Source organism: Astatotilapia calliptera, chromosome 6 (assembly GCF_964374335.1).
Source record: "Astatotilapia calliptera chromosome 6, fAstCal68.1, whole genome shotgun sequence".
NCBI classification, from domain to species: Eukaryota; Metazoa; Chordata; class Actinopteri; order Cichliformes; family Cichlidae; genus Astatotilapia; species Astatotilapia calliptera.
The window spans coordinates 5,086,989-5,335,440 of record NC_137427.1 but is presented as its reverse complement, the minus strand read 5'-3'; the positions used below and the strand labels follow the sequence as shown (position 1 = coordinate 5,335,440).

The following is a 248,452-nucleotide window of genomic DNA, read 5'->3' as shown; positions in this document are numbered from 1 at the left end:
ATGCTCTAATGGTGAGGCTTTACAATGCAGTCCCCAGAAATAATGTTTAATGTCACATCGGTGTCTTTTGTGTGGAATTTATGGTGCAGACACAGGGAACACCATTAATGCAGATACCCACTGCAGCTGCATTAATCCAGTATGAACAATGGTCAGAAACCTAAGGCTCCAGAGCTGCATGTAGCCTCCATCTCTGCTGGCTCCCTGTGGCTTTGAGAAAGAAAAAAAACCCCACATGAATATGAATACTTTTTTTAACATTCCAGTTTTTATTTATGGTTTCTATAAGTGATTCTTTATGTTCTACAGTTGTATAAATGTGTATCATATGCACCAAATAAAAATAATAGTATGTGAACCAGAGCCAACATCTTTCACCTGGTGCCTTATTAAAGTGGCTGGCATAAATGAATGCACACAAATGTCTAGTCCTGAGCTTTAGACTCCAAATCCCCCCTAAAAATGACAGGAAAACTGAGAATGCAACAGGACCTGGGCACATTTATTTGCCTTTTACTGTTGTGATGGCTGAAGTTACAGCCACTCATATTGGGTAACATCTATCAAACATCACAGCGCTACAACAGACTTATACATAACACTACACATAGTTGTTTTTCCTTTAAATATAGGATTTAATTTACAGGGTAAAAAGAATTGGTTTTGGTGTAGTGTATTCTAAAATAAGTGTGCACATTTTAGTTTATAGTGTTATGTGTATGATTTAGTCTCCCAGAGTCTGTTGCTCCCAGCCCCTTGAGCTAAGAGGTGGAAAAGGGGTGGAGCAAGCCTATATGGGGACCTGCAAATTGGGTCATACCACAACTCTGGATCATAGGGGGGGGATGGAATTTGTTATGTTGGTTTTAGTGAGTTGTACCCTTTTTGTGTCCTTGTGGGCTGATCAGCTACTATTTAAGTTTTCCCTTTGTCTCATTTCGGTAGGTCCGATTGTTTGAGTTACTAGTATTGGGGCACGCTGGTTTTTGAGTTATGTTCTGTTACCTTGCCCTTATTTATGATTTAGATTTTTGTATAATTTAACCAAGTTTTTTTAACAGGGTAAATAAATAAGGTAACAAACCTTTTTCAGACTTTAACCTGTGCCTGACTTTCCTCAGTCCATCACTACTGATACACTTGATCTGCAGCTGGACTTTAATCAAACTCATATTGAAATTGTCAAGAGCTGTTAAGCTGCTATGTGTTTTAAATATTACCAGACTGGTGTATTTTAAATTTGATTCATATACACAAACACAGCTAGGACCTGCACAGCCTTATAGATACACAGAGACGCTAAACATTCTGATATGAGTATGAATATGTTCTTTTTCTTTTCGTTTGTTTGTTTGCTTCAAATGCAAAGTTATGGAGTCAAAGTTGAAAGTTAAAACTTCCATATTTTAGGCTTTTATTTAATCGAGTCTGTTTTTGTTTCTAAAAGTGTTTTCTGTGTGAATGTTCAGTTTGCACTAAAAAGGACGTTTTTAAAAAAGAACAACAAAAAGAACAACAAAAGCGAAACACAACATCAAGGACCTGAAGACCTAAAACTTTCTGAAGTTTGCAATTAGCATTTTGAATAGGAATCACTGATTAACCTGACATTTACCTCTTTGAACTGTGGTAAGAGGCTGGAGCCCACATTAAATGTAATTACTGGGGTCAGAGCACCATCTTGTGGTCAGATCACTCACAGTGCAGCTAAAACGATATTATACATCAGGTGTGCCCAACAGGAAGCCAGGATCTACTCCGGCTCACTGGATGGATTTATAAATGTGAAAAGTGAGGTCATTAATTGTTCCAATTTTCATTGTAATGCTGGTGTGATAATAGCATCTTAAATGTGGAAAGCATTTTTCTCAGTGAGTTGTCTGATTAATAAAGACTGAAATGCTGAGTTTGATTACCAAAACTCAACATGTGAAGCTCCTGTCCCTTTTTGGTGATCTGTAAATTGTGGTGTGCTCTAGTAAACTCAATGCATGTGGAAAAACTAAGAAATATTCTTTACTTTTATTTTTCTAATCTTTCTGTTTGTCTGATGTGATGAGAAACACAGTAGCATGTTGAAATCTGGAGCTAACGAAGGGATTTGAACAGTTAAGCTCAAACAGATGATAATCTGTCTTCTTGACCAACTGAGGGCCGTGGGGTCCTGGAGCCTATTGCAGGATTAACACAGATGTGACAAATGTGTCCCATTTAGACCTCGGGACTCCCGGGCCGTACTAGGCACAGATGTTCTTGTATACTGTGCCGGCCACTTCGTTATGGCACTCGATGTTTGCCCTGCTTGCTGTTGGATTGTCTCAGGGTCATCTTTACACGTTTTGTCTGGTGTGGATCCAGCCTCTACAGATCTTGTGCTGCGAACTTGTTCCTGTGCTGCCATGATTAGTGCCTCTGTGCTGTCTTTCAGTCCACCAGTGTCCGGATTTCTGGATATCAGCTACTTCTTCTATCTGCCGATGGTGCATGCCGTGTAGGGGCCTGTCCTTCCATGATGGTTCCTCTCCTTGCTCCTCTTCGTTCTCAGATGTCTGTTGCTTGAGGAATTTACTGACCACACTATCAGTCTTCCTCACTACTGACTCACCATTTCTTGACCACCTTCATTGCACTTATATATAACATATATATTTAGATAGATAATAGAAAATGTTAGTATTATTAAGTAGAAATAAAACAGTGCGTAGCTTTAGAAAAAAATCAGCCATCCCTGGACCTTGACAGTTGTGTTAAAGGGAAACCTGGAGAGAGGAGCCAAATGCAGGATGATGAAACAGCAAAATGAACAGAAAGCAAAGTTTTTTCATGGTTGAGGAAAGAACCAAAAACTTCACAAAGTCAAGGACTTACACACAAAAGGAATCCACAGAAGAAGCACAAACGCATAAAACGCATGTTCAGTGCAGGTGAAAGGAAGGAAAAAACAAAAGCATGAAGTAAAACCAAAATAAGACACATGATCGTCCTGATCTTTAAAGTAAAACAGGAAATAATCAAAATACAAAATTACCATTACTGTTAAAGATGTGACAGCACTAAGCAAGAGACAGATTACTGAGAAAGCAGGAGAAACTAGATAACAAATGCAGCAGGGACCTTGACAAACACTGATCAGAGGATAAATGTGGGACAAATGAATGTAAATAAAACTGTGAAGTGCCTGAATCATCCACAGGGGATCATCGCTGCCCTGCAGACTCTGAAATGTTTCACCACTGATCGGAGAAACATTTCAGAGGCAGTGCCAGGTTTGGGGTTGAACTCCTGTTCTTGGTGTGCGCAGTTTTTAGTTGCCCCCACAAAGCTGCAAAGAAAGCGACATTTATATGAACATTTTCACAGGAAGGGGAGAGTCGTTAACAGGAAAAAGTTTGGTAATAATCCAAACTTGCCCTTCAGAGTGCTGCCTCATCAGCTCTCTCCGAGGGCAGCTTCTGCTGATTTCAGATCTGTTTTATTATCACTCACAGAGTATAAAGGACGACACTGCCAGCTAAACTTGGCTGGTGACAGTAAAGCTGCTGTTCCTCACAAAACCCTCGATGAATAGTAGAAGGCAGACGCAGCACGACATTTCAAAGTTTACAGGAGGGTGGTAGACGATGTCGAGTGGGATGGTAAGCGGCCGGTGATGGCTTCTAGCACCTGAGACAGTTTGACCCTTACGCAACCTGGAAGTATACGACTTCAAACACGCACGCACGCACGCACGCACGCACACACACACACACACACACACACACACACACACACACACACACCACAGCTTGATTCTGGGAACAAATGATAGCACTGAGGAACAAACCGTATTTGACATTTCTTTAGTCTTAAAATGTATTCACTGTGTTTCTTATCTTTTTCTCCTTTTGTGCACTTAATTATTGTAACGTAGTGCCTCCCAACAACCAGAGCAGTATCTGTGGTGGGATCAGCACCATTTACAACTTTAGCGAGAGAGTAAAGCGTGTGTTCTGTTCTCTCTCTTTCTCTTGTGATAGTCCACAGACCAGATGCCCACTTTGGCACCAACACCCAATCAGTGTTATACCAGGCATGGGTATACACACACACACACACACACACACACGTACACGCACTCTAACAGAAACACAAGAGGCAGTGAAAGAGCACTCATCCATCTGTCCATCTCCCAGATGATGGTGCAGAGAACACATCAGCATGCTTGTGTCTGCTGCAGCCTCTTCAGCGTTTTGTGTGAGCATGTCTGTGAATGAGCCTATAGCTGTTTTCACCTTTTTTGAGACTGTTTAACAGTCTTTAACCTGCAGCTCTCAAGTACAAAGTCCATACAATGTTAGATTGCGCTGATGTGCAAATAGCCCGGCCTGTCTAAGGGCAAAATGTCAAATAGACATGAAAAAGCAATCTGTTTTTTCATTCACACAAGTTTTCTTCTTTTTTGCTACAGTCAGCAGGACTTTGAATGTATTTCTACATGTTATGTGACCTCTCTGTGAGTGAGGTGGCTCATAGGTGTACATGGTACCGAAGCATTTTTGACTCTTTGTTTTGTCATCTGATCTGAGGATGTTTAGAAGGGAGGAGCAGGACTGTCAGATATTTCCGTTCAATTCAGTTCTATTTATACAGCGCCAAAGCGCAACAACAGTCACCTTAAGGTGCTTTATATGGTAAGATAAAGACCGAACAAGAATACAGTGAAAACAGAGAAAACCCCAAGAATCACATAACGCCCTGTGAGCAAGCACTATGGCAACAGGGGGAAGGAAAAACTCCCTTTTAACAGGAAGAAACCATCGGCCGAACAATCTCAAGGAGGGCCAGCCATCTGCCGCGACTGGTTGGGGGGGAGAGGAGGAAGACAGGAAGAATTGATCTGCCTGACAGATCTGGTGAAAGCAAACAGGTGGTGAGGATGAAGTAGGAACTCCTATTCAAGGCCTCTGCCAGTGGAGTCCTTAACAATTTCTCTTGCAAGATCAGGGAAGTTGGAGTCCAAATGGAAAATATTCACAGATACCATTGCAGAGCTGGCTGTGAGGAGCTGGATATGGCAGCAACAAAGGACCTGCTAGTGGACTCCAGCGGCGAAGGCTTTCTGGGCCTGGTTGGTCCAGGAGTCTTCTTTTTTTTAAATGTTTATTTATAAGATTTTAAGGTCAAAATTACATAAAATCACACTACACAAAGGAAACAAAATTCAAAAACAATAACATCCAAACACAGAAAGAAAGACAAAAAAGAGAAAAAAACAGAACAGAAAAACAAGAAAAGAAAAGAAAGAATAAACCAGTTAGTCAGTCCAAATCAAAAGTTCAAGAGAAATGCTAGTGTCCGAGGAAGATGATCTTCTGTGTGAGGTTAGACAGGGCAACAGAGAGTTCACCAAGTCAAGAAGATGTGGGGAACAAGTCCAGGAAGAAATTGGGGTCACGTAAACTCAAAGTGCAGTCACATGGGTTAAAGTTTATGTTGAATCCCCCTTAATATGATTGAGAAAAGGACCCCAGAGTTAAACAAATTTAGTGTGAGCGTCAGCCAGACGATAACGAACCTCTTCAATATACAAACATGCAATCGTCTCACGTGGTCCAGGAGTCTTCTGAAGCAGCTCATGTGTATTGAAGGACCAGAGGCTGCAGCCAATACAGCTGCAGAATACGAAGCTCAAGAGTGGGAGGAATTCAGGGAGGATGACTTACAGGTGGCATAGGGAACAAGTTGAAGTTTCACCAATTTATTCAGGCCATGTAGCAAATATATGAATATTTTGACTCTTCGGCCTTATATATATATATATATCTGTGTGTGTGTTTTCGATCATATGACACTAATCTCAAGTTTTTCATTCATCCACAAACTAGTAAAACTTCACTATCATATAATTCGTTATTGCAAAACCCCATCAGTACTTTATATTAATGCCCTTAGTGTTTGTCCATATAATGGATTTCATTTTAGTTAGTTAAATAGTTTAGTCAGTTAATTTTATTCAATTTTATATTATTAAAAAGAAATATATAAGATCAGGAATTGAGTTACCATGTGACTCTTAAGGCCAATCACCTGCTGCCATTTCCAGCTGCTCTTTTATGCACAATTCACCACAGCAGGCAGCTCCACATGTTTGATTCAGCACAAGTCAGGAAAATGAATCTGCCCAGTTAGGAAGTACCAAGTATTGTGAATCCAGTGTTTTAGTGTCAGAGAAGGTGACAATTTACAAAGGTAAATATGTATAAATTTGCAGGTGGTAGCTACAGACCATTTCTCTTCTTATCCATCCTGACTGATTTTTCTCGAGTTTTGTTCTTAGTTTTCTGACGTTATTTACATTAAGATGTAAGAAACGTCCCCTCTGCTGCAACCGCCTCGCAGATTCATCCCATTATGTGTCCTTAGATTACCCACAGCTACAGAAAGGGTCAGCGGCCTCAGACTACTAAAAGATAATCAGCTGTGCTGTTCTGTGTGCAAATAAGTGTGTATGCACGAGCCATTATATACCATCTGTGATGCTCAGTGTGTGTGTGTGTGTGTCCTTCTTTGTAGCTTTATCTGTGGAGTAATTTAATCACTCTAAAATATTTAAGAGCTTGTGGGCAAATGAGGCACTTGACTGAGGATCTACATTTTCCCTTATCTATCTATCTATGGTAAAAGTCCATTCCAGGATTTGCAGGCAGCCACAGGCTTCAGTGTTACTTTAAGGTCTTCAGCATTCATGTCCCCCACACTCACATTTCTCTATCCCCCCCTTTTCTCATTCACCCTACTCACTCTCATCCCACTCACACACACTCTGCAGGGGGAACACACACACATATGCGCGCGAGCACACACACACTCCTGAAGGAGGACTTGAGGTAAGAGGGAAGTCGCCTGCACTGTGAACTGCCGTTTCTTTAAGCCACTGGACAGGAGAACAGTGGAGGATTGTATCAGCAGTCTTCCCCACACTAGAATACAGTGCACTTACACTGTGGCTGTAAACTAAGCAGCATTTAGTCGACACAGGCAGAGCGTTAATTAAACACACAGAGGCTGCTTGAATTAATTTGATTACCAATTAACAGCATATATACCGTTATATTGCATTAGTGACTGCTCCATCCATTCATCAGTTTTCTGCTTCTTATCTGTGTCTGTTGATTTTAAATCTTCTTCTTCTGGTCATTAATCGCAGTTCGTGACCATAGGTGAGAGTAGGAATGTAGACTATCTGGTAAGACCTGTTTCACCTTTACCCTTATCTCTCTCTTTGCTACAACAAACCAGCACAGTGTCAACACAGTCTCAGGATGTTCCACAAATACCATACTTCTAACTCATGAAGACGTCTGTGAAGGTTCTCAGTCATCCAGGTCAGAGTAATCCAAGGAGCTTGGAAATAAAAGCGACTGGACTTCTTTATGTTGAGGACCCTGAGATATAAGATCTAAACAGATTCAGTGGCAAAAGGCAGCTGCAGTCCAGTGAATGCTTATTGTTAGCATTGGAAACTAAACGCTTGCTGCAATGCTGGTCTCCACCAATAAAATTTACGGCTTAAAAACATCCCACATAAAATAAATTATTCTTATACAGTCGTTATGAAGGTAGAAGTGAACTATCGAGGTCAAAATTGTTCATTGCATCTCAACTTGTTTGGAGTTTTAACACACGAGTCTGGGAGATTGATTCATTTTTTGAAGCAAGCCTCAAGTGGCCAGTGGTGGAAGTGCAAGTGTATTCACTTTCTTTTTAGCTTCTTTTTAGCGCTTGAGCCTCATTTTTGAGATACATAAAATCCAGCACAGTATTCTGTGAAAAAAAAATACTACTTAAAGTATAAGTCAATAAGGAAAGTTTGATACCATCATCCTCTCACACCACTCACTCACCCACTCACAGTTTCTGATGTTAAACATTAATCTGATTTTGGTCATTTTCATAGAAGAATTTCATAAAAGAGCTCTCTTTTGGATCAAACCGGTTTTTAATAACTCTTTGGCTCATTTAAGTCCCTCAGAAGCAAAGGATAAGCTTAATGAGACATGTTAGATGAGCTTTTAAAAAAGGCTACTTATCTCATTTCTTGAAAAGTTGGCATTTTGAAAGTATAAAGGTTTCTACCCCCAGTACTGAGACACAGATGCATTTAGGGCCCCCTGTGAGTTGGGGGCCTGGGGCTTAATCCACCCACCATCATCAGTTGCATGGTGTACAGTGACTTTAATTTTAAAAAGAAAAGTTTATCTCCTATAGCGTGACTGACTTTTAGGTAATGGAAGTTCAGTCCTCCAAACAAATATGTGCTCCGACATGCACACTCCAATAGACAGTGACATTTCCTGCATCTCTTCCAGAGCTTCGTCTCCCCAGAAACAATGGATGGATCGTCTGGATGGCTGCTGGTATGAGATGTTGATGTATGGAAGACAAAGACAACCAGAAAGACACAACTATGTGTGTGAATGTGTCAAAGACAGAGATAACCCAAATTACCTCCAGAGATGGTCTGTTTTGCACGTCACGTAGAAGCAGAAATAATCACATCTATTTCCCTAAAACTAAATCAAACATGCAGCTGGATCAAATATACGCCAAAATAGTTTCTTAAAGAGGCAATCACAATCCATCCATTTTTTCCCACTTATCCATATCAGGGTCTCAGGGGAGCTGGAGCCTATCCCAGCTGTCATAGGCCGAGACAGGGGCGGTCGCCAATCTGTCTCAGGGCTAACAGAGAGACAGATAAACATTTGCACTCGCACTGATACTTACGGCCAATTTAGAATCACATATTAACCTAGCATGCATGCCTTTGGACTGTGGAGGGAAGGCCAAGTATCCAGAGAAAACCCACACAGGCCCACTTATTGGCAGCACTACAGTGAGAATAAGCAGATTTCTCCAGTTGGCCGCTAGATTCAAACACAGGATCTTCTTGCTGTGAGGCGACACTGCTAACCACTGTGCTGCCACCATACGCAGCAGCTATTCAGTACAGAACAAAATAAATCCTGACATCTTGAGTGAACTTGATTAAACACCGTGGGTGGCTGAAGGAATATTTTCCCATTTCGGCATCAGAGAATAGTTTTAATGTCAAATCCAGTTAAAACGACTTCTAAAATTCCATTCAGTGGATTTAAAAACGATAAACTGAATTCTATTCAGTTTTATTTTTGTAGCGCCCAATCACAACAACAGTGTCCACAAGGTGCTTTACATTGTAAGGTAAAAATGCTACAATAATAGAAAGAAATCCCCAACAATTAAACAACCCCATATGGGCAGCCACTTGGCAACTGTGGAAAGGAAAAACTCCCTTTTAACAGGAAGTAACCTCCAGGCAGAACCAGGAAGAGCATGCACTCTGGTGTTCAACAGTATCTTCTTTCTTTTTAGCTCTGTTTTGGTCTCCGCCATATCCTGTTAAGCGTTACCTTACATTCAGCAGCAGCTTCAGCCTGTCTGCTGTTTGGATGCGCAGTTAGACTGCAGCATGTCTCGAACTTCTTTCTTAAAACAGAGCAGAAGAAAACAATGTAATGAAGAGACACCAAGTAGGACTAAAAGGAGCTGACATCCGATCTACTGTCACTCCAAAATTACTGACTATAGCTGCTTTTTTGAGGAGTGAAATTTTTGCTGTGAAATTTTTGCTTTTAAATCAGAAATACTAAAAAAATTAAATTCTAGATAAAATTCAGGGATGGCGCTGCCTTTTTGTTTTTCTGTTTTTGCTCAGACGACAGTCAGATTTAATTGTTCTTTCTGCCTTGCGTCACCATGACATGACAAGAAAGTGTGAAATAACAGTGATTAAAGGATATTCAGTGAGTGTTTGGTGAGTCAGTGTGTGTGTGTGTGTGTGTGTGTGTGTGTGTGTGTGTGTGTGTGTGTGTGTGTGTGTGTGTGTGTGTGTGTGTGTGGTTATTGACATCGGCTGGTGCTTCTCCATCTCCCTCGTGCTGTTACGTCATGATGGTGTCATGAAGTCAAAAACATATATTATAGCTTAAATTTAGAAGTCTGTCACATTGTTATGTGTCAGCTGGTTGGAGGTGGTCATGGAGGATTTAAGCAGATTTTGTTTATTAAAATCATTTTCACTTGTCCCTTTTGTCTAAATTGATTTTATATTTTTTATGCTTTTCCTGTATTACACACATGTCATTACCACCTGAGCACTGACACTAACAGCCTGCAGACTCATTTACATGTGAAGAACTTGGATTTTCCATTAAATTCAGTGGATAAAATATAAACTGAGATATTGTATTTAGTATTTGAAAGTGATGACATGGGAAGCCACACAGGTTTAGCCACTGAGCTGCTACAATTTAGCATTTTCCAAAAAGTAAATCTGGACTCCTGACTTTTGGAAATTCACAGTTTTCTGCTCATTTGGTCAAACGGGAATGTGACTGAAACTGTGAGAGGTTTAGGGCTAACATCAGTTTATTTTTGCTTGGTTTGCTAGTTCTGGATAATGTTAGCTTTGTAATGTATGCACAGTACTGTGCAAAAGTCTTGATTCACCCTTCATTTCTTTATATTTTGAAAAGAAAATATGAAACAGGTGCAGCAAATTAACTTAAACATGCAAAATAAATGTAAATACTCTATACAAGTATTTTCATACAAACAGAGATTATAATAATGGAATGATCTTGAAGGTCAATATTTGGTACAACCACCTTTATTCTTCAACACAGCCTGAACTCTCTCTTTAAGTAGTGTTCAGGAATGGTTCTCCAGGCTTCCTGAAGGACATTCAAAGCTTTTCTTTGGATGTTGGCTTCCTCCCCCATGTTTTACAGATAGCTGTAAACCAGCGGTGTCAGACATAAGGCCTGGGGACCAGAATCAGCCTGGCAAAGACTCCAATCCGGCCCACTGGGTGGCTTTGGAAAATATGAAGGAGGTTGAAGTTATTCATTTTTGGACTTTTAACTGTATTTTTATAAGTTTTACAGCTTTTCCTGCTCATAAAGCTGAGTTGAGATTCTACTTTATTGCATATAAACATATGTCAGGTATTAAATGTGTAGTGAAACATCTTTACACTGACAGAAAGTAGAGCTTCACTCGTCCGGCCCACTTTAGATCAAAGTGGGGTGAATGTAGCACTCGATGTAAAATGAGTTCGACGTCCCTGCTGTAAACCTTCACTAACCTGACCTCCTCCACATTCAGCAATACAACAATATGAACCGAAAATTTCAAATTTTGCTCCATCACCATGAGAATTGTTGATGCTTTTTCACTCCAGTAGTTGAGAACTATTGCTCCATTTTCAGCTAACATTATGAATTAAGCGTTGGCAGAATTATAAAGCTATGTCGCCTACGCTGTGAAATTAAGACTTTATTTATAGTCTTGTATGTGTGGTGGTCTAGTATTGCACACACTTGCTAATATGCTCACTCACCAGTTGTTCCATAAGAGTCCACCAACACCCTGTGGCTGGTTTCTCCTTCCTTGGCCCGCTGTTAGTAGATCCTCACTAAAACACATTTGCCCTTTTCCATTAATTTCCCTCTTCACATCTGCACATTTTCCCTCCACTGAACACACGAGAACTGCAGGTTAACGTCTTGTCTATGCCAGACCTTAACATGCAGCATTGTTACAACATAATCGACATGATTCGCTTCATCTCTGAGTCATCATTATGTCTCGTTCACAGACACGAGTGTGTGCACATGATTGTCTTCCATAAAATCCAGTGTCACAGTATTGTTTATGGCAGCCATGTAATCCCCATGGTTTCAATACGATCATCACTATATCATTCTCATATGTAAATAGAGCCTCGTGTCTGTGTGTTTATAACATTTATTTGTGAGGACAAACATAGAGCAAGTCCTCCTCCTGTTACTCATTAGATTTTACAGCGATGACTTGGTTTAAGGTGAGCATAAAGTTAGATTTAGGTCAGGAAAGCAGTGGTAAATCTAAAGGAAAGTGATGGAAGTATGTGTATTTTTGTGTGTTTGAAGGCCTGTGTGTCTGTTTTTGTGTATGCATACAGGGTTAAGATGCACTCCACTATTAACCGCAGCGGTGTGTCAGTTATAATTGTGTGTGTGCGCCTCTGTGTGCGAGTCCTCGTACGACTCGGTAGCGTGTAGTGTACTTAAGAAATTAACATATTTTGAAAGGAAAGAAGATGTCGTTCCTTAATGAGAGAGGGCATGTGCATCTCATTACAGCATCATTAGCATAATTACCCAGCATCCTTTGTGATCATGACACGCATGCTGCATGAGAGTGCGTGTGTGTGTGTTTGCATTGTTTACACCAAAGATTATTTTTCTCTGCCTTTTTATTGTCATTAACAGTCCACCCCCACATTCTCTTACCTTTGTCACTCTAATTTGTTTTATCCACTCATGCTCATTTATCTTTTTTTCCCTCCACCTCCTGAAAATCTAGTCCAGCAGCAATAAGAGAAAAAAAAAAGATCTCCGTCCCATATTTTTTTTTTATTTTTTTTTTTCTAAATGACATCAGAAACAGCAGTATGCGACATTACGTGATGGCAGAGCTTCAGTTCATCCTTTGTCATTTTTTTTTTTTTTTTAAATAAATAGGACAGGGGGAATGAATGAGAGAGAGAGGGGGAGAGAAAGAAAGAAAACCAAAGGGGAGAAGAGACGGTGAGAAGGGGGGGAAGAGAGAGAAAAAAAAAAACTCCTGGGTCACCTGTATGGAGAAAAAAAAAAAACAAACAAACAAAAACAAACAGAGGAGACAGCAAACAACAAAGAGCAACATAATAATAGAGAAAACAAAGCACCATCACAATAAACTAGCTAGTCATAGATATCAGTATTTACTAAGTAATAAACGATATTGTGCAGCACGCAAGATAGACAGCGCACAGTGTGCTTTGAGGCAGCAGCCAAGAAAGCTTTAGTCCGCGTCTGTGAATACCCATGTGTGCATACCTGTGTGGATCAGCATGCTTGCATTCCAAAGGTTTCTCCATGTAATGATCTGCTAGGGAGTGTGGGGGGGCCACAGCCCCGTCCTCCAGGGTGTGAAGCGGGTATGGAGGAGATCAAAACTCCAGACATCCAGAGGCCCCCAGAACACAAGAGACCATGGAAGACCAACAGAGGGGCAGCCGCGCCACTGTTCCAGTAAGAGCCGAGGAGAGTCCCAGATGAGGGCTCGCCCAGCAGCCGCGGAGCAGAAGTCAGGGGGAGTTGCAGTGACGCGCCCGTGAGCTCCGCCGGCCCCCAGCTGCGCCTGAGTGACCGAGCCCTAGGCCGAGAGGCCGGGGGCACCCCACCTCCAAAGGGGCCCGAGCGAGCCCCAGGCCCCAGGCCCCGACAAGCGGCCGCCAAGGAGTGAGCCGGTGTGCACCCGGACGCCCACCCCCAGACACAAAGAACCACCAACACACCGACACCTGAGGGAGTCCGCCACCGGCAGGGGAAGTGGTGGTGGGTGGAGATAGGCCTCCAAACCTTGGAGGGCCTGAGGTGTCCCCAGAGAGGTGGCGTCTGATACCCAACCTGACATATAGACACAGACATACAGGCACACACAGACACAAACATCCATTCCCACCCTCATGCTCTCATATGCACTCACTCCACACTCAACCAACGTGGAGACAGACATAAAGAGACGCTGTACACACAATCACACTCCCCAAGCGTACTCTACAAACCGGGTCTAGGTACCCTTGCCCCTGGAGGGGGGAATTGCACCCAGACCCAGGTGGTGTTACCCTTTTCCCTGCGGTGGGGAGAGGCAGACCACCCCGACTCCGCAGCAGCAGGGAGGCCCCACACCCCAGACCGCAGTCGGACGGCCAACTCCTCCTACTAGCCCTCCCGCTCCAGCAGGCCGCAGAGAATGGGGGTGGGAGAAGACTCCAAACCTCCCTCCACCCGCTCATTGTAGTGTTGATGCATATGTGTTCTAAGGTGCATTTAAAACCCAGGAGGGCATGGAGCTACCTGCCAAGGAGCAGCAGGTAAGCGCATAGTCCCTCCTGCTAACCCTCAATGACTAAGTGTATTTAAAATTGAGAGGTGGGCAACGACGTCAGGGGTGAGGTGTACACCCTGATGGTGATTTGGACTCCGTGATTGTGCCCACCCCCAAGATCCTATATGTATGTGTAATGAGAGTGTGAATAATGTGAATGTCTAAGTTGTGGGATAATTTGTTTTATCCACTCATGCTCATTTATCTTTTTTTCCCTCCACCTCCTGAAAATCTAGTCCAGCAGCAATAAGAGAAAAAAAAAAGATCTCCGTCCCATATTTTTTAAAATAAGTCTTTCTTCAGTGGAAGTCTGGTTTCGAACCCATCTTTTCTCTTTAGCTTTTTAAAACAGCTGATCCTGCAAAAACACATGTGATTCTCCTCTGCAGCCTTCATGGCGAGTGCGGTCACTGCTTCTTGTTACCCAGCCAGAGGTTTTTAAGGCTGTCGCAGTGCTGTGCACAGAGAGTAAACACTGTGGTAATGTGTGTGCATGTGTGGGTAACAATAACATTCCTGTAAGAAAAGCAGCCGTTATTGCAGCACATCTGAGCCTTAGGACGGGCCACCACAGGGAGAGAATATTCACACACACACACACACACACACACACACACACACACACACACACACACACACACACACACACACACACACACACACACACACAGTCCATGTGCAACATGAAGTGAGGCATCAAACCTAAACAAAAGAAAGAAAGAAAAAGAAAGAAAGCTAAGCATAATCTTAGCAGTCTAGTCTGGATGGACAGCGTGTATCTATTCCACGCGATAGAGAACAGAGTAGATTGTTAACTAAACACTTTCTCTGGTGCAAAACATGAGCGATTACTGTCATAAAGAGGTGTGATAATGCTTCAAATCCAAAGTCCTTCATCACACCGCCGGTTTTTGTAAACTTTTCTGCAGCCTGACCTGATATCAGTCACATTCTCCTTTCAATCCTGCATTGCTCCATCCTTGGACCTGATCTCTGTCAAGACTTCTTGATGAGGTTGTGGGCTCAGTCATTAATTAACCCTTGTGTGGTGTTCGTATTTTTGTTACTCAGCCAGTGTTCATGGGTCTGGTGGACCCGCTAGAGTTTTGGCTTTCCAAATTAACACTATCAAACAATTTTATGTTAAATTACTCAACAGATGTTTACTTCATCCCAATTACAAGCCATATGAACAGTAAACATGGTTAATTTTTTTCCCTTTACCTTTGTTAGATCACATTTATGAATTAATGTGCTTCTCGTTTTTCTTTTATATAAAATGTTATAAATAAATCAGTTATAATCAAGTGGAGTGAGTGGAAAGACACAACACATTTACACGTGAAAAAATAATTAATTGTTTAATTTTTCTTTTGAAAAAAACTGAACACGGGTCTCACAGACCCGAACACCATACAAGGGTTAAATAAACAATGAGTGACATCACGTGTTTTATACCACCTGTTGCTGTATTACACTCTCAGAAAAGGACTTTATTATGCCTTGATGATGGCTTGTCAGCTACTTATTTCTACTTTTGTGGTTAACACTTATAAAAAGAAAAATAAATTTTTTTAGTAAATAGTAAATTTAGTAAATCCATCCATCTATTCTCTTCTTCTTATCCAGTTCAGGGTCACGTGGGGCTGGAGCCTAATCCAGCAATTCCCCTTTTTTAAATTTGCTTGGAAATGGACTGGCAGATGAAAATACCATAGTTTGCTTTGTTTTTTTAGTTACACTTGGAGTAAACTTACTGATCTCCCTGACATCTGCTTCTAGCACAGGAACAGCACAGGCTCAAACCCAGAACTCCTTTGAAGGAATAATGCTGGTATGCTGCTGGTAAAAAAGGAAACCTGTCAAAAGATAATAAATGCTTCATTTATTACATTTATCATGCTTGTGATTTACTTACAGGAACCTTAAAGTATATGAGTAAAATGAACATTTTAACTGATTAATTTTTAATTAGACTGAATTCAGACTCTCTCATGTTACTGCATCTTAAACTCTAGAGGAAGGAGTTCAAATCTGTACTTTTACTGCTTGGGAACTAATGTGTACATTTTCAACCCTCTAATCGGTATGCATGGCTATGTAGAAGTTCCCTTTTACTGCACTTCTGTTTGTGAGAATGAAGTTTACAGCACCAAAAGGTGTGTCTGCGGGGACATTCTGCCATGATCGCACACACAGACAATACCAGCTGCTGGTAAACATCTGGATGTGGACAGTGAACAAGCATCAGTGTGCTCTTAAGTAAGGTTGTCTTTCTATTTTTTCTGGCCATCCTTGTCCTTTTATTCCTCAGTTTCTCACCACCACCACCACCTCCTTCCTTCCATCCCCTCCTCTGCTCTCCCTGTGGCTCATCAATATATCAACCAGTGTGATTCTCTCTTTATCTCGCTCTTGGAGGCAGTGCCGCGTACATTAAATATTCAAAGGAAGACCGTCTAGTGCAACAACCCAGCAACCTCTGCACAAAGAGAGAGAGAGAGACAGAGGCTCGGTGTTCTCCATCTCTCTGCCACCCTGGGGATGGGAGTCTCCGGAAGAGCCCAAAGGGAAGGAGAACCCCTTTCTCCCTCTGGTTATCACTGAGCGCGTGCCGAGGGTCATCTCTGGGTGAACAGTGTGGCCTGAATGTCAAAAAGCTGCAGAAGCTGATTTGTGGAGCTCAGAGGAAAACAGAAAAGACCACAGCAGGAGGAGGAGGAGTTATGTGGTGTAAGTGTGGGAGGAAATGTTCAAATTGGGTTTAGCACATTTCCCTTTGTGGATGTTTGTGCTTGAATCCCTTTGATTGGTTTTTAATTTAACATAGAGAGCCACAAAGATGCAGCAGATACACGGGCATCCCAGTTCGCCCTGCTGATTTTCACGACAGTTCTCAACCCTGAGTGAGTGTGTGTGGGTGTGCATGTGTGTGTTTGTGTGTCAATGTGTGTGCCTTTTGTGTAAACTCATTCTTTGCCACCCACACTTGAAGTCGTGAGCAGACAAACCGGCATGACAGTGAGAAGAGAAATACGTCTCTGCCTTGTTAAGGAGTGAACAACAAATGATCTTTTGTGCTTCTGTGCAAGTGAAAAAGTCAGAGGCAAATCCAGTGAAAACAGCTATTAACATGTCTTAATAATCACTTTAGCTCTGTCTCTCAAAAGCAACTGCCTCCTTTAATGGCAAAGACTGGCTAACTGTGTGTGTGAAGCACCATCTCCAGCAGCATTATACCTTTACATGTTGAGGCATAAATGATCTGAATGCTGAGAGCTCGGGCCGGAGCTTTTTCCTTGTCTTTTTTTTTTCCTATGGTGAGAAACCCATATTTTAACTTAACAATGGCTGCCTCAGAGACCAAATGCAGCTGGACACTCCCCCGCTCAAAAATCCTGCAAACATCCACACACAACCACCCACTCCCACAGTGTCAGTGCTGACAACTGAAATAGATGGAAAATAAAACCGCCTCACTTTAAAAAAAAAAAAAAAAAGGCCGTGAGTGTATGTATGCATGTGTGTGTGTGTGTGTGTGTGTGTTTGTGTGTGTGTGTGTGTCTTCCTATGTTTGTAACTGGTTCTGCTGCCCATTCTGGATGGCTTAGTCCTTCAGGAATGAATGGAATGTTATTTTACACACACACACACACACACAGACACACACACACACAGCACTGACTGTCTTTATCAAACTGCTTGCTTGTAGTAGTAGCAGTCATGTGTTAGGTGCACAGGGGAATAAAGGAGGAAGTTACACTGATACGTCAGGCCAAGGTCAAATATTTGCAAGCCTTGTTTTGATTTGGTCTTAAATGGTTTTGTTTTTTCCTGTTTTTGTTGTTTGGGTTTGTTTTGTTTTTTGTTGCTGTTGTTGTTGTTGTTCGCTTTGTTTTTCCCTTTTTTTTAATGCCAAAACTGTAAAAAGGAAGCAATGTCAGTCTATGGGACAATTTGTGATTGTTATTTGTGCTTCACAATAAAAATATTTAAAGAGATTTGGTCTTAAATGTGCGCTGAATTAAAAATGAAAACACTGCAATAAATCCTCAGAAATGAAGTTCAAGAAAAAGTCTTTGTTACATTTCCCAGAAAGTCCAGAGGATCTACACAAATATTCACTCTAAAGCTAAATACTACACCTCAAGATAACCTTTCAATGGACAAAAATGACATTTTTAAGTGTAAATTTTAAGTTTAACGATACAGTTCTACCAATGAAAAAAGCAAACTGGGTGAATTTTACTGAATTTTTACTCTTACATTTTATTTCACTCGTAGATTTTATAGTTTTATTTTATTTACAGTGCACTGTATCAGTTTCATTCAGTGCCAGTATGGCGCCTCACATGAAGAAAGTTCTGTTTTCAAACTAGGGATGTTCTTGGTGACTAATACACTAGTCATTTAAACGAGAGGAAAAAAACCTGTCTAGACTAAGAGGAGGAAAAGAGTTTCAAACTGAGTCGAAAGGCTCAGTCATGTGACACTAACCTCCTCACGACCAGATTAGATTAGATTAGATTAGATTTCTCAAAGTAGCCGCCCTTTGCTTTGTTAATGTCAATGAGCTTCATGATGTAGTTACCTGAGATGGTTTTCACTTCACAGGTGTGCCTTGTCAGGGTTTATTTGTGGATTTTCTTGCCTTCTTAATGGGGTTGGGACCATCAGGTGTGTTGTGCAGAAGTCAGGTTGGTACACAGCTGACAGCCCTGTTTGACAACTGCTAGAATTCATATTATGGCAAGAACCAATCAGCTGAGTAACAACAGTCCATCATTACTTTAAGAACTGAAGGTCAGTCAGTCTGGAAAATTGCTAAAACTTTGAACATGTCCCCAAGTGCAGTTGCAAAAAACATCAAGCACTACAACAAAACTGGCTCACATAAGGACCGTCCCAGGAAAGGAAGCCCAAGAGTCACCTCTGCTGCTGAGGATATATTTATCAGAGTCACCAGCCTCAGAAATTACAAGTTAACAGCACCTCAGATTAGAGCCCAGATAAATGCCACACAGAGTTGCAGTAGCAGACGCATCTCTACATCAACTGTTCAGAGGAGACTGTGCGAATCAGGCCACATTAGCACTGTGTATTCTCTCCGGGCACCCCAGCTTCCTCCCACAGACATGCCGCTAGTACGGTTAGGTTAGTTGGGTTAATCCACCAGAGTAGAAGCCTTCCACCTCTTGGCTCCTCCTAGAAATTCTGTAAATAAAAATTATGAATAGAATCAGTGACAAAGGACAGCTGTGGTGAAATCCAACACCCAGCAAGTAAGGTATATTGCCTGCATGGCAGACCAATGGCTTGTAGCAATGGGCCACACCACCCAGCTGATGGTAATCTGGTTACCCTGCAAACATGCAAGAATGCTTCTGCTGTTTATATTATGTTTATAGTGATTAAAAGAAAGAAAAATATACAAAATTTTAAAGGTTTCTTAATTAAAAGAATGAGAAAGGACAAAAAAAAAAACATTATGTGAAGTGTGACTGAAACCCACAACCAAAAAAAAGGTAAAACTAATCTGTGTAGGTGGAGAAGAAGCTCTGCCGACATCTGTTCACGACCGTGTGCCAACCATAGTAGTTGTAGCTGTTTAAAAAAAACACAAAGATAAATGTCTTTAATTCTTTCTTTGCAATAATCTGATCTATATTTCTGAATTTGTAAGAGACAGTCTGACGTGACCTCCTCTATGTGGAAACTTCAACATTCGTCCGTCTAGTTTTCTGCTGCTGTTTTCCTTCGTGAGACGATAGCCTTATTAAACACCGTATAAATATTGCACGAGCTATTTGAAACCACTAATCAGATTTCTCTATAGTCCACTATAATTTAAAAGTCACTGAAATGGGTGGATAAAACTCTTGATATCGGATTAGTTTGAGTGTGGCTAACCTTGTCAGTGCTGGCACCAGCACCCTTCCTTTGTTGCACATTGATGTCCACATGTCTGTGTGAAATGTGCCACACCAATAAGCTGAAATTTATTTCTGCTCAATATAAATTTTTATCTCTTTAAAAGCTTATAGTGTGACTCCGTTTCTCTTGTGGCCCTGTTTGCTCGCTCAGTCCAAAAGCAGTACGGTCAGTAAGCCTAGAAAGATGCCGTAGATCTGCCAGTCAGTTCCCCAGTGTTTGAATAGTAATCTAAGTTCATCTAATCTTAGCATCAATTTTTTTGCAGCTTTTTTAAATGGTCAGTGTTTGTAGCATCACATTAAGGTAGGAAACTGTTATTTGAGGTTCAAGATTTGTCTCTGAAACACACGAGTACAAATAAGTATCCCCTGTTAAGGGTACATTAGCAGACCTTAGAAGCTGTCATCCCATAGTCAGTGCACACTCAAAGTTTAAATTCTTTACTTTCTGAGCGTATAACTCATACAAGTTATAATGCTGGCTTTAAAGTCCAAACTGTAGAACATAGCTCACATATTTTTGGTGTAATTCCCATGAGTTACACTTCCCAGCAATTACAGACAATGAATCCCATTATTTAATAAGACTGGAAGCTAATTTGGAAAACATGATGTTAGTTGGTGAAAAAATTAAGCCATGTTATTTTGTTTATTGGAGAATTGAATTATGTTCATTTGGCCAAAGCGATAAATAATAATTGCAATAAATCTTCACAAGCAATACAAACTATATGCCAACTAAAAGATGAAATATTCATGTTTAGCTGTTAGAGATGTCACTGTTACTCTGTTGGTTGGTTTTATCCCCACTTTGAATGAAAACACAGCTATTTAATATTTTGCTATTAATTCTGGTACAGACATTCACGTACCAAGGACTGAGTCGCATTATCTTTGCTGATCTTCAAATTGAAATATATGTGGTGGTTTCTCTAGGTGTGGAGAACAATATAGCATGAACATGTTGACTAAATAGGAGTTTTTTTTTATCTGAACAGGTGTATGCCTGAATGAGAATTGTTGCTTTAAACAGTGGTGGTAATAGTTGGGTTTATCAGCTAATAGGCTGTTGTGATTCAGGTGTATTAATGACTTCATCAAATTACTTATTTAATAAAGGCTCCTTTGTCTGGTCGAAGATTAAAAGCTGTAGTTCTGCAACCTGCGATTAGTCTGAATGCCAGAAACAGTTTAGACTTTAGGTCTTCCTTTTTTTTAAAAATGAACTATCCATAACTAAAGAGTTGACTTCTTTTTTTTATTTTTATTTAACCCCTTCTTTAATGTTACAGTTAAAAGCAACACAACAACTTTTGCTGAACTAGTCCAACACTCGTTCACCCAAAGTGATGCGCAAAGTTTTCACAGAGTTTGGGCCCCATCAGCTGTTGAAGAACACGCTCACATGTCAGTTCACATTTGCATTTACATAAGGAGTGTTGTGGTTATTGGTGAAATAGGAGCCCAAAGGAGACACGCGAGCAGGCAAGGATCAAAATAAATATGAACCTTTGTAGCAGTAGCCCAAAAGGCAACTAACTAACACGTCCATGGATGAGCAGAGGAAGCACTAGGGAAAATACCAGGAACTCAGGAACCACAGGGGATAGCAGAAAACCCACAGTAAACAGTATGACGTGACAACAAGCAGAAACAGACTGAGGGTAAAAAATACACACAGAGACACTCAGGGAAGGTGAACACAGCTGAGGCAAACACTCAGGTGCAAGCAATCAGGGAAACGAGTCTGAGTAAAGTAAGCCTGAATACTAACACCCGAAAAAAGGGTTACCAAAATAAAACAGGAAATGGGGAACACCTAACGCAGACACGAAGGTACAAGGGCAAGCAGAGAACCGTAACTGTGAAAATATAAGACCAATCAGAGAGCAACGCAACTAATACCTATAATGGAAGGAGCATATTAAGGAAATACACAAAGTTGAAAAGCTAAACAGTGAGTTAAAAATCAAAATGAACACAGTAAATAATAAAGAGAACTTAATATCATAAATACCCCCAAAAACAATCATTTCTCATGATATTACTTCTAAAAGACTCAAACATTTGGAAATGAATTGCATTTCATGGCCCATAACATGTTGTTCAATCAGGAAACTGCAACACAACACTGCACATCCTGTTCAGATCGAATGTGCCGTACTCCCTTCTTTCCTCTATGTGCCTGCCAGTGTGTGAGCTAAGCTTCCCATTTTGTTCTCTTTAACTTTACTAAATTAGCAGCTTTATTCCATTCATTAGTGTTGACCACTGCTTGTTATTGTTTCCATTTTCCTTGAAGGTAACAATGATGTGTAACACCTGAGTGGAAATTCCTCAAAGTCAGTCAGCTGTTTAATGGCGATACTCTGTTCCTCGTACTTGGACTGGACTGTGAGTGCAAATAGTACTCAGCTTATTTAAAGTAGAGACATGCAATCTAAGTCTTCCTTCTTGACCTTTGCTCTTATGTATTTTATAAATTTATATTAAATGCTATCTGTCAGCGATTGTCTCTAAACTACAGACACACAGCAGTTCGCTTCATAATGAGCACAAAACTGAGATTAATCACACTCCTGACACGTATACTACAAAATAGCTGTGTGGTGCAGTTGTTAGCAGTCACTGTTTCATTGCTTTGTGATCAAAAAACAATGTGTGCTAATTTAACTCTGGCAGCCACTCTTCATTGGCTCCCTGTTAAATCCAGTTTTAACTTAAAATCCTTGTCCTCACATGAAAACGCCCTGAAGGATCAGACCTCGTTATTCCTAAAGCCCTCACAGGGTGATATTTCCTAATAGAGCACTTTGCTCATACACTGCAGGCTTACCCGTGGTTCCTCGAGTTTCTAAAAGCATAACCAGAGGCAGAGCCTTCAGCTATCAGGCCCCTCTCCTGTGGAACCAGCTCCCAGTTTGGATTGAGGAGGCAGAAACCTCTCTGCTTTTAAGGTTAGGCTTCACTTTTCTTTTCGCTAAAGCTTGTAGTCAGGGCTGGATCAGGTGACCCTCAACCCTCCATTAGTTTCGCTGCTATAGGCTCAGGCTGCTGGGGGAACTTCCTATGATGCTATCACTTCTCTTTCCATTGTTTTCCCTTTTTTGACAAATTGTCATAGAAGGCGCCTGCTCTTCCCCGACCCTGTTTCTGTTGGAGGCCTCTTTGGCCTTAAAATGGAGTTCTTCCTCCCCGCTGTCACCAAGCGCTTGCTCGTAGGCAGTGGTGTTCTCCAGCCCTCCGTGATCCTGAATTGGAAAAGTTGTCAAGAAAATGGATGAATGAGTGAATTTAACATAGCACAATCTGTTATGTTTATGTCTACGCACTGTTCAGGTGTGCTGTCATTGTCAGTAGCTGTAGTAACAGTCTTCCCAGCATTTCTGTTTGTGCTCTGTTACCTCTCTGGTCTCTCGTTAAGTTTTAACATTCATCAATATCTTTTTTTGTCTTTTTTATCTTTTATTTTGATGGTTAGTTTTTCATCAAATGACCTAAAGCTAATCTTTTGTTAGATATTTTTGCATCAATTCTGCATTTGGGGCCTCAAATGCTCAATGTGAAAAGGGCCTAGAGAGTTATCATAATAGAGCAGCAGGAATAACACAGGAGCATCCGTGGAAGAATAAATATGAAAACACAGCCCATCCATCGTGTGTGCTTTGCTTCCTGAATGATTAATTGAACATTTTTAGGTAGTCTAAGTAATTACCTCATCATTTTGGATGGATAGATGGCTGCCAGCTTGTGAATATCTGAGTTTAAATGAGCACCAGTTGGAGGATAATGATCCGTAGCCTAAATGTTCCAGGTAAACTTTTTATCACTGTAAAAACCGAGTCCTCTATAATTTAGTCACAATGCTAGGTGCTATCAGTTTTTAAGATAGATACAGGAATGGACAGTGCACAAGAGTGGTGAAGAGGAGAGAGGGTGGAGCAGGTGGGCATGAGTGTCAGGGGTGATTTGTTAGCATAGCAGCAAGAGTGAAAGGAAAAAGGTTTACAAGATGGATGTGAGACCTGCTATGATGTATGGTAGCAATGACAACAAGACAGGAGGCCGAGCTGACGGCGGCAGAGCTGAAGACGTTAAGATTTTTGTGACCAAGGTGGACAGGATTAGAAATGAGTATGCCAGAGGGACAGTTCATTTTCAGCAGTTTGGAGACAACTCTTTAGTTATTATTAATCTCTGTCTCTTCACCCCCAACTGGTCGCTACAGATGGCTGCCCCTCCCTGAGCCTGGTTCTGCTGGAGATTTCTTCCGGTTAAAAGGGAGTTTTTCCTTCCCACTGTCGCCAAAGTGCTTGCTCATAGAGGACCATCTGATTGTTGGGGCATTCTCTGTTTTCTCTATATTATTGTGGGGTCTTCATCTTACAATATAAATCAGCTTGAGGCAACTGCTTTTGTGGCTTTGTGCTATATATAAAAAAATAAAACTGAATTGAAAATAAGGTTAAAATGGTTGAGACTGTGGAAATGATGTTGAATTTGAGACTGCCGGGCAGAAGGCAGAGAGACAGTTGGTGTGACTTTTTTACTCTCCCCGAGCACAACATGCCACATTCACCTAAGCACTTTTTTTCTATGCTTTTAAGAGCTTTCTAACTGACATTCACATTCTGATGGATACATCAGAGAGTAACTAGGGGTTAGTATCTTACCCAAGGATATTTCACATGCGGACTGGGGGAGCCAGGGATCGAACCACCAACCTCAGGAGGCTCAGGAGGCCGAGCAGGTCATCTGCTCGGCCTCCTGAGCTACAGCCACCTGTGATGCTGAATGTATGAAAAGTAGGAGATATTTCAAGATCTTGACAAACTGTTTTGATAAAGAGTATCAAAGAGTATATAGAGATCCAAAAAGCTTACATGAAATCTGAATTATAAAGCGCATGTCAGAGGACATATTGTATGCTAATTTTTTATGACAAAATTCATCTGCTTTGAAAGTGGTTCATTAAATGTGAATTTTGTATCTACTATGAAAGGCAGGCTTTTTTGCAGTAAGTTTAACTGTCCAGTGGGCTTGAGATCAAATTGCGCTGCAGATATCTCATGAGCTAACATGAGTTTGGCACCGATGATATCAACAGATAAAATTTGCAACTGCACATCAAGATACTGTCACCGAGGAAAGTTCAGTCACTGGGGATGTGTGCTTATTTACACTGTGATGAATCCTTCTTTAGTTTCTTGGATTGATTTATCTCAGATTGACAGATATGAACATAGTTGTTCAGCTGATGAGGTGACTGTAATCCCATGTACTGGATTCCAGTGTTTACCATGAAGCCACTCATCCTACGAGCTTATATAGGATGAGTGCATAACCAGGGCTTTGATCCAGCTGCTATGCCAATTGAATGATATTTCATAGCCTTATAGACCAGAAGTACAACCAGAGGAAATGATGATTGATCTTACTTACTGATACAGTTTGGACCAAACATAACATTAATTATTCCAAGGGGGAAGGATCCACAGTAGAATTTCATATCCACAGACGCTGACTCGAATCTAAAAAGGAACTCTCTCAGTCGGGGGATCGCACTCTTCTGAGGTGTAGAGCAGTATAAGCACGTAAAAAAAGAGCACCGGATAAGTTATTTGAGCCAATATTTCGCCCAGGGCTAGTGGAGACATCTCCTTGCTCAACCCAGAACAACGAGGAGTGAACCAAAGCCTTTCGTCTGTCTACAAAGCAAAGCGAAAGCCAAGATGTTCCAAGAAAATCCTCGTGGCTTCGGGTCTAGCAGATCGGGGATGATGAAACACAGGGAAACAGTGTAGTAAGAATTTGCTTCTGCCACTATATTTCTTTCCATAACATTGGCATGTCAACGAAGATGTGGGGTCCCTGTTTTTACATTTCAGGGTTAGAGCTGCTGCTGTTTGACACCAAACTCCACGCAGATTACTCGGCCATTAAATGTTCTTTCAGGACTCTGAATATTTTTTCCTGTGTGACAGTCAGTTGATGCAGTTGAGTTCTCTGTCTGTCCATTTAGTTATAACTGCTCTTTTAACTAGTTCCTATTTTATTTAAAGTAATCACTGTTATTGGTGAGCCCTTCCTGTGGGCTGCAGGGCTTTCTCACAAAAACACAGTTCATTATTATTATTATTATTATTATTATTATTATTATTATTATTATTATTATTATTATTATTATTATTATTATTATGAGGGACTTCTTTACTGAAGATGCTGGTTGGCAACCTGGAGGCTCGTAAGACAATTTTGTTCCAGGTAGGAAACTGTATTACAGATAGAGAAATCATAACAGCTGTTCATAGATGATAAGAGATTGCACAGATAAGAAGCTAGTTTACCCAGCATGGCTTTGTAAATACAGATACACCAATGCTGTTGTCTCCTTTGGCATAATGAAAGCCAAGATAAATAGATTTGATATTAAATGTAAACAACAGTAATACACAGATTTCAGACACATTATCAGGACAATATGCAAGAAGGTCCTGAGTTTGACTCCATCGTCCGTCCGGGGGATGTCAGTGTGGAGTTTGGGTGGGTTCTTTCCGGATACTCCAGCTTCCTCGGATGATACTTTTTTAATTACATCCTCTCCCAAAGTACAGATGCCATCATTACTGTAACCACAACTGCTGTCGTTTCTTAACTCTGAAGCTAACCACCGCCACACCGCCGCGCGGTGTCATACGACTTGTGTCAAGTGTCATTACTAGCTCCGGAAGTGGTGTGCTCCAACACGTCACAAGCAAGACCATACACAGCGCTCGGTGAAGAAATGTCATGACTTTCTCTTTAAAATTTTAATCTGACAATCTCCACAGCTTTTCATACGCTCTAGTTTTTGCTATGGTTTGGGAAAGATGGCTCACAGAGGTCAGAATATTTCTAAGCCTCAATAAACGGTTTCTCCTCATCTCTTACGCTCCACACAAACGAGACACCAACAGCAGTAAGCCGCTAAAGCGGAGCTAAGAAGGGAGCGAGTGGAGGAAAAAACAGTTTTCTCCTCCACTTTTTTCAGGAATGGTGTGTCTGTTGTCACATAGCAGCACGTCAACAATCACCAACACACTGAGGGTTGCATAGGAAAAATCACAGCACCAGCCATTTATAACAGATGGATGCAACAGCCATGACATCTCCCAGTGGTTTTGGTTTTGTCAGTATTTTGGCTGCACCATGTTGGGTTTTTGTGACCATATTTGTTGGATGGGCTGCACCACGTAGTGGAGTGAATTAGTTGTCATATTAATCAAAAAACTCAGTTTCAGGGCGTTTTTTTCTACTCCAGGTTCTGTATGATGTCAGTAAGAGAACATATCACTAATGCTGATATCTCAGCAGCACTGCTTATCCCTGAGCCGCTGGCTGTGAACACAGAAGCCCTGACCAACTCATTTTGATTGCGATGGGCAGCCAATCAAAAGAAAGTTGGCTTAAAGGGGCGAGAGCTAAAATCTGGGGTCTGCACCAGCATTCAATGAAAGACAAATAAGGATTATTTTCACCTGTATATCACGTAGCCTTCATCTCAGTCATCAGTTAAAATAGCATGTGCCTTTCTTTAGATTTTTGCTTAGTAGAAAAAAATTAATACACCCAGTCATGTACATCCAGGATCCACCAATGAAGCGCCAGCAAGGATGGGCTGGGCTAAAGTTGTTCTTCATACTGCAAGTGTTGCTGCAGCATCATCCTCTTTAGACTTTTGCTCTTCTTTGTGCACACCGTGAGTCTGTGAGGATGTGCCCGAAACCTTTCTGAGTTTCTACAACTGTGAATCATGCAAAGCTACTCCAAAGTCCAAAATAAACACATGGAAATTTGCATATTAGGTCTCAAGATATTAGACATCTTTTGTCTTTCTTTTTTTTTCCTAACAAATCTTAACGCATTCTTTGCCTGAATCTAACAATATAAAATAGACATATTTTTCACCAGTTTTTGAAGTCAAAGACATGAAATGTTTTTCTGTTAACTGGACTCTCAGATCAGAAAACACCTCTATGTTTAGCTCAAAAGCACAGCTGCAAAAACATATTGCGTCATTCAATTAAAATGAATTGCAACAAAAAAGGTTGGGAAACCGTGGTCTGTGGTATCGGTGTGGAAGAGTCCTCACGGAATAATCTTAACACAAATGACTTTTAGCTTCAAAACACTCCAAGAGGATGTTTTGAAACTAAGACCATCAAATATGGTGAACTTCCTGTAGACGAAGAGAAAGCTAAATCTGCCCTCTGCGAGCGAAGCAATCGTGATCACTGGTGCTCGTGCAGGAACCAAATAACCTTTTAACACTGAGACAGGAAACAGAAATGAATAACATGCAATGGAGTGGAAGCAGAGACACATGCTGCCCATGTTTAATTGCCAAGCAGAGTGCGATTGTGTGCGTGCGTATGTCTCTGTTGGTGTACAGTATGTGAGGGGGTGAAGGACTGTGCGTGTGAGTACATGCGTGTGTGTTGGTGGGATGGTTAGAAAGAGACAAGGGAGCACATATGGCCCGAACAGTCGGGGATGGAGCTCAGAACTCCCACATGACATGGCAGATAAAAATAAAAATGGGAGAGAGAGGTGCACAGACAGTGACGGAGAGAGAGATAACTGGGCTCTGCTGCGACGTAACAGAAAAAAACCACATGTGTTTGTCTGGGTAACATTCACATTGCTGTCCATTTGTGTGTGTGTGTGTATGTGTGTCCAAGTCTGTGGTACTCTTTGGTGAAATGAGAAGAAGAACAGAGTGTGTAGACTGTATATAAAAGATGGATGTCACCCACTGGTTGGTCAGGTCCTGTTTAAAAGTCTTAATTTTAGCATTCTGGCTGCCAAAATGGTTTTTTTTTTCTGGTGCCAGATGTGAACGTATTTGGACAAAAGGTTGGAGTGCCAAACTATTTAATTCAGTTTTATTTTTTATTCACAACAACAGTTGCCTCAAGGTGCTTTATATTGTGAGATAAAGACCCTACAACAATACAGCGAAAGCAGAGAATACCCCATCGATCATGTGACACCCTATGAGCAAGCGCTTTGGAGACAGTGGAAAGGAAAACCTCCCTTTTAACAGGAAGAAACCTTCAGCAGAACCAGGCTCAGGGAGGGACGGCCATCTGCCGTGACCGTTTGGGGTTAGGGGAGGAAGACACAACACAGACACGCTGTGGAAGAGAACCACAGATTAACAGTAACTACCAGCTAATGTTAGCAGCTTGGTTAACAAGGTAAATCCACAGACCACATGGGTGCATCTCACAGACCCAGATACCGCTTCAATCATCATCATCATCTGGTTTGTTCCAGTGCATACACACAGCTGATGCTCCAGCTGTTGTCACTGGAGCAACTGCAAGATCTACCCAAGGTTCTTCATAAGTGACGCCGTCAGTGTATCCGGTGCGTGGAGCACCACACAGTCGCTTCCATCCTGCAACACTTGCATCAGACTGTGGGCCTGCCTGGATCGGATAAGTGCGAGGTAGCCGCTGAAGATGTGCAAGCCACCGCTCTTGCCACTGTGCAGGCAAAACAGGTGTAGGAGGTTTCTGTGTTGTCAGTCTGACCATAGCAGCTCCATATTATCTAATTCATCCCTTATCAGGCGATCGTGGCTCAAGAGTTAGGAGTTCGCCTTGTAATCGGAAGGTTACCGGTTTGAGCCCCGGCTCGGACAGTCTCGGTCATTGTGTCCTTGGGCAAGACACTTCACCTGTTGCCTACTGGTGGTGGTCAGAGGGCCCGGTGGCGCCAGTGTCCGGCAGCCTCGCCTCTGTCAGTGCGCCCCAGGGTGGCTGTGGCTACAATGTAGCTTGCCATCACAGTGTGTGAATGTGTGGATGACTGGATATGTAAAGCGCTTTGGGGTCCTTAGGGACTAGTAAAGCACTATATAAATACAGGCCATTTACCATTTATCCCTCTTCTCCACATGTCCGAACCAGCTCAACCTTGCCTCTCCAAATGGTCTCCAAACAGCTCAACCTGAGCTGTCCATCTGATCACTAAAGTCCAGCTGTGGATCAAGCATACAGATGAAGCTGCATGGACCCCCGGTTTAGCCAATGTGCACTCTTAGGTTAGGAAAACATCATGCAGGTCAAAATGTAGTCACGAATGTAGAAAAGTGACAAAAAAAAGTAGGACACACACCAAAGGACATGCTGTGTGTCAAAACTGCACTAATTGAGGCTCCAGAGATGAAAATGTGCTGATAAATTGTTTTGATGAAGCAAATTAGCCTTGGAGCATAAACCTTTTCATATGTACAAGACTATGAATATGTTTAATTCTTTGTTATTTTTTATTTATTTATTTTTTGGAGCCACCTTTAAGTGGCCATCATGGGACCTGTCGTTTTTTCAGTGTTGGGTTCATAATTTGGTGATTATAACTTGGATGGTCATGTGTCAGTGAAACATGCAAAATATCTGTGATTCATGACATGCACTGAGCATGAGAAGTCAGATACTGGAAAGTGATAAGAAGACATGAATTACATGGTCACCAGTTCAGTGGATCAGCACTTGTTATTAATACTAAAGGTCTTTAAATTTAATTGGATACACTTTCACTCTCATAAAGAACATCTGAATGTTTAAGAAGAAGCACACCAGCAAACATCTTAATGAAAGAGAGGCCTGAGAATAAAACGGCTATGTCATCATTATCACTTCCTGCTTAAATTCTTTCAGCGGTGATTCACCAGCCCCTGAAAAGATCTCACTTTGCACATTTAAAAGTCATTTTTTACACCTTTTTAAATAAGCGCGGCCAGGATTTGTGATTAGTGTGTGTCATATTCAACAATAATGGCTTCCTGTAGTGGACATTATTACAAATATTTGCATTTAGTGTTTAAAAATTGACGTTAAACCTTCCAAACTCCCATCTTCTGTTTTCAGCTAACAATCTGTATGCTGAACTCAATTTAAAAAATAGTCATTATAAAATAACATGTTCAGTCCTCTTTAAAAATGCTCCAGCGATGGATAATTACAAGTTATAGTCATGGACTTCAGTCTGAGGAGGAACTCATTTCCACCCGTTTCCACCCGTTTACCTGTGTGAAATGGGTGTAACCTGCAGTGGGCCTGCAGAGCTCAACACACCACGACTTGAGTAAATAGGCAAAACAAGCAAATCAAGAAAACACCATCATCTGTTTGGCAACACAAGTGGAGCTTCTTCTTTCTTTTTTTTAAAGGAAGCTGCAACTGCTGAGCCATCAATCAAAGAGGGGCCTTTGTGTAATCCATACATTTGGCTGCTGTCTCTGTTTTTGTTTGTTGTCTGTATGTGAAGAGTATTTCTGTACCTGCGCCTTGCTTCCATATCTTCTGGAGAGATTTCTGTATTTGTGAAAACTAAACTTAAACTGGTATGAAGTGTGTAAATATTTAAAAGGCCTTAACTATCTGCCGCAATAGAGGACAGATGCTACATTTAAACTTTTGCCTTCCAACGAGCTGCCTTGCTTTGTTGTGTTGTGCATTTATAGTTTGTTTTTTGTTTTTTGCACACTTTTCGCTCATTTTTGCATTTTGTTGTTTTAAAGTTTGTATGTTTGAGCTAATTTTTAAATTCTTGGATTGTTTTATGAAGTTGCAAAAAACTGAGTAACTGCTTAATTTGGTATGATGCGATCTTATGCGCAAGAATCAAGTGATAATAATTTATTTATAAATCTCCAAACAGTAAAGCCCAACCACCCCTGCAAGTTTAAACTATGGCTGACTTTAATGAAATTTTGAAACTACCTCTTGTGTTTGGGCTTTTTTCCCTACTCGTTTCTGCTGAGTTTTAGATTTTCAAAGACATTTAACATTTTGATTCTTCATCTATATTTGCGGCTCATTTTTAGTGTTGTATAGTCTTGCGTTTCTTTTTACCCCCTAAACGCAGTTTCTGTCTCTTTGCGTGCTTCTCCCTTAAGTTCCAATATGTTAACCTTTCTCTTAACCCTTTATTAACCCGTTAAAACAGCTCAGGACAGGTCACACGTCCCCTGGTGGATTCCACTCCGTGTTTTCCTGGTTTCCACCATCGGGCTCTTCGCACAGCCTTTAGCTGGTTTTTACTAAACTCCTGATATCACTCCGCTGGCATGGTGGAGAAGCGGACCTGATTATTGTGATGGTGGCAGGCAGTGACTAGAGACTTCCGCCACTGCTTCCCGTATCCGCGTTTTGCGCCGTCTGTCCTACTATCTGGTTGCTTCACAATCGGACTACCGAAGGCGCTTGTGCGCTTTCCCCCCAACTCAACAACATCTTACCCGGGATTTCTTTCAAACCAAAACCAGATGAGATGCAAGTTCACTGGGAAACTCTGGAGCCCGTTCGGTTTAGGCAGCAAAACTTTTTCTCAGAGGACGGCACGGTGAACCGGAGAGTGGACTGTTGCTGTAGCCGCCGCTGCTCCTCTGCGGGACGGTTTGTGCGCATATGAGCGCTGGGTGCCCACTCGCACCGTCGCTGTACCGCTGTGTGTTTTTGCTCTTATCAGCGTGGCAGCGGCTTTATTGTTGAATTCAGTTTGGGGGCTTTGTGTTGTTTGTGTTCAGCACTTGGAAAGAAAAGAAGAGACGCTCAGCCGCATGACCGAGAGCCTCGCAGCCCTTTAAACCTTCCACTCCCGGTTGTTGCCCTCTTCTTCAGCGGCCGTATCTTCCGCCCGCTGCTCGGGACCTTTCGCCGGCGGAGGACGCGCAGAGAAAGCGGACTCTAGGTGGTGGAGTGGAGGTGGAGGTGGAAGGAGGAGGAGGTGGCGGCGGTGGCGCTGAGCTTAACTGGGAGAAAAGTTCTTCCAAAATAGCCGCCGCTCGGCCCCGTGATGGGGGACTTCGCCTCCCCCGCTGCCGGACCCAACGGCAGTATCTGCATCAACAACAGCATGAACCCGGCCGCCGCGAGCATGGGGCCCGCCGCGAGCGTGGTGGGAATACCTAAGCACAGCACGGTGGTGGAGAGGCTGAGGCAGCGGATAGAGGGCTGCAGGAAACACCACATAACCTGCGAGAACAGGTACCAGCAAGCCCACGCCGAGCAGATGGAGATAGACCGCAGGGACACGGTCAACCTGTACCAGCGGACTCTGGAGCAAAGGGCCAAAAAGTCCGCTAGCGGCAGCAGCACCAAGCAGCCCCAGAGCAAGCAGCTGGACCCGGACTCTGCGTCCTCCGCGGAGCAGAGGAATAACACGCTCATAGCGGTAAGGACGAGCTGACTGCGACGGCCACCTACAACTCACACACAAACACGACACACTTTCGCTCATTTCCCCTCCATCTCTGCTTCCCAGTCTCTCTCTCCCCCCCAACCCCAAGCAAGCTGCACAGCTTCTTCTTGTTCATCACTCAGAAAACTTGTTGAAAACATGCTCGCTAATCGCTGCTTTCTTTCTCAGCGCTCGCTTCACTTTCTTTCCTCCAAGTTCTTTTGTTTACAAAGAAGTCCGGCCCCTCGTTGGAGCCAACAGGCTGCAGTTTGGGGCTTGGATTGTGCTCTGTGTGGAAATTAGAAGCCTGGCAACTGATATTTGATCTTATTCTGCGAGATCAGTGTTTTTTGTTTTGTTTTTTGGGAGGGGGCACTTTCAGTTGTCAGGTTCTGAAACTAGTCAGTAACTTCTGGAGGATGGCTCGCGGTGTGTTTGCATCTAAAAAATAACTTCTGCTTTCTTGTTCTTGGGTGGAAATTGTTCTGCAACACAGGAGAGCATTAGCATTGCAACACTGCTTCCTTGCTCTCGGCAGCAGCAGCAGTTAATGCTCCAGCCTGCACTGTAACCTTTGTCACATACTCTCAAAATCTGCAGTCTGTCCCCAGTGTCACACACACACACACACACACACACACACACACACACACACACACACACACACACACACACACACACACACACACACACACAATCAAAGCCACCCACGGACTTAAAGCAACCTGCCAGCTGACTTCAGATGAATGCCACAGTAGTTTGTGAACATTTGTTACACTGTCATTAACTCCTAGCTCTTCAGGTTCGCTCGTGAATGCAGCGATCGCATAACATGCCTCAATAGCTGCATGCCCTTGTGAAGATATTGCACTTGTCATTTGTCATTACAGTCAGAGTGGGTTTTATAGGAGTGCTAGGGTGTTTTCCTGTTGGTAGGGGGCAGTGGTAACATATGGAGGGCTGGTGAGTTGCTCGTGGCTGTCCAGGCTGTGAGAGATCTTCACTCCCGGTGTTTGGCTGTTTGTGTGAGAGAGGTTGTAGGCAGACACTGGCAAACTGTGTGGTGTCCCTGCCTGCTCCCCGTCTCCCGTGGGCTCTGCTTTCCTTTAGAAAAGACCAAAGGATGCATGTGGGGAATGTCAACATTGTTATCCCTTTTGTTGCTGCAATGAGCCCAGTTCCCCCCCTTTTGAAATGCAAAATACGGAGCGTCTTTTAATTTCTGAGGCAGCCTCGCTTCTTATTTAAGAGCAAACCAGAGCAGCTCCAGCATGAGACGAGCGGCAGGGATTTTAATAGTGCAGGAGCTCCCAGCGGCCCTTGTGGACATTAAACCGAACCGCCCATTAGATGGCCAGCAACAAATGCTCCGAGAATGGAAGGATTACTGCTTAAAGGCACAGTGGCATCCCTCTCCGTCTCTCTCTCTGCTCCTTTCCCATTCACTGATGGCGACAGCTTGTACGCAAACACAGCATTCAATAGCTGAAACACACAGAGCTGTGTGTTAGCACCCTCTTTATGTTACATTGTAAGTTCTTGGCAGTGTGCAGTCGCGGAGATTAAAAGGAAAGTCTCCCATCCCTCGCCGTTTTACCCCTCAGAAGAAGGGAGCTGCAGCTAGATGGCTGTATGTAGTCACTTCACAAGCAGGCATTCGAGGAAAGCCAAGTATTCCGATGATGGGATTATGCAGATGTGCATGCACAATTTCAACAGAGGCCGTAATGTGTAGCGTGTATGTTGCAGACCGTATGGGGAGGGTGTGCTGTGAACATAGTATTGGCTGAAAAAGCACAATCATTTCACGATTTAGTTAAAAAGATGAAAAGCTGACATCATAAGACTAAATTCACACACACTTCAGCTGTGAAACGTTTGTGCTCTACTACAGGTTGGCTTTGAGTGCCAGTATAGTAATCACCACTTTGAAGAATGTCAGGAATGCCTACAGTGTGCAAAAAAACCCCAACCCCAACATCAGCCAGTTTAAAGTGCAAAAGCAGCAATACAGTTAAATACCTTCAAATGCAAATAATGTCTTTCTGAACCAAATCCAAACTGTGTCAGTGTAATCTTTTATATTTGGTATTGTGATGCTCATCTCAGCACACTGTGCTTTGGTCTAATGGTTCTCAGACACACCCACGTCAGGGTCGGGGAAAGCCTGTAATCATGGAAAGTGGGTGTTTGTGTCTCTAGACTAACTATTAGTGAGACTGGAGAAGAAGACGACACCATGTGTCTGAGTGAGACCTTTTCTGTCTCGCTCAGACATTATTTAAAGAGCCAACAGCCAACTAAAGCTCGGGGTACAGGGGGCCTGGGATGTGGTAGTTCCTGTATAACCAACTGTTTGCCCGCCTGGAGATTCACTTTCACGAGACGGACACTTCCAAACTTTTAATTGTCGGATAATGAGAGGGTAGCTTGCAGAACGCCAAGCTGCCTTTCTGCTTTCTGTCAACATCCATATATCATGTTACACTAACAGTGGAATAGTTGAACGCTCATTTACATATTAAACACTTCTTAATTGTGCACCAACTGTTATAATGGGCAGAGAAGACAGTATACTGTATATAAATGTTTCACAGCAGACAGACGATCATATTTATCTCCTTGAGGTAAAGCTGAACACAATGAAGTTATTTATTAACTCCTCTTTCAACCTCCAAGAAGAATGAATAAAGTTTTGATTTTGTCACTTACCATGGCTATCAGTACAACATATTCATGCTTAGTTAATATTAAACTGGACCTGTTACACATTTCCTTGTTAATACAGGATACTCGCTTTAAACATGGTCAAGATTTCAAATAAAACCAGAATCTCAGGTTTAATACTGCTCTGAACACTTTTTTCTGCTTTTGGCTTTTGCATGATGTCGCTGAAGGCAGAGATCCCTAATATGGTCATCTTTGGGATCAGATGACCATATGCCCCACCCACCTTCGGTTTAAATCTTTTGTTTACAAGGAGCAGCCAATCAGAAGCAAGCAAGCTATAGGCATTTTTTCTTGTGTTTGATTTTTAGGCTAGGCTATACTAATGCTGAGGAAAAAAGATGGCCCAGTAATTTATGATAAAATAAATGTTTATTAGCAAACAGAAGCTAAATTTACTGAGTGTCTGAGGAGGCGTTTTCACCCCTTCTGTGAGCTTGTACGATCAGCGCTTGCAGCCCGCAAGCCATCATAGATAAAATCTGGACTGTCATAGCGTAAATGGACATAAAGCTAAATTTGAGCTCTAACCGTGTCAAGTGGGATGCAAGTACAACAGAAATACAGAGGCTAGTAACAACATTGTTACTGTGGGTTACTAAGTAGGTGAGGCACAGTTCCATAAAATGTGCTGCTGTAGTTGTACGATCAACAAACAAGACCATTTTACAACAAAATGAGACCTGCTGCAAGGTCAGGTGCACACCTGTAAAGCTTTGGGACTGCATCCTGCACATGGTGACAAAATATGCCAAGAGAGATGGACAGATATGCAAATTGTGTTAGGTCAAAGGTCAAAGTTCAGCTCACACTTACTGCACAATTAAGAATTTTGAATACGTTCTACAATTCTAAAAGTGTTTTTTGGGTTTTTTGACTAACTGCCCTACCTCCTACCGTAAGCCCCCTGCTACCACACACTCTCATGGCACTTCATGACATTGTCATCACCTCTAATCTACTTATTTGGGTTTTTGGAGCCAAATTTTCCAGCATTTTGTGTCACTGGACTCATCTTTATCAGTCTGCCTGGTCTTAAATGTGCAAATAGTCTCCGTATACAGATGTAATATTTTCTACTTTTAAAAAACGACCACATTTGAAGGTAAATCATTTTACTGCTCACTCCAAAGCCTGCGCTTAAAGTTATACTCGTGGCAGATTTTTGTACTTCATGTGTCTGAAGCGCTTATCCAATTCAGGGTCACAGGACCAGGCTGAGCTCAACCCAGCTGTCGTAGGGTGAGAGACACGGTGCAACCCGGACAGGTCACGAGTCCATCACAGGGAGACACGAACCGTTCACCTTCACACCTACAGGTGATTTAGAATCAGCGGCTAACCACACCTGCATGTCTTTGGACTGCGGGAGGAGAAACTATACAAACTCCAAACAGAGAAACGCCAGGCAGCCGATCGAATTGTGCTGCGTTCCTTTGCCTCAGAAGTTGGATGATGACATCATACTCAAGTTGACCACATCTTAGTAGCAGAAATCATTTGTTTTTCTCCCTGCCAAATTAGCACCCTCACAAGCAATACCACTTACTGATTTCTGCTGTTTAGGGCGAGTCATCACTGTGTTGTTTTGACAATATATATGCTGCAGACACGAGATGTACTTCCTGTTGAAATACAGTTAAAAACATGAACATTTTTATCCATGAAACCAAACAAATACGCTTCTGAGATTTAAAATCTTTGCACCTGGTTGGTGATTTTGTTTCCGTATCCCGTTCAGCATGAAATAAAACTTGTGTTTGTGTTATGATTGTTTTAAATGATCTGCCTTTAGGTTGTTGAGCAAGGGGTCAAAAGTTTGTCACTGTGTACGCCCATTTCTTTGCTTTATTTTAATGAGATGGGGGTGTTTTTGATTAGGGTTTGGGCAGCTCTGCTCCTCCTTTAAGATTAAATAGTGTCAGAAACGTTAACACCGACAGCTCAGAAACTGGATAACAGATGAATTTTTTGTCAATATTCTTCCACTGCTGAATATTAAAGTCCATGATGTCAGTATGATCCCCTATATTTATCCATTTGATGCGTTCATCTTCCCAGAATGACATTTGACAGTCCACAGGGAGCAGGTGTGAAGCTGTTCATTACATCTGTTGGTGGGGAGAGAATTAGTGATGGCAGCTCGGGCCTTTGAGACCACAGTCAGGAGAGAAATTAGTGTGTAATCTTGCTTTTTTCCACCCTTCTATGACAACTGAATTCAAAAGTCTAAAAGTGAAAATTGCATGTTGATAATGAGGGAGTGACACACAAATCTGATTCGGGTGTATCTAATGTCTTAACACGACGAGACGTTACCTCCAACAGAACAGGTTCACGAGTGGCTGCCGTGTTTTAGCGTTTTTGCTGACGTCGTGATGGAAGCACGGGGGAGGAGGGGGAATGTTGCGAGGATCCAGCCCGTGACCTTTCAGTCAGAGGCACGTGTCTCCGATCCAATGGGCCGTGATGTTGCTTAAAAGCAGAATCGTGACCCGTACTTTTTTCTGACAAAACATCCAGTCAGATCTGATTACCTCGTCGCTAACAAGTTTGCAGCTGCGAGGCCGAGGTGCACAGCAAGGGGCTCGTTAGTTCCACTAAAACACAGTAGCTCAGGACAGTCTGTCTTCGGCTCTGCTCGCTCCTTGGCATTCACCTCGCAGAGGAATGTCTCTCTCTCTCTCTCACACACACACACACACACACACACACACACACACACACACACACACACACACACACACACTGTTGTCCTGCTCGACTCTTGGCAGCAAAGGCCTGAGTGTGGGCGGCTGAGTTTTCATGAATCTGAGGCCATCCCTCCCTTCCTCTCTCCCTCCCTCTGTTCAACACTTCTCTGGTTTCAGCGTTAGTAAAGCACTAATGTAGCGTACATGGTCCTGGTAGCTATAGCATTGTTAAAGTCAGCTGGGACCGTTGCCCATTTGCTATATTTAAACCAGCGTGCTGGCGAGGAGCTTACACTCACCAGTACGCGCAGGCACACACGCAGAGCGTGACGTCGGCGAACACCCGTGACATCACAGTCATGCTGTTTTCAACTCATTACACGCTAATTTGACTGACTCCCTCTGCTTTTTTTCTGACTGTTCCTTTTTAACTCCCTCTCTTCTGCTCTCATGTGCTCCGTGTTAACATTTTTGTCACTCTCCAAAAAGTTGATTCTGTTCATCTGGACGCAGCGTTTTGTGGGAGAAACGTTTCGTCACTCATCCAGGTGACTTCTTCAGTCTCAGCTGACTGCAGGTTTCAATCTTATAAACAGCACATTTGCATAATGACTGAAAGCAGCCCACTGAAGGAACAATGGGCTGGGAGGTCAGTTCCTTAATCTTAATTATGCAAATTCTCATGACCATTGAGAAGCATCAAGACATTTTTGTCACTCTTTTTTTTTTTCTTGCTCCTTCTCACCCTCAGCCCTGAGTCCCTGCACACACACACACATGCACACAGCTCTGGATGTTTTTGATTTGGGGCGGCTGCGACCACATTCCCTTCCTCCCACGCTTGTTCACATGTTCTACAGGAACACACACACAATCTGCAGAGACCCTTGAATATTCAGAGGACTCTTGGCTCTTTAGAAAGTTTTAACTAGCTGAAACAAAAAGGATTTCAAAATAAAATTTAAAGCTAATCCGAGGTAATAAATCGTTCTCGATGAGAGTTCTTCCTCTTTGATGCCCGTACAGGGATCCAGAGGGTCGTCACGTTCGCGTTTCAGGCCTCAAACGTTTTCTTACCAGTTTTCACAGGATTTACAACTTTGTGTTGTTTTCACCTGCTGAAAGAAATCATTTAAATTTCAAATTTATGACTTTTAGAAAACCTTCATCCCTTAATCGTCGATTCCATATCAAAGGCGTTCGCACGTGTTCACAGTCTGCAGCTGCTTTGTAAAGTCACTGTTTTCTACTCTGTGCACAGATTTCTCAGCTTGACTGTAGTTGATTTTTTAGGGCATTTTTGTTCCAGTTTTGGATGGATGACAGAAAGTGAGGTGACATGTGACAAGAGGCATTAAAACCCACACTGCTGTTTCCTCTTCAGTCGACCCACCTGCTTGTAGGTAGCTGCTGAAGGGAAAAAAGCGAAGAGCTACAGGATTATCTCCCTGTTTTTACATTTTTTATTTGCTCTTTACCGTGTGTTAATATGCTGTATACACAGCAGAACATGTTTGAGAATCAAATCCAGGTGAATTAAATATTTTTTATTGTCATAATGAAGGCTTGGCGACTGTCTGCTGTAATTTTCAATTGTGGAAGACTTAAAATGGCCAAGCTTTGATTTTATAGCCTATAATTTTCTGCACTTACTGTATGAACCAGAAACCATCAGCTGACATATTATTTAATCACAGACAGGCAGGTAATTTGCAATTTTGATGATCACGTGTTCATTATAGGCACCGGTAGTAAGTTTGTGAAATTTCTTCCCTCCTGGTTATAACAACTGTAAGTGGGATTATTACAAAGTGGGAGCGTTTAAGGACCACAGCAACTCATCCATGAAGTGGCAGACCACGTAAAGATACAGAGCGAGGTCTGAGGAGTGTAGTGTGCAGAAGTCACCAACTCTCTGCTGACTCAGGAACCGCAGAGCTGCAAACCTCCTCTGGCATTAACATCAGCACAAAACATGTGAGCTGGGAGCTTCATGACATGGGTTTCCATGTTAGGTGTCATGTGTAGGTGAGCCAGTACTTTTGTAGGGTTTTACCTTACCTTACAATAAATAAAATTGAATTGAATTAAATAGTCTTTTCCTATTTTAGTAACTTTCAGAGGGAAATATTGTAATTCTTTAGCTGAAGTCGTCACCTTACATATTATTAATTGGCATGAATGTCAACTGGATAGATGGGTAAATGTTAAAATATTAGTTCCCAATGTTTTTAGCTACCAACCCATTACATAAAAGAAGTGATATTTCTCTGATTTGTTTGCTATATAAGATATACAGAGCATAAAGATCAGCAAAAGCATAAGATTAGGTAAGATGTACTGTAATCATCCCAAAAGTTAAGAAATTGTTGTGTCAATGGGGCCAGAACATGAAAAATAATCCAGCTCCGTGAGATAAATACGACATCATGGAACAAAATAACTCAGAAAGTTTAGAATAAAAGTGATGAAACTTTAACAGGTTTTGTGTTGGAGTGTTTGTGTAATCCTGCTAACAGACAGACAAATGTTGCTGTATTCACACTTAGTCTATATGACCAATAGCTCATGGTGTCTAAGGTTAGCCAAAGTTCAGTTCTGACCCCGCCGCAGTGTTCTCTGTAACATTAACTATTATCCTCTCACAGTAAAAATGGCGCAGTCTCACTAAGTAAACAGCAAACCTCTGGAAAGAGTCGAGTATCTGTTGTCTTATCTCTCTGGCCTGTGCGCTGCCTTTTGTTTGGATTGTGCCAGAAGGCTGCTCGCTTTCTCCACTGTATTCACGTCAGTAAGTGTAGTATTAAAGGAGCAATACTCAGCGGCAGTTTAGATTTTGCATTATTGATAGCAGGATGGTGGGAAGCCATCTTTGTTGCTTTCACCCCTGGTGTACTCACACAAACACTGAGTTGGTAAAATATGGATGAGGTGGTTATCGGAGATGCCCGGGTCCCCTCCGATCCTCTGCGAGTAAATGCGCTTTACTTAGAAACGTCAGAATGAAGGAATGGTGACGGCTACAACTCTCTCTGTGAAGACCGAATGAACAATTTGCTGTTTTAACATGTAGCGTCTGACTTGGTAGTTTGATCTGTACACACCACACACACCAAATGAAAAACATTTTGGCTGTGGCTTTTTTTTCTCAAACACCAGCACTCTGCGAGCTAAGCATCATCCACACAGAAACCATTCTACAGCTAAACAGGGTTTCTAAAACAATGGCCTTAGTAAGGGAGTCCTGTCATAAAGACGTAATTCCCTCTGCCTATTAAACTGGGACACAGAACAGGAACATTGCCACATATGGATTCATACATGTGTGTGCACAGGAGAGGGTGCAGAGATACTGTGAGAGTTTGTTTTTAGGGAAATACTGTAACAACACACTTTGTCTGCAGCAGATGGGACCACATTTGTGTTTGCTGAAGGTTGCAGTCCAGTAGTAAGAAGGGGTAGAGTCGACTCCTCCACATAACCGTAGAAATTGCAGCGAGGCCCGGGCAGCAGTTTAAAAATATTTTCTTATTACTAAGAAAGAAAAGAACCACTGTATTTGGGAATTTAATACCAAATGTGGCCACAATACAAACTCAACCAAAAACTCCTCAGTGTGCCTGGTTGTCAGTATTTCTTCCAACATTTTCCCCTAAATAGGCCCCACTCCTACTAAAACTTCGAAGGGAAACGTACTGTGACAACCTTCTAACAAGATCTTGGTGTAATTGTTTTGTTCTCTTGCAGGGAAATTGGCAGAGTATTAAAATGACTTGTTATTTTTAAACCGAGTCTTGCCGGTGTTGATCTTTGGAATTGTTACGAACTCGCTTATCTGCCTCGTGCTTTGTGAATTCAAGTATTGTACTATGATTCCAGCATTTCTGCCGGAGCTGTTAGCCACCAGATAACGCCACATGACATTTTCATCATATGCAAATGCTGCTGTCTTTATAGCAGCAGTGGAAAAGAAAAAAAAAAACCTATTGTATTCAAAATTTGTCTTCATTAAGAGTGCAGAAGAATGTGTTATATTCTTATTAGATTTAAATATCCTGCTACATCTGCACTTTTTTTCTGTTGCTTATGGTGGAGACTTGAAAGTTAGTTTAGTCCACTGGTTCCCAATGAGCGGCGTAACCCTTCTGAAAGGTCACACGATAAATCTGTGGAGTCATGACATGATTAATGGGAGATGACAGAAGAAAACTTCATGCGTAACTCCACTGTTTACACGAGATCCTGATAATTTAACCTCCTTTGGCCCTAGCCTGGCTTACAGCATGCTGGTATGTTAACAGACCTTAAACTAGAACATTAACTAGACTCTTGCTCCTCCTGTGGGCTCTGTTTTAGGCTTTAGATAATCTAGTCAGATTAGACAGAGCAGAAGACTTTGGCCAATCACACGTGTTTTCAGAGCACATCTGTGAAGGAAGACACAGAGGACTGTCACCTGGGAGAGCGGGTATGGAATCTCGTGTGAAACTAGTGTTGACTTCCTTGTAGTTTGTGTCAATGTGACGTTTGTAAGGTGGGAGGAGCTTACAGCAGAGAAGAGACGTCTAAAAACACTGCAGCCAGAGCTTCAAGTCTACGTGCTTAAATATAAACATGCAAAGTAACAAGTTTCAACATCTCGCCCTGAAATGTAAATGAAATAAACAACATAAGGAGGCAGAATGTAGAAATAATGTGAAATTATGTCCAGCTGACTTTGAAACACTTTTCTGTTCAAGGCTAAAGCTTTTATTTTTTTTGGCATTTTTGAAGCTTATTTGAATGACACACGTTAATTTCATGTTAGTCTGACTTGCTGTGCATTTACAGTGAAACACTTGAGGGTAGCTACAGAGGAAATATCACCTAATCTTTGACAACCAGTTTTCAGTTTCCTGTTGGTGGCGGGCGGCAACCCTCTGACCTTCCTCTTACTGATTTGTCAAACTCAGGGACAGTTTCCATCACTTTTTCACTCTCCCCGCCAAAAAACAAACAAAAAAGAAAAACAGTATCGTGGCACTTTTAAATCATTTGTTTGTCCTCCAGTTTTCCTCCTGTTACTCATTTGTGCCCATCGCACAGTGACTGCTTCTAATTCCCACGCAATTTGGTCCTTTGTTGATCGTCTCTCTCCTCCTACCTTCTTTTGACCTTTCTTTGTCGTCCTTACACTCTGTCCTCCCTTCTTTCCTTTCAGTCATTCAAATCCACCCTTTTCTTTTTTCCCCTCCACCTTGCCACCCCTCCCTCCATCCATCACTGCGCTCCATGCCTCCGGTGATCTCCGGTTCAGTCTCAGGTAGCAGGCTTAGCCCTCTAAAGCTTTCTCCACGTAGGCCGGTGTCAGGAAGAAATCCTGTGCTAAGAGGGAATTACCCACCACATGTGCTCCTGCAGCACACACAGGCACGTAGACACAGGATTTTACTGCACGCTGGACTTAACCCATCGGCTCTTCGTGCTAACGTTGTTCATATGAACATCATCTGCATTTTTCTGTGTTGCTGAATGTTAAAGCTGGTATCGTGTGCCTCTTCCCTCCTTTGTTAGATGACATTTGTTGTTCTTTCCAGTGCCGGCCAGATCCCCCGCACCTTCCTATCGAGCCAGCGTCATGAATTTTTTATGAATGTTTGCGTGTGCAACTGTGTGCAGGGGGCCCTCAGCTGCATCAATAGCCATTAGTGGAGCAGCTGGGGTAATTGTGCCACAGTGGCTGCAGTGCAGGAGGAAAAACACACACACACACATTATCTGATAATACTGCAGAGGGCAATAAGGAGGAAGAGGGGGAGCGAGGCGCAGTGGGGAAGAGCGGGATGGTGTGAGCGAGGATATTAACTGTGTGGTGGAACAGTTAGCGGCGTGCTACGACGCTGACTGATAGCTGATTTTTACCTGGTGATTGCAGCCTGGAAGTCTTTAGAATGTGCAGCAGCGCGACCGACATGCTGCCTATGACAGTGATTGTCTGGAGACCGTCAGTGCTGCACAGAAGCACACACATCTGGCTGAAAACGAGGGCCCAGGGGCAGATGTTGTCAGTGCTGGCTGGTTTATTTCGCCTCACGCGGCACTGGAACAAATTTCACTGTTAAATTTCAGCAAATTATCTGCAGCTGGATTTTCCTGCATCTAAAGCCGTGTCTGACCTTTTTTTTTTCCACACGTTACTTGTGCAAATAGTGTAAACTCACCAAATATTGCCCCACAGCAGCCAACATGAGAAGGACGAGCCGATAGCTGGAATCAAGTTTCACAAATATATTTTCAGAACTTTCCAGGAAGTCCTGTGATTTTGTTCACTTTTCTTCTTTCCTTTTCTTTTTTTTTGGTTCTGTCTCTATATGAGAGAAAGTTCAATCACACCGCTACAGCTGCCCAAAACTAGCAAACAATAATCTTGTCCCCTATTTCTGATACCTCTATTCTCCCGGCACGGATTTTTGCAGATTTAATCAACAGCTTTGAGTTTATTTCACAGTGTAATCTAACCTCACAGCTTCTTACTTTAGAAAACGTTACAGTTTCATGCTGTAGCTGAGAGGTTAGCACGGTGGCCTCACAGACAGAGGGACCTGGGTTTAAACTTGGTGTTTGCCTGTTTCTTGTGCGGGTTTTCTCGTCGTGGAGCTCCATTTCTCACGGTTTAGTTAATTAAAAAGGTTTCCTATTTTAAGGCAAATAAGCTACATGCTGTTTGTTTACCATAGTACTGTCCTTTTAATATTCCTGCTGTGTTCAGTACAAGTAAAAGATTATTATGAGCTTTTTTTCTTTTACTACGCTGTAACTTTACTTATTATTGCTTCTCATTTGGGCAGCGGGAGCGCCGTGGTTAGCACTGTCTCCTCATCGAAAGAAGGTCCTTGGTTGAAGTCCCAGCTGAGGCCTTGCTGTGTAGAGTTTGCATGTTCTTCATCAGGCTTGCATGAGTACTCCAGCTTCCTCTCACAGCCTAAAGATGTGTGGGTTAGGTTAATTGGTGATTCATAATCAGCTGTACGTGTGAATAGTTGTGAACGCCTCTCTGTGTCAGCCTAGCAGCCTGTCCAGGGTGTCGGCCTGTGACAGCTGAGATAGGCTTCAGCTCCCCCGCGACGCTGGACAGGATAAGTGTAAGAAGATGGATGGATGGGTATCTCTTCTGAGCAGGATCTCAGCTTGCATGGCTTCACCTGTATGCCATGAATTTAGTTTCTTGCAGCTGCATTCAACATTATAACACAGTGAAGATGATTATGACCAGATTATGGATCTTCCTGGTGAATCATTTCTTAGTACATTAAATGGTTTGAGACTAATTTGCGAGTCTCAAAGTTCAAAAACACTCAGGAGCACTGATGGTTGAGCAAAATCTGACAGAGCCACAGTTAAACATTGGCCACGAAAATATTGTGCGTGTGTTTAAGAGCTATTTTAAGCCGTTAATCACATTATTCAATGACTAAATCAGATTTTGAACGACTCTGAAATGCTTGACTCTTGCACTCTTGCACATCACGTCACATTAGTGTGCAGTGTGAGGCTAACATTAGCATTGTTAGCACCAGCAGCCTCCTGCTACTAATGCTTAGCTGCGAAAATTTTAGAAACTGGAGTAAACTGGTACATGTGTATGAATAAAATATGAATAATTCGTCTAACCACCAAACATTTCTGGTACCGCCTGCAGGTTCACCAGCGCTTAATTGCTTGGTTTACTAATCAGACATATCCACAGGCCAGATGTGATTAATTTCTACCGCAGTCTCTGTCACGTGGCCTTTGTTAGTGAAACCTTATAACCTCATGCGTGGACTCGTACACACACTGACATACTGTAAAGAGAAAACAATACTTTAGTATGCTATAAAAACGCACAGCAGCTCACTGTTGTGCTTTTTCCCTCGAGGGATCAGCATTTACAGGAATTAACTTCAAAGAATGGTATTTTGGTATATTTTTATAGAAATTTGTTAAATTAATTGACTTGTGGGGATCCGTGAACTGCTATTAGAGACAAAAACGTCTTGTGGTTTGAGCAGCACAGCAGCTCTCAGAGTCATGTAGTCCATATTTGCCCTCAGATGCCGCTGAGAGCTTCGGAAAAGTAGACATATTTATTTTTTTGTTTCAATTAAGCTCTAAGAAAGGGTTTCCCAAGGTTATGGCATTTACACAAGCCTTCCTCGCAGATCCTTGTTCGTTTTTAGCCTTTTTTAGCAAAGAAAGCCAGTACAGCATGGAGGTCTTGAGCTGTGTACTTAAAGAGGATTTGGCTATCCCGAATCTGGGTAAAAATCTGTTGCGATCGTGCAAATTGTGGCTCCTTTAAGCCGTTTTCTAACTGAACTTGACTCATCCCTTTAATTTCCTCCAACGCTGAGAATGAACTATACCCACCCCTGTGATAGTGAAGGGTAACAGGCATCAGTATCCAGTGGCTGAAACATGCTGTACGGTGCTACAAGACTTGTCAAATGCAATCTTAGAGAAATTGATTTTTACAAAATGTGTTGGAGAGAAAAGGTCAAGTCTGTCAAGATTTAATCCAGCAAGAGATAATACATCTGAACAGTCATGATGAAACTGGATCAAATGCACCGCGTAGCACACTGGTGCTACAGCGCCTAACGCATTTCCCAGAAGTAAATGAAACAGTAGATATATACACAGAAAGATCCAGATGTGCTGCTCCCTCCTCGTTATTCTGCCCTCTTTTTCTCTGCTACGTTCACTTGTGCTTGTTTTGGTTCGCGATGAGTTGAGCGTTGTTTGGTTGAGCTGAATTACTCCGTCAGCAGCCTGTCTCTAGATCACTTCCTGGATGGTTCCTAAAATAGAAGCAACAACGATCACAACCAAGGAAACATGCCAGCTGCTCTTTTCAAAAGCACTCTCACTTTCTGCCCTCTCTCTCTCACCGTGTGGTATTAACTGTATTCATCAAATACAGTTGTCAGAATCACAAACTGTCAGCCAAGACTTTTGACTGCTATTCACTGCGCTTCTTTAGGTTATGCAAAATTTCAAATGATTTATTTATTAGAAAATAGAAGAATTCAACTGTTTATATTGTTTATTACTGAAAGCGTTTAGAATGAATAAAACTGTGAGAGTTTGTGCAGACCTGGAGGAGGGTGAACGAGAGTTTAGACATCGTCTGACAAAGAATCAACAGCTACAAAGTAATCTCACACGAAATGCTCAACCTCCGTTTGGGAAACAAACCACAAGAAGAGTGCAGCACACGTGCAGTCGGCTCGTCTACAGGTGCCACTTCTTTCTGCTGTTCCCTCAACAGTAGACTCGGAGAAAAGTCACGTAATTTAATGGCGACGTTGCCAGACGGTAACGGTAACATAAACTCAAGTATGATGATCACAGCTGTGAGTGAGAGGGATGCCTGGTTTATATTTTCCACATTAAATTAAAAAAAAAAATCTGAATCTCTAAATTGAGAAAACAGATACTTTAAATATAGGTTCAAGTGGGCCAAAAGGTACCTTACTTTTTCATTAGTCACACAGTTGATTATTGTTATGATCATCCCTTTGTTTGGATGAGTTTTGCACTTCCCTGTTCGCCTCTCTGTTACAGAGATTTTAATCTGAAGGGACTTTCTGGAAAACTACAGGTGCAGCACAAAGATTCATTAATAAACAGGGGATGATATTTAAAGAATGACGACCTGAGATTAAGGCAAGTTGCACCACTTTTATCATAAATGTGAAGCCATAAAGAGCGGAAGCTTCCAGTCCTACCCGCTCACTTTATTTTTCCAAGAAAGGGTAAAAACTTTTTTCCTTTAATACCTTTAATATCTCTGGTGCCTAAATTTCTTTCTTGTACAGTGAGTGCAAGGATAGCTAAGCTAAGCTAATCTAACAAGGAGGCATATAATGACAGAAAAGATGTCATAAATATTCCTACAGAAACCGAAATTTTTTAAATATTAAACCGTTCCTTGAAAATTTAAGTGCATGCTAATGCAAAACACTGCGTTCTATTTTCTGGGACCTTGAAACTCTGTCAGCGCGGTGTCACGACCGCCACGCAGAGAATGTAAACAGGCAGCGACGACTGGTGCGTCGCTGCATTCCTGCTATAAACGGCGGCCCTGCTGGACGGAGTGCTGGAGATTCCCAAGATACCGTTGTGCAGTTTGATAGTAGTGGATATGACACTTGGCTGGTAGTATTGTTTCTCCAGAAAGTTTTACTGCCTTTTGCAAGAATGCGTATCTACAGTATGTCATTTCGTCTGTCTCTGTGTGCATCTTAGTGTGTCTGTTACACGCTCTGTGACCCGACTTCACTTCTTTCTTGTCGACACTCTCGGCAGTGCATCTTTTTTCAGTTTTTTTCTGCCTTCACCTTTCAGGCTCATCGCCCGCTCCCCCTCTCCCGTCTTTCTGCCTGTCAGCCTTTGCGGATCCCACCATCTTCTCATCCTCTGCTATCTGTACCTCCCTTTCCTCCTCTCTGTGCCTTCTAGTCTGCTCTGGCAGAGACTGAGGACTCTACTGAGGAGACGAGATCGGCAGATGTTTACCCGGCTCTCTGCTGTCACAAACCGTTCACTTCAGTGTATCAGCAAAGCACTGGAACTCACAGGATGATTGCAGAGTAGTAAAAATAGCCAAGAAAAAAACTACATTTCCCTGAAGATTTTGAGCAGATTTGGGTCAGACGTGGTTTGATTTTTGTCAAGCAAGCTTTGTGGAGTTAGAGGCTTAAAGCTCAGCTGAAACTCTTTAGTGATAATGCCCTCAAAGTCTGTGAGAAGTTGTAGCAGTTTTAAAATGCGACTGAACGCAGGGGAAAGCAGTGATTATGCTCTTTTTAAAGCTTTGTAATTGACACTTTTCCCGATTTGTGAAAACAGCGAGTCTGGGATTCTTGCTTTATTTTCGGCTTGTTGACAGTTAAGGAGCCATTGGGTTTTTTTTAATGGATACTTAATGACTCCAGCTCGAAACATAACAAAGAAAGCCCCCCTCGAGGATCCTAACTGTCAGCCAGCGGAAGTCCCCGGAGAGAAGGAAAAGTCCTAATCTTTGTTTTGCACATACGCTAAATATTTTTGGAACATTAACAGTATATTTTCCACATCATTGCTTTTCCAGTTCATTACACCTGTGTGCAGAAGAAAATGGGTTGGGGAAATAAAAACAATGTGGTATTTTAAAATGCCGACTCCTTTCAGCGCGCAGACAGCAAGAGAGCGAGATCCTTTTACTTTTAATGTCTTAAATCAGACTGGAATCACTCTGGGAGCGGACCTTATCCCTCATAACTTTTAGACATACTAAAGACGTCTAGTAAGTAAGTAAGTAAGTAAGTAAAATTTATTTATATAGCACTTTTTAAGACAAAAACGCTGTTACAAAGTGCTTCACAAGAAGACATGTCAAACAAATCAAATCAAATCACTTTTTATTGTCACATCACATGTGCAGGCACACTGGCACAGCACATGCGAGTGAAATTCTTGTGTGCGAGCCCCACAAGCAACAGAGATGTGCAAACACAACAACACAAACGAGCAAAATACAAGAAACAAACAATATAGCAACATAAAGGAAGTATAAAAGCATATCAAACAAGCAATAGTACAATATAAATATAAAATAAAACAACATATTACGCATTAACATTACCCAAATGCCTGTCTAAACAGATGAGTTTTAAGCTGTTTTTTAAAAGAGGCCACCGTGTCGATGGTGCGTAGTGAGGAGGGTAAACCGTTCCACAGTATTGGAGCCAGGGTTTGAAAAGCGTGATCCCCCTTTGTTTTCAGACGAGTCCGTGGAATAGATAGACGACCGCTATCAGTGGTCTATCTAAAGCTCTCTTCATATCTCAGATGTAGAATCACAGAGTATGTAACCTAGGCCTATTGTAAAATTCTCATACTTGTGTTTAGCAGTTTGGCAGACATGCAATCTATATTTTGTGCAAAATAAAAAAAATCTCATTATGACAAATAACTCTTCTTTCAGATCTTAGTTTGCTCTTGAAGTTAATACGAGAAAAAAAAGCACTTGTTTCATTCTTTAAGGCCTCATTTCCTCACTGTATGAGAAGAAACCCCATCAAGCTGGAGGTCCACTCTAAATAGCATCATGTGGGTGAACCAGTACTGGTTAGGCTGAACCTCCAGTTTGCAGCTGATTTCACTACACGAACGAGGCCTACTGTCACCGGGGTCTTAGATTGCAGCTGGTAGCTGCAGTTCTTCTGCTCCTGATAGCTGCTGCAAGCTAGAGGGCCACTCTAAGCAGAACCTGCAGCAGGTGGAGAACTGGTTCATTCGTGTGATGATATGCAGAGCTCAGTAAATATGGAGTTCATTCCCTGGATGGGAGACAAAGCTGATCATGGCGCTCAGTCATTCATTTGTCACAAACTACCTAAATAACAATATAAATCACTAATGTGCACACACACGCGCGCGCCAGGTTAGTCAATGTGCGCTGTAATTGCATTGCACCTGAAGTGGCTTTGTTAGATAGCATTACTGAAAAGAAGATGAAGGTGGAAGACCGAACATTTATACAATTTTGAACAACAGTGTATGAATGCATCTGCACTGTTGCCCTTTATGTACCCACAGGGACAGCAAAGACTCCCATGGGGTAAGTCCTGCATGGTCACACAGATAATCACTCGCTTCTGTCAGTCTGCCCCAGGGCAGCTGTGGCTACAACTGTAGCTTGCCTCCACCAGTGTATGAATGTGAGAGTGAATGAATAGTGGTATTGTAAAGCGCTTTGGGTGCCTAGAAAAGCGCTATATAAATCCAATCCATTGTTATTATTATTATTATTAAAACAGGAAGTCCGGCTGTAGTGTGCCTGGTGACAGCACGCACATCTCAAAACGAGTCTCAGTGGCTGCTTTGGATGTGAGTGGTCAGAATCTGAATGATCCAGCTGTGGGGACTGTGACGCAACCCCACAGCGGGCCAGTATTTGCATTTATTTCTCTGAGCGTGACTCTGTGTAACTCTCACACTCACAAAGGCACAAAGAAGGGGAACCGCGCTCGTGGCACATGAAACGCAGCTCTCCCGTTGGTGAGGAGGCGCTTTCTGCCCTGAAGGGGAAGCAGAGTTGAGAAGCTGGTAAAAGAAATGGCACGCAGCCCGAGCTGGTACAGCTACAGTCCACATGAGCGCTCTCTCTCTCTTTGTCTGTCTGTCTCTCTCCCCCCCTCGCTCCTCCCACCAAGTGGCTGTTTTTGTGGATTGTTCTCCTGCCGTTGTCATAGCGACTGTGATGCAGACATCCCGAACAGGCTGCCTGTCTGCTTGGATATGTCAAGTGTGTGTGTATGTGTATGTGTGTGTGCGTGTGATAAAACGCCAGAGTGCTCTTGGCTTAGAGAGGAAGTGTTTTGAGAATTATGTAATGTCCTCTTTTTTAAAAGGGAGGCAAACGTCAAGAAGAAGAAAAAACATCCTATCTGTCCGTATCTATGTTGCCGTCTGCTTTATTTCTCACTAAAAAGGAGAGTGTGGTGTATTAGCGCCATGGAGGTTGTGTTATTTTTCTCCATGTGTAGGTAGACGTTTATATCCTTACCGTCTCTTTTTGTAAGTAAGATGCCGTTTTTTAAAAATGTGCACGCACTGTCAGGCTGTCAGGGTGACATGAGGCTCTTTCCTGTGCGTAAAGTTTCCACTGTAACTGTGGGCTCGGTGCCAGTTTCCACCATGGATAGACGGAGGGGTGGAAGGGGGCGGCTGAAAAAGGAGGAGGAGGAGGAGGAGAACATAGGGATGGGATGGGAGGACTGAGCAAAACAGGAGAGAGAGAGAGTGAGAGAGCTCAGTGCCAAGTGGGAGGTGTGTGAATCCTTGTGATGCTGCCATTCTCCTGCAGAGAGCCCTGTTATTGGACATCATAAGGGGGTCTATAAATAGACCCCTAATCTGTGAAAGAGAGAGCTAAAAATAGAGACAGAGCAATGCAAACACGGAAAGAGGGGGACGAGGGAGTTTGCAGGCAGCAGTTTGATGATAACGACTTGGAAAGAGTTGTGAACGGCGCAAGAAAGTTCAGAAAAGTCTGGAAACACAAAGCAGCCGCGGTTGTGGAAAAGTTTGATTAAGAAAAAGGGTCGTGGGTACCTGTAGCTGTAGGCCTGCTGCTACTTTAAGGGACCGAACTTTTGTCAGCTCACTGACATTTTGAAAAGAGGTTTTCCTCAAGCAGCTACAATCTGGAGTTAATCCAGCACTTTGCTTTTAGTTCAATCAACTCCTAATGGAGCGTTCACCATCAGAGAAAACGCTTTCTTGGTGGCGCATTCAAGAAAGCTTGGCTGTCCAAAGGCTGCTAAAGAGTTCAATTCAAAAATCTATATTTAGAGTTTTAGCACAGAAACATAAGTTCTTTTTACAGCTCTGTAAATTGTGCAACCTCAACAACCTCTGACCCACTAAATCCAACCCTAGCCTAAAAAGAAAATCTAAACATGCCAACACGATACTAAAGGTTCCAGCACCTGTGCTGAACATCTGACAGAAGCACATTTGTATTTCATCATGACGTCATGACTTTAATGGCTGTCTAAATTCAAAACACACAAGCTCCTTCTCATGGGTTAGCTACTGTCACACGAGTAAAGCGAGGAAAAAGGAATAAATAATATTCATGTAGAAAATGAGTTCTTTGTGTTTGACACAAGCTTCAGTGTGTGGATCTCTGAATGCTTGCCTGACCTTCTGATGAAAAAAACACGGTTGAGCTAAATGGTTCCAGTGAGAGATGGTTAGTTAAGGCCGGGATCGTACTTGTGGACGAGCAGTTGTCAGTCTTGTGCGCTTCTCTTATTGGATATTGGAGTGAAGGGTATTCAGACATGAGCACAGAGCCATTGGACTACACTCTGAAGACTGTTTCAAACCAGCGAACCTCCACATTATCGTGCAGACATCATAGCAGTGGGCGGCACTTCAGGCGATTAGTATTATGTGTTTAGCCTGTGATGGATGGACGACCTCTTCACATTCACACACACTGACTCTGACCCTAAAATGGATAAGCAGTTAAGATGGATGAATGGATGTTTTGGAGACATTTTTATATTCTGTTAACTGCTACTAGGGGTGGGGGGAAAAATCGATACTGTGTAGTATCGTGATATTTTGTTTGCTAATAATGTATCGATACAGGGACAGCAGAAATCGATATTTTGTTACAAAAAAAGTTTTTGTGGACTGGAACCATGTTGATCAGCTCCTTTTTCTGAGCAAGAATCCTGACATTCCTTCACTGTCCAAATGTGTTTATCTTTTTTTTTTCAGCAATAAACATGACAGTTTACTTATTTTAATTTAAGACATGTTTTATTTTAATTAAGCTTAAAACTTTTTTATTTAATGTAAAATTATATTTTGTTTTAATTTACTTTCAAATTCTTCAGTTGCTGAATGGGCTGCAAAGTTTTCATAAATTGCGAAAGTTCAGAATAGCTATAATTGTACCAGATGGTTGCATTCAGTTAAGTTGGACTAGACTGTAATACAAACCGTCCAGTTTGTCAACAATAAAACTGACTGAAATGAGAGAAAGACTGAGTGTGAGACTTTGATATTAGATAAAATGAATATTGATAAAGTTTACCTTTATGTACAGAATCTGAATATCGCAAAATATTTTAAAAAATTGCAATAACATCGTATCGTGCGTTAAGTATTGTGATAATATCGTATCGTGGGATGTATGGTGATTCCCACCTCTAACTGCTACAACCAGTTTTTCAATGCTACAGGTAGCACACATGCATCTACAGGTAATGTGCTGCACTGTGATTTAGGGCGCATTCATGAATGAAATGATCACTCGGATTACCACACGACACATGGACCTTATGCCTAACATGTTTCTGTTATGAACACTGATTTCTTTTTCTTTCTTTTTACTGAAAACATGGAGCATAAGTGTGACTGCTTCAAAAAACAAAACAAACAAAAAAGCATATCTTAATTAAAAACCTGAAAAACCGGATATCAAAATAGCCAATTATTCTGGCACAGCTGTAAACATGTCACAGTAGGTTTTTGCAAATCTGTGAAATCTGAAATCAGTTTACAAACAGTGAGCAGATTTGTGTGGGGTTTTTGTTCCTCGGTTGAAACCTGGGGTTTGACTAGTCTTACTGCATTTTTTTAAAGGTTGTATTAATAACTGTACTCAAAATGTGGTGTTAGCTGCAACTAGCCTAATAAACTTTAGCCAATCTAGAAGCTAGAGAAAGAAAAATGGATGCAAAACACCGTGAATGGAACCTTTTACTACAATCACACACACTTTTTTGTATTCCCATCATCTAATGGATGCATCATGGACATCAGGGGTTCGGTATCTTGCCCAAGTATGCTTTGACAAGATGACCCTCCTAAGCCACAGTCGCAAACATCCAACATGAGGGCGTGTTCCTCCTCCCTCAAGTTTAAGAGCATTAAAAATAACCTTGACATCGCCGGTTGCATCTGAAAGATTCAGGGTGAAATGATCTCATACACTATTAGAAAGCCTTCATCCCAACAGCGCATTCTTCTAATAGAACACACAGGTGTAATTACATCAGATCTACCTGGGCTTTAATCACGGGGCAGCGGGAACACACACAGTCAGCATTTTTATCAGCTTTACAAGCCTTTGTTTTTCCCACTTTTGCACTTACTGAACACCACTTTTCCTGCAACACGCAACTGTGTTGCTTTGAGTCTGTATTATGTGTAGTTTTCTCATTGCTTGTAAAATCAGCCACTAAACCTATCCATGTTTGCGATTGTTCACCATCTCTTTCATGCAAACAAGCTGATAGCTAGACTGGAAAATGCTGGGTTGATTTGCCGAGCTGATAACCACCTTTGTGTGGTCACTTAGTCTGACTGACGTTAGGGTAAGTGAAGCCAGATAAGGAAAAGATATATATGATGAACTTGCCGTACAGTGCAGTCATCTGACTTTCTGTATCACTGCCTGAATTAGTGCAACTTCTTGTTTTTTTCCCCCCACTTACTTTTTCAAGAATGCACAGAATGAACACTTTTAGACTCGTGGCAGTAATGATACGAATAACCGAATCACTTTTGTCTGTCCTTGATAAACAGACGTAGATGTTGTGAAAGAGATAAAGTCAGGTTAGCGATTGCTTGCATTAAATGGCTGCAAATCGGCTCCTGTCACACAAGAAGGAGTTGCTTGATAAAATGCTTCTGACAACATTAAAGGCAATTAAAGGTTTATGATGATGGATCATCTGTGTCAAGCAGGATTCCTGTGTCTACAAGTCATGTGGAAATCAGTGGCTGCAGAGCGGCGTGTGGGTTTATTAAATCATGTCGAACGCTAAGGTGCAAAAGTGAGAACTACGGGGACTCAGTGTGAAGTTTCCTCCTGAATTTCAACTCCTAAGATAAACTTTGCAAACTTCGACTCTCCTCCAACCTCTCCCCCTCCTTCTCTCATTCATAGCGAGTCTTTAATTATGTTCGCTTGCTGAGTGAGTGGGGAGGCTGGGGGTGCATGTGTGTACTCTACAGTTGCCCGCATGTTTAAGCCTGTAATTAGTGTTCTTTAAGACGACAAAAATTCTGAGAAAATGTTAAAAAGAGCAGGCCGAGGCGCGTGCGCGATCGCGCGCGGGGCAGGCGGCGAGAAGTGAACGGAAGAAAAGAAGGAGGCTGCGCCACAGTCCTCCTTAAAAATAATCTTTGCCTCTGCTCTCAGAACTTTGAGAAAAAGGTCACCGAAATGTTGCAGTGGAGAAGAAAAGGTAATAATTTGTCATGACTGAGCACATGTCGGTGTGTTCATCAGGACTTAAAAGGGAAAGTTACAGAGAGAGTGGTGGACTTGCTGTGAATTTGAGTATAATGAGGCTATATTTAAAGCTGTATGTCTGCGTGTGTGTGTGCGCGCGTGTGTGTGTGCTCTTCACAAAGTGACTCATCTTTTGTATTTGTGCACACAGAGTAACCCAACCCAACCCAGCGAAGCAGCAGAGCAGCACTCTCGCTGGGCCTGCCGTTTCTTTCCTGTTATTTTCTTCGTTTTTTCTCTTCCTTCTCTGAGACCCGCGTTGCCCTTTCTGCCATTTTTTCTTCCCTTCTTTCTACGTTAGCTTTTTGTCCTCTCATTCCTCTCACGTTTCTTGCTGACTTTGCTGACTTTGTGGCTCTGTAGCTTTTTCTTGCAGTCAAAAACTCTCACCAGGGTTGTGTCTCTGGTTTGTCACAGGCAGAGTGAAACCACTTCGTCACTTCCCCCCTTGAGCTTCAGGTTGCGTGAGGTCTTCCTGCCCTCCACTGGGGTTCCAACACTGCACTGAGTTTCTAGGGTGCAGCTGCAGTCCACGCACAGCTTGGAACTCATTTAACAGACTTTAATGTGAAAACAAGCAACCAGTGCAGCTGACTGATGATTTAAATGCTGAAAAAAAATCCTGTGAAATGTATGTGATAGGTCCCTGTTGTCCAACCGGGGGTGATTTCAGTGCATTTCACGATGTAGCACAATCAGCACATGCAGGTGCAGTCACTAGGTCTTTGCCTCAATCCATATTGCTCCTTTGGGTGTGCATGTGTTTGCTGGGTTCATTGTGTCAGCACTAACTAGGTGACTGGGACCAGAAAAAGTCCCACAATCAGGACTCCTCAATGAAAAATGTAAGCTGTGAACTGGATCAGAGCTTTTGTAGATCTTCTGTAGTCTTTCTTTTTTGCTTTGCAACTTAGGCTCAAGTTACCGTAGGGTGGGGATTCCTGAACAGTTCACAGACGAAGACAACAAAGAAAGTAATATTTGCCTGTCACCTTTTCTCTTTTCTCTCGGTTTATAGCTGTCAGCACCATCTGTAAAGATTTGGTTCCTGCATCACGTGATTGAAGTATGGGAAAGACGAGCAGCACAGCTTCTGTGCGCGACCACCGCGCCTGGTCATGTAGTATCCTCAAAGGTTATTTTTGTCCAAGATGAAGTAGCAGACATGGTTGCTGTTGTCGTCTTTTGCTACGTGTGTGTTTGTCCCGTTTGTACCGCAGCATCTCACTGCGCCAGCCACGCTTTATCGGTCTGACGCTCAGTAGTAGCGTGTTACATCCTAGTGGGCGCCAGTGAAAACGAGGGGAACGTATTTCAAAGCAAGAAAGGGATGACAGTCTCTTCATGCTTGAATGAACGACAGGTACGTTGGAGGAATAACTGCACAAACCCATTAAATATAACTCAGACGTCCTGTCTCGCTTTCTGCTGGAATATTTACTTACACTACATCATTTAGTCCCCCTGGCCTTCATCGGGAATGTGGCTAACATCCTTGCATTCCCATATAGTATTTGCACACGAAGGAAATGCCTTAATCGTTCCAACATTCAATAAAAGAACTACTGGGAGTAATCTGAGTAATGAGTCTGCCCCTTGCCTGTATATGTGCCAGCAGCCAGCCAATAGCATTAACAGGACCATCAATGGGACCATATTAATCTCAGATTACATCTATATAAGTTCAAAGTGCTTTAGATTCAGAGAAAAACACAGTGGGGTCTAATCCAAACACTGTGGTACGTCAAAACAGAGCGTTATTGACCACCAGCCACTCATACTGTACACAATGAACGGAGTAAAATTGGAAGTATCATTAAGTATTCATAGGTTTGTCCAATCACAGCCCTATAGAGGTTAGATATTACAGCTCCAACTGAACCAATGACTATTTGGTCCATCTTTTTTTGCAGTCCTCTGATTGGATGTAGAGATGACTGGGACATTTCCTATGTGTTTGTATGCATACACAGTATATAAGAATGTAGGGAGCAGACTCCATGGAAGACCGCTCAGCTGGCTGGGAGATGGTCTGCGTAGACTTAGACTGGAGGAGTCAAAAATCATGACCATCGCTACTATTAAAGAGGTCCAGAACTAAATATATAAATTATTGGCTCTTGGTGAGAGCATTTATTAAGGCACAAATGAGTGGGCAAAATGTTAACTAAGGTGTTGAAGAAAATCGCACATCTTTATTGGTAGGTAAAGATGTGGTTGTGCCAAGATGTCCAGCCCTTCTTTTCTATTTATTCACGCATCTCAAAGAAACGGTCTGTGAGTGTCTCTGCCTCTGGTCAGTCTTCCTGCCCACCCTTCTGCTTCCCCCTCTCCTCTTCCTCTCTCTGCTTTTCGTCTCTGACTGTCATTCCACATTTATGACCGGCCTGTGATGTGTACCCAAGACCAACGGGGCACGGCAAGATGGCCACTGTTGCCCTGGCAACAGAGTGGAGAGCAGGAGGAGAGAGTGAGAGATGTTTTTTCCTCCCTTTTCCTTTCCTTTTTGGTTGGATGTTCAGGTTAGAGGGGAAAGATGGAGACTGTGAGAAAAGGGCAGCAGTGACACAAGAAGAGAAGCTAAAGCCTGTGCTCGTAATCGATATCCTTACACTCTCACTTCTTGGTTTTGGAGTGAGGATAGTTTTACTTTGTTCATCGGTTATTTGACAGAGACCCCTAGTCTGTGGGCGTCTGGGACTGTAAGAGCGAGTGTGTGCTGCTGTGTTTGTGTGTAAGTAAGGGAGCACTGGTTGTGGTCTTTCGCTGTCTTTCTTGATGCGGTGCTGGATTAGAGGGGTTACATAATGCGCTCTGAGCTTCAAGCAGCATACGCTAAGAGGATTACCACAAGTCTACTAAAGACACTGGTCCACAGACACACTTGCACGCGCACACACACACACCGCGTGCAGCCGTGCTCTAAAATGCAGTGTCCACCAGCGTGTACAAATATACTCACATGTACAACGCGGTGCACATCTTGTGTCATTTGTTTTGGCTACTCGCAGGCTAACTATACAGGTACTAATGGACACACACACTCAGGATATCTCTGACTGGGGATATGCTAACGTGAGCTTCTAATCTCACTCGTCTGTCACCAGCCACAAACACAAAATAGAATTTTCTAATCTACATCTGACATCTAATAGAAAGTTCTAGAAAGTAATAAAATGATGGTTGTGTACCCAAAAAGAAGTGCAACCACGCTCCGGCCACGCTTAAAGCTGAGTTCCCTCTGTGGTTTTCCAGCCTGCTTCAGTTTTATTCATATAGAGCTACTTCACAACAGCAATCATCACAAGGTGCTATATATTGTGAGGAAAAGTTCCTGCAACCCCAGTGGTCTGGCACTCCCCTATGAGCAAACGCTTGTAGACGGTGGCGTGGAAGAGATCTCCAGAGAAAACACCAAATGAGGGGGTAGTCGTCAGCGAGCGGGGTTGAATGGAAAGAAATCTATAGGAGAGATCGTAGACAAAAGTTAACGACCTGAAACGGTGGTATATAAACAGCCGGAGAGTGAAAATTTCATCATTATAAATCATTATATGCACACTTTTGTTTACAACAGATAAAGTAAAAAAAAACTAAACTAAGCAAATCATTGAGAGAGAAGAAGAAGAGCGAAGCAAAGAAAACAAACTTAGAAAAATGAAAAGCAGTAGATTGAATATGAGCACCTTCTCTGTATGTAACTGCTCAGATTCAGGTGTAATTATCAAGTTAAAGCACTAATTAACTACTATATTAAATAAATATGGTGTAGGAATGGCTTTAAATTGTAGAATTTGCTTCACTAAGTTATTTGAAGATGCGAATTTGTTTGTTTGGAGGCAATGTTTGTTTGATTGATATGTGACAGCGGGATCGTTGGGAGATTTGCATGTAAAACACTGACGTAGCCACCGGGTTGGAAAAGTGAGGCCAGCGGGGAAGTGTCTTAACGTGCAGAGACCTGCTGAGGGTCGCTACACGCTGGTTTCAAAACAAATCTGCATCACTCAGAATATAAAACTTCATATATTTTTCCATGAGTCATCGTGGTTTGGAGGGTAAGATGAGATCAGATGGGTAGGGATGTTTTTATTGATCCCTTTAGGGAAACCCATTCAGCCATCCTGAGCAGTAGGGGCGTTGAGGAGCCACCATGCAGAGCCTGTGAAGAAGCTCTAGATATGTAAACTTGTGCCTTGATTAAAGGTAAAATGCAGGAGAATTTATCTGTAGTATGTAACCTTCCTCCTGTGAGGCAACAGTGAACCATGTGCTGCTGAACGTCACGAGCTAAATTCACTCTTTCTGATCTCGTGGTCCTCTTTCAGTCTAAATGAGCAGATGTGATGCCTTAAAGAAAAGTCCAAAGAGAAGTTTCAAGCGTGACCTGTCACCGTCCTCTCACCCAAATATGGTTACTTCTCACTCCAGAAAACAAGGCCAGAATGTTAAGGACTTCCCAATAATAGTTGACGACCGACATCACGGTGGCTACTTCCGCTTGTGTGGTTACGATCTCTTGCGTCGTACGGTTTGAATTCCATTCAGAAAACTTCCATTATAAATGAGTTTTAAAGTCAACGCTCTTTTGTGCTGTAAAAAGGAAGAGGTCTATCTCGTGTTTGCTGTTACTTTAAAGGGAAGTGGTCAAGGCCAAAGCCGTGTGGCACCGAGTGATTCGAATCAGTGTGTCGCCTGAATCAGTGTAGCAGATCGTTAAATGTCTTCATACTTTAGCATAAATCTTTACTATGATGTATGTTCTGCATGAAAAAAATTGGCAAAAAAAATTAATCAGAGGCTTCAAAATTTTTAGCTTTTTAGTTGCGAGGGAAGCTAACGGGAGATCAGCTCTGAGCATGCTGTAAGCATGCAAAACACAGAAGCTCGGGGAAGCTGCTGCAAACACGGCAGAAAAACCTGGATATTGTTTGGCAAAAGTGATTAAATTCGATCAGGCACCGTCTTTGACGTCTTTGAGTTCTTCTCTGTCATCGGTGAAATACATCTGCTGTTTACAGGCGACACAAACGTGTCTCCTCCTGGACTTCATGTGGGTCCTGTTTTTGGAGTTAACTGATGCAGGATGTCTGTTGTTATTGATCGATACCCACATTTATACGTGCACATAGGTGCATCCAGACAGGTGTAAGTACTTGGCGTGGTTGTTGTCACTGCGACTGCTAGACCTCTGACCTCGCCTAATTGGAGTCATCCTGCCCTCCTCTGGCCTTGGCCTTCAGGGAACAGGTTGCCTTGAAAGGAGGCAGAGGATCTGCTGGGTGTGTGTGTGTGTGTGTTTGTGTGCGTCTGCAGGCTGAAGTGCATTTGCCAACAAGATCAGTGTCTAATCTTGTTGTGAGAGGACCTGAGTGTGTTTACTGGCTGCCACCCACTTGCCCTCGCTAAGGCACGATTGCCAGGTATCTACTCAACGTGAGCTCGTCTGGTTCAGGTTTTCAGGTTTTAATTTTAGGGGGGTTTTTCTGGACATTTCTTCAGTGTTTGTACAGTTGTGAGTCAAGAACTGATGCTAAAGCTAAGGTGAGAGTGAATGCATGTTAAAGGCAGGGGTTTGATTATTGGTGTAAATCTGTAAGTCTGCATCTGCAGTTAATGGACACATTCAAACAACAGGCCAGGTGAGAGGTCAGCAGGAGTGCACCAACCACAGTTTTAGAAGCTTGCACATAAATAGCAGCCATGTGTGTGTTTATCTGCCTAACTCAGACAGGGAAAGAAAGAAGCTAGCTTTGGGGAGGGCTAGTGGGGGGGGGGGGCTTGGAGCAGTTGGAGATTTTATAGGTACGTAAAAAAAACAATAGGAACCCTGGAGGAAGGAAGTAGTGACAGACCAAACCCTTCCCCCCACATCTACACTCGTGCACATACCTGCTCTTCATTTCCTGCAGTAATTGACCCATCTCTCCTCTCTCCTTTATCCCTACAATTACACCATCTTTACCTACTCACACACACACACACACACACACACACACACACACACACACACACACACACACACACACACACACACACACGCACACACATAACAATCGATGACCAGTCTCTGACCTGTCACCACATGCAAACTGAAGACATGCAGAGTGAGTGCAAGAGGAGAAGGTGAGGGTGCAGGGCAATGGGTAGAGATAAGAGACTTGCTTTTCTTATTATGTGAAGAATCTGAGGCAGGCATGGAGCATCACATTATTGATCAGGTGACACACGTGCATGCATTAAGTCTGACGGACTTAGAGAACTGGAAAATTCTGCAACTGAAAAGACGGTGGTAAAAGTACATCTTTTTAAACAATTTAAGCGTATTTTTCAGCACGTTTTACTTGACACGATTCTTCACAGCAGTTTTTAGTTAAGATGGTTCAGAATTGAAGTTAAATAAAATTATTCTTCAAAAAAACTGCCCAGATGCATTTTTTGGGTGTACAGCTGAATCTGTGCCTTTGCTTTAACAAATGCACCACATTGCTGCACTTTTCTCCACATCGCCTGGCAGAACTGTGTGTTTCTCAGACATTAAGCAGTCTTCACCCTGCCGGCTCCTTCGTGATGTCTGAGGACTTTGTCCGGGGAAGTTATAGGCGCGAGTGGTCCTCCTGTGGCTGGCAGCTCCCTCGCCTAAACCGAGTGCACACGAGCATGCATCTAAAGGACACCGTCTCCTGCCATGTGCTATATGCGAGGAAGGGCAACTGCAGATAATATCCCGACTGAATAAAAACACTGTTTACGTCTGAACATTTTTCATTACCAGCTGTGACAGCCTGGCCTTGTGGGTCTGCCTCTCTGTGTTGTTATGCAGTGTTTTGTTGGATCTGGTCATGTGCACTGATTGTTAAAAGCCCTCCAACCCATGCGGATATAAACCTGAAGGAAAGAAGGCTGCGGGTGGTGGCACTGCAGATGCTAGCCACACCATGCATCACGCAAGGGGCTCAAACATTTCAGCAGCAGATTATAAAGGATTGTGACGAACAGTCTCAAATGACCCTCAAAAATGATATTTGTCGTGGATGATTTTGTTTTCTGGGAATTTTCTTGATTTTAGTCTCTTCAGCTAGTCAGATATTAACTGGTAACTACCAAAGAGAAGGTCTGCACGTTTTTAATGACAGCTTCAAAGCCATGAAATATACAGTGAAAAACAAAAGTTCAGTTCAGCAGTTAGTCTCATTCTTCAGATGTTTTAGAAACAAGTAATATTTCTGGTTACAAAACTCTTGGTTGGTCTGATTCCATCTTCAAATAACATCACTGTCAATGTATGATTAACAAACACAGTAAAACATCATAAAGCTGCATTACTGGCACTATTTCTGGTTTAGTGATCCACCAGAGTAACAGGATATAACGATAGATCAGGGTTTTTCCCGGCTCGAGGTGAGTCTTTGGAGGGTAACCAAACAAAAACACGCAAGTTCAGACTATGTATCGTAAAGGTAACGAGCCTCTCCTGATATTTCTTACCACCTGATGAACAAATGTCTTATTTGCATGTAAATTAGTCTCTAGTTTTATCTTTTGGGTCTGACTAAAACTTAAGGAGGAACCAAATTTTGATTTATGCAGAAAAAAAAGCCTCCAGATGACTTCACAGCCCCGCAGTATCTGCAACAGGTGTCGTCACTGACGCTGACACGAGGACTGAGCAATCAGATTCAGATGTGGGTTTGTTTTGCCATCAGGCTGGGAGGGTGCACACAGGTATTGTTCAGATGAAGCCTCACTTGTTGTGTTTTTAATTAAGCTGCATGCAGATTAGCCTGCGAGTTCCGACAAAGTCTCGGCAGCTTGTGTTGCTGCAAAACTATGAGGCAAAAAAAAAGTGAGTCACAGACACAAATGTATACTTGTAATTGATGGGTTACCCACACTCACTTAACAGTGACCTGTTCCATTTATGGTTGAGTGGAAATACTGTTATTGCTGCCTTAGAAACATTTCTTTTTAAACAGAACAATAACTACGACCTTCTGTGAAGACATAGAAGGTCGTGGTTATTTACACAAAGCTGTTATTTACTTCGTCACCTGCATTTTTGAGCAATTATGCAGCTATGAAGAGAAAACATTAGCTGTCTTTTGAGGCGGGGAAATATTTGCTTACCACTATTTAAACTTATCTCGCTGCAGTCACAGCTTTAAATGTTATATGTTTGAAAAAGCTAACAGATTCCTGACCTGTTAACCCTGAGACTGCAAATTGCGCAGTCACCCGTCAACAAAGGCAATCATGCATGAAAGGTTTGTTGCATGGTTGTAGATTTGCTTCATCTTCCCCACACGAGCAGCACAAAGTGTATTTAAAGTAGTTCTCTGAGACGGCTGCATCTGTCTTTGGTCACCGACACCCCGGGCTGTCTGATCGAAGCTTCCAGTGACCTCACCTGACATGTTCTGCTCGAAGCACACAAACGCTACTCAGCAGTGAACGATTATTACTAATATTGCAGGCGTGCCTTTCAGTTAACTTCTTTAATGCATGGCTGACACTTATCTTTTTGCCATTTCGGCCTAAATCTTGACCAGAAGTATCAATAACAGCCAAGTGTGAAATGAAAGTTTTACATGAAAATCTTTGACTGTTTCTGGAGTCGGATGCTTAGATGTAATTATATATAATACACTTCCTCTGCAGATGATATCGCAGTGTATAGCATGATCACGTGATCTCGGTGTTAACGAAATCCTTCACATCCACAGAGAAAACTGAGAAACATGTTTAAAGGAATTACTGCATTCTTGAGTTGGTTCCTGTTCCTAGTTTGCTCATTTCCATCCCAATATTTTTTATTCTTGGGTTTTAATAGCGTATAGCTTAAGGAAGTAAGGGCGTATAAATACTTACAGTACTTAAGTAGAGTTTTCAGGTATCTGTACTTTACTTGAGTAGTTACTTTTATTTACACCTTTTAATTTTACTCCCTACATTTCTAAACAAATATCTGTGCTTTTTACTCCTTACACTCTTCTTTCTTTTGAAAATCTTTTTATTAGACAAAGGTTTCAATGCAATGTATAATACAAAGTGGGGGAAGAAGAGTCTTTCCACTTAAGCAAAATAGCTCGCCTGGCCGGCAGTAATAAAAAGTCTCCTTACACTCTTAACACGCACTCGTTACTTTTGTTTTGAAGCATTTGGGGGGGGAGTCATTATTTCACGTCACTGCAGGCCTTCAAAGTTCAAACCCATTTAAACCTAAACAGTAACACGCGAAAGGCGATTCTGTTCATGTATTAATCACCTGGGTGCATAAAAGAGATGAAAGATGCAAAACCGTGTGTAAAAGTCAGGGGTTAAGGTGTGCCTGTGTTTTTATTCATCTGTTCTTTTGCACACCAGAACGACTGCAGGTGTCCATAAATTGCAGTCGCAGTACTTTAGTATCTAGCTAGCCCTACAGAAGGAGGGAGTGACGTTTTGTCACTGTGGCAGGTAATTTCAAATGCAACGTTTCTATCAGCTCGCCAAACATCAGCAAACACACAAACTGTTTGTGTGCAGTTTGTCACAAAGTGTGTTGCTAGCTAAAGGTCCAGCTGCTGTATTTCACAGAAAGAGCTAACTTCACTCAGAGATGGAGAAAGATAAGAAAGACAGGACAGGAGAGGAGGAAGAGAGGTTAGATTTAAAGGCAAGGACTGCTCAGTGGGGTTTGATAAACTCGGTCTGTACATGTGAATGTTGTGTTATCATATTGTGAAACATGCTGTGTACTGTGAGTGTAGAGGATGGAAATCAGCCAGGACAGCTCATGAAACATCTGCTGACATGTTGTTTAATTCGGGTGTATAAATCCACAAAGAGCAGGAGGTCAGCTGATCAAACGTTAGCTCATAAAACGATTATTGTGTTGAATCCCACTTCAACCTCTCCCCTACTCATTTTCCTGTTTAACTTTAAAAAAAGAACTAAAAATTGATCCTCTAAAAATTATCCTCTAATGGGCCTCCGTTCCGCCTTTGAATTCACCCTCCTCTTCCTCTAAGCCCACTTTCTGATTGGCTGTCCTGCTCAAAACGATGTCTTGACCAGCAAGCAGGTGGTTTCCACCCCCGCCAGTAGGTGAGGGTTTGTTTGGGTTTGAGTTACAGAAATTTCATCCTCCAGAGATTCGATATAGACAGCCAAGAAGGGTCTTTGGTCTTTTTTGTGACCCTGTGAACTCGACACCTTCACTCCAGCGTAAGAACTATTCATGTGTCCTGGACCTGAAAAAGAACATGAATGACTGTTTTTGCATCAAGTCAGCAAACAAGTAACTTTCCTGTATGTGTGGACTTTATTAGACCAGCTTTGCATGATTCACGGTTCAGAATAATCTTTTTTTTATCTGAGGCCGCAGTCACCCTGGTCCAGAGACCACTCAGCCATCTGCTATTAACCAGCGGTTGCTACGGAAACATGAATATTCTCCAACTTTTTGATGTGTTTGCGGAAGTTTTACTCCTACTCGGCAAGTAGTTGGAGAGTGTTTGTGACAAGGCAACATGTTCCATGCAAATCCGCTGGTGACCAAAGCAATCACGGGGGGGTGTGGGGGGGGGGTGGGGTGGTTACACCAACCTCTTCTTGACCAATTTCACCCGACAACAGCCAGAAACCTTCAGCAACCACTTACCAATAGATAAGGGAATACACCTTTTTCCTAAAGACAGGTGGTTGCCAGGGGGCGGGTCCATAGGCATGTGTGACAGAGCTCATATTCTGTCAGTTCATCCATTGTCTGAAACAAGCTGTTTCCTATACCTTTAAGGTCATTCCTTTTTCAAGTCACCTTTCTTCTGATTGGCTGCCATTTGTAATTATAACGTTTAAAAATAAAAATAAAATGGTGATACATACAGATAAAAACCCAACAACCATATGACCCCCTATGAGCAAGCACTTTGGCGACAGTGGGAAGGAAGAACTCCCTTTTAACAGGAAGAAACCTCCAGCAGAACCAGGCTCAGGGAGGGGCGGGGCCATCTGCTGCGACTGGTTGGAGTGAGAGAAGGAAGACAGGACAAAAGACATGCTGTGGAAGAGAGACAGAGATTAATAACAAGTATGATTCAGTGCAGAGAGGTCTGCTAACACACATTGACACACTGACTTCATTATTTAAAGCTTAAGTCATGTTCAGCTATTATTAAATATGTTTTATTGTTAGTGTTTAATATGAATCCACGTCTTTAACATTATATATATGCTAGAAAAGGAGAGAGAGTAGTTCTATTGTCATGGCTAACTCTTCTGATAGAAATGATGGGATGCTGTTTCTGTGGTGGAGACACTTTCCATAGTTTGAAACATGGTAGAAAAGCGCTTCAGTTCCTCCTCCTTGCCGTTCTGCTTCTGTCTTGTTCTCGCCACCACTTTAACTTTTGTCTTTCTCTTTCATCTTCTCCCTGCCTAACTGAAGTGCTCGGGTTTCCTCGGGTAGAAAGACACAAAAAAGGGAAAGCGGGTGGGTGGTTTGGAGGGTTGAACGTCAGCAGCAGGTAACGTTTGGCACTTAGGAAACTTTTTGCTGTGGCTTGAATATATTTCCTCTCTCTTGGTTTCTCTCTGCGTGTCGCTTTCTTCTCTTTTAATTTCCTCTGGTTGATCTCCATCTTACTTTTGCTTTTCTAGCAAATTACCTACAAGCTTCTCCCTGCGCCTGTCTCTCGGTTTCTCAATCTCTCTGCTGGTCTCACCCTCTCTCTTTCTCTCTCTCTCTCTCCCTTGCTCACTATCTCCCTCTGTCTCTCACTCGATCTGCACACAGCCAGCCACAGGAATGTATCTCGAGGAACGCCTGGCGAGACGAACTGGATCAAACGAGTTCAGAGCAGTGCTGGAGCCCGGCTGTCTCTCTCAGCTTCCATCTCTTCGCCCTCTCCCTCCTCATCCTCTTCCTCAGCACTCCCCCTCCTGTTCCTAAGTCTCCTGTTCCACGTTTTCTCTGTCTCCCCCTCCTCCTCCTCCTTCAGGTCTCCCTCTTTTCCTCCTTGCTTTCCTGCAAAATCCTTTTGCTGCTCTTTTTCTCCTCTTTGCCCTCCCTCCCGCCTTCCCCTCTCACTCTCTCTCTCTCCTCTATTTCTCTGGCACGATAGAGAGACAAAGAGATCTTTTGAATGCCTTTGCGTGTAGGAGGTGGACCTCAAGGGAGGGGATCGTGTGGATGTTTGCCCTGTGTGTGTTAGACTGTGTTTATGTGCACATATTAGAGCCCTTTAGCCCAAAGCTTTAGCTTTAAGAGTGAGGAATTCAATTTGATACAAAGGCGCGCACATACACACCTTCTCCACATCAGACAGCCAGCCGTGTCGTGCTCTCCACCCTGTCTGTCAGTCACTCAGGCGGCACTCATAATTGGCTTATAATGTCCTTGTTACCATACAGGGACCCCTTTGCCCCAACCCCCACTTCTGTCTGCTAGCCGGTTTGTAACTCTTCAAAACAGGCCGTCAAGCATGGGGGTGGGTTAATGTCTCTGTGTGTTTGTGTGTGTGTGTGTGTGTGTGTGTGTGTGTGTGTGTGTGTGTGTGTGTGTGTGTGTGTGTGTGTGTGCATTCATGTGGAGGTTAAGGGGTGGGTGCAGAATCAGGTCTCCCCCTGGGGCACTTGCACAGGGATGCACTCCCATCTTTGTCTGGGGGACAATGGAGATCTGTGGGTGTGTGGGTGAGAGTGCGTGTTCGTAGACATCCATGCGTTCATCGCTTTGATCGGGCTTGTTTTCGTGCTTCGGCTTGTGTGTCAGCGTGTGTGTGTGTGTGTGTGTGTGTGTGTGTGTGTGTGTGTGTGTGTGTGTGTGTGTGTGTGTGTGTGTGCGCATAGATAATTAGTCCCATTTGTGTATGAGACTGGTGACTCCTAACAGATTCCAAGGTCAAAGATGTTCCTGTCTTGACTTGAGTCCTGCTAGCTGGAGCTAAATGCTAGCAGACTTTATGTAATTCTGTTGGATAAACAGGTTTTTGCATTAGTACTGTTTAATGGGGTTACTGGAAATATTGTTTTTTACACCAGAACGGGGGTTGTTATCTTTACTGTCGAAGTGACAGTCAATCACATCATATTATGGGATGGCCTTGCAGAAGGCCTTGCGGTTACAACTTACCTGTGAAGTAAATTTAACTGAGAAGTATAAATCCACTGTTGGGGGTGAAAGCAGGGCCACAGGGATCCCCTGGAGATGGACGAAAGCGCTGCGTGTGGCACAGGTTTGAGACCCCTGCACAAGAGGAACATGCTGGAACATGTTAATAATCTCAATTTAGTCTTTTTACATCTCAAATCAACATTAGTCTGAGGTTTGTGGAGGACCAAAACTGTTTATATTATAATTTATATTTTCTGTTTTATTTATTTATTGTTAAATGTATTTATTTATGTATGTATTTGACTGAAGTTATTTCTGCATATTTTAATAGTTACATTGTAGCTTTTTGCCTTATAATGCAGATAATGGGGTGTCATTCAGAGTCATGGGGATTTTAAACGCCAGGCTTGCAAAAAGCTGGCTCCAGCTGGGGTGTTTAGCCCATCGAGCTGATAATTAAATTAGTAAAAACTAAAATACTAAGCTGAGGGGAACACATTCAGGTGTTAATTCTCCCTGTAAAGGACCCCTTCGTTGATATTTTACATTAAGCTGTGAATCGGAGCTGGAAGTAAGTGTGGTAGGTCCCCTTTAAATAAAGACATTGTGGCAAGTGGTTGCACGTTATAGTAGTTTTCTTAGTCATATGCAGGGTTGCACAACTATCAAATTCTAGTAACTGCTATTTTATAGAAAAATGATTTGCATATACTGAAAATGTCTCTTCTATCTGTTTCTCTGCTTCTCTGTCTTGCTCTGTGTGGATGTGTGTGTCTGTGTGTCCAATGCCTCTTTAAACCACATGTCTTTTGAAATAAGGAAGTGGCTTCTGATTGGCTGCTTTGTTGGGCTGTGGGCGTGTTAGAGCCGCTGCAACTGAGCTGGGGATAAAAGCCGAAGCGGCTTCTGAGCCGAGGCAGACTGCGAGTTTCTAGATGATCTCCCAATGGCGCGCACACACACACGCACACACACTCACGCAAAAGAAAATCAGTGTGACAGAGATGAGTGATCTGTGTGGGTGAACAGGAAGAAAGACAACACAGATGAAGTAAAAGTGGAATAGAAAAGGAGGGAGGGGCGGGATTGAATGAGGAGCTTGAGGGCAGCTTATGAGGGACAAAATCAGAAGCAAAAATGATGAAAGATGAAAAGGAGTCAGGAGAGAGGGAAATTGGAGATGTGAAGGAGCGCGGCGGAGATGGGAAATTAGAGCAAAAGGGCTGACACGGTGAACAAAACGCTAGGAAAACAAGGGTGGTTGGAGGAGAGAGGTGCATGTTACAGCTGGGATGCACAAGAGCGGGGATAGAGGAGTAGAAGAGGAGGAGAGGAAAAGGTACATGTGACTGGGAGCGAAGGATAGACGAGGGGGGAGGTGAGGAGGGAGGAGAAGAGTGGCGTATGTCAGCTGGAGAACAATAAGAGGCGTTCATGACACGTCTCCAGGGGTATCGACTCAACGTGTTCCTCCTAATAGGAGCTAAAATAATTAATAACTTCCTCCGCGGTTTCGGTTTCTCCGTCTCCCTCTGTTGCTCACACACAGAGCCGTTCAGATGCTGCACATATGTAGGCGCGCACACACTGGCGAGTAAACGACAAGTTCCCCTTCCTCCGAAAAGCACACACATTGTAGTGAGACGGGGGAGAGGGAGACTCCTGTTCTAATGTTCTCTCACATGAATAAGTGATGGTGTTAGGAAGTGACAGTACGGGCGGGAGGGTGGTCATGTACGTGAGCGTGTGTGTGTGTGTGTGTGTGTGTGTGTGTGTGTGTGTGTGTATGCAAACACACTTCCTTTTCTTTTTTGCATGGCTGGTTCCTCGGGACCCCAGAACCATTGCTCTGGAACAAAGCCTACCACTGGTGTTCATCAGTTTTGTTGGTGTGTGTCTGTGTGTTCATTGTGTTTCATGGCCATGTGTGTGACATGCTGATGTTTATGGCCTGAGGGCACGAGGGGAGAGCGTGAGTAGGAGGAGGAGGAGAAAAAGGCAGAACTACAGATAGAGAGGGAGGAGAGAGAGACGAGTGTGTGTAGTCATTGAGATGTTGAAAGCGAGCCGCAGGCAGTCTGTGTGCTCTCTCTCTCTTTAATTCCCCCCCACCCCTCTCTCTCTTTCTCTCTCGTCTTTGTGAGCTTGGAGAGCAGATAAAAGCCGTCCTAGTCTTGAGGACAATAACGGCCATCACAGCTTTGCAGCAGTCGCCGTCGCCTACCTGCCTCCTCTTGTCTTTGTAGCATGAGTGTCTCCGGTGCCGGTTTAATGTGTATATGCTGCAGACAGCGACACAGACAAACACTGACTGCCTGTATAGATGTAGAGTGCTTCAGCCTGAGCTCCGTCTGGTGTCACATTAAGCCCTTCCACCCCCTTGTTTTCAGCCTGTGAGCTCCTTGCTCATGCAGCTGCAAAGTTATAGGCTGCTTTATCTGCTGTAGCTCCTCTATAGAGGATGAATAGGGATGTAACTTTTCATCTTTTTCACATCTGACGCTCACGACGACACCGTGACTTGTGGTAGCCGTCGATCCACAGTCGAATTATTTTACACATAAAGTGGAGTTTGTGGTTGCTTGTGTAGTTACTTGATAATAACTATGCATCCTATGCAGATGAGCTTGTGTTCAGTCAGGCCTGACCGAGAAGAGGCCACGCATAGGTAGAATGCTGATTGGTTGCTTGAACAGGAAGGGAAGTGACAGCGGAGCTCACCACAAGGGGGAGAAGTGCGAAAAATCATCAGATGTCAACGAAGCAGCATGAGAAGCACAGATGTTGGCTGTAGAGGACAGTTTGATTGTTGTTAACAGTCGTGTTTACATGTTATCTTAATTAACATGCACAAAGCTGTTCGTCTTTAACACTGCCCCCTAGTGACAGGAAACAGCTGCAACATGTAGACAATGGTCTACAAAGTGCAGAGTAGGACCAGCGGACAACCATGCATGTCCCTGAAGGCAACACCAGGCTTAACTTTAATCAAATGCAACAAATAAATACATCTATTAATACAAATGTACAGAAATTCTTTTATTAGTAACATCGCAAGTTTGCATTTATAATTTTAGGATTTATTTTTGATAAAATAATGAAGATTAGACACGAAAGTCAGGGGAGAGAGTGAAAGAAGCCATATAGGCTGAACCCGGGTTAATGCATTAAACCTTACAGCATATGATCACATGCAGAATCTTGTGCACTAATTTTCACAAAAACCTCCTCACACATGGAGCAAAACCAGAACGACATGGGTGAAGGGAAGAGCTCGACTGACGACAAATCATTATGTTAGCATTTGTAAGATAACCGTAGAGACGCTGAGTGAGCCCTTAAAGGAGGACTGAACTACAGCACCTCAAATAAACAAGGAAAACTCTGAGAAAGGAGAAATGAAATACCTCCAACCTGCTGACCCTACGCTCTTAGCTTTCTTCCCCATGCCTCCAGCACCCAGCATGCTGTTTGTAGAGTGTGCCATAGCAAAGACAGCACAACATAGAATTAAGCACAGAGTGAAATTATAGCCTGCTGTCGCAAATACTCAGTATAGCTTTTTGGGTCAGGATATTTGATCCAAATTTTAAAGCAGTGCATCCCTAATTGATAGTATTAGTCTGGATAAATAACTAATCAGGATAAATATTTTCTGGTTACCTAAAGCCAAAGTCACACAGGTGTAGAGACTCTCAGATTTCATCCAGCGACAGCAAACAACCTCCAGCAACCACTCACCAACTGGTTGGGGAATATACACCCTAGTGACCAGATGTTGCCAGGGGGGTCTCCAGCTGGTCTCTAGGCTTGTGTTACTGGAGCCTAAAATGCCCCTGCCGTACCCCTTTGACAACACAAACAACCCAAAATTAGAAAAACAAAGAGCGCTGCTGTAGCTTAAAGACGACATTTCAGTGGAAGTGATTATTAGTAGATATATCTGAGCCACTCTGAGCCGCTTCAATCTTTTTACACTCAAAGTCTTGACTGTGTATCGGAGCAGAACTCTTAAAGAGTCTGTATACTTTCACTCAACCTTGACCTCATAAATAAACGTCTCTCCACATCAGCAAGCATCCAGTAAGCAACAGTCACCTGTCAGTGTTTGTGCTGCATTTGCTGCACCGCGTTGGCAGCCATGTTTTCCCCATACATCAGGGTCGGATTAAACGCCATCAGAACCAGCAGCGCGAGTCTATTTTTAAAAGCTGTGTGTGAGGTTAACGCAGAGTTTTTGGATTGCGTGTGTTTGTTTGTGTGTGATGCGCTGAAATTATGTGTAACCAATATCACATTTACTGCTGTGTGTGTGTGTGTGGCTACATTAGCAGATGTGTTTGGCTGGAAGTCATTTATATGGTAATGATGTCATTTACCTCTGAAATGCATCTTCCTCAACACTGCCAAATAGGGCTTATCCATATTGGCAAAGCTGCTGTGTGTGTGTGTGTGTGTGTGTATTTGCTTTCTGGAAGCATAGCATGGGGTTGCAACATCTGCATCCTGTAATATATCAAGATAAATTGTATTTGCAAGTGTTTGTTTGTGTGTGCGTGCACAGTGGTTTGTTTACCTTATGTTGATAGGAATGTGAAATTTCCAAGGTTTTGCGGGGCAAATGCAGAAGTCATTTGACCAGAGTGCCTGCAGCTACACAGCCTCACTTCCCTTTTGCTGATGGGCAACAGCACATGTGCACACACACAACACACAAACATACCACTTACGTTTGATCAGGCGACATGCAATCTAAGAGCGCTCCAGGGTGCATATGACGTCACCTTTCCTCAGCCACCGCGCACACATACATACCGCAGTCCCGGGGAAATAACGAAGACGTTGGCGAGCTCTGAGGGTGACAGACAGACAGCAGGAAGTGATCCTGCCTGAAGATTTGACCCAACGAGCCCCAGAGCACCCTCATTAGAACACCAGCCCGCCCCCGACCCAACCTCGCGTGTGCATGTTTGTATTTGTGTGCTCGGTCTGCCAGCCTCTCACTGGTATCCACAGGCCTTAAATAACCACGCAGAGCCTGTTGCTTTTGCGATAACTATCATTAACATGCTGATTACAGGTCTGGGCATCTTAAAATAACACATACACACTGGGGCCGTGGATCAATACTTGCATGCTGGGGTAATGATGGGTCTGCCTGGCCTGCACAGATGAGAGAGATGATGCATTACGCGGGATGGAGGGAGATGTAGTGAGAGGAGAGCAGAGGAGGAGGGGCGAACAGCTGAAAACGAGTGAGGCAGAGAGGTGAAGACGGATGAATGAAGAGTGATGACGACGGCGATTTACAGGCAGGCTAAAAGTCTGTTTAGTACGGTATAAAAGTGCAGTTTACACGTGGCCAGCGACAGTGACCACACACACACATGTATGAACAAAGCAAACACATGGAAACAAAAAGCCACAGCACAAAGTTGTTGTTGCATTAAATGAAAATCAGTCTGCCATAAGATGGGATCAATGGGATGAAAGAGGATGAGAGAGAGAGAGGCAGGGAAAGAGGAGAGATGTATTGTAGAGGTCTTGATAGATTAGTATATCTGTCTTTTGTCATCCCTCATGATTTCTGCCCAGAGGCAGCGCGGCGAACAAACACACTCGCACACACGCCAGCCGTAGACAAAGATGTCCATTTACAATGTACAGTGGCAGAACAATTGGTCGGGTCCTTTAGTAAGTCAAATAACATCGGAAAATAACGCGTGACCGTGCAGTTTGTGCTGGATTTATATAGCGCTGTCCATCTGCTGCAACCATAGTACAAAACATGGACGCAGCTTTTGCATCTGGCCTGCTTTTAACCTCCATTCTCTTTATGGCCAGCAGGGGGCGACTTCTATGGTTGCTTTTTTTATTTTGGAAAATAACTACCACAGACCCGTGCAGGTGTTTGCTGATTCGCCTACTTCTCAAGTCGAGCGAAAGACTGTATATAAAAGAGGGATCTGATAAGTAATGCGCCACAAACATGCATTGTTCCTATCTGCCTGCAGGGGGCGGCCTCTGTGACTGTAAAAAGAAAGCCAGTTGTGTCCTTGAGTTTCGACTCTTTCTTAATAAAACGTTTAAATTTAGTCAGTTTTTTTCCCATGTGGAGTAAAAAGGATGACAGTGCAGGGTATTCTGTAGAGGAGGCCCACTTTATGATTGGTAAATCGCCAGAGTGCAGCGTCCTCGGTTTCTCGGGTCGGTCCATCAGATGGTGATGGCTGAAAAACATCAACTTGAGGCTTTAAAACAAGAATTCACAAACCAGTGTCACAGTGTTGTGATGTCTCCTTCCATTTTTTTTTACACCTAACATGAATGTGGCCTTTACCTGTAAGAAACCTTGTTTTTTTTGTACTATGATAACAGGCTGGCTGCACTGTCAGTGCTTTTTTTTTTTTTACTCAGGTACAGCTGTAAACAAAAACAAGAGCAGAAAACACTGTTTTGAGGTATACTAATTCCTCCACTCGGTAACCTATGATAAAGTAAGTAAATGATCTCTTTGCTGAAGTGCGAGCGCGTGTTTGTGTTTTCTCACACACGCTTGGATCTTGCATTTGTTTCCTACGTGCTGCACGCAGCACACCGGATTGGACTTTGTTCTTTCCAGGTCTGGTAGAGATGTGTGTTTAAGCAGTGTAAACACACGCGTGTACGCTCAGACGCAGTCAAAGAATCACAGCAGCGAGACAACAGCCGTCTACTACTGCATGACCTAGTTATGCACACGGGAAAATTAGACAGGGGATGGAAACGGCAGCCTTTCATCCAGACACCATCCTGCTCGTGTCTCAACAGGTGATATTATAAAGGCCAGCTGATCAATTGTTTGATGAGTCCACAGGGAAGCTGGTGCATATTGCCTCCTCTAAATAAATTGTAGAGAATGATCTGATCTGGTTTCTTGACCTTTATTTAGCCTAAAGGACACGATAATATTGGTATATTTGTATTTATAAAGACTTAAGAGCTGCTATTTGTACCCAAGACCTTTTATAGACCTCAGTCAGGCTCCAACCTTCAAATCTCGCTAAAGCTTAATGATTTGTCTTGTGTTTGGGAGAGTTCAAAGACTGTAAAACACTGTATTTGATATTCCTAATGCACACTTTCCATCATGTGCCTTGGTTGTTTGGCCTCACTTTTGTAGCCATTGTCTGTTTTTGTTATGCTCGAGTTTATGTCACGAAAACAATTCACTTTGTTGGTTTGGTAAAATAAAGTTTAAATAAATGAAAAGGTCGAGTTTAAGTAGAAGAGCAAGTGGAGCTTGGATGTGAGAGACTCCATTCCACACACACGCGCACGCACACACACACACACACACACACACACACACACACACACACACACACACACACACACACACACACACACACACACACCATTCAGCATGTCCTCTGGTCAACACATACTCCTTCAAACCGATGCAGCCAGTGAGATTCTGGTGTCACTGCCAAGTAGCCATCAGGGCCCCTCCACTCGCTGCCACAGTGATCTGTTACCATAGCAGCCTCTCTCTCTCGCTGTAGTCCATGCTCGCTCTACCCCTCTCGCTCTCGCTCTCTGTCTTCCCCCCCTCAGCTCAGAGGCACCACTGTAGAGAGCAAAAACTGGTGAAAAAGAGAGGGGAGAAAGCTGTCGTTCCTGCTACGAGAGCATCCATAAATCTGTGCGCGCGTGCACGTGCACCAGTCTGCCCTCACGACAGGCTCTGGCGGCGGCAGAAGCCGACTGGGTTTTGACACAGCCAATCGTACTCTCGCCTTCTGTGGCACATCGCCCGGCCGAGCCAATCAGAGAAGATCGCATGTAGCGCACGCAGATACACACATAGCGCGCACTCGGGTACAGACAAACACTGACACTACATACTTTGTTTTTTGGGCTGCAGATGTCATCCTCAACACGAAACATAGGTGGAAACTTGCCACCTGTGTCTTTGATCTTTCTCAATCTGTTCTTATGTGTCAGTGTCTTTCTTTTCTCCTCACTTGCTCTCCTTCTTCCACTGCATCCCTGTCTTTCGTTTCTCGCCTCCTTTCTGCTTCTCACTCGGCCTGTTTGATGTTGCCCATGTTGCCTCGCTCGCTCTTTTGTTGTCGGGTCCACAGAGGACAGGTGTTGGACACAATCTGTCCCTATCTTACGCTCTTTCTCCTGCACATATACACACTGAAGCCTGGACACACACACGCACACAGCTGTCAGGCCCCTCCTGGTGACCATCTGGCCACGAAGCCAAGAGTCCCCCCCCTTCACTCCTTCTTTCACTTCTCTTTTTTGCTCTTGTACTAATCTTTTTCATATAGCTGCAGGCTGGACTCCTATTGGATTTGCTCCCCCATGTAGCATGATAATAACAATGTAATAGACAATGACAATCCACCTTACAAGGTGACCAACAGATCAGAGAAATTAGCAGCCGCAGGCAGAAATGTAACAACAGAAATGTCCGTCTCAAACTGAGTCTCTGTCAATATGGACTTCAAATGTGATATTTCTGCTTCCCTACATTAAGACAGCTGCACGGTGCACAGAGTAGTGAACCCCGGTCAGATTGTATATTTGTGTATTTCTTCATTACAGATGGAGACAGAAGTATTGGTCCAAGTCTCCTGTCTTGAGAAACTTTGTGCAGGCTTTCATCAACATCAGCACTGACAGCTGACAGTTTTTTAGGCTTTAATCCTGGACTAACTAATAAGCCAGTTTGGTGACCAGGATGAGAGTACAAGCAGGTTTTACTGCCAATAAAGATCACAAAAGTAATTTGGACAAACTCTGTGCTACAGTTACACTTTATCAACACACCTGAATCAAATGATTAGTTCATTACCAGGCCTCTGAAGAACTTCAAGACATGTTGAGGAGGTCATTTGGCATTTTAAATCAGCTGTGTTGGATCAAGGACACATGTAAAACCTGCAGGACACCGACCCTCGAGGCCTGGAGTTCGACACTCCTGGTCTAGATCAGAACTGGCTTCTTAATCTTAGATTACAGCCTAGACATTCAATAATCATTTTATGACCCTTTTCACCTAGCTAATGTTCCAGTTATATCTATGTATTAGCTTTTTTTAGTAATACATGATAAAAACATTCATTAGAACATTTATATTTAATAAAACCCACTTTTTCCTTTTAATTTTTACACTGTGAAACAATGCAAACCACAGTTTCTCTATAGCTTTATGCATGAATCTACAGAAAGTTTCAAACCAAAGCAGGTTTTTTGTTTTTCTTTGTTTTGTTGAAATATGAGGTAGAGGAGTTCATTTTCACTTATCATTTCACTTATTTGGAGTCAGAAGAGACTCAAAAATAATTTTATGTGAAACTATGCTGCTTATACTAGACCTTCAAAATATCATTAAAACTGTTGCCACTATACCTCCTTGAGCTGGCAGCCCATATACTAGAGTCTCCACAGCATGATCCTACATTCAGACCACTTTCTGTGTGTCACTGCCCTCACACTCTCCTCGTGTTTCATGTCTAATCCCTGCGCTGTCCTGGGCCAAACATGGCCCAAAAGTCATGAGCTGGTCGGCATGGGTTACAGCCAGATGTGTCCCAAATGTCACCACACACCTAATATCTGGTCTTGGTAAAGTCAGCCTGTCGTTTCTGTGTTAAATCTACGCTGTAGGTACATAATAGCAAACCCTTCTGAAACCCACCATCTCTGTAGAAATGTAGCTACGTCGTGCCAACCGAGCCCCCATCACAGGCTTGACATGAACTCAGTGCAGAAGTATAAATAAAGCTTGAGTCAGTGTTGTCATCAACATTCATCTATCTAGGAATTTACTAGCTTTAAATTTAGCTAATTTGCCAAACTCTGATCAAAATCTGGTGCTGTAGTATATCCGCAGTCTTATTCTTTCAGTCTCTACCCAGAGCTCGTGAGCACAGGCCAGGGTTGGAACGTAGATCAACCTGTAATGTACGTGCAGCTCTCTCCTCGCCACAGCAGACAAGTACCATCCTTCTCAGTGTCCCGCTCGACTAAGAACAAGACCCCGACATAAAAGCTGCTTGACTTGGGGCAGCAGCTCATCCCTGACCTGCAGTGGTCACTCTGCGCTTCTCTGGATGATCACAGACTTTACGATCGTCGATCTTCTGCTTCACACGCAGTTGACAACCAATCCAGTGCAAGCTGGAGGTCAATGTCTGATAAAGGGAAGAGAATTACATCATCTGCAAAAATGCTGAGATGATATCCTGAAACCTGCGCTGGCAGAGACCACCCTCACCGTGAACAACTCTGACGTTGTGCCGTCAGTGTGAACCCGAGTCCTGCTACGGCAGTAGCAGAACTAAAAACCATCTAAAGTTAAATACACACTGCAGGCAGTTAGAGCATATTTGCCTCATGCTAGGCTCAGGGCATGCTGGTGTGTGACAGGAGGAGCAAACAGTTTCTAGCTTCCTGTCTGTGTTTCAGGAGCAAACGCCTTTTTCAAGTCGATTTTCCAGCGTAGCGGAGCGCGGTCACATCAGCAGGTGGGGGGTCATTCTCAGGAGGGTCGTTGCTCGTCGGATTAGGACTCACAGTGTAGCAGGACCACCTCTACTTTTCATGTGCTTCATGAGCAGAGCACACAGCCGTCTCAGATAGACGGCTGGTGACGTCTCCAACATCCAGATAACGAGGCTGGAAAGTATAATAGTTTTTTTTTTAAATTAAAACTGCATATGCTGAATTTGGTGCTCTTGACATGAGTTTTTAAAAAGCAATAATCCAAACAGAAATGGAAAACGATGATGTAACGTCATTAGGAAAAGTAAGAAAACCCACCTGTGAGATACGGTAAAAACTGTACCTCTGGGGTCTGCGTGGACCCCGGCCGGTAGGATGAGAATTAAAGATGATATTTATAAAGGTAATTGTTCAACAGTTGGTGCTTATAAACTATAAACTGTAATTTCATGTGAGCAATCATCTCAACAGTTTTGTTTTTTGGTTTTTTTTATAATCGTCAGTGTCCCACTGAGCTGCACAACAATAATTTCATCATCACATGCAAAAATATCTCCCTAATTATGCCGTTATGCTCTGTGTATTTTGTCTGTTTCTTTCTCCTGTTCCTCCTCTGTTGTTCGTCGCTGCTGGTTGGACCCATGTTGTTGAGTAAGAGAGGAGAGGGGAGGAAGAAGGGAGGGGGACAGAGAGCGAGAGAGAGGGGGTGGATCTGTTGATTTACTAAAGACTCAAACACGACCAGTGTCCCCTCCCACACACCCACACTTCCTCTCTCTCCTCACCTCTCCTGTTCCCTCTCTCTCTCTCTCTCCCTCGCTCTCTGTGTCTCTCTGGGTCTCTCTCTCGGCCCCCACCCCCTCCTGGCGCGATGGTACAGCTCCAGAAACAGGAAGGAGCCGCAGCTCTATAAATAGAGAGGAGCAGCTCAGCCAGGAACCACACACACACACACACACACACACACACACACACACACACACAGTTTCCCCTCTCTTGTCCCCTCATTTTCTCTCTCTCTCTCTCTCTCAGTGTTGCTTCTCTGCTCTCACTCTTTGCCCTCTTTTTTACTTACTTTATCTTGAAAATGTAAACACACACACACACAGACACACACTTGTAGCGATGCACACAGTCCTTGACTCGGAAGATAATTAGTTGTGCGTTCAATGCTAATGGTTTGTAAAAGTGTTTGTTAGCACACGTGACTCCTTAGCCTTCCTCATTTGTATTTCCCCCCCCCCCCCCCCGCCCCCCCTCCTGTCACTGCTCTCTCACACTCACACATATCAGGGTCTCTGTTATTGAATCAGTGGGGTTGGAGGTGGAGGAGGGAAGATGGGGAAGGAAAAAGTGATGGGTTTCTCTGGCCTCTAGGTTTTTATGTCAGGTCAGCAGGTTTGAAAGTGCTGATGACACATGTGCACACACACTCTCTTGTTTCTTTCTGCGCACTAACACAACATGCAACATGCTCAGTGACAAACACCTGCTATAAGCTACACCACAGTTGTGTTTTTGGCGAGTGCTCTTATTGTTGTGATCCTTATTTAAGATGTGAGAGTTTGTCCTGAAACGTGGCACGTTTGAGTTGGATACATTTGAGTGGATGTAGCTTCCTCTTCTGTAGGGCGAAGACAACGCGAAAGAGCCTTAAATTTAAATTCTTTTTAATGGCCACAAGGGGGCGATAGCTGTGGTTTGCGGTCCTATAGAAGTCTATGGGAAAAAGGCCTTCTTCCCTGAAGTCTGTAAACACTTTCCTGATGATTTTATAGGCTCAGTCACACATTTCAGGTCACACTGAATAAAATAAGTCCATTTTGTAAATTCTGAGGGTTCCTGAGGGAACTGTTAGTCATTCTTCCACAGGTTCATCTCTGGAAACCTTGTGAGTTTTACTTCCTCAGACTCTCGTTGTTTAAAGGTTCCTTTTTAGTGATCTTGGCTCAAGCTGAATAACACACGAGTTAGTTTTATGTAGTTAGCAGAAGCCAAAATCATAGTTAGCCCAGCCCTAGGTAGTGCTCCTGTAACCATCCCTGAGGCAGTAGCATGCTTGTCCAGCAACAGGAACTAAGTGGTTTTAAAGTTTTGGTTGATCCTTTTTAAATGTACAACTTCCAAAGGCAAGTTTTTCTTCAGTTCAAAGACTTTTGAGTTTCTGCACGAAACAGCAAAGGCTAGACTGACGTCGTTGCACATAATCTTGTTATTTTTTTCTAGCTGAAAAAGAGGAATTACATCTGTGAACGTGTGCAGAATATTGAATCTAGGGGTGGAAAAAGTGGGTTGATTTAAAAAAAAAATAGTAAAAAGAAAAAAAAAGGTGTTTAGAGGATTAGAAGTGTGTGTGTGTGTGTGTGTGTGTGTGTGTGTGTGTGTGTGTGTGTGTGTGTGTGTGTGTGTGTGGTGTGTGTGTGTGTGTGTGTGTATTGAAATCAGGGGTGTAGAGGTCCCCCGTGTACAGGAGGCAGACTGGCAGGCGCTTTCTCACACATACACCCTTTTCTGGGACGGCAGCCAAATGTTTCTTTTGTTTGTACCTTCCTCTTGTCACTTGGAGTTTTCTGTCCTTCACTCACACAGACGCTTTGTTTTTGTCCATTTAATGCTCCGATTTTTGGGATCTGGTCAGTAAAAAGCCAACGACCGTGTGTCTAAAAAGATTCACATATAAAACGAGTGTAAAGGATTAGAAGGTGAGAACTGTACAGGCCAGTGTTTCACACACACAACTTGACTTTTCCCCTGAATTTGAGAAGAAATCAAAGTCGGTGGTTTGTTCCATACATTTCCGGTCCATGTACACGTTTTGCCTGTCAGCATGAGAGTGGTCGCAGTTTGAAACCAAACCCTTACACTGCTCATCTAAGGACCAAAGTTTCCTTCTGGTCCAGAACCAAGCTCAAGTCTCTTATTATCGACAGGTGTTTCCAGCCAAGCAAAGCCCCCGTATGTCAGGAACATTCATGTTAAAGCTGTCCTGAAGGCTTTCGGTGTCTTGCTCAAGGACACTCCAGCAGGATGGATGCTTGCTGACGTGTGCTTGAACCAGTGTCATTGACTGGAAGGACATACTGTCACGTACTCCTGCCTGTTTTCACACGCTCCCGTTGTTTTCACTGAAATTCAACAGGAAGACTGCGTATCATAAAAGTTAACTCCACGTCTAAAATCCCTCCATCTGTATGTGGAGTGTCAACCTCTCAGTCTTGCAGCGAGCCAAAACCAGACCCTCTTTTCACTTTGCCTCTGGTCACATATAGAAAATGCAAAGAGGGGGATTGTGAGATATCACAGCAAACACTAACTTCTCCTCGGCAGCTGCTCCCGGTTTCTTTTAAAAAGAGCCAGCCAGGAAACCACTGAAGTCATCTGTCACTTTTCTATAGAGGATATGAGGATCAATAGAAGTGTAGCCGTGCTGCAGCTTGTGTGAAAAACTTAACATACATCTCACAAACAAGTGCGGTAACAAATGTTTTTTCTCTCTGTACGCCTTTGTGTCTCCTTGACAATGTTCGTGGTGAAGTAATACCAACAAATACATTTAAATAAGTTTTTTCCACATAATATTTACATGCAGTAAATATTATGCGAAGAGAACATAGAGAACAGTCTGTGTTGCTCCAGATGTGTTTACCTTACATTATCATTGCAATATAGAACCGCACAAAAACACGTGAATAAAATCCACTATTTCAACAGAATAGGCATAAAACTGGGATATAGATAGTGACTTTACCCACTGGTTAGGACAGTTGGGCTATAAAGTCTACAATGATGTTGGATGTGAAGAGGGGGTTGGATGAACCGCATGCTCATTGACTTGTGAGTGAACTAAGTAGCTCCTTAGATTGCCATGACCTGGATGACTGAGAACCTTCACAGACGACCTTTGAGTGAAAACTCCAAAAGTTGATTCTGTTCATCTGGACGTAGCATTTTCAATGGGAGAAAACGCTACGTCCAGATGAACAGAATCAACTTTTGCAGATTTACTTACCTGGATGATTGAGGATGCATCAAGACCCTTTGAGTGAAAAGTTATTAGCCAGTGCCCATTCCTGGATAATCCTCCTTTCATTTATAAATTATTTTATTTACTGTCTTAAAACTAACAACTGAGCCAATAAAGTTTTAAACTGCTCACTGAGGTCACAGTGGAGCAGAGGGTTTTTTGGGACTTTTATGTTTTCAACCTTATTTTTTTGTAACTCGAGCAGTCGCCCCCTGCTGGTTATGAAAATAAGTGCAGATTTCACTCATTCTGGTTTTGGTATTACATTTCAGACAAAGAATCTACATCCGTCTTTCATAGTGTCTATGTTTAGCCGTAGATGCTATGGAAACATCTACAGTAGGAGAACCACAGGAGTCGCCCCCTGCTGGCCGTTAAATAGAATGCAGGTTCAAGGCACTTTTGCACTGGCTTTGCAGTTCAGATCTAGAAGCTCTTTTATTTTGTCTGTGGTAGGCACCCAGTTAGCATTTACAGAGTCAAATTTATACAACAAAACTGAGATTTTACTGGTGACTTATTATCTTGTCAATTAAATGGGAGAAAGAAATATCACACTATTCAGCTCGTCTAAAAGCCAGAAACACTAAAACTGCAATCAAAGCACAAAACAACAGGGAAGCTGTCATCAGTTTATCAGGAGAAGCTGACAAACATGGTGCCAAATCAGCTGAAGAGTACCTTGGAACTTCAAAAGAGCACTGAATCTCTAAAATGGTCATTTCAAATTAAAACCCTGATCAGTGTTCACTTGGAACTGTTCAGCTATTCTTTGGACGTGACTACTCACCCCATACAGGTTTCTGATGTGCTAGCTTTACATGGCAGAGTTTACAGTGAACCTTATTATAGTTTATTTTTTAAAGTGCTTAAAAAGTCTGATAGGTAGACGAAAGCAAGGCTGACAGTAAAGTACGTTTTATATGAGGTGGCGCCATCGGAGAATATTATCAAAAGAGGAATTAAGGACACATGTAATAAAGACTGTTCCAAGCAGGAGTGAATGCAGATCTACTTTGAAATTTTTGCACTGACCCTTGATTTTTGTCGGCCGCAGAATGTTTGAAAACCGCCGTATAACAGCCTGTTAGACAGGTGATGGTTTGAAATTTGGTGGTTACAAGCCTTTAGCCATCCGCCCATTATTACCACACCACACACACACACGCACACAAACACATTTCCTTATTAAAGACCTGTTTGATTTAATTGACTCATTTCACAGTCTAGTGGGCCAGACCAGGAACAACCACACTCTCACAAACACACTCAAAGCGTGGCACACACAGGCCCGCACCAGGGAAAACAAGTGAAATTTAAATTATGGCTGATACTCAAGCGTCTGTTTGTTTCAGTGGGTGCAGAAATGTAACTACTTGAACACACTCGATCCACAGGGTGTAATTCCTCTCTGCAGCCTCACTTTACAGAGCCTTCGTCTCTCCTCATAGACAGGTGTGCAGGTGTACTCGCTTTTTGGACGGGCTCGCTAAATCTTCACCGCTGTGGTTTTAGCGTCAGTTCAAAAAAAAAAATAAAGCTCTGCTGGTTCCTTTGTGCTGTGGACTCGGCTGCTGAGTTCATGGATCAGAGATACTGACAAGAAAATCATTAGGTGTGCTAGAGGTAGCTTTGAGTTGCTCAAATACTGTAATTTTTACTATACAATAATCTAAGTGCTAGCAAAAATAAAGGTTATTCTTTTATTTTCTGTCTAACCAGCCAAGTGTTAAATCAGTGTGTAGCTTGGTGTGTTTGTGTCTCTGGGAGTTGGACTGTAAAGCGCCTCAGAAGCCAAAAAAAATCTCTTAAATGTGGCCTGCCATGTCATTTGCAACCAGAGTTGAATCAAAGTCCTTCCTCTTGCCTAACCTTCAATACCACAACCAGCATCCTGGGGGGGAAAGTGAGAACCAGATTTTCGGAAGTTAGCACTGGTCTCTTACTGCCCAAAATGTTCTGGCTGGGCATAAATAAATAAAGTGCTGGATAAACACATGACAAAAAAAGGAGTCTGTTTCTATACACCTCATTGAGACCCATTCAGCCTACCAGAGCGGAATCTCAACTGGCATGTGGTTACATGTTATTCCCATTACAATGCTTTAAACCTGCATTCTTTCTAATGGCCAGCAGGGGGCGACCCGTGTGGTTGCCAAAAGAAGTCCGGTTGTATAGAAGTCTATGAGAAAATGACGCTGCTGCACACTTGATTTATGACCTTATTAAACATTTTCCTGATGGGTTTTTGGTCTCAGTTGCTTTTTCAACTCTTATACCGCAGGGTCTTCATTTTCTTATGTGTGGCCAGATTTATAGTGAAATATCCAGCAAGTCTTAGCTATTTCTGAGCCAGATTCAGATAAGTAGTGCCAGTGTGGACTGGGTTTTGGCTTTAAAAAAGCACTACTGTCACTATTTACAAATTTACTGATCTACTAACGTTTGCAACATGCCATTTACTGCTATTTAATGATGTTTAACCCTGAAAACATGTCTTAATTAATTTTGACATTGAAATAAACTGACTGTGCCTGTGTTTAGAAATCAGTGCAGCTTTTGTAAGTCACCTGTAAAACCGAGCACGCCTATGAGCACTATTTGCGGATTGTTATCACACGCTTAGTTTCCAGAACTAAGATGGCCAAAATGGTCAAGTTGAAGTTTACAAACCAGTGGGTGACGTCACGGGGAGTACGTCTGTCTCTCGTGTGCAGGGACAGGTAAGAAAAGCGGGAGTGGAGGAAGAACTGACTTGCAAAGGAAGGTGTGATGAACAGCTTCGTGGCATTGATGAAATGTGTTGCAGTTATTTTTCACAGAAGATGCCACTGTTATATGTCTTTTGGTTAGGTGTATCTTCAGTGATGTTGTCGTAGTAGCAATAAATGAGTCTCATTTTAGAGACAAATGATTTCACGTTTTTTTCCCCCTTAGATTAAGAAACATGAAGCTAGCTACCTTCACATATAGTTTGTAATTTGAAATAAATACCCCGAACTGTCTCGACGCGGAGTCGTTCCTTTAATGCTGGGACTCGAATTTGATGCAATGCTTAAGTTTCCAGAAGAGCGAGCCAAAGAAAGGAAGGAGGGAAGAGAGAGAGGAGGAGAGGGAGGGAGAGAAGGCAGGGTGTCGGAGAGTGAGTAAGTGAGCGAGAGGAGGAGAAGGAAAAAGGAGGAAGACGAAGAAGACGGAGGACGCTGCGCACAAAGCACCAGAGCAGCAGGTTGCTATAACAACAGCACCTTAGTGGCTCCATCTCTGTCTCTCTTCTCTGCCTCCCTCTCCTTCTCTGATCACCCTCTCATCGTTTGCTCCCCGCTGTCATTTGGAGCGCTATGCCTTTCCATCAAGCCACCTATCTAGCCCCCCCCCCCCTCCACACCTCTTTCTCTGCTTCACCCTTTCTCCTCCTCTTTCTCCTCTTCTTCATCTTCATGTTCTGGTAGCTCCTCCGCTCAAAGGAGAAAGACCATCTGCCTGACAAATAAATCCCTTCTTCCTCCTCGCGAGCGTGCGTGTCTCTCTCTTTCACCTTTGTCTCTCCTCGCTTTTGTCGTTCTCCCTCTGTCTGTTGTGGGAGCAGGCAGAGGAGCAGTCAGCAGGTGTTTATGTCAAAGAATACATGGAGAGACGCAGGAGGCAAAACAAGCAGCGCTCTCCTCCTTTTTTTCCCCTCTCCTGTCTTTAGTCTTTTATATTTTTTTTATTTTTTGAACTCCAATGCTCTTTTCTTCCCTCTAGCTCTCGCTAACCACTCCAGCTTGATTAAACTACTTCAAAAATCTTTGTCTATGAGTCTCGATGTCATCTCTCTTCTCGCGGCCTGGATTCTTTCTCTTACACATGCAAACGCTCCTCCATTCCTCTCGATTCCGTCGGCTTCAAAGGTATTTCATTGCTGTGATTGTCAGAAAGAAACGCTGCTAGGTTCAGTGTGATTCACAGGTTTAATTAGGTTGTTAATTGTGCTAAAATAAAAGAAATTTGCTACAGTGAGTACATAAAGTATTTTGCACCAGCACCGGATCCTTTCACGTTCCCTCGGGCAGCAGCATGCTGACTCCCCGAGCAGGCAGGACCACAGTGCTTTGGTCTGGTCTCCTCTTTTTTGGTTTCCTTTGTTTCTTTCTCCAGATTCACGATCCTATTAAGAAGGTTAAATGTTTTTTTTTGTGTGTTTTTTTTTTTTAAGTGGGTGTGTATTTAAAACCTGTACGTGTGTGTGTGTGCGTGTGTGGGAGGGTGCGACAGTTCACACCACCTGGATAATTATGGGAGTTTTTATAGGTGGGCTTTGAAAGACGAGTCTGTTATTACCAACATGAGTCACTGGCATTTAGGGAAAGCCTGTAACACACACACACTCAGACACACAAACACACACAGACAGAGGAGGCCTGAATTATTTAAACCCATTGATTGCAGGACCACACACACACACACACACACACACACACACACACTGAAATCGTGTCGTGACAGTGGAAACGCGTGTTTTCCTTTTTTTTTGTTCCTTAGTTGTTGCTTTAATGGCTAAGAGATCAACACACACACACACAGACACACACACAAATGCATACACTGTAGTTTCTTTTTTGGTTGCCAATACTAATACTGTTTATCATGTCATGAAGATAATTATGCTGACTGTCAGTCAATGTGGAGAGCAGAAGAGGAACCTCTAGCACACACACACACACACACACACACTGCAACATGAAGCACACATCATCCTTTTTTTTTTACTTTCTTGGTTTACTGGAGTGTGAATGTGTGCGTGTGTGTGTGTGTGTGTGTGTGTGTGTGTGTGTGTGTGTGTGTGTGTGTGTGTGTGTGTGTGTGTGTGTGAGTGAGTGTTTTCCTGCCAGCTTGAATGGGTCCACCTCCGGGTCAGAATACAATCTGAATATATTTTGTCTGTTGTTCCATCTGAATAACAAAGAGCTAAGTGCGCATTTGCACACATACATGTATCGGTGGTGCTTCCATTGTGTACGTGTGTGTGTCTGTGTGTGTGTTTGACTCTTTCACATGCGACAGTGGAGAGTGTGGATTTTACAAAATATTTTGCGGCTTCTGAGCTGAGGAGGCTGTTTGAAATGTAGATGTGCAGGCGGCACGTGCTGTATAAAAGACTTGTAAAAGGCTCCCATCCACGCGTGTTGGTGAGTCTTTGCATCTTTGTTCAAGCAGCTTTTCTACACGTTGATAACAACCACTATATAAAACCATTAATGCAATATAAGATTACAGCTGTTTTCTATACAAACCATGGGTGAGGTCACCATCCTGAACTCCAATCCTACGCCATCAGAATTTGTATTTATTAGGAATTGTTCTCTCAAATCAGGTGACAAATAACAATCAAGACAGGAAGCGATTAGGTGTGATTTCGCAACCAGAGAATGCAGAAAGTCAATGATATTTAGCAACTTGAGAAATAAGCGCTGATGATGTGAAGTGAGGCAGGTTGGTCTCGATTTGAACTCTTCTCAAGTTCAAAGCTGATTCCAAATTCAAGAGAAGCAGACATCTCCAAAACAGTCTCGAACAGAGGTCAGAGGAAGAACAGGTACATTCGATTTGAGGGTGACCTGTCCCTTTACGATTGTAAAGATGGAAGTATTTATAGCATCCGGTCTTTGGACATGAAATTGAAAGTGAAGCCATGACTAAAAATGATAATCTTTTTGATTGAATCCTGCACTATTTCTAAGGTTCGTGTGGGAGCATCAAATTTGTACCCTGGGAACCTTTCATAAATGAGGTCCCCGCTTCCCATTCGTCATTTTAATAGCATCAGCTATTTTTCTGCCAACTTCATTAGGGTTTGAAATTAACAGGAGTTGGGGGTAAAATTGAGATTGAGAGTTTATTAAATTGCACAGAAATTGCACAGGAACCTAACTTGTTATTCTCTTTGCCTCTTTTTTTTTTTCATGGCAATTTGATTCTTGCACATTTCTTAGCGTTTACTTGCGTCTTCGTTGTGCCCGCTTCTTTGTTTAATCTCGCATGGGCAGTGAATGCATTCAGCTTTGATTTAAACATGTGGCCATCATCTTTGTTGTTTCTTAACAACTCAATCTCGGGTGCTGTAGAAAATACATTCCTACTAAAATAGATCCACGTTCAGAGTTTTTTTTTATCTTCGGGAAAGCAATGATAAAAGTATCACTGCTGCACTGAGCTGAAAGCCCTCTATCATCAGTCACACTCAGTTGTTAGCTAACTGTAAAACTCCCCCCTGCTGACAATTATACAGCAGAGTCTTCCCCGTCACCACTGCTCCGTAAGACTGTCGATTTTTAACTGTATCCACTTGAAAAGCTCATTTTTGCTTTTATAAAAAAAAAAAAAGGCCAAACTGGTGGGATTTTTTTAGATTTTCTGCCTCTTTCTTTGTCTCGGGTGTCTCCTGCCATTACTCGGGTTATGTCACATGCCTCCGTACATCCTGTCCTCTCCCACACAGGTCTATGACAGTGATTACCTTAACTGCCAGCCAGCGTTTGTTAGCACCCCGTCGTTATCTTATGCTGTGAGACACGGAGCGGCGGAGGCTTCCTACAGTAGGATGTGGGGCCGATGTTAATAATGGGCCAAATACTCCAGATGTTCCTTTGACGTTTCTTTACCTCCTCGGAAAAACAAATGCTGGTATTGTTCATCAGGAGGGCTGCTAGCCTTCTCTTGTCTTTCCTCCTGTTTTAGTTACTTTGTTTGGGATTAAAACTTTATTCAGGTTAGCTGTCATGAATGTTTTTACTGGCAGAGGGCTCTGATGTGTCTGACATAGATCAGATTCTGCAGATCAGCAGGTTTATCGAACTAAAACTAGCTGTGCAAAAACAAAATAAAAATGTGACTTTTATAAAAAAGAGAATTAACTGATATTGTGTTCTTACAAAACTGAAAAAATAAACATATACAGGAAATGTCTTTTTCAGTTTGTTCCACTATGTCATCACATCCTTGACTATCAGGGTTTTCTCTATTATTCTAAGAGAATTTTGGTTTTTGTGTGCTGATAAAAGCTGGTCACTTCTTTCCTCACGGACACCAGCCATGATTTCTTAAAAGAAATGCAGATTTTATTGTTCACTTTTGTGCTTCACCTCAGTTCACCATCTTTGGCCCAGTGAAGCTTTTCTGAATCATGTTCATATGATCATTTTCTTTATACGATTTTAACTTTTGTGGATGCAGTGTGAAATGATGCTCACTGACACTGGTTTTAAGAAGTGTTCATGAGCCCTTGCAGTTACTTCCACTACAAAATCCTGTCTCTTTTTATCGCAGTTTGGCCCGGGGCAGCTCAGTATTGTTTTCCAGCCTAGTCCCTCACATGCAGAGATTTCTCTGAATCATTTATTGATATTATGTATTCTTTCCTGTTTTGCGTTCTTCTTAAATCATGAACTATTTGCCCACAGTCTTTCGCAGAGCGTTGAACCCATCTCCACCTTTGCTTCTGGAAAAGTTTGCTGTGGCTTCCCCAACTCATTGTTGCAACGCAAAATTGGCATTTATATTTTTTTACAGCAAGTAATTTGACAGTTTTGCCATTTGATATGGTGTTTTTTTTTAAATACAGGCTTTAACTCTTTTCCAAATTGCTCACTTTTAGTAGCGTCTGAACATATTTGGAAAAACACTTGTTGTGAAATCAATTTCTAAGCATAATATCTTCGCCCTGTCTTCCACTTGACCAAAGAGCAGTTGCAGAGAGCAAACACCACATTAATTTTCGCTTACAGACTCATCACCACCACTGTGTATATAGCACTGTCATCATGACAAATTGTGTGAGTAAATGCGGCAACGCTGTGATAATTTACTTAACTTTAATTTTTTCATGTAAACTGAATGTTCGAATGTTCATTATCTTGTTCCATTTCAGAACGAGCACTTTAATGTAACTTTGGACACCACTTTGCACTCTCCTATTTTTTTTCCTTTTTTTGTCATTTTAAGTGCTCTGAACTGTTGTCTCACTTACATGATTTTTTGTGCAGAAAGATTACTCTAATTCTCGGGTGGGTTTCTACCATTAATCGTCACGATAAAGATTAAAATATATCCACAGTGTAAAGTTGATATTTAAAAGAATTTCTCCCGAGGCGAGTGTTGGGAAACATGCCCTGAAACCCTCCTACAGGATTTACATCTTTTTCTGTGTTTTTTCTTTCTTTCTTTTTTTTTTTTATTGCATCCGTGAAGAAATAGGGAACGTGGACTGAGAAAAATCCCTGGCCTGCACGCCTAATTTCAGAGAATGAATCCGAGCTTAACATGTAATTGATTTGTCTTGGTGATATTTTGATCTTCAGTACACTTACTTCCTTCCCTCCTTCTCATGACAGTTCTCTGTGTGTGGAGAGGAAGAAGCCTGTTGTTATATTGATTTGTATCTCATGTTGTGTTCATGATTAGCCCCCTGAAGACCACAGAAAAGTTCCTGTTACTAACACGTTCCATCTCTGGTGGCCTCCAGCTTTAAAGGACACTCATTGGGGGTTTTTTCTTCTTGTGTTCTGCTTTGAGTGGCTTTGCATAAATCATAGTTTCTTAAACTAGGCCGCGGTACAGCCATCCATTCTCTGAAATAAGCTACCTTAGCTCTGCTGTATTGCTAGCATGCTGTAGCGATAATCACAATCATAAGGTGATTATGGGGTTGCTTTCTGAATGTGAATTGATCCAAATGAGACCATCCTTCCAAACAGAAGATAAGACACACAAGATAACTTCTTAAAGTGGTCGTGTTGTGCTTATTTCCAGGGTCACATTAGCATCCTTTGCAGGATTCACAGTTCAACATAGCACAGTCCCTCAGTCGATCCAGTGACTGAAATAAGCCACTGTATCTCTTCCCATTTAAAGCCAACTTTCTTCTAATTGGCTAGCTCTCAGAAGCAGGAGGCTTGACAAGCACTAGGTTGGAGCGTCTGTGCTTGAGATGGCTCTGTTGTGGACACCTCTTTCTGATAGCAAACAGTTCCAAGAGTAGAAAAACTTTTGGCTCACAGGGATTATTTGCACATACAGTTTGTGAGTATATCTAGACAACTGTAAATAACAAAAGTGTAATTCGGCCTCTTTACCATCTTTTATTTCTGTTTCAGCTCCAGGAGACTGTAAAGAGAAAACTGGACAGCGCACGATCGCCCCTCAACGGAGACCAGAATGGGATCTGTGATGGAGGCAACTACTCGCCGACCACCAAACGGGTACGGAAGGAAGGCTCCAGCGGCATGGACTCACTAACAGGACTCCCTAATAACAATAATAACAACAATGTGCCGCCCATCTCTCCACTGCATCACCAAATGGACATTAAGCCCTTACACTGCGGGCCTAACACTTCTGCCGGTAACAACACTACAAACAGCAATGGGAACCATGTAGGCCGGACATCAGATGAGCTGGGGAAGAACGGTGGCAGCCACCTTCCAGACATGAAGCTAAATGGCTCACTGGACTTGGAGGACAGCTTCGGCCTCCTCAAAGACTTGAAACAGGAGCCCCTGGATGACGGGGGTGGAATGGAGTCGTCTGATCCCCAGTCTCTGTCCAATCAGAACAAGCTGTTCTCTGACATTAACCTCAACGACCAGGAGTGGCAGGAGCTGATCGATGAGCTGGCCAATACTGTGCCAGAGGACGATATGCACGACCTCTTCAACGAGGACTTTGACGAAAAGAAAGAGGCTGAGTTTGGCAGGCCGGCAAACAATCAGACGCCGGGCCCACAGGAAGCAGCCGGGAATACGACAACAGCGGGAGGGGGGGCCGCGCCAGCAGCACTGCCTCCTCCTCCACCTCAGCCTCCACAGGGAGGCCCACAGGTTCCCATGGGTTCACCACAGGTCAGTATCAAGAAAGTCAACACGATGTCCACTGGAAGGGGTATTTAACCCAAACTCATAATCTAAGTCATGACCACCTCAGGTGAATCAGACTTCTGTATTTATTTATATGATATATGTCTCTCACTGTTATTTCTGAAGATAAAATTATAGCTCTTAGAGCGCAGTCGCTGCTCTTTTAAGATTTCTTCACTGATTCAACTTTTTGATCCGATTGATTTAAGTCCAAACTGGTTTTAAACGACTAATACCTGAATGAAGCTGTTAATTATGTGATCAACAAGAAACAAACCTGAAGTGGTTTCTAAGTGTATGAGAGTATTGATGTGTTTCATAAGCTACCTGTGAAGCATTTTGGTCTTACACAAGCAGCTTTTAGCAAAACACAAAAATGAATAAAGGAAAAAAATCTCTAAAGTAAGCAAAACTTCTACTTAGGAATTTGCTGCATTTCTGCAGTTCATTAATCCTCGATTGTATTCTCCGCATCCATCCAAGTGATGTAAATTGTGTCATCAGCTTGAGACCTGATTCCTGAGAGTCATTCCTGTTATGCTTCTTTGAGGTTAGATTGATGCACAGTTCAGTACAGAAATGATATATGCTGCCCAACGGAATATAATCAGCCCGGAATGCAGGCCAACACAGAAAATGTCCAACTTTCTGGACATTTCTCAGCTGTTCTAACTGCATTAAAGTGAAGTTGGTAACACATTTGCCTAACATGTGGAAGACCTCTAGTTTGAAACTTGGGAGGAAACATAGGTCCCTGGGAGTGTTGTGTCAGTACGAGCATCTGGCATAAAAATCTGTGCCATATGAAAATATGAAAATTCATCCTCTGTGACGACCTGTTGTGAATAAGGCTGCAGCTGAAAGAAGCTTCTAAGTAAAATGACAACTGCCTTGCCAGCTAAAGTTATTGGGCCTAGATGCTCTGTAGGCTCTGTGGTGGTCGCACAAGATAGATTAACTCTCTGTGGCGTTATTATGAAATACAGCAAGCAGTTTATCCGGTGGTTGGCAGTCTTCATTGTTACAAGCGTCTCTGTGAAGCTTAAATTCAGAAGCACAGAGGTTTCCAAATAGCACAGAGAGAGAAACAGCTGCTTCTATTTCATTTTTTCAGTTTTCTAGCGACACCTAGCACCTCAAAGACTCCAGAAAATCAAGCTTTGTTGGCCTGTTGATGCCATTTCATGCAAGCAATGAGCAATGCAGCAACCACAGCTGTGGCTTCCTGGTCTTGCTGTAATTGGGGCAAACTTACAGTTACAAAGTAAACCTTACAAATGGAACAAATGCACTATCATAAGTTAACTTCATCGGAAGGTAAAGGCGACTTCCTTTTCAAGCCAAATAGCATTCAGCAGTAAACTGCTTGTTAGTTTAGCTTAGTTATTATGGCTATACACAAATTGTTTGGTATTTAAAATGTTTGGTACTCAAAATGGTACCAAACCCCATCCGTATAAAATTTATGGTGGCAATGGCCCATAAAGTCTCGAATGATCATTTTCAGTTTGCTTTTCGTTTTCTGATTAAAAAATATGTTATGTAGAAAACTTGCAAGGTGCGAGCCTGAGCTAATGTCCTTTTGGTTTCTCCTCAGGTGCGACCATCTTCATCAGGCCCTCAGTTTGCCACCACTGCCAATGGGACGCCTCCTCAGCAACCTTTGCAGCAGTCTCCAGCCGTTGCTATGGCATCAGGTTCGCCATTGCACAACTGCGTGGCTCGCTCCCCTCAGACTCCAACCCAAGCTCAGACACAAGCAGTCTCTAGGCCTGGGAATGGATACATGATGAACCCGGGGCCAGGAGTCAGTCAGGCGGGCACTGGACCTGGAGCAGCGGGGATACCGCCTGGAAGTCAGTCTGTAGGACCAGTAACGCCTGAGCTTTCCCATGCAGAGCAGCTGAAAGCATTTGCTCAGCAGCGTAATAAAATGATGCAGAAGCAGCAGCAGCAGCAAGCAGCTAACTGGTCACCTGCAGCCGCTCCAACCAGTCCCTATAACTCCGCTCACTTTAACCACGACAAACCCAACAGCCCCATGATGTATCCACCGCAAGCCTTTAATACACCACAGGGCCCTCTAGTGGGTGGCATGGCCCCCAACAACGGTCCCAAAGCCCCCATGAACAACTACCTCCCTCACAACCACATGGGCATGATGGGCCAGCAGCAGCCAAACAGCATAAACCAGAACGCCCTGTCCAAACAGCAGCAACAGCAGCAGCAAACAGCAGGCATGTTGTCCTACAGCAACACCAAACCGCTGAGTCACTTCAGTGGCAGCGGGGTGGATCACATAGGTCAGAGAATGACCCCGCCCATGCCAGGGAACAGTCAGGTCAAGAACCCCATGATGCCACCTTATATGGGCGGTGCGGGAGGTGGTGGCCAGGGTCCGGGGCCGGGTCAGACGCAAGGGCCAATCCCAGGACAGACAGCTCACCTGAGTGAAGAGCAGAAGAGGATGTTACTGATGAAACAGAAAGTGTTGAACCAGAACATGCCCTACAACACCATGCAGCCTCATGGACAGGTAAGGGGACAGCTTGGCGTTGTTGGTCTTAAGAAAATGGAGGTTGAATTATTTCCAAAGCAGTTCATGTGCAGTCAGTACTGTTGCTTAAACTTAAGTCCAGAGTGTTTCCATCATCTGCAGGTTGTGTGGTTTGGAGAGTGGATGAATATTTGGACTGTCAGTGAATATCTGAGTCCAGTGTTTCTGGTTCTGTTTTCTGCCTTTATAATAATTCAGTTCTGTAAATAATGAACTTTATACACCGCCTCCCTCATTATTCTTGTGTTGAACTGCAGTTGAGAGTCTTACCATATATGACTAGCAAATGTACCACCAAGGAGACCTGGCATTGACTGGTTGATATTAAGTACTGTATATAAGTCAATGAGAAGTTTCTGACCCAATGCAAGACCCCGGAGTCCAGGCTAGGTAAGCTAGTTGAAGAGCTATTGGACTGGTCTGTTAAAGTGTTTGTGGCTTTGATTATGAGAGCATGTTAGGGAGAGAGGGAGGTTACAATAGACTGCATAAGAAAGATGTACATCGTCACCCATCGCTTTGGAAAGTCATGTTTTTGAGTACTGAGCTGAGGCATTTCATGAATGCGGGCAGATCTGACTGTGACACTCCAGCTCATTTGATAGCGACGGACATATCAGTTATCAGTTAAGCGTTTTCTCAAGTGAGTTGTGGAATTTTATTCTTTAATACAGCACACTTTTTTTTGCAAGCAGACAAATCGCCCCCTGCTGGTCATTAGAAACGTGCTTCTGCATTGGCTACCATACCTGGAAGCTACAGCCATCTTTTTCATACAGTCTGTGTGTCTGGGAAAATTCAACCTATGACCTTCTGCTCATCCTTTGAATAAGAGCTAAATAAACTCCCCGTGCACTGGAGGTTTCCTATAAAATTCATTTGGACCCCATTTTTAAGCAGAATGCCCAAAAAATGCCCCCCAAAATAGAGGAGCTAAGAGTGTTTGACCAGTTGCTTGGGACGTACTGCAGAACATGGATTGCTGTTTTAAAAAAAGCCTTCCAGAGGTGCAGCCAGGGAAGGTAAAATGGCGGTAGTTGCCCCAGCAACAAGCCAGGGCTGGGAATAGGCATAGGAAAATGGCCTGTCGAGAGTGTATTGATGCCTCTGCAACACTAGCAGCACTGATAGCCTCCCCCCACCTCCTCCCCTCAGACACACAAGCGCGCACACACCACAGCAAGCACCACAGCTAAACGGCTCCTTAGCTCATATCCCCAATCTGTCACAGCTGACTGATGGCTGAGATTGGACCACTAAGCCAAGCTAGCTGCTGTCATTACCGAAAGCCCACCTCGGGCAGTTTGTTTCCTGAGCCCGGCGATCAGCACAGCCCACTCTGAATGCTCCAGCGGTTCAGCCAGGTGTCAGGTGTCCTTAATAATCCACCGGACGGAGGACGTTTGAGTGTGGGTGGACTCTATCTTAACAAATATTCACATACTCGAGTGAAACCTCACACTTGTGTGGCTCTGGCGCTCCTCATTATCTCAGGGCTGATGTGCGGTTATCAATAGAAATTGCGTGTGCGAGTGCTTGTTGATGGCGCACTTTACGTCTCTGTCTGTCTCCTTCTGCTCGCCATGTCCTGATGATACAGCTACAGTCAGTCAGTCACCTCCTCCTCCCCTCTGGTGATCTCTGCGTCTCCTGTCCTGCTCCTCCTCCTTCCTCCCCCTCTCCTCCCTCGTTCTCTGCCAGAGACACTCAGCACCAATAAAGGAGCAGATTTATTAATATGAGGCCTTTGTGGCTGCTGCCTGGAGCGCTATGTGTTTGTGTGCGTGAGTGGGTCAATGCACATGTATGTTTGAGTGTGTTGCATAGATTTTTTTGAGGGGGGACAGGTGTAAGGGGAGGGTGGAGAGATTTATTTGAGTGAGCAGAGGAGAGTTGGAGACCAGGAAGAGAGAGGGAGAGAGAGAGGAGAAAGGCAAATGCAGAAAGCGAAAGATTTATTATGGAGGGAGGATGGAGCATATTACAAAGAAAGTCAAGGGCCTGGAAAGAGAGAAATAAGTGAGCAATGCCGAGTGGAGTGTCTGAAATGCAAAATATTCACTTATCGACACGCGTGCAGCCCGACTGCATTGACTGTAATTAGCGAGTTTTATTTTTAGTGACACGTCTCAAATAAAATCAGCACAATCAACTATAAAACGTTAAAACGTGGGACAAATATGTCATTTATTCTTTTTTTTTTTACTAGGTGTAGCACTTGAAGGGAAATTTCACAGATTTCAGACACCGAGATCACTTCTTAGGTCATTTATAACGCTGCTCAGCCTGTGAAAGCAACATATAATTGGTCTCTCATGATTTCTCCAAACCTATCAAAGTGCAAAACAAAATCTCAAGAATAGCTTAACTGTAATCAGTGTTACTGAGGTGGGTCGTATTAGATTTAATGCCAACTGGCAATATTGTTGTGCCAGTTAAAAAAAAATGTCTAGTAATCTCAGTTTCTTAGTTTTGGACTTTCCAACCATCTGTGCCCAAACTGTAGGCCCAGTGGATAAAAAGCTGCAAAATTCCTTCAGCATGTCATGGTGAGAACTCTTGAAAATAATTACAGCATATGCCAAAAACAACAAATTAATAGTCCTGGAAAAAAGATCGCAGCTTATCTCCCCTACTATGAATCTGAACGGGGTATTAAATGCACATGCTCTTTATGGGAAAGACAGATAATAAGCGGTGTTTATTATAATTATTGCTTTCAGGTGTATTCGGTAGTTTTCCCACTGCAAAGCCAGCATATTGCTGAGTAACCAGTTGCATTATTAGTAGCAGCTTCATCGCTGCTTATCCTTTATTTGTCCCGCACAGCTAATGCAGAGATCACGTGATGATTAGCTACTTGTTTCTTTGCACCAGTATTAGTATTTCCTCTGTGTTAAATGCAAAATATCATCCTGTTCTTGGAGTTCTTTAAAGATGATTGTGTCTGACGTATTCAGATAAACCACAGTGTGTTAAATCTGCTGATGACTGTCAAAGCTTGATAAGGAAGAGGTTAAGGAGAGCTGAAGTGAAACCAAAACATCTGGGTTCTGCTCCAGAAGAAAAGCTCTTTTAAAATCCCACTGACACTTACAGCAAGGCTACAGAGCAGGGCACCGAATACGCAGAAGATTTCTGAGTTTAGATCCAGAAAGATGGAAAAACCAAAACAAGTAACCAACACTGAAGTGTCCATCAGTCTTAGCTGATGATAGCTGAGTCGTAGCTCAGTTTTTAACTGTAATCTGTAACTTTTTTCAAATTATGATGTGAAGTAAAGAGGAGGTTTGGCTTAGAATTTGAGGAGAAATCTATAATAAAAGACCATTGAAAGAAATGCTAAATAGGATCTTATGACTTCATCAATCGGCAAACTTATGATCCAAAACGCTTGGGGTAAATTGGGCAGTGTGTATATCAGCTTGGATGAAGTATGAAGCTTCTTGCGGTCGACTTCTCGGTGCTGGAGAAATCGGCTGGTGAAAGCACGGATGGATGATCGGTTAAGAGAAGCTCAAAAAACTGCAAGGCTTGTGGAGTAAGGCCACGGTCTCGTGTTTGTGTTTGTGTAGCTCTATGGCCACGTAGGGAGAGCGATTTTAACCCGTTCAGAGAATCCCGTGAGTTCTCCAAAAAGGCAACAACACATTTTGCGGCCTGGTGGCCATGACAATAAGCGTAAGTTGAATGCTGATTGGTTGAAAGTTCACTTGCACAGGAAAGGTAGCCACAGCGGAGTTCACCGCAAAGAGGAAGAAGCACCAAAATACACCAAAGATCAAAAATGCTCAGACAGTGACTCTGCTTCTCATCCATGGACCGTTTTCAGTTTTCTTACTTTTAGTTCTTTACTAAGAAGTTCTTAGCCTCAATGAGAGAACGTTTTTTTAATGCTTCCCCCATGTGAGAGTACCCAGGTACAACAGCATGCAAGGCCTGGGTAGCAACTTTTCTTTGCCTTTTACCATGATGGGACCTTTAGTGAAACTCACCATGAATCAACAGCACAGTGTGAGGAATGGAAATTTCCTCACACTTTCCTTTTACATAGCGCTAAACGATTGGAGAATTTTCTTTATGTCAAACATTGCGGTTGTCTGATCATTCCCCTGACGAGCCAATCATCTGCTTTATAAGAGCACCATGGGACACAGACCAGCAGACGTTCAGTTTTTGACACAACCTTGTTTGTTAGCGTTCTTGATCGAGTTGTTACCAAAGACCTTATTTTAAGGCTAAGCCACCAAATTATTTTAAGCTTTTTGTTTAAATGCTCTGACTGGATGCATGTTGTTCGTTATAGTGTTCCCCTGCTTTGCAAATATTGCTTGAGCTTCATTTTCAGATCCTCTCTCAGTTGCTGAATTAGAGGTGCCGGTGGTTGTTGACTTAAATTAGGCCCAGTTAATGAAGTTCTGTTACTTTACAAGTATAAGTGTCCTCGAGTGTTCAAATACTTTAATTATGTTTAATTGGTAGAAATACTCCTTCTTAATGTCTGTTTGCTGCAGGGTTTGTATTCACTTGAAAAATTGGTAAAAACGTGCGTTTGTATTTGTGATGGGAGTCTCTCTTTTTTTCGTTCCTAGCCGTTATTCTCTTTGTCTGCGTTGGTGTGGATGCTAGCCTTTAGCTTGGTGTGTGTTTGTGTGTCTGTGTTGGCTCACAGGTGGTGCTTAAGCATCACCGTCTCCCTGCTCCGTCCTCCCTCTCTCCCTCTCTCTGTTTCTGTGTGTAGGCTAATCCAGTTAGCAGCTGCTCGGGGAAACTTCAGCCTCGCTCCTCAAAAGCTCGTTAGTCAAGCTTTAATTGTTGCTCCCTCGCTTTGCATATCGCCATGACACTAATTTATGCCCGTTGTCGCGGTTACCGTCGCCACGGTGGTGGATCTCTCAGTGGAAGCAGCAAGTGGGGGGAAGCAAAGGCGTGTGCTTGATGCTTGTGTGGATGTCTGCATGTGGTGGATGACGCGGCTGTCTCAGTGTGTGTGTGTGTGAGAGAGAGAGAGAGAGAGGCGGATGTGGCTTGTTGCACAGAAGTGTGTGCAGCTGTGTGAAGCCAGCAGCTCGTGGGCGGATCTCTGGGGTTATCTGAGTAATGATTGGATGAGAGTGGATTGACAGGCGTTGGCCTCAGAGGAGAGCTTCTACTGATGAATTTGAGCGGGAGGTTTGACTGTGTGTATGTGTGAACGAGTGTAGGAGATCACGGCGTCACACACCAACCGAGGTGCACGAAGGAGCCTGCTGATGGCCCCGTGAGTCACGACAGCAACCCACTCTCAGATGCACACACATGTATGCACGCACTCAGCAGCGTACACAGGGTTTGAAAAACACCCACAGGCATGCACACTCTGATAAATCCTTTCCTGCTTCTTACTTTCTCCACCCCTCTATTTCCAGAGGTAAAGCCTCTCTGTCTTCTTTTTTCATCCCTTTCTTCATCCTCCTACGGAGGACATCCACAAAGCTGCAAACTTAAAACACACACACACTTTTTAAGTACACCCAACTAGAGCCCAGAATTTCAGGGACTGGGTCCTAAGTGTAGATTCCAAGGACAATGCACGAAATGCATCTCCACCCTTATTTACAGCTCATGGTTTTGTCCCCTCATGGTTTTGATAATAAGTGATAAGCAGGGAGTTCACTTAAATGAAAGAGAATTTATTCACCGTAACCTAACCAAGAGACAAATATCACCAGTACGTTGATGCAACGTGGAGTGAATTAGAGAGACTGAGCAGCTCACCTGGGATAGCTTTTATAGCCTGGAAGATTCAGGTGAGCTGCGTTAGGTGAGGATCCTTCCATGCCAGTCAATTATCAGTCACAGCAGGACAGCACTTTCTTGACACACCCTCATCTGTCTCATCTAGGGTTAGAAAACCTGCAGCATTAGTGGAAATGACATTTATATAAAAGTTTTCTAGTCTTATTGACCCTTCATTCATACAGTGCTTTCATCTACAAACATTCAGCACTTGATCTAACTCACATCCGCGGCTAATTCACAGCCACTCGTGGATATCGTTGGACCGGGGAAGAAGCTAGAGTTTGGTTTTGAACATTAGCATGGGATTGCTTAAACTTTAAATCTTCCTGAAAATTATCAGCAGTTAAAGGTAAGGAGCAGATAAATTAAAATGGACGGATTTATCACTGACTTCACTGGGTGATACGTGCACATTTAAGCAGGAGAAATGATCCCAGAATTGTCTGAAGCCAGACAAACACAAAATAGGACCGAAATCGTGCCTGTATGTGTGCTGACTTATGTGCATGGGTAATATTAAATGAGAAAACCTGAAAGTAATTATTTGAAATAATAAGCCTCAGTGGATTATATTCCACCCTATTTTCAACTGTTTTCTGGTACCTAAAAGTGAAATGACATTTTCACTATGCGCCGAAGCAGGAGAGGCATAAAGTGCTGCAAAAACATTTACCATAATTAAATATCTGAAGCTCCCCAAAACCTCCCACTCAGTGTGTCTACACACCCTCCACTGCTCAGTCAAGACTCAAGCCCATGCACTGTAAATATTATCAGCTGATTTTATGATAGTCAGCTTCTATGTTCAGTCACTCTGAGAACATTTTTCCTCAAACATGTGTCACAGAAACAAGAACAGCTGTGTCTTTGAAATTCAAATCTGAGCAGGAAAAAAATGTTCTGAATTCAGAAATCAGAGTACTAATGTGCAGTAGACTGTGGCTCCAGCAGGGGATGTTTGCAGAATCACTTGTGTATTTCAGTGGGTGCCAAAGTGGGTAATGCACCATGATGGGATGCCTCAAGGATGCCCAAAGATTTGTTCCTGTGCATGAAATTTAACGTGAACAAAACAAATAAAAATCCACACGATCATTTTGCAAACGTGTTTTTTTAATTCTTTGACTATTATAGGTTTTAATAATTAATAATAACAGCATAAAACGAAGAATTATACATTTTTTTCCTTTTACAACAGTAGGGTTTGTTTCCAGAGAGGAGTTTCTCTGTGTGCTCACATAGTGAGGCATAGTGCATAGGGAGTGCTAAAAATAAAAGCACATATATGTCTCACACACACACACACACACACACACACACACACACACACACACACACACACACACACACACACACACACACACACAAATACATTCATGTCCCAGCTACACTTAAGAAGAAAATTCTAAATGACAGTTAAAATGGCAAATAAAAATATCAAAGAAACAAGCACAGAAGTTGTGTATGATCTCCAAAAAATTGAAAATAAAGCGAATATTTTTTGTAAGTAAGATCAGTAAAAACAAGTCATTTTAACTGCCTTTCCCTGCAAAAGCTCAGTTTAAGTCAGTAATTTTCAGCAATATTTTTTTTCTCTATATGGGCTCAGTGAGAGTGGATACCTGTGGATACATTTTGCACACATAGAAGCCCTGCCCATTTTCTGTTCTAACCCTCCGTTTGAAGTGGACAGCCAATCAGAAGTAATTTACCTTGAAGTGTCAGAAAGGGAGCTGAAACGGCTTCTTTTAGACAGAAAACAAACTGAGCATCAGGTCACACGACGCCACTCGAGTAGAGTCCATAAACAAATACCGAGCTGGAAATGAGCAAAATTCAGAATGTATCGTATATTAGTATATATTGGAACTGTTTTTTAAATAATTATCAGCAATGCTCAAAAACTAAGAAATGCATTAGGGGATATATCTGTGTTAACGTTTTTTATTGTCAATCCATATCGAATATCAAATATCCGCTGGGCTCTGCTGCAAACCTCATGTTGAAACATGGAGGAAAGGACAGCACAACCCCGGACCAAGTAATTTCTCTCCATTTATTCCCAGGAGCAGCCGATATTACCTTCCCTCCGCCCCTCCCTCCTTCTCTCACATACACACATCTCCTGCTCGCTCTGTAACCCCCCCACCTCCACACACACACACACACACACACACACACACACACACACACGTTGTCTGAGTCGCCACACACATGCACACCCCTCCATCTCCCTCTCTGTCTCTCAGGCACACGTGTCAGGGCTTGAGTTGAGCTGCTCTCAGATCCTGTAGAGAGAAGATGGGTGGAGGGGTGGAGGTTGTGAAGAGGTGTTTGGGTGAAGCAGAGGGGTGGGTGGGTGGAGACTGTTCTGGTGTGTATTAGCTCTCTCTGTCTCCTCTGAGATGCTTCTTGTTAAGACAAACACCAGACAAACAGCTCTCTCTGTGTTGCCACTGTCCATTTCCCCCCCCTCCTATTTTCTGACTTTGCTTCCTCTCTCCTGCTGTCACCTCTCCTCTTCCTCCTCCTCCCTCCCTTCGCCTCTCCTTGCTCGCCTCCTTAACCACTCCACCTCTCCTGTGCTTAGAGAGGGCTGTTAGCGCCGAGCTCCACTTCACTACTCCCGATCAATATTGTGTGTGCGTTTGTGTGTCACTGCTTGTGTATATTCCTGATGTATACTGTATGTATGTGGCTTGCTGTGTTTGCGACTTTAATTTAAAATTGTGTGTGTGTGATACAGAGTAAATATGCATGAAAGCGAGTTTATTATGCAAATTCCCGGAGATAAGAGAGGCCACGTGTGTGTGTGTGTGTGTGTGTGTGTGTGTGTGTGTGTGTGTGTGTGTGTGTGTGTGTGTGTGTGTGTGTGTGTGTGAGGGAGCAGCATCTGTAGCAGCAGGAGAGAAAACGATTCCCAGGGACCTCCCCCCTCCCCAAACACACACCACCACTGCCAAAAGTGTTTGGTTCAGTTTGTCAGCGCCAGAGAAAACACAGTGAGACAGACCATCTCCACCCATTCGACACGCCCTGGGGGTGTGAATACAGGGTTGGAGAGGAAATATCAATACTCACCTCCACCAACAGGCTTTTTAAGGGGATGTGACTCCATAGAGTTCCTATGTGTGTGTCTGTAATCAAGCACTCTCTAATATTAACCTCATCTGCAATATTGACCTGCAGGCCTCACCTTGGAGCAAACAGGTCATGACACAATGAGTCTGTGTGCTGTCTGAGTGTGTGTGTGCGTGCTTGCGCCCGTGCATCTGTGGAAGAGCAGTCGCAGCCGAGCATGTGCACATGTGTTCATGGGACGGCGGAGAGTGAGGGGTAGTAGTGATGGTGGGGGTCATTCTTATGCAGTGTCTGTGGGCCAAAGAGAGGGAGATGCAGTCAGAAGGCTGCATACTAAACAGACTGCTGTCACCCCGCCAGGACCTCACACACACACACACACACACACACACACACACACACAGAAGTCAATGCATGCTTGGGTGCCCTACCTCTTATATGCACACGCTCATAAACGGCACACACACACACACTCCCCTCATGCCAGCTCAAACTTTGGCTGCCTTGCTCGGCTGCCGGTTGCCACGGCAACCGTTGCCCACAGCACTTTGCAGCCCAAATCAATGGCAGCTCCGAGACGAGGCTCGCTTGTGCGGTGCGTCTGTGCGTTCGCACATGTGACAGTCTGTCTCCGTCCAAATGTTTGCGGCTATAAGCAGGTTGTACTTGTTGTATGGTTTGTGATAAATACGGCATAAGGCTCAGCTGCAGATTGCATTAACAGTGCGCTATCAGTGTTGCACAAACTGGATTTGAGCCCAGAATAAACAGAATGCCTTTTTTTCCCCCCAGACATGTTGAGAGAGGTTGGTGGGAAAACTGCTGGCTCTTAGGAGGAGAGCGAGCGGGTCAGCGGTTTAGTTTAGAGCAATAATAATGTGTTTGTCCCAACTTGCTAATCACCTTGTTTGTGTGTTGATGGCTCCAAATGTGGCCGCCATGCCAAGTGACACATACACACCAAGACAAATGTGAGGGGACGACACAGATGTGACCCCGCCCTTGTCCCTAAAATGCACTCCATCCGCCCCATCTGCTCAGTCAGATGCTAACACACACACTCACACACACACGCACACACACACACGTTGCCACTTACCATCAACAGCACTGTTTGATGACATGCTCGAGCAGGTATACGCTTTCACGCACACACAACAAAAGCAGACAGTCTTGTAAAGTCATACGGTTCGCCCACGTGTGTCTATCCCCCCCCTCCACGCGCACACACACACACACACACACACACACACCAGCCCACCCCTCCGCCTCCTCCCACAGGTATCTCGCTCCTCGGTGTGGGCTGACAGAATCGAGAAGGGAAAAGTGAAACAGAAAGGGGAAAGCAGACAGGGGGAGGTGCAGTAAGGCTCTTTGAGGATTAGGTTGAGAATTTTGACTCTGTTTTACAGAGGAGGGAGGAGGAGGAGGTAGCGATGGTGGTGGAAGCGGCGGAAGGGGGTAGATCGACTCCTCGGAGCAATTTACCTCAAACGGCTCCGACACAGCTAATCCGCTCTTAAAGGAGCCTAATCCAACAGACTTGTACCTGATACTGAGAAGAGAGAGAAAGGAGAGTGGCAGAAGGAAGACAGGAAAACTGAGAGAAAAAGGCGGGAGGCTGTGGGAGAAGCATAAGTACAGAGAGAGAGCTGTGTGTGCTGCTTGTATACTCCAGACAAAATCACATTTACTGTCTTTAGATGGACAAAATGGCTAATTTCTAATTAAAAAATAAAACAATGTTGAACTCAATTACTCCTAGAGTGGGTAGTATCTTTCACCTCAGGGGTCTTAAGCCTCATGATTTAGTTTTACTTCAGTTTTTTGAGGAACTTCCAAGTCTGCCTGCTAATAGAAGTATAACCTGGATTATGCTCTGTTGCATTCCTGTTATTCCTGTTACTTTGAAGTCTACCACTTGGTGTAGTTGGTACATTTATAATGCAAATGCTTTGCGGTTGAGTCCACTCTTCACAAAACACAGATACGTAGGCATCCGCTCAAACTCTCACGCTCACCGTCTGATGACGAAAGTACAATCCAGGGTTTAGTTTTTCAAACATTAGCATTAAAGGCAAGCTAACCAGCAGGTATGACTCTTGAGATTAAGGCTGTCCTTGTACAGATAGGCAGGATTACGTTTTCAGATGGTCGAGAAAACCAAGCGAAAAACATGAAAATCCAAGAATAAGGATGCACCCATCTGATGATATTGGTATCGGATATCAGTCTCCAAAACCTGGATCGGATATCACTCACAATGTGCCAGTGTATGGCACTGTGTGCTAGCAGCAGAGCTATAGTAGCATGGATCAAGCTAACAGCATAGCTTCAGCAGTTTTAGAGTTTATTTTAGAGAGTCTGACCAATTCTACCCAATATTATTTGCCAGAATCAGGTATTTGCCGATCTATTGGTGTCTGCGCTTATAACGGCAGGTTAATACCAAGTTAAAAAGTAAAGAAGAGCTGCAAGGAACACCTGCTAATCATGGTATGCTTGTTGATGTTGCACAGTAGGGCTGCCACAAACGATTATTTTGATAGTCGACTAGTCACCGATTATTTTTGCGATTAGTCGACTAATCAGATCATCATCCATTAGACGTAAAACTACAGCTTATTGCACCAGCAGCATCTGCTCTTATATAACTATCATTAGCTTACAGCTTTAAGTGTTTAAGGTCTGTGCTAACTAAAAATAAAGACAAGATGATAGTTTATTAAATTTTAATGAAATTTGCAGATTGTTTCGGTGAAATTTAATAAACTCCTTGCTATCTAAAATATAACAGGACACTGGAGTATATTCTGGAGCATCTCACACTTCTGATAATCAGCTGTGTAAAAACTATAACTTTAATCTCAGACAAACTGATTTACTCAGGAACAAATAAAATACTAAAAAAAAAAAGCCAAACAATAACATTTTAAGTTATCTAAGTGACTCATATATATTTAACCTGAGTAGCGAAAGACGGTGGTGGGTTTGAAAACGATTTGCGGGGAGTCCGGTGTTCTCAGGGCGCTAGTGAGCCTAGCCCCCGGCTCGCTAACGAGCTAGTGGGTAACAGATGTCTCCGAAAACGTCGGAGCGCTTTTGAAAATATGTGGTGTCCTGATAAACTGAGCAGATATTTGAGGTTTACACAGCTACATTCTCGCCTGAAAATATGTTAAACGTTTATTTTGTGACCCAGAAAGAATAATAAGAGTAACATTAAAACTAACTAGCTGCCGCCATTGTTGGAAACTGCGCTGGGCCGCGCTATGAATTCTGGGACACAGCTGCTTCTTCTTCTTCTTCTTCTTCTTCTTCTTCTTCTTCGGGGTTTAACGGTAGCTGACATCCTTGTACATGCAATGCTGCCATCTTCTGTTTCAGTCCGTTATTACACTCTTAAATCCTGCCACTTATTCCTGCGTCTTTTGTGATCGTACAAAGTTTCAAACGACGCGTCGACTATTAAATCAGTCGTCGACGATTTTGATAGTCGACGTAATCGTGACTAGTCGACAAATCGTGGCAGCCCTATTGCACAGTTTGTCCACCAGAGTGAAGTTTGCAGCTTCCTGTTTTGCTACACGTATATTTGGATCGCAGCAAAGGCAAAACCAGCTGATCTGCGCTGTCGGCCATTGTTGTAAGCTTAGCAATACAGATGCTAGATTTAAGACTGTTTATTCATCTATAGCAATTTTTTGTCTCAAAAAAAGCCCACCTAAGGCTGTTGGTTAACCGGGACGCAGTTCTGTCTGTTTGTCGCTATCAGAAGAAACTGAAATCAAACTACAAAGTGCAGCACATCTGTCTATTTATGGACAGATGTGATCCAGAACTCGATGTTTTTCTCGCTTTCTTACTCACTCTGTGCTCCTCTGTGAGCTGCAGCACTCTGACTCAGCCTCAGAGAAAGGTTGGAGACACCTGCTGCTTCTAATTTTCTCTCTTACTGACAATTTTATTCAAAAATGTGGTCAAAACCAAGCTGAAACATCTGGGGCTTTGAAATAAAGCCAAAAGTACAAAAAACTGCAGTTCCTCTGATGGCCTCTTGAGGCTGGCTTGAGTCAGTCACCCCAGACTGAACTTTAAGCTTTAAAAAGCACACAATTAAAGTCAGTTTTGGTCTTGTAGTGAATTTCTCCCTGCATCACGACTGCACAGGTTTGAAATCACTCCTGCAAACTTAATAAAGTTCACAGGAGCGATTTCAGAGTTAGGGAGCTGTAGCTGAAGGCTGTCAGCTAATTCATGTCACCTCTCAGCGTTGGGAGCATTTTCAGTCCAAATTTCTGACAAATAATTTGGCTTGCTGTGAGGTTAATTGTGATAACAGACCCGTGCTGCAGCTTTGGTGGTAAAATTAAACATTTTATTTCTATGTTATTTAGCACTGATTAGCAGGTGTGTGTGTGTGTGTGTGTGTGTGTGTGTGTGTGTGTGTGTGTGTGTGTGTGTGTGTGTGTGTGTGTGTGTGTGTGTGTGTGTGTGTGTGTTTGTGTGTGATGAACAATTTGTGGATGAATCTCGCTAACCAAGCTTGCAAGCATACACTGGTAACTTCACCACTTTATCCAAATATTCTTTATGGTGCTAATACAGAGCTAATCAGCTGTAATTGTTTGCACTATTTGGGGCTTTTCAGCTCTCGGTTGAGCTGCAGACAGTGCCATAGTGTCACTGAAAGGTAGAAAAACGCAGAGTTCTGGATGATAAACAGGTTAAAAAAAAAGGAGTTTAATAGCAAGGAGGAATAGTGAGTCACGTAGTCATAGGACAGTATGACACAGAGAAATGGGCTGCACTGGAAAAAGTAAACTGGATGGGAACTTGGGCAGATAGACTCATGGATTATATGCTTTCACAGGTCAGAGAAGGAATATGGCAGAGTACTGGAAGCTGATTATAGCATGAGATGCTCATACAAGAGAGTGGGGGGAAAGAGGCGGACACAGTGAGAGTAACCTACATACAGATGTCCAAATTGTTATGAAGTGCGACGGAAGCACAGGCGGAGAGCAGCAGGGACGGAGTAGTGATTGAGGGGGACGGAGATGGAGGAAGCCCTGGTCTCTCATTAGAGCTCTGAGACGGGCTGCGGGCTCAGAAGCACACACACACACACACACACACACACACACACACACACACACACACACACACACACACACACACACACACACACATCGATATGTGCACTTTTTCTTTCTTTCGAGAGGTTTGTTCCTCGTGTGAGGAGGGAGTATCTGCTTCCAGGGTTAGTTTACGTTTCCTGTACTGGTTTGGTCAATACAACAGTAGTGCGCCCTGGTGCACGCTGCATGCTGATGCTTACATTAATGCCTGTGCACAGTTACTCCACATATTCATCGTCTTATAGATGCATTTTTACCTCATGTCTTCCCCTCTCTTCTGCTTCTCCTCATCCTCTCCCTCCCAGGTACCGCCTCCCTCCCCGTGCTGTTTTCTCCTATGTCTTCCTCCTTTCCTCTCCATCCCCCAGCTCCTCTCCCTCTGCTGTGTATATCAAAGAAAAATGAAGCCAAATAAACTTGAACCCCAAGAAGGTGATTGATGGTTGCACAAAGCTCCCTCTCTCCATCTCTTTCCTTTCCACCCTGTCTTTATTCCCACACTCCCTGCCGCCTCCTACTCCTCGCTCCCACTGGTGCTGCGGCTCCTTCTCATTCACACACAGTTTGTATAGTTTGATTAATTATTTGGGTCTGCAGGGTACAGCTACGCTCATGTAAGTCATTTTTATATACTGGAGTGTTTACTGCAAGATGCACGATGATTTCAGATGCTACTGATAATAAAAAAACTTGCTTACTTGGTTAAAGCAGTCATCGGCAATGTTTGCACATAAATAAATGCTCATTTTGAGGCTCTCTGTCACCCACTTACTCAGTCATTAAGGTGGAAATACCCAACATGGATTAACTGAACAGTCAAGAGCGCCACCTACAGCTGTTGCCTGCATAACAAATATGAATTTATTTGAGTTGTACTTGAAATATTCTTTCCAATTCTCTTCATGAAGCATTCAGCTTAAACAGGTTTACGGGCTGATTTGCTTAAAGTGCAGGATTTTTTTTTTTCTACAGTAACCTGCAGAAAGAAAAGTTCTGTTACTGCGACACAAGCTTTAAGATCAGAGATACCTGCAGCACCTCAGGGTTTTTTTTATGAGGAACAAAAAGAACTGTAGTGACTGTAGTTCATGTTTAAAAAAAAAAGCTGCATTATTAATTTGTGAATTGGACTGGAAATATGTGCATTTAAAAAACAAACAAACATTGATATCAGCCCCAAATTAATTATCAGTGTTGTGATAGTTTAACACATCCATGGCGCACATACGGAGGCTTTGCCACTGTGATGCTGCACATTGATTTGTGACGTCCTGCTGTGAAGCCTCAAGCTGTCGGCATCTCGGTGTTTTGATGTGACGAGCGAGGGGTGGATCTGACGGAGAAACCGAGGGATGCTGCACGCAGACTTGTCAGTCACAGAGTGGGCCCACCCTAATCTGTACCATAATTTACCAAAAGAATACCATGCTGGATTCAGTGAGACTTTAAGCTAATAATTTAGAGCATAATCTCATCACCAAAGTGTTCTCTGAGGTCAGAGAGCGAGGGAGCCGGGGGATGCTCTCTTCCTCGTCTTCTATACAATCAGACTTCATTCTGCAACCAGAACCTCCTCATTGAAAGAATGAAGGTTTAAGTGCATTGATAGTAGCTTCATTTGTCAGACCCAGAATCTGCATCATTCTTCTTTTATAAACACAGTTTGAGCACGAACACCGGCACACATGTGCAGAACGTGGACCTTAAACTGTTATCCATGATCATTATTATAGGTACTGTGGATGTTCCTGGGCACTAATTTACTAGCAAGCAAGAGAATAAAAATTTGACCAGCTGACTAGTCTAAAAGTCAGAAAACACTCTGAGCATACTCTAATGGGTGAGATAGACATTGTAAATTTGGCGTTGTGTTTAAAGTGTAAAATGTTGTGTATATTAAACACAGAGTGTCAGATTAGGCCTGTGGATCTGGCTAATGTTAGGAGTACACTTTCTTTCTTTCTTGCAGGCTAGCATCCACACGCCTGTGCAGGATGTGGTTACACATCTTTGTAGTTGTGTGGTTATACGCCAGTTTGCTCTGACACATAAAACCGCCCATTTTCTACATCAAAGTACTGCAGGACTGTGAACACCTTAGCACACCTGTCACCTGCCTCGCTTCCTCCTGCCTCCTTTACACCTTCACGTCACAGAGAGACAGAGAGAAAGAAGTGACGGGTGGCATCATAACATCAAACAGGTAACTGCTGTTTGTACATTAATAAAATAAAAATAATTTATTTAACCAACTAGTCTTTCTGGTTCCGACTACCAAGAGCACCAACTTTAAAAGATCTAGTCGCACACATCGCCAACAGGGAGCAGATTTAATTTGGAAGTATACAAAAAAAAAATAAAAAAATTGTGCTCCTCTGACCCTATTGGATCAATCAGGCGCTGTATGCTGTGATTGGCTGCTGTCAAATAACTGGCATCTGTCTGGGCATTTGAAAGTTAAATGGGCCGCTTGGATAAGTTTCCTCTTTAATGGTTTTTCTAAATTAGTTTCAAAAACCTCCGAATTGTGACTTTGCACTGATGACTGAGAGCATAAACGTGTTTCAGCAGGTCTCTGTACCAACCCTAAATTGTTAGTAAAAACTAAGAACACGGCCTCACAGGTCGAAGTGACACCATCACAGTGTTCCCTTTGTCCAAGCAACACCTCAGACTTCTACGCTATCACGATTACTGCAAAGCAAACGGCAAATTCACACATTTGAAAAGCTGAAAGTTTTTTAAATTAGAGTTTCATCTCTACTTTACGTTTCATGCCCGACTCTGAGCTCTGAAGGGATTTGTCTTAAAACGCCAGCGTAATCGCAATGAGTGAGTCACACTGAGTCAAAGAGTCCAAATTGTCTATATTTGAATGTATAAAATGTGCAACGTGAGGGGAGTATGTATGTTTTTGACCTTTCTTTGTCCACTCAACCGGAGACGGTCAGGAAACAACCAATCACAGCACAGCGTCCCTCCCACCGAACCAATCAAAACCACTGTTTATTTAACCTTTTTTTCCATTTATAAATTTCTTTGACAAGAGATATGTTACAGGTAGACCCAGAACTTTTCATCTCACTTACAACAAATGAATAAAATTATCATCTTAACTGCTCAGCTTATATTATCAAAGGAAAAAAATATAACAAATGATTGCAAATAATCAATATTTAATTCCAGGCTAATGCGTCAGCAGATCCTGTGTTTGTGTGTGCGAGTGTAATGCATCAGTCCACAGGTTTGTGTGTGTGTGACTGTACTGGCCGAGCCCATCTATCAGTCAGCGTGACAGCTGTGGTGGAGGGAGGCAGCGTTATCAGGCATGGCACAGGACACCTATCAGGGGTCCTATTGTCTCATCCGCCATGATAAGTCACACTGAGAGAAAGATGGAAGAGGTCTGTTGTGGGAAACGGACTACTGTTCTGTTTGCGTAACACAAATGTCTAACACACAGACACACACTAATGGTGAAAACAGGAGGGGACACATGTTTTATTAGAACTATTTTAGGAAAACATCTGATTTAAAGCTTTTTCTTTGAATGGGGTGAAGAAAAAAACAAAATTTTTGTGTCAAATAAATGTTTGCCTGTTCACTGCCTGTTCACGCCGTCCTTGTGAAAGCAGTACTCAAACAAGTGGTGTGCGCACGCGCGAGTTTCATGAGTATGTGTGTATTTGGTCTGCCCCCCCCCCTCCATGTTATTTCTCAATGTTATATCGCTATTTCCCAAGCTTCCTTGCCAGCTTCATTTCCATCTGCACAAATAAACACACACACCCTTACCCAGAAAGATGTGCTGTCACAGTCATTCCAGGATACACACCCACATATTATAACTTTAGGGGGTGACACGGAGACGCAGAGACAGGCAGCTCCAGCGAGCCAGAGATAATTCACTTTAGACAGAGAGTTGTAATTTTGACAGCGTCAGTCTCAAAGTCTTCACGTTACTCTCCGCTGTGAAAATCCATTCGCCTGTTGTGGGAGGGTTAAAGGTTTAGGATTTCTGCTCTCCTTTCTGCATGTTTAGATTGTTTGTGATTGTTGGATGTATGCGCTCCATTTCAACACGGGCTCGTCCCAGGGCGTCAAATTCTGACGCCGTGTCAGACGACGCAGCACAGGTCCTTTGATGTGGTTGGCAGAACAGACCAACTGCAGCCATGTTTAACTGGGATGGATAACAGTCCTCACGTGGTTAGGAATAGTGCACTTTTTTCTGCATTTTGTTTCGCTGCTTGTTTCGGTTGAAGTCAAGTCGCAGTCGTGGAAACGCTGAAGTTGGGAAAAGCACAGTTCCTCTAGATGCCGCCTGAGGCTGGTTAAGAAGCATATCTGTGGATAGTTTCCTCCATTATAAGAATTTTACTGTGAGTGCTTTTTTTAAGCTACAAACCCCCAGAAACTGGAGTCCATCAGTATCTGTTAGACTCCAGCTCCACAACTTTGTTTGTGCGTGAATATTTTACCGGTTTCTAGATTAATCTTTGACATTTGTGCCTAACTTGTTTCTTTTTGTCTGGTATTTAGCACTAATTAGTAATTTTGTATGTCTGTGTGTTGCACCCACAATTGTGAATGCAGATTTCTAACCAATCTTACCAGCATTAGATGAAAACGGCACACTCTAGTCTTTCATACATTAAAAGTAACCTCTGGCCCCAAAAAATCCAATATGGCGGTGACCAGTCCAAAACCCGTTGGTGATGCCATGGTGGCAAAATCCTTCTTTTATATACAGTCTATAATTACGGTCTGGGGAAAAGGCTGGGTTTGTGTTAAAATACTCTCAACTTTAGCGTGCTGAGTTGGGAGTAAAAGCGCTGTTGCCGGCAGCGTCAAACACTGACACCAAATTACACTGTGAGATTCCAGTGGCTTTGACAAAAACAAACACAAAAAAGGCTGTCCTGGAAACTAGAACACAGTGTGTGTTTCTATAGATAGTTTCACCCTTATCAGTAGTTCCCGTTAAGTTTCTCTGGTTTCCTGGTCTCTTGCACACACACCATCCAACTACCACTTACACATGATCAGCCAGCCACTGACGAGCGGACATGTGTGAGCAACAATTTAACAAAATTTGGCTTGCGTAGGAGATGTGGAGATGAGTCCCAAATAGTACTAACGTTTCAGTTTATCCAGCACTCATACTTCCAAAAAGTCCCGTGGATGGGGACTGCATCAACGAGCACACAGTTAGTCGCCGATGTAATGAGAACTTTTACAGATTAAGCAGCAGGTAACTTTCATTTTATTTTGAAATTTGGGATTTCGGTTAATGTCTTATTTATCAGTCAGCAACACAGATCCAGATATCAGGTCGATATACAGCATCCCTGCTTTAAAGGCCTGGCATTTATCTGGGGACTCTATAAAGGCCTTTCTGTGCTCATATACAGATACCGTATGCCAATAAGCTGAGTGGTGTTAGTCATTACCTTCTTTGCACCTTTTCTCAGCTCGTGGCAGAGCAGAAACTGCGTTCATGTCTTGGTGCAGGCATGCGGTCACATTATTTAGCTCTACCTGCGAGCGTGCCCTGTGCTGCTGCCACGCTAGAGACATTGAGACGGGCAAAGCAAAGAGTCCTCCCCTTTCTCTGTGCATTTTCTGACCTTCTTCCCTCATCTACCGTCATTTTGTTGAAGGTAAGCACTAAAACACATTGTCATTCTCCTGAGCCCTCCCTCCCCTGCCTCTCCTCCCCCTCTTCCCTCCATCCTCCCTCCCTCCCTCCCTCCTCCCTCCATCCTACTATCCTTTATTGTAGTTTTTGTGCAAGAAAGCAGAAAATCTGCTTACCCCACACACGGGGATGTTTGCCAGTCTCACACAAAGTTCAAACTGCTTGGGAAAGCACAGCATTACCTGCACCATCAACAGCAAACGTGTGTGTGTGTGTGTGTACAGTAAACAATACCTGTTCATATTTTGGTGAGGTTGTGTCTCTGCCCCTTGTAAATAGGGACAGATTTTTCTTCCTTGAGGGCATGCACCTTCAAATGGGAACAAGGTGATGTTCTATTAGCACCTTTTACTGAAGAGCTAATTTGTTAATTGACAGTTTAGTGCGGTTCATTTCCTTCGGAAACCCTGTGCAGAGCTCGGTGTTACATAAAGTGCTGCTGAGTCATCTTACCTGCTTCTTTATATTCTATAAAGTTGAGACAAGGAACAAGTTGAACAGGCTCTGAGAACCAGCATGAAACACAGAGTCTGTACAGAGTGTATTTTATGAGGCAATATTGATGTGAAGGAAAAAAGAATCAAACTTTCAAAACTCCTTGGGGTGTATTTTTGTTTATTACACATTCTGCAGCACCTATCAGCAGTGAAAAGGCCAAGAGGGATGGAAAGTAGAAGAGAGCGGTACCCTGAAAAGAAAAGCCACAATAGGCGAACAGCAGCAGAATTTAACGCCAAGCTTCCTAAAATAATCTCAGTGTGTAGAACAGCAAATTCCTCAGCGGTAGAGATTGTATTCTGTCATTGTTAGCAGCGGGAATCCTGCCTGTCAGCACATCGGCGATGGCGAGAGCACCGGACAGCTCCCGTTTCCCCCCCGTGGTCCCAGAATCAGCACCTCGGAGAGCAGCGGCGACGCACACGGGCGCGCGCACACAATATTATAAGCTGCACAGAAAAGCGTGTTGGCGTGGTGCTGCTTGCAAAGAAAAAAAAAAAACATATTCTTTTATTAAAAAAAAAAAAAAGGCCGACATGCTGTAATGGCTTAAAATTGGAAAATTAGCTCATTAGTGGCGTTTTGTTTCCATCCATCTCCGTCGAACAACTTTTACCTTACTGAAGTGGCGATAATTAACTCTGAAACCGCTTCCTGGTCGACTGTAGTTCTGGTGTGAAAGCAGCTGGCGTGTTAATGCGGCATAATCACGTAGTGGATTCATGCTCAGGTAGCAAAACAGCAATTATGATCACAGTGTACACTGTCCTGTAGGGGATACAAAGTGTTAGAGTGTGTGCGTCTGTGTGAGTGTGTGTGCGCTGCTAAAGCCATGCTGCAGGGGAAGGGTCGAATGGAAATGCAATAACATACCATGGTGCATGATTGGAAGCGTTAATATCCTGTGGTCTGCCTCGCAAACAAGTCAGACGTCATTTATCTTTTTTTTTCCAAGATATCGAGTCATGTTTGGCGAGGGCACCGTGTTCCTTTTTAAAAGTAGAGAGCCAGAGCAAAACAAGTGAAAGTTATCATTCCCGTGTCTCCACAATGTGGACAAAATGTTAAAATCACAGGAGAAAAGCTGGAAATGTGTCAAAAGGTGTTTTTCATGGTGATTATTGAAACAGAAGTCCTAAAGGAAAGATGTCCCCAAAATTTGGGCCCTGAACATACCAGCTACCATGGGATGAATCTGACGCAGGGCTAACACAGAGAGACATCCGCATTCATAGTAGGATCACCAATTACACCAACTCCAGTACCTACGTATCTTTGGACTGTGGGAAGAAGCTGGAGAACCCACGCAGACATGCGAACAGAAAGACTCAGCTCCCCAGTAGATTCAAACCTGCTTCCTGCTGTGTGATGACACTGTGAGATGGCTGGGTGCCATTTAGGAGAAAATCATATGTCATTTTCAGTTTTGTAATTTAAATGATCATTTTATTTACATTTGTTGACAACAAACCAATGAAACAAAGCCCCTGGATTTTTTCTTTGTGATGTAACAAAGTCAAACCTTTGCCACCCTTTGTGCTCCCCACTCACTGACGGCACAAAACCAGGGTCAGCTTCAAATCGAGAAAATCTAAATACCTGCATTACATCCTTTAATACATGTGTGGTTATGTAGGCTAATCCTCAGCAGCACAGTTCACTGTTACAGAGCCTAATTCTGCTCCGCAGTAGCCAACATGCTGTTTGGACCATAATAGACTACGGATCATGCTGACAGTACCAGTCAGAAGACTATTTCTGGGCATTAGAGGTTGTATGTTTCTGTTTAGAGAGCAAGCCGACGCGCACACACACACACACAGAGGCATGCAGAGCCACCATCAGTCTTCAGTAACCATTTGACACCTGGGCTCTTGGCTGACTGCTATATTTTGCGTCACAGAGGTCATTTGGGTCTCTTTTGGACCGTCTTGGACAGTGTCGCATGACAGAAATATATACATCACACACACACACACACACACCTCAGTGCGTGGATCACAATGTCATCCTTGAAGACCTGAAATAGAAATTTTGCAGCAGCGCCTGCTGACCAGGTGTCACACGGCTGATAAGCACACACGGTGAAGTCAGCAAAAATATACCAAATGTGATCTCGCTTCATTTGGCTTCACATCTCCGCCATTATTCATGGACCAAAAACCACAATATGAATAAAAATGTGGATGCGGTTTCTTTGTTTCCCAATCTGGGAATCCAGCAGATATCATCTGATGTTCTAGCCTCTGGAGACAGAAGCCATTTTTTCATGGCTTCTAGTGGGAATCCAGGCCAAGAATTCCTGTTCCATCCATCAGTCAGTGGTTAGAAATGCAGATAATTGTTTTCCCCTCTTTTGCTCCTGCTATGCCGGGCTTTCATGCCAAAAAGAAAAAAAAACTGCCACATTAACAAGTATTTATTTCTGCTTTTAGGAATAAACTTGAGATTTGGTCAGTAAAATGTTGAAAGCATAGACAGTATGAAAGATGGGTGTAGCTTCCAGGTATGAAAAGTAAAGCCAATGCAGAAGGGCCAGAAGGGGGCGATTCCTCTGGAGGTTCTAGGTGCATAGAAGTCTATCCGATTGTTCAGTCTGACGTCACTAGCTGTGTCTGGACCTAAACTCCGCTGCAGGTCCATATATCAAACGATCACTATGGCATTACTGAGAGTTGAAAAACTGTCTAAAGTCTTTCATCTTTAATAAAATGATCAGCGTTCTGCTCTACCAGGTGTAACAATTGAGTTTAACATCCAGGCATCCATGAAAACGGAATTTATGACATTTAACGGAGTTAGAAGTTAGCAGGGAGTTAGCTCGCTAGCTTCTATCTAAATACAATATAGCATGTCCTGACTGCGGGGTTTTGGAAACAAATTCAAACGTACAGCTCTGCTATCACTTCCAACATAAATGAAGACAGAAAACTAAACAGCAGTGACGTTTGTAGGGTTACTGAAGTTTGGCTAGCTGCTATATAATGATGTGCTACGTGACCGCTAGCGACACAGCTATGTTAGCATAATATAAACAAGCTAACTTTTTTTCCACTCGATAAAAGTTAACGTGAGTGTTCTCGGTGGTCAGGAACAAATGTAATCGCATGGCAGGATGCTGTAAAAGGACCAAACTTCAGCCAGGAGAACAACTGAGATAATCCATCCACAATACGAGGTTAGTCATTCATATACTGCTGCATGGGCTGGGCTGTAGTTAAGGTTTTAAAAACTGAGCTTAAATAAATGATTAGCGGTAATAAAAGCCGAGGGAGGTCAACAGTGATCACTGACTGTTTTAGGAGCTTTTTGAGATCAAATAGAAGAAAATACATAACATTAAACATGTTAACAACACAAAAGCCATATTAAACGCAGACTACTTTAGGCCCGGAAGTAGGATTCGTCGCATCATCACTGAACAACCGGATAGAAAAACAGCCCATGGCTGCCTTTACTCTGTGACCTCTAGTTAACACTTTCCAGTAAATCAGTTTTGTAAATTTGGGTCATTCTCACAGTGAGAAAGGACAATTATACATATATACAAAGTGTGGCCATTGGCTGAGGACTTGTCAGCCAGGTGAGTTTCTTAGTGAGATCGGCACCTCGCTCAACGCATGCAAAACACCCAAGATGGCGAAATGATGGAAATTCTCAGTTTCAAGCTTCACTAACCAACGCGTGAAATCGCTACATTTGTCCTTTATTCTGTCTGTGGTGGAAAGTCCAAAACAAAACTAAAGCTTATCACATACAAAGGAAAAACTGTGTTCGTGAAGTGGAGTAGAGTCTTTAAAATAGCCATACAGTGCAGAAATGGCCAATGGCGACACAGTAAAGACACAGCAAGAGCGCTTTGACCAAAAGCTGCTCAAACATGAATCATAAAGACTGTAAATGGAAACCAGGAAGTTTTCTGTAGCAAAAATCAGGGCTACAGTCTTTTAACCCAAGTATATTCCACCTCATCTCCACGCTGGGAGTGGGCGAGATAACCACCTGCTTGCTACACAATCCTTACATTAAGAAAAAGGCTTTAATGGTTGCAGCTCAGAGATGTGGAGCTGGTATGATTCAAAAGAAGCCCGACACTGAAATGGTGGGGGAGAGTTCAAAATGGTAACCAAATGAAAAAGTGACGCCATGCGACATCTTTGGCTCGTGTGCAATCTGCAGACCTGCACATCTCCACGTCGTTATTGTGCCGCTGATTGCCGAAGGTAGATGGAAAAAATAAATCATCCTGTGTCCGACAGTTATTCCAGAGTCACTGCTCGCCGGACCAGTGGTTCGCTACGAGCACATCTATTTGTTTTCCTACTCCATTTCACCTTGACGTGGACGGCGGGCTCAGGTTTATGACATTGTGCGTGCGTGTATGTGTGTGTGTTTGTCTTTCAAAAGGCGGGCTGGTGTATGTTTTCCTCTTGTGGAAAGCAATCTCCCAGGTTGAGCTCATAAATCAAGGTGGGGGATGGGAGCAAACGCAAACGAGAGCCTTTTCACCGAGCTCATACCTGTCCTTAGTGTGCGCATCTCCTCGGATGCTCTATTTTCTTTGCTCGTCCATGACACGATCGAACTCTCTCATGGCTTCCTGTTTCGTGCTCGTGGTGGGATTAGACCACAGGGCGCCCCATTGAAAATGAAGAGCGATTTAGGAAACTAATGAGCTGTAATGGACAATGTGCCCTCAGAGCAACCGTATTGCAGTCGCTCATAAGGCTCGCTCCTCCCCGTCCCCTTCCAAAGTGTGAGATGAGAGAAACCTGTGGTGTGTGTACGTGTGAGGGAAAGAGTGAGAGACAAGCTCAGTGAGGTGACCTGCCCATTTCATCTCGCATCTCTGTCTTTGTGTGTGTCTCTCTGTGTCTCCCAGCTCTCCTCTTGTCCCGTTGACTTTCTGCAACATGCGGTTTGACAATCGGAGGTGAACAGATGCTCTGATGTAAAGCTCAATGGACTAAATTAATAATTTTGTGCTAAAAACTCAAAGGTTTGCTTACAGAGCATCTAAAGCAGCAGTATGGGAGTTGACGACATCATTCAGACTGTGCATTTGAGTGCAATGATGAGACCCCTCGTTGTTCGACTGTTCGCATCCAAATGGACATTTTCTGCTTAACGTCCTTCCAAGCAGAACGTACCAACTTGGCTCAGGGTTTTAGCCTTAAGTACCAGTTGAGCTATAAGGGCACCCCATCACTGAGCCCATTATGCTCATTTCCAGCTCCATATTTGTATTCCTGGACTCGAGCGCGTGGTTCAGAATTCAAAATGATCCTTATTTATCCCGTTTTAGGCGGTTTTAGATCCTCTCCCTTTAAAACAGTTGTCTTCTAACTGGGTGCCCTTTGCAAACTGAAGGTTTGCAGTGCAGACCATGTTAAAGAGATTCAACCTGCAGCAGCAGACCTGTGCAAAAGATTTCTGGAGGGAATAAAATGCACCGTGCCAATATCTGGTTTGTTAAATAACGACTTGCAACTGTGAAGCAGTGAAAGACTTTATATCATTAAAGTCCTTCACTAAATTCCTGTTAAGAAAATTTTATGTAATCGTTTGGAGACACTAAGATGGCATTGAGTCTTTCTGATACGTGCCATTTAAAAGTCAGGAATATGAACCTTTGTTTCACAGGGTCTTTGCTTCAGTAGTAGGGAGGCAGCACACCTCCTCCGGTACTCAGAGTACCCACAGAAGTACAAGTACCCCTTATCTTAGAGCGACTGTTGTAGATAATGATCGTTGGCTGTCTAATAATGCATGGCATGCTCGTCATCTTAAGTTACATAAAGCCTTACGTGAGTGCAAATACCGTAACATCAGATGGCATGCTTGGCCCATGCTACATTTTAAGCCTGTTTTGTGCATGGTGTGTGTTCTGGAAACACACACACAAATGAAAGGGGTAAAAACAGTGTGCATACCAAACTATTTTAGACATTTTGAATTACATGCTGATATTTTTTTCCAACGCTGCAATGAACAAACAGAGAATATGTGAATATACACTCAGTATTCATCTTCTACTAAATGCTTCAATAGAGTTTTTCCATTTTCATACTTTTTCCTCAGATATTTTTTTGTCTTTCTCCTTAAACAACAGCTTTACAGTCATTTATGCCCCACCCGTCTTTATCTGGATGGTTTCTTTCCTTTCTCTCGGTGCCTTTTTTACTGTCTCCTCTGTCGCATCAGCATTACAAATCCAGTATTTCACCTTTATAAGTTCAAGCCGCAGATATATTCTGAGCCAATTAGGCTGAAACGCCTTGGACTGCTGCTTCACCATAGTAACGTTGATGTTACCTATAAGAGCATCCGGAGGATTCACATTGTTAACATTGACTTCACTCGGGCTTCTGTTTGGGATGGCATTTTTGGTTTTAGGTGGTGGATTTTTCTGAGTGAGTTTCCCATCTGTTCATGGGGAGTCATGCATCATTGTTAGCTCCTGGTCCACATTTCGATGCCTTCATGTTTACATCTGCCCAGGTCAGTCCACCTCTGCAGCGCTTCTGGAAAGTTGCTCTGCACCTGTGCAAAGTTTGGATTGCTCAAATTGTGTAATTATTAAATATGCTAGAGTTAGAGGAATCCTGCATGGATTCTGCTCAAGAACAGCGATGCCATAAGGAACCTGAGCGATGTTGAGTATGCACCACATCAATCCTATGATTCAAAATTCAGGCGAATATAAAACATGAACTTGAGCGGGATTTCAATGCAACACACACCAGCTACGCTGTGAACCAGTGCGTCATCTAGTGCACATCAACTAATGGGTGTATCACACGTTCACCGTGGCTTAGCTGGGATGTGTCAAACCAAGAGCACGTGTGATAAAGTACTTTTTCCAAAGAGTTGACATGTGTTAACACCCGGAAATAGGGAAGTTGCATCCTGCAGAGCTGATATACAGATCTGAGAAAACGTTTTAGGAACTGCGAGGGATACCATCAAGGAGGCGTTTGATAAGTCCTCTATTCTTTCTCCGGCATTACAGCAACCTTGAGCATACAGTCATAAGAATAAAGCGTCCTGCAGCAGATGTTACGGCCCCCACGGGTCTCAGCATCCTGTAGTGAATTGGAATCACATAAAGATAAAGAAAAACAATGAGACAAACATGTTCTGCAACCCTGAACTCTTCTAGGCATCACCCAGCAGAGGTGAAGTGAAAACACAAATATCCGATTCACTCGGTTCTGAAAGTAAACAGACGCCCAGCAGAAGGTCCGTGTGATGTCAGATTGAGGCAGTGTCTGAATAGATCAGGGAATCGTCAATAGAAATAACAGCAAGGGGATGGAAGTCATGTGACCTGCCTTTGCCTAAATGGCTTATTTCAAGTAATGAGGATGCGTCAGACTTGGAGAAGACTTGGTTGTGTGTCGCCGTGAAAAAGAACGTGTCTGGACCTGATCCGTCTGAAATCGTCTGGAAATCCTGCATGAAAACATCCACAGGAAAACTCCGGCAGATTACCTGACACTAAATATGAAGTCTTTTTTTTCTGTTTGCATCCCATTTCATTGATTTCAATCCTAAATTAAAGTTGTTCATGACATTATTTTAGGGAAAAAATGCAAAAATATGAAAATGTTTTGCTCTGTTCTGTAAATGAGATAGATGTGGGTGTTTTCATACATACCAGATGTTGGGATTGTGTAATTCTATCAGAATCAGAATCAGAAACTTTATTGTCATTGTCATGAGAACAACGAAATTAAGAATGGTCCCCGATCATTGCATCATCCCTAGCAATATCAAAATATAAATAAAACAATAAAATTCAATAAATAAAATAGATAGAATACTTAAAATACTAATAAGATATAACAGTAAAACATTCACATACATTCCCACACACATGCTTCAGACCGTGCATAGATTAACACAAGAGTGGCGTGATGGACATTTTTTTGTAGTATTCAGATGTGTTATTGCAGTTGGATAACAGCTGTGTTTGAGTCTATTAGTCCTTGCTCTGATTGCCCTGTACCATCTGCCTGAGGGCAACAGTTCGAACAGGGAGTGGCCAGGATGTGAGGTGTCTTTTATGATGTTTTGGGCCTTTTTAAAACAGTGGGCGTTGTGTAGAACTTCCAGTGTGGGGAGAGGGCAGCCAATGATCTTTTGGGCGGTGTTAGTGATCCCTTGGAGTGCTTTCCTCTGAGCCCCTGTGCAGCTAGTGTACCAGATGCATATGCAGTAAGTTAGAACACTCTCAATGGTGGCTCTGTAGAAGGACACCAGCAGTCTCTGTGTGATGTTATTCCTCCTGAGAATTCTCAGGAAGTACAGTCTCTGTTGGGCCTTTTTCAGCAGCTCGGAGGTGTTCACACTCCAGGAAAGGTTCTCCTCTATATTGACTCCCAGGAAGCGGAAGCTTGCCACTCTTTCTACACAGTCCCCATTTATGAATAGTGGTTGGATCTCTGCCTTTTTCCTTCTGAAGTCTATTATGAGTTCTTTGGTTTTTGAAGTGTTGAGGAGGAGGTTATTGGCCTTACACCATGACGTCAGCTGCTCCACCTCGTCTCTGTACGTAGACTTGTCTCCCTTGGAAATGAGCCCCACCACTGTGGTGTCATCTGCAAATTTCACAAAGATGTTGCTGTGGTGGCGAGGAGTGCAGTCGTGTGTGTAGAGAGAGTAGAGCAGTGGACTGAGCACACAGCCCTGGGGTGAGCCAGTGCTGAGACTCAGGGCTGAGGATGTGTGATGGCCAACTCTGACTCTCTGTCTACGGCCCGAGAGGAAGCTATTGATCCACATGCAGGTGCTGTATGGAAGCCCCAGGTCTTGTAGCTTGGCCACCAGTTTGTGTGGAAGGATGGTGTTAAAAGCTGAGCAGTAATCCACGAAGAGCATCCGCACATAGCTACCATGCTCTTCCAGGTGAGTTAATGCAGCATGGAGTGCTGTGGCTACAGCGTCTTCCGTGGATCGGTTTGCTCTGTAGGCAAACTGGTGTGGATCCAGGCTGCGGGGCAGGGCTGCTGTGATGTGTCTGCGGACCAGCTTCTCAAAGCATTTCATTACCACTGGGGTGAGTGCCACCGGTCTGTAGTCATTCAGGCCGGTGATGTGGGGCTTCTTAGGCAAGGGGACTATGGTGGAGGACTTCAGGCAGAGTGGGACAGTCGCCTGTGCGAGGGATTTGTTGAAAATCCTGGTGAAGATCCCAGCCAGCTGTCCTGCACAATCCCTCAATATTCGACCTGGCACACCATCAGGACCCGCCGCCTTCCTCGGGTTAACAGCCTGCAGCATGCGCCTCACCTCGTGCTCTTCCAGGGTGAGGGTGGTGCTGCTATGGGTGGCGTGTTGCTGCTGTGGCTCCAATACCTCCGGTACCCTGGTCTCAAAGCGGGCAAAGAAGATATTCAGCTCCTCTGCCAGCTCCAGGTCACCGTCCGCAGCTCCGAGATTGATCTTATAGTTGGTTAGGTGCTGGATGCCTTGTCACACCTGCCGGCTGGTATTACTCTTGTCACTGTTTCTAATCCCTGCATATGCCCCCCTCAAGAAAACTGCTCTTACCATCACAAAGAATATTACCATATGGCCAGAGGGTGCCTCTCAGCAGCTGCAGGACTGTTTTGACAGGACTAACTGGGATATCTTTGAACATCAGGACTTGGAAATGTTCACAGACGGTGTCCTCTGCTATATAAAACACTGCATAGACACTGTTACAGCAGTCAAACGGATCCGGGCTTATCCCAACCAAAAGCCCTGGATGACCCGGGAGGTCAGGCAGCTGCTGAAGGAGAGGAACATTGCGTTCAGGTCTGGCAACAGGGATTACTACACCACAGCCCGATCCAACCTGAAGAGAGGCATCAGAGAGGCAAAGGGGGACTATAGGAGGAGGATCGAGGACCATTTGAAGAGTAAATGAGATAGATGTGGGTGTTTTCATACATACCAGATGTTGGGATTGTGTAATTCTACTAGCTTCACTTTGATTTAAAACTTACCAGTAAAGTGAACAGTTTTTTTTAGCTCTGTGTTATATTCAATGAATGTACCGCCTTACACACTTAAAGCGTAACTTCCAGAAAACCACTGTTATTAATGACACCAGAGGCCACTGTGGGATTTACAGACAGTACTTTGTTGCTTGGACTCCAAAAGCAGTGGTTGGGGAAATGTGTTGCATAAAAAGTTGAGTGGTTGTTGGAGGTTACTGGAGATCTCTTAGATCAAGTTATAGACACCAGAAAAAGTCCTTGCAATTACTTTGGTAAGCGATAAAAAGAAATATTCTCTTTCTGCCCTTGATGATTACTGGAGCCAACAGCACAGCAGGATTTAGGCGTTGTGATTAAAACGGTATGTAAACAGCGCATGAGTACAGCGTCAAAGGTCGCCTCGGTAGGTTATGGCACGCCCAATATGGCAGACAACAATAAAACAGGATCTAATAGACGAAAGAGTTGCATGGAGCACATTTAAGATGAACTTCTTTTAGCTGTTTGTAGCTTAGCTAAAACCACTGCCTTGCTTCTTCTCCGTGCTGTGTTTTTCATAGTTTTGTATCGTTAAATCAGGTGGGGGTGAGCTGAAGAGGTTTATGAAATTCGATGAGCTAATCTGACTTGATTGAATGGAAACCAGCTCTTATTGGCCCGGGCCTCTGTTGGGCTTTCTTTTCTCTGTGCTGCCGTGTTCTTCAGACGGCAGGTTAGCAGCAGTGCTTAGCTTGAAGGATGCTTGTGTACGGTTTGTCTGGTTTAATACAATGTAAGCTCTCCTGTCTCACCATTGTCAAGGAGTCTTAGGAGCGCTTCTTATCCAAATGCTACACCACTGAGCTGATTAGGGAGGAAGTCTGTATGAGTGTGCGTGCGCATGTGTTTGTGTGTGTATTTGTATGTTTGCGTGTGATTTGTGTGAATTCTGTCAATCTGCCTGTACATCATGTTAGTGCTGCGTGCAGGCGTTTGTGCACGTGTGTGTGTGAAAAGCATGATTCCTGTAACAACTGCAAGCCCTTGTGCCTCAGTGAGCTCGTGCACGTGTGTGTGTGTGTGTGTGTGTGTGTGTGTGTGTGTGTGTGTGTGTGTGTGTGTGTGTGTGTGGGTCTTTTGAGGGCTTCTCAAAAGCTGCCTTTTCCCTCTCATGTGGCTTCTCTGGTATGTTTGGTATTTCACAAAGCCTCAGATCCTCCTCTCCTCAGCGGCTGGGGGAGGTGTGTGTGTGTGTGTGTGTGTGTGTGTGTGTGTGTGTGTGTGTGTGTGTGTGTGTGTGTGTGTGTGTGTGTGTGTGTGTGTGTGTGTAAGTAAGAGAAATGCTGGGTAACACACATGCACAGACACTCGTAGATCTTAAGTGTCATTTCTCTGCCTTGTGTTGGGGGGGTGGGGTTGTAAGGGAGTGTTCATGACACTGTGATTAACACACACACGCACACAGACACTGTGTTTGCGTCGCTCCAAGTTCCTCCCCTTGTTAGTCTGCATGGTAGGGATTTCTTGGTTGGCTGGAGAGGCAGCGTTTGTGTGTTCGTATGCACATATGCTGTGTATGTGCGTGTGTCTAAGGAGACCAGGATGTAATTAGACACAATGGCAGTAGCTAATGGAACAGCTGCCTCTTTGTAAATGTTGCTTGCCGCTGCCATGTGAACGCACACACACACACACACACTTTTCTTGACCCACCATTCGCCCGGAGGGCACCTCGTCGGGTCCTTTTTGTTTCTTTTCTTTTCTTTCCTCAACTCTCTGCCACCTCTGCATTCTTCTTCTTCCACTTGCCTGTATTTTACTCTTTCTTCTGAACTCTCTGATCTTTTTTTTCCACACAAAAAAATCTCTCTCTTTTCAATCTCCCTGCCATTTTTTTTTCTCCACCTCTTTTCACTTTCTCTCCCTTGCCCTGTTTTTCCTCTGTCCGTCTCTCTCTTTGTGTCTGCTCGGCTCCTTTGTGTGGCACTATGTCTCTATCTCTGCCTCACTCTTCCTTTCCCTCCCTCCCTTTTTTCTTGGCTATCAGACCATTTTTCCAGCAATGAGAATCGTCACCCCTCCCCCTTTTCTGTCCTCTCCCTCCTCCCTCTCCTCTTGTGGCAGAGCTCCTATCAGAGAAATGATAACACTACGTCACTCTGTAATCTGGCAGAGGAAGGCTGCGGCGCACACACACACACACACACACACACACACACACACACACACACACACACACACACACACACACACACACACACACACACACACACACACACTCCGTCACTGCTGTAGCAAAGAACCAATGCGTCTTGTTTTCCCTCTGTCACTCTCCCCCTCTTCTTTGCTTTTTCTTTTTTTACTCCTGTCCCACCTCCTTCCTGTCTTTCACCCTCTGCACTCGAGACCTTGTTGCGTGCGTTCGTGTCACACAGTCACAGCGGTCGCCTCTGATGTCACACCGCTATAAAATCTCCATAGAAACGTGACCTTGTCCATCGCAGACCTCCATCTCATCCCCGTTTCCATCTTTCCGCGTCTGTCCGTCTCGCTTTCCTCTGACGGGCAGCTGTCTGCTCGTGTTGATAAGGAAGTAAATCTCTCGCTGACCTCGATGTGGGCGGGCTCTGCTGCAGCTCTGCCTCATGAGACGAAGTGAGCGGGAGAGCCTGGAGATAGCAGGGGTGCAGTTGTTTGTATTCATGTATCTTAGAGGTCAACAAGCCTCCAATCATCTCTGCCATCTAACTACTGAGAACGAGTGTACTGAGAAAAAGGTTAAACTTTTTCATGGTGACGTCCTGGCGAAGCTGATAGTTTAATGTCAGCCGCTGCCGTGTCATCCTGATCCGGGACAGCACAGACAGTTCCTGCTGAAGCTGTACAAACTCTGTTCCCCCGCTATCAGCCTTGATTGTGGCCTCTCTTTTTATCACCCTCTCTTTCCTCCTTTTGACGTCTCACACGCTCACTCGAAGAGTTGGAACCACATATGGCTGTTCATATTTCTGACAACCGACCTCTCCGGTTTAATCAGGGACTTTTAACCTTATGTGTGGCTGTAAACAGTGTTTCCCAATGCAGGCCTCACTTGGGTGGGGTACGTGTATTTCTTTCATTGGACAGTCTCCTATGGGCAGGCTTTCATTCATCTATATTGAGTCTGTCATCCTGCAGTCAGACACTCTAACGCAGGGGTGTCGAACTCCAGGCCTCGTGGGCCGGTGTCCTGCAGGTTTTAGATCTCACCCTGGCTCAACACACCTGAATCAAATGATTAGTTCATTTTCAGGCCTCTGGAGAACTTCAAGACATGTTGAGGAGTAATTTAGCCATTTGAATCAGCTGTGTTGGATCAAGGACACATCTAAAACCTGTGACACCCCCGCTCAAACGCAGACGTTTTGGACTGCATCTGCCTTCCGATTGGTGGACGACCTGCTCTACCTCCACATTGGCCCCGGTGTGTCTGCATTCCTCTGAATGAGACTGAGCTGATCATGCTGGACGTAAAGCAAATAAATACTGAATAAAAGTTACTTTTAAGTAAGGAAATTAAGACCTTAGAAGTGATTGAGTTCATAGTACTATGTTTACATGGAAGAATAAGTTGTGAGCTGTGCTAATATGTTCTTTTCACACATTATACATTACAAATCGATCGAATTGCATTGTTGCAGTTCATTTTGCTGCAGCATGTAGTTTCTTATCCTGGAAGGTTTGATGTAAACACGAACTCACTAATGTGAGTTAACCTAATGTCCAAACAGAGGCAGGATTTTAATTTGCTGAATTTTCAGCCAGCTTTCAAATGGTTTGGTCCTTATTTCAGATTTTCCATCACCCTCCCTCACTGGTTATTGGTGCTCCCTTGTGCCAACCCATTAAAAACAAAGCGCCACTCATCCCGACACCTTATATGGACTTTGTCGCTCTTTCATAACAGAGGTTTTCTCTCAGCATCCAATAATACCGTGGCCGGTGAAAACAAAGCGAGCCAAAGCTCCAGTTTTAGAAACCCGGAAACGAGAAGTGGTCGGTGTGTTTATGTGCAGTCGGCTAATTTCACTGCATATGTTTCAGTTCTTGGAGTGTAAACAGTTTTACGTGTTTGTTTGAAGGAACCATTCATCATTTTCAGTGCCTCTGCAATGTTTCCTGCACTCATTTGGAAGGAGAAACAAACGACCATGGAAAAAGTAGTGACATATAAAGGTCATGTGAAACACTCCTCGCCACACCTGTAGCAGCTGTTCTGATATGAACAGATACCTGGTGGGTCACACACCCCAAGCTGTGTGACTAGTCATGTGAGACGTGCGTCGGAAGAACACGCGCACACAGTGTACTCATTTCTGTGTACTCATGTGTGGGGTGGGGGATGTTTTCATCCCAGTTACCTTGTATTTTTCCTTTCCTTATCCTTCCTCCCTCCCCCTCATGCTTCCTTCCTTCTGTCTCTCCTCTCCCTCCGTGGAAGGTCAGGGATATGAGGACAAACACAGAATCACATGACTGTTTCTCTGAGCACTCGGACTCCAAAAACTTCCACATTCACCAGCGAGTGGAAACTTTTTGCACCACAGCTTAGGAGAGGATATCTGAGACTCTTTGGCCTCACATTGTCTCCAGTTTTTCTGTCCTCTCTGGCTGTTGTGTAATGTCTGTAAACTTCATGGGATGATTGTGGTCTCTCCATTTCTGTTTCCCCATTCCTGATTCCTCCCTGTCTCCGTCTTCCTCCACCAGCAGCAGAAGAAGCGGCGGCAGCAGGAGGAGGAGGAGGAAACAGTATTATTCTTCTCTGGAATGTCGCATCGGGCTAAATTTAGAGCCTTAGTTTCCGTTCTTCCTTCTCCTCCCCTCCCACTCCTCTACTCATGCTCCTCCTGTTCCCCCTCCATGCAGATGAGACTGAAATAGCAGGCGTTGTGTCTTGAATCTCACCTGGGAGTAGGGGCCCTAAACGCTAAATCCCCATCAACTTCTGTATCCTTTAGGCGCAGATAGTGACCTCGGCATGGGGTCGTAGCCAGCATCTCACTCTAGTTCCTTGAGTAAAGTAATGCGATTACAATATATTTTGTATATTTTTATGTAGAACATCAGATTAGTATCTAAAATTAGCTGTCACCTAATTTGCCGGGTCTTTTAGAGTTTGGATATCCGTTATAAGTTTGGCTGGATGTCCTGAAAGTGACACACCCAGGGGTTTGTGGATATGATAGAAAAACTGAGGGATTGTGAACCTCATGTAATAGTGATGCACTATAAAGCAGTTACTCTTTACGTCATATTACATTGCACACCAAATTACCTACAAACTGAACATCGTGCTGGATTGAAACCAGCCTTTAGAGACTAATTTTCTGGTAGGTCTGTTGTTTGGCCATTAGAAATAATCCAGGTTTTGAAGCACCTCTGCATTGACTTCACTTTTTCGTATAAACAGTACCTGCAGTTGGGGCAATTTTAATCAACATTTCTCTCAACCAGAGAGAAAAATCAGAAGAATCCTGAATTTGAATTTCTGGGAGAACAGCAAAGGCAGTGGCAGAGCTGTAACGAAGTCTACAAGTTTTTCAAAGAGATTTTATTGGTGAGTTGGAATTAGCGTTTATTTAGCTAATGCTTCAAATACAAACAGCAATGCGTGCCTCTAGATGGACTTTTAAGTCCCGTTCTCCTCGTGACAGGGAGAATCGTTCTCCTCAGTTCTCTGTGACTTCAAACACTGCGTGAAAGCTGCAGCCCTCTCGTTCAGTGCTGTGAGGAAGCTGCAGTGCAGGTGCAGATGCTTTTATGACAAGAATATGGCAAATGGAAAATTGAGCTCGGCTCAACTTTTGTGCGCTGTGATGAAATTGGGTGTGACATTAGTTTGGAACGTGGCCTCTGTACTAATTTTTGAACTAACTTTGATGAAAATGATCAGAAAACGCTTCAAACTGCTGCAGTGTTTGATCTGGACATTTTTCATAGGTTGTTAAATGAGCAGAAAGGGGGCAGAGAGGTACGAAACTGTCATCAGCTGCTAATTGTCCTGTTAGCACATCTGTTTTTTTCTCTCCTTCATGATCAGCTGATCAGCTGTGACTCTGATTGGATGTTCCCGCCTGCTATTTTATGTGTGTATCTCTGCCTAGATGCTTCAACACGTGTTACCATTTATCAATACCGGCCACTCTTGTAGCCATTACCACTGATTCATGCCTTGGCCCTAATGGTTGAATCATTAACATTATTTAGACCACAGGCTGTTTGTGGACGTGAGTCATTCGCTCCTTGCATGTTAGCCCACTGAGGAATGTTAGCGTGTTTATATCACGTATGTGTGTGTGTGTGACTGTCCTCAGGCCACTCTTAAGTATTGATCTCCATATGGTCAATGAGCAAGGCTAACGACGCTACATTATGCCGCTCTCCCCCACCCTTAATCAATCCCAGCAGCCGTGGCACAAACAGGCCTCTGTGGTCGGTCAGAGGACCTCACGCATTAGCCCACCACGGCCGACATTAGCCAGCGCTAATGGACGCCTCCAGGTACAAACAACAGCGTCGCTGGTGAGGATTAGCTGATAAGTAAGCATATTTTAGCTTAAACTTAGCTACAAGTTTGTGTGTTGTGTGTGCAAACATAAACATTCGTAAACACACGTGTGCTGCTGCCCAACCCTTCATTGGATTTCTAAGGTGGAAGGGTTGTGTTGTCATTGATTTCTCTGCAGTAGAAACTAGAGGCATACCATTAGTCCCCCAGGACACACACACACACACACAGATATGTGGAAGATGTCAATATAGCGGGTCAATAATCTGGGATATCTCATCTGTTTAAAGAAGCAGCTGTTTGTGCTGTTGGATGGAAAGGAGGATAAAAAGTCAGAGCTGAGGAGGAGAGAAACGATACGCAGGGATATCCCTCCTTCCTTCCGCAGCATGTTCCTCTCTTCCTGCATCTCCTGAGGCTCAGCGAGAGGCAGAAAAGCATAAAACAGAAAGCGAAATCAAGAGAAGGAGCGACGTTACAGGCGCACTGGTAGCATTACCTTCACTGCTGCTCCCTGTAGAGTTCCCTATCACTCACTAACACCAGTACGGCACAGTTAAACACTTACACGCTCGGTGAGTCATTCATTGCACTCCTTTACTCCCCCTCCCCCTCTTCCTCCCCCCCTCTCTCTTTCCCTAACTGTTTGAGGTCTAAATCCCTCCATACTCAGCGACTTAACCCCTCTCTTTCATTTCGCCCCTTCACTCATGCTTGGATCTACCGGTAACCATTAGCTGGAGTGTGCCTGTGTGTGCGCGCATATGTGTGTGTGTGTATGTGATCAGTAAACTAATGCTTTGTCGAGCGCCACGTTCCTGGCACGTGGCAAACCTCACTGCCAGAAGAAAACTTCAAATGAGCGTCTCAGCATAGGCTGAAACACACAGAGGTACTCTTCCTCTTTAACATTTAACATCTTGTTTATCCCCGGGAGAATACACCAGCATGAAGCCATACAGTATGTATGTTATATGTACCTGTCAGCAGGCATATATAAGTCCAGATGCGCGCCATATATTAGCCTTTGGTTCATATTTCAGGAATTTTACTCTATTTTCTTGACAGAATCTGCTTACCTATCTGAGGAAAAATGTACCCGAGTATGTCTTCATTAATGTTTCTTAGAGCTCATTTTTTTTGACTGCAGCTTTTCTTCTTGTGTTCAGATGGTATCAGGATGTGTTTGCTTCATTCAGTGTTTTTAAAATGCAAACATTCAGTGCCGATTCAGTGATACCAGTGCCTCATTGTCCAAAACAAGGCTTTCCTGCATCACACTGAGAGAAATGTGTTAAAGTGGGTTTGGCACATGTTCCCCTGCAGCCAGTGCATGAACGTGGTACGAACAATAAAAGTAGTAAACGAAAAACTGGACTGCTTTTAAAGCATGGAAGAAATTATCCATAGTAAGCCTGTTAAAATTTCAGTTTTTCCACGTTTCCATGCAGGGAAACAGACTCTGTGGTCACTGTGGGTTTCTACCCAAACGAGAAACCCACACAGTATGCTAACGTTTGGCTTCGGCTGTATTGTTATGCTAGCTACCAAATTAAAGCATAAATAATTTATCTACACATGCTAACATTTCAGCTTTCGCAATGTTGGTTTGAGAAAGTCTTTGTGTCGTTCTTGCACCAGGACTGCGGTAATAAGAGCGGAAATGCTGGATGTAAAATAAAAGAGTGTAACTTCACTGCAATGCACCCACCTGGGCTCAACATAGACTACATATACATACACAAAAGAGGCGCCTTTAACCAGCCCAGATTATTTTTGAAAGCCGACTGTTCATGGAGAATCTGTTTTATTTACACTTCTGTGTTTTTATTTAAATATTTCCAGTGTTTAATGTTGAAATGAGCCAAAAGTAAATACTTCATATTTACCGACATGACTTAACCATAATTTTCAATTCTTTTTCTCATATAAATAAACAAAACACACATGTTGGTGCCACCGTACCCCACCTGGATGAGCATGCACCGAGCGATTTCTTACATTTATCCGCCTTCACTCTTTCCCTACTTTCCTGTCACTTTCTGCATTTTCCTGTAGATAAAGGCACAACTTGTCATATAAATGTTTGAACAATAAAAAGAAAGCAGAAGACATCTACTGCTCTTTATATTTATAGAAAAAAAAACTACAAAAAAAGAGCAAAAACAAGTTGGTTTGTTTTTTTGTTTTTAGGAACAAATCACCAGAAAAAAACCGCTCAGTTTTCATCTGGACCTGTTTTTTTCTGCACAGTTGCTTCTGGGAGAGCATCAGCAATGCTTCTTTGGTATTGAGCTTAAAAATTCTTCGTCTTCCTGTTTCTGAGAACGCCCCTGTCTTGTCTCAGCAGCGGTTATTAGACCACAGTCAGTGTTTAAAGATGACTTCCCCTCATTGACATGCCAGTGTGTGCATTATCCTCAACACTAAATGAGGCTTTTTAATTGTTAGTTTATGTAAAAGCTGCTCAACGCATGGGTAAACAGACGTCACAACTTCGTCCCCTGGGGTTTAGCTCCTTTTTTCCCTTCCTCTCTCCCTCTCTTACTTTGATGGAGTCATTTCAGATAACTTCAGACCCACCTCGCTGCCGCCTCCCTCCCTTCCACCTCCTCCTCTACTCTCTCATCCGTCCATTTTGTTCATGTCAACCCCCACCCTCCTTCTCCCCCCCCCCAGCTCACCTTCCCTCCATCTTTTTTTCTTTTCCTCCCTCTCTCCTCGGTCCCTCCCACCCGAGTAGTGCGGATCCTTTGGTAAGCGTCTGGTGCCTTGCAGAGCTTGTCAGTAAAGCCAGAGCTAATTAGAGGAATCACAGAATAATTAGTTTTTCTTCTTGTCGTTTAATTCCCACCATCCTTTCATCACCCCCATCCCTCTCCCCCCATCTAGTTTTTTTTCGCTGTCAACAATCAACACAGCCACTAAGCTATAGGACGTTTCCACACCTTCTATCACCCTCTAAACGTTCCACTTTGTCTTGATTTTCATTTCAATTGCTCATCTTTTTTTTTTCTCTACATCTCTCTTAATCTCTAGGCATCTCCCTCCTTCTCCTCTCCGTCTCTTTCTACATCTCTGTGCCTGGCTCCTTTCTACATCTGTCTCCTCTCTCCCCGTGGAGTGTTTTCCCGCCCACACCTTTTTCTCTATTGAGGTTTCTCTTGCCGCTGTTGACTTAAACACATGGTCGAGCTTGTTTTCTCACTCTGTGCCTTCCTCCCACTCTGCTCCCACCCTCCCCTCCCTCTTTTCTCTCTCTCGCGCTCTCTTTTCTTTCTCCCTGGCTCACTCTTGTTTATCCGTATAGCCACTGTTTGTTTACACATCTATTTCTCCCTCCAGGTTGGCCGACAGTCCGCTCCTTCAAAAACGATTTCCCCTATACATCCCTCCATCCTCTGCTACTTGTCTTCATCTCCTCAGAGTGCCTGTTTACTCCCTTCCTTTATCAACATCTTTCCTTCCACTCCTCCTTATAAGTTATGCCTCCTTCTATTGGCCCCCCTCCCTTCTTTTTTTCTCTTAACCACCCCTCGATTGCTCTTGTTTTGTAAAAATGATAAGGCGGCTGGGAGGAGGAAGGGTCTCTGGTCACAGCCGAGGTAATTGCCACTTTATGGCTCATGTTTTGTGTTGAGAGTGCTTCGGTTTAGTCTGACTTTGCAGCCTTAACGCCAGAGCCCCATGACGTCGTGTCAGCTAAACTAACAGTAAAGGTCTGCAATTATCTGCACAGGCCGACTTTCAAAGACGTAATACGTCCACGAAAACAAGCAGATGGAGGATATTTGATGAGTAAGTCCTCTCATGCTTTGTCATCACAGTCACAAATCCATCTCATGAGCTACAGTCATGAGGAAAATAAGTACATCCCGAGGACTGCTGACTTTTTGGGACGTGTTTGGACGAGAAAACGTGAGATGTAAAAATATAAACACGTCATGTTCTCCAGTGGAAAAATGTTCACTAGTTATTTTTGCCCCCTTTGGAAGAAATTATTTCAAGTAGAAAAGCTTAATTTATTATTCTAAGTCCTCCAGTTCCAAGATGTTTGAGGGTCTTCCTGACCCTTTTAAATCCTCCCACTCCATTTCAGTCAGGTTCAGATGTGGGCATGGCTCCATTAAACTCGGTTTTTTTCTTGTTGAGCAGTTCTTTGGTAGGATGGTTAATGTGCCTTAGCATAACTGTTGCGTTGAAAGGCCAACCTTTGGTTCAGCTTTCAGACAGATGGCCCCACATTATCTTCAATCACTCTTTGATTGCAAACATTTACAGAGACATGAGAGTTGAGGAATCCTTGAGCATGTTTATGAGGTTTGAGGTCCTATGAGCGGGATCATTGATGTTTTAGTAAAAATGTGTACTTCATTTTTACGATAGTTTTTCTTTTCTTGGCTCTTAAATTGAGCTGTGAAGAAGCTGTGATGTGTTTTTGCTTATATTTAGAAGTATAGCTTTCAAGTTAAAGAAACCCTTATTAAAGACAGCTTTTTTTATTTATCAGATTTGACCTATGACTCCTAACACCCACATTTTGTGCCATGATGGCCGTCGACACAACCACTGAAACGGTCCGTACCTCTGCCAGGCTTTTAAAAAATCTCTCCTCAGCAGGCAGAAACTGAGTCTCTGGACAAAGAAGGAAATCTGGCTTTTGATTTATTTGTGATATTTTCCTGAGAACATCAAGAAGACATCTCCCTATTTTTCTCATTTCAATTTGAGATGCATTTCCAAAGATAAGACCCCAAATATCCAATATCGCGCTCTCACATTGGTGAATGATTCTTCCAAAAAGCCCCGACTATTATAAATTTTAATTCAGAGCTGTCCGTAACTTTATGAGTAGTTCTGCTAACAAACAAAAGAAAATGACAGAAGCAGTGTGGCAGATGTGATTGCAGTTATAGTTGTGGGCCTTAGTGACATGGCTGCTGAATGGCAAGACCTGCTTCTAAAAGGACTCCACAGAGACAGTGAAACATTTCCACCTTAATTACATATCTGCATATAACATATCTACCGTCATATGAGCAAAAAGCTGTCTTTCATTCATTTGATCCATATTGATCGGGATCAGGCCGTCGGGAACGTCCCCTGCTACAGTGAAGAAGACATCCTACCATGCAGGTGTATACACATGCACACTTTGGTTCTTGGCTTTAAGGATGACTAAAAACAGCATATTAGCTCTCCACATCGTCTTCAGTCTGCACACACATCGCATCACCCTTTTGTTCTGTCTACTACAGTATACCTCTAACTCTTTCTGTCCTTCTCTCCCTCTCTCTGTCCATCTGTTCTGCTGAGTCGTGCGATCATAAGAGGGTCTATACATCACCTCTCCACCTCCCGTGGGACAACGCAGTGGAGGAGGGGAGAAAAAGAAAAGGGGGAGAGAGTGGACTGGTTCTATCTCTCTTTCTCTTTTTTTTTTTCTTCTCTGCACACACACACACACTCAAACCGCCTTCACAGCAGCAGCTGTTAGCAATGACTGCAAATTGTTTTCCCTGCACCTATTTGTGGCACGCTACTGATTGCAAGGTCCTTTCTCTTCTGCATTTGCGTGCATGAGCGGTCACGTCCACGCCGGTCCGTCCGCATGCGTGCGCGAGCCGGATTAGCGTTTTAGCTGCATTAGGAAGAGACTGAGACCAACACTTAGTTTAATGGAATTTCCATTTTCTACTTTTTTGAGAGCACGGTGTTATCTGATGACGGATCAACGCGCTCTCGTGGAGAGCCGCATAGAGAGCCGAGAGAGCGAGCGATGAAGAGACGGACGGGGGGAGAAAGCAAGAGACAGGGAAAGCAATTGATGGGAAGAGACAGAGTTGTGTGACTGATGAAGGGAGGGGTTTTACTAAACACGCAGCGAGAAAGAGACAAACTGAGTGAAATGAAGAGAATTTAGAGAAAGACACAGTAATGCTCTGAATGTGGGAGGGAGGGAGGGCGGCGGCAGAGGGAGATGAGTAGAATGCAATAATGTGATAAAGCAGCTGAGGAATGGAGGTTTTTCTACACTCTGACGCTTTTAGTCCCATTTCTACTTTTTACGGCAGATTTCATCATATTACCAAAGGCCATTTTGGCTCTATTGTGGATAATAGGCTGCTGTGGAATTATTGGAGATGCTGCCTTAGATAATGGTCACTCTCCCTCGCTCTCTGTCTCCCCTGCATGTGAGAGGGAGAGGTAAAGCAGAGGAAGCAAAGGGAGGAGGAGAGAGATTAATAGCATACAAAGATGGGCAGAGTTGGGGGCGATGAAGATAGCAGAAGGTGCAGCATGTAGAAAGGCAGCTAAATGTGTAAGACAAAGTGAGGGGGAGATGGGTTGTGCTCCGTAGTTTGTGTGTTTGTGTGCACGCTCAGACAGATTTGTGGATGTTTTCTTCTAATACAATAAGTGGATCAGAAAATTGGATTTATTCGTCATTATAGCCCTTCTCCAGAGCAAGGAAAGCACCAGAATTCATATATTAAAGGCTCACACTATCTTAAATATCTGGCTTTTTTGGCTATCTTATCCACAGATTGCTTGCATCTCTGAAACATACTGAAAAAGTATGTTTTTGAGGAAAGCTGCAGCATTTAATGGGATTGAAATCACCAAGAAGACAAATAACATCGGTTGCTAGTTTGGTTAGGGATGTGCACAGTTACTAAAATAGTGGATTCAACATTGACACCCTCACTAGCTGTAACCAAAAACAGTAGTCATTTAAACAAATGATTCTTAATTTGCTCATGCTAAAAAGGTTGGTAATGTACTGTTAGACAGCAGCCCGCTCCCTTCATATGGAGCAAGAGGGAAAGTGAGACAGACGGCATCTCATAAGGTTGGTTCTTCAGTGTTTTGATGTAGGGAACGAAAAACTGTGGTTGTCTAGGCTGTAAAATGATTTAAAACTGCTCGACATTAATATACAGGCGAGAAACAAAGGCTGCTAATGCTAGCAGCTAAGCCAAACTCTCCACACCAGCCTGATATAGTGTGCATAATGTCGCACACAGTGCATCCTTTTGTCTAACCGTAAATGGTGTAAAAAGGGGCATGGCTTCCAGTTCTGAAACATAAAACCAAACAGTTACGTAAATCTGCATTCTTTTTAATCACCACCAGGGGGCAAACCTGTGGTTTTACAGCATAAAAAGGAAAACGCCCCTTAGCCCTTTTCTCTGTTACCTCAGCCGACACTTTCCTGATGATTTTATGGGGTCGTTCACTAGTTTTAGGCTCAAACATTAAGTTTTAGGAAACTGCGATCGTTCTAAGGCATTAGCTAATGAAAGTGCTGTTTGACAATTGGATCCACCCCTCACTCGTCACACTTTTAAAATGCCAAAACTGCAGATTGAGGCATAGTGGGACTTGAGTTTAACAAGTCATTAGCCAGTGAAATTTATATCATTGACTCAAAGTTGTACTTAATGTGACCCAAACTGAGTGAATTTATCTGAAAAGTGTTTACTGAGGTCAGGGTCGAGGCCTCTTTTATCATAGATTTAAACAGGGCTGCAATCTTTCCACAGCGACTGGGTTCGCCCCCTGGTGGCCATTAAAAAGCACGCAGGTTTACGGCACTTCTGTGTTTTTCACACAGTTTTTCACATTCTGTGTGTTTTCACTTTTAAAAGGGAAAATGGAAGCTTCGTCCATCTTTTATAGAGTCTATGGCTGTAATTATTCTCAAATTCCTCACAGCTTCCACTAGACTAGCATGCTTTAACGAGGCATTAACCACAGCTCCACATGGCACATCACCGAAGCCATTTCTCTAAATATATTTAAAAAGCGTGCCTTTCACACCAATAAATCACGTAAACAGACTCTCGTTTAAACTGTTTATTTCACCGCATGGTTGGCTAACATCCTTTCAGTTTGCTGTCACAGTGGTCCCATAATCCAGTATCTCAGTTTGCATTTTTACACTGAGCTTAAACAGGAAGATGGAACAGCAGCTACAGACCTCTGAATTTACATCCATGTTTATGAGCTTGTAATCTTCTCCTTCACAATCAAACATTATAGTTTTCCTTCTTACTTTGCATATTACTCCTCCCCAGCTGTTCAGATACAGTAAAATATGACACGGTCATATAAACAGGGTACATATATGTGTTGGTTTGGACTCTTGGTTGGCTGCAACAGTGGATTTGAAGACATCATTATAAGATCTCCGTTATTAGAGAAAGTAATATTTAGTTGTTGGCCTGATTCATCGCTTCTTCGGTGTTGCAGCTGATTCCTACGATAGAAATATATGCTAAGAATTGAACCGATGGAGAGATTTAGTGCACGTACATAACTGTAGGTGTAAGTGTAGCAGCCACAGACAGCACAGTATAGATTGCCTATAAGCCCACAGCTATAGAAGACGATCTCACTGGAATATGGTAGGATAGAAGGTGGGGGCAGTTAAAGGGGTGGAGGAATCAAGATGGAGGGAAGGTGAAGTGGATTGAAGCAGAAGGAAGGATGTGAAGTCGAGAGGAGGAGAGAAAAAAGCGCCTGAAGAAACACAGGAAGGGAGAGAGAAGGAGAAACTGAGGAAGAATGACAGAGGGAAGGAGGGAAGGGGAACCCATTGCCCTGAGACTAAAGCAGAGTGAAAAAGAGTGAAAAGAGAAGGAGAGCGCAGAAGAGTGATAGCCTTACAGCAGCACCTAATGGCTTCTCTGGAGAGAGGGAGAAAGAGAGAGGGATGGGAGGAGAAGGCATAATGAGGGGGCTATGACAGAGGCAGAGATAGATTTAGAGAGGTAGATGGAGAGAGAGACAAAGAGAGGTGGAGGTTACACGGCCGCTCAGTAAAGATGGAGTCAAAGAAAACAGGAGAAGAGAGTGAAAAGCGGTAAATGGTGAAAGGGAGGAGAGGGTGGAGACGAGGGAGTTGAATGATGGCCGCTGAGGTGGGGGGGAGGGATGGATACAGCCGCTAAATGAGCAACAGTGGGAATAAAGATGGATGAGCGTGGACGAAGAAAAACAAATGTGAAACAGGTAGAAAAACAAATGAAAGCGTGAAAGAATGAGGCGGGTGAGAAGGGTGCAAACAAAGCAGGGCGGAGGAATAAATGGGAAGATGGATGGAGCTGAAGGGGTGGATGGAGAACAAGGGGGAGGGAGGAAATGGTGGCATGGGGTGGAGGAGTGAAGAAAAAAAGTGGAAAAGCAATCAGATGAAGAAGAGATTGAGAGAATGGAAGACAGAGCTGGTGTGACAGCAGAGGAGGAAATTGAAGAGGAGGCTGTTGAGTGAGAGATGGAGGATGCTGTACGGATAAAAAGGCAGTTTACTGTCACAACGAGGGGGAGGAGAGGGGAGGGGAGGTAGACGGAGAAGGGAGGATGGACGGATGCGTGGAACGTATCTTCACCTCCGTTAACAGCCGTGTAATAGCACTGATCACAGCTGTGAATAATTCAAAACCTCTAGTTGGGAATTCTCTCAGGGAAGAGACGGAGCAGTCGCCGTGGCGATATCACACGTACCCGCACGCCTTTGAGACGCACGCTCGTGTTTGTGTGTGTGCACAACGCATGTCGTGATATAGACGAGTGAAGAGAAGAGACAGAGCGGTCCGCCTGCTGCAGCTCAAAGTCGTCCCTCAGATGTTCCATTCTCAGCCGCCATGATTAGATTACACAGGAACACATCAGTCTTCTCTCTCATAACACACACGCGCTGACATCGCTCAATCACTCACACACACACCGTCAGATCCCAGCTTCCCTCTCGTCTGCCTCCCCGTTTTGTCTTTAAGGTCTCCATGGCGACCGTTTCCAAGGTGATTTACTGTAGCACCTGGTCCCTCTCAGGGTGGTACACTCGCCTGCTCGCCTCAATCACTCCCCGGCCACCAATGATCTCATCCCTCCGCTCTCCTCCTCTTCTTCTTCCTCTCCTCCTGCCGTGTTGTCGCAGACGTGATTTACACCCGTCTTCTGTCCTCCCGCCGCTCGTCATGTTCAGCCGTCCGTGACCGTTTATTCACCTTATATAAAGCATCAGGATGATATAGAGGTGGTAATAAAGGTATTCATAAGAAGGAGGTCATTAGATTAGCTTATGAAATGCTTTACAAGGCTCAACAAACATTAGTGATTAATAGTGTTGAACCAGACGCTTAATTGATTAGGGATGATTAACAGAAAATTTATAATCACCCTAAGCTCAGCGAGGAAGATGTGAGGGAGTCCTGGCCTGGGTTTGAACCGACACTGTCTAACCGCGGAGCCACGAGCAGCAGGAACTCCTTCGCGTCGATGGTTTTAGCTGTTTAGGTCCTTTTTAAAGGTACATCAGTCAGCCACAACACTAAAACCACCTGCCAAATACTGTGTAGGCCTCGTTTGTGTCACCACAGCAGCTCTGAGCTACATCAGTGTCCTCTGTTGTCTGACACCAGGGCCTTAGCTGGAGATCAGTGCAGATGTGTTCGGTGGGTCGGGTTTCTTCTGGTCCTCCAGGCACTCCGTGAGACTGGGCTGATGGGACTCTATGGGCTCTTTGTCACATTCTTTACCACATTTTTGTGACGCTGGGGGAGGACTCTGCCATCTGAGAGTGTTTTTGCAATGAGGGGTGTGCTCAGTGACAGCCTCTCTACCTGTAAGATGGATGGATTTGGAACCCCAAACCGTCCCTAGTTACGCTTCTATTGGTCTGGCTGCTGAGGGACTTCCCATGATGCACTGAGCATTTCTCCTTTACTCCTGTCTTTGTACTCCTGCTTCATCTTTGTCTTTTCTCTCCTACTTTGTCCTTGTCTCTCTATGCTCATCGTTTTGTCTCTCCTCTCTTTCCCCTCAGCTCCTGCTGGTCACAGTAGATGGCTGCCCCTCCTCTGGTCCGACTGGAGGTCTTTTTCTGTTAAAAGGGAGTTCTTCTTCCCTGTTGTCACCATAAAGTGATGGTCACAGCGGGTCATCTGATTTTCTGTGCTCTATCTCTAATATTGCAGGGCTTTTACCTTGCAGTATAAAGCGCCTTGATGCATTTGTTGTTGTGAATTAGCTCTGTGTAAATAAAACTGAATTGAAAGTGTGTGCAATCCGGTCTGCTGTCCTAGCCTCAGGGGGCAGTGAGGAATACTTTGGGGGCTTACAGTGTAGGCGCTGTATATTTGTGTGTTTGGTTTGGACTGTATGATTAGATTAAAAAAGCTCATGCATGGAAGTTTATCTGGGACCAGACTCAGATTCCCGCCTTTGTACATTTTGGGTTGCACGTGCTGCCTGTTTTAAATCCCCTCACAGGATTTACAGTTGTGCAGTCTGAGGAAAAAACTGTAATTAATTCAATAACCTGGTTCTTTCGTATTTTTTCAACCTGTTCTTCCTTTAACAGGCAGTTTTTAGACGACATTTTAAGGTAACAGTAAGCTAAACTTACACACTGGCTAACCTGACAGTAGCTTAAAGAAACATCTTAAAATGTGCTACATTTAAAAGGAAAAAAACCTTCATTTTTAGAGGTTTTCCAACACTCTAGTGGAAACCCTGGCATCCAAACTTCATGGGAATAAGAGTTTCAGTCTAAAGTGTTCATATAATGCATATAATGTTCTTATTTTTAACTGTAATAATAAATGTGAATCAATACAGTTTTTTGTTGTTGTTGGTTTTTTTTTGCAGAGATCATAGTTTAAAGAATTTCACGCTACACGACTGCAAACGAGCGTGAAGTGACATTCCAGGCTTGCTGCTGTCTGTGGGTGGCATCCTGTGTCTGCACAGAAATCCCTCGGTTAAACACAGAGCCTCCAAACAGCGTTCATGCTGCAGGGACTCATTTAGTCAAACTGATCCACTCCTGCATGCCTACATGCATTTCACAGCGTCGCTGCATGGCATCATGTCGCTTCAGTTATGGTTAAAGGATGATCCCCAAGAAACCCTGTTAACCCAGTCGATTGTTTTTGAGCATGTGAGGTGAATTTTATGAAGGGGGAAAAAAGGAAAGTGGAAGGTTGAGTGTGTTTCACTTTGACATTGATCTGTAAATTATGTGTGCGTGAGGGTGAGTGTGCGTAGATTCAAAAGATTCCGAAATAGGCCAGTTAGGGTTTAAAGTAGAGAGATGTTAGAGATTAAACAGACCTCTGTGGGGAGCAAAACTCCTCTCCAGCAGTTTAAATATAACTCTCTTCTGGGAGAAACTGAGTAAGTCTACAAGTGTGTGTGCCTGTGTGTGTTTGAGGGGGCCGGGCTGGGTTAGTGGGTTTATGTGTTGTTCTACATGTGAAAAATATGTGGCTAAGAAACTCTGATCTGTCCTTATTGCTCCTTGCATATTTGTATTTGGGGAGCAAATGTGTTTACATATTCGGTTTTATTTTTCCCTGTGGGAGAAAACCTTCATGTTTTAGGATGAAGACTTGTTTTTGGGCCAGTTTAAGCTTCCAGGAAATTCATGTAAAGCGATGTAATGCCCTCTGAAGCGATGGAAACGTGACTGTGTGTGTGTGTGTGTGATTCTTGAAGTGATGTCTTCTTTACCTTGGAAGCTGTGGGGATAGTTCAACACTGTAAGGTCTGCCTTCACCATCTGCTTGGTGTTAGTGTGTATGTGGGATTATGTATATGCATGTGAATCACTCAGCAGGAGCTGCATAACATGCATAAAGCTTGCGTTTAACCATAAGCTGCAGTGCACCATCTTTTATTTTTAATCAAATACTTTCTTCACCAAGTCACTGACTTCCTATCTTTGTGCTAAACACATATTTAAAAGCATAGCAAGCTGTCTGTTTGACGACAAGCTAAAGACGACCTTTATAGAAGATTTTATTGATGCAGAAATCGCAGGTGTCAAAAAGTGCAGTTCCACTAATGGCCACACGAGGCTACATGCAAACACAGTCACTCCCTACAGATTCATGTGTTGACATGCCTAACTTTACAACAGAAATAAACGTGTTTATAGCCTGAAATCAAAAAACTGTTTAAGCTTCTGAAGCTATCGCTCCTTCAGAACAATTCAAGAGGTTTGGGAGGCTGGAACGTGGAATATTTGAAAATCTCGCATCGAATTAGAGCACAGAGGCCAAAGGAAATCTTTTCTCTGAACAAGCCACAGCAGCTTTGAGAATCAGCTGGAACCAGAGCTTTCTGCCTTGGTTGTGCTGTCAGTGCCTTTTGGAGCATTTTTAATGGGTTCCTGAGAAATAGTTTGGCCTGTGGTACGGTACAGCCCTTCCAAGAGGTTTTTCTTTTAGTTGAATTCGATTCTAGTATTTTAATAGTTTACTGCTTAGCGCTAATTAGCAGAAATTCTTGTATACCGAGCATTAGCTGATACAGCAGCTTAGCATTCCCACCTGTTGTCCAAATATGGTGACTTCTGGCTCCAAAAAAAAATAAACACTGCAGTTATTAAAAACAGTGAGGTTTCAACATGCAGGGTCCAGAAACTATCGGGTCATGTCATGGTTTCTATGTCCAGTTTTATATGCAGTAATCATCCTCTGTCCAATTCTGTTTCCATCTTTATCTTTTCCTGTTGTTTATTAGTCTCATATGTGGCTTTCCTCACTCGGCATTGGATTCATTAGACTTAATTGCACTTAATTAGAGTTAATTACTCTTAATTATGTTTGAATTACATAAAAAGTAACAATGTTTTAGTACTGATGAATGGAAATTGATGATGGGTAATAAAAAGCCAAATGACAGTCAAGTTTAAGACAAAGAGTGGGAAAATGAAAACAGTGGATTATAGACTAAATAACGTAATTATTGCTTTTATCCTCAAAAACAAACTCTGGCTTTCAAATTAAAGGAAAATTCTGTCCCCATGTTTTCACATATTGTGGGAATTTGGGGGTTGACAACACAAAGGAAATTGTGTGCTATAGCCTGTATGTGAGCATACGGTGTCTTCTGCCATCCATTTCACAGCTTTTGAAATATAATCCCTCATGCGTCTGTAGCTGCTGTCTACATCTCCATTCATTCAGGCTGAAACCTTTGAAAATAACAAACTCCACTCCAGCAAACAGGCACATTTGGCAGTCACATTGCCACCTCATTCTTCACGATGCAGTGCTTTTGATTTGCATATTTTGCCACACCTCTCATGCGTCACGGGAGGGGGTCACAGTTTAAGGTCAGCCAGCATGAATCCCAAGGACATTCAGGCATGGATGAGCCCTGGCTGCGAAGGCGCCTTCTGTGACCTTCAGCTGGCTACGGTAACCAGGGACACGGCTTGGATTTGCCCATAAACCTTCACCTGCTGCAGATCTTCTGCTCATCTGAATAGAGACTTGGGTAAAAAACCCGATACATTTCCTGCTCACTGTCTCAGTCTGATTGCAGCTGTAGCCTCTGTAACAGACTAATGAAGCATCTCCTTATCCACCCAACCCTCGCTTTGCATCTCCTCTCTCCTCTTCACACCCTCCCCCTCCTCCTCTTACACAAGCGGGTGACAGATGTGAGCCACTCTGGAGAGCACGCAGACACCCAGCGCTCGGCTGCCAGGCGCCGATGCTCTTATAGGTTGTGTGTGAGTGTGTGTGTGTGTTTCTTTTGCATAAACTTGTAGTAGTGCTGTAGTAATCTGTCCCTTTTTCTTTGCTTTTCCAGTGTGGGTGCATGTGTTTAGGTGTGTGTGTTATTTCAGTGTAGCAAGTGCAGCCTTTAATCTCACTGCTGTGTGGTCGCAGATGGGATTTTCATCTCAACTGGAGAGTGGATGTTCATGCCAACAGGGGTATTTCCAGTATTTTCTAAATGGTGTAGAATTGAGGGGGGGCTAGTCCTGTTAGCTCATGAGCAAATTTCCTGCATTCGGAGGCATGGCTGCCGCTTAACAGTATGGCAGCAGATGTTTCAGTAATGAAGCTGAGAAAATGCAGAATTGTTACAACTGTCAATGTGTTTTATTCTACTCAATGGTAGAAGTAGTTGTTTAGCTTAGCTTACTTTAGCTAAATAAAGGGTTTAGAGAATTACAGGAAGTGGACCAAGCCACTGCGGCGCATTTAAGGGGGAGTCCATTTTTGTCTAAGATGGACCGTCTCCTAGGCTAGGCGCTTCGCTCATGTCCTATCGGGAGGAGTCCCTGGGGCAGACCAGTGCTCACTGAGTGGAACAGATCTCTCGGTTAGCTTGGGAACACCTTGGTATCCCCCCCGGAAGAGGTCGCCAGGGTGAAGAAAGTCTGAGCTTCTCTGCTTAGACTCCTGCCCTCCTGTGAGCTGAACCTAGATAAGAGATAGAAAATGGATGGATCCCTTATCTTCTACTTATCCAAAGTCAGGTCATGGTTGTAGCAAGGCAAACAGGGTATTCCAGATGTCCTTTTTCACAGCAACACTTTGGGATCCCCGGGAAGAACTGCAAAGTGTTCCAGGCCAGATGAAATATATAATCTGTCCCGCAGGTTCTGGGTCTTCCCTTCCCCTCCAAGTTGTATGTACCCAGAAACTCCACAGAGACCCATCCAGGCAACACTCTGATCAAATGCCTGAACCACCTCACCTGTCTCCCAGGAAGGAAACTCTATCCTGAGCCCTTCCAGCTCTCAGAGCATTTCACCTTATCACTAAAGCCTCAGTTATACTTTTCACGTCCACTCGGGTCCAAGTGGGGTAAATTTCATGAACAGTGAACATGAGGGTCCATGTGGATGTCCACCTGCTTGCCTGTTTCAATGATTGCGCAAACTCATCTGTAGAGAATTTATATTACAATGCACCGACTAGGCATGCGCCCCAGGCAGTGGACTTTAAAGAAATATAACAGGAATAACTACTTAGCCATTGGATCTCCAGCCATCCGTGTCCGTAACAGAGTATGATCAAGGCCTAAGGCTGAGCCCAGCCACCCTGTGGAGAAAACCCATTTTAGCTGCTTGTATGCCCAACCTTATTTTTGCGGGCATATCTCACATTTCATGACCACAGGCCAGGGTTGGAGGGTTGATCAGCTGATAAATCGAAAGCTTTGCCTGCCTTCCTTCAGCTTCTGCTGTCACAGTGTCCAATTTTCCCCAATGTGGGGGGTCGTTGCTCAAAATAATGCAGTACACATCGATTACTTTTAGAAAATATCATGCTTAACATTACTTAAGTACTCTGTCAAGAAGGTAATTTTTCACTACTGCTTCTGTAACATGGCCTGAAATACGCTGTCACATTATCATACCAGTGAACAATACAAACATGTTAGCACACCAATGCAAATCCCAGTCCTAATGATGACACGCAAAGTCGGTAAAAAAATCAAATCAAAAGCCCAAGAGGTTACCTGTTTTGTTACCTTTTGGAGATGATTCAATTCAAGTTTATTTAAATAGCGCCAAATCACAACAACAGTCGCCTCAAGGCGCTTTATATTGTAAGGTAGACCCTGCAGGCTCTGGCTGCTTGGCTGGAGTCTGCATGCGCTCAGCGTTAAAGTCATTTTGAGTTCTTTATCAGCTTTTATGCAGATGCTCACAAAGAGTTGGTTTTGTGTTAGCAGCAGTGATCTTTAGACAGGATACAGTTTGCTATTGTGTTCTTTCCCTTTCGTGCAATTACAGTTAAGCTACTGTTCATATCTAAATTCCTTAAAAACTGTTGACTGTGACGCCATTTCCCTCCAACCTGCACACAAACTGAAGTCGGATGATTGCAGCACGAGGAAAGAAAATTGCATGTTTGGAGGGGTTTTGTATCTACTTGTCTTGTAGGTGACTGAGGAGCCATAATTGCATCAGATTATTGAGTTTAGGGCAGAAATATCTTACATTACTGCCATATAGAAAAATGTAATGTGATTACCGTAATGTGTTACACACAGTGCTGACTTTTTGTTAAGGGTCAAGTAACTAATAGTAATAGAAAATTAAAAAAGGTCAGGTCACATGGCAGCAACTGAGTGAATTAGACATGGACAAGATGAAAAGTTGGGGGGGGAAAGGTGATTTAAGTGACATGCATGGTTGTTGGTGCCAGACGGACTGGTCTGAGTACTTCAGACTGCTGATCTACTGGGATTTTCCTGCATATCTATCATTAGGGTTAATAGAGAATGGTAAAACAAAGAAAAAAAAACAATCAGCTGCAGTTCTCTGGGTGAAAATGACTTGTTGATGTCTGAGGTCAGACTTTTTGATAGAAAGACAACAGTAACTCCACTCTTTACAACAAAGGTATGCAAGAGAGCATCCATCAAACCTTGAAGGAGATGGGCTACGGCAGCAGAACACTACACCAGGTGCCAATAACAGGAAACTTTGGCTAAAAGATTTGGACAGTAGAAGATTGGGCTCATTAGTACCAAGTGATCATCATTTAAACAGCCAAGGTCTCTCTGGGTGATTTTGCTGACCCATCTTCTGATGGCTGCTTCCAGCGGGGGAAAAACAGGCCATGTCACAAAGTTCAGAACATCTCAAACAGCTTTCTTGAACACTCATTGTTCTGTCTACCTCATCTCACACACAACCAGTTGGGAAAGATGGCCGCCCCCCTGAGCCTGGTTCTCCCGAAGCTTTCTTCCTTTCAAAAGGGAGTTTTTCTTCCACACTATCGCCAAGTGCTTGTTCAATAGGGAATCATCTGATTGTTGGGTTTTTCTCTCTGTTATTGTAAGGTCAATAAGGGACTGCTGTTTATGAATTGGCGCTATAGAAATAAAACTGAATTGAATCGAACTAAATTTTACTCGATGCCCTCCACAGTTACCAGATCTCAATCCAATAGAGCACCTATGGGATGTCGTGGAACGGGAGGTTTGCATCATGGATGCACGGAAGACAAATCTACAGCAACAGAGACCAAAATCTCTGAGGAATCTCAGAGGAATATTTCTGGCAACTTGTTGAATCGAAGTCTCAAACAGTTAAGGCAGTTCTGAAGCTAAATAGGGGTCCGATCCAGTACAGCTTTACCGAAGGAAGTAGCCCAAAGTGTATTTACCTAAACTAATTAATGCATTATTATCTCTTATAAGTAAAGAGATAAATAAACAATGAAGTGACTAAACCAATGTGAACAGATGCCACTGATATATGGTTTACTCACTCTGTGCACAGAAAATCATGACCCTGAAATAGAGCACCAGACTGCAGTGACTCAATCAGACCCGAACAAACTGGGTGCCAGTCCCTGCATACCAATGCATTCACATAAACACAAATACAGTTAATGCAGCAGACGCATATTTCAGTCTCTCTTATACACGCACACACACACACACACATATTTCCGCTCACTTCATGTGTAATGTAATCACCTAGGCTCTCCATGCCTGCTAACCCAATAAAGCTGACAGTCTCCAACACACACAGTTACATACACACAAACAAACACACACATGCTCCAGAATACATTCAACTCTCTCTTGGTTTCTTCTCCTTTCCGCCTCAGTTTTTCTGCCACTAACTGTCCGACTTACAGGAACTGTTTCAGTTACAAACTTCAGCCTCTGACTGAGCTCTTATTTGTTAGCAGCTAAGCTTCAAGTCACTTTATCCACTGACCCATTTCTGCTGAACAGCTCAGAGTTTGGGGCTGACTCGAGCCGGTCCGAGGTGCCAAAACGAAGCGTCTGGGGGAGAGAGAGTTGGATCGACGGGGCTGACAGAGAAAACAGACACAGAGCGTGCTCTTTCTTACATTATTAACAACGCTCACACGAGAGGACAAAGAGAGTGGAAGATTGGTCGAACACATTAATGCTGCACGGGAGACTCGTTTGTACCCGTGTGTACTGTCTGCTGTTTGTTCGGGTCTGCCCGGTTGTTGCGGAGGGTGACCAGGCGCGGCGGCCATAACCGCTCCTCCGAGCGCCATCTGCTCCACGCTGCAGCAACTGTTGCCAGGGTACCTGCTCTCCTCTCCTCCCCTCCAGCCCACCTTTTACTCCTCCTCCTCCTCTTTTGGCTCATCACCTCCATCGCATCCTCTCGATTTTTCTCCCCAAACAAGATCTACGCTCAAATCCTCCTCCTGTGGTTGTCCTTCTGCTCTCATGCCTCGTTTCTCTCCACACACATGCTCTTTTCTCTTCCCTCCAATTAATTTAATTTGCCTTTTCATTCTGAAGAGATTACCTGCTTTTGATTTAATGAGCTTTATTGGCGTGAGATTTAATTCTTTGTATATTAGCGACGCTCCAGTGAAGTATTAACAGCGCTGAAATAGTACTAATTCTAATTCATTTACTGTGTTTCCATTATTTTACTCTTCGTGTCTGTCTTCTCCGTGTGTCTTTATTTAACTAGAAGATGTGTCGGAGCTGTGCTTTCTTTAGGAAGATGCCACTGTGCTGCTTTTTCACCACCTCCAGGAAAATCTTTAAGACTTTTTCCTCTCCTCTTTCCTCTCTAACCCGTCTTTCTTCCGTTTTTTCACTCCTTTGCAGTTGTGTGGACATGACTCAGGGCCCCTTCTCTTCAGAGAAGAGATGGAACCAAAGAAAGAGTCGAGAAAAGAGGACTTTGATGGGGCGGGGGGTGTTTAGAGAGAAGGAAAGAAAAGTGGTAGAGTGAGAGAGGGAGAGATCGTAGATCAGAGCCGTCATGATTGAGCCATCTGCTGAGAGGAGGCCAGTGAGACCCGCACACACACGCCTGTGCTTAAAGATCACCACTGCCACCCGCTGGTCATTTCCCAACACTACAGCTCGCCGTCCTTCCCCACTCTCATGCATCGTCTAACTGCTGCGCTGCCATCCGGGCACAAACATGCCATCCAAAGATGAGACACGTAGCTCTGAACATCGATCAGTCTGGTCTGGCTGTCTGGTGAGCCAGTCCTAAGCAGCCGATTCTGTTTGCTCCACAGGGCTTTTTGTGCTCTAATATATGAGGTTTATCTACACGTAACTCCTTTCTAAGAAGAGCCGAGCCTCAATGCGGATTATGAGGCTTTGGCTCTTTCAAAACATATTGAGTATACTGGTGTGTTACTGACGCGAGCCAGCGCTGTGATTTGGTGCTGTAATCCCGCGTTCGCTGTTTCATTCTTGCCCTGCAGTTAAATGTGATTTGTTGTACACTCTTTGTTCCTGTGTGCTGGTGCATTTTTATGCGAGCAAACACTCTTTACTGGCCTGAATCATTCTTTCCTCTCCTCTCAGTCCTCCCCCTTTCTATTGCTGGCAGGCCTAAACAATGTCCACTCTCGTTCAGCTGTCTAACCTTTAATAGATCCATAAACACTCCACTCCCATTGGCCAGAGCAGGCCATTTCATCCTATTAGAGATTAGCATACGCCTGAGTGGAGGAGGAAGTGCTCTTTATATGCTAATGAGGAGATAATGTATGCAGCACAGCGAGGACAAGCCGGTGCCCCCGTTGGGAGGACTCAGGGTGGCCCAGCGTGCTGAATCTTGAGGCAGTCTTGTCTTTATCTTGTTTTTCACTGTCATTCACAGACAGCTGGACTGTGTCTTTGTGAGTTAAAATACATCACAAGGCTCGACTGAAGCGTTATGCCAAAAAAGGACCATGCAAAGCCGGCAGTCTAAATGCCTCCATCTCTGATAGTGTATAAAATATGCCTTCCTTATGTATCTGATCTTATTGTGTGGCATTCACTTGTGATAAAGAGCGATAACAATGACTCGGTGGAGAGGAGATTTTCAGAGTCTGAAATGGTTTTGTTAGATGCCGAGAAGCTCCTTTTTGTTTGGTTTTACGCCTTTAACCGAGCATACATGATTAAAAATGGCTTCAGTGGAATATTTAAACATCTTGGAAAATACATATACTTTGCTTTCTTGCAAAGAGAGTGTTAGCGCTGAGAGTTTTGACCTGTATGGTTTACAATTACACCTTCGCGTGTATTCTTTTGACTCACTTGGCATTGCTAAAGAGAAATTCTTAACAGAAAAACTGTAAGAGTTTGTTTACCATGTGGCTAAATGCTACCTAGCTATACAGCATGTAGTGATTCACTGGTGACCTCGTGGAAGTTCTTTCTTTGCCTTCCCGTCATCGAGTTTCGTGTAATTTCTCCTGATATACTGACAGACAAATAGACAACATACATACAAGCTGGTTAGGAATAATATTATTGCAGCTGTAGCTTTATAGAGCTTTAGGGGGCGATCGTGGCTCAAGAGTTGGGCGTTCGCCTTGTAATCGGAAGGTTGCCGGTTCGAGCCCCGGCTTGGACAGTCTCGGTTGTTGTGTCCTTGGGCAAGACACTTCACCCGTTGCCTACTGGTGGTGGTCAGAGGGCCCGGTGGCGCCAGTGTCCGGCAGCCTCGCCTCTGTCAGTGCGCCCCAGGGTGGCTGTGGCTACAATGTAGCTTACCATCACCAGTGTGTGAATGTGTGGATGACTGGATATGTAAAGCGCTTTGGGGTCCTTAGGGACTAGTAAAGCGCTATATAAATACAGGCCATTTATAGATGCTAGTTGGCTGATTTTTTTTTTAGCTTTTCACACAGAAGGTGGAGCTTTAGGGAGGAGCCAACTGATGACATCATAGTGGCTACCTTCACCTCTTATATACAGTCCATGCTTTATCCTAGGCTAAGCCATCTGGCTGCTAGCGTCATATTTAAATGACAGCTGTGCAAGTGTGCTGTGATGTCTTATTAGCGATAGCCCACCTGACCTGCTGCCTTCTTCTTTCTAGGAGCAAGGTGTGGTGGGGATGTCACGACCACCTGGCGCCATACCACCTCCTCACCCCGCTGGCGGCGTTGCCTCTGGGGTGGGCCCCAACCAGGGATCAGGTCCGCCTCCGGTCTACCGGCAGGACGTGATGAAGCAGATGATGGTGATGGAGCAGGAGAAGAGGGCGCAGATGCACATGATGGAGCAGCAGAAACAGCAGCTCTTAAGAGAGCAGAGACAGCAGCAGCAACTCTTGGCTGAACAGGTGAGTTTATGTTCATGTCATTCAGTGGGGTGATGATTAAACAGGAAGGAAGGCCTCTGTGACTCATCTGTCACCCATTAAATTATAATTTGTGCGTGTGTGTGTGTGTGTTTGCCTTGTTTGTTAATACATCCATGTAGATTTGTCAGCATCTTCAGCTCAAACAAGAGCAGCTCATCCTCTCTTCTTCCTTACTGTTGTCTGGTTGCATGTATAATTACCCTCAACCAGCCCCCTCTTCACTACTTCCTTTTCATCTCTTCAGTGTGTGTCTGTGTGTGTGTAGATGTGTTTTTGTCACATGCCGCCTGCTGTGATAATATGGTGTTTTCTTTTTATTTCTCTCTCTGTGAGGGAATCAAGTGTTAAAAGAGTTCTGAACTCTGAAGTCACCACCCACTACGAAGGGTTTTAATTGGATCTGCAAAAACATACACAGACACGCAAATATGGGTGCCCAAAAGGAACGCCATCCTGCTGGGATTTAGTGTATGTTGTTAACTGAGTATAAAATGAGCAACCTGTCCATGCATACATTCAGGACCCGCTTTAAAATGTGCAGACTGCTTATTAATGACCAGACCTTTCAGGTTTCTCTTTATACCTGCAGAACAAACTGTGGCTACGTCATTACACTAATCAGTTATGATGCTGTTAATGCAAACGAGCGTCACACAGGTTATGTACGCAAATCTAATCCCGTCAGCACGCATCTTCCTCTCTTCTTCTCTACCAAAACATCTGTTTTAGTACAGTTATACCCAACATCTGCCTAAACCCAACAGTAAAAACATCTGCCTAAATTCAATTACAGCAATATCTGTCCTAACTCAGCTGTATCAGCATCTGTCTTAACTCAACCAACATCTGTCTCAGCTCAGCTGTATCAGCATCTGTCAGAACCTGTCTTGACTCAGCTGTGCCAACATCTGCCTGAACTGGCTGTACCAACATCTATTTTAACTCCACTGTATCAGGTGGCCAACATATAACAAACTCTAGCAACACCTGTCTTAACTTCATTATACCAGCATCTGTGTTAATGCAATTATATCATCCATCTTAACTCAATTGTACCAGTGCCTGTCTTAACTCAGCTGTACCAACATCTGGCTAAACTCAGCTGTAACAACATCTGTCTTAATGCAATTATACCATCTATCTTAACTCAGTTATACCAACATCTGTCTGAACTCAACTGTTCTGATATCTTCTTCTGCTGTCCCCAATGCTGTTTACCCAACACATCTTCCCAAAGCACCAAATCACAAAAGCAGTTGCCTTAAGAGGCTTTATGTTGTAAGGTAAAGACCCTACAATGAGGCGAAAACCCCAACAATCAAAGGACCTTTGAGCAAGCACTTGGCGACAGTGGGAAGGAAAAACTTCCTTTTAATGGGAAGAAACCTAGGATCAGGGAGGGGCGGCCTCTCTCAGGTAGAGGCGGCCTCTCCTGAGCCTGGGTGACTTTGTTTAGGATGAGGGGAGGAAGAGAGGACAAAGACCTTAGTGCAGCATTCGATACTGTCAACCATAATATCCTATTAGAGCGATTAGAAGGTATCACAGGTACTGTGCTGCAGTGGTTTGTATCATATCTATCTAATAGACTCCAATTTGTACATGTAAATGGAGAGTCCTCTTCACACACTGAGGTTAATTATGGAGTTCAACAGGGTTCAGTGCTAGGACCAATTCTGTTTACATTATACATGCTTCCCTTAGGCAGTATCATTAGAAGACATAGCATACATTTTCACTGCTATGCAGATGACACCCAGCTCTATCTGTCCATGAAGCCAGATAACACACACCAATTAGTTAAACTGCAGGAATATCTTAAAGACATAAAGACCTGGATGGCCGCTAACTTTCTGCTTCTTAATTCAGATCAAACTGAGGTTATTGTACTCGGCCCTGAAAAGCCTAGAAATATGGCATCTAACCAGATTCTTACTCTGGATGGCATTACCTTGGCCTCCAGTAACGCTGTGAGGGACCTTGGAGTCATTTTTTACCAGGACATGTCCTTCAATGCACATATTAAACAAATATGTAAGACTGCTTTCTTCCATTTGCGCAACATCTCTAAAATTAGAAATATCCTGTCTCAGAGTGACGCTGAAAAACTAGTTCATGCATTTATTACTTCCAGGCTGGACTACTGTAATTCATTATTATCAGGATGTCCAAAAAACTCACTGAAAAGCCTTCAGCTAATCCAAAATGCTGCAGCAAGAGTCCTGACAGGGACTAGAAAGAGAGAGCAGATTTCTCCTGTTTTGGCTTCCCTTCATTGGCTTCCTGTTAAGTCCAGAATTGAATTCAAAATCCTGCTCCTCACATACAAGGTCTTAAATAATCAGGCCCCATCTTATCTTAATGACCTTGTAGTACCATATCACCCTATTAGAGCACTTCGCTCTCGCTCTGCAGGCCTACTTGTTGTTCCTAGAGTATTTAAAAGTAGAATGGGAGGCAGAGCCTTCAGTTTTCAGGCCCCTCTTCTGTGGAACCAGCTTCCAGTTTGGATTCGGGAGACAGACACTACCTCTACTTTGAAGATTAGGCTTCAAACTTTCCTTTTTGCTAAAGCATATAGTTAGGGCTGGACCAGGTGACCCTGAATCCTCCCTTAGTTATGCTGCAATAGACGTAGGCAGGTTTTTCTTTTCCAGTCACCTTTCTCACTCACTATAACAGACCTCTCTGCATTGAATCATATCTGTTATTAACCTCTGTCTCTCTTCCACAGCATGTCTTTATCCTGTCTTCCTTCTCTCACCCCAACCGGTCGCAGCAGATGGCCCCGCCCCTCCCTGAGCCTGGTTCTGCTGGAGGTTTCTTCCTGTTAAAAGGGAGTTTTTCCTTCCCACTGTCGCCAAAGTGCTTGCTTATAGGGGGTCATATGATTGTTGGGTTTTTCTCTGTATCTATGAAGCACCTTGAGGCGACTTTTGTTGTGATTTGGCGCTATATAAATAAAATTGAATTGAATTGAAAGACACGCTGTGGAAGAGAACCAGAGATTAATATTAACTAATGATGAAATGCAGAGTAGGGCTGCAGCTTAAACAGATTATTTTGGTAGTTGACTAATCTGCCAATTTTCTTTGATTAGTCGTTTAGTCAATGATTACTTGTCTCTTATCTCCACTTCCTGTGGGCAAACTTCCTGTTCTAGGCTCCAGTGACTCACCTGCTTAAGTCTGCCCACCTGTGATTAGCACCCTGTTGTCTCGTCCCACAGCATATGAAAATAATGACCTAGGAAACACATGAATTTGAAAATAATAAAATGTATTTTTAACATTACATTAAAAATGAAATAAATAAAAATATTAGGTAAAACAAGTTAAAATGCTAGTATTTAAACAAAAAAATAACGTGCAAATAGGAAACAAAAAATGGCTTCTGCCCATAAGTTTAAATAAAGCTTCAAATTAAATCAGAAAGATTTTGTGCCCCGATATTGCAGTATAACAGAGAGTGGGTTCAGGGTCACCTGATCTGGACCTAACTATATGTTTTATCAAAAAAGAAAGTTTTAAGCCTAATCTTGAAAGTACAGAGGGTGTCTGTCTCAAATCCAAACTGGGAGCTGGTTCCACAGAGAGGGGCCTGAAAGCTGAAGGCTCTGCCTCCCATTCTGCTTTTAAATGCTCGAGGAATGCTGCAGTCTCAGAGCGAAGTGCCTTGTTAGGGGGATATAGTAATATGAACTCTTTAAGATAAAATGGAGCCTGATTATTCGAGACCTTGTATGTGAGGTCGCCGCTGTTCCCAGCATCTATAGAACTTCATCAAACTTTAACTGTATCAGTATTGTGGAATATCGGTGCCTGATCTTGACAGTATGAACAACTGTCTCAAGTCTCACTGCCTCACTGTACCGGAACCCTTATTGTACCTGGACTTAACTAACATCTACTGTAACAAGCATCCGTCTGTTCTCAGCTACATCTGTCTCTACCTTAAAATCTCCTTCATCAAACATTTGTGTACCTACATCTTTATATTATTTACTTTTGGCTGTTATTGGCTCTTTAAGGGCAGGCATGGGTCCAGCTCAAGTGGCCATTGGAGGAAGTGCAGTTTTTAGCACTTTACCACATTGGCTTCAATCCGGCTATAGAGGAGCAAAAGAAAGGTTCTTCTGCTAAACTATTCGTACTGTCAAGTGTGATTCTGTTCTTCTGTGTATCTCACGCCCTAATGATACAAAATTCATGCAATAGGTATGAGCAGCTGTAACACGCTTTCAGCATACTTGCTTAACAACTTCCATCTGTCTGTGTCTGCAGCTCCAGCAGCAGCAACATCTCCCCAGACAAATCGGCCAGGGCCAGAGGAATCCATATCCCCAAGTCAATCAGTACCAAGGTGAGACACATGAGCACGTGCGTTCATGTCACCTGTGCAGCAATGCACACACGGCATGCGCCTGCGCAAGAATGGCTGCACCCCACAAGATTTTCTAACACATTATTATTTATTGGAAAATTAGAAAATGGATTTAGCACCCAGATGGTTATGTGTGTGTGTGTGGGGGGGGGGTGGTGGCTACAATTACACACGCATGTTTTGTCAGCAACAAGTATGGTATACATGGTGGCGCTCCAAGACATTTAGGGACGTAACAGATTTTGCAGTTCATTCGGTGCCATGTTCACAGACAGATATGTATGCAAACAACAGCACTGACCAAACATCACCCTGAAACCAAGCCTCGTCCTTTCTGTCTGTCTCTGTCAGATACATCAGTTGGCGCTCAGATGCTCTCCAGCCTCTCTCTCTCCTCCTCCTCTCTCCGGGAAAAAAAATACAAAATAAAAAAATAAAAAATTCTGCTCTGCCTGTTACCACGGCAACTTGTCTGTCCTGGATCCCCCAGAGTTCCGGTGAAGTCGGAGAGATGGATGAGAGCAGGGGAAGTGGGAGAGAATGGGAGGAGGAGTGAGAGCGGGGTGGCTGGCAAGTAGAGGAAAAGGTAGATGGTTCGGTGGGTAGAAGGAGAGGTTGAACGGAGAGATGAGATGATGAAGAGACAAAGAAAATACAGAGGAAACGACAGAGAGAGGAGGAGAATGAGGAAGAGAGTCAGGCTGAAAAACCATTTATAGCCATCAGTGTCTGCAAATGAAAGAGATAATATGGAGAGGAAGAGGAAGCTCCGGTGTGAAACTCCGGCCTACAGATATACACATTAACTCAGCTGTCCTGCAGTGTATCTGTGATTGTGCTCATATCACCTACAAATCTCACAGTCGATATATTTGTGATCTGTGAAGTATATAGACAGTTACCTGCAACTCTACTCGCTTCCTACTTACTGGAGTGAGTGATCCTCTTCATTCTCGCTCCTCTGTTACATTTTCAGCCTGAGCTGTGAGGTGGGGGATTAGTGGAATGATGTCAGAAGTGGGTTTATTATAGGATTTAAAGCCATTTCCACGCTAGCAGACCTCCTCAGCTCAGCTACTTCTGAACATCTAATAGCAAAAAGTAGAGGAGTGAGATGCTTCAGTGTGTTTAGTTTTATTTTGGTGGGGTAGGATTTGGGCCAAATTGGATGGGAAGCATTCGTTTCCAGAGTAAAGGGGCTGTCCTGCAACATAAATCTTTGCCTCAGCAATGACTTATTAGAGCCGTCTTATGGCCTTTGGTTCATTTAAGTGGCTCTACTGTGTAAGCTCTCAGATTTTCCCCTACAACTATTTCCTCATCTGTTTGCTAACTCCTCTTATTTTCCACTCCTAGGTACTCCTCAGGCTCTCCAGAACATCCGGGCTACCCGCCTCCTGCAGCAGCCGCAAACTCAGCAGCAGATGGTCCAGATGAGTTCTGTTCAGGCCCAGGGTGGTTCTGTGGGACCCCAAACTGACATGGGACTACCCTACAGTAACCAGGGATCCAACCAGGGTTCCCTGTATGGGCTCAACCCCTCCATGAGCCAAATGATCCACCAGCAGCAGCACCAGAGCCAAAGCGTCCAAGCCTCCATGGGTCTTCCGCCACAGCACAACCCCACCGGAGGGCCACCCCGGCAGGCAGGTGCGGGTCCTGGAGTCGGAGGTATGCCTGGAGGACCCGGAGGTGGTGGAGCTGGAGGTTATGGAGGGCAAGGGATGTTAATGAACTCCATGACCCAACAACCTCTTAAAGGACCTCCTAATGCCAAAGCTCAAACACAGAGACTGCAGAGCATGCTGGGAGGAGGCGGTGGGGGAATGGCAGCAAGTGGCTGGCCGCAGCAGCAGCAAGGACAGAGTCTGCAGGCCATGGGGGGTGGAGTTGGAAGGACTACAGGAGGAGGGGGAGGAGATATGGTGGGGTTCAGCTCTGCCCAGGGTTATGGGATGCAGCCGGGTCAACCCCCACGCATGGCTAAACAACACTTTCAGGGCCCAGGACAAGGGATGGGCCAGGGGATGGACCCCAGGTTGGGCAACCCAGCTGCGGGTATGGCTGGCCCAATGATGGGCCCTCACATGGGTGGTCAACCAAGGACCAACCAACCCCGCCCTATGGTTATGAACCAGGGAATGAACCAGGGGGTGATGGGCCAGGGAATAACTGGGATGGGGGGTTTCGTGCCAGGCCCTGGGGGGCCAGGATTAGGGGCAAGTGGAGGTGGAGGAGGTGGATCTTACGGACCAGGGGCAGTCGGGGTTGGAGGTCAGCCGCAGGGCTACCAGAGGACAGCCAATCAGGACATGTCATCCTATGGATACGGGGGCGGGCCCTCAGGCGGAGGAGCCTTCGGATTGGGGGACGGCTCGGGGGCAGAGCTGGACTCAAGTGACGGTTGGATGGAGGAGTTTTTCTCGAGCTAATAGCCAACGGGGAAAGTTGTTACTGGATGAAATAAAAATGTTTAAAGTTGGACAAATTTTAAAATCTGAGAAAGTAAAACAAAAACGATAACATGACGTGGACTGGCATGTTTTTGTTTTGTAAAACATGAGCAAGATTATAAATGAGTTCCTGTGTTACGTTTTGTGCGTATGTATGTGTGTGTGTGATGGAGAGAGCTATCATTTTGTCTTGTGCATATTAATGAAAAACCAATATAGAGATTAAGAAGTGTGTTTCCTAATTTTCCCTTTTTTCTCTATGGAATAAATTTTCTTCAGTGTTTGAAAGCGAGGCCCATTCACGCAGCAGCGCTTTGAGCCCGAGCTTCAGCAGGGGCTGATTGGAAACTGTAGACTGATGAAGGGGAAGCAAGACTTGTTCTCAAGACAGCAATTTATTTGTGTTTGTGTGTTTGTGCCACCCTGATCAGCGCTTCAGATCTCTCAACTACGCGAGGAGCTGAAGGGAGTAGAAAGCACTCTCAACGCTCCCATTCCTCCTCTTAGATTTGAGCCCCCCCTCGTACAGACACACAAACACACGCACTCACAAATCTGATTCCCTCACGCTCCTTCACTCTGTTCCTTTCACTTGATTTCCCTCTCATCCTCCATTCCTCTCTCCTCCCGTCTTTCCCACCCTCTCTCCAGAGACTCGTTCCTCGCTCTCAACGCTCCTTTCTCTGTTTAAACTGTGCACATCACAACAGAACAAATGATGCTCCTCTATTGTGCCACGCAGGCTCGCTCTGCCCTCTAGTGCTTTTGCTAGGCAACCAACCTGAGTGGCATTTTTATTTAATTTTTTTAAAGGGGGGTTGTGGTTCATTTCCTGTGTTGTGTCGCTGTGGTTGCACATGTAGACAAAGACAAAGGCAGTAAAAAGCTGAGAAAAGGAGGAGAGATTAGGCAGCTAAAGCAAGCACACGTAGACAACAACAAACAGACAAACAAGCGTCAGCCCGGGAGGATGTGCAGATGTGTGAGAGGCAGCAAACAGAACTAATATTAGGCTACACATTAAACCTTCTGTCTGCGTGACACAAACCACATCGCATGCATCAGGCAGACAGAAACGATCGCTGGGCACTGAATGTATTCAAGCACCACAAGTGACTTCTTCTTCTTAAAGAGACGAGAAAAAAAGCTCATTGAAAAGCCGCCCGCGGTGTTTTATTTTGTCGCTGTGTTTTTCTTTTACAGTGAATCTGGTAGTTTGTCAATTACACACGGAAAAGAAAGTTTAAATTAGTTTTTGCTGAGCTTTGTTTCTTAGTTCGTCATCTTTTGAAAATCTGTTTGGTAAAAAATCTGTGGCTCAGCTTGTCGTCACTCACCGTAGCCCTGCTTTACATCGTGGCTTCTCTCAGCTGTAAAACGCCCTCGTTTCAAACTATAACTGTGCTATACTGTAACACTACTGTGAAGAAATACAAGTCGGGCCCTTCTGGCGCTTTACAAGGAAAATGAACCACTGCTAAGCCTTGAGTTTGTTTTAAAGAGAGAGAGAGAGGCTTCAGATAGCCTTTAAGGGACAGCTCACCCCAAAGATAAAATTCTCATACTTTTCATCAGGTGTGCAGTTTTATTTGTCCTTCGTCCGGTCAGCTGCAGAGATTTCAACCTTCACTTAAGTGTAATGGAAATAAATCGCATTGCAGAAATCATGATCTGGTTACTCAGAAAACATCCACAAACCATGTGCTTTACCAAACTACAGCCACCAACAACATCAATGTGCAGAAGTAAGAGTGTAACTACCAATGATGAGAAGCTTGTACAATAGTAGTGATGGAGTTGAGTGTCAGTGCTAACTACACACTTCTATTGGCTGTAATTCAGCATAAAGAAAGAAAATCTGTTGGTTTTGAAGTCCTAATCTTGGCTTGTGGCCACGACTCTGAAGGTTTTTCTGACCCAAATATGACTCTATTTGTATGAGACAGTGGACTGCTAAGCTATGAGCTCACACTTGCATGCTTGGTTAGGAAACCGCATCATTAAACTGTACAGGTGCACTGCACATCCACAGGTACCTGCTAGTTAGTGCCAACTAACAGATTTAACATGCGAGCATTTTACTCATCAAAACTGAAGCACGGGTTGCTCCAAAAGACACCGAATGGTGAGAGGTCCAGTTCAGTGACCCCCAATTGGCATTTCTGAGGCTTATCAGCCAGCCATCATCTGTTGCTATCAAAGTTACCATGGGATGGGTGTAACATATAACAAAACTATACCCACTGCACAGGTGATATAAAGGGGTAAGTTATCTCTAGAGATCAATGCCATATTTGTTTAGCACCAGGGTGTAAACATGTTTAATTCTGCTGTAAAGCTGGGCATTTTAACATGGGAGTCTATGGGGACTGAATCATATTTGAAGGCAGCCTCAAGTGGCCACTAGAGGAACTGCAACTTTAATTATCATTATTATTATTTATTTTACACACGATTTATGTGATGTTTGGAGTAACCGTTTCATGATTCGTAGAATAAAAATATTTGCAAAAAGTGCTGTTTCATAGAGATGAATAAAGAAAACTGGAGGCTGAAGGAAAAACATATAAAATGAAGGCTGGGGTGATCAGTCCCTTTAAAGTGTGACAGCAGTTAGTATCGAGATAATCAGTGCTTCCACTGAAGTTAGTGTCTCCCTTCCCTCTCGACTTCCTCTGCCCTGATGTGTGCATAATGAATATGTGTCAAAAAGGTTTTATTACTGTACTTGTTGGTAACATCTTACATCGCTAACGCTTTAAAAGATGAATGAAAGCGTGTCTGCATTACTTTGTATTTAGCTCATCAGAGTGAAAGTGTGGAGGACGATGCTGTAATCAACAAAACCAAAAAAGCCTTCTTCTCTGTAAACTAACTCCTTGTCATCATCTGTTCTCATGGTTGTTGGTGTTGTATAATCCAACCCTTTAAATACGAACTTTAACCACCACGCCCGTCGTCCTGTAAGCGCCGCTGTGTTTGGCAGCACCCGCGAATGAATTTCTCTACTTTTTTGGGGGGTTTCTGTCACCTTTGGGGAGTCCTCCATCTCACTGTATGGAGACTGAATGTCAAGAATGGGCGGATATGTAGGGTTTTTATAGCATTCCCGAGTTTTACCAGGGGGAGCACGGTCACAAATTTAAAACCCTCTCGGTCGTTGAGCCTGCCTCGTGTAGGAAAAGCAGCGGAGCGCCCAAACCTGCGGGGGCTCCAATGCTCATGCTTCCAAAAGTTTGATGCCAGTCCAGGCAGGCTCATAAATCACATGTTAGAGGCAGTTTGTGGGAAAACACCTAAGGATTACGAGTCCAACGCGGAGGCAGGAAGCTATAGAAACATGTGTGGGTCAGTGTTAAGGTCACAGCCAAAGTGAGGCTGCGTGACCTGGTTTGAAATCCCTTCAGGAAGAGAAAGGAAGCTTCCTCCAAATATCATTATGTACCGGGACCAAGTCTGTAGACAACACTTTAACGAAAACTGTTGTTATTGATGTTCTTTGTTTTATTTTATTTTTTTTTACTGGTGCTGACATATATGTGATTATGAGAAAAAAAAACTATATAAAAGATAATGGCTATTTGTAAATATGTTTTTACAGGTTTAAATACATCAGATAATACAGTCTCTACTCTGTAAAGAATTTACTGTTTGTTGGAAAATAGAGAAGTATTTTTATTTTGAAGTTTTTTGGTTTCACTTTTAACCCATCTGAGCTATGCCATTGCACTTCAGACAATGTCTTACTACTAATTTGTATTGTAAACCTCCTCTCTTTTTTGGTATTTTTTTCAGTTGTTTTTTCTAGTTTGAGATTTGACTCGGTTCTTAAGCAGTGCTTATTTCTTTTTATCCTGTACAGAATTCTGAAAATGTTAACAAAAGATAATTACAAGAGACTTTTTTTTTGTTTGTTTTTTCAAAAAGATAAAATAAAGAGAGACTATTCTCGCTGATCATATTACATGAAAGCTTCTGTTTACACCTGGTTCATTTACATCATTTACACAGCAGCTGTCAACACGTGAAACGTGCACTCACTGGACACTGTTAGGTACACCTGGTTAGTAATGGGATGGACCCACTTTTTTACCTTAGTTCTTAATTGCATTGATTTAACAAGGTGCTGGACAACTTCCTCCGAGGTTTTTGTCCATATTGATATGATGGCGTCTGCAAGCACATCCGTGAGGTTTCTGAACGTCAGCGGGTCGCCTTGACCGTGTTACTATTAGCGTTAACGAGCAGTTGAACAGGTGGCTGGTGAGTGTTTATAAACATTTACTTGGATTTCACTCCATATTGCTCCAATCACGTCCAGACTGACCCATTAGGCTAAATTAACTGAACAAAAAGGCTCAACTAAACTTTGGGCAACTTTTAGAATCACGTTATCTGAATACAGCTTCACTCTCAGACTGCAGAGATACATACCATCTCTACTTTTAAGGTTAGTCTTCAAACTTGTAGCCTAACCTTGATGGCATGATAAAGTAACCTTGAACCATCCTTTATTTATGCTGCTTTGGCCTCAGGCTCCTGTGAGATTTACCATCATTCACCGAGTCATCCCCATGCATTTATATGCCAGTATTTCTTTGCCATAATTTTGTCTGCTCTCCCTATAGTTGGTGTATGGGTACACTCATATACTCATCTTTTCTGTTGTCTCCTCTCTCTCACCTCCACAGCAGTGGGAGCTGATTGTCGAACAAGCCTGGTTCTGCTGAGGTCTCTTCCTGTTAAAAAGGAGTTCTTCATTCCCACCTTTTGCCATGACTCACTCATAGGGAACTTTGTGATCATTGGGATTCTCTTTGTAGCATTGTATGGCAAATTTATATTGTAAGCTTTACCTTGCAATATAAAACGCTTGTGCTTGTTATAGATGCAAAATAATACATGTTCATGCTTTAAAAGATGATAGGAGGTGGTTGGATCGGCTGCACCTATTCCCAAAATTCCAGGAATTATCTTGGAATTATTATAATATAGGTTAACTCCATCCATCCATTGTAATATGACACTATGCTTTTTTTTTTTAACCCTGATATTTTTACATTACTTTTTTTTTTCTTCCACAGATGGGTGAGGACCTGTTGGGTTCTTTGTGTCCTCTTTTGCAATAAAAATTGAAACATCCAGTCTCAGGATGATGGTGAAAAACTAGCTCATGCATTTATTACTTCTCAGATGTTATATGATTTATATTTATTATAATTTAAATCTACTACATATATTCTTCTCACATTGGCTTCACTTGATTTCTTTCCCTGTTAAATTCAGAATTAAATTTAAAATCCTTTTCCTCAGATACAATGTGTTGAATATTCAGGTCCGATCTTATCTTAAAGAACTCACAGCACTGTTTCACCCCAACAGAGCACTTTGCTCTCAGACTGCTGGCTAACTTGTAGTTCCTAGGGCATTTAAAGTAAAATGGCAGGCAGAGCCTTTAGCTTTCACTCAATCTTATTTTATTTTGATACTGCGCCCCTTCATACATTAGTGCACTTCAGAGTGCTTTTCTTTGAACTGACAGTTATAAGCTGGTAATAAGAAAGAGCAAACTTGGCAAAACAAAACAATTAAAAATTAAAAGCCAACATGAAATAAGAAAATATATAAGAAAATCTGCAATCATCAATAAACTAAAAGTAATTTAATAATGTGTTGCTGGAAAAAATAAAAGACGAAAGGATTAAACAAGTGGTAAAATTAAGAAATCCTGCAAATGGATTAAGAAGAGAAATCGTTAAAAAAAAATCTGCAAAAATTAAAAAATTAAAAATAATTGGAAAAAAATGAGTTAAAAATATGAAACAAAGTTGAAAATATTTTAATATAGTGATGCTGGATAAAATTGATTCAGACTGACAAAAAGCCAGAAAATAATAATTTAAATATAAACCTGACAGAAATGAGAAGGTAAAAGTGATATATATAACAGGGGTGTTAAACATCTGGCCCAGATGTTCAAACCAGCCCACCAAAGGCTCCAAAAAATGAAAACTGCAAAAGAGGGCATAAAGACTGGACTGTACAGTGCATTCTCATTTTTTTGCATGTCCGCTGCCACACCAAAATAAGGAATACGACATTAAATGGCAGAAATAAAGACATAAAGGTGGTTTTCAATATTATTAATGCTACATAAAATAACAGAACCTACTTCCTGTTTTTCACTTTTTACCATAGAATTTCCTGTTTTGTAAACAGTACAATACATTTTTTTATAAATTCACAGAAAATGTATTAGTCAGGGTAAAGAGCTGCCAGTACCTTTTCTGTAATAGTTTGCATTTATTCACAAAGTCCTTTTTCTTACATTGTAAGCGCAGGGAGCTGTGTTGGAGAGTTTCTTTGAATCAGCTTCTTTGCTACAGCAGCATTTCTTTCTAAGGTAGAAAACTGGACATTTTTCTCAAGACATCTCAGAGCTTAAACATGTAGTTAAACTTCTTTACACTGTAGGAAAGGGGAACAATCTGGAGGTGGTTTCTTTTTCCATGGGTAATTAGGCCAAACTTTTACTTGTCCATCTCACTAAACACAAAACTCGGTCGTGCAAAACCACGGTGTAAAATTAATTTGAGCCAGGGTGACGATGAAGGTTTTCTGTTTATACATCTATAGATTTCAACACGTTCAGGTTCTCCTGCAGGCTGGTCCGTGGCTGGTGGTAGTTGGTGGTTGCATACAATGACTATGTGTGTGTGTGCACAGGGAACATTCACACTTACTCTGTTATTAAGTAGACAAGCTCATTTCATTCCAAGGTTGCAAGACTGACAGAGACAAATGCACACACAATCATGTGGCACCTAAAAGCAGACTGACTAACTGCTTCAGTAATGTTTTGTCTAACACACCCAATTTACATAATTAGACTGGAATATGCTAAAGAGCAGAGCCTTAATGCTGTCTGCTTGTAACTGTGACAATGAATAAGGGACACCCTGTTGGTGTCAGGCAGACAGAGAGACAGACAGACCACATGCAGGGCCACGACCTTTTCGTCAAAATACATCTTTTCCATCCCTTTCAAACTCTTCCTTATTCCTCTTTGTGCCACTACTCTTCGTCTTCATCCCTTTTCTTTGCCATGGCCACCATACTCTTCTTCTTCCTCCTATATTTCTGCCACATCTTTCCCGTCTCTCCCATGCTGCTTTGGTTCTTATCCACTCACTATCCCCCACCCAACATCACCACCCCCGCACACACATACACAGATATCCACCAAACACTCCGGCTTTCCCTTCTGACATTGATAAATGGAGACTTGCAGAGATGACAGCATCATTACTCATGTTCAGCAGCGACACCACCTAGGACAGAAAAAAAAAACGAGCGTAAGAGGGAGGATGAAGGACAGGATGGGAGGGAGATGGTGAGTGAAGGGGGTGGAGAAGAGAGGTTGCAGTTGGAGGTGTTTGCTACAAATGTTAACATCTCCAGAGAGCACGATGTTGAGCTGTTCATTACTGATGTGAAAAGCAGAATAACTGTGAACTGTAGCATCTGAGTGGTTGAAAGTAATCAGTTACAGACATCAATCAAATAAAGCTGCAAGAAACTAATATGTTCTTTGTCAAGAACTCTTTTAATTGGTCACTTAGTGTATAAATCTCAACAGTAAAGCATCTGTCAGATATCAACAGACATCAAAACAAACTTTTTAATATGAATTTTTAATAAGAACTATGTCTAAAAGCTGGATTTTTTTACCTTATCATCTTCAGCTCTAGTAGAGTGGCTTTGCATGATTTGCAGTTCAAAGTAATGCAGTTTATTTCAAACTCGTCCTTGGTGTGGCCTCACGTCCTACTTTGTATGAAAGAAGCTGATTTTCTCCTCCTTTATTAGGCTAACTTGCTGATTGGCTGCCCGTTATAGAAGTATAAACAGCAGGTAGGCGGAGCTTCACAGTTAGAGTTGTATGCCTGAAATGACCATATTAGGGATTTCCTCTATGGATTTGTGTACAAATCCACTCACCAGCCAGGGCCTGTCTGTTTCGAGTCTTGGTGTTCTTCCTGTGTGGTTTTCTCTCCTGATATTCTGCTTTACTTTTTGCTAGTGTCCTTGCAGCATGAAATGATACCTGCAGCCCTTTGAGTTGGAACAGGTAGTCCAGCTCTTCCAGGATAGCACATCCATACTTACCAGGAAGGTCCCCGGTAGGTGGAGCTAAGATGTAAGGAGAGGAATTTAGAATCTGGAAAATACAAATGGTGGTAGGGCTTCCCCATCATGTTTTTTTTATAAGTGTCTCTTTTTATTGTGTTATTCTCATTAATCCACCTTTCTCATATCACACTGTGCACATGCCCGATTCCTTTTATTGCATCTCAGTCACTCCCACCTGAGACGAGGAGGAGGAGCTGAGGAGGCGAGGAAGAAGCACGAGGAAGAAGCACGAGGAGAGAAGCGAAGGCAGCAGACGTTCAACAAGATGAGACATCCTCATTTTAAAGTGATGTCATTTAACTTTGACTAGTGCTGGATTTTATGATGTAACAGTGCTCAGTGCACTATATTTAAATTTAAAGCCATCTTAATTAAATTCACAAAAAGATTGTGCAACATGGAAAAATATTATGATTTGTTTGTTTTGTGAAAAGAAATTTTAAGAGTCGTCCTCCTTCGGTGGGTTGTACATTCCAGCTGTGCGCTTTACATCTTTTTCTCACTGAAGGTAAAAATACTTTTGCAAAGGATACACCAGAGCATCCTCCTGCACCCATCTTTCCTCTTTCATCTATGGGCATTTTAGGAGTTGAGACAACCGTCAGCACAACACACTGAGATTGATTTCTGGGTCACAGGCAGGAGGAGGAAGGACAGAGGAGACGAGGAGGCCAACTCAGAGAAGTGAGAAAAGCCTTTTGTCTCTTATTTTTTGATTCTACACACTTGCAATAGAGCAAAAAGTTCTCATGCCAGCACAAAATACCAAAGAAAGTGCCCACTTATTCGCAGGTCACACAAAAACAAAGAAGCAATAAAGAAATCATTTAAATGCCTCACTTTTTGTGGGAAAGTGTGGGTGTGTCAGCTTTGTTTTTGTGTTCAATGTCCATCAAAAAAAAACAAAACAAACCAACTATATTTCAGATGGGTTCATTTCACCGAGCAGAAATACTCAGCCAGTAACCTCTGAATGAGCTTGCAACAGCTTCTCTAAACATTTACAGATTCATCCTCAGGCTGAGATTCAGGAAGTTTATTCATGTTGAAATTGTTGCTGCCCACCCTTTTGATACAAAAAGCACACAAAGGTCGAGAGTGAGTTTGTGGCTGGCTGATTGAATGCATTGTCTGGATGGGTTTTTTCACAGCATCAGGATAAAGAGAAAAACAGGTCAGGGGTGTCAAAGTGAGCTCAATAACAGTAGAAGAGCAACAGTAAGATAAATACTATCACATGTTTTCTTTTATGGCCAGTTAAGCATCCAAAATATGTCAGAAAAATAACTGAACTGCATGATTCAAGTAACAGCTAACTACATTTTAAAATATACTTTTATACTAACAGGACATTATACAATAAATCTTTTTTCCCCCCAGAGCTGTTTCACCGTCACCCACATTTTAGTTTCACAGATAATCTTCTATTACACATTTAATATGTATGCCATCTAGTTCAAGTGGATTTAACTCATACTTAATTTAGTCATTTTTCCATCCTCAACACACATACTTAAAGCCTGCTTAGAATAAGTATGTACTATGGATTAGAGGCGCACTGTTAATTTAAGGTCTTCACACAATAAGAAGTGAAAAGAAGTGTCTGTATTGGGGGGTCCATTTTCCAAAAAGCTAAGACGCTGGGTCAGATACAAAGAAGACTTCAATAATGTGCAAAACCCATCAAAAAGACATCTAAATGGCGCGTACCAGTCAAGGTTAACATCTGTTTAAAAAGCAGCATATACCTTTTTAAAAATACTTTTTATTTGGCTGTGAAATGGTAAATAGTTCTATATTTTGGTTTCTGTTTGTTTTTTTATTGAAGTTCTAGTTTTTTTATTTTTGTTGTACCGACTTTTGGAATTCTGTTTTGGCCGCCCCTCCCCGAGCCTGGTTCTGCCGGAGATTTCTTCCTGTTAAAAGGGCATTTTTCCTTCCCACTGTCGCCAAAGTGCTTGCTCATAGGGCAGGGGTGGGCAATTCCAGGCCCCGAGGGCTGGTGTCCTGCAGGTTTTAGATCTCACCTTGGGTCAACACACCTGAATCACATGGTTAGTTCGTTACCAGGCCTCTGGAGAACTGCAGGAGCTAATTTAGCCATTTAAATCAGCAGTGTTGGTTCAAGGACACATCTAAAACCTGCAGGGACACCGGCCCTCAAGGCCTGGAGTTGCCCACCCCTGTCATAAGGGGTCATAAGATTGTTGGGTTCTTCTTATTGTTGTAGGGTCTACCTTAAAATATAAAGTGCCTTGAGGTGACCGTTGTTGTGATTTGGCGCTGTATAAATAAAACTGAATTGAAGTATCATGGGAGTAATGTTTGACTTTAGCTCTTGCTGTATTATTCGAGTCCTGGTTCCTGTTGTAAGATATCTTCGAGTCCAAAAAGAACCTTTTAAGCTTGATGTCATGAGCATTAATGACCGCACCCCAAATACAGCTCAAAACTTAGAAGATACCGCCATGTTTGAGCAATTGTCTCGTAAATATTTGGACAGGGACACAGTTTTTGTGACTTTGTCTCTGCACATCACCGCAGTAGATTTTAAAACAAACAATCAAGCTGTGATTGAAGTGCAGACTTTCAGCTTTAATTCAAGGGCTTTGAATAAAGTATTGTGTTAACTGTTTAGGAATTACAGCCCTCTTTATATGTAGTCCCTCATTTTCAGAGATTCCACAGCAGACATGGAGACATAAGTAGATAAGTAAGTGATAAACACTTTGATGGCCAGTTGAGACCTGCTCCCTTGTTATTCTATGACAAATCAAGCAGATTAAAGATCTAGAGTTAATTCCAAGTGTCTAACTTGCATTTGGTAGCTTGTTTGGTAGATTTGGTTGATTTAAAATGCTCTGTGGTTGTGTACAGAGGCAAAATTACAACAACAACAAAAGTAAGATTAAGTTACAAAGTGTTTTGGGTGTTTGGAGGAGGTTATTCATCACAAAGTTAGAGTCACGTTATTTCTTCTTGCATTTGAAGTTTATTCATTGTGTTCCTTCCCCCTGCCTCAGCTATCTGTTAGTGTCTGTTTCCTGCCTCTGCTGTCATGTTCAGTGTGAAGTCTTCTTGTTTCTGCCCTCTTTACTTTGGAGGTTGCTTTTTGCTGTTTGTTTTTCTTGTTCCAGTTTGAGTAATGAAAATGCTGATTACAGCATTTAGGTGTGTACTGCAAAGGGTGGAAATACTTCAGTTTTCGGTGCATGGTCTTTTGCTTACTGTGTCTAAGTTAGTTTGGGCCTGTATACCTTTAGTATAGTGGAGAAATCCAAGGATTAAAAAATGAAAATTCTTTATGAGATGATGAGAGATGAGATAGCCTTTATTTGTCAGTTGCAGGTCTTTTGCCCAGGGAGTATAAATGTCTGCACTTCTTTTTATGTTAGATTTCTAAAGATGTAGGTAAAAAGCACCTAATCTCTTTCTTGGTTAGATTAACAAAGTGCAATTTCATTATTGCGCAGGGGAGGTGGTAAAAGGCCTCATGAACTCTCACAAATGTCTTCATCGGTCCTCAAAAATCGTCAGCGGCGCAGACAGCGAGTTAATTACAGCGCGTTTCCTCCTGTAGCCAAACGCTTCCAGACACACACCGTCAGCCTTGTGCACACTCCAGAGGCACTGTTATGGGCTCTAATCACAACGACAAATGAAGTGTCACAAAGAGTGGGAGATGAGTTAGAAGAATCATTCACTCTCTCCCCTCTCTGAGAGTAATAAGATGAAGAAATGTAGCCGGAGAAGTGTGGAGTGGAAAGACATATGGAGGGGAAGAAGGGAACAGGGGAAGGGATGGTGCAGAGCGAGAGAGAGAAAAGTGTGCGTGTCAAGTTGATAAATGTGGTAGCAGAAGACATTGTGGCGGTGGAGGAGTAGGAGGCCACCAGATAACAGCAGAGCAAAGCCCAAGCTGTCTCACACCGTGAATAAAGCACCCCTCTGTCGCACACGCAAACACACACAGATTTCTAATTACCTTCAGATGACTTTATCACTGTTTCATTGAGTTATTTAAATGAAAAACGTCGCACTGTGCAAAAGTGTTCTCTACGCCGCCCCAGCATGTTCAGGGTGTATAAATATATACGTGTACTTAATCACATGCTTAGTGAAGTGTCCACTCGCTCAGCTTTAAAGTAGCGCAGAAGTAGTCTGCTTGTTGGCAAATAGGCAACAAATTACGTGGCGGTGAGCGATGATAGGGCAATGATAGGTTTCGCCTCTTTTATATTCATTTGGTGTCCTCTAGTGGCTGAAATGGGAAGTGGCTCCCTTGTACGTTTGTCCACTTTGCCAACCTTTTGCACAGGACATTTATGTCACATCAGATTTTATCTGAAGCTTATCGCTGGAATGTTGCTGCCTTTCATGCTGTGCTGAGAAATTTTACGCACAAACATGTATTTACGTGTTGCTTAACCGTTTTTTTCTTCTTCAAACAAACAAACAAACACTGTTTTGGTGGCTTTTACTGAATCTCCTTACTTCCGGTAACATAAGAAAAAACTGTGGTTTGGTGCTGTACTCAATGATGACTGGATATTTCTGTTGTCTTTGCGTTTATGTAAATAATTGTCCTTCTTTACTGTGTCTGAACTAAATTTATTTTATTAATTTTATTAAAAACAACTTCAGACCTAAAAAAATATGGATGCGTTTATTTGTATTGCACTTTTTTAAAAACAGACAGTTACAACTTGTTTGGATAAAACGTGTGTTAATAAGTGCACATATCCCAATGTGCCAACACACTTATGTTCCTTCATACATATCAGGGGTAGGCAACTCCAGGCCTCGAGTGCTGGTGTCCTGCAGGTTTTAGATGTGTACTTGAGCCAACACAGCTGATTCAAATAGCTAAATTACCTCCTCAGCATGTCTTGAATTTCTCCAGAGGCCTGGTAATCAACTAATCATCTGATTCAGGTGTGTTGACCCAGGGTGTTATCTAAAACATGCAGGACACCGGCAGTTGAGGCCTGGAGTTGCCCCATACAACAACATAAGCCAGGTGAGGGCTTTGCAGCTTATAAATGATGAAAAGAGTGGGGTAAACATGCACAAGGTGTGGCGGTGACAGAGAACAGATAGCAATATGTGATTCATTTAACTCTGGAAGAGCTTTGTAGGTCACAGTGCTTTTGCCTTTGCTCTAAACCAGGGGTGTCCAACTCCAAGCCTCAAGGTCAGCTGTGTTGGATCAAGGACACATCTAAAACCTGCAGGATACCGGCCCTTGAGGCCTGGAGTTGGACACCCCTGATCTAAAGCATTAACTATGCAACACACCAACCAACATACGTGACAAAAATTTTAAACTGCCAAAGCAAAAAAAGGAAGGAAGCAACACTTTGTGTACCATTCAGCAACTGCCTTCTACAGGTTGAGTCAAATCCTCAAAGAGACAAAAATCAGAACTCAAAATCACAAAAAAGTTTTTATTGATCTAAAAACAACAACAAACACCAGTCAAGGACTTGGGCTTGCCAAGAGCTAACATACTAGTCCAATTTCCCAGCTCTGTTGAATACTGTACTTTTTGTCTTGTAAGTTGCCAAAACATTTGGAAAATATTTACATTTTCATTACATATCTCAGTTATGGGTGGCTGCAGCTCGGGTGGCGGAGAAGATCATCTATATATTGTAAAGTCACTGGATCAATCCCTGACTCTTCTTTCTGTATCAAAGTCTCCTCGGGCAATATTCTGAACCCCAAGGTACCTGTGATATGTGTGCTGAGGTCTAGATAAAAGCCCTGCATGAATCTGTGTGTGAATGGGTGAATGAAAACTTGTACTAGAAAGTGCTTTGGGGGCTTTTTGGGGGGTAATTTTAGCACATGTTTTAAATGACTGTGAAAGTCAAGGATAAATGTAGTTACAGAAACAAAAGAAGGAAACTTTTTAATTAATTTGTCTTCTTTCGGTAACATGGGATACAGGGTTGCTCTTTAGAGTGACACCTTCAATCTAATTGGGCAAGAATGGAAAAATACAAAATATATAAAAGAGCGCTGACTTTTGGTGTAGCTGTCACGCTACTCTTCCTTTTCCAGACTAAATATGTTTTGGTAACAGGGTTGCACATGTGGTGTGGGACACAACTTGCAGTATAATTTCCGTTCTTTAAAATATGTTGATGTTAAACAACAGTTTAATAGCTATCAGAGACATGCCAACAAAATCAAAACAAAAAAATTGGATTTATAAATGTTATATTCGAATACTGCAACCATTTGAACTACTGTCAAACCTGTTGGCCATCAGTGTTGGTCAAGTTACTTGAAAAAAGTAATCAGTAACTAATTACTGATTACTTCCCCCAAAAGTAATCCCATTACTTTACTGATTACTTATTTTCAAAAGTAATTAATTACTTAGTTACTTTTTAAAAACACGATTTACAAACTGAATAGGTGATAAAGCGATAGATCTGTCAGCCCAGTTCTACTTTTTCTGCATAATCCATCATACAAAATGTAATCAAATGGAAAAGTCTCTTTTTAAAACGTGTTTTATTAGTTTGAATCTTTTAACTTTATGCATCAAGCAAAAATTTAATTATATGTAACATTCTCTGACTGGAAGAAATTTGTTTAACATTTAAACCTATTTTCTGCACATTCCAGCACATAAAATAAAAATATTTTTTTGTGTTTACACTCACTCTTTCAAATAGATGCAAGTGAAACACAGCAGAAACACAGCATGCTCATACTCTCTCCCGCACTTAATATATTATCCATTGTTGACACAGCACACAGCTGTTGTCACGAACATTCCACTGGCTTACTTCACGGTCATGAGACATTCTTGCAAAAAAAAAAAAAAAAAAAATCACGGTTTTAGTAACCCAGCGTTCCTACGGGAAAGTAACGGTAATCTAATTACCGTTTTTGCAATAGTAATCCCTTACTTTACTCATTACCTGAAAAAAGTAATCGGATTACAGTAACGCTTTACTGCCCATCTCTGTTGGCCATTGCACTACATCTCACAAGCAGCTCTGTTTATAGATTTAAATATTTGTCCTATCTTATTATTTTATTCCCTTGTCCTTTATCTTTCTTAATTCTTCTTTATAATAAGGTGCTCAGCGGTATTTTTCACTTTACGTGAAGCTGTAGAATGGCCCAAGTACTGTTATCTGGCTTATGCATTAAAGGATACTTAAACGACACTTTTCATTTTATTTATCTCAAATATGTCATGATCAGTCCACCTGAACTCTCTTTCCCCGCCATTTTGGAAGCTGTCGGAGCTTCCGTCAATGTGAGGAGGAAGTGAGTGAAAAGAGAAAACGGAGCAATCGAGCGGAGCGGCCGAAGCGGGCGAGCCAGGGCTAAAAAACAATCACTCAACTCGTCTTGACTACCCGGGCTAACTTTAGCTACATGTGCTGAGGTCGAGGGGGGAAACTGATCTCACCTGCAACCATGCCGACAGTTACTTTACCGCCGAAAGAGAACGCTCTCTTCAAGAGGATCCTGGTGAGTTGGTTTTTAAGGTGCTGCACAGCGACGGCAGCCGAGTTTGGAGCTCTGTTGGCGGCAGTCCGGCTCTTACCGGAGCTCTCCGGCTGGTAGCGCTTAGCCTGTTAGCAAAATGGCATCATTGAATGGGGTTAGCTCGGCTAGCCCGGCCCCTGATGTGCGCTGTCACTGCGGTACAAAGCCAGAATGGTTGTTCATGACTTTGATGTTATTCCGATATATGCTTCCAGTGTGGTTAAATTGCACTACAAACATTTGGATTTTGGATGAAATTGTCGGTATTTGTGGTTCATTTGCGACAGGCCTTAGCACTGGGAAAAGCACGTTAATGCTCCTTTCAGCGGCAGCTAGCCCGTTAGCCGTGTGTGCTGCTGAATTAGCTTGCACTTACTTAGCTTCTCACTCAGTTTTGTGAATGTTGTGGCATTTTAGTTCCTGGCTGCGTGCATAGCTGCTGTCTTCTTAGCCGGATTGTGTTTAGTTGGTCAGATGTGTGCCATCTGACAAAGTAACGTGCTTGCAGGCCACCTGGCGTTACTTAATCGGCTAACTCTACCGAGCTAGATATCTTGGTATGTGAGGCACTAAACAAATGTCAGTAGCACTCTCTGAGTTGTGGGGGCCTGCAGGCTCCGTCATGATGAACCTTAGAGGCTCGCATAGGCCGACGTAGATGTGTATGATGTGTGAAAGCCACTGGAAGTCCGGGGAGTACCGGTGTGGCCGTGTCAGCAAATCTGTAGCCGCCCCAGGCCTGCTGAGCTACTGATCCATCCCTCCCTTTCTCCCGTGTTGCTGGGTTGTTCATGTCCTATCTGCGGGCAGTTTTACGTGGGCCACACGTGTAGCTGAACAAGTGTGAGTTAAGGCTTGTCACAGTATTTTTCAGGAAGTGCGGTTAACTTTCTGTGCGCTGCATGCCAAACTAGTCCCCCCCCCCCCCCCGCCACCATGCCTGGTGCTTGGCGGTGTGTACCACTAAACAGTGCTGCATGGGCATCTAGCAACGCACTTTCCAGGAACTGTGGGGACTTGTGGGCAGTGAGCACTTCAGCATCACAAACTGGATCTGATAAACATCATTGTTTTAAAAGGCAGGGGCTCAGCTGGGACTTAGCGGCTCTTTATCTGAGTATTGGCAGTCCCTATAGCTCTGGCACAGAAAACAAACCTGTGGGACTTGCACCTGAACTTGAGACGTTAGTGGCTGTACGTGTTGCATTCCTCAGTGGGAGTTTAGCCTTTCATGGAACTGGTGATAATCGGTTGACATTACATACGTTCGATATTTTAAAAAAAAATGTAGAAGTTGTGCAAAAACTCTTAATTTAGGTAACTAGTAGTATAAATACTTGGATCTTTCTTAAGGTAGGAAATAGTTAACAGAAAATCTTCCACCAACAGACTCAGTGTTTGCTTGTTAACTTTGATGTCATGAGCCAGGTCCAAATTCACCTTCATTACCCAAAAGAAAACAAACACTCAGGCACTGCAGAGAGTTACAGACAATCCGGTTTCTTTCTTCTCCAATAAAAATATCAGTGCGTCTTTAACACTCTGACCTCCATAAAAAGAGGATTGTGTTTAGGTTAAATACAATGTTCTGACTTAATTATTTGCAGAAGAAAAGAATGCATAGCTCCGCTATAACACTTGGATTTAATTTAAGACTGAAACTGACCAAACTTCAGCCAAGAGACTGAAGTTTGGTGAGATGATCCCATCCGCCAGACGAGGTTCAGTCATTGATATTGTGTGATCTGGATAACTTGCTATGAAAAAGTCCTGCTCCCCAACGGAAGTCTTAGTTGGTCCAACATTGATTCTATTCTGAAATGTTCAAATGTTTGCTTTTTAAATGATGCTAATAAAAGGCAGAAGAGGCCTAAAACGAGGAGCTCAGCCTGATTTTAAAAGAGAGATAGCGAGACAGTAAGAGCCTCATCCAGCACAGTAGAAGCTTGATTTAGCAACAGCAGTTACGTCATCACATAACAAGTAGAAACATTCTTGTTATACTTTGTGCAGTCCTGAATTGCTTTTCAGTTTGAGTGGTCTTTAATTTTGTACAATCTCTGTAAACATTTCACATACTGCGAACGTCATTTTAACAAAAACTCTATAATAGAACCAGGTGAACTTTATGTCTTTTTCAGAGTTAACAAGGACTTTGAAATCATTTGGTGGAGTTGTAGAAAATGAAATTACTATTATTACTCTTCCTGCCGCAGAGATGTGATGCAAGCTTTGTCCCCCTCTGGCTATAGCCAGGAGCAGACCACACCTCTCTTTATTATTGCTTTCCCAGAGTGAATTCCCAAGTGCATTATTGGAAGTTGGCAGTCGTCTGCTTTTGATTGACAGTTGAGGTGGATACGTTTCCATTTTGTGGTTTCAGGATTCACAAACACGCTGCTCTCCTCCTGCCTCACCTAACAGTGGGCCCTGTACCGGTAATCTTAATGTAATGGTGGTTTTCATCAGCTGTCCTGTTAATGCTTTTGAATTTGCAGGGCAGTGCAATCCATCTAACAAGTGCATCACAGGAAGGAGAAAAAAAGCAGCGGCAAGCACATGTATTTGTTGTACTATCTATGCTGTTATAACTTATCTGCACTTTTCAGGTCCATAAACTGCTGTGTGTGTTGTTCTGTGATGCATTCAGCCACGAGACATGTGGATAAAAGGGTTTCTAGGGTTGTCAAACTAAGGGGAGATGCTCTTACAGCTCTTCTTGCTCTGTCCTCCAATTACATGATATGTAGGTCACAAATCAAGTATATATTTAGATTAATGCCCCATTAATTCATTACGTTTATATTGGTCTGTAAGATTCATAGTAGGGCTGGGCCATATCATACCGTTCACGGTAATACCGGTATAATGTTGGGCAACGATAAGAAAATGAAATATCGCGATAGAATATGGGTAAAGCGCGCATGCGCAGTGCCTTTGTTTTCATACGCACATGGCGGAAAAAGCATGGCGGAGAATGACAAGGGCGAAAACGATCGTTAAATGAAACGGATGAACCAGAATTGGTTTGTAAAAATGCTGCAACTTCAGTGGTGTGGAACTGGTTTAACTTTCGTCCGTCAGAAACGCAACAAAGCACTATTTTTGGTAGCGCATGCTAGCGGGCCGTCGTTATTACCATGTTTTTTTGGAAAATACGGCACACTTAAAATCAATCCTTTGATTTTTCTGAAAATCGACAGTGCCCCTTATAATCCCGTGTGCCTTATGTATGAATTCTGGTTGTGTTTACTGACCTCGAAACGATTTTATGTACACGGCGCTCGAGAATTTGTCAAATGCTTTAGTACGACTTTGCTAAGCTAGGAACCCGCACCGCTTGATGGATTGTCAGAGCATTACGGCTATCGTAGGCAGGATCCTCGCGGAGTGATACGTACTGTGCTTCAACATAATATTACCATATTGTGTGTGTATAACCTCTTTAAGTTTTGCGGTTATTATACATGGTTATGCTGAGGATATGTCGGCCAATTTCCACTGGAAATGCCTTTTGGTTAAACTGTCAGCAACGAATTTGCATTTGCACTGTTAAATTTTTATATAGCTTTAATGCACATAGAAAACAGCTGCTTGTTTAAGTGAAAATACACTAATTTGGCACTAATAAAGTTGTGGAGTTGTAAAGTATTTTGTCTAGTGTCAATTATATCGTCAGTTATATCGTTATTGCAAATTTTCAAATGTATATGGTGATAAATATTTTTGGTCATATCGCTCTAATTCATAGTAAAATCTCCCTCAAATCTTTGCCCTATATGAAATAAAAGTGTGTGGTGACCAGCTTCATCCATCATCTTTAAACGAGCGAAAACAGAAGGAGGGCGTTTATGTCTGTTGATTTGATTTGAAATTGGAGCAGAGACGTTTGTATATCTCCACCGGGCATTTGTGAAAGACATGGCTGTGTGTGGTGAAGAGCTGAGTAAAAACCTGGGAGACATTTCACATGTATTTAAAAAAAAAGACTGAACAATTAGAGCATGAAGAAAGTAAAGAGCCAGGCAAGTTGTTTCAGCTGTTCAGCTGATATCATCCTCTAATTTTTCACTAATTACATCAGGCTAAATTAATAAGTTGTTTGTGAGCAACATGGAGTTCAACCAACTGCTGAACTTTAAACTTTGTCTAAGCCTCTTTGGCTTTATTATAGGTAATATTTTGAGTTTAAAGGAAAGATTAAGTTTTAGCGGGATTACTAATGATTGGTGTTTTTTCTGAGGGCTCTGTCTGTGATGATAAAGTGAGTTCACACCCCAGCACTGAGTGAGAAGTCACTACTGACATGAACTCCTGTGAGTTGGGCTTTCATTTTCACGTCCTCCGTTCCACCATGATTTTGATCTGAAATAATCAAACTATGCATTGAAATGTCTAATCGAAATCTAGCATTGGTACTGGGGACTTCTTGCAGCGATCTGTGCAGCTTAGAGCTGAGACTGACTTCTCTGGTGGTGGCAGAGAGTATTCTTGATAGCACAGCTGATGGTCTTAATGCTTCTAAATTTATATGAAGCACACACGGTATTATCTCAGAGGACTGATTACTTATTGTCTGTGTCAACGGATCATAATTATTTAAAAATGAATCATTTAAAATGTAGTTTTATATAGAAAGGACTGAGAGAACCAGCAGACACAGTTTAACAGTGACTCAGTGTACTTTACTTTTTACCGGTGTGCACTGCTCATTGATTAATACCCACTTGAGTCTGGCATTGACCTAATGCATTCTTGATATTATTTCTCTAAATACATACCAAACATTGTGTTCTTCACTCTGGCTTGTGTTACATGCCTCTTCCTTCTCTTTTGGGTTTCCAGGGAAGAGAAATCATAACTTCCACTCCAGTTTCACTTGGAGGAAACTTTGGGAAATATTCCTAGAGGGACAGTTAGCTCTTATGAAATGACAATGTAGAGCACAAGACGCTGTCATTTGGATTTGTTGTTCTACAATTAAACCAGTGTTGCTGATTATTGGTAATTGACGAGACAATATTTAGCATCTCATTTAGACTTGCAGTAAAAACACAACATATGTTAGAATATTGAATTAAATGAAGCTTGGCTTCAGGTTTTTGCATTGTACACATGTGTTGTGGCAGGAAAGCGGTCATTCAGAGCTCAGACTGCAGACCAGATCTGCCTCTTTTACATGACCTGATAATGAGGGATGGTGCACTGTTGATCCTTAAATAAAAGTGCAGTAAAACAAATGAAGGCAGGATCCACACGGGTGTGTTTCAGGCTTCAGTGCTCTCGCTTACTGTTCATTTTAAGTAGGGTTGTGTCATGTATTGGCAAACTGAATTTCGGATCCTGTGCTCGGACAACGAAAGTCAACAGAATTTCAACTTTGAGTGCCAGTGGAAGCACGAGCATTTCATATCATGTTCATTTAAAGTCCCCTGTGCCTTTATCTTAAATCAAGAGAGTGATGTTGGGTAATCATCACGTTGATCATTGCAGTGAATAAACAGATTGTTAAAGAACAAAGTTACTCACAGGCAGCGAGCTCAGTAATTGGGCCTGCTGCATGTTCTTTAAATGGATTTATTAAACAAAGGACTGACAATGTGTTTAGCACTGGGCTATGAGGTGCCACAGAGGTGCACTACATGGAAGCACCTAAAGAAAGCTCCAGGAGAGAAAAAGGACAACTGGTGCCTAAAGGAAAACCCTCTGAATGTGTCAGGAGTATTGGAACAGCTGAGACGCATTTTCTCTAAACACAGTCTCTGTGGCTTTCAAACCCAAAAACGCGGTGCACCAAAATTGGTCCACCAAAAGTATCGGGTCCCTTAACACAAAAAGAGTAATATAGTAAAAGCTGTTAAGTGCCGTGATTTATACATCAGCGAAACCAAAAAACCTCTGGCTAAGCCGATGGCACAACACAGAAGAGCTACCTCGTCAGGCCAGGACTCTGCAGTCTATTTACACCTACAGGCCAGTGGACACTCTTTCAATGATGAGGATGTGCACATCCTGGACAGGGAGGAACATTGGTTTGAGCGCGGAGTCAAGGAGGCCTAGTTTCACTCATTATGCAAATGTACCGTTTATTAGGTTGAGGAAACCTGCAGTCAGCGGAGACTGAAGAGTCACTTGGATGAGCAATGAAACGTTTCTCCCTCTGCTACGTCCAGATGAACAGAATCAACTTTTGGGATTTCCTTACCTGAGTGATTGAGCATGCATCAGGACAGATGCATGACATTCTGTAACCTTGAACACAGTTTGTGTCCTTTGTGTGGCAGCACAGACAAAAAAGTGGAGCTGCATATGTGCACATCTGGACACGGGTGAAGAGAGTAGCGAGACATCAGGTGGTTTATTTAATTTCCACTTCCAGCACGAAGAGTAAGTAATGCATACAGATCCACAACAAGCACGCTGCCATATATGGGCTCATTTACATGGTCTCAGTATACCTTAATGAAAACAAACCTGAACTCATATTTATGCAGGATTACCTTGAAGACTGTCTTACAGCCATGAACAGCTATTCTTTTGTTCCAGAGTACAATAAGAAGATGGAGCCTTACACTCCAGCCGCAGGCAGGACCTGAGCCTTTCTTTCTGTCCTCCAGCTCCACATCTCAGCTGGTGGTGTAACTGTCCCCATAGTTCAACAGTGGATTGCTTAATTTCGTAACCAACCTTGGCACCCATATGTGATGTTGACGTCATCTCTGGGGTTTTGTTTTGTTTTTTTTTTCACTGTTGGTGGAGCTGCTGGTGGTACAACGCAATGCCATCTGCCAGCTTAACTCTTCCTGCCTCCCTCACAAACACACAGTCTCCTCTGACCACCAGCTTAAAAACAGAGGGGGTTTATTGCTGAATGAGCATCTGCTTGCTTATTGGAAATGTAGAACCAGCGTAGCTAGTTTTTAATATTTTTGGAAGGAAATCGTAGATGCTCAGAACTATGTCTGATATGTTTCGCTGCAGTAATACAGGGAGACTGTGGTAGTTTATGACTACAACTTTTAAGTGTTGACTGACCAAAAATCTGTTGTTCAAGGTGTTTAAATGCGCAGTTCCACTGAGCAGCATGACCACACGTTTGTATCTTTTCAGGCTTTTCCTGGCTCAGACGGGTAGTACAGTGGGGCAAAAAAGTATTTAGTCAGCCACCGATTGTGCAAGTTCCCCCACCTAAAATGATGACAGAGGTCAGTAATTTGCACCAGAGGTACACTTCAACTGTGAGAGACAGAATGTGGAAAAAAAAAATCCATGAATCCACATGGTAGGATTTGTAAAGAGTTTATTCGTAAATCAGGGTGGAAAATAAGTATTTGGTCAATAACAAAAATACAACTCAATACTTTGTAACATAACCTTTGTTGGCAATAACAGAGGTCAAACGTTTACTATAGGTCTTTACCAGGTTTGCACACACAGTAGCTGGTATTTTGGCCCATTCCTCCATGCAGATCTTCTCGAGAGCAGTGATGTTTTGGGGCTGTCACCGAGCAACACCGACTTTCAACTCCCGCCACAGATTTTCTATGGGGTTGAGGTCTGGAGACTGGCTAGGCCACTCCAGGACTTTCAAATGCTTCTTACGGAGCCACTCCTTTGTTGCCCGGGCGGTGTGTTTTGGATCATTGTCATGTTGGAAGACCCAGCCTCGTTTCATCTTCAAAGTTCTCACTGATGGAAGGAGGTTTTGGCTCAAAATCTCACGATACATGGCCCCATTCATTCTGTCCTTAACACGGATCAGTCGTCCTGTCCCCTTGGCAGAAAAACAGCCCCATAGCATGATGTTTCCACCCCCATGCTTCACAGTAGGTATGGTGTTCTTGGGATGCAACTCAGTATTCTTCGTCCTCCAAACACGACGAGTTGAGTTTATACCAAAAAGTTCTACTTTGGTTTCATCTGACCACATGACATTCTCCCAATCCTCTGCTGTATCATCCATGTGCTCTCTGGCAAACTTCAGACGGGCCTGGACATGCACTGGCTTCAGCAGCGGAACACGTCTGGCACTGCGGGATTTGATTCCCTGCCGTTGTAGTGTGTTACTGATGGTGACCTTTGTTACTTTGGTCCCAGCTCTCTGCAGGTCATTCACCAGGTCCCCCCGTGTGGTTCTGGGATCTTTGCTCACCGTTCTCATGATCATTTTGACCCCACGGGATGAGATCTTGCGTGGAGCCCCAGATCGAGGGAGATTATCAGTGGTCTTGTATGTCTTCCATTTTCTGATGGTTGCTCCCACAGTTGATTTTTTCACACCAAGCTGCTTGTCTATTGTAGATTCACTCTTCCCTGTCTGGTGCAGGTCTACAATACTTTTCCTGGTGTCCTTCGAAAGCTCTTTGGTCTTGGCCATGGCGGAGTTTGGAGTCTGACTGTTTGAGGCTGTGGACAGGTGTCTTTTATACAGATGATGAGTTCAAACAGGTGCCATTCATACAGGTAACGAGTGGGGGACAGAAAAGCTTCTTACAGAAGACGTTACAGGTCTGTGAGAGCCAGAGATTTTCCTTGTTTGAGGTGACCAAATACTTATTTTCCACCCTGATTTACGAATAAATTCTTTACAAATCCTACCATGTGAATTCATGGATTTTTTTTCACATTCTGTCTCTCACAGTTGAAGTGTACCTCTGGTGCAAATTACTGACCTCTGTCATCATTTTAGGTGGGGGAACTTGCACAATCGGTGGCTGACTAAATACTTTTTTGCCCCACTGTATGTAGTAGATGGCAGTAAATGCAAATTGGACTGCGATGAGCTTGTGTTATTTATCACTATTATTCAACTGATTAAAGTCAATTCCTACATTATAAAGCACTGAAAGCATCGCTGTCAGTATTAAACAGGTGTTACAGGGTAAAGATAAACAGCTGTACAGTTGGATTTGTGAATTAAAAAGTAAATTTTTTTTAGAGTCCTTGTTGATTTTTCTTATCTGAAAGGAATTATTAAATGTATGGCAACTGGTGAACCGTCCTTTTGAAGTTTGCATGCTATGATATAATCTTTGTACTGAATAGTGCTGCAGCAGCTATGTTTTTGGCCCCCGTTTTCTATTTCCAGAAGGTTGGCTCTTTTTTTTTTCTTCTTTTTTTTAAATAATAAAAGACCATCAGTATACCCACTAAATAGAAGCTTTAGCCTCATGTGACTTCAAACTTTCTCTCCGATTGGTCATTTAACTTGTGCTTATAGTCAAACTCAGACAGTTTTATTGTGTGGACTTTATCAGCGAAGAGAAGCAGGCTAACAGTGTCTTTGAAGTAAAGACTGGTTTACTTTAGTTGTAATAGCCTTTACAACGGCGCTTTTTTTTCTTTTTCTTTTTTTAAATTAGCTGAATTAAAATACGTGCAACGAAAACAGGAGAGAAGTTTTGCTGTGGGCTAGAAAGGCATACTGGTTTTCCTGTTGTTGTGGGGACTGTTTGTTTTCTCTGATACCTGGAATGGGTGATACGGACCTGCACCGGTGCTTGAACAACGCAAAGGCACGTGTCACGAGTATCGGCAGGCCTGTAATGTACTACTGATAAAGCCACCGGGAGAATCTGGGCTGTAACTGACGGCGTTTCCTGACGAGCGTTCGGACTGCGGGCGATAAAAGTCTAAAACACTGCAGCTTAGCCAGCTGAGCCGGCGTGTGTGTAAAATATAGCAGCTGTAGATAAGAGGAGAGTTGAGTGCTGGAAGTTGGACACTATACTTCATGTTTATGTGCTGCATGTTCAATCGCTGTCTGTGATTAAGCACATTTGCATTTTAAATTACTCAAATAAAATTCTCATGATTTTTCTTTGGCGTTGATTAAAACGGCTTTGGGGACGGCGCCAGAAGTTTCTGTTTAGGGGGAAAAAGGAACGTGCATATGATTGGGTCCAAGAATCTTAATCACGATTATTTTGGGCGACACTGATTACTTGCAGACTTTGGAAAAAAATGTGTTATTATACTTTAATAAAACTGAACGTGTCTTAGCAATGTTGAAAAATCCATTTCCTGGATGAAGGCAGTTGGTAGTAAATAGATGCAAAAGCAGAACGAGCAGAGACCCAGAACACGGGCTTGACCCGCTGACCTGTTTAAAAGTCACTTTGGCCTAAAGCGATTTCTCTGTCCTTCCTCTCGCAGCGATGTTACGAACACAAACAATACAGAAATGGGCTCAAGTTCTGCAAACAAATCCTGTCCAACCCCAAGTTTGCTGAGCATGGAGGTAAGCAGCAAAAATGTAGCTGTACGGAGAATTTTTCTTTTTCTCTTAAATGTATTTTTCACCATCTACTGCATCCTTTTCTTGCTGCAGAGACCCTGGCAATGAAGGGCTTGACCCTGAACTGTTTGGGGAAGAAGGAGGAGGCATACGACCTGGTGAGGAGAGGCCTGCGCAATGACCTCAAGAGCCATGTCTGTATCCTTATAGACAGCACTGCATCCTCTGGGTTAAGCAGCTGTCGCTTTGAACTATTAGGTGTGTGAGTGTGTGTGTGTGTGTGTGTGTGTGTGTGTGTGGGGGGGGGGGGGGATGCTAAAAGGACCTTGAGGTGCCTCACATTGTGTAGAAGAGCTCTGCTCTCGGTGGAGCACTGTCAGCACATTCTCTCTGTGATTCTCTTGCAGAGAGTGAAGTCTGTGCACGTTGCTGGTGGATGAGGTCTATCTGAACCTAAACCCTGCCTAAAGTCAAGACAGAGCAGCTCTCTGCAGATACACTGCTATCTCTTTAGCTTCCACAGTAAGTCAGTATCCAGGGCATGTTTCCGTCCCTCAGAGGGCGTACTTTGGTGCACGTATGCAAAAAAAAAAAAAAGTGTGTTCTTTTAAAATAGCTGAGGCTTTGCAACACATCAGGATTTTAAATCACGGAGTTATGCGTTGCATAAGCTCATAATTATGATTGGTAGTTCATTTAGATCATTGCTTTGTCATTAATCAGTTTTTAGAATAATCATGTTCAGCCACATTGGAGATGAAGCCTGAACAGCCTCAGAAACAGTATCCTGTTTTATGGATTTATCTCTTACTAGCCTTTTAGATTTGCCTCTCCCTGCTTTAGTTTCTGTGGAGATAAAAACTGTGCCAGATAAAAACTTCATCAAAAGACTGTTTACACAGGATTTAGACTTGGCAGCACAGCAGCTAGTGCTAGTAGTTTTTACTTTGTGTTCGACCCATGTTGAACACAGCGTTGAGATGATTTTTGAACAGCATGAACAGCTTCATAGTTAGCTACTGTTGGAGGTAATAGCCTCTCCCCCCCCCCGTTTGTTTGCGCAGGAGGAACTGTAGAAGCCATAATTGTTACAACTCTATTTAAGGATCTTTTTTTAGCTCCTGCAGAAGGATAGGAAATGTCCCAGTATTCAGAGACCTTTGAGTGTAGGTTACAGTTACTGGTCCAGCTCCTAATGTTCGTGGATTGTTGGGACACATGAATACAGCACCAGAAGCAGCCATTAAAAACACAGCTTTTAAAGTTGTTTTTCTAAACTAAAAGTATTAAAGTAGCTTAAATATAATTTTGCTGTGTGTCTCAATGTAGATCATTCAGTGCAGCCTGTTTTATTAAATCCTCACACTTAAATTTTTGTGGGGAAAATTGGTTAAAGATAACAGAAGTTTAATAAGATGCACTTTATCTTATGCGAGGTCCATGTTGGCCCAGCAGTGCGGCTGTTGGACTACGGAAAGGGTAAGAAGCAAGTTTGATGACAAATGGCGTGAGAATAACAATTACTCTTCACAGTTTAAGCCAGAAGTGCTTGTATGTCGAAGGTGCTTCAAACTGGGGACAAAGTTTTTATTTTTACATTTGAGCAACATCTATAAACACAACCAAACACGTCTCATTTAGTCTCCCTGTTGATTTTAAACTGATATACATGTAATTACTCGTACAAAGTCTACTTTCACTATCGTGTCAACATTCTTGTAAATGTGGATATTCTGATGGAACAAAACAAGGACACAGAAATCATCAGTGAAGGTTTTAAATTAATCATACGAAATGAAACATGGTGGCATCACAATGGCTCCCACCACGCAGCAACACAATGAAGAGGATGACACAGGGCTGCAAGTAAAGGAAAGACCACATGATGCATAACTAGTGTTTAGCTATTACAAGGCTTCAGAGTTCATATAACAGAAAATGCAGGAAGGTGCCTCGTTCCTGAGAAGTGAGCACTTCTGAGATCCTTTCGCTCTGAAAGCAGCTTTTTAAAAGATCACATCACTTCAGTTCAACCACAAGAGAAGAGGCTCATTGAACCCCTCTCCCCTTTTCTGTACTTCATTTGATAGCATCATACAAATTGTGCATCTTCCTTAACTGGCCTTGCGTACCAGGCTGGCATGTGTACGGTTTACTCCAGCGCTCGGACAAGAAGTACGATGAGGCCATCAAGTGTTACCGCAACGCTCTCAAGTGGGACAAGGACAACCTGCAGATCCTCCGAGACCTGTCCCTGCTGCAGATCCAGATGAGGGACCTGGAGGGCTACAGGGTGAGTCAGAGGGGGATTGTGTCTCTTTAAGTAGTAATTGAGAGATGTTGCATGTTCTTAATCAAAAGCTGGGAGGTTTTGATGAAACGTTTGGCCACAGGAGATAAATCCTGTTGGCAGAGGCATGTTTTAAAAAAATCAGTAAACTTTTTATAAAGGAAAACAAAAACAGTCCTCAGTTAGTGGGGAAAGAACTTTCCTGAAGGGAAGCACACACTTCCATCTGTCGCCCTGCCTCGTCCAGGACGCAGTATGGCTCTGAATTAGAGAGGACTGGGCGAATCAGCATCCAGATATCAGGTTGCAGTCAGTCTTCACAATGTAGAACAGCTCTCCTGGGATTTAGATGCTTTTATAGTGAGAGGTATGAAATGGCAAGAGGAAAGTCTGGCTGAAAGGATTAAAAAATATGGATGAGAGGACAGGGAGGGGCTCCCACTCGGAGTGTATTAGGTGTTAATTTTAGTTCTCCCTGAGCCAGCTAGCAACATCCTGGTGTCACTACCATGAGTCAGCACAATCACTTTCTCTTTGTTTATCTTCCCAGCACTGCCTCACGTTTGAGATAATGTGGGCTTATAGGGAACGTAGAATTTTTCCACCTGATATCAAATGAACTCAATGCTGGCACATTGTCTTTCTCCAGGAGACACGGTACCAGCTGCTGCAGCTGCGTCCAGCCCAGCGGGCCTCCTGGATCGGCTATGCCATCGCCTATCACCTCCTGGAAGACTATGAGATGGCAGCAAAGATCATTGAGGAATTCAGGAAAACACAACAGGTTAGACACAGCGACAGTTTCGCATTTCTCTTACCCGAACCAGGAGATGACTTTCAGTTGTTGTCAGTTTTGTTGTCACCCTGTCGTGCAGCTGGCCTGAATTTCAGTTTGAATTTCAGTGATCTCAGCGCCAAGGTCAGAGGTCACACTTTCTGACAGTATTGTGAATGCAAGAACTGGAGAAGGAAGTCACCTTGGACTTTGACATTCATACCATACGTGCATCTGCTAGGAGGCTGAGGGGGATGCACTGGAGGCCGCTGATGTTGCAGTTTTAAATAGAGTGGCCACTTGCTCACATCAGTAGCACCTTCTGCCAGTGGGATACAGCGTAAATGATACAAACACAGACTATTCAGTCGAGACTCTGCAGCTGTGCAGAGGCCAGTACTGCAGACACAGACCAGGCACCTATTTTAGAGAGTGTTTCAGAGCTGCCACAGCTGGAGTCGGTGCGTTAGATTTCAGTACAAGCTCTGGCCAAGAAGCCAAGATAAATCTTAACAGCTTACCTTAAGCAAAATTTGTAGTTTTTCTCTTAATTTTTTTGTCCAAAAATATCTTTGACTGGAATTAAAAAAAAAAAAAAAATTTTTAAAAAGTTGCACTTTCACTGATAGAGACCATCTTACCTATTCTTAAAAGTAGGGGTACAAGTAGCTGTTACAGCCAACTGGTCCTTACAGTCCTTCGGTCTAAAAACCTGTGATTGTGCTGAAAGTTGCTGGCGGAGTGTGGGCTGATCTTATTTGCTTGTGGCGTTGTTGATGCTTTAGCTTTCCACCTGCTGCGGCGAAAACAGAACACAAAGACAAAGAACTTTAACGCTCTTCACTGCAGCTGCTGTTTGTGCTGCTCATTTGCACTTTTTTTCTCCTCCTTTGTGGTGAACCTTCCTGTCATTCAATCAGCACACACTGATTTGGCTACACCCTGTTGGCTTTTTAAAGCACTGCACCGGAGTCGTCGCCATAGTTTCTGCGTTGGCCACATTCCTGCAGTGTTTGTTTCTACTCAGCAGGGGCGGTACGCAGACGCACACCAGTGTGGACCAATAGCTCCTGCTGCATGGAAAGTTTGTGCAAGGGAGAACCCCTGCCACTAAAGAAGCTTGGTTATGAACTATTTTGTGTACTACAGGCACCATGCACTGCTCCACGCTTTGATGAGTAACAGGCTTACTCGTATTCGTGACGCTGTAGGTGTCTGACTCGCTGATTTACAGTGAGCGCTTTGTAGCTTTGCAGCCGGTGGGTGTTTTTTCTGTCGTCTCTGCATTGGTCACAACAGCAGTAGAGCTCACTCGCTTTCACTCTGGCGTGCTCCTGATAAGACCAGCCTGCTTCCTGTCTTTGTGCCATCTGTGTAATACAGTGAGCTGGTGTGACCGTGCACACACACACTGAATAATTCAGAGTTTCCTGAAAAGCACAGCAGCTCCTGGAGGTTTTCAGTCATGCGTGCCTGGTACAAAATGTTACTGACACTCAGAGTGGTCTGTTCTTTTTCTGGTCTGTTCAGACGTCTCCGGACAAAGTGGACTACGAGTACAGCGAGCTGCTGCTCTACCAGAACCAGGTGCTGAGAGAAGCAGGTTTGCACAAGGAGGCCCTCGAGCATCTGTCCAACTACGAGAAGCAGATCTGCGATAAACTGGCAGTGGAGGAGACGCGAGGTGGGTGACTGCGGAGTCTCTCTGTTAATCTTCGGAAGTGCAAACATCTTTACCAAAGTAACACCAAACAAGCAAAACTTTATTGAAAGAGCACATTTCATTCACAGTGGTGGAATGGTGTTAATGGTGTGATAAAACCTGCTGCCACTAGGGGGAGCAGTGATGCCATCAGTAATCTGGCATAATGCAGGTGCTGCAGGAGAGAAAGGCAAACAAGCTTCAATAAGTCATCTAGAAAACTTTTCTGAGGCTGATTTAATTTTTCCGTCTCTGACACTCCTGTGAGCAGAAGTTTGTTGGGTTTTTTGTTTTGTTTTTGCTGGCAGCCATGATTTTTCTTGGCTTGTAATCTCGATTTAACAGTGTTTGCGCTCATGTTTCTGTAGGAGAGTTACTGTTGAAGCTGGAGCGTCTGGATGAAGCAACAGAAGTCTACCGCCGTCTGCTGGAGAGGAACCCAGAGAACTGGTCCTATTATCACGGCCTGGAGAAGGCCCTCAAACCAAGTATGACACGAGTCTTGTCACCGCTGACTTCCAAAACATCCAAATCGGTGGTGAAGCTAAATCCTGAATTCCTCTGGATTTGTATTTATTTTATTTTCAGGTACTGTAGAGGAGAGATACAAAATCTTTGAAGAAGCCTGGGAGAAATTTCCCAAAGGGCTGGTGCCTCGCCGCCTACCCCTCAACTTCCTTTCTGGTATGCAGCTCATTTCTCCGCTAAATCAAACAGAATAAAGCCAGTGTTCACTTATATTTCTAAAACACCCTTTAGCTGTAGTCATAATTTAGGCCTGTAATTAGTTTAGTTTTAGTTTATATTTAGTTGACTAAGTATCATAAGATTATCGTAGACTAAATCTGAAGTTGATTCAGTGACTAAAATATAAAGAGGTTGGTTGTTTTGTTCCAAAATAGTTTGCAAAGCTTCGTATTTTCATCTCATTTTAGTGATGAAAGTGTAAGTACATTTCATCATAGCTTTTGTCCTTGTATGTTAGTTTTTGTTTAGTTATCGGCTTTTTCCATCAGGGGGAAAAAAGTTTGTTAATGGAAACTGGCCAAAATTATTAGTCAATGAAAGTAACAATCAAACTACAGAGTAAAGATTAATTTTCTTTTGCTTTGTCTTTTTGTTTTTCTCTGAAGGTGACAAGTTCAGAGAGTGTCTGGACAGGTATCTGAGGATGAACTTCAGTAAAGGCTGCCCGCCCGTCTTCACCACACTCAAATCGCTGTACAACGACAAAGAAAAGGTGACGGCACACCTGCTGACTGATCTAAAATTAAATCACAGTCACAGCCTCGGACCAAAAGAGTCTTAAAGAGGCTCAATTCCAACTCATTCCAACATTTAAAATAAATAAATAAAAAAATTGGAATAGCTTTGCATGAGTTAAAAATTATCCCTTATTATCTTATCCTGGGCCTCAGTGAAGCCCTTCAGCTCATCCTCTGTATAAAACGTATGAAATTAGCATCGACCGTTGTAAGAAATATTTATGAACAATAAGTCACTGTATTAACTGCACGATTCTGAAAATCCCCTTTGCGTCACGCTTCATATTTACTTTGTCCTCCTTTCCTTTTAGGTGGCAATTATAGAGGAACTGGTGGTCGGCTATGAAACCTCATTAAAAAGCTGCCGAATGTTCAACCAGAACGGTGAGAGAAACATTTCAGCATCCTAACAAACCAGACAAAGTTAAACCAGCAGTAAGTTTTTGTGTAGCTGTTGCAGTCGTTTGGTTCCAACCCTAACGAGCGTCTGCTGTTCCAGATGACGGTAAGGAGGAGCCTCCAACCACGTTGCTCTGGGTGCAGTACTTCCTGGCACAGCACTATGACATGATCGGCCAGCAGACACTGGCTCTAGAATATATCAACACGGCCATCGAGAGCACGCCCACGCTCATCGAGCTCTTCCTCATCAAAGCCAAGATTTACAAGGTGGCGCGCGTGTCTGATTTGTACGATTGTTTACTATTTTAGACGCGTAGTTCTGCTGCGGTGGTGTTCTCGACTGACCTTTTTCGCTCCTGCAGCATGCTGGCAACATCAAAGAGGCTGCCCAGTGGATGGATGAGGCCCAGGCTCTGGACACCGCTGACAGATTCATCAACTCCAAGTGTGCCAAGTACATGCTGAAGGCGACCATGATCAAAGAGGCCGAGGAAATGTGCTCCAAGTTCACCCGGGTGAGAGAAATTGTGCAAAGTGACAGCTGACCAACCGATGAGGACTTTTAAAAATGTCAAAACAAAATGTTGGCAAATGATGATGAGTACAATCAGTACTCATCATAATGAGTACTTTCTATCTTTAGATCTCTGATAGACTGATGGAGAGAGAGATTCCCACTTTTCGTACAAGTTCTAGTGATTAATGACAAAGTAATTGACTGTGATCAATCGCAGCGGCCTATTTCCCAACATTGTTTTAAAGTGGAGGGTGAGCCATAAACAAAAACATCTCCATAGTCAAGCACACGCAGAATTGTGGGCTTTAAAATAATCCTACATTAGCAGGATTCTAGCTATTCTAATGTTCTTGATTTTGGTTTTAATGCAGACTATAGGTTCAACACTGTTAGTTCACCTCATCAATAGCATTCAGTTAAGAATGGATCCCCATGGAACACGTACAGTAATGGTCAGACTGCCAGTGCTCATGTGTATATGTCTCATGTTTCTGCAGGAGGGAGCATCAGCAGTGGAGAACCTGAACGAGATGCAGTGTATGTGGTTCCAGACTGAGTGCGCGCTCGCCTACAAAGCCATGAACAAGTTTGGAGAAGCCCTGAAGAAGTGCCACGAGATCGAGAGGGTGAGGCTTTTCTGACGGGATTTTAAACTCTGTGTGAAAGTACACGCTCCCTAACTGCCCACAAAGTCTTTCTGGGTGTTAAAATTGTTCCTTTTTTACTCTTTAATCTCATCAGCATTTTGTGGAGATCACGGACGATCAGTTTGATTTCCACACTTACTGCATGAGGAAGATGACGCTACGCTCATATGTGGACCTGCTGAAGCTGGAGGATGTGCTCCGGATGCACCCGTTCTACTACAAGGCCGCAATCACGGCCATCCAGATCTACCTGAGCCTCCACGACAATCCGCTGACGGATGACAGCAAAGAGCTGCAGGCGGACACTGGTGAGAGACGCACAGTGAAGATCCAGCTCTGAGTCAACGAGGCTCTTATCAAGGGAAGGGCTTCACTGACCGTCCTTTTTGTCTTCATTTCTCTAGCAAACCTATCGGACAAAGAGCTGAAAAAGCTGAGGAACAAGCAGCGAAGAGCCCAGAAGAAGGCCCAGCTGGAGGAAGAGAAGAAGAACGCGGAGAAGGAGAAGCAACTCAAGAACCAGAAAAAGAAGAAGGAGGATGACGACGAGGAGATCGGAGGGCCCAAAGAAGAGCTCATTCCTGACAAGCTGGTGAAGGTCAGTGGCTGATACGTGAAGTATTAAGGTCTGGTTATCAGTTTTTAGGACTCGAGTTTTACTTTGTTTTGCACATTTGCTTTTACAGGTAGAAAATCCACTGGAAGAAGCCATCAAGTTCCTGACGCCTCTCAAGCACCTGGTCAAAGACAAGATTGACACCCACCTACTGGCCTTTGAGATCTACTTCAGGAAAGGTTGGCGCGCACATGTTATGTGTTTTTTACTCTGCCAGTACCGTCTTCGTCCCCATTTCTGCCTCACACGTTTACTGTGTTCTCCTTTCAGAAAAATACCTGTTGATGCTCCAGTCAGTGAAGAGAGCTTTGGCAATCGACCCCGACCATCCGTGGCTGCACCAGTGTCTCGTACGCTTCTTTAAAGGAGGTATGAGAGGATTCATTATTTAACTACCAGCACATGCTCATAAGCGCTCGGTTTTAATTGCCTCTCTATGCTGTTGCTCTTCTCGTTCCTCTGCCTCCACCTCATCCTTACATAATCCTTTTTCTCTGTTCCCCCTTTGCAGTTTCAGAGAGCAAGGAGCTTCCAGAGGTGGTCAGGACGGTGCTGAAGCAGGAGATCACCCGGCTGTTCGGAGACAGCAACGCTAAGAGCTTCAACCAGGCCTACCTCACCAAGCACTCCAGCTCCATACCACACAGACTGGCTGGTAAGTCTCTTTGACCCTCACTTCTAATACTTTGGTACTTAATGCAACAACAGTTCAATTGACACTGAAGAGCAGTACTCATGAAAACATTTAAGGTTATTTGACATGACCTGGGGGCCGTTTCTTCCATTGTTGCAAATGTTTTTTGCTTGAATGTCACTCCGTTTGTTTGTTTTCCCCCCCTTCTTAGTTCATCTTTGCACCCAACGATCCCTTAAAATGTAATTTTTCAAGCCCTGTCCACAGGGCTTTGTAGCTGCTGGGTGGTCTCTAGCAGACATTTCAGGTTTCAGTTTTTGTTTTTGTTTTTTGTTTTTTTGTTTTGGGGGGGGGGGTTGCTGCTCGTTGGTCTCATTGGTCCCCTTGTGGAAACTTTGCACCTAAAGACTGATAGATAAGCACAGACGATGGCCAACCTGTTCTACCTTAGTGAAGGCACTGATTCACATCATGCATGCCCTTGCCTCTTACCTTAATATTAATCACCTTACTAAACTCCCGACTCCAACCTCGGTCCTAACATGAAACCCAAAACAGAGACTTACCCCTGGAACATGCCTTTTAAAGGTTTGTGGACCAGCCTCACGCTGCAGAAATATTTCTGCGATGGATTGATCTTAAAATGTAGAATTATTAAAAACACACTTTCTCTCAGACTCACCTTCTCTCTCCCGCCCGTAGCTGCGAAGATGATGGTGTATCTGGACTCCTCGATGCAAACGAAAGCAGCAGAACTGGCCGGTGCACTGGATGAGTCCCTGAACAACAGAACCATACAGGTACGTATTGGCATCATGTAAGAAGACGGGAGGGAAGCAAAGAAACAGTTACGACTATTCTTATGCTAAACACACACTGGAGTCTCTGCTGTTGTGCAAATATCAAAAGTGGAATAAAAGTTAGTCTATCAGGTCCTCATGGCTCACATGCTGAGAGTATCCATCTCTCTTGGATCAACCTGAAAAAGGGCTGGAGCAGAACAAACGAGTTTCTTCAGTGAAGTGAAACCAGCCAGACAGGTTTTCCTAAAAAGTTGGTCAAAGGACCGACCGCAATCGAGAAGTTGCGACAAAAACTGTGGTAACCAATAACATCAGGAAGTACAGCAGTTCCTTTTGAGTTGGGATTGTGACTGTGATAAACTGTCCACTCCTCCCTGCCTGAACGTAGCTTCTTTTAACCTTTGTCCTCTCGTCTTCAGATCTGCACGGAGATCCTCGACTGTCTTCGCAGCGGTACCCTGGGCGACTGTAAGGAGCACGCAGAGTCGTACCGCGCCGAGTGCCACAAGCTTTATCCCTACACGTTAGCTTTCATGCCCCCCGGATACGAGGAGAACACCAAGATTGCCAACGGAGATGTTTCCACGGAAACGGAGGAGCTAGCCAACGAGATGTGAGCACGGCGGTACAGCAGCGGATGAGAAAAGGAACTGGGCCGAGCACGGAGCCTTGTGGTACGCCTGTGGCAGCCATTTTTGTAGAGCCGGACACAGGAAGCGAAAAATGGGTGTTTCGTCCTCAGGCTCAGCTCAGCTCTGACCTGGCTCGGCTCGGCTCTCTCCCACATGGGTGAAAATCAGGACTCTGTGTGTGCGTGCGTGCGTGCGTGCGTGCGTGCGTGCGTGCGTGTGTGTGTGTGGAGGGCGTGTTTGTGTGCGTGCATGTGTGCGGTTGTGTATTTGTTGGAAACAGAAGGAGGAGGGAGGGGAAGAAGAAGATAAGTGTCCATTTAACTTTTTTAAAACAGAGCTGGCAATGCTGAACATGAAAATAAAGAATCGGGAGAAACTGAGCGCTGGTTTTCCTCTGATTAATAACAATAACGCCAACCACTCGGGCGTGACTCCCAACACGTTGCATACTCTGCTCCTCTTATTTTAAAATAAAAGCTAATCTAAATGAATATGGGACACGGCTGTCGGTGAGGGGCGGGGGATGGGGGGGACTGAGCGGAGCGGATCTGATCTCTGACATGTCCGCAGGAAGCCGAGCGGGAAGAGTTACCTGAAACGGACACTGAGGACGACCACAGGTGTTTCTGTATCTGCTGTGACGCTCACTCAAGTAAAACGCCAGAGAAAGCTGCCCCCCCCCCCCAAAAAAAGTGCTTCCCTCGCAGTTCCAGGTCCAACATGGGAACACGTAACCCTCTGTCCTCGTGGAGCACCTCGTAGCACAGAATAAAAACTGTAAAGATTGTGTGATGCGTTCTGTTTCAACTACACAGCTACTCTTAACTTTTCTATATAGCTCTGAGAGAGATGGATAGACCTAAGCAATACCACAGACACTCTTACCGATGATAATCATTTCAGGATCTGGTTGAAGCGGTTACACGGAGCCTCCGGGCGGTCACTTTTATTTATGCAGCACATTTAGTAACAGGAGTTTGGCCCCGGGTGCTTTCCAGACGAGGCAGAGTCACTTGTGTTGCTGCTCTTTAGAAATGGTTTTATCTGCATGATGTACAGAGACTCTTTCGGTGAAGGCGTTTATGAGCCTGTAGTGCTTTCAGAGGGATCTTCTTCTCTGCTAACTTTGAAAGTCTGAAGTCAACATCCACTGCCCCCCCCCCTTTGCCAAAATGGTAAGACACGAACAAAGGCGAGTAAACGTACAAACATCTGGAAGCTGTTTTACTTCTTCTGTACCACCCCCACATCTTGTTTTTCTTCCCCTTCTTCCTCTGATTTTGGTTCTAATGTGAAAGATGAAATCTGAGATGGTGATGTATGATATCTCTGGATTTTTGTATTAAAACCAACAGGAAAAAAATGCTTGTTAGCCTCCCTGAGCTGCCCGTGTTTTCTTTGCAGGGGTTAGGTAAAGCTTTCGCGAAGACCAGGTTTTACCTGCTGTTTCAAACAAACTAACCTTGAGTGGAAGTGGGTTACGAAGCCCTCTGACACCGACGCGGGCTTAGTAACCAAACGTCAAGAATGTGCAGCACCTGTTTTGTGTGAGCTGGAGGAAAATCCACACGCCTGCAAAAAATTTTGTTCTGTGTGATTATTTTCAGGAGGACTGTTTCACCAATAAAATAAAATGAAATGGCTTTCACGATTTTTCAAATGGTGCTTCATAGTGTCAAGTGTTAAAAATCCCAATAATAATAAAAAAAGACGAGTGGGAACATTTCAAATCGGAGTAGGAAGAGTTTCCTGTCGGTGATCTTAATGCAGCAGCCTTTATGAGAAAGGACAGGGCATCTCAGTCTCTACCTTAGACAGAATAATGGACGAATACAATATAAACATTTCATTCACAGAAAATTCAAGCACAAACTCGACCGTGAAGAAGTCTGTGTGGACTCATGTGGCCTTTAGAAAAACTGCAGTTGTTGTTACTGCTGTGTTGGCTTGATTATCCAACACCAGGGGTTTCCCTTTTGTGTCAGCACTACCTCTTTATTTAGAGACAGTTCAGTGGTAACAAAGGTGATTTCGTACCTGTCACGAAGTAGGAAGGTGCGGGGTTTTTCCTGCACTTTAACCAACCAGGTTTGGCCTCGTACCAAATGAAATTCACCAGGACTGTGGTTTAAAAAAAACTGTTTGGCCAGTTCTTATTTTTTAAAAGCTGGTTTTAAGTTACTGAGTTTAAAGTACTTCTTTATCAAATGGCCAAAAATAACAGAACAACGCACGGACTTCTGTCAGATAACAGACTTTTATACTTCCTCTCTGTGCTGATCAGTGCTTACGTGTTGTAGGGAAAATCCCAGAATTAGGTCCTGGTACTTTATATCGGAGCCTTTCCCTGCTCACACAGGCATGATCACACTGTGTGCTTTAAAGGCTTTGCCCCTGTATTTGACAGAAATTTGTGCATTCACTTATGTTCAGCAAATCCTGCCTAACAAAACGGGATAAATCATTTTATAGCCACGCTGGTGACTTCCCTTGCTTGGGTAGTCTAAAATGTTTTATTTTGAAACCGCTTGTGAAGTTCAGGGTCAGTGGAACCCACTCCAACTGTCAGAGGGCAGGCGGCGCAGGCCAGTACAGAGAGAACGTTAATTTAAAATCACCAAATAGCCTAATATCCTTCACGAGCACACAGAGAACATTGAAAACCTGAACCTGAGATCCTCTTGGTGTGCGATGGCAGTGCTCCTACTGTAACAATAAAGATGATGGTAAAAGTATATCTGGTTACTAAGAGCTGAAAACCTTATTTTAGGGGAGGAAAAAAAAATCAGTATTTTTATTTTTTATTTTTTTTAAATCATGTTTGATTGTTAATCTAAGCATGCAGTTTTTGGTTAATTATGAGTGAAAACCTGGTGTGGATGCTACCAGAAAAAGTCCTTTGAAAACACCTTTTTTTTCCCCAAACACAAAAGTAGACCTTCTCTCTAATCCATCACGTTGGCACTGAAAACTTCCAAAGCACCAATTTAACTTAAAGCTGTGATTTTAATAAAGTTTTAATGTTTGTGCCCTTGTCAGTTACAACCAGGAAACCTGTGATTCTCACTAACCAGTGTTTGTTTTTCCTCTGCTATCCTAAAATTCCTAAAAACTCTAGTAGTTTTTAAAATGTAGCCGTCTCCTGTCACAGAGTGAGGCTTCATCTCTGCACTCAGGTGGCACCACGGTTCATGCTGACCAAATCATCATGTACAATATAAAGTATAATTAAGCAGAAAAGAAGAAACAGAGCATTAAAGGGAACCACCAAACTTGATATATGAGTGGGAAGCAGGATGCGGAGTCACTTGGCGTCCCCACCAGGAGGGGGCAACATCGTGTTGAAGAGGTCAGCTGCAGTGAACGTGCGCGTCTTTATGTTCTGACCCCCCCCCAAAAAAAGATGACCTGTTATTTCTAGGAGAAGGTATCACCATGTCCCGCGCTGTTGTGAATTAAAAACACTTAAAAGGGAAAGGAACTAAAATCAGCCAATCACGTTAATGTGCCAGGAAGCTGAGACCCTGGATTCTCCACCCTCATCACTACAGTGAAACGCCGGGTCCTCCTCCTCACACCCACGCTGGGCAGCACTGTGAATAGTCTGCACGGAGTTGCTGGAAAGGTTTTCGAAACCAGCAGAAGATTTTGTGTTTGCAGAAGTTTTGGTCAGGGGAGGCTGCATCTTTGGAGACGCCGTTTGAAGCCAAGTGCGCATTTTTTGCGCTTTGTTATTACCTTGAAGGACTCGGGCTACATGGATTCGTCTCTCGAGTTTTCCAGTTCTTTGGGTAGTGTTTCCTCACTGCTAACCCGCTGTCGAACATTTAAGGTGCTTGTGATTGGAGACTCCGGGGTGGGTAAAACCTGCCTCACCCACCGACTGTGCGCCGGGGAGTTTCCCTGCAGATCGGAGGCTACCATCGGCGTGGACTTCCGCGAAAGAGTGCTTGAAATCGATGGAGAGAAAATCAAGGTAACTGGTGATTATCATCCACCACTAAAAAGCTAGCATTAATGAACCCAGCTGGAGATATTTGCCCGAATAAGGGTTCTGAACGACAACTTTTACGCATAGCTAAAACTCTTATTTTGAAAATCCCCAAACAATTAAGTAACTTTTGGTTTGTTGAAGTTTTGGAAATAATTTCTGTGAGTTCATTTGTTTGTTTGTTTTTCAAATCACCCTCATGATAAAAGGAAAAACGGATAAGCACGTGTGAGCCGGGCTTCGATTCCTCGTGTTTATGTGTTGTTAAAACGTTTTTATCTCCTCTGTCCTGATGTTCTCAGGATCGCTGTTAATTAAGTGTCTACACTGCAGTGTGGCTCTGCTGCATTAACACACACTTATTTGTCCCAGACTGAACAACTGAAAAATTCTCTGGATGGCAGAAAATCAGCAGACCCGCTTGTGTTTGCAGACCTGTGTCAGCCTCTAAATCACTGCGAGCTTCCACAGCCACAAAAACACACATTAGATTTTTAGGCTGTAGTTAGGATGTGAAGAAAGTTTGTTTGTTTTGTTGAAATGAAAATCGAATCCGGTATTAACTAAAAATGTGAGTCTCAGTTGGTCTTTTGAAATGACCACATGATAGAGGAAGTGTGTCTGAGTGGTGACACAGGATTTGTAACCTTAGGTTATTTTTTCCCTTTTGCTTCGCGGTGCATTTAGTTACCAATGTCTGACACAGTTTAACAACAGCCCAGGATCTTAAACCGTAAGTTCGTGATCAAGTCAGTCGACAGAAGTTTTCTAGGTCCATCCAGTGCAGTCAAACCGTAAAATGGACATTCTTTCTAATGACCAGCGGGTGGCGACTCCTAAGATTCAATTGAACTGAAATTCAGTGATAATGAAAACCAGATAATCAGGATGAATCATTTATGTTTTAGTAATGTTTCTATAAGCGGCTCCAAAATAATTCAGAAGTGTTTCAGAGCTTTAGAGGCAGTTACTTCAGGTCCTGCCTCAAGCAGGTCTGTTCAGACTCCCAGCTCTATGGTAACAAGTAAAGACTAGATCCTGGTGGTGTGGGTAGTAAGCATATTTTAAATGTTGCCTTTGGAGTTTCAGAGCATAGATCTAATTACCTAAAATACTGAACTTCTGTACATGAGTGGCTCGTAAAGTGGTGACACATCAAGTCAAATATTTATCAAAAAGTTTCAGGAAGTAAACCCTTTCATATAGTTTATAAGAATATGCTTTAACGCCACCTGCTAATGCTGATTTGATCCAACAGTATTGTTCCTGGGATGCTTGCTTCTGTTTCAGGAGTCACTGGGATCAGGAGTGGCCAGAGTCCTCACCCCAAACTGACTCACTGACTGAGGCTAATGTGCTGACAACTGAATCAAAAAAGATTAGAAGATAAAAATATCACTGAACTCAAAATGTAATTTGGCATACATCAGGTCTAAAGTCTGATATGCACCACTGCTTAGGTTGCTGATGAAGCATCCATCTACTTTCATGTCACTGGGTCCAGGTCTTTGCAGCAGGAGTTTAAGCAGAGATGTCCAGAACTCGTTCACCTCCTTCCGCTCCTCTAGGTAGACCCTGACGTGCTTTTGAGCAATCTAAGAAGCAGAATCTCTCTATCGCATCCTGGATCTCCTCCAGTTCGACATGCCTGAAATATCTCGTGTAGCAGTTGGGAGGCATCTGGAGGCGCCCCTGTAGAAACTGAGCTCCTCACCCTGTCTCTAAGAGAAAACCAGCACTCCTCAGAGTGTCACTAACCACTCCTTATCGGTTATAGGTGTGGGCAAGAATATATTGACTGTAGCCAGATTGAGAAGGTCTGGTCCACAGGCCACGTCTAACCTTTGGGACCTGTTTGGTTTTGTCCGTTTGCAGCTCAGCCGCCATCTTGGTCTGAATCCAGACAGTTATTTGAAGCCCCTAAATGACTGAATGGGAAGACAACACATGCACACAGGTTTGCACCGTTATGGCTGCATCCCACAGGAGAACCGAACAAACAGCATGTTTTGTTTCCGGTTTAAAACTCTCGAAGAGCTGCGCATCCAATAAGTTACATTAATAAACTCACCACCATCTTTACTAAGATCACATGTAGAGGCGTGCAGTGCAATGGGATGACTGGCTAATGCATTTGCTGTTTCAGCTGTTGATTGGCTTTTAAAGGCCAAGGCCACCAACTTTGGCATTTCAGAGCTCCTCCACAGATTTCTGTTCGGGATTGTTTTTGGGTGCCATGTCTCCTGGTCTGCGTGCCCCTCTGTCAAGTTTCTTCCCTATTTTTGCATTAATGTAGTTATTTTTAATGTCTTTTCTGCAGACATGAGGACTGTATTTCTGAGGGGTTGGGGGGGGTCTGTTTTGAAACTTTGAATAAACGTTGACAAAGCCTTGAAGAGAAATTGTTGGTTTAAAAAAAAAAAAAAACAGGATCGGCTTGTTTATTCCTTTTTTTTTTTTGGTTCCCTCTCAGAAATGACTCATGTCTCTGTGCATGTCACTGAGTTTAACGAATATCAACACTTCCTCACTGTTCCTTCCGTCCTTTTCCTCGTGCTTGTGCCAGCACCAGCTTTCAAGAAGAATCAACCTCTCACTTTCTTTCCTTTCTTACTTCCCCTCCTCACCATCAGCTCCAGCTGTGGGACACAGCCGGACAGGAGCGCTTTCGTAAATCCATGGTGCAACACTACTACCGTAACGTCCACGCGGTGCTCTTCATTTATGATGTCACCTCTCCTGCCAGCTTTAGCAGCCTGACTTCCTGGGTAGAAGAATGCCGGCAGCACTCCCTTGGCCAGGACATACCCAGGTACCTGCATCACTTCTCTGTGTGCAAAAGTGTTTGTTTAACTTGGACCAGACTCTTTGTGACGTTTCATTTCCTCGTCTCCTCTCAGATTCCTGGTGGGGAATAAGAGCGACCTCCGTGACCCCAAAAAGACTGACAGCCAGGTGAGCCAGGATCGGGCAATGAGCTTTTCCAAAGCCCACGGCATGATCTTCTTTGAGACATCTGCCAAGGATCCTCCAAAGAAAGGCACAAGTGGACAACAAGGTAGCAGGCAGGCACTGTATCAGCAGGATAATGTGGAGGACATCGTCACCGCTGTTAGCCTCAAGCTGAAGAGACAGAAGAAACTCCCGACAGCGAATTCCCTGGCGTACAGCGGCTCCTTTAAACTCGCTAACAAGAAGGCCGAGAAGGAGCCGATGACCTGCTGCTGAGAGCGAGGAGGACGAGGACATGCCAATCCAGTCACTCTCACACAGAACTTTAATATTTAAACTCTTAAAAATGCAAAACGTGCCACTCAGAAATTTAGTGTATATTTGTGATCTCAGTGTTTATAAAAGCTGCAAAATAAAATACTGTGAATGTAAACATGCAAGTGAGCTTTCGATGCAGTGACGCTGTTTGTTTTCAGCGTGTGTGGTCCCAGTGGCTGAGCTCAGGGTTTTCTCATTTCCCTGTTTTGTGCCTCCTTGTCTCCTCTTTCCTTCTTGTATCTCAGTGCCTACAGTGCGTCTCGAGGAGAGAGGAGGCTTTGCAGGAGCAGCTATGAGTGAGGAAGCACAGGTGTGTAATCTCCATCTGTGACGTATGCACAAATATGCAAACCACGGCAGGATGAGGACTCTATAAAAAGGTGTTTTATTTCTGTTTTTACGATGAATAAAATAATAAAAATGCATGATATTCACACATTGCTGTGACATTGTGCCCACTCTGAAAGTTGATTTAAAGCTAGAGAGATAATTTATCAGGAACTCTGATACACGTGTGACAGATCGCGAACTATAACGATCTGCTTTCCCACATCACGTTTAATTCATGTAAAATAACAGCTCAGAAACAGGGCTGCGATTTACCAACATGGAGTAAATAGTCATGAAAATTTTGAGCCATGACTGTGGATTTAGAAAGTGTCAGGCGATTACTTCTCACACATAAATACAACGTTCTTTTTCTTTTTTAAAGTGGGTCCATAAGAAATTTTCTGTAAATTAAAAAAAGAATTCAGGTTTTATTTATATGACCAAGTCCAGGTAATGAGCTTTTGTGTATTTATTACTCAAAGTGTAAACCCAAGGAGCGGTGCAGGTGTGTTTATTTGAGGCAGTACTGTGGTTTCAGTGGCCAAACTGGGCTGTAAGTTTGACACCGCTGGTCTGGATGCTCTTTCTGTGAGTTTTCTCGTTTTGGAAATGTCAGCTGCAAAGATGTGAGCCGTCTCTGGGATGTGATGGCACCAAAATATAACTCCAGGCTTTTGGAAAAACTGACTCTTAGTGTGATATTGTGCAACGTCTTTTCTTCCTACTGTCACACCCACCAACCCTGGCACTGTGCCTCCATCTACCATAATGAGTCACCGTGTCATTTGGTTCAATAACATTCAAAAGAAAGCAAACATCTCGGCTTCTGATTTCTCCAGTGCTTAAAAACTTTGAGTCAAATCATCCTGTGCCAGGGGTGTCAAACATGCAGCCCATCCAAGGGTCACAGAGTGAAATTTACTCAGTTAAAATTTACTCAAATAGTTCCAATGAGATGAGAAGAAGAAGGAGGCGTGAAAGCATTTGGACACTTTACTGGAAAAACAAAGACATTAAACGTGGCGGTTTTTGCCTTTCCTCTGAATCTGATTTGTGGTAAACATGTACAGACTCACTGAATGTGGAAAATAATACATATTTTTCTCAAGACATTTCAGGCTGTTTATAAACAGATGCTTCATTAAATGTTTTCAGAATATACTTCTTTATCACAGAAAGGTCAAATTAATTTTTATTGTTTTATCTAAATGGCTCTTTTCTGATAGATTCGATTAGTTAGAGGTTCTGGGGTAAAACTTCTTAAATGTAATCTTGTGGTGAGCTGGTCCTTTTCTCTGGAGGATAAAACATATTTAACACATAAGTGATTCACTAAGTGTGTAATATGAGCTGGTGCTGTTTTGATGCATCACCATCTCATCCTGGCTGCCCGCGGACTCGGCAGCAGTCATGCTCGGGTCTTGTGCGTGATGTGGGCGTTGGAAAAGTGCATCACATGTGGTTTCACGACTTTGTCTAATTGATGATTCAGAGCTTGTCACATGATTAAGGACGTGTGCACACACGAAAGTATCACAGCTGTGCAACATTCAACAGCTCAGAAGTAGGCGTGTCTCTCTGAATGCAGGGAAGAGTGGAACCAGAGGAGAGGCTGCTTTCCTTAATCTGAGATTTTTAAGTAAAATCTTAATTGCTGTTTTTGTACGTTTACTGCACCTGTAAACTTACCAAAAGAAGCTCTATGAAGCTCCTGCAGGTGGTTCAAGAGAGGAAAGGCCTCCTGATAATTGGGGGTTTAGCTTGGAGCATGTAAACTTTGAACAGTTTTTAATGAGTTTTAAACTGGGGACTAAAAAATGACTTGGGAACTCAGTATGAAGCGAGTGTAGGGTCTGATGTTTTGCGGTTTAAAGCCCTACTACAACCTGTCTTTTCTAAGTCTTATAACACAATGTCCATTATATCAGAAAAATGCTAAGTCTGACTTTAATGAGATAATATTTTGGCACTTCTTGGTCTGACCTAACCAGCAATGTATGATGGTTGAACAGGAAACATCTCAGAGTAAAATTACTCACTTTATCTCAAATTTCCACTTCAGCTACAGGTTTAAGGCTTTGCCGCGACCCTGCACACTGTAAAGATTCAATCATTTTATTTTACTTACAAAAATAATACAAAGTAATTGCCACAAAAAGGCCAAGTACTATTAACTATAAGCTATTCCTATTTTTTTTTAAATTAAAAGCCTTTTTACAAAGTTTTTAATTATTGTAAATATTTTATGATTGCAAAGTTGTGACCTGTTTTTGATTCGTGTGTATTGTGCGTCAATGTAATTGATATATGCATACTTATATTTTTACAAATGTAAAACCTTACAATGGATGGAACAGCCAAATTATGTGGACTTTTTTGCATCTACGTTCTTGTGTCATTAACTTTTGTCTTCTCTCTTCTGTGCTTAGTGTTTTGTATTTATGTCATCTGTCTTCCTTCACGTCCTAACTGCTCACAGCATTTGGCCTTGCTGAATCTGCCTCTGCTGGAGGTCGCTTCCTACTAAAAGGGACTTCTTCCTCCCCGCCATCGCCAAGTGCTTATGGAGGATCAACTGGACACAGATGAGTTTTTCGCTTTAATATTGTGGTTTTTGTGATTTACACCTTTGAATATAAAGCACCTGTTGTTTTTGTGAGGTGGTACTAAATGAATAAAACCGAACATATTATGGGATGTTACACAGACCTTGCATATAAGTGATTACTGTCAGTTCAGGAGAAGTCAAACTTTGATAAAGTCTCACGTCCGCGTTGTGTTTTTATGGATGTCCAGATCTGATCTACAGGCCAGTCTTTTGTCCTTGACTCTGTCACTCCGTGCACACTCTGACAGAGATCGCATTACGCAACCAGAGCTGACGTTGTCATGCAACTGAACTAGAATGTGATGCGCTTAAAACCAGCCTGCGGGATCTCTCCTTCTCACAGTCACAGCTGAGAGAGAGGGCAGAATGATTTAATGAAGGAAGAGGGGGGTTATATGATATATGGAGGTCAACATCTGCCTCAGAAGGATCCAAACACCAGGAGAAAATACAAATCACAGCTCTGCTCATTCTTTGGTGCTTCAGTTCCTGCTATTTGTGTTCTGTTAGATTCTCGTCTGCAGGGGGCGTGCTGGTGGAGCTGTCTGCTTTTGAATGGGGGTGTGCTCTGTTCCCATCAGCACTGGTAAGCAGCAGCTGAGCGCTTCCCATCATTTCGCTGTAAAACCTGCCGGAGAAAAACTCGCTTAGCTGCAGCTGATACCCGAGCAATCATGTTCTGCAGACGGGCATGGCAGAGAGTCGGGCCGCTGGCACGGAGGTCTTTCAAGCCGACACCCAGATACGGTGAGTCAGGACATTTAATGGGACTTTCCAGGAATTATTACTGTGGCGTTAATTAGAGTAATTAAGTAGAATTTATAGAATAGTTGCGCTCGTTTATTTTCTGCTGCTGCCAGTTCAGTTTATTTTATTTTTTTTAATGATTTTGTGGGTTGAGAAAGGGAAAAGTAAAAGTCCAATAAAGAGACGCACTTGCGGGCTTTCCAGTCGAGCTGCAGCAGTCTGATAAAGAAGGTGTGTGCTCTGGGAACACACAGAAGTGTACCACTTGAAATATTACATATTTCAACTTTGTTACAATAAATAATAACTAATCCAATATTTGAACAAAAATAACAATTAAAGGCGATTCTTTATGATGCATCTAAGGAGTGTAGACGATGAAATCACGTCCTAAATCCAGTTTATCTGGATAACAACGTTTATAACCTATTAGTGAACAAAACATCTGTTTTTCAGAATAATTATTTTTAAAATCTGAATCCAGAGAGCGTGCAATGACGGATATTTCAGACTGGCTCTGTTTTCACGCATGCCTGCCTGCCTGGCCCGGATCATCCTTTAGTTTGGGATCAGAGCTTTGTGGAATTCAGCCCGAGGCAAAGCTGCTGCTTCTGCTGCTGCTGCTTTAATTTCCTGCTGAGAAAGCTGTGGCAAAATGCTGCAAACCAGGCTACATCTGGCCACGATAGAAGGTTTTTGTGTTTTTGAACTTACAAGCAGGTAAAAAAAAAAAAAAGCTAAACCCCAGAAGATGTGAAAGAAAGGAGGTGAATACTGCTACTGCTTTCTAACTACACACCAGCTCGACACACTGCATCCTAAGTATGCAGCAGGTCCCTTCCTGTTTGACCATCATGTCCTCAGACATGTCTATCTTGTCTGCTGTTCCCTGACATGCGTGTCTATGTTTACAGGCTTGAACCCAGCAGCCAGGATTAAGTGATTACCTGTATAAATAACCTGTATAAGTAACCTGTCCCTGCACTGTGCTGCTGTGTCATTGGTATTAGAGCAGGAGGGAGGACAAACCTCAGCTCTGTTTTGGGTTTGTAATTCAGCGGAGCTGCAGTGAAACTTTGCACAGTGCTCTTAAATATAAAGTCAAAAACAGGGACAGCGAGTCGGCTTCGATAAAAGGTTGATGGGACGGTAAAAGCTGCAGCTTAGCATAAAGAGTGGGAAGAGGAGGGAAATGGTTCTGCCCAAAGATAAAAATAATCTAAAAGCATCTCTAAAGCTCACTGAAGCCATTTTTACAACTCACGCATGAACTCCAGACGATGCTGAAGAGTCACTTTAGGAAACAGATGTAGCATATAAATGTAAAAGGTCTGTATGATGGCCAGACATTCTAGCAATGCTAGAAGAACCCTGGTTTAGTCAGACAGTTGCCTGCAGTCATGCAGGTTTAACAGGACATGACACAGACTTTGTGTTATATGCATATATCCTGTTGGGACTTTTATGTGTTTTCTCACTGTTTACTTTCACTCAAAACTACCATCAAAGGTTTAAGCTCTGAAAGCTCATTGGTTAAGTTTAGGCACTGAAGGAAAAGCATGTTTGGTTAGGTTCTGGCAGAACAGCTAAACAATTACATCAATTCAGTTTAAAGCTTTTTGAAGCCAATGAATGAGGCTGTAGATAGAGTTAAGCCTTAGTGCTTTCTGGGTTCACGGTGTCATTTCAGCTACTTTAAAGGGAACACATTATGCTTTTATTTTTTATCTCTAGTGCTCTACAAGAGTAGCTTTGCTTGATCCACGGTTCAAAACAATCCTTCCTTCCAGAGCTGTGTGCCTGATGTAAGCGATGTCCGCTTTCACTGACAGTAGAAAATAGTTTGAAGCAGGCTGAAGCTTGAACTTTTGGTTCACAGGAATTGTTTTCACCTCATAATTTAAAACCTTAGTAAATAGTAATATGCACATCCACCGTTCTAACAGTTAATATATGACAGAAAATGTGCAAAAGCATAATGGATCTCATTTAAGATTTCAAAATGTGTCTAGGCCATTTGGCGCAGTTCTTCTGAACCTGTGAGAACAAAGTGACGTTTATAAGAGAAGCCTTTTTCTTGTATTATTATTAAACCAGTTTCAACCTTGTGAAAAGCAGTGGCTGGCGAGGTATGTGCTGGATGACAAAGAACAATCGATAAAGTTTAAATGTCAGTCAGTGGAAAAGTCAAAAGTGACAGGATGGGTTAGGATTTGCATGAACACACACAAACAAAGAGGGGTGAGATGTGCTGCACCCTGTGTTCTGTGACTGCACACTCTCACAGTGTGTGAGAGTGAGAGGTCCAGATAGGAAGAGATTAGATTGAGGCTGTGTGATTTTTATTTATGCCAACCTGCTTGCACCACCTTTAAACACCAGCTGATCCTTTTGCAGCAGCACTCGTCACCAACACCACAGCAGCAGTCCTGATTTGTGCTAAATGACTATTCCATATGAATTTGAACCCATTGCTTTATGTTGTTTGTTTTGATGCAAATCTGAGATCATCATTCAGGAAGTCTTAGTGTTTGTGTAGTGTGTGTGTGCGTGTGTGCCGGGGGTTTAATTTAAGCAAAGATTCAGTGTTTGGCTTGGCTGCTGCTAAATCTTTCCATCTCCTCTGCTACAAATGACCGGGCTGTATTGTGTAACTGGATTAAGGGATGGAGACATGTTGACGCTTTTGATGCACTGTTCTTCGTGCCCGTCGTGCTTGTGATGGAGCGACAGTTTTCTGAACAAAATAAACTCACAAAGTATCAGAGCTGTAGTGGTTTCTATCCATGACTCTCCAGTATTAGTACTGATTCTCATTTTAAATGCACTTACGTGTGTTTATATAAATAAATGTCTTTATTACAAGCTCGCCGGATAACTGTACCCGTGTGTGTCTCTCCACAGCTCCAGTGCGACACATGGCCTTCGGTGTTCCTGGAGGTTCCACCAACATGACGTACTTTGTTTTATGTGGCGGCGGCCTCACTGCTGCAGTTGTTTATGTGAGTATCAGATCAGGTTATAGGCGATGGTTTGTAAGTCCACATTTTCACCGTGTGTGTACTGTTTTTGACTGCTGTAAGCAGGTGTTACACATGGATTTTTCAGGTGAGGAACCTGAACTTGTGCTACAGCGTGGGCAAAAGAAAATCTTTGCGATCATTTGTATTAATATTCATTATTTGTGTTGTTTTCCTTTATATGAGCCGTGATCAGCTGCCCTGTGTGCTGCTGCTCTGAGGTTTACTTCTCTTTCTTGATTTAGACAAGGTAATTCAGTAATAAGCAGGTGTTATACACTGATTTTGCACTTTCTACTCCAGATGCCCATCCTGCTGCCCCACAAAGGGATTCATGTCTAAATTGAACACTGATGACTGCTAACATCAATCTAACCCAGTTTTTTTCAAACTTTTCCTCACATTTCGTTTCAAAAGCTGAAAAAGTTCATGCCTCACAGCCTGTATTTTTTTTAATCAGTAGTTAAACATAAACAAATCCATGTTAAATTTCACATAAATAGAGGTGCATGTCATCAGTGCAGTAGCATCATTAAATTAATTTATTTCCCTTTCGAAGAAAATCATTTTCACCTGGTTGTTCATGTCCGATCAGAGGTGCCCATCCCAGAGTATGAGAACCTACAAGAACCACTGCGTGCTCTGCACCTGGCTTACCTCATCACTGCAAAATGAGGTTAACCTGCACAAGACCACCTAGTACTACAGATTCACTGTAGTTAACATGAATTACAACATTACAAGTAACCTTTAAATTTAAGATGATCAAATAACACTTGTTGACCAATCCTTACCTTTGTCTGTTTCACACAGTTTTTTTTATTCTTGGCTCTGTGTGATGTCACTGGGAGAGGATATCCCTAATATGGTCATCTCTGGCACACAAGTCACCTGCTGCTTAAACACGTGGTTTACAGGAGACAGAATAATTAAATATTACTGCTGCACACATTCTCAATGAGAATAAATGTATTAAGTCACAAAGTTTAGCTAAACGTGCAGCAGTTATATTCAGTTATTTCATTAAAGACTTGTCATGTGTTCAGGTGTGCAGAGATTTTGAACTAGTTGTTTACGTGAAGAAAGTTTTCCAAAAGGGAGGGGGTGGTGGGGTTAAGATAGAGGATGAACGGAGAGGTTCAAGGTCCAATACAAGATGACTGAGGATTATTTTGAAGTGTTAGTCATGCAAAGCTAGTGCAAGAATAGAAACACAGAGCTGGAAATGAAAGTAACTCATCCCCCTTTTTCTACTTTTCAATAAATTCGTGTTTTTCAGTGTTATACAGGAGTGTAAAAAAGGTCTGCTCTCTTTTTACATCTTCAAAGAAACAAAATCCTCTAGTGCGTTTTTTGAATACTCATTCAAAACCAGAACAACAAGCTGCTGTACTGGATATATGCAGTTACCTGGTAGTTTTACAGGCTTCTGTCCTTGCTGGTGCAAACTGGGAGCGATGCAGTCTGAAGCCAGGCTGGTCTGCAGACGTTACCACAGCTCAGACGCTGGACGGGACAAAAGAGGCTCTTTGTGCTTTTTGACAATCTCTCCCTTTTTGCTGCCATTGTTCGGTCAAATTTGTCACCCATTCACCGTCAGGCTCTTGGCAAAGCAAACAAGTGTGTCTGACTGTGTTGGTCCATGTTGGACAAAATGTCAGCTTGAGGTTGGATTTTGTTTCGTGCCGTTATCATTAGCTGTGTGCTGGAATGTAATGAGTACATGTCTGCTGTGTTTCTCTCAGGCATACAAGACGGTCAACGATGATACCGAGCGTTACGAGGAAAGACTCGCCAACATGGGCTCCACGGCAAAGGGTTAGCTACTTTCTCACACACAAACACACACACACACACTCAAAAACAAACACTGTTACCCACAACTCAGCTTTGTGAACATGACATTGTGCAAGCCGTACACGCTGCACAGACAAGACACACCGATTTCAACTTATGTGATCGCAGCTAAAGCAAGAGATGGTCTGATATGTAACTTAAAACACTAATTTCTTGTAAATTAAATGATTTTCAAACCTTCTATTTAACCAGTATGTGAAACTCAAGGATAGGCAGCACCAGCCTAGCTTGTTTTTGATAGTAGAAAAGCTGGAGATCCTACAGGAAACTCACACAGCCACAGTGAGAGAGTGCAAACTCCCCACAGAGCTCCCGTGTGTGGGTTCAAACACAGCGATGAATGAAGAGCCCCGAAACACCATCCATGACTGTAAAAGGACCGGTTTTATCAAAGAAATCCCTCACTGTGAGCCTCCTCTCTAAAACAGGTTAAAATGGTGCTACTTCAGCTTGTGCTATTAAGATTAAAATTCCCCAAGGTGTGACAGCCTGTCGGAGTCTGTAACTGTTTAATCGAAGACAGAGAAAGCAGAAAGGAAGAAGCGAATGTATTTCAGGGCTGATTCCAGCTTCACCAGCTGCACGGTAGACTGATCACTCTGAATGTCTTCATCGTGCCTGTCTGTTTTGATTTCTGTCTGCGCAATTTTTGTCTACTCAGCCCGGAGAGGCCATGGCGCTGTGCCCAGAGCCGTTAACTGTGCTGTAATGATGCTAAGCAGCAGCTGTCAGTGGGTTAGTTGTGATCATGCAGCATTGAAGTGTTGTTTTCACTCCGAAATAAGAAGTCAAAGTGCTGCTGCTTACAGCGATGGAGAGGAAACCACCGCTGGTCTTTAAGGAGCTGAATGCACACATTAACCTGACGTGCTTTGCATCTATAACAAAGATGGGAAAGCTTTCCATAACATTTAGTGTGTTTAGGGGAGTTTTGACCATTCTTCCAGAAGTGCATTTCTGAGGTCAGACACCAATGATGGACGAGAAGGCCGACATCGCTGTGTTCATCCCAAAGGTGTTCTATCAGGTTGAGGTCAGGACTCTGTGCAGGCCAGTCAAGTTCTTCCACGCCAAACTCATCCATGTCTTTATGGACCTTGCCTCGTGCACTGCAGTGCAGTCATGTTGGAACAGGAAGGAGCCATCCCCAGACTGTTGCCACACAGTTAAACGTCTTACTGTGCTGAAGCATTAAGTTCTTTTCACTGGAGCTAAGGGGCCGAGCCCAGTTCCTGAAAACAAGCCGTGCACCATAAACCCCCCTACACCAAACCTTACACTTGGCACAATGCAGTCAGACAAGTCAGACAGTTGGCAACTCGCTCTGTGATTTTTCTTGGCCTACCACTTCAATGCTGAGTTTGTCATTCCCAATCACTTCCACTTTGTTATAATGCCCCCATAGTATATAGTGCTTGATTTTATACACCTGTGGCCATGGAAGTGAGTGGAACACCTGAGCTCCGTGAGTAAATACGTTTGGCAAAATAGTCCAAGTTCCTTGAAAGGAACAGTATAGACTGAAAGATTGACGTAGTTTACAGGTTTGAAAGGTGGGAGTTAAACCTGCATTCTTTCTAATGGCCAGTAGGGGGTGAATTGTGTCGCTGTAAAAACCAGTACAGTAAACAAAAATGTGAGAAAAACAAAGCTACCGCTCACGTGATGTAAAACCTCAGAAAAAGCTTTCCAGCTGGGTTTATGTCATTATAGTACGATTGGTCTGTTAGAGGAAAATAAAAAAAATAAATAAGTGTATGATGTAAGGCCAGTCTAACTTATGAGTGACAACTCAGTACTCTACGCATGTGCTCTGTTTCCCAGTTAATGATACTGGTTTCAGAAATCTAATATGGCAACAGCCAAAAATGTCTATAATATTAGCTCAGATTTGGAGACTGAGACGTTAAACGTTATCTCTAAAGTGCTGACTGAAGTCGTGCTGAGCTTTGATTCTGACCTTTTCACTCCACAATCTTCAATAAGCAGTTATAGGAGTGGTAATAATATATTTCTGTCTTTCACTGACATGTTAGGATAAGGATTATCCTTCACTTTGCTCATGTTTACAGTTTTAACAGCAGCTATGTCACCTTTTAGTCCTCAAAGACCTAAAGTCTTGACCTTTAAGCCTCCTTTCTCTGCTACTGAAACCTGCATTAATAAAAGTGCACAGTTGCTTTCATCTTTAATCTCCAGAGGTTAACACTTTATTCAGGCACAGATAAAACAAGCATCATACAGCTAACATGTACTAGAGTGAAATCTTTCACGTGTTTCTCTTTCTGGCCTCTTACGCTGCAGCTTCTTCAGCAAAGGCAGCACCAGAGGCAGCTCCACCTGCAGTTGAGCCTGCACCGGTGGAGGAGGAAGCCCCTGCTGCCGAGGTCATCGCTGAGTCGGCCCCGGCTACTGCTGCTGCAGAACCTGTAGGAGAGACAGCTGCTGAACCTGTTGTGGAAGCTGCGTCTGAAGAAGCAGAAGCCGCCGCCGCCGTCTCTGAGGCGGTCGTTCCAGAGGCAGCAGCTGAGACGGCAGCTGAGTCAGCAGAGACGGAGGACGCCGCTCCACCTGTGGAGGCAGAGGTGGTTGCTGAAGTGGCTGTGGAGGCCCCAGCAGAGGAACCTGTGGCAGAAAACGCTGGTACGGCAGCAGTAGATCTCACTCCACCTGCTGAAGCCGAGGTGGCCCCTGCTGCAGAGGTGGCTGCTTAAACCTGTGATGGCTCGATAGTTCACCCAGTTGGATGTGCTCTGTCCCTCCTCCCTGCCCCAGAAAAACAGACTCATTAACCCAATTTTTTTTGATAATGAGGGGGGGGAAAAAAGTAGTTTCAGTCTTTTTAAAAAATCTGTTGGGGGTTCATCAGTCCAGTTTTCAGCTCCCCTCCTTCCCTTAGCTCTCCTAATGCTTCACATCCAAAAACATCTGGAATTAGTCTGTGTGATTAGAGCCACTGTGGAAAATTATGTCTGTATAGAAAATCTATCACAAAAAGGAAGAAATCCAAATTATAATTTGGATACTGTACAGTACACGGGGTAAATATAATGGACAGAACTAAGTTGGTAATTAATGCTTTCGAAAAATCTGATTTTAAGTGCTCTTAAAACAGGACAGCCCTGTTTCTTGTTCCTTTCCAGCAGGTTTAGATGGTATTTTATGTGTTCAGCCATGTTTTCTTTCAACCTCTAAACTCACCGTGAAGAGTTACCTGAACCAGTTAGCTCTTTGTTAGCAGACTGCAGTGCTGGTCTTGTGTTCTCAAACTATAAAACAGTTTTTGCACAGAGTGAGACGTGGTTAAAACTTCATTTCCTACTTTGTCTTCTTTTTTAAAAATCTCGTGCAGTAAGATGCTTTCTCATATTCATCATTACCACATATCCATATTATTCTTCTACAGCTACACCAGCCTGCACTCACTTTATTTGCCTGGCACACATTTCTATTTTGTTGCCAATTTGTTCCCTAAAAAATCAAAGTTCTCTTTTTGTTGCTGCTGTCTCTTTCCTCTTTTACAGAAAATGCATTCACCCTTATGTCCGTGCATTGAAAATGGTCTTTGGTACAGCTGTAATAAAGATTTTCTTTAGTCTCTCAGATGTTTTTGCTTGTCGCTCCACACCATTAATATTGTATTTGGAGTAGAAACACCTACTTCCTGTAGAAAAGCTCCTTATCCTGAAGAATCCCTGTGCTGTGTTCATGCTCCTGTCTGGCTTCAGCTCGACTGCCATCAAACTAAGAAGTTTTTCCAGCCTTCATAATTGATTTCACAGTATTTCCCACTCACAGAATAATGAGCAGAAAGAAACCTCTGTTAAAAAAAATGCTGAAAAATAAACATAAATGCAAAAATAAACACATGGTTGCAAGTGCACAGAGGGGATATGACTAATACTTGTTTACGCTTGATTGTTTGAAAAAGAAATTCATCTGGAGAACAATATAAGAATGTGAATAAGGAATTAGTCAGTGTCTACAATACCAGAAAAGAGTATATTGCATTAAACCTGGGATTTGTAGTCTTCTGTAGAGTGCCTGAACCTGTGGTGACTGTAAAATATCCAGTTATAGATTCCTGGTCAAGGTAAGTTGAATTAATAGAAGATGTAAGAAATTATGTTTTTCATTCATAAAAATTAGTGAGAAGGCTTTAAATTCCATTTAGCGCAAAACTAAAGTAGATTTTAAAATGTTGGCATTGAAGTAAATCTGTTGATTTTTAACAGCTAGAAGGTTTTTCATCAAAACCTGTTTCTCAGCCATTACCTCATGTCTTTTTCCCTCCATCAGAGTCCGCACCAGAGCTGCTCACAGATGTTAAGCTCTTGACCGGCTCAACAGCTGAAATTGCCGCAGCTTCTGTTGGTGAGAAGGATCCGATGGAGACTGTCCAACAAACTGAAGGTGAAGGAAAGGGACACGAGGTGCTTGAAACAGAAGCTTTGGAAGAAGCCTCAGAGGCAGTGGCCAAGGAAGCATCTGAAGAGGGAGCAGTTGTAGAAGGTGAGGAGGAGGTGAAGTCTGGAGAGGGTGAGAAAAGTGCAGAAGATGCTCAGACTCCAGCTGCTGAAGAAGTGATAACGGAGGTGACATCTGCTCTGGCTGCAGCTGTGGACGAGGAGGCAGCAGCTGGATCTCATCCTGAAGAAACAACATCTCCAATGACCACTGTGGACGAGGCAGAGGCTGAAGTTCGACCTGCTCCTGAGGAGGCCATCGCTGCTGAAGATGTTGCTCCTGCTGAGGAGGCCACAGTCACCAGTGAAGCTGCCCCACTGGATGAGATTTCACCAGCTGACCAGGCAGCAGCTGAAACACCTGCAGAGGAGACAGCTGAAGCTGCTGTCAGCACGACTCAGCTGGCAGCAGCCTCCGCTGGAGCGGACCTAAAGGTTCTTTCAGTTGTAGAAGCAGAGCCTACATCAGGAGCTCCTGTGCATGAGGAGAAACCCTGCCACTCCTGCCACTCTGCTCCCTCAGCAGGAGAGGAGGTGGCGCCACCTGCTGCTGTAGGAGAGGAGTTGATCACTGATGGTGCTGTGGATACTTCACAAGAAGCCAAGGATGCAGCCTCAGCACAAAGTAAGAATAAAAACCCTCCACTTAAACACTGTTTCGGCTGAAATTCTGCATCATCTGTAGTATGTCCCAACCCGGTCTGAGAAGCAAGGGATCAACAGTGTAGTGAAACTGTGAAGTGAGAATTATTTACCACTTCACAAAGTTAAAACAGTATTGAAAGTATTAATATCAAATTGTAGTTTTGAAACAAATAGGTTTTAGTTTTACCTCAAAATGCAAAAATCAGACAAAAACTAAAATCCTAGGTTTTAGTTTAGTTTAGTTCTGCTCGAACAAAACTGAACAAACAAAAGACAAAGAGGAACCTGGAGTGCAGGATCTGTTGCTTTTAGCCTACTTTATCTTGTCAGGCAGCCAGTCCTGGGCATGCACACAGTGAATCGGTTAATTCATGATTTAACAAGAGGGGGCAATTACTTTGTCAGGTAATGTCAGGTTGGTTTGGATACCATTTTTCCTTAATAAATGTAAAAATATAAAATCTGTATTTCATTGGGTTATCCTTGTCTGATGATCTGAAACAAAACAAATCAAACAAAAACAAACAAAAAAAAACTAAGAAATCAAAAAGAGGAAAGATACTTTTTCACAGCACTGTAAATATTGGCTGATCACACGGCACAATAATAATAATTGCAAAGACACAAAAACAGCAGTGATGGTATATGAAATCAATGGTGATGTCATCATTTTTATTTGTATGTTTATGTAATATGTACATAAAAATAAGGATAAGTTGGTATGTTGACTTCATAGTTGTGTGACTTGAAGTGCAGCCACAGTGACACGGGGAGGAATTCAGTAGACTTACAGCTCTGTCTGGTGATATTTCTGTAGCACTTCCCTATCAAGTTGAACAAACAAGTTTTATCTTTTAGTATAAAAAGGTCTTGAACTTAGTTTGTAGTGTGTATTAATATATTTGCACTTTACTGCTGTTTAAGGATCAGGGAAAAAGAGGAATTGTGACTATATGAAGAATAAAATATTGGGAAGTGAAACCCAAAACATCACACAAAAGAAAACAATTATCAAATTGTTAAAGTAAAACAGGAAACAGCCAAAAGGAAAGAACACTGAGACTAACACCAAACAAGATGGCATAAAAAAGGAAACACAAGAGATCAGAGGAGCTCGTGCAGAAACAAAGAGAGAGGGAAACAATGAGGGCGCTAGAAACACAAGAACCAAAGCAGAGCTCCAAGGAATGAAGATCAAAAAATCAAAACAGGAATCCAAAAATTCAACAAACACAAAAATCAAATCTCAAAGAAAAAAAGAAACTAACAACACAATCATTGGATAAATACAGGGAGTTATACTACGTTTAGATAAAGCTAAGATAAAAATAAAAAGAATCACCACAGGAAGGCAAAACCTCAGGTTCTCAGAGGTGAACAAGACCAAAGTTATGGCCATCAAAGCTGATGAACCTTCCCAGATGACCAAATACAACACATTATCAGTAAATAAATAAAGTAGTAGGTCACTCACTGGTTCCCTAACGGCCTCCTTGCCACTCATTCGTGAAAACTTTGTGAACTCCCCCAAACGCTAAATGTATCCCTGTTCGAGTTTGCCCTCGAAAACAAGCAAGCAAAGACAGCAGTAAAGCCTTTCTTGTATTAGGCTCTGACCAGATGTATTTCTGCCTGTATCCACAGAGACAAAGGAGTCTAACTGGACTGTAAAACGCTGCTCAGTCATGTAATTTTACAGTTAAGAAGGTAAAGCAGCACAGCTGTACACAGACCTAAAGAGAGCTAAATGGACAAATATGCACACATTTTAGCAGCTCACACTGTAACAGCTCCAGTGGGTCTCATAAACATTCACAGACACTTTTCTCTGCTTCAAATGTTAAAAGATAGTTCAAGCTGCACAGCTGTGAATTCAATATTTAAAATCCTATTTTTTAAACTGTAGAAAATGTGCACTGCAAAATCCTACAGTCATGTACACCGAGTGAATGCGTTTCTGTCTCCTTTAAGTTGAAGTTGTGCTTGTTTTCTTGCAGCCATGGAGGCGACGGTGGTGGTGATAGCCCAGTCGTGACGGGACAGACAGTGTGCCTTCCACAACACTCGCCTATCTGTCAACTAAGCCAGAGCGACCGGCAGAAAACAAAAAACATGAATAGAGGTAGTCGCAGGTGTAACCGACTCAAACGTCCTTTCTGAAATGTTATCAGAGTTGTCTTCTGTATTAGTGCTTGTGAGGTGATTCCTATCATGTCCTCTAGGTGCCACTGTTGCAAAACCTTTCATGATCAGCTGAGGCTTCTTTAAATCTTTCAGTAGGCAGTGGAAGTGGGTTACTGTAATACTGTGGTGTATTTTAGCACGGTGATAGACCACTTTTATAGACAATAAGTTTGCCAATGTGGACAAGAATTTTTAATGGGAGTGTCACCTCAGTGTGATTTACCTGCTCATATCAGCTCACATACATATGATAACTTTATTTCAGAACCAGAGTTACAAAGTTCTTCAAAATATTTACAAAAACCAATCTTAAAACAGGAGAAAGTTTATAAAATGAGAACTGCACAAATAGATTTATAAAGGCGAGGAAAAGCATCAGATTCAATAACAGATAACAAAATTCAAAAGAGCAAATACACAGAGAACTAAAGAGGAAAACTACAGACAATGAAGTGAAGAGTAGGGGCACCTTCAGAATTTTTTTCCATAGGGGTGGCCATGTGGGGGCCACTAAAAATATTGGGAATTTCCAGTTTTATTATGCTGTTGTCAAATATTGGTTACTTAAAAAAATGAGAAGAGAAGAGAAGAAAAGGGCAGGACTATTTATACACCTGGGGCTAACCAGTTTTGTGTTACTCTAACGAAATGGTACTAAAACAGGAGAATGAGACACAGGTGAAAGTAATCAGGATATTCAGACAGATGAGTAAAACCCAAAACAAACTAACAAAATAAAATAAAAAACAATCCACAAGACAGGAAGAAACACTGAGCATGTGAGAAATCCATCTATCGATCCATTCAAGTATGAGTTATTGTGCTTGTTGTTACAGGCTGTTCAGTTCTTTTGCAACACAGTGAGAGCTTGGTCCATATTGCCAATAATACGGTATGTTTTGTTTTGGGTTTTTTTGCCTGTCCCATTTGGTTCTTTAGCCGTCAGAATTGTTGTCTGAAGACCAACAAGGATACCCAATGGATTTACTTTGCCAAATGGATCATCATGGCATTGCCGTATTGGTCCATTTGATCGACCTTTGTTTTTATTATTTATTTTATTTTATTTTCAGTTGTTACAGACGGGACAGACATGAGTGAGGGATAGGAAAGGGAGAAAGAAAGAGGAAGGAAAAGAAAAACAGAAGAGGAGAGGGACAGTGAGAAAGGGAAAAAAATCTCCTGGATCACCTGTTGAGAGAGAAAGAATAGAAAACAAGCCAAAAAAACAAAGCAACATACTAAACACAACACCATCGCATTAATCTAGCTAAGTGTAAACAGCAGTAAATACTAAATATTAAATTTTGTTGTGCAGCACGCAGGACAGACAGCGCACAATGTGCTTTGAAGTAGCAGCCAAGAAAGGTGTAATTTAAGTCTACGAACAGTGAACACGCGTGTGCACACCTGTGTGGATCAGCGCGCTTGTATTCAAATGGTTTCCCCATGTAATGGTCTGCAAGAGGATGTAGAGAGCCATAGCCCCGTCCCCCAGGGCATGAAGCAGGCATGGAGGAGATCCAGGCCCCAGACATCCAGAGGCCCCAGAGTGCGAGTGATAGGTTTGTAGCTTGAACCCATCCGCTGGAACGTTGGAGACAATATAATTACACTGCAAAGCAAGACACGAAGTAGGCAAAGTTCTTCATGTTTCTCGTGCACGGGAGAGACCGGACAGGCGCCGTTCCTTCGCTTGACCCCAGTTGCTCTCTCTCCCGTAACACTGCTCTTTTATTGAGGTTACATGAATATGCATAGGGTCATTAACATATAACATCTCACATAGGTATACATGTAAACAAAGAATAGTGTGTGTGTGTGTGTGTGTGTGTGTGTGTGTGTGTGACCCCATAAACGACTTCCTTAACCTGCTGGTCTGGAAAATCCAACAGTTCATCTAAACACAAAAGCACTTAGACTAGAACAGACGTAGCTACGTTAATCCTACCATAAAACAATAAAACAAGGTACGACCTCTCCATGCTCCTAGGATGTAGGTGTGCATTCCAGTGTGGAATACACACCAAGCCTTTGCAGCCTGCTAAAGATCACAGTCCTATCACAACACAATTGATTATACACCTCTAAGCATATATGGTTAAATATTTCTAAGCATAAATGACAATCAACAATACAAAACCTAACAGCGAGAGCCCAAGGAGGCCCACCGGAGGGGTATCCGTGCCACCCTCATGGGAAGGGCTGAGGATCCCCGACGAGGCGCCACCCAGTAGCCACCGAGCAGAAGCTAGAGGGGGCTGCACCGGCGTGCCCGCCGGCTCTGCCGGCAGCCAGCTGTGCCAGAGTGAACCGAGCCGCAGGCCCAGAGGCTGGAGGCCCGAGGGCCCCCCGCACACGGGGTATGTTGGATTTAGTCCTGATCGCAGTTTGACAGCCAGTGCTGTCCTCTGTCTGGGATTCCTAATTTTTATGGACAGGATTTCTGTGTGTAGGCAAGTAGTCTCCAGTTTTGTGGCCGCTTGATCTCAAGTGCTTTGAGTGCTCAAGCAGAGTAGAAAAGTGCTATATAAGAATCAGTCTATTTGCCATCTCATATCTGTTTTTATGGATGCTGTGGTTCTGTTGGCTTCATCAGGTGACAACCTCCAGCTCGCACTGGGGTGGTTCGCAGCTGAGTTTGAAGCAATGAGAATGAAAATGATCTCCTCTGAGCCTGGGTGGAGTGCTCACTCTGGGTGAGAGATGAGTTGTTGTGCCAAGTGAAAAAGTTTAAGTATCTCGGGGTCTTGTTCACAAGTGAAACGAACAGGAGACTGACAAACAGATCAGTGTTGCATCTGCAGTGTGGACACTGTACCGGTCTGTTGTGGTGAAGAAAGAGCTGAGCATGAAAATAAAGCTGTCCATTTACCAGTTACCAACCTTACCTATGGTCACAAGCTCAAGGTAGTGAATACAATGATGTAATCTCAAATACAAGTAATGGAAATTCCTCTAACTTAGAAATAGGGTGAAGAGCTCAGTCATTTATGAGTGTCTTAGATTAGAGCCGCTACCCCTCAGCATCGAAAGGAGCCAGCTGAAGTGATTCAAGCATCTGACTATGATACTTCCTGGGTGCCCTCTGGGTGAGGGCAGACCCAGCACACGCTGGAGAGATTATATCGCTCAGCTGGCTTGGACACATCTTGCTGTCGCCATAAGTAAGGTGGAGGAGGTGCCTGGGTAGAGGGAGGTCTGGGCTTCTCTGCGTAAGCTGCTCCCCCACGATCCAAACCCAGATAAGTGGCAGAGGATGGATGGATGGATGGATGGATGGATGACAATCTTTTTCTCATAATACAAAGGCAGGTACTTACATGACTGTCTTATTATCCATACATATCAGAATTTTCTAGGTTTTAGTCTTCCTCTACAACTGCAATAAAAAAAATAAGTGGGGTTTAATTTACTCAAAGGAAAAAAGAATTTTGTTTGTCAAATGGCAGAAAAATATTGTTGTTATTTATATTTTAGCTCCTGCAACAAAAGTTTGCTTTAAGTGGTTTAAATGTTAAGTATGTGAACATCAGTGCTTCCAGTTATGTAAGATTGACACAAAAGCTTTATTTTACATACAGAAATAAATGTGTTATTGATGCACTTTTCCTTCTTTTCTGATACCACTAGCACCTAAAATAGTTTAGAAAAAAGTGTTGAAAGGTCAAACACAGACACATATACACACATACGGAGGTGAAAAATACCTGAAGCAAGAAAATATCCGGTAAACACATTTCCACATCCATACCAACACCTGTCTATACTTACACAAATCTCCATTTATGTGCAGACTGGGTAAGAGAATAAGAGAAAATGATTGTAGATATATAGATTGAAACTTTGTTTAATATATCTGCATATTAAACAGTAACTTTAATTAGCTTGTAATTAGCAAATTGCTCTGCAAATGACTTCTCTGTTGTCTGATAATGTACTCAAATTTTAAATAAAGTGAATTAATAACTAATGAGATTACATGTTTTTGAGCATTTGTCTGTTCTTTTTTATCTTTTTGGAATAACTTGGTCAAAAGCAAACAGAAGAAGGATAAATATGTGCCCCCTTAGCTAAAGTTTGTGGTGCAGAACAGGTCGATCTGTTGTCAGATAATTGCATTTCTCTAATAAAAACACTTAAAAGAATAATTTAGAGACTAGACAATTTACTGACAAGCAGTTTCATGGCCAGGTGAGACCTGTTACCTCATTATTTCATGAAAAATAAGCAGATACAAGATCTGGAGTTGATTCCATGTTGTGTTGTTGAACTTAGTAGCTGTTCACTGGAATTCCCATCAGCCACCATTAAGTTGAATACCAAAAAACCTAAAAACTTTAGAAGTGCCTAACTCTACAGTCCACTATATTCTTAGAAAAGGAGGATTATTGTTATTGCTGAGCACTGGCCAGTTCAACAATAACAAAAGGCCATGAAGACCACAGAAGACATCTAAGGTGGGCGATTGCTGAATTCTTTCCTTGGTTAAGAAAAACATATCGAGTCAAAGTCTACAATCAAGAGATACATTAATGTACCTGAGACAAAATTAGACTTTACAAGAAAACACCTAAAAGAGCCTGCTTAGTTCGGGGGGGTCAAAGGTGGAAAGCACGATCCAGTGCAAATGGATAATGACCCAAAGCAAAGTGCAAAAGCAACAAAAAAAGATATTCTTCAGTTTTCAAGTACTGATCTCATGTTCTCTATGCAAACAGAGCATGCTTTTCATTTGCTGAAGACAAACCCGAAGGCAGAGAGATCCACAAACAAGCATCTGATGAGAGGAAACAGCATTTGGTCTGCACTTTAGTCACGTGTGGACTGTTTGATTTAAAACCCACTGTGTACAGCTGTAAAGAATGACTCTTTAATTGTTGGTGGGCTGGGATTGTTTATGATACGGCGTGACGTCACTAGTGTCACTTGCCTGAACAAGCAGAGAGTAAACTGACTGAGCCAGTCTCCATGAGCCTCTGCAGACTCGACCGACCGTTTCGCAGCTCACTCACGGACCCGCATTTACACCCCAGAATCGCGGATAACTTGATTCTGGTCGGCCAGGAGGATCCGGGAGGTCTCCTCCTCCCTCTCCTCACCATGAAGGCGACCAGCTAACGCTAGCCGAGCAGTGTCCGCTAACAGCGGGACTCCTCCGGGCTGACAGTTTACAGCAGCGGCGGGTTCAGAGGAGGAGGAGGAGGAGGTTAGCACCCAGCTAACCACACACTGCTGCCTGTGAGCCGATCAGGAGCTGAAAGGAAGGATTAGACGGTGAGTGAGCTCTGTAGCAGCGTTAGCCACATGGTTTGTTGTTATCCTCTGTTTACTTGCTTTTCTTTCATTGCTAACTTAGCTAGCTAGCGTTAGCGAAGTTAATGCTCCACATTCAGTTTCTGCTCGGGGCTCTCAAAGAGATTTGGGCGTTACATGCTGAATTGAGTAGACTATTAGTTCAGGGAGGTATCATTTCAATTACAGATTCCCTCCTGTGGGCTGCTCTTTATGTCCAACATAGTCTTTGACTCCAGGTTAGGGTGAGCAGGTGTCCCAGTTTGTATGGGACTGCACAGCACCTTCAGCCTTAGTCCAGTTGACATGTTTAAGTTATTGTGTTACAATGAGAGAATAATTGATAGACACCAGCGTAAACCCCCCCAACTTTAGCAAGAGTCATTTATATGTATGAGAAGCTGTAAAAATTGGATAAAAAATTAAATGCAGTATATTTATAACTTTTATAGATCTACACACCAACACGTTGTCTTTATGAGGTTTTAATTTGCTTTCGGAAAGGCATCAGACAATAACACAAAATACAGCAGCTGTTTGTTTTTAAAGTTATATACGCTGTTGACATCAGTAATTTCTTTGACATTTAGTTTGTCGGGATCTGGTAACTACTGCATGCATGTAACATATAAACCTGTGTTGACAGAATAGTGTCAACACAGGTGAGTGTGCGGGTTGAGAGGCAGATTTGCATTATGATGTTATAACAGGTGTTGTGGTCAGAAGTAGGTCATTGTTGCTCATGTATTTATTCTTTTCCCCCCTCATTTCCTGTTAGAAAATGTGATTAGCTGAAAATGGAAAGATTTCCTCTACACGCTGTAATGCATTTTGCCATCAATGTTGTTAATTAATTTTATGTAGGCCCTACAAATATCCTGAATAGGAAATGTAATGACACAACTAAGTGGTGGGGGAGGGCTTGCTGGGGGGGAAGAGAGTATTGCTTTACAATACTTAAATAAATAAATACGATAATATAAAATATTATAATAATAAACACTTGTTGCAGATTTTCTTAAATCTTTGTCGCACATCATTTTTCTGCAACAGTTCTTGGACAGATGGGACAAAAATGAAACCAACACTAAAACCTCATTGCAGTTGTGAAGCATGGTGGAGGCAGCATCATGGTTTCAGAGATCTGCCTTGTGAGTGAATGAGTAGATAAATTAACCTTGTGATGATTGAACAAACTGTGTAGAAAAATAGCCAATATAATAGTGTGCATTATAAGGTTGATTTATGTGTGGCTTATATGGGATTTATTTATTTATTTTAAATGTATCTCTGGCCTGATTCAGCACGTGCCCCCCTGCTGGTGCATGTATCAGCTTAACGTCCTGATGTTAATCTGAGACTCTGAGGAATGACCTGCGAAGGGTTAAAGATATCCCGACTGTTCTTAGGGCTCCTGAGATGATCTGAGATCATTTGTATGGGTAATTATTACATTAGTATTAACAAAGAGTTCACACTCTTTCTCGCAGTTGTGTGCGTTGGTGTGTGGAGGTATTTACAGTTTGATTGTGTGGGGCAAAGGACCTATTTAAATGCTGCAGGCTGGGAGTGTCCACTCTTTGTGCTCGTTCATCATTAACCAGACACCATGTCCTGCAGTGCGAGTCAACAGTTGAACTGTGTGGTCTGAAGGTTTCACAAATGTTCTCCACTGCAAACATGGACCCTGGGTCCAAGGGGTTGGTTGCCACAGAAGATGATGTATGATGGGATACAAGAGAGGTGTGCAAGTTTAAATCACAAAAGGTTGCACTTGTTGTGTGTGTCTTTATATTTTGGGCTTGTGTGACTGTGGCCGAAATTATGCTCATTATTATTTAATGTTATAACTTGATTTTTGGGACATCGTGCACTTGCTCTTGCTCCTTACTACACTTGAAACCAAAGTGTTTCCAAAGAGATGAAGTCATTTTACTTCATCTGAAGCTCCAACAGCCTGTAGAGGGAGTGAATTTGGGGTTTCAGAGAAGAGTGAAAATGCTTCAGCCTAAAGAAACAAGAGTGACAGCATAAAAGGAACAATTTTCATCTGAATTATTATGTTCTTATAGTTGTTCAAAGCCATATATATGTAGCTGATGAGTTTTCTGAATCACATGCATTATTCAATTTGCACAGAGGATAGAAATAAACAATGCATTTCTAAACTGCTAATTCCATCTCATTTATACATTGTATTGTGATAAATATCTCTGTAATAATTGTGTCATTTAATCCTTCTAATATTCATAAAAGGCAGTTTTAAGTAGTTTTAAAATGAAAGTTGAAACAAGTTAAACTTGAGTTAAATATTTGATTAGTCTGTCAGAAATTCAGATGAATTATTTATTTATTTTTATCTGTTTTTATGTGGTTTTTTTTTTTTTATTGAGTTGGCCTCATTCACTACATTGAGTCACTGGACTCTACTCTGTTTGTGCAGGTTGGAGACTTTTGGAGTGTTTTTAATGGATTGTCTGACTGATATTATAGTTTGATGTGACGTATAGATCATCTGAGAAGCTTGTCTTTAGTTCTTTTTAGTTGGCAAATAATTAACGTGTGTGTGTGTGTGTGTGTGTGTGTGTGTGTGTGTGTGTTGCACCTGCATGTTAGAGTTTGACATGATAAATTACAGTCTAGCTTCAAAATGCAGCCTCCAGAACTATTAGGCGATATCATAATGTCTACATACGTCTCTTATCTTTCATGTTGATAATGATATGAACGATAGTCCTGGAACTGCATTATGATCTGGTAGAATAACACCAGCACGGAGATATCAGATACTTCATATTCAGCAGAGGTCGACCAAGGACTCGGCTGTTAATGGCATTTTCCCCCATGAAGCGTGGTACTTAAACTCTCCACCATCAATACGCAAACTGACTACTTGAATAACTGACATCCAGAAGTTAAAGGTTCAGCATAGCTGATTTACTTCACACCATTTTGGCAGTGCTGGCTTGTGTATTGTAAAGCAAACTAAAAATTAAATGTATAATCAGTAACTTAATGGCTGTTTAATTCTTTATATAAGCGGAGTGTATTTTTCTTTTGTGTGCCTGTATGAATGGAGTCGGGTGGGTGTCAAGTAAATCCTGAGGTCATACTTGCTGTGTATGTGCTTGTTCTGTCATCTGTGTGTGTTTGGCGAAGGCCAGCAGGGCAGGGCACAAGGCATGGCGTTGTATCGTGACCAGCAGCCCCAGTTACTTGGAACAAAAGGGCTGTTGTTGAGAGATCATGTGACTGTGTGTGTTCCACCCTTGTCATGTGATGTGAGCTCAGGGCAGGGTCTGAGAAGTGCTGAGTCGCTCTGAGAGGTTCCTTCCACCCAGGGAGCAGGCAGAAAACGAGCATGCACACAGGGAGAGGAGAGTGCTGGTCGGGTGGATGGATGTCAGGACAGAGAGGACTACGGAGACATCTTCAGAGACGCAGAGAGATTCAGAATAACTTCTGTTGCTTTCTCATTTCTACAGCAAGAAAACATCACATCCTTCTTTCACTCTCCTCGATTCTCTTTTTCTCGATTTCAGTAAAGATGCAACGCAGCATTTCGCATCGGCTCTGCGGCGAGGCAAGTTTATTCTAGTTTTCTTTTTAGTTCATTGAGATTGAGTGGTGGTGGTGGTGGGATGGCTTACCTGATGTCACAATGGCTGCTTAACCTCACAAAATCTGGAGACTTCGCTTACTGTGAACCCAGAACAACATTTGTAATTAAATTTAGCTGCTACTCTGCTCTCATCCTGGCAATCGGTTATGAAGTTAAAGGTGGGTTTCGCACACATGCAGAGGAAATGCAGACCGGCGCAAACATTTCCCATTCCTGGAATACCAGCATGACTAACTGCCTTTTTACTCATTTATGTTTGAGCTGAGAAGTGAGACACAGCCGCGTGTCGTGTAGCAGGTCCTGTAATACTTGTTTGAATCAGTGCAACCGGCCTGAGAGAGCCGGCTCTTAACAGATCTCTTTTGTGTGTATGTGTGTGTGCATGTAATCAACCCACTGTGGAACTGGCCCTGCAACCTACATATTCAATACCACTGCAGATTGTTTAGTTGAGTAGGTGAAAGGGTTTTTGCCGATCTGTGTCGTCATATTAGTGAAAACCTACAGTACACTTTCCACACGCAGGAGTCTGTACTTTGACACTCAGTCGCTTTCTGATGGACAGAGTGAGATAACTTGGATAGTTTACAAAAACCCTGTGTGTCACAATCGCTGACTTCTCCATGAGCTTGCATAATAACGTCTGACAGTTTGAGCGGAGTAGTGAAACACAGAGAAACACACACACACACACCTATATTTGGTTACCCTGTTTCTGTGTCAGAGAGCAGGAGGCATGAAACCTCAAACCTGAAAAGGTACAGTGTCTCTAACGTCTCACTTTAAGCGCACTGAAAATTTTATGATTTTTATTACAGATAAAGCAAACAGTTATGATAACGCCAAAAGGCCATTAAAAAGTATTCCAGTACAGAATACAGTGCGGTCGCTCAGTCATTTTAGCTGCTAAGTAGCCGGATTGCTTGAGAGTAAAGGAAGGTTTACTCATCTTTACTTTCAGAATGGAAACCTGCAGTGTCTTGATTTCTGGAGGCTCTACACTAAATGTCCGTCTTTGAGAGGGGTCACATGATTGCCAAACATGTCTGTGAGGATAACGTAGCCCTTACAGCTCTGCCAATTAGTGTCTGCCATATGATGCTGAATAATTGAGCAGAGGACTTCTACTGAGCTGATAGCATTCTGGTTTCAGTAGCCGAGGGAACACCGGCACAGCATGGCTCATCCATTATACAGCACTTGGAGTAACCGGCCATGTCCTAGTGTCCTGAAACACACTGTGGAGCGTGTTTTGTGGTCAGCTTGGTGCACCAGGGTGGGTATAAAACTATAAAATACTAGCAGTGGCCAGTGGTACCCCTCAGCCTCCTAGTAGATGCACCTATGGTATGAATCGCTTCGTTCTCGGATTCACAAACTTGGGTGTCCAGGCTGTGTGCCCACCTGGCCGTCAGGCGACGACAATACCGCCTTAGCCTTTTATGGCTGAGGAGCAAAAAGCCCTGGACCATGCATGAATCCCATGTCTTGTGTGTTGTAGTTAATGACCTGCTCATTTTGTCTTCTTTGATATTGAAAATAGAGTGTAGTGCATGCTTCAGACAAACCTTTTTCTATAAAATATATCTGCAATAAGCTATATTTGCATTAAAATCCTATAATTATCTTAAAATCCTGTCCATGGTGGCTTTCCTTTCTTGCATAGAACATTAGTAAACATGTATTGAAATGCATAGTTACTTACTTCTGAAAGTTTTTGAGAAACCGCTTCAAGTGCTTTGTTTCCTATTTCAACATCTTCTTTTAATATTCCAGCAATGAAGTGGTGACTTCTTTAATTTTTCTGATTTCAACAACTATCAGCTGCCATGAGTCGAGCTCTCTTCAGAAGAGATTTTGTTTTTGTATTGTGAGCATCAAGTATTGTAACAGTTTATATCATGTTAAAAAGCAAGAAAAACCATAATGCGGACTGTTCTCCACACAGTGGATTTTCTAGTCCTGCACGTGCAGTTGCATACACAGTGTAAAAGCCCTGCAGGTTGGTTACTACTGTTACTCAGACATAGTTTGTTAGCCAGACCGAGTAATGCTTTCACTGCAGAGCATATGAAAGCCCAGCTTAATTCATTTCTTACACTTTTTAGTGTATTTAGAGTTAAAACCCTTTCAAGTACATGGAGGAAGTTTGAAAGGGTTTCTGTGTCTATGCTTGTTGAACTATGATTGTTTTAGGGAGGGTTGGAGGTGAGATACTTTGATGCTTTTAGTTTTACTTTTACTGAGAAGTTGAGTTTTGTTTTTTGTTTTTTTAAATTTTATTTTCTGTTTGACATACCTTTCTTTCCTTACTTTCCATTTGACAACATCAGACCACACCAACCCTTTAAACAGTGGGCAGTTAAAGATTTAAATGACTTCCTGCTGTTGTGTTCATGTTTGTATATGTTTTGGCCCAGCAGTGCAGCTCTGACGGGAAAGCGAGGGCCCTGTGGTTCCACCTTGTCTTGATCTTCCACTGGACACTGTGCATGTGTTTCAGGGGGTGGATTTGGCTTGTTGTCAGCTCATTTCTTCCTGTTACAGCAGAAAGGCACTTCCTGTAGGCTAAAGCCAGAAGGGTGGAGATGAGCGAGATGAGATTGCTCCCTTTAATGAGAGCTTGGCCTGTAGTTTGGACAAAGGAGGAAGGTGTGGCAAGGAGCTGGCCAGTTTACTTCTGTTTTGTAATGATTTGTACTCTGATTTTCACAGCTTTGGGAGCTTTTTAGTGAGACTGGTGTGTGGACTTTTTGTGTTAATGAAGTTTTTGTTTTTGTTGCCTCTTCTATTTTTTTCCAGCCCACCAGGCAGAGCAGCTGTGGCAAATTGCAGACGAGCATGAGTCATGACCTCAGTGGTGCTGGTTGACACTGGTGGGACAGTGGTGGAGTATGTCACAGCTGAAGAGGACCCAGAGCAGGTGCGGCAGACACAGACAAACTCATTTCAAACTTACTCTTTCAGTTAGAAAAATCTTTTTGACAGTTTCTCTTTTTTTATTCTCCTTGCCGACTTTCTCCAGGAGGAGGGAGAGTGTGAGGTGGACTTGGAGCTGGAGGGAGAGGTGGAGGGTGAGTGTGAAGCCGAGGAGGCCTATGAAGAGGAAAAGGAGGAGGCTCAGGACTACCCAGCAGTCATAGTGGAAGAGATTCCTAGTGCCAGCCTGGCTGAGGAGCAGAATTACTCAGCCCAAGTGTTGTTGTATGGTGATGAGGCCTATATCATGCAGGAAGTGGGAAACGAACAGGAAGTGGAGACGGATCGGGACCCAGGTGAGGCAAAAATGTTTTGTGTTACTAAAAGTGTGCCACGGTCTTTGTTATGTTATTGCATCAGTCAGATTTTGAATAATCTTTCCAGTTAAAACCAGCATAAAATCAGATTTTTTGGAGAGGTTATTTTATTGCCTCAAAGGCAATCAGAATGATTTTTAAAACTGCACGTGATTGTATTTAAAAAAAAAAAAAAGTTAGTTACAAGAACCTCGATAACACTTAACTCAGGCCATCAGCTTAACAAAAGACACCAACTAAATCACTGAGCAACATCTGTGCTGTACTTAAAAAATGTCCTTTAAAGTTCAACATAGCCAGACTTTCTTTGTGCTAGCTGGATGAGTAAATCCTTAAACCTCGGTCAGAGATGACTAATATTATGATGGTGAATATCAACTTTCTGTTAACTCAGGCTTTCTGCTTCAGGTGTTGTTTCATGCATCATTTCACTCTTCGTTAGCACAAAACTGACCAACTAATCAAATCAGGAATACGGGTGATAAGGATCAATAAAGAATATTTTTAAGAAGTCAGAAATCAACACTCGTGCTACAGATAAAGCAAGAGAGTAAAACTGCAGAAAATTAGTAATCGTGTGAATTCATTCCTTAACTGTATTTAGGGGTGCAAATTAGAGCTCTGAATCTTTAAACTATATTTAAACTATTTAAAGGTTACTCGGTGCATTCAGGCCCTTACTCTTGAATTCCTGTGATTACAGCAGGGCTTCCCTTGTATCTGTCACTATTCAACTCCCAGTACTTCTTTGGTGATGGGAGTCAGCACACTGGGAGTGCACTGCCACCTTGTGGGTGTTGTTGTGTAGTTGAATTTTCTGTTTTATGAGGTTTTATCCCGTATTTACTGGCTAATAATTAGATTTTGCCATATTGGTGATACCCGCCGTCCAGTCCAGTGCTGTTTTCAGTAATTTGGAACATATTTAAAGGTCAGAGAGATGGAGGTTTCAATTTTCTTTCTAAGAACTTTAATTTGCAGCATGTAATTAAAATTCTCAACAAAAATCAACTTTTCTTCAGTGAAATATAATAGTTTTGATCATAAGAAAAAGTTGCTAAGTTTCAGGATCTTCTCTCACTTAAACACCTCAAAATAAAGTGGAACAAATAATCAACTGAAAATGTGTACACGCACCTTTACCTGACACATTTTACCGTACCAAACAAAAGCAGGGGCAGCAGATTTAAGTAACAAAAGTATGTTTCCAGTAGAGGTGGGAATCACCATACATCCCACGATACGATATTATCACAATACTTAACACACGATACGATATTATTGCAATTTTTTAAAAATATTTTGCGATATTCAGATTCTGTACATAATGGTAAACTTTGATATTAGATAAAATGAATATTGATAAAGTCTCACACTCAGTCTTTCTCTCATTTCAGTCAGTTATATTGTTGACAAACTGGACGGTTTGTATTACAGTCTAGTCCAACTTAACTGAATGCAACCATCTGGTACAATTATAGCTATTCTGAACTATGCAATTTATGAAAACTATGCAGCCCATTCAGCAACTGAAGAATTTGAAAGTAAATTAAAACAAAATATAATTTTACATTAAATAAAAAAGTTTTAAACTTAATTAAAATAAAACATGTCTTAAATTAAAATAAGTAAACTGTCATGTTTATTGCTGCCAAAAAAAAAGTTAAACACATTTGGACAGTGAAGGAATGTCAGGATTCTTGCTCAGAAAAAGGATCAACATGCTCTGAAGTCAGAGCACAAAAACCTTTTTTTGTAACAAAATATCGATTTCTGCTGTCCCTGTATCGATACATTATTAGCAAACAAAATATCACAATACTACACAGTATCGATTTTTTTTTTTTTTTTTCCCCCCCCACCCCTAGTTTCCAGTGAGTTTATAAATTCACCATCTGTCCTTTTTCTCTTTTTCACTCATCTCCATAATTTTCCTCGTGAAAGCTTTGGACTGTTCGCTGCTCGTATCGAGGCCGCTGGCGTATGGCTGGATCTGAACTGTGAATAGCTTTAGCGTTAGCCACTTTGCCTTTCTTAGCTTCTGTAAAATGTCCATGTTCAGCTGGGTGAAGGAGGTTTAAGTGTTTGTTGTTTCCCCTCCTCACAGTTTACTTAAACAAACTTTGTGTCTTCACTTACAGTGAAAAGCTTTCATACTAACAAGATATCAGTGCGTGTTTGTGTGCCGCTGTGCACATGTCCTGCGTGCATGAAATAGACCAGCTCATAACTGGACATGTGTGAGACTGACCGGCCGGTGACCTCCCCGAACAGAGAACATTGGAAATTTTGATTCTGGTCCTTAGACAGTCAATCTGTGCGTCTCTATTAAAGATGATAGAAAAAGTGTATTTTTTAAAAAAAAGAATAATTTAGAAGAATAATTTAATAATGAAAAAATGTTATCATAATAATTTTATAAATAAAAGTCTGTCCCTCTGCTCATATTTGTTTTAAAGATGCGGTTACATGTTTGAACACACTTTTTTTTGTGTGTGTTATGTGGAAAAAAGACACGGTCCACAGAATAGTGGCTCTCAGTAAGAAACCTGTTGAGTTCACATTTAAGATGATGCATTGAAGACATGTAAGAGGCAGTCTGATATAATTAATAAACCGGGAAAACTTTTGCCAGCTACACAAAAAATACCTGATGTAGTAAATCTGATGATGTAGTAAACTCATATATGCAAATTATTCTTTCTTTCTTTTTTTCCCTTCATTTGCTCAGAAGGTTTTCTTGCAATTGTTTCATGGCTCAGACTTTAGTTTGGTTAGATTACCAAGTGCACAAAACAGGAGAGGCATTTCCTCAAGGTGTAGAAAATGATTAATGAACTCACCGCACACTTGGTTTGGGGGTCACTGGTGGAGCGCAGAATATCCTCAACACAATTCCATTTGTTTTGCAGTTTTTCAGTGACATCCTCCTTTAAAATGAGCCGTGCCCGCCTTTAAATGATTTATTTTTAATCCCAAAGAGACACAAATACTTTTCAAAGCCTGACTTGCATAGGTGTCCTCCTACCACACTAGGTGTTAGTGCAGTAGTTCATGTGTGAGTATTTAACCTTTGCTTTACCAAACTCCATGTCTCAATTTTACTTAAGTTGTAAAGTATGTGATTTAAAATGAACTCCCACAAAGATAATAGATTTATTAAATTGCAGCGTTTCAATCCAGCTCACCTTCATACACACGTGTGTAAATAGGCCTGGAGCTCCATGCTTGAAATCAGGCTTTGAAGCTTGTACAAGAAGAGAAAGACATCCAATCAATTTAGACATACAGGTTTTTCGATCAGGTGAATACTTCATACTTTTTGCTTCATGTGTAGCATCATCATCAGGTAGTTTATTTCTCTTAGTCGTCTCAGAAACCACTGAATCACAATTAAGCTCACTGACATTCATCAATAAATAAGTTTTAACATAATTGTATAAATATAAGATGTTAAGTCGCAACATATGGCAGATTTGATCTTCTTTATTTTTCCACTAGCTCTTTTAAGTTGACCAATCCTAATTTAGTTTGCATAAGTTCATTATTTTAATCCTCACAAAGCAAGTTTATTTCTTATTAAGCCACATTCCCTTGTGTATATATTGTATTTCAGTTCAAAATGCTGTCATACATTTAAAAACAGTGCTGCTCTGCCCTCCTGTGGCATTATGTGCCATGACCTGTAAGCACATGCATGAATATGTATCTATATGTATTACAGATAGTCAAAGTTAAGTTAGTAAAATGGTAATATGACAAAATAAATAAAACAATGATAAATACTTTCCAGCTCCAGGGGCGTAATTTCCAGGGGGGTTAGGGGGGTTATGACCCCCCCATAATCAGACCTAAACAATATAACCCCCCCCCCCCCCCCAATAAAATTATGAATTATCTTGCATAAATAGGCTGTTGATTTTCTTTACTCATTTCAGTTATCACCAGCAAAATAGTTGCATGTTTAATCATCTGGGAATTTACCCAGATTTATTTATTTATTTAGACAGAGATCTTGACACCCCCCCCCCCCCCCCCTCATGTATCTCATGTAAGATACATGAGAAACGTTGCTTAAATATTTATATAACATATATCAGTAGCAGAACTTTACTGGTCACCAAAATAATACTTATTTAATTGTATTTTATTAGACCTTTAAAGCATTTTTTTAAGTGCTGGGTCTTATACTGACATGCTTTTTTAAGAGACTCACAGTAAAAATCCGTGTCAGTTTGCTTCAGCGATGTGAAAACGGTGAGCTTATTTTAAAAAACGGTGCAGCTTTTATTTGACGTGCTCACTACGCAAGAAGGGGAGGTCGACGGAAGGATTTCCTGTGTTGGTGGCGGATGGGTACCTTTGCTGGCGCTGTGACGCGTCGCGTTCAATACGAAGAGATTTCCCATTAGCGGCGGAGTGATCTGAACTAGTAGCTTCCCATACAATTCAGTGAGGAGTCAATGTGAATCTGCAGCGAGGGGGAAAACATGGCGACTTCGCAGCATGAGGGGCACGCAAACCAACTCGATCTACTCATCAGAGCCGGTAACGTAATTTTTCGCACTCGCGGCTTCGATCTGAGCTGCGCGCGGTTGTTGTTTTTAAGTGCGTCCGCTGCGCCGCCGTCCGCTGAGAAGAAGTGCGGTGAAGTAATGGAGGGCAATCAGGAAGTGATCACCTTGGTTAGCAACCTGCATGGCGTCGCCACACGGTTTAATCGGAGCCGGTTTATAAGGAGGGAAACTTCAGTTGGATGCGGTGGTGTGTACAGGTGGAGAGTTACGTGCATGAGTGGTGTTTTGCACGCGGGAGGAGTTTTTTCTGCCCTCCGCGTGGTGTAGAATAACGGTCTGCAGCTCGGCTGCACAACCAGGAAGTGTGGAGATGTTGTCTTTCCTACGTCTTTGCCACGCTGTCTGAGTCGGAAGGACATGTGGGTTTATTTTTACCAGCATCAACGACGCGTGCACAGTTAAATATTCCCTGTGATCGTTTTTATGGCCGTTTGTTTTGGTGTTTGACTGCGGCTGGCTTCGGTTTCGGGTCAGTTTAGCCTGAATAATCTGCAGGCTGATCCTTGATTAGCAGCTCCGGGGAGTGAGGCGCCGTCCTGTGTCATGTTTGTGGATTAATGTGTGATCGGCTCACGGTGGCACCCTCTGGGTCTCGGGTTTTGGTGTGTGTGTTTGTTTGTTTCACGGTTTCCGTTACCGTCCTGTGGAGCCGCTGTGCAGGCGCGTGGGACGGCCTGGCTCACGCGCTTTCTTCCTTGTAGCCGTTTGTTGTTGGCTTCAGCTTTCCAGCTACAAACTCTCTTCACCTGCGTGTTTCCTGATTTTGAATAGCGGGCTTTTATCGCTTAAACGCCGTGTTTGTTTCCGCCTCTGTTTAATTTTAATGTCAAAGTATTTTTTTCTAATATTTCGATGGCGGAAGCATTGTTTATGTGAGGGGGCGGGGCGTGTGTTTGATTGACTCGTCCGTTAGTCCTGTAGTGCGCGCGCTGATTCCGAACGTAAGCAGCAGTCCAATCAGATGCGTCTGGGGGCAGGCTCTTGAACTGAGCGACAGCCAATAGGAGGCAAAGCGAGTGTTGCGTGACAGGAGGATTTGTGTGCCTCTTCGAGGAGAACTGGAGGGAACGGGTGAGGAGTGTAAACACGGAAGTCATCACGGGCAGCACTACTTTTTGTCGGACTTGCTGCTGTTCTTGGCCCCGTTACCGAGCTGTAAATGTGAATGAGAGATTTTCCCAACTTTATATATTGTAATTTTGCTTACACTTAAATAATTATTCTAATAAACTGAACAATTTTGCAATTTTTATTGGATAATCAGACATGAGTTATAACCCTGATAATTCAGTTTTTGACATGTTGGTCAGGCACATCTGCAGCTGTTTGAACTCAACCCTTTCGGTGGCCTTACTGCAGCACCTCTGCTTACTTTCAAGGGCGACTCTGCAGGCCACAGGACCTCTGCAGTGTGTCCTGTTTGCTTGTGAATGAGTGGGACAGCCTAAATATAGCCTATTTCTGTCCTCGACACAGTGCCCATTGCCTCAGCAAGATAGCCAAACATGGATAGGGCAGGGTGTAATGGGATCTTGTGTTTCCCACCGGTGATTGACAACGACAGCAGGTGCTCCTGGGTGCCTTCTCAGAGCTCCCTCAGACAGGTCCACGTACAGTTTCCCTGACAGCGGCTGTATCCTGTTTTTGAATAAAACAGGAGGGCTGCTCACGTCTGAGTGGGTCAATAGTTTGATTGTTAACATATTGAATTAAACACCCAGCTTTGCAGGAAGTGAGTTTGGGCTTTATATGCAAGAAAATTGAGTTTTTCCTTCATGTAAAAAATTGGTCGTCAGAGAGGTTTAGATCTTCAACTAAAGAAAAATCACCAGATTTAAAAACAAAAACAAAAAATTCTGTGAGCAGGTTTTAGTTTACCCAGGCTTCTGTTTTTGCTTAACAAACAGCCATAATTATTGGGAAATTGCGTATAAGTCAACACAAGTATTTTGTCTGCTCATGCTAAATTGTGTAGACAAAAAATTTTGCTTAATTATGGGAAGCCAAAACGTTTTAATACAATATATACGTGACAATTAAATGTAAATGTAAGTGACGAATGTTTCTAGTTTTAATTTATGTGGGAAGAGTGAATAAGACAAACATTTCAAAGGGGAAATCATACATGCCAAAAAAACCTATGAAGAGGAGAAAAAAATATATAAAAGGGGTGAAAGAATTGAAATTAAAACATTTTTGGGTGTCTACTTTGTATGTGGTCTTTGTGCTGACAGTGTGAGTTCATTGAGTTCATAATGTCTGATCTTAGTATCCTTCAGTAATTCATCCAAATGACTAAATTATATATCATAAACAAAACATTGAATAATCACATTAATTATTGTAAAACAGTGCAAAATTTGTGCTGTTCAAGCTTAAGATGGTCCCTATTTGCATATAGATAGAAATACACCTTTTTGATGTCACTATATTGCAGCATTGTATTGTACTGTACTGTGACACCATAATGATCCAGCAGGTAGGGAGTGAACTGGAAATCGAGTACTGTGCATAAGTCTTGAGTCACATGTTATTTCTTTACATGTTGGTTACAAGACTTGGGAATTCTTACAGTGGTTTTGAGCAGTAGTTGGTTAATGAAGGTCTTACAAAGTTTTTGTTTGGACATTTGCTGCTTTTTTACTTATTTTCAGTCCAGTACTTGTACCTGACCATTTTGTCGAAGTATTCAACCCTGAACTATGAATCAGGCAAGCATAAAAAAAGTCCCCTAACCAATGGATGAACACATAACAGCTTAGAACAAATTTTAAATTGCATCGTTACACGCATTATTACAAGCAACCTGTTGGAAAAACACATCATTTTCCACATTTCTTTAAACAAATCTGAGTAAAATAGAACAGTTTGACAGGCATAAAATTATATTTTTGCATCAAAAAGACGATTCCCAAAGAGCTCTTAGCTGAAATTAGCATGTGTGATGTGCAAAATCTGAGAAAAAAAAGATGTATGAGGCCTAAAAACTATCTGCAGCAGATGAACAGTATCTGAAGATCTGTGGTTAAGAAACATGGGGGGGAAAAATCAGCATAAATTATGATAAGTGTGTATGGAAGCTATCAGGAGCGAGGCACAACAGTATCTACAGCCATCTGTAGAACACAGTGGAGGCTCTGTCATGGTTTGAAGCTGCATATCAGGCAAAATTGGTGAAATTATGAACTCAGAATGTCAAAATACTTGTATTGCAATACTGGTGGTTTCCTTTAGGGGGTGCCAGATGTTTGTTTGTCCAGGAGAACCCCCACTTTAGGATTGCTGCTGTTCTCCACTCTGCAGACGGAAGCTAGAAGGCAATCTCAGTTATTTAAAACTCATTAACGTATCATATCTGTTTAGATTAAAAATGTCTTAATATTTTCCTTCAAATGTAAAAGAAGTAGATTGATGAGATCTCATGCTTAATAAAGAAGAAAAACACTAACTGTTAAAAGTCCAGGCGAGTGTTTGCTGACTGTTTTCGTGTCTTCTGTTTGTCGCAGTGGAGGCTTCTGTTCACGGCACCAATGTCCACTGCTCTGACAAAACAATTGAGGCTGCAGAGGCTCTGCTACGCATGGATTCGCCCTCCAGCCTCAAAGAAGACCACAGCCCAGGTAACACACACACAGATACACTGTTAGTGGACCACCGCTCAGGTTTATATGCTCAGTTAGCATAACTGCTGGCCAGTCTAGTAGATCCTCATCGACCCTGTGATGATTCCTCTGTGCAGAAGCGTTCCTTCCACAAAGTGGAGCGACACAAGACTTCCTCCACGCTGCCATGCGGCCTGACATGATCACAGAGTCCGAGGTGGAGATATCAACAGAGGAATGTTGTGAGGAGGAGGATGAGGATATGGCTACGGTTATGGACGATCCGGAGCCAGAACCCGACCACGAGCCAGTCAGAAAGAAGCGAGGTAGACTTAAAAGAGCTGGAAGTTAACTTATCTGTTATGTGGAGGAAGCCAGAGCCCAAAATGTTAATTTGATATCTTTAACTTTCTGGGGGCTTGTTAAACTTTGGGGGAAAAGGAAAATATTCAGTGTTTCAAGCCAAGATTTAAATGCAAAACATCTGGAAGCACTGATGCCAAGTTGTAAATCCAAAACCAGTACCTTGTAATTATGCTCAGTGACTTTATCCAAGAGCACCATCTAGTGGTCAATTTATCCGAGGGGGTCACACCTCGGTCTCACAACTGACTTCTTTCAAATGTTTCCCTTCCCAGCTGGACGGAAGCCGAAGACGCATCAGTCAGCCATTTCCAACGGCTCACCGGACGTCGGCATCAAGAAGAAACCAAGAGAAGGAAAAGGTATCCGAGGTATCCATTTTAGCTCTTCCACACAAAAAAATGCTGCTTTCTGGTTAACATAGACAGAAATTCACCGTGCCTGCAGCTGTCGGAAACTCGTACTTTTATTTCATGAATCAGTCAACATGCTTTAAACATTAATATGACCTTTCAGTTAGCTTTTCTCCTTCATGAACTAGACTTTGGTTCAGTTTTATTTATACAGTGCTCAGTGCTTAACTCTCAGCAGCAGTCACCTCAGAATGCTTTGTACAGCCAGGTGAAGACTGAGTCATGTTACAGAGAAAACCTCAACGTTTCATGTTTTTAAGTTCGGTTTCCTCATTTGAAGAATAATTGTGGAGCATTTTTACAAAGCAGTCCAGCAGCGCTGCATAAATACACTGAGTACAGATGTTAATTATCTTTGATTTCCAGCAGGGAGCACCACCTACCTTTGGGAATTCCTGCTGGACCTCCTCCAGGACAAAAACACCTGTCCCAGATACATAAAGTGGACCCAGAGGGAGAAGGGCATCTTCAAGCTGGTTGACTCAAAGGCCGTGTCCAAGCTGTGGGGCAAGCACAAGAACAAACCAGACATGAACTATGAGACGATGGGGCGGGCACTCAGGTAGGCTGTCCCTATCTGGGATTATAATCGGATGTGTTACATTTTTGAAAGAAACAAAGTATATTACATCTTTATGATCCAATAAACACTTTAAATTTGGCAGCGATAAAGGCAACAGTAGAGGTTTGATAAACAAAAATAGCTCCGTATCTTTAGGATTACCTTGCTAGACTTCACAGAGGCTGATTTCCAGTCCTCTGCTGACATTTCATTTTTATTTTCTTTGAAAGCAGCATCTTATGTTCTGATGCCTTTTCTTCAGATATTACTACCAGCGCGGCATCCTCGCCAAGGTGGAGGGCCAGCGGCTGGTTTACCAGTTCAAAGAGATGCCCAAAAACATTGTCATCATTGACGACGATAAGGCGGAGATTCCTGCTCCAGAGGACCTGATCGGCTCGGACACAGCGGCGTCCTACGAGCGCGTGCCTCCGCCGTCAGACATGCTGCTCCACGCCACCGAGCTGTCATCCTCCAAGAAGCCCAACATCTTGCGGGGCGCTAACAAAACCAACGTCGTCCACACTCCAGTGGCCACAGGCAGCAAGCCAGCAGCAGGAGGAGCGGTGACGGCGGGAAGAATAGTGACGGTCTCAGTGGCGTCGGACGGGAACCAGAAACAGCAGTCCCACGCGGCAATCATCCCGAACGCCACAGGGGCGAGGTGAGGCCCCTGCACGCAGATGTTCACTATGTGGCGTCTTTGCTCATGCGGATCTTTACCCTTCTGACTCTGTCTCTCCTGCAGGACGGTCCGGGTGGCTATGCAGGTGCCAGTAGTCATGACAACATCACTGGGTCAGAAGATCTCCACAGTCGCCATGCAGCAGCCCGCGGGAACAACAGCAGCAGCCGGCCAAACCACTCTGCTCACCAACACCTCGGCTATCGGCGCCGCTGCCGGAAACGCCAACTCCCAGCAGAAGGTGTGCAAAATCAAAAATCGAAAATGATGCAAAACCAAGTTTAGAAATGTGTTTATAACTCTGAGTAATTAAGTTTGTTTTGGTGATGAAACAGTTGAGTCACTGCGCAGCACTGAAAAGATGAACTGATGATGCTTCTTTTCATCAGGTCGTGATCCAGACCATCCCCACCATGGTGCCAGCCACTGCGGAGAACGGAGACAAGATCACTGTCCAGCTCGCCAAGATCATCACCATCCCAGCCCACCAGCTGGCTCAGTGTCAGATCCAGACCTCCACGGGCACAAACAAGCCCGGTGTCGGGGCCTCGCCGGCGGGCATCAGCCTCCTCGGGAGCCCCCTGACTGTCCGCGCCCTCACGCCCGTCAACGTCGCACCGGGAACGCAAGTGATGAGACTCACCGTGCCGACGCAGGCGCAGCAACAGACTCTGGTGGTTTCGCAGCCGGGCAGCGGGGCGGGCGTGGTGACGGTGTCTGCGGCCAACCAGGCGGTGGCGGCGCAGCCTCGTATCATTAGCGGTGTCATCAATGGCTCAGAGCTGGTCATAGGAGGTGGAGCGGTGGAGAAGCTGAAGGCCGCCGGCGTCCAGGTACAGGCCATGCAGGTGCCGATCCAGCAGAATCAGGCGAATCCAAAAATGGCCCAGAGCGTCAAATTGGAGCCAATGGATTCGGCCGACGTGGCGATGAAGACAGAAGAGCCCGAGTGTTGAAATGCGTCCGTGTCTCCTCTGCCAGAGCGTGCTCGTTTGTACATTTCTGAAGTCATTTCTACTTTTCTTCGTAATAACCAGCAGCAGTCTGTGAGACTTTAAAGACGCCCAGAAGTCTCTCCCCCCCCCCCCCCCCCCCCCCCCCCCACCTTTTTTTTTTTGTGCGTGTCTTTTCTTCCTGAGCCCGTCTTCACATCTTCCATGTTGCTGCCTAGAACTAATCCGGACTGTCTCAGAGCCGCACAGAAACCTCTCCAACATAGGAAAACAGACTTGAAGGAAAGGGATGTGTTGGGAAAAGGGACCAACTTTTGATCACTACAGTTTATGCTTTGGAAATCTTTCACCGTCACTGACTTGAAATCTGGGGAAAAAAGCGAAACACTACAAACACAAATGAAAGCAAATAATCAAAAAGCAAAATGTGAACCGTCACATTCAAGAGGACCCGGAGGATGGGGCTGGGGTGTAATGCAGCTTTTGTAGAGACAAACGTTAAAACCAGCAATTAGTTTTTTTATTAATATTATTATGATATCACTGTGCCGATCAAGTGTAGGTGGTGCTATGAGAGTGAGAGGAAGAGGCGTTCCCACGAGGAGCGATATCAGACAGAACACGGTCATGTATGTACATAAATATAAATATGTCTGCTATACAGTTTACGGAGCTAATGTTAACAGAACAGCCTTAGATTTTAATTTTCTTCTTCATGTGATGTCTGAACGGTAAGCTGTTGTTTTGTTTTCTTTGTGTTTTGATACCTTGTACCAAGCACAGTATTATTGAAACTAGGGAAACTAATTTTTCTTTCTACTGGTTCTTCCGCCTCCATTTGGCTGTTTTAACGCTCACACAGGTTGAATCTGACAGGCCAGACTGCTCACAGCACATCTGAGGATGTGGCTAGAAAGGATCTCGGCTGCTCCTTTTTCTTTTAATTTTGGAACATTTTTGTGACCCTGCAGTCAGGCTGCATGCAAAAAAACGTGACTGAGCCGATGCATGCTGCCACATCTGAAAATAGGAATGTCTGTAGAAGCAAGAAAGAAATTAATCAAGTTTATGCAAAGATGGCTCACTGTGGATCCCAGGTCACTTTACTTCCAGCTTAAAACGAGGCTCCTGCATTTCATTTTTTTTAATCTGAAAAGAGGGAAGAAGAAGAAGAGACAGAGAAGTTTGTGTTCAGACTGAACTGTTTGTATATTCAACATTTGAAGTATATTCTATTTTGTTGTACTCTTGTTTCAAAGTGTATTAAAGTAGATTTTACTGAAATATAAAGACATTTGAAACCTGACGGCTGTCCCTGCATCACTTATTTATTTTTTTGTTCATTTATGTTGGAGCTGGGAGATTTAGAGTTTGGGTTTAAATGATTATGAAACAAGATAATCAGGATAAAATAGGTAACGCTGTTCTTTTACAGAGCAGTTTTCCCTCCCGTCTACTCAGTTTAGCTCAGCTCAAGCTAAAGATGGCAGAGAGACTTTGTACAGAGAGTCAAACTGTTCACAGAGGCTGCTGTCTGTTGTTGTTTTTTCGTTTAATCAAGAAGTGAGGCACTCAAATGTCTCAGGCAGGCGGCGTTAATCTTGTTTTTCAGTAGTGTGAGAAACCGGAGCTCCCCGAGAAAAGCCAAACACCAGAGGGAGAATTGGCCCCCTGGCTCTGGATGGCCTCACCTTGTCCTCCAATAGCACTTTGAGGAATTGAGTCACCGTGACCAGGATACGTTCTTCAACGCATTTGTACCACTTTCTGTTTTCTTGCGTTTGCGCAATATCTAATTAGAAGCTGTCTGAGTGATGCTGCAAAACCAGTTCATGCATTCATTTATGAATGTTGCTCTGTGACTGCTGGTTTACTTGTGGTTCACAGGGTATTTACAAGTAGAATGGGAGGCAGAGCCGTCAGCTTTCAGGCCTGTCTTCTGTGGAAGCAGCTTCCAGTTTGGAATCGGGAGACCTTTTTGTCAAAGCTTAATTAGGGATGGATCAGGTGACCCTGAATGTTCCCTGGTTACGCTGTGATAGCTCTAGGGTTTTGCATCATTAGTTATTGTTAATCTCTGGCTCTCTTCCACAGCGCGTCTTTGTCCCTCCCCCTCCCCTCCCCCTCAACTGGTTGTGGCCGACCGGTTCCTAGTAAAAGGGAGTTTTTCCTTCCCAGTTTTGTAAAGTGCTTGGTCATAGAGGGTCATCTGATTGTTGGAGTTTCTGTATACCTTACAAAATAAAGAGGCTTGAGGTGACTGTCGGTTTCTGCTGAGCTGCGGTGCAGGTAGATGTTAAAGTTGAGCAATAAACTACATTTTTAATATCCCGAGCTACTTTATGTTTATCAGCACAAAGCTGAACACAAGAAGCAGAAGTTATGTTTTACCATCCGATATGAAAAGGGTCATGTGAGTCTCCTAATATTATTTCACACATGAAAGTGAAAAAGGGTTTGAAGAGTTAAAGAAATTTCACAAATTCTGAGAATCTGAGCCACCTGTAAAAAAGCTGTTTTAGACTATGATCTCGAGCTTTTTGTACATTATCAAACTTTTTTCCCAAACATTACTCCAGGTGTTTGGATCAAACTGGACAAACAGTTGTGTCACAAATACAGCAGTTACTACATACAGTGATAATATTTACTCATGAGAAGCACGCACAGGGCAGCCTTTCTGCATTCAGTTTGAGTTTACTGAACTTTATCGTCGAAGGCGATAAAGACAAGAATCTGGGTGAAATTCAGTTGTGCAAAATGTCTTTGTTTTGACAAATCCGGATTCCATTCAGCTCAATCGTTTTTTTTTTTTAGGTGAAGCAGAAATCTCAATTATCTCAAAACCTGAACATGGAAATAAAAAAAAGCAAACACTCGTACACCTGGATAAGAAGAGGAAACAGGCCTTTTATTTTTGGAATCAACTCTTTATTGTCATATCACAAGTAAACAACTGAAAGCACATCTAGTTTTAGTTAATTATAAGAAAAAACAACTTTCTCACACGGTTGCAATCATCACACAGGTGGGGTCAGTAGGAATTTGGCCTTAATGTGAAGAAAGGGCTCCATTTCTATTTATTTTACAAATTATTTCATCGGATTTTCAGTTATTTGGTGTTACCTGCCAAGTCTGCACGGGAGGTATCGGAAGACAACAACAAAGACAAAAACATTCCTGACATGCCAAATTTTTAACCTTGCAAACTACAGCTGACTCATCACTGCAGGCAAAGCAGATCAAAAGAGGCATGAGAGAGGGTGCGAGCAGCTTATTATTATTTAGTCTGTAACGTCTATAAAAAGATGTTTGCAGGGAGGGGACGAGAGGCCTGGCTTCTGTTTGTAATCCACCTGTAGAATAAAGTGCCACTATTGACCAATCACATTTGAGAACAATGTGGTAATGTGGAGGTAGACGCTTTCTGTGCACCACAGACAACAGAAAAGATGGACTTAACTTCCGAATGTTAAAACTGAAGCCCCTGTTGATGATCTAAAAGATGGAAAGTGTTTTCTTTTATATCATGAAAAGGGGGCGACGTTTCTGCTCTGAAATTATAGGGTGGATCAAAAAGAATCATCTGATTTCAAAAGGCTTTTAAAGTAACGGACATGGAAAGTTGTGGTAAATATTAAAATGAATGGCTGAATAGTAAGTTTTACATACAAAACGTACGATGTTCACCAATCCTCAACAGCGCGCCTCTCTGGACACACAACAGCTGTCTGCTCGATCGTTATCGGCGAACAGCTGTGGGAACTAAAGCTCTGTGAAATCAGATGATTGTTGTTTTTTTTAAAACACACCCTCAGCTGACA

At 42.9% G+C, this 248,452-nt stretch overlaps 5 protein-coding genes across 14 annotated transcripts; all 5 read left to right on the top strand.

The window, feature by feature from the left end:
* The first annotated feature begins 31,827 nt into the window (after positions 1-31,827).
* On the top strand, positions 31,828-165,882 carry maml3 (mastermind-like transcriptional coactivator 3). Its single transcript, XM_026169846.2, has 6 exons — positions 31,828-33,155; positions 93,166-93,909; positions 95,522-96,460; positions 154,809-155,054; positions 159,359-159,437; positions 160,815-165,882. Exons 1-6 carry the CDS (start codon positions 32,778-32,780, stop codon positions 161,888-161,890), a joined length of 3,462 nt encoding a protein of 1,153 aa, XP_026025631.2. The 5' UTR covers positions 31,828-32,777; the 3' UTR covers positions 161,891-165,882.
* An 11,515-nt stretch (positions 165,883-177,397) lies between these two features.
* On the top strand, positions 177,398-198,522 carry naa15b (N-alpha-acetyltransferase 15, NatA auxiliary subunit b). The gene is made up of 20 exons (XM_026169845.2): positions 177,398-177,604; positions 187,778-187,862; positions 187,953-188,057; positions 189,995-190,152; positions 190,799-190,933; positions 192,455-192,608; positions 192,995-193,114; positions 193,215-193,310; positions 193,760-193,866; positions 194,203-194,275; positions 194,391-194,560; positions 194,656-194,808; positions 195,308-195,436; positions 195,552-195,765; positions 195,862-196,055; positions 196,144-196,252; positions 196,344-196,442; positions 196,585-196,728; positions 197,410-197,507; positions 197,930-198,522. The coding sequence occupies exons 1-20, from the start codon at positions 177,551-177,553 to the stop codon at positions 198,125-198,127; spliced, it is 2,595 nt and encodes an 864-aa protein (XP_026025630.2). The 5' UTR covers positions 177,398-177,550; the 3' UTR covers positions 198,128-198,522.
* A 2,834-nt stretch (positions 198,523-201,356) lies between these two features.
* Positions 201,357-205,839, top strand: LOC113023635 (ras-related protein Rab-33B-like). The gene is made up of 3 exons (XM_026169844.2): positions 201,357-202,118; positions 204,767-204,945; positions 205,034-205,839. Exons 1-3 carry the CDS (start codon positions 201,900-201,902, stop codon positions 205,359-205,361), a joined length of 726 nt encoding a protein of 241 aa, XP_026025629.1. The 5' UTR covers positions 201,357-201,899; the 3' UTR covers positions 205,362-205,839.
* A 2,341-nt stretch (positions 205,840-208,180) lies between these two features.
* Positions 208,181-225,236, top strand: mgarpb (mitochondria localized glutamic acid rich protein b). Of its 2 annotated transcripts, XM_026169842.2 has the most exons (7): positions 208,181-209,088; positions 211,993-212,090; positions 213,854-213,926; positions 216,270-216,608; positions 218,265-219,056; positions 220,721-220,783; positions 221,074-225,236. In XM_026169842.2, the coding sequence occupies exons 1-6, from the start codon at positions 209,016-209,018 to the stop codon at positions 220,765-220,767; spliced, it is 1,422 nt and encodes a 473-aa protein (XP_026025627.1). In that variant the 5' UTR covers positions 208,181-209,015; the 3' UTR covers positions 220,768-220,783; positions 221,074-225,236. The 2 variants fall into 2 exon arrangements, with proteins under 2 accessions (XP_026025627.1, XP_026025628.1); XM_026169843.2 differs by lacking the exon at positions 220,721-220,783 and having other exon boundaries at positions 208,193-209,088.
* Positions 225,237-226,159: 923 nt separating this feature from the next.
* elf2b (E74-like factor 2b (ets domain transcription factor)) lies at positions 226,160-245,236 on the top strand. Of its 9 annotated transcripts, none has more exons than XM_026169838.2 (10): positions 226,160-226,537; positions 232,980-233,100; positions 233,203-233,452; positions 241,557-241,670; positions 241,790-241,978; positions 242,291-242,377; positions 242,798-242,990; positions 243,253-243,654; positions 243,739-243,916; positions 244,065-245,236. In XM_026169838.2, exons 2-10 carry the CDS (start codon positions 233,026-233,028, stop codon positions 244,629-244,631), a joined length of 2,055 nt encoding a protein of 684 aa, XP_026025623.2. In that variant the 5' UTR covers positions 226,160-226,537; positions 232,980-233,025; the 3' UTR covers positions 244,632-245,236. The 9 variants fall into 9 exon arrangements, with proteins under 9 accessions (XP_026025623.2, XP_026025622.2, XP_026025621.2 ...); XM_026169837.2 differs by having other exon boundaries at positions 242,795-242,990; XM_026169836.2 differs by having other exon boundaries at positions 242,291-242,386.
* The last annotated feature ends 3,216 nt before the right edge of the window (positions 245,237-248,452 follow it).

Bases quoted from the DNA above. Each gene is read 5' to 3' on its own strand.
- mgarpb (XM_026169842.2), top strand. From the start codon at position 209,016: ATGTTCTGCAGACGGGCATGGCAGAGAGTCGGGCCGCTGGCACGGAGG. The intron at 212,091-213,853 runs GTGAGTATCAGA...TGTTTCTCTCAG, and splicing joins TCACTGCTGCAGTTGTTTAT to GCATACAAGACGGTCAACGA. The intron at 219,057-220,720 runs GTAAGAATAAAA...CTGTATCCACAG, and splicing joins GGATGCAGCCTCAGCACAAA to AGACAAAGGAGTCTAACTGG.
- naa15b (XM_026169845.2), top strand. From the start codon at position 177,551: ATGCCGACAGTTACTTTACCGCCGAAAGAGAACGCTCTCTTCAAGAGG. The intron at 195,437-195,551 runs GTGAGGCTTTTC...TAATCTCATCAG, and splicing joins AGTGCCACGAGATCGAGAGG to CATTTTGTGGAGATCACGGA. The intron at 197,508-197,929 runs GTACGTATTGGC...TCTCGTCTTCAG, and splicing joins TGAACAACAGAACCATACAG to ATCTGCACGGAGATCCTCGA.
- LOC113023635 (XM_026169844.2), top strand. From the start codon at position 201,900: ATGGATTCGTCTCTCGAGTTTTCCAGTTCTTTGGGTAGTGTTTCCTCA. The intron at 202,119-204,766 runs GTAACTGGTGAT...CCTCACCATCAG, and splicing joins TCGATGGAGAGAAAATCAAG to CTCCAGCTGTGGGACACAGC. The intron at 204,946-205,033 runs GTACCTGCATCA...GTCTCCTCTCAG, and splicing joins CTTGGCCAGGACATACCCAG to ATTCCTGGTGGGGAATAAGA.
- elf2b (XM_026169834.2), top strand. From the start codon at position 233,026: ATGACCTCAGTGGTGCTGGTTGACACTGGTGGGACAGTGGTGGAGTAT. The intron at 241,979-242,290 runs GTAGACTTAAAA...TTCCCTTCCCAG, and splicing joins GCCAGTCAGAAAGAAGCGAG to CTGGACGGAAGCCGAAGACG. The intron at 243,917-244,064 runs GTGTGCAAAATC...TCTTTTCATCAG, and splicing joins ACGCCAACTCCCAGCAGAAG to GTCGTGATCCAGACCATCCC.
- maml3 (XM_026169846.2), top strand. From the start codon at position 32,778: ATGGGGGACTTCGCCTCCCCCGCTGCCGGACCCAACGGCAGTATCTGC. The intron at 33,156-93,165 runs GTAAGGACGAGC...TTTCTGTTTCAG, and splicing joins GGAATAACACGCTCATAGCG to CTCCAGGAGACTGTAAAGAG. The intron at 93,910-95,521 runs GTCAGTATCAAG...GTTTCTCCTCAG, and splicing joins TTCCCATGGGTTCACCACAG to GTGCGACCATCTTCATCAGG.